The 245,618-nt window shown below is 37.1% G+C and overlaps 7 protein-coding genes and 4 long non-coding RNA genes across 30 annotated transcripts; 6 read left to right on the top strand and 5 right to left on the bottom strand.

Annotated features, from left to right (window-relative positions):
- Positions 1-13,287: 13,287 nt before the first annotated feature.
- On the top strand, positions 13,288-168,283 carry LOC129745910 (uncharacterized protein CG3556). 11 transcript variants are annotated; one of them, XM_055739294.1, is made up of 10 exons: positions 13,288-13,417; positions 14,164-14,522; positions 55,913-55,942; positions 147,820-148,761; positions 157,510-157,793; positions 157,859-158,178; positions 158,258-158,335; positions 158,442-158,524; positions 159,934-160,084; positions 166,090-168,283. In XM_055739294.1, exons 4-9 carry the CDS (start codon positions 147,825-147,827, stop codon positions 159,993-159,995), a joined length of 1,764 nt encoding a protein of 587 aa, XP_055595269.1. In that variant the 5' UTR covers positions 13,288-13,417; positions 14,164-14,522; positions 55,913-55,942; positions 147,820-147,824; the 3' UTR covers positions 159,996-160,084; positions 166,090-168,283. The 11 variants fall into 11 exon arrangements, with proteins under 11 accessions (XP_055595269.1, XP_055595270.1, XP_055595268.1 ...); XM_055739295.1 differs by having other exon boundaries at positions 13,289-13,367; positions 14,161-14,522; XM_055739293.1 differs by having other exon boundaries at positions 13,289-13,417; positions 14,161-14,522.
- A 12,835-nt stretch (positions 168,284-181,118) lies between these two features.
- LOC129742564 (uncharacterized protein K02A2.6-like) lies at positions 181,119-188,262 on the bottom strand. Its single transcript, XM_055734475.1, has 2 exons — positions 185,466-188,262; positions 181,119-181,180 (listed from the first exon to the last, which is right to left on the bottom strand). The coding sequence occupies exons 1-2, from the start codon at positions 188,260-188,262 to the stop codon at positions 181,119-181,121; spliced, it is 2,859 nt and encodes a 952-aa protein (XP_055590450.1).
- A 2,467-nt stretch (positions 188,263-190,729) lies between these two features.
- Positions 190,730-195,901, bottom strand: LOC129747664 (eukaryotic translation initiation factor 3 subunit C). Its single transcript, XM_055741969.1, has 4 exons — positions 195,773-195,901; positions 195,412-195,531; positions 191,728-193,708; positions 190,730-191,671 (listed from the first exon to the last, which is right to left on the bottom strand). Exons 2-4 carry the CDS (start codon positions 195,502-195,504, stop codon positions 190,956-190,958), a joined length of 2,790 nt encoding a protein of 929 aa, XP_055597944.1. The 5' UTR covers positions 195,505-195,531; positions 195,773-195,901; the 3' UTR covers positions 190,730-190,955.
- A 1,485-nt stretch (positions 195,902-197,386) lies between these two features.
- LOC129748738 (uncharacterized) lies at positions 197,387-204,140 on the top strand. Of its 7 annotated transcripts, XM_055743440.1 has the most exons (5): positions 197,406-197,490; positions 201,844-201,926; positions 201,991-202,399; positions 202,460-202,756; positions 202,809-204,140. In XM_055743440.1, the coding sequence occupies exons 4-5, from the start codon at positions 202,696-202,698 to the stop codon at positions 203,978-203,980; spliced, it is 1,233 nt and encodes a 410-aa protein (XP_055599415.1). In that variant the 5' UTR covers positions 197,406-197,490; positions 201,844-201,926; positions 201,991-202,399; positions 202,460-202,695; the 3' UTR covers positions 203,981-204,140. The 7 variants fall into 7 exon arrangements, with proteins under 7 accessions (XP_055599411.1, XP_055599413.1, XP_055599412.1 ...); XM_055743436.1 differs by having other exon boundaries at positions 197,387-197,490; positions 201,735-202,399; XM_055743438.1 differs by having other exon boundaries at positions 197,393-197,578; positions 201,836-202,399.
- LOC129742563 (uncharacterized) lies at positions 199,142-200,648 on the top strand. The gene is made up of 3 exons (XM_055734474.1): positions 199,142-199,924; positions 200,016-200,072; positions 200,589-200,648. The coding sequence occupies exons 1-3, from the start codon at positions 199,142-199,144 to the stop codon at positions 200,646-200,648; spliced, it is 900 nt and encodes a 299-aa protein (XP_055590449.1).
- On the bottom strand, positions 203,925-205,769 carry LOC129748740 (uncharacterized). 2 transcript variants are annotated; one of them, XR_008737800.1, is made up of 3 exons: positions 205,695-205,769; positions 205,327-205,621; positions 203,925-204,599 (listed from the first exon to the last, which is right to left on the bottom strand). It is a non-coding gene; the product is annotated as an uncharacterized LOC129748740 (long non-coding RNA). The 2 variants fall into 2 exon arrangements; XR_008737799.1 differs by lacking the exon at positions 203,925-204,599 and adding an exon at positions 204,623-204,991.
- Positions 205,770-207,583: 1,814 nt separating this feature from the next.
- Positions 207,584-208,661, bottom strand: LOC129744679 (uncharacterized). Its single transcript, XR_008736969.1, has 2 exons — positions 208,023-208,661; positions 207,584-207,954 (listed from the first exon to the last, which is right to left on the bottom strand). It is a non-coding gene; the product is annotated as an uncharacterized LOC129744679 (long non-coding RNA).
- On the top strand, positions 208,568-209,970 carry LOC129744678 (uncharacterized). Its single transcript, XR_008736968.1, has 3 exons — positions 208,568-209,017; positions 209,083-209,708; positions 209,768-209,970. It is a non-coding gene; the product is annotated as an uncharacterized LOC129744678 (long non-coding RNA).
- Positions 209,971-210,333: 363 nt separating this feature from the next.
- LOC129744677 (protein brunelleschi-like) lies at positions 210,334-211,807 on the top strand. The gene is made up of 2 exons (XM_055737319.1): positions 210,334-210,991; positions 211,100-211,807. The coding sequence occupies exons 1-2, from the start codon at positions 210,620-210,622 to the stop codon at positions 211,493-211,495; spliced, it is 768 nt and encodes a 255-aa protein (XP_055593294.1). The 5' UTR covers positions 210,334-210,619; the 3' UTR covers positions 211,496-211,807.
- A 769-nt stretch (positions 211,808-212,576) lies between these two features.
- LOC129744675 (Fanconi anemia group M protein-like) lies at positions 212,577-215,459 on the bottom strand. 3 transcript variants are annotated; one of them, XM_055737316.1, is made up of 4 exons: positions 215,387-215,459; positions 214,074-214,414; positions 213,079-214,006; positions 212,577-212,942 (listed from the first exon to the last, which is right to left on the bottom strand). In XM_055737316.1, the coding sequence occupies exons 2-4, from the start codon at positions 214,275-214,277 to the stop codon at positions 212,845-212,847; spliced, it is 1,230 nt and encodes a 409-aa protein (XP_055593291.1). In that variant the 5' UTR covers positions 214,278-214,414; positions 215,387-215,459; the 3' UTR covers positions 212,577-212,844. The 3 variants fall into 3 exon arrangements, with proteins under 3 accessions (XP_055593291.1, XP_055593290.1, XP_055593293.1); XM_055737315.1 differs by lacking the exon at positions 215,387-215,459 and adding an exon at positions 214,474-214,582; XM_055737318.1 differs by lacking the exon at positions 215,387-215,459 and adding an exon at positions 214,477-214,578.
- Positions 215,460-227,426: 11,967 nt separating this feature from the next.
- Positions 227,427-227,882, top strand: LOC129744681 (uncharacterized). The gene is made up of 2 exons (XR_008736971.1): positions 227,427-227,620; positions 227,680-227,882. It is a non-coding gene; the product is annotated as an uncharacterized LOC129744681 (long non-coding RNA).
- The last annotated feature ends 17,736 nt before the right edge of the window (positions 227,883-245,618 follow it).

Below are 245,618 nucleotides of genomic sequence, written 5' to 3'. Positions count from 1 at the left end.
AGAAAAATACTATTTTCGACAAAGTCAACCACGATATTGCCATTGGAAAGCTCGAACGGCTGGGTTTCTGTGGAACTCTTCTTGACTGGTTCCGGAGCTACCTATCAGGAAGTAAATTAACAGTTCGCACGGAGGACTCTTTCTCCAGACAATTCTCTGCTTCTTCTGGTGTGCCTCAGGGAAGCCATTTAGGGCCGATTATCTTCTTAATCTACTTCAACGATGCGCTCTCACTCCTCGACGGCCCAAAGCTATGCTATGCTGATGACCTAAAACTATTATACAACATCAACGGCCAGAACGATATTGATTTCCTACAAAATCAATTTAACCTCTTCGCACACTGGTGTGATATAAACTACCTGCCTTTGAATCGCAGTAAATATTCAGGCATCAGCTTTTCAAGAAAGCGGCAGCTTTTTTCCGCTGAGTACTTCCTCGACGATGAGCCAATCGCACGCGTAGAACATCAGTGATCTGGGTGTAATTCTAGACCGGAAGCTGGAATTCAGGACACACACAAACTACGTTGTCGACAAAGCCTCGAGAAGTCTTCGATTTTTATTTCGAGTGCCCAAGGACTTCAAGAATGTGTATTGCCTGAAAAGTTTGTAATGCAGTATTGTTCGCTCTATCCTTGAATATGCACCAGCTGTTTGTTGTCCCTACTACCAGAATGGGGCCGAACGGATCGAGGCTATACAGCGGCGCTTCTTGCGATCCGCCTTTAGACACCTGTCTTGGCAAGATTCGTTTCACTTGCCAAGCTATGAACATCGATGCCGTCTCATAGACATAGACACTCTTCAATCCCGCAGAAACGCAACACGAGCTTTCTTCGTCGCCGATCTCTTTTCATCGCGAAATGACTGCCCCACGCTCCTAGAAGCCATTCCTCAAAGTGTGCGACCCCGTGGACTTAGAAACCAAGATCTGCGATTGTATATTCCCATTCGTTTGAACAATTATGGAGCTAAGCTATCATCGGTGTAATGAAAACATTCAAACGTTTTTCTGAGCACTTCGACTTCGACGTTTCGACAGATGTTTTCCGTAGTAAAGTTTTAAGTGTATTGAGAACCCTGTAATTAGACTTAGTACTCTTTTAATATTTATTTTAAGTCATCATTTGGACCAGTAAGTGTTCCGTTGATTTGAAATAAATAAATACAAGGTAAATAGAAGGTATACCATAAGATTCTCTTATGAAGTGGCGCCATAAGAAAAATCATCGAAATTCATAAGAATGTCTTATGAAGCGTATGAATTCTTCAGATGAACACCTGCTTCAATGAGAGGTTGTTGTTTTTCATAACAGGGTCTTATGAAAAACAGGAAATTTCACGTTTGATGAGAAAATATCAAGATCATTGATGTTTAAAACGTTCAGTTTATTTTCTGGGTATAAAATTACTTCATGATCACCATCAGCAGCAATCAGCGCCTGGTTCCAACAAAGTCATTCTGCCGCACCTGGTCCATTGAACTTATTCTTTTCGCCGGTCAACATGCTAAAACTAAACAAAAAATATGTATTATAGTTAACAAATAATTTGGACGTTCACAACAAATAAATTGACTCGGTAGGCTGTGGCCGTCGATGACGAACGTGTTTTTCTTTTAAAGAAAAATTTCAAGACCGTTCAAATTCAAGTTCAAACCTTATTAAATTTTTGCTGAAGTTAATTTTAAGTCAAATCCGAAGGTTTCCGGTATCAGCCCTACAAGACGGAAAATTTTTCAAGAGGTCTCAAACCCTTATTTCTAAAGATGATTTGTCCTGTCTTCCTGGAATGCTGTCGACCACTCATACTAATCGAGGATAAAACCTTCGGAGCTATTCATTGATGTTTGGTATCCGGAAAACGTTAAAGCTAAGTACACTGGATTCTTTTTTTAAACGATTGTTGTGTTCGTGCAAAAAAAGAAATCGTGTAAAAAAAGTTCGAAACAACCGGGCAAAATTCATCGCTCATTTTGAGTAAAGTGGCCAACTTGGACTGTAAATCGATCATTTCCAACCATTCTGAAGTGATTTGAGTGAAACCGGGAAGCTCAAAGATTTGTTTTGAATTGCTCTGTTTCGGGTTTTAAGCCACGGTTGTTCCGGAACTTCCGCAGAGTCTCTAAGTGACCATTCCGGCAAATGTTTCCGTCGGGAAGCAACGTCCGAATCCATTTACCACCCAAGAGTGGTTCGGACAAAAAGCGGGAATGTGTAGAACCTGTTTTTAAAATGTTCAAAAATCGTCTTATTTCGAGAAAATCGTTTAAAAAAGTCGTTTAAAATAAAACCGTGTAAAATAAGATCGTTTAAAAAAAGAATCCAGTGTATTCTAATTTTTTTTTACAATAAGTTAATCAAAACTTGTACCTACCTACCTAAGGGTCCAGCGCCGATTGACCGGCGCATAGGGCTGAGATAAAAGATCTCCACTGCTGGCGATCCGGAGCCAGCGTCTTCACTTGCTGCCAGCCGAGGTTCTCGTCAACTGTGCGGGTTTCAGCGGCTAGACTTCGCCGCCACGAGCTTTTGGGCCTGCCTCTTCTTCGATGCCCATCTGGATTCCAGTCAAGCGCCTCTCTGCAAATCTCGTTTTCATCTCTTCGCAGCGTGTGCCCAATCCATCTCCACTTACGTTCCCGAATCTCGATTTCTAGCGCCTTTTGATGACACCGGCGATGAAGTTCAACGTTTGAGATCCAGTTGCCAGGCCACCAAGCGCGGATGATGTTCCGCAGGCAGCGATTCACAAAAACTTGCAGTTTTCGCGTCGTCACCGCATATGTGCACCAAGTTTCACACCCGTACAGCAATACGGATTTGACGTTTGAGTTGAAGATTCGGATCTTAGTTCGTAGAGAGATCTGGCGTGACCGCCAGATGTTTCGGAGACTCGCAAACGCAAATCGGGCTTTTCTGATCCGGGTCTCGATGTCCTTCTTGGTCCCACCATCAGGCGTAATCTGGCTACCAAGATACTGGAAGCACTCCACTTTCTCAACCTGTTGTCCAGCTACCACGAAATTGGAACGATTTTCTGTATCAAAACTTGTAAGTTTTACCTAAATACTACAATGTTGTCAATGTGAAAAATTATTCACAAATATTCGTGTAACATTAATTATGTCGCAAAAAAAAAACATTTCGATATTTTTATGGAATAATTTTAAATGTTTTCAAACCAATCGTTATTTCACAAATTTAAAATATAAATTTAATCAGTTCTATTACAAAATTGGTACCTTTTTTGGTTAATTTTTTTATTCTTGTATCAAACCAAAAGTTGGATTAACGTGTTGTAGGCTTGTTTAAAATTTCTTAATTTCCCATCAACTTTTCCTTATTTTAAAGTCCAAAACTTTAAAGGGAACGTGATTAAATCATAAACAAGACACAAGTTAATTCTTAATGTTTTTAATCAAATGGGGGAAAGTCGTTAGATGAATCTTTTAATCAAAATTGCTAAGAATAATTAACATAGTTTTTACATGTGATACCATTCTCTCCATTTCTTTTTAAAAAAAAGAGTAGAACGTTCTATTTGAACTAGATTTCTCCAATGGTTCAATTCATTTTTTTTTTCAATCTATTTCTGAATTTTTCTCCAGAATATTTGAACTTGAACAATTGCCATACGTTTTTAAATTCCTACATAAATATGATTTAGAACATCAGATCGAATATCATTTCGAACTTTAAGTTATGTGAGCAGCAACTATTATAGATACAGATAAAGATGGAAATCAAGTTTAAACGATTGACTTCGAATGTGTTTTAGTGATAATCTCCATTCAAAATTGTTGTTTCTTTTTTCGCACAAATGTTTTAATAAATAAAAATATATTTCAGGAGAAAAAATTGCTGATAGCTACTGCTTAACACTAGTCAAAAGTGTTTCCAAATTATTTCCTTTCCCCCACATTCCCAACCAATTTTTTTGCAAGGATGCAGAGGTGACCTCGGTCCTTAAGCACAAAGTAGTTCTTTCATCCCTTTCTAATTTTTTCTAACCTATCCATTGACTACTAGGACGTGGCCGGCGCCGTTATTGATGTTCAAAGAGAGAGCATCAGTTTTGTGCATCCCAGGTTCCGTTCATTTGACATCTGAACAAAATTGATGGCCTCGGTCAATCACGGAGTAGCAACCATTGGTGATGTGGAACTCGTTCTACTGAGCCACGCCTGCGATCTTGGAATCCGAAATGTTTTGACTCTTATTTAAATCAAATTAAGAAATCAATCACAGAGTATACTAGAATAATTTTAAACTCTTTATCAAGACATATTAAGTTGCATTTCGGGTTCAATGATTCAAGGTGGATGTGAGTAGTCAATCAAGCTAAGCTAAGCTAAGCTAATTTGGACGTTCACAACAAATAAACGTGCCATTTGGAAAAACAAAAACTCTTTCAACTTTAAGAAAAACTAATGGCTCACCAACTGGTTAGCGCTTGGTATGACGAAGAAAAAATGACTGATGGAATGAAAATATTCATTTTTTTTCACAATACCGCTTCTTTTATTTTTCATAAGAACATCGTATGAAAATTGAAGGAATTTCATAACACTCTTATGAAAAATTATTTTGGATGCGAAAATGCGGTTCATTAGCACTTCCCGGCAATGTTATACAAACCGTATGGAGCACATCTCTAAGATTTCCCCTCAGGTTTCCCCTTTTTTGACAGATTTAAGCTTTTTTCTTCAGATTTGAGCTTTCATCTCCTATGCTCTGCAGGCAAAAAAAGCTTAAATCTGAGGAAAAAAAGCTTAAAAACGAGATTCACCAACACTTAGTTAAAAGATGTTGGTCACACGATACATAGACAAATCCTGTATCGTTGCCGGGACCTGTTCATTAGACGTATCTTGTATGTATGTATGTATGTATGAGAACCCACCAGTGGCTGATAGGTCTTTCGACCCAAGGCGGTACGGGAAGTCTCGATCACACATTCAAATTTTGTCCATGCTTAACTCACAAACAATATTTGCAGTATTACCAAGGGGTCCGTTACCACTGGTTTGGGATAGGTTTGACTCATCAAACTCTCTTCCAACTGTTCGAAACAAATTTAGAATTATCAAAAGATACCCTAATATCCTTCGCATAATTCCAAACTTGCCGAGATACTCCGGCTGGCTTGAACCCACAATCCATTGTATTTCAGTCTTTCTTTCGTTTGATGACATATCCAACCCCCCACTGATCCCCTTAAATAGAGTTAAGCTATTTTGAATATTATATCAATAAAAAAATGATCATTTATACTCATCATCTTACCTTGGAACTATTCCAACTAAATATTTTTTTCGGAGGATTAAAAATGAAATAAACGGATACTTAGCTGAATTTTCTGGATCTTGATGCACGCTACAATTTTCTAGCTTTTCCCAATCAAGGCAACCATCGTTATCCATCCTAACTAACGGTTCCGTTAAAATACATTTCTTCCACAGACCACAACTTCTCAAACTATGCTCTAACGGTTCATTAGATGTATCTTATGCAATTAATAATAAGATTTCCTCTGAGTGTAGCATCGAGGAGGGATTGGATTTAGAGCTCGAAAAAGATTTTAAAACGAAACGGAAAAAATCCTATGAGAGGATATTCAAAAAGATAAGTGTTGGGCGCTGCTATTTGAGGCAGGTTTTATTCTAGCTGAATAAGGCTTGTGTCCTGTAAGTAGTCTAAAATGGCCACCGTGATACTTTTTCACCACTTTCTTTATTTCACTTATCGGTTTATTTCACCCTAGTGCCTTTTTTATTAAATACTGTTTGCGATCAAATTGAGATCCCTTTGTGTTATGGCTAAATCGCGCCAGTATCAAGGCGTTAACTCCTAAACTATTTAATTTCCAATTATGTTGCATAGCACTAGCTTTATTTGTAATTGGAAGAATTTTCCCGTTGCATTCAATCCACTTATTGTCAACTTGTTGAGTGGATTACAAATAATGTTCTCATTCCAATATAAAATCTAACAAGAAATTAAACAAATATTCACTCAACTGTACAATGTATTTACTAAAAAAAAATAGCAAGTCTTTTTTACAAATGGTCACAAAGAACTTTTGTTCATTGTTTTGTTGTTGTCTTTTGCCAAGTATAAGTATCACACCACATAAAACAAATTTAAACAGTTGATTGCCAAGTAGAAAAAAGGACAATATCCTTTTTGTCTAGACCAAAGGAGCGTCGGTAACGCTATTCATATCAACATGTTTCAGTCATGGGAGAGAAAACTAATGAAATTATATCCAGTTTTAATTTTGCAAACCGAAATTAAATCAACTAAACTTTTCCCCGACATGCTACGGGATTGTTCCACTTTGGTCGTGTTGGAAAACATCATGTTTTTCTTCCCACATGTAAAACAAACCACCCACCTCCCACCGAGCGAGGGGCAAAAGCATCGGAAGTTACAACAACAACAACAACATCATCAACCAACACCCAACAGCCACGACGACAACGGTTTGTCTGTTCCACATGGTCATAAAGTGGCGCCCGTTTCCCAATCCTAAAGAAGAAAAAAAACAGGATGAGACCGGGTGAATGTTGGAAGTTTGCTACGAGAACGACGACGATGGGAACAAGGAAATAGCGATTGCCGGCTGATGATGTTGGGGCATAACGAGAGAGAGAGAGAGAACGGAAACAACGCTGCCAAAATATCCTATATGTTGGGAAAATGAATGGAAAGCGACCGGGAAAAAGAAAAACACTCCACCACATACACGCCGGACTTTTAATAATTCCGTTTTGGTCTGTTTCATTCACTACTCCCACAGACTGGTGTTTGTGTGAGGATTGACGGTGTGTTTTTGTACGAAGGCTCGAGTTCTCTGAAATTGTTATGGTTGGCACTCTATCGCTTGGCCCGACCGAAGGAACTTCGGTGTGTTTCGGATGCGCATGGTTGTTTGAGTTCCTGCGGATGTTTGTTGCCAGACAAAGTAGTTTCCATGAAAAATTAACAGTTCAAATGAGTTAAGCTACATATTTTATGATCCATTTTTCCATTAAAAAATCTTTAAATTGAGAAGGATTTTTGATTCTAAATCATTGCATATGATTTTTAAAGAACTGAATGAATTCCATCATAAATTAAAATATGAAATCAATTATTTTTTCCTTTTGAAGCATTTTTTTTTTTACTTTTCGGCAAAAAACTGAATACTTTTTGGAACAAGTAGTAATTGTTTAAGATAAAAACTCGTGCCGGAGCCAAACAAAATCAACGAAATTATTGTTTTTTAGATACGGCATGCTCAGTTTGGAGAAATTTGTAAACCTGTTCATTACAAAATTCTCTTAATGACTTATAAGAAAACTTTTCATAATGATCATTCTAATGAGCAAAATTTGTTACGTGCTCACTGGTCGGTGGCTTAATCAGACCGATTTGACGTTTGAGCGGATTTTTTTTTTTCTGACCCACAGAACTTAAATTTTGGTTACTTTTCAAACATTTATGATTCAATATGGCCGAGCGTGTGGGTGATCATGAGACCGTTGGAAAAATTGACTTTTTGCTCCCTGATGTTTTTTTCGATGCCTTTTGGATCACCAAGCATAAGTGTAAAATTTAAGACGATTTGGTTGATTGCTGAATAAGCGCATCGCGCTTAAATTTTGTATGGAAATTTGTATGGGAGAAGAATTTTTTGCATATAAATTCATCCTGAAAATTGAAAAAAAAAGCTTTAAATTAAGTTTGTCTTCAATTATTGGTTTTGTCTATTTCTAAGCTTCATGTTTTGCTAACATGAAAACAAGCTAAGTAATTCATGAAAAAGTTATAAACGTATGAAAATAAAAAATCTGAATCCATTGAAAAGTGTTCAAAAATGACAGTCCTTGCTTTCTAGGGTTATTAATAATTTAATATTTTTGCAAAGATTATATAAAACAAAAAAACGTTTTTGCTATTCAAAGCAATTTTTTGATTTTTTATTTTCATCCTACAGCATAAAAGCTTTCAAATAAGCAGTCAAAAACGCCAAAAATCCTTTTTTTACACGTTGGGTTTGAGAGCTGTTTACGTGAAATGTATTAAAAATGAAAATTAAAATTTGTCGCGCTAATTCAGAACACTATGAATTGCTTCCGAAATTTTAATTGCTGTTTCTAGTAGTCAAAGTAAACAAAAAAAAAGTCATGGAAGGTGCAAAAATTTATAAATATGAAATTTCCATACGAAGCTTGAGTGATCATGCTTGTGGATGGGCAGCAAGCGACGGTTAATTCACTCTCGGACGTGAACAGCTCATTCATTGTTCACGAACGGCTCATTGTATTTACATATGGCTTAACAAATCGTTGTATTTTCACCGAATTTTTCTGTAAAAAATGATGTCTCGGTCTCGTCAATACTTTGGTCCAATGTTCCAAAAATCACTCATCTTCACTGAGCCATGCTTGCTGCAGTCTTCGTACTGGCATGACTTTACGGTAAGAAATTTTGTAATGTAATCAATGTATGCAAAAGATATGAGAAGTAGGCGGTGATCGGTTCGGAACGCACGCGTTTTTTTACGTCACGTTCGCGAAAAATTTTGAAAATTCTGATTGTTCATATGAAAAAGGTAAAAAAAAACTTCAAACACATGTTGATTCATTAACCTGATAGAATATTTAGTGAATCAAGTATGTTGTGATGTTCTCATAAATTTTACGCTGGAAAGGAAGACGTGTTTCAATATTGTTTGTAAAACTTAGCACCTGGTGATCAAAGGCGAAAAAAGTGCCTCGCGATTGTGAATGTTCTTTTTCGAGTCATATGTTCAGTTACACATGCCCTGAAAGAGTGTTTTTTAACTGAAGATATAGAATTTTAGGACTAAAATATATTTCAAAATTGTGTTTGAAAAAGTTGTTTTGGAAGAATAATTTCCATTCTGTACGCCGTTGATACGACGCGTTGTTTTTGTTTCCAATGCTTCCAAAAATTGTGTGTTTTTCTGCTTTGGTGATGCCTTGTGTTTTGTGGATTGCTGTGATTAAATTATTCTGTCGAGTTTTGCGACAAAGGAGGTGATTCAGGGATGGTGACGAGTGGTATCTGGGAGAACAGCTGCTGGACGTTCGGCAATTCACGGGAGAGGGAGTTTACCTAAAAATGTCCTAGTAATTAAAAACTTTATCGATTATTGTACATTTCGAAAATCATGAAGAAAAATCTTCGTTTTTCCTAAAGGGTGATACGGTCAAAATTTGATCAATATCAACTTGACGTATTTCTTTCAATTTTGCATTTAAAAAACCTGAACACCCCTCATTTTGAAGGTGTGTGTGTGTGTGTGTGTGTGTGTGTGTGTGTGTGTGTGTGTGTGTGTGTGTGTGTGTGTGTGTGTGTGTGTGTGTGTGTGTGTGTGTGTGTGTGTGTGTGTGTGTGTGTGTGTGTGTGTGTGTGTGTGTGTGTGTGTGTGTGTGTGTGTGTGTGTGTGTGTGTGTGTGTGTGTGTGTGTGTGTGTGTGTGTGTGTGTGTGTGTGTGTGTGTGTGTGTGTGTGTGTGTGTGTGTGTGTGTGTGTGTGTGTGTGTGTGTGTGTGTGTGTGTGTGTGTGTGTGTGTGTGTGTGTGTGAGTGTGTGTGTGTGTGTGTATGTGTGTGTGTATGTGTGTGTGTGTGTGTGTGTGTGTGTGTGTGTGTGTGTGTGTGTGTGTGTGTGTGTGTGTGTGTGTGTGTGTGTGTGTGTGTGTGTGTGTGTGTGTGTGTGTGTGTGTGTGTGTGTGTGTGTGTGAGTGTGTAGAATGTTGCTCCTATTTTGATTTTGGAATTCACTTTTCAGTTGTCAAAATGCCGTCCAAGGAAGAAGAGCAGCTTATCAAAATTTTGCTCGGGCATCGCGAAAATCCGAGCTACTCGCACGCAAAGCAGGCAAAATCGCTAAAAGTTGCCAAATCAACCGTTACAAATGTAATTAATATGTTTTTGGAACGTTTGTCGACAGCCAGGAAGTCAGGATCGGGAAAAAATAAAAAAACCAGAAGGCGCTGAGACAACAATGAGAGTTGCCGGTAGTTTCAAGCGAAACCCTAACCTCTCTCTCCGAGATGCCGCAAAAAAGCTGGGTGTATCGTCTACAACCGTGCATCGAGCCAAAAAACGAGCCGGACTATCGACTTACAAGAAGGTAGTGACTCCAAATCGCGATGATAAACAAAAAACGACGGCCAAAGCGCGATCCCCTAGGCTGTACACGACGATGCTGACGAAGTTTGACTGCGTGGTAATGGACGACGAAACCTACGTCAAAGCCGACTACAAGCAGCTTCCATCCCATGTCCGATTGATGGGATTATGTAGTGTCGATTGATAGACCGAATTAAGTAGATATGCCTATAGCCGGCAGTTTTTTCTTTGTCTGAAGGGGAGGTTGGTGGTTTGGTTTGGATTCCTGGAATCGCACGTGAGTCATTTCAGGCGGCAGCAGCACTGTCGGTTTCCCCGTTTCTGGTGTGGGTGGGTAAGAAAAGAGCATATTTTTCGGGCGACCCTCCAAGGGTTAGCTCGCCAAAGGACACGAATGTCGTTCGTTGCTTTCAGCTGATGTCAGTCGTCGTGGAGCCGTCGAGAGGATAACAGCCATCGGGACGTTCGAGCCGTTGCGATTTGTGAAAAGCACTTATAGTCTTCTGTGTCTGTATAGTTGGTTGATATATAGGATGTTCTGTTGCTAGTTACGTCGGGTTTGTAAGAGCGAGTTATAATAGCAGTCGTTTTTCGGCATAAGACTGGAATACAAAACGGTTCTCCGGATTAAGACGCGACAGAAGCAACAATTTCCCGACCTTAAGTCGCCTTAGTGTCATGTGGATACAGTAGAAGCTGAGGCAAAGGAAATAATCTGTGTAGAAGTGTTTTTCGTTTTTACTTTCTATATGTTTTGACTGCGTGGTAATGGACGACGAAACCTACGTCAAAGCCGACTACAAGCAGCTTCCGGGACAGGAGTTTTATACGGCAAAAGGAAGGGGAAAGGTAGCAGATATTTTCGAGCACATGTAACTGTCAAAGTTTGCGAAGAAATATCTGGTTTGGCAAGCCATCTGTACCTGTGGCTTGAAAAGCAGCATTTCATAGCATCCGGGACTGTCAACCAAGAAATTTACGTGAAAGAGTGTTTGAATAAACGTCTGCTGCCTTTCCTGAAGAAACACGGTTGTTCCGTACTGTTTTGGCCGGATTTGGCATCTTGCCATTACGTTAAAAAGGCCATGGAGTGGTACGCCGCCAACAACGTGCAGGTGGTTCCCAAGGACAAGAACCCTCCCAACACGCCAGAGCTCCGCCCAATTGAGAAATACTGGGCTATTGTCAAGCGAAACCTAAAGAAGACCAAAAAAACTGCTAAGGACGAGCAGCAGTTCAAGGCAAACTGGCGTTCTGCGGCGAAGAAGGTGGACAAGGTGGCTGTACAAAATCTGATGGCAGGGGTTAATCGTAAGGCCTGTAAGCGTCAGATAACACTTCCATCGAGGTTGTAGTGATTTGTCGCGGGTAATTGTAGTTTTTAAATATCGCAGTGAGGGAAAATGATGGGTGATGGTTTTCCCCAAATAATGTAGTCTTCAAAGCCGACGACAGCGCCACAAGCCACCAGTATGCAGCCACGAAGCTTCAACACCTGACAACCAGAGGGCCATCTATGGTAACCCGCGCTGCTTGGTAACCATCCCGATCGGTAGCGACGCCCGACAATTTCACGAAGGCGAACGATCGTGTCCGCCACAATGGGAGAGCAACGACCTATACTCGCGGTTCAAGGCCGGGCAAAGGCGACTTTCTGGTGCTGGCTCTCTTCGATTAGTACTACGAAACTGTGAAGTACAAAGTGCGAATACAAACACAGCACACAATTAAGCTAAATTGTGTAAAGCCAGACACCAGGTAAGCCAGGAGACGCCGAACCGCAATTTTGTTCCCGCAGAAATACGGAATACTAACGCCTGATTCCTCAACAGGACCCCTAAGTCTTTGGCCAAAAGCAACCATTTGGCGGCACGAAAGTCAACCTGGTCTCTGAACCCTGGTCCTGAATCGGCCTTGGTATTTAGTCCTGGTCGTCACGGATAGCAGATATCTGCCGGACGGTCACACGTCGATGGTTGTTGTCGATTCCGTACTACGAACCCTTCGGATCGACCAACCAGCTCTCCAACCCGCTCATTCGTCCTCGCCGTGGAGATTCACGGAAGGAAAATTCCGGTTCCCAGCCGGAATTGGACCGACAGAGGAGTTGGTCAGCAGTAGCATCACCATCGCCGTAGATGCGCCATCTTCCAAACAGCGACAACCAGGGCTTGGCCCTAAAAGGTACCGTAACCATCTGGTCATTCTAGTTTGCGCATATAAGGTAGAATTGTTGTGGTAATTGTTAATAAAAGTTCAAGAAGTGCATTTTCGGGGTTTTCCTGAGGTCAAAGTTCGAACTCCCTGCGATTTCCTTTGGTAAGCGAGTCGCCCCGAGGCCTAATAAAGGGAGTCCCTGTAACGCCGGTGGGGTGGTAGGTTTTAAACTTACAGGCCCGGCAATTCGGATTTGGAAAAGCGGAAGCCTAACTGAATATTTTTTCTGAATTAAAATTGAAAAAGAAATTTAATTTCATTTTTTAAATAAACAATTTCACCGATTTACACGCGTTTTCCCTTGACCAAATTTTGTCCGTATCACCCTTTATGCTTGAGAAAACTTTAGTTCCTGAAATCAGATAAAATTGCAAAGTTCGAACGAACGTCACATGCAGAATTAAAATTTTTTGAGTTGATTTTTTTAGACCGCTCATCATTCTTGTGTGTAGTCAAAATGTGAGGTACTAACTGGGATTGGCATCACTGTTCCATCTCTTGGCAGGCGATATTGGCACGGAGCGATTGAAGCAAAATTTCAATTCCTATCACGTTCCCACAAAGATCATAATGTGGTTTATGAATTTCACCCAGATATTAATGGCATAATTTGAACAGTATTGATGCCAGTGCCCGCATTCCATGTCCGATTGATGGGATTATGTAGTGTCGATTGATAGACCGAATTAAGTAGATATGCCTATAGCCGGCAGTTTTTTCTTTGTCTGAAGGGGAGGTTGGTGGTTTGGTTTGGATTCCTGGAATCGCACGTGAGTCATTTCAGGCGGCAGCAGCACTGTCGGTTTCCCCGTTTCTGGTGTGGGTGGGTAAGAAAAGAGCATATTTTTCGGGCGACCCTCCAAGGGTTAGCTCGCCAAAGGACACGAATGTCGTTCGTTGCTTTCAGCTGATGTCAGTCGTCGTGGAGCCGTCGAGAGGATAACAGCCATCGGGACGTTCGAGCCGTTGCGATTTGTGAAAAGCACTTATAGTCTTCTGTGTCTGTATAGTTGGTTGATATATAGGATGTTCTGTTGCTAGTTACGTCGGGTTTGTAAGAGCGAGTTATAATAGCAGTCGTTTTTCGGCATAAGACTGGAATACAAAACGGTTCTCCGGATTAAGACGCGACAGAAGCAACAATTTCCCGACCTTAAGTCGCCTTAGTGTCATGTGGATACAGTAGAAGCTGAGGCAAAGGAAATAATCTGTGTAGAAGTGTTTTTCGTTTTTACTTTCTATATGTTTTCTCGCATTGAAAGAACACGACGCGTCTCGAGCTGGTGTATAGAAAGCACCGCAATATCCGGTTCTGTTCGCGTGTTTGGTTTTCTTGAGTATAGCTTTAAAAAAGCATTTCCGTTTGTTTTGATGTGAGGATTGGGATAACGATCTGAGGGATGGTTATGTCATCATTTGAAGATTTTTCTTGTTAGTTTTCTTTTAGTAATGTTCGTGAGTATAGATGAAAGCGGGAAAGCACATTGTTGATGCCCTGAGGCTTATTTAAGGCAGAAAGTTCTGCAGTTATGCCGAATGTTTTACAACTCGTGTCGGAAAGTTTTAATGGCTTTTATTCGTATGCTAAAATTGTTGTGTTGAATATCATTGAATTTTTATTTTGCCACTGCGCCCCTGGATAATAGACATCTATCTTCTACCATATGATGAAGGTTTTTTCTTCTACATAGTGTGATTCAGCATCCCTCTTTCCTGTGTGCGATTCAATCTACTACCAGAAAGAATCGAAAGCATATGGAGATAGATCTTTGTAACGAGTGCATAATTTTCAGCAGAAAAGATAAACCCAAAAAGGCAGCATCCAAACTTGAACCAGTGTCGGAGGAAGATGTTCGCTTTCAACGGAGCGCTGCGAATGTGAAGGAGCCTTCCGGATTAATTTAGATGATACAATCTCAGTGAAATTATATATTTAATTGAAAAGCAGATCAGCTCGTGTATCAGTCAGTGTAGAGCGATTCCGTGTGTATGTGCTATGCGCAACAGTCGGAATTCACTTGGAATGTGATAACGGCCGACCTGTGATTTTTTTTCCTTCGTGCTGGATAAGAAGACGCAGCCGGTAGAAATTCGTTTCTGGCGAATAAGGATTTCCTGAATCCATTCACATCGACGAGAACAACAGCAACAACAGGTAACCTAATTGGGAAAGTTCGGTACGGGCTCTTTTATTGGCTTCATCTTCGTTGGTAGGGAAGCACTGGGATGCTTATTTGAATGTTGTCACATCTTTTGAATTTAAATTTGGAATTTTCTCAGAGTTTTGAAGGTGACTACATCTTTTAGAGAATTAACGTTTTTTGAAAGTGAAAGCTGGAATGTATATAAAAATTCTATAGAATAAAAAAAAAACAAAAAATATATTTCCATTACTACAGCAAAATTAATTTGCAAGTGAAGACTAATATTTTTTTTTTGTAGAATTCACGCAAGAATATGTTATGAGTACAACACATACAAACATTTATCGTGTTTTGAACCTGATTTAAATAAAGTGTCAGAAATTCATTAAAATTATCGTTGTTCTTGAGTATTGTTTTTTTCGCACTTGTTCTGAATTAATGTTTCTCAACTGATAGCTTTTATAAGAAACTAACGAATTTTCCATCTTTAAAATATCTAATCTCAATTATGATACATAAAAATCTTAACTAAGGTTTGAAAAGAAAATATTCAATTTATCAGTAGAAAAATACACAACAAATTTTATTGTTTTCTTATAATTTCATCAAGCCTTTTAGTTTTCTTGTTTGTCCCTTCACTGAAAAATCTAAACGAAAGCAGGTCGAATAAAACTATCTTGCAAAGAACAAAAAATAGAAACAATAAATATTGTTTCCCAGTTTTTTTTTTGTTCTCCGGCAATCCTGTCACATCAAATTAAAACAAACAGAATGCAATTCATGTCAAACATACCAAACGCGCTCTTTCAGGAATAATGTAGGAACACCCGCGCGTGATGATGGTGGAGTGAAAAATGAAATTCGAAATAATTGAATTTCAGATAACGCTTGAAGGATTACCAAGCAGGGGTCAAATGGGTAATCCCGTGGGGCTGCACAATTTGTGACGGATTGTTCAATCGGCTCTTGGAACTTGGACTGCAAACTACTAAAAGCTTCAGTCAACAAACCGTATCCAAATCCCTGGTGATAGGGTTGGAGATTCTTTTTTTCAGCCTGACCTCGATTCCCACGAGATTATATAATAGTATTTAATTATAAATTTTTAATAGTTAACGGCTTAGTCAATAATATTTTTGAAAATCAAAGTGAATGATTTTTACCACTGTCCAGACGTTTCGGCTATTTTTTAGCCTTCTTCAGAGGAGAACTGTAAATTTATTGTAATCATGTAACATTGACTTTTTTAGTTTTACATATTGAGATTTTCTACTCCCGGTTTCTATAGCTGATGATACTGACTTATCATGTTTCAGAGTTTTTCCAAACAAGCTTTTGAAGAAAGCTAGAATAACATGTTTATGGTCGATCCTTAAAAGAATCTTACTAACAATCCTTCCTTCATCGCTCATTGACTACTAGGACGTGGTCGGCGTCATTACTGATTTTTTTTAAAGGGTTAATGAGTTTTGGGCATTGATAATGAGTTACCAATCCCAAGCTGCATTCTTTTGGCCCTTGTATATAATTGATGGCCTCGATCAATCACGGAGTAGTTACCATTGGCGATGTGGAACTCGTCCTACTTAGCCACACCAGCGATCATGAAGCTCGAAATGTATTCAATGTTTTTTTTTCTTCAAATATTCCAGAAATTATAATGCTTGCAAAACAATGTTAGTGAAGGGTTTCGGGTCCAATAATTCAGGATTTTCGCAAACGTCTCGGCAGTTGCATTGGGATTAGGGAATCGAGCTCAGCATCCCAATTAATGGATTGCAGGACGACGGATATAACTTCGAAGTCAACGTTCATGAAATCGCGATAGAAAGATGTGGGTTTCTCTTCTTAGGCATGTATTTTAGTGACATCGGGTGAAATCACTAGGTCTAGATGATGCGGGACAGTTTTAACAAAAGGAACTGGAGCTGATTCAATCGTCGGATTCTTGATTTTCGTTCACAAAGCAGATATCAAGCATACGGCCAGCATACGGGAAAGCAAATTCAGCTTACTTTAGATAGGCAGAGCAAAACAGATTCAGCTTAAACCAAGTCTCCAGAACCGTTAGGAGGCACTTACATACGCACAAGTAGAGTTTCCGATCAACGAAATCAATGCGAATCCATCCAAACAAGTTCTAAATTATCCCATGAATCGTCTTCATTTGGCTGAGCTGGAAATGTAGATTTCACAGTGAGTAACACTAACAGTAACACTACCCTCGAGTAGACTTTTTGCTGTTACGGGGATTACGGTCACAACGGAACATTGCGTAATCTGGGCCGATAATCTGACTAGAGAGGGTCCGGTCGTTGAGCCAGGTTTCGGTTAAAACAATGACGTCGTAGCACGTTCCTAGTTCGTTGCGTAACGGTGCTAGAGGCCCGGAAGAACTCGTAGGATTAACAAGGATCGGCAGATTTGGCAGGATGCATCTGTGGTGGAACGGAAACAGAATAAGCGAATGGCAAGTTCTTGACATAAGCTGGCACTTGCCTGTGAGAGCAAGTTCACTGGTGTTGGGAAAAAGTGGTAGAAATTTGGACATTTTGAAAATTTTACCGTGCAATAATGTTTTCAAGATCTTTGCGCGATGTATTTTTTACAGCACTGTTTCTATTTCAGCCGTATGTGATAGAAATATTGCTATTTTTGCATCACAGCATGCGAAACTACAACACGTGTTGTTGAAAAACTTAAAGGGCACAGATCTTGAAAATGTTTTTGCATGGAAAAATTTTCAAAATGTGCTAAAAGTAACAAAATTCTACCACTTTTTCCCAACACCAGTGAACTTGCTCTAAGAGAGGCATGGAGACGACCTACTTGATCATAAATTTTCAGTCGTTGGCATGGTCGTCTACATGTTGTTATTCGTTGACATCCCGAGTAATCAATAAGCCGTATAAAATGGCCCTTATTCGGCAGTATATTCGGATATAGAAACAGTCCCACAAAGCCTAAGAACTCTATATTCGACTTAACGGCTGCCCAAAAGCCGGTTTGGCGTGTATTTCGGCCGATATACAGCCTGTGGGGAAATGTCAAAATATTAATCCAGTGGGTACAACCCACTGGATGAAAATGTAAACAATAAAAAAAATCGGGACTCGGGAGGCTCGGGACATTCCTGTCGCGAGCGCCTGCTTCACGGTGCACGAATCTTCAATAGCTCGAGGGAGATCCTCCGGTTTCTTTCGCTTGATGGCTCAGGTTTCAGCTCCCAGAGCCGCTGGATCATCTGGAAATTCGTTTTTAATTCGATCACCATTTAATTAGCTGGTTGAATCGCCTAAATCAATCTGAGATTTTTATGAAGTTTGTTGACTCCTGTGGATTATTTTATTTTGAGAAATGTCATGCACAAAGCCGGTTAAAGGCACTAGCATTTACTCTCATACCTCATTTAGGGCTTATCTGTCATTTGGATGTCACAGGGCTAATAGGCTTTAGTAAACATTCTAGTTAAAGTTTGCTGGTAAAATTATAAAGTTTCCACTAATAATCAAAGGTTTGATGAACCTCTTAGCTGAATGAAACTATTATTTATAAAGTTTCCATTTATTGTGGCGTGAGTTCACTTATTTGCGACTTTATTTTGTAAAAGTTATCAACATTTACCCTTTATACAACAAAAAATTACGTCGAGCATGCCACTCTAAATTAGAATCAAAGAAATCACGGCGATTAAAATGATATAATAAACGAAAAGAAGAAGGGAAAAAACCTATGTGCAATTTGCAATTGCAGGTTTCAAAATCGTTCACACACCCTAGCTCTCGAAAACAGTTTAAATTGGACAGCCAAATCTACTTGCATCTACCGAACCAGAACAAAGGGTTTAAAAAAAAATCTCCATAAATAGAGTCTTACAAATGGCTGCGGCATTTAGGGAGAGAGCTTTGCCACAGCGATGGTTCTGATGTAGGTATAAGCCACCGGAAATCGCATAATCGGATTTCGATTATCTCGTGTGTGGTGGAGAGAAGCTTTGGCACTCGGGCTGGTAGACATGTGATTCCTTCCTCTCGTTGCCGCATTCATTTAGTCACAATTGAATCAATTCCCGATGCCGGTGGTGAAAGTCGACCGGTATGTGGTGCAGTTGATGTTCATTCATATGGTCAACTTAAATCAGCTTTCCCCGACGAAATAGTGTTCCACTCCAGCTAAAGCACAAAAAAGTGAAGCAAAGCAAAAAAGCAAATCGATTGGTGTTCATTTCCAGTTGCTTTCCCCGGATGTTACTTTTGCCTCCCCAGGGGCTATTCCGGTTCATTGACTGGATGGACGGTCGGAAAAAGGGAAGGTTGAGCGGTATTTAAATAACCTCTAGCGTGAACGGAATTTGTCCATTACAAATACCAGTATTTTTTTTATCATAAGCTTTTTTATCATAAGCAGTGGAGTGGAATGGAGTGAAATAAAAACTTGATTTTTTTTAATAAATTTTTTTCCCGTTTTCTTGCAAATTCAATTTGATAACAATTGATGGAAATAATATTAATAACAATAATTCTTATTTTGAATGGAAGTGAACATTATGCATTGAGATATTATAGACCCCGATTTTCAATTATATACCGTAAAATTGAGTCAATAGGGACAGTGTGGGGTGAATACGGATGAAACCTTATGGGAACTGTTTGCTTTCACAAATACGAAAAAATCTTTATGGTTTTGAAGTTGTTATCTTGGAGCAAGTTTATCTATATTAAATAGAATTTAAATCATGGGTGTCCAACATTTTCATCAGGCGGGCCAAATTTCAGAAATGAGATTGGCTGGCGGGCCAAAAAAAATTGTTCTGGAGAATTTAAAAAAACAGGTTTTTTAGAAACGCTATAAAAACATTTGCCTAAGTCACATCGAGTAAAGATTAAGCTTGCCAGACTACACTGATATCAAATGCAAAATTTGGGAAAAGTTCGGTTGCCGGATTTCATTGAAAAATGCCCGGATTTATTTAACATTTTTGTCAAATCGAACAAAAAAAATCAAATTGTATGAAAATAGTCCGGATTTTTCCAGTCCAAATACGTTCTGAAAAAAAATCTGGGAACTCTAGTATAGATTCATCTTAAAAAGTAGTATGTGTTACTTGAATATTTTTACAAATTTTGCTCCATTTGAAAATATTAGAAATACATATTACGCAATACGAAATGAATTATCCCTCCCAATTATGTATGTATGTCAATCTTTTCAAGGCATTTAAAATCTCATCGGTTTATTTATCCGAGAAATGTCAAATGGCGTGACTACAATGGACATTAAGTCAATTAGGCACAATTTTCGCGTTGGTTTGGATAACGTGCCGCTATTAAGCCTACCCCTTTTGCTGATGCTCTCCAAATATAATAAAAATGACTGCCGATTTTCCAAAATTTCAAGATCTCCTTAGAAAAATTTTATAGACATATAAAAAACACAGAATGGTATTGTGGAAAAAAGTAGCGTTCACAAGCTTTTAACAATTAAAAGAATTTTTTTAACGAACTCTAGTTATATCATGAATAATATTGATTTTCCAAAGTACGCACCTTAATCTCAACTCAATCGAACTTTGTCAAAAATTTTCAATATCTCGATTTGACAAGTGAATTTGGAAAGCCTTCTATGAACAAGATGAATACAAATTTGAGTAATAATTGCACCTTTTTCAAGTCGAAATTTTGCTAAAAAAAAGTCGTTCTAGTTGAATTTTACAAACCTAATTCCAAATTCTGTCTAGTTTTTCATTATTGATGTTAATAAATAAAGAACAAGATGCCAATTAAATTATATTTGGATATCCCTTTTCTTTTAAAGCTTAGCAAACAAATAAAAAAATTGAAAACTTTACAAAGCAAACTTTCGATATTTGACATAATTTGAAAAAGTTACTTAATTTGGATGGATGACTAAGTTGTTGAAAAAGAATTCACTTTAAGAACGGTTGAAGTATGGTTGCTGTAAAAGTATAAATCTTATTATGATGTTGGTATGCTTCGGTGATATTTAACGGTATTTTAACGATTTTGATACGATCTTACTTACTTTCAGAGGCTTTCCAAACTCCTCAATATTAAAACTTGAGCCCCAAAGCCCAATCGGGAAACATTGAAAAATGTTTGATGGAATTTACAGATAATGTGTCAAATACCGTACACTTTTGATAATTTAAAAATTGTAACTGTAATTTTTTTTTTACAGTGACGGTAATCTTTTTTGTAAAATTATATAAAGCTCGCAGAGCCAAAGGGGTATAAGTGCAAAAATGATCAGTTTTGAGAAAATGATGCCAAACGATTCTCCATGTTGAATTTTTTAGATTTTCAAAATTATATTCGCATACTTTAACGTTCGAAAGAAAGGTGCAAATATTCGAAAAATGTATGGATAATGACCAAACACAACAATTTAAAAGCGCGTGTTCTCGAAATTAGTTTTTTACATGTTCACCCCTTTGGCTTATATCACTTCAAAGAGATTTTCAGATATTTGTATTGAATTCAGTTAGAGTAGATTTAAATGTATTTTTCCAAATGGTATACGCAGACCACGAAAACTAATCAATTCTTAGAACATGGCTTTTCCAAAAAGAGCTTCGCGGGCCACAAAAAGCTGGTCGCGGGCCACATGTGGCCCGCGGGCCATATTTTGGCCACCCAAGATTTAAATAGTTTAATGTTTTGGTTTTTTTCTCCAATATCTATGTTGTCACTAAATTTTGTTTAATGATATGATTTAAATTTTGGACATTCTACATACTACGAAAAAAAATTAAATCACATCGCATGTGATGTGAATAAAAAGAAGCATCGTTTATGACGGACGGAATTTTAGTGCTAGTTGAACATTACACCCAAGTGAATTTTTTTTGTAAATTCTTTATTTGAAACGGCTCATACCTTTAGGCTTTAAGGAGCCAAACTCGTTTTGTTTGATTACAATTGTGTGCTTACACAGCATTTTTTTTTGCTGGAAACCAGCAAAATTTTGCTGGTTTTTGTCCCGCTGACTTTCCAGCAAAATTTTCAGCAATTTAAATTGCTGGAAAAAACAGCAAACGTTAATGCTGGTTTCCAGCAATTCAAATTGCTGCAAAAATTTGGATTGCTGAACGTTTCCAGCAATTTTTTTTGCTGGAAATCGAGGCAAAACAACCTTCGTTTTACTAAAATCAAGCAAGATAAACTTTAAAACTACTAAAATCAAGTAAATTTAGCTTTTTGCTAAATCGACGGTAAAAAAATATTTTTGCTAACGGAAAGTAACAGTGAAATTTTGCTAAGTGGAGCCCCGAAAGATTTGTGTGTATATCTAGTTCACTTTTAAAGAAAAAAGAAAATATGTAGGGAAACATGAAAAAAGAACTATAGACGAAGATCAATAGCTTTTAGGAAAAGGTATACTGCGGACATTTAGTCCAAGTCTATCACAGTCAGCACATCTCTCACTGGAACATAGGGTGGTTTTCCTCGGGCCCGAAGAGAATCTATGAAGTTCGTTCTAGCGACAAGATGGACCTCATACGACCAGACAATATGCTCGATTTCATGATAACCTTGGCCGCAACCACATAGATTGCTGCCAGAAGTAAAATTTTGCAACGTGTAAAATAAAAATGATGTAAATTATAAAACCACTGAATATAAGACGAAATACGATTCAACTGGAATTAGTTTAGATTTTTTTGTGAATATGACTTAATAATGAAGTTTTCCTATCTTTTAGTAAAAATAAAATCTTTCTATAATCATTATCATTTATTTTATTCAAAAATAAAATATTTTTACTACCTTCCATTTTATTATTGTGAGTTATATTCACACTTTTACTTTCTCCCCCGATGTACCGAATCCAAAGTTGGGTAACGTGGAGCCGCTTCCTGAACCGCATTCCTGATTCTCGAAGATCTCCGGGAACCAACATACTCGCGGGTACTCGCGGGAAAACTGCTTCGACAAAATACTTTAAATAGTTCAGAACTTGACTAAACACTTTGTTTATATTTGTGTGTGCCCTTTTTTGACAGTTTGTATTTTTACATGACATCATGGCGTCCAGGGTAACGTAATTCAAATTCCATGTCCTCAGAGCAAACACAGCAAGCGTAAGCAAAGTCAAATAGCGCACTCACCACAAAACTCTGATACCGTACCGGGTGTTAGAATGCGGGTAGGAAAAATAAGGTCGTTGACGTCGGGACCAACAGAAACTGTAAATTGGCTCGCCTAAAAGGGGCGCACTGAGCCAAAACTTCAAAATTTTACAGTCATTGGTGACATTTTCAAAATCAGAGAAACCCCTACATGAAAAAGATCTTGAAAAATATCATTTGGTAGGTAATTTATTTTTCTAGTGTTCACGACATAAATTGACGTACATAATTTCTAAAATTCACTCGGTCCATGGCAACCGTTCTCCAATTTCTCGGACATCGCCAGATCACGCTCCACTTGGTCTAACCACCTGCTCCACTTGATCTAACCACCTGCTCGTCGGCTCGACACCTGTTTTGCAGGACAGTCGTCCTGCATTCTCGCAACATGTCCTGTCCAGCGTATCCGGCCAGCCTTCACCACCTTCTCGATACTAGGTTCGCCGTAGAATCTGGTGAGCTCGTGGTTTATCCTTCGCCTGCACACTCCGTTCTCCTGTACGCCACCAAAGATGGTTCTTAACACTCGTCGCTCGAATACTCCGAGTGTACGCAGTTCTTCCTCGAGCAATATCCATGTCTCGTGCCCGTAGAAGACAACCGGTCTAATGAGCGTTGTGTACATGTTACACTTTGTGCGGGGGGATAGGTCCTCTCGACCGCAGTTGCTAGTGTAGTCCATAGTAGGCACGACTTCCGCTGATAACTCGCCGCCAGATCTCACGGCTGGTGTCATTATCTGCGGTCACCTGTGATCCGAGATAGACAAAGTCTCTGACTATCTCCAGCTTGTCGCCATCGATCGTGACCTTGTTATTACTGGACAAGTGGGCTCGGTCGGTCTTGGATCCGCAAGCCAGCATATACTTCGTCTTGGACGTATTAATCATCTACCCAATCCTTCCTGCTTCGCGTTTCAGTTTGGAGTAGATCTCCTCCACCGCCGCAAATGATCTGCCGACTATATCAATGTCGTCGGCAAAGTATCAAAGTTGACTGGATATGTCGAATATTCGTTTGGCCGAATAGTTGAAAAGGTCAATATTCGATATTCGGCCGTTGGACGAATACCACTGTTCGGTACATCTCTACTGGTAATGGGAGTTAAGAAATTTTCAAGTAGATTTCAAATGTTTTTTTTTTAAGTTTCGAAAAATTGCTTGAGAAACTGTGATTCAGATTACGTCTTTGCTAGGGGAGTCTCTGTTCAAAATGGATTTCGTCCTTTTTTTACGATTTCAAAAAAGTTTTTCTTCTAAAGTTTTTAAGCTTTTATTCAAATGTTTCGGTTTGCTAAAAATCTTCTAGTAAGAGTTCCTCGAAGCCAACGTACTATAATTTTATGATGATTACACCGATTACACATTCACACATTTCACATTCACATACACATGCCACATTTGAAAGTCTGGTTGTTAGCCATGTTTTGCACTTGTGAGTTAGCAGCGCTCAGCCGTTATAATGTGTGTTGGTAGTTGGTTAAGCAAATTGAACAACTAGAACAAACACCATTGATTGTCGACAGTGTACATGATCGGAACTTAAAGGTGGAACCATATACAATTTCCGGTCGACCAACACGATGGGCTGGCTTGAGTTCATGACACGGTGGGTGGGAGTGAATGTTTAATTAGGGTGCACTTCAGACGACACTTTAGAGCACGTCGTCGTGTACGGAGCTAAGCCTTTTTAATTATTCATAACATTCAATTTAATTTGATACGCATAGCTAATTTCATGAATGGAATCCTGTTGGCCCCAGTTCAGTGTACCTACGGGTGAATTTTCCACAAAAGTTCAAACGTAAGCATTGTTGATGGATCGTAGCATATGACTGAGTGATGATGGTTGGGTGGTAAAAGGATGGCTCGGTAGGAGATGATGATAATGATGATGATGAGGAAGAAAGGGATTGTGGCGATGATTTGCCTTACCTCCTACTCTAAGCGAACACCTTAATTGTTTGCTCGTCATAATTTATGCAAAATTTAATTACCCATCGCTTTTTTAATAGAGATTACAGGGTGGCATCTCTAATGAATCGTTTAAATGGCGGCGTTAACTTCCGTCGGCTGTTAGATGTTGTGGTTGGCATATCCCTTCAAGGGTTAATTAACGAAGAAGCGATGCTTTTAAAATTTATGAAATCATTATGACAGCGGGAAACATTCCTTCTAGGCTTGGAATTGAGCCGTCTGTGCCGGCCACAGAAAAAAAAAAAAAGATGATTACGGTGATAACTGGAGCGTTGATAATGTCATCAATCATCCTAAACTCGGTGATAAATTTGAATTCAGAAGCTTTTATTGGTGTTGGAGAGTACAAGTGTAGGTACACATTGAGTTTCATCACTCCAGCTAGTAATTATTGATGGTAAAAACCGATGACAGTATTAAATTGTGTAGGGGAGAATGGCGATTCTTGATCCCATTTTTTGTTCATCATACTTTTTTGGAATAAAATTGCAGGACGGTAGTTTTGAGATTTTTTGATAGCGTGTAATTTCAAGTTTATTTGTTCTTAAAATTATAACGATACTTGATACTGTTGATTATTTAGAAGTATTTTCGTGGGATGCAAAAAATTGTTTTGTTTTTTTAATTTAAAGGCAAAAATCAAACAAAACTGAAAGATCCATTGACTGTTTTTGGTTACATTTATTCTAATTTTAGAGTTTAATAGTGTCAGGAAAAGAGAGTTAAGAATGTTTGTCATTTACAATTGCCTCGAAAATATGGCATTATTTTGTTTTGTTTCAATTATAGTCGGTTTACCATTTTTATGGCAATCGTGAATTTATATCAACGTTGCAGTTGGCAGACAGTTATTGAAAAAATTATCCAGTACAAGTATGTTTTCTCTTGGACTTGAAATCGCGGCCATCGGCTTAGGGGCAACTGACTTGCCAACTGAGCTATATCACAAGTCTATATGGCATAATGAAGTTCATTGACATATTGGAATGAATATTTTTGTACATTTTTTAATTTAAACTTTGAATCTAAGCACTAATCAACATCTCAAGAAAGATTTGAAGATCTCAAAACGGATTTGATAAAATTTGTCTAGTGGATGAACTGATTTCATTATATGGCAATCCTAATAAGACAAAGATTTTTATAAAATTACAGCTTTGTCGTATGAAAGCTATATCAGTTTTGAGTATTCTTCTTTTTCGAAAATATTTCCAAAGAAACTGAAATTTTGCTAAAAACCTCAATAGGCGCACCCAAAATTCAGCCTCTGTGCCAATGGCGTGTAATCAATTACAAAGCATCATCGGTACAAGAAGATAACGCGACCGGTGCTAATTCGATTTGCGTCCACCGGCATTAAACTCCCAGCGCAACCGAATTGCGTATGTCTGAAAGAAACAAAATAAAAACGTTTTCACGTCCCTCCATATCGCATCACAATACGAAGTAGCATGGAAATAAATACCGGCCAACACCAGGCAGCCAGCGAACCGAGCACTGTGCGTGTGTTGCAAAAGCAACAACAAAAATATTACTTCAATTCAATCCGCCGGCAAACAACCACCGGCTAAGCTGTGCGTGTGTATGTAGCAAAAGCAACAACAAAAAAATTCCTTCAATTCACCGACAAACAACCACCGGCCAAGCTGCCCGGCTTTAGCAGCTGTGTATATGTAGCGTGTGTATGTAATAGCAGGCAGTAAGCGAAGCACAGTTCTCATTCAATGGGTTTCCCGTTTCCTTCACTCCCGTTCCTCTTCCCGTTTCCATCACAAGACAAAGGACTACCTTGAATGGCGGCCAAACACCAGGAAGCCACCGTTGTGCGTTTTTTGTGATTGATCGGTGGCAGGAAGCCTATGACAAATATCCCTCGTCCTGCATGAAGCTCAAATAGTACTCTGGTTGAGATGTCGGACTGGCAAAACGATATAGATGGTGAAGTGAGTTCGACTCTCCCCACGGCGCTGTGGTTTTTTTTTCTTGTTTCTGGGATGAATTATCCAATAGGAATGAAATGCCATAAAATGTTGTTCTTGTTTCGCTTGAATGTAGTGGTCATGCATCATTTTGGGAGCCGAGTCCTTATGCCAGTTACGGTTTTTCAAACATTCCGTCTTCGGCACAGTGCACATTTCAGCGCATTATCGGCACAGAGATTTGCTAAATAGGCATTGGATTTTTGCGACCTCTTCTGTGGGTGCGCATAAAGCCATCACGGTTTAAGGTTCGGCAATTTAGACAACTTTTATAATGGATTAGTAATCTCAAAAACTGCTAGAGATTTCAATGAAAAAAAGACTTCTCATTTGTAAATAGTTTAAAAATCAGTATTTTGGGTGAACGAAGTTGGCCTTGCTCGAGTACGGTCGCATATTTTTCTGCGGTCGTGTTTTGCTTCGTGATTTTTCCAAATATATTTTTCCTTCATGTTTAATGACCAAGTTTCAATAACTTTGACAGTGCGGTAAATTCTTTTATATCGGTCGATTCTTCAAGTGGATTGCAATAAGTCGTAATCGTGTTTGGAGTTGGTGGTGGTCGACGAATCAAAGGGGCTGGTACTTCGCCTTCCGAACCGATCCAGAATCGTTTCGCTCCCAAAGTGCTGTTTGGTTGCAGCAGGTGAATTATGAACTGCGAAATTTTAAGATAAGTACATGTTTTTCATTTTCAATGTTTAAGTATTATAATTTCGTTTATAAAACGAGTTCTTTTTTTTGCTAAACATGCTTGATTTTGTAATTTGATATATTTACATTTTCAAATTTGAAATGTTACCTATGAATTTACTACGAATATATTTACTCAAATTTGTGGGAAAAGATAGAAAATCAAAAATGTATTTAAAAGTATTGATTATTAAAAACATCACTTTGTGCTCTTTAACCATTGAAGTTCTAAAAACTTCTAAAATGTGAGGCAAAGGAAAAAGAAAAGAACCTAAGAGTTTTCAAAAATTTAGAAAATTCCAGAATTTAGAAAAATTTGTGACTAAATATTACAACATAATTCATTTTCATTTTCAGTTCCTTTACGTCTTCAACCATTAAAGCCCGTTTGCGAACTCTTTGCTTCAACAGGGATCACGGTTAGGGAAAAGAGCTAGTTTATCAAGGAAGAAATTTGGATAGTATTGATTTGCCTTCAATATTTAACTCGACCCATTTTTATTGGATGTTTATGAAATGCCACATAGAAATAAAAGTTTCATCAGGAAATGTCTAGGAGCATAGGAGGTGTGGAAAAATCATGATCGCACCATTTACCAAAATGGATCCTGATCTCTTCCTTTCACAAACTAACACAACCCCTTCCTTGGATACTTGAATATGTATTCACAGAAGTATAGAGGGTTTCCATAGTTGGTAAAACTAACTTTTCTCTGGTTCTGACTATTTCTATTTTTTGAGGGTATGCAGGAGCGAGAGGTTGCTAGTTGAACTTAAAGAGTATCTGGGACGTGGCCGGCCCCGTTATTAATCATATAAATCATATGAAAAAGGGAGAGCATCAGTTTTGTACAATGAGAATGGCTGCTAATTCCAAGCACAATTCTTTTGGAATTTTGTGCGAAATTGATGGCCTCGATTTATCACGGAGTATCAACCATTGACGACGTGGAATTTGTTCTGCTTAGCCACGCCAGCGAACATGGAATTCGAAATGTATAGTTTGAAAACAAATGTAAAAAAATACGAAGTTCCTCTAGAATCAATAAAAAAAACCTGTAAACGAAGCATTTCGATTTCATTAATTTAAGATGGATATGGGAGTCAATCAAGCTAAGCTAAGCTAAGCTAACGATTAAATCAGTATTCTGCTTAATAGGCGAATAAGGCTTGTTTCTCCCCTATGTGATTCAACACAGTTTTTCTCTCGTTCTTTATTGACAGCTTTGGAAATTTACCTACCCTGTTTTCGGAACAAAATACTAAAATGGTTGGGTACTTTTATGATTGCCTGTGCTTCAATTACAACATGAAAGTGGCTTGAAAATAAATATACCTACCTATCGCTTAAAATTGGTTCTCCTGAGATGCACAGAAAAAGCTCTGTTGGTAATTTTTTCACATATAGAGGCTTTTTGGAAAAATGCATGTGATTATTTTTTCCCATAACACAGCACTACGTTTTCGTTATTACCAAAGTAAAAGACAAAAAACCCTGCTATTTTATTGCACGCATTCTGTTTGATGAAAAACCAATAATCAGCTCAATATCTATTCAAATAAAGCTGAACACATAGGTATAAGTTGCTTAACGGCTTTGATTCAGATGCGTGTACACAAAAAAAAAACAAACAGTCATTTGGAAGATATGAAGTAGAAGAAATTCTAGAACCCTTAGGAAAAGGGACACCCATTTGTTGCTTTGTGTTAACTTCTTCACGATTTTTCCGCCTTTCCTAATGACGACTTTCCACGCATTCATACATAATTCACTTTATTCTGACAGTCCAAGCGTGATTCCGGCGGACGCACGGGCCGTGTTTTTTTATGGAGGCATCACGATTGTCTGGTGTCTTGCGAAGACGGCGTCTTCGCCGTCGTAGGCCCATAAAAGAAGAAAGCTATTTAAGGCGGATATCTGGACCGATTTGTGTGACGTCTGTCATATCAAATATACACGCGTGCCGAACATGGTTTCTATCAAAGGAATGAGAAGGACCGGATTTCCGATGCGAAGGATAATGCCTTCAGTTCAGATGTCGGAAAATAGACGGGAAAATAAGAAGCTTTAGATATCATACGACATTTCGAGGAATACTCAAACATAAAACAAGTAAAATAAACTCAACTAATACAAGATATTAAAGAGCTTAGTATCTGCTACAGAATTAAAATTTTGGCTTGTTTTGGTATTATGTTGAAACTTTGTAAATTCCTTCTGTTAGATTTCTTTTTTAACATTTTATTCTAACTTTTTGAATCCAATAACTCCGAAAATACGATTAACGGGTACGATTTGCCAAAATTAAATTTCTTGCTCGAGCTATTAACCCTTCTACCACAGCTGAAATGGTTTTCTAATATTTTAACCAAGATGCCAAGACAGCAACTAGCTCATTGATTCGTAGAATCTGTGTAAAACTCCCCTCGGTTATCACTTAAATGAGGCAAAATTGATAGCCAAGGGGACGGACGCTGGCTGGCTGCATTTAGCAAAGCAAACAACAAATTTCTTTACCACCGGCGGCGGCACCAGCTCGTCGTAGTCGTATTCCGGTCTACGTTGTCGTCCACCGGCTCCGCTCCAATCCAGCTCCAGCAAGGCAAATTTATGAAAATGCCACAGTATATGAACGTAGAAGAGCGGTGAAAATATACTTTTTTTTGTTTCGGGAACCGAAGAACAACACAACAGCGTCGATGCTTACGAAAGAAAATCGGATTAAAAGTCTCCTTTCCATTTTATTCTTTGGCCCGGTCCGGACAAGAGTATGCTATAGGTAACTACTATGTTAAGGATTGAAGGATCTTTGGTTTTTTTGTTTTGTTCCTTCGGCTTTCCCCTTTAGAAATGTATTTTCGACCTGAACGGAATAACTTCTTTTTTGGGGAATGTCGATTTTCGAGCTTCTTCGGAATTTATTAGCCAAGGTTTTATCATTTTGGGGTATTTAATATTCATGCAGTCGGTTGTTCTTGGGGTATTGGAAATAGGTGAATCGATACGGCTTCCCGTTTGACTGATTATTGTGATTAAGGAGCTGAAAAAAGGTTTCAGGAAACAAAGAATCGGGGTTTTCGTTTAACAACATTAAGCACAATTTAATAAAAAAACGTAGGTTTAAACGTGCTCAGAAAGGCAAATTCTGCTATGGTATTGTTTTTTTTTCTTTTTAGTCTGCAACCAGAAAAAAACATTATGTACAAATGAAGATAGTGCCTACGTTTTATATGCTGAATGAATATTCTAAAAGTCTTGAGCGATGAACAAAAATATTGCTTGTGAAATTTTTCAAAATTTGTTCAAATTAGTCGTACCATTTTTTTCATCTTTATTTATCTTCGTACGTAAAAAAACAAACGTAATTTTTTTTGTTGCATTATGCAAACGATTGACCAGTTCTATTGGGACGAAGATGGTTCATGGATATCAGACCCCTTCTATTTAGAATGGTGGGGTGTAAGGTTCCGTACAATCACAGGGCTGCAATGATATAGAATCTGTGTGAAGCACATCTCTCAGATTTAAGCTTTTTTCTCTGATTTGTGCTTTTTTTTTTTTAGATTTGAGCTATGCTCTCAAGGCAAAAAAAAGCTTAAATCTGGGGAAAAAAAGTTTAAAAACGAGATTCACTAACACTTAGCAAATAGATGTTGTTCACACGATACATAGACAAATCCTGTATCATTGCAGGGGCCTGCGTACAATATTGACGTAGTACAAGACTTAACGAATGTTTATCAACATTACTGAACAATAAATTTGTGACGAAACAAGGTGATTGTTTTTACTGAATAATTCTTCCAATTTTAAAATTGAATTACATACACACACAATCAAAACATCTTAAAAAACATCTCAAACAATTTCAAGTTATTTTCTAAGACGGAGCACAAGCCAGTTTCGAAATAACGAGATGGTTTATCAGACTGAAAAGCTCTCTATCTCTTAATGAATGGGGGAGAATCGAGACCAGTGGTTTTAATTTTTTTCTAATTCACCTTTTGCTAAATTTTTGAGCTAAGGCGTCGTACACAAATTACGTAACGCATGTATGGGGGGAAGGGGGGATGAGTCTGCGTTACTTGCTGTTACATAGGGGGAAGGGGGGTTACTTGGTTCAGTTACGTAACAAATTAATGAAAAAAACATAAAGAAAAGATTTTTTCTTTTTTTGGTGAGCAAATCTACGCACCCCTTGTTCGAAAGCGTCAATGGTGGTTAAGTATTTTGTAAATAAAGTTAGATTCAGAAAAACCGTTTATCTGTTTGTGTGCGCATTGCGCGAATGAAACGAAGTGAGCTTTGCTGTTTTGTTTATTTTACTGTCAAGTCATCGACTGCAGCTCATTCAGTGTTTAAGTGCAGTGTAACTGACTGTGTGCAATTTCCTCAAAAAGAAAGAAGTGAGTTTCATTGTTAGAATATTATCTCGTATAATTGCATATCATTCAATGTTAATACAGCTTCCAGAAGACCGCAAAATGGATAAAAATGACCTGTTTCAACGCCTCTACAACGCTATCGTTAAAGCCAATCCAGAGCGCAGCAAGAAGAAGTGTCAGGATGAGGCGGAGCTTATCTGGAACAAATCAAAAGAAAATCCGGATACGCAGCAACAAGTGATTTCTGAACAACTCGCCGAAATTGGACCGATGCTGTTTTTTATTTTTTTTTTCTTTTGATATTTTTCACTGTAGTATAAAAACTTTTCAGAATAAAAATGCATCAAATAAACTTTAGTTTTCCTTTACTTTTAATTTCAAAATTGAATATAGGAGGGGGGGGGGGGGTATTTTGCGTTACGTAACTATAGAAGGGGGGTCTTATCAAACGTTACTTATTGTTACATAGGGGGGTGGAGGGGGTCTTAATTCTAAATTTTTTGCGTTACGTAATTTGTGTACGATGCCTAAGCCCTGCTTAGCAAAGTTTGTGAAAATTTAGCCACTCCCTGTTGAAATTTTCTTATTTCTTTCATTTTTTTATAGGAATTTATCCCATTCAAGTCATTTTTCCTCGAGTGGAAATTTTCAAAAAAAAAAAAAAAACATACGTCTGAAGTTTATATCGTAAATCTAAGTGTTAACGGCTTAAAGTTCACACGATGTCATATCATTATGCTTTTGATTTCAAGAAAATTTCAGAGAAAATTTTTCAGTTATGAAATTGTTGTGAAATTATGAGACGATCAATGTATGTCTGTCTGTCTGTCTGTTCCCTATAGACTCGGAAACTACTGAATCGATTTGCGTGAAACTTGGCAGGTGGGGGTATTGGAGGCCGAGGAAAGTTCCTATTATGGTTTAAGACCCCTCCCCCTCACATGAAAGGGGGAAAGGGCCTCTCAAACAAAAGAAAAATATTTACATAACTCGAGAACCGCTCATGTAAATGGTACCAAATTAGGCGTAGTAGGGTATTTGGGAACGAGAAATATTTTTATGATTATTTGAGACCCCTTTCCTTTCCTATTTTATAAGTAAAATGCCCTAATAAAACCATTTGTAAATAAAAAAATATTTGAGACCCTCCCTCTTTCCAGTCAGGAGATAGGAAATGGGATCTCTCTTACAATTTTTCACCCTACTCGAAAACTACTAAAATGAAGAAATAAATGACACGAATAAGTTAAATAAAAACAAGAAATCTGAAATAAAACGGTATGCTACGTCTAAGTTTTTGAGCGAAAGACAAAAAGCCGAAAAACCAACAAGCTCAACATTAAACACTTCGATATTACTAGGGGGGAGGGGAGTAGGGTCTAACGGGTAAAAAAACACCATTTTCACGAATTTTTTTTAGAGCTATCGTTCAAACAAATGTATTCACATTTTTTGCATTATACAAAGCATTGTTAAAAATCAGAGCAAAATATTTTTAATAGATGTTTTTCTGGACCCCAACAATTTTATTTAACTTAAAATTTTTAGGGCTGCTTGCAGTAAAAACTACGATTTTTCACAAAAAAATTCGCCATTTTTCATCTGTAAAATCTTCCCAAAGTAAAAAAAAAAAGAAAATCGTAGGAGTTTGGTGTTTTATATGTAGAAAATATGTTCCAAATTTGAAAAGAATCGTTGAAGTAGTTTTTAAATGACGATGTCCACGGACTTTAAAAATGTGCTTTCGAGAAAAACGCGTTTGAAGTTTCTGCTTAGATAAGAGAATAGAGGCCTATAAGAGGAGATAAAGGCCTATAATTTCTACAGTTTTGCTTCGATTGACTTGAAAATTTGACACAACATTCTTGAAATGATTTACAATAAGAAAATAAAAAAAAAATCGATTTTTTGAAAGTGTTAGACCCTACTCCCCCCTTAAGTCAAAAAGAAGCTTACAGCTAGTAAATATCTTATTGAAAAAGCGACTCCTGAAGCTTAGCTTAGCTTAGTTGACTACTCATATCCATCTCAAATCATTGAACTTGAAGTGCTTAGATATGATCATTCGTTTTAAAATTCAGATTACATATTGGATTAGACTTTGTTAAACTTACGCACTTCAAACTCAATGATCGCTGGCGTGGTTAAGCAGAACAAGTTCTACCTCGCCAATGGTTGCTACTCCGTTATTGATCGAGGCCATCAGCTTTTTGCAAGAGCCGAAAGAATGGTGCTTGGGACTAGCAGTTTATTCTTAATGCACACAACTCATGCTCTCCCTTTGAAAATGATCAATAACGGCGCTGGCCACGTCCTAGTAGTCAATGAGGAATGACGGAAGGATTGTTAGTAGGATACTCATAGGATCAATTAACAACCTATGTCTCTTTATATTCCAAAGATTAATTTTGAAAAATTCATAAACAATGTTAAGTTAATATCACCAACTATAGAAACCGTCTATACGTCTGCGAATCTATATTCAAATATCCATGGAAAGGGTTTTGTTAGTAGGGAAAAGGTTATAGATTGGGATCCATTTTGGTTAATGGTACGATCGAGTTTTCCTACACCTCCTATGCTCTTAGATTTTTCTTAATGAAGGCAGTGAAAACAAGTTTAATAGTAAAGTAAAAAAATGTATAAATTTTCTTTAAACTAACTTGTTTTTTCTAATTCTTGTTCCTGAAACACTAATGTGTTTTCAAAAACGATCCATTAGATTGAACATACTCCTATCAAACCTCGAAGAATATTTATAAGAAAATGTTTAAATGATTAAATTTTTGTTAATGGATAAAGTGATTCTCGTTTTTGTTCCTTTTAATTTTTAATTTGTTTGTGTAGGTAGTGAAAACTGAAAAGATCGTTTTAGGAAACTCATCAGTGCAAATCACCTCTTTGCCTCAGTTTGATTTCGCGATTGCACGGAGAAAACAAATCTACCAAAAAAGTTAGTTACTCATAGTAAAAAAAAAATACCAAGAATCACAAAAAAAGACAAGAATGACAAAAAGGCACAAAAAAGTAAAAACAAAACCACAAATTTGATCAAAATACTTAAAAAATGACAATATGTTGAAAACTACAAAAATGATCAAAAGAGCAAAAAATGAAAAAATTGACAAAAATGTTTTTTTCAAGTAGATTAAGAAATGACTGAAAACTTAAAAAAAAACAAGGAAGACTTAAATCCCAAAACAGTTGTAGCTAAGCTGTTAAAATAAGTTCCTTTGATATTCGTCACTGAAGTTTCCTAGCGAAGTCATTTTAGTCCCTAAATATTCCACAAGTCAAATGAAGCTTTTTTTGGCAATTCCCAATTCAAACCGATAGTAAGCAACTCTAGAATACAATTTTTTAAATATAAAAAAAAACAAAATCAAAGATAATAGCCATATTTCCCTATAGCGATTTCAACACATGATTATTATCGTGAGAATTCACAATTCAACAATGAGCAACACTTTAACAGTCCATAAAAATCTTTATATTATAAACAATTATAAAAACTTTGAAATAAATAACTTTCGAACTTAAAATAAAATTGTTCGAAAAATTTTAGATCGTAAAAGCTAAAGTCGTTCTTAAAATTATTCATTGTGTTTCTAATTTTTGCCTCAAATACTTATTAAAAGCTGTTGAGCTTTTGCCGATGTTTAAAAATAGTAAAAAAAACGTGTGTGGAAAATTTCAACAGAACGTTTTGAAAGTTCTTTTGTTAAAATTTCTGTCATGATCGTTCTAATTATGCATTTTTGATTGTTTTTTATTCAATAATACAGCTTAATATCATAGTAACCATTGCCATTGGCAATTGGAATTAATTGACACTATGAGTTTATGATTCCCTAAAAAAAACTGTTTTTTCGAACAAAATATTTAAAAAAATATATATTCTGCGCAAATACTATGTAGACTCTTGTAAAATCTGTCAAATACATCTTCTTGGAAACATGGCCATAAGTTTGTTAAGCGGAAACTTGTACTTTGATCGGCAGATCGCAAAACATAAAAAAACACATTTTATCCTATAAACTACCTTACTAAACAAGAATCTTCAATTTGGATACAATAAAGGTTTACTTAGCTCTGACTTGTAGAATGATTCGAAGAAAGTACCGTAAAACGGGGTAAATATGACCAACAATATACTGTTCCGTATTATCATAAATAACTCAGTCTATAGTATGAATTTTTGAAAACTGTTTTATACGTTTGAAAGCCTATCAATTGAGTATCAAATAGGCAAAATTCGGCAAAATTAGAACAAACGTGACGCAAACTCAAATTATCCAACTTCTGTACGAATTTTTGTCTCAAAAAAACAATTCACAAGTAAAAAATAAAATGATTTTTCAGGAGTAAAAATCACCAGCAAAAGTAACCACACTCGTCAGTCACGGTCGCCGCCTACTCCTAATTGAAAAAACGACTCCTGAAGAGCGAGAAATGCTTCAAAATAAATATATTATGTGTATAGCACCAAACCGAATAGCGACAGTAGGACTAGCGACGCTTTTTTACTAGCGGGATTTCTGTCATTCGCAGGTTTGTTTTCCTTTTTGCAGTCCAGTAGGCGATTTCGATGTAGTTCTCGAACATTGTTTATGTTATTTACTGTAAATTTTCCTTAGGCCATCAATCGCATGCTTCAAGTCTCCTAGGAAACTCGAAGTGCGTCGTTATTATTTGCAACGTCGCGACGTATGCGACGTGTCGCTAGTAGGCACAGCTGCTATGATTACTAGCGCTCATATTTTGGATTTTTTCTGCATGCATAATATCGACGCCAAAGATTTGTGTGTTGATTCCCTGATGTTGATTTGAATGATGATTTTCGTCTTATCCATATTAAAACTCTGGAATTCGATTGTCGAGTGGATTGTGCAATTATCCAAATATGTACTAGTGTTATTGTGTGACCTGTGTCATTGAGTTGCTTTCATAATTTTATTAAAATGTACAAATATATATTTTTTTTAAAAATATCACCTTTCCAAAAAGTCAGGATCAGGATTAGAATTGAAATAAGGCATGCGGTGTGACCGTGAAAGCACTGATGAAAATTTATTGTTTTATCTGTTAAAAATGTGAGGAAATAACAAGTTTTTTTCTTCTGTTCTTTGCCTGAACCATGTTGCTGGTTAATAAAGTGTGACCCTCATCAAACTGCATCACTTTGCTAACGGTGTTTCTGTACAGAAGAAGGTGCACCCAGCCGTAATGTGTCATTTTGTTGATATGGCAATGAACTGATATGAAGTAAATATGATAAAAGATCGCTGTTGTGTGTAAACTTGGAAAGGATCAGTCGACTAGGTATTTTACAGCATTTTTTGTGGTGCAATTTGCATGGGGAACCCTTTAAACTCTTCATCTTAAATTTCCTTTTCAGTATTCCTAAAACGATATCAACTCCTTCCGATCGCAACTCTATCACTGGCACCGTCAATGTTATGTGAAATTGTTCAATTCTAAACCGCTTTCACGGTACTTCACACTTTTCATTTGACATCTTAATTTGAAATAACCAACCAGCACATCTTCAAACTAAGTAAAATCAGTTTTTTATATTCCCAGTGATAAACAAAACAGCTTCACACTTCCTATAGGGCAATTCTCTCCAGCCTCTGTAACAAAGTGTACGAAAGCACTCAATTCAATCGCATAGGGCCAAAGCAGGGAAGAAAAAAAATAAGTTAAAGCCGATTATATGTTTCTTTCATGCTGGTGAATATGTTTTATTCGACAGTTTCTGCGGAAATAAAGATATCGTGTGATGCTTTCTGAAATTGCCAGCAAGAGCCATTTAGTTTCGGGGATATGATGGAAATATAGGTACCTACGTCCAGCCCCACTTTCAAAATGTCGCATGGAAAATTTGTCTTTGTTTAAAAGCTTCCTTTTATCTGTTGAAAACATTTTCTGTGCAAAAAGTTATATTTTAAGGTAATTTAAAAAAGAAATATTCATAAGTATACGCCTTTCTCAAAAGTTAGCTCGATTTCAACCTGCACTCAAAATAGAAAAGGAAATCTCGTTTCACCCGTTCCAGGATGGAAGATTTCCTTTGCCACACCACACAGCTTTACCGTGCCATCTTCCGGTCGTAGGAAACGGATCCTGAACTCTCGATTGCAATAATATTATAGTGCTTTTGGAAAAGTTGTGTGCAGTGGCATTATCGAACATGAACTTAGCCATCAATAAATTTTTTATTCGATTTTCACACGCGAACTTTTACGTCGTCGTTCGTTGTCGTCCAATTTCGGTTGGATGCACTCTAGCAAGGATTTTTTTGAACTTTTTCCGCTCTTTACCGAGTGGGTTTTCTCAACTTTTCATCAGCCAGCAGCGTTGAAGTTTTTGGCTGACCGAGAGAACGTTCAGGTTTTCCTGGCTGCGCCGCCAACCCAATCAATATCGATGTCAATAAAAGTGGCAATTTATGCATCACTGTTTTCGCTCCCTTCTCTGCTTTGTTATATTTTATAGCCGTCTGAGGACTGCGGTTTAGGTTTATGGAGCTAGCTGACTGACCTTCAGCTTCAGCGAGCTCAAACAGAAATATGCTGCGTCTTGGGAAATGTAGATGTTTTATTGTCTCTGAACAGTTTTCGATTGTATCTAATGCATTTTTGTTTGTTCGAGTTTATAGTTTGTTGCACAATTTTTTTTTGTTTTTCAATTGATTTTTAGTACCTACTAAATGAAAGTGATGAGATCGATTATGATATAGGGTAACGGACTTATTTTGGACCAGGGGACCTATTTTGGACCATCTTGTCTAGCTCTCTTATAAAGCAACTAATAATGAAAAAAATAGTGCATTACATTAAGTGCCTGGGTTTCACTAATATTTGCTAAAAAATTTCCTGATTATTTAATTTATAAGAGAGCTAGACAAGGTGGTCCAAAATTGGTCCTCTGGTCCAAAATAAGTCCGTTACCCTAAATATTGAAAGTATGAAAGTATGGACTAGCTTGTTAGTAAATAAATAACTTTTTTGAATAATATTTCATCTATACTAATCACTAATCACTAATCACTAATCGTACATCCACTGCACGATGGGGAAAAAAATGTACAAACCGCGAAGAAATTCAATATCTTTCGTCCTACCCAAATCTATGAAATTATACTTTCCTTTTGTGAAAATTTCCGGAGAATCGATTGGACAAACGCCGCACAAGCTTACGAACGGAAATATAGTGCCATTTTAACCCTCAATTCTCCTATATTTTGTAAACATTCCAGAAAAACATTGATTCGAACCAGAGAATTTTGAACGAAAACAAACCTATCGTGTGCAATTTTTTTTGAGGAATCGAATGAAGGCTGTTTTGGCCACCGCACGCTTCAGACAATGGAGTTATGGCTGTTTTTACCCTCAATTCCCCAATATTTTTCAGTTATTTCTGAAAAAAGCTTGTTCGGACTTGAAAATTTTGAACCAAATGGGTTGTATATTGTGTGATTTTTTTCGAACAATCGAATGAAGGCTCTTGAGTCTCCGCACGCTTCGGAAAATGAAGTTATGGCTGTTTTGCCTTCAATTCCCCTCAATTTTTTTCAAATTGTTAAGAAAATGCATGTTCAAACTTGAAAATTTTGAACCTTTTGGAACGTATCTTGTGTGATTTTTCCGAGAAATCCAATGAAGGCTGTTTGAGCCACCGCATGCTTCGAAAAATGGAGTAATGGCTGATTTACCCCCAATTACCCTACATTTTCAATAATTTCAGAAAAATGCATGTTCGGACTTGAAAATGTTGAACCAATGGGTTGTATTTTATTTGATTTTGTCTGAGAAATCCAACGAAGCCTATTTGAGCCACCGCACGGATTGGGGACAGGAGTTATGGCTGTTTTACCCTCAATCGCAAAACATTTTTCAAATAGCTCAGAAAAAGCATGTTGGGACTTTATAATTTAGAACCAAATAGGTTGTATTTTGTGGAGTTTTTTTTTCGAGGAATCGAATGGAGGCTGTTTGAATCACCGCACGCTTTGGAAAATGGAGTTATGACTGTTTTTACCCTCAATTCCCTTACATTTTTCAATGATTTCAGATAAAAGCATGTTCGGACTTGAAAATATTGAACCAAATGGGTTGTATCCTAAGTTTTTTTTTTCCAAGGAATCCAACAAAGCCTATTTGAGTCACCGCACGGATTGGAAACAGAAGTTATGGTTGTTTTACTCTCAACTCCCTTTCATTTTTCAAAATGTTCAGAAAAACTATGATCGGACTTAAAAATTTTGAACCAAACGAGAATTATCTTATGCAATTCTTTCCGAGGAATCCAATGTAGGCTGTTTGAGCCACCGCACGCTTTGAAATATGGAGTTATGGCTGTTTTTACCCTCAATTCCCCTACATTTTTCAATGATATCAGAAAATGGTTCCCTTCGGCATTTCAAGATTTTTTCTCTAATTTTTAAGTAGCAGCTTGTGGGCGTAGAACGTTTGTTCATAATTACCCCGTTTGTTCATAATTACCCCCTTGTCTATGGGGTAATTATGAACACTGTAACGATTCTTGTTATATGATGACTTTTGATATTGATTTTATTCCTAGATTGAAACAACATCTAAACAGTGCGTTGTAGTGAGGTTTGTTGATTTTTTTTTAAATTAACTGTTGATAAGATAAGTTAAAGATTATTTTCAGTTTTACATAGCTGGGAGCAGGGATCTTTTCATATAATCACAGATCCAAAATTCTAAAAAAAGTAATGTTTTTGGCTTATTTTCAAGATTTGGATGGTTACCGTGATTTCAAAATCAAAATAAAAAGTAAATTTTAATCATGAACCAATGCTGAGAAAACACGTGTTCATGATTACCCCGCATCTTGAAAAATTTGGGGTAAATATGTAAATACACTTCTTTGTGCGTGGGTGGAAATTTTTTTCAACATAAAATCATATTACACCGCATGGAGCATCAATTAGCAAATGTTAACTTTCAAAAACAATATTTTTGCTCCATTTACATTGACGAGGGAGTCACGTCTTAAAACGATTTTCGTTTATCAGAGACTTGAATTTTGGTAATAACTGTAACTACAAAATTTATACAGTTAGGTTTGCAAGTTATAACTGTAACTTATCAATAGAATGACAGAATATCACATTTGACCAGTTTTGAGACCCTACTATAACCCAAACGGCGCTTACGGCGTTCGTTCAGAAGTACCCCTTGCTCATCATTACCCCACTTAGCCCGACATAAATCTTTTTCGATGAGGTTATGATACGCCGAACTGGAAAAAAAATGTGAGTTCTTTTCTCAATTATATTGCGGCCAGAAATTCATTTGAAATGAAATGATACTGGCCTTAAAACTCAATCAAAACAAGTCAGACATATGGGAGACAAATCGGAAAAATTTTAGTGGTGGCTTCAGAGAGTTGAATTCGACAACGGACTTGTTCCTAGGCAACAGCTGCTGTGTTATTCGGTATCTAACTATTGGTGAACAAAATTATTATTACTTCACTTCTATATGGTTATTCAAATTGGTCGCATAAGATTTACGTAGTCAGAATTCAAACTTACAGAACAACAAATAGAGTGATTCGCCACTCGTTGTTGTACTCTTCCCTTTTGTTTCAGGAGATTAAAACAACTGTCAATATTTTCAATGTCTTTCAAATTGTGTCCAAAAATAATATTAGGGTAATTTATCTGTTCACTTATGATATAAGACTTTTATGGTAATTTCTGGTATGCAAAATATTTATTTATCAACAGTTGAAATATATTTCTTTATTTGAAGTCCCTACTGTTTTTGAGCAAATCGTTTGCCAGAACCACTTGCAAGTCAAGATTTATGTCCGAACAGAACGTTTTCTTGTTGGTTTTCTTTACACAAAGTTTGTAAGACAATTTTAACACTTTAATTTGAGAAAAAACAACCTCGAAAACATCGGATCATTTAACAACTAGCCAGCTGAATTTTCTCTCGTCCAGTTGTTGTATGTACGTCGTTTTTTTTTCTAAATAAATAGCCCATAATTTAGACGCGTAGTAAGTTGTGATAATTCATCAACAGTATTGAAAAAAAAAAACCATAGTACGGAACGAATTTAAAAAAAAACCAACAAAACGTTGTTTAACAATAAGTTTGATTATTCAACTGAGATGGTAAATTCAAACGCCGAAAAATATGCACGAATTTGCCTATTTGAACCAAATCAATTGAATTTGTTGTTTCGTTAATATGCGTTCTGTGTTCATGTTTGAATATTTGAATCCTAGAACATAAGATGACAACCAGTAGGGGAGAATGAGGATACTTGATCCCTGGGGATATTTCTTCTTCTGACAGTTATAAATTGAGAAATAAGAACAAACATGACCAAAATAGTCAATTGACATTCTTGGGGGTTTGTTTGATTTTTTCAAGGTTTAGGGCTTTCTGAATGAAGGATCAAGTCTCCTTCACTTCACTTAACTTCAAAAATATCGCAATTTTTTTACTCCCACGAAAATGATTCTAGTTCAGTTCAGTTCCAAGTATCGTTCTAATTTTTGGAGCGAAAAAACTTGAAGTTAAATGCTGTCAGAAAATGTAAAAGAGTGCGAGTTTCAATATTTTTCCAAAAAGATATGGTTAAAATAAGAGAAGGGGATCAAGTATCCCCATTCTCCCCTACATTTTTCCAAATACAACATGTAGTGTTAACAGATGTATGAATGATAATGAATGAGAAGTTCGTTCTCTGCTTTGGGTTTCCCTAGAAACTGTGAAATGAAGGTTGCCTGTTTTCCATAAATGCAAGACTTGATAATTTTGATATTGGACTCTATTAGTTGACGTCTGGAAAATATAATTCATTTTAAAGCGGATCTGTGCCAACGTAAGAGCTTAACTACACAATTAACACACGACTTATTGCAGGGCACGACACTTAACGTTCTCACAAACGTTAAAAGGGTTCAAAATTACCTTTTTTGTCGACCAGTTTCGGGCTCGATGTTGCCCATCTACAGGATGATGTCCGACTGATGACACGAAGAAATAACTGCACTGAACGAAATCGGGCTATAAAAAATTTCGGAAATTCTAATGCTTTTGAACTACTAGAAAATCCAATACTTTTTACCAGTACAAGAAAGGATTTATCCTATTGAAATGGTTGAAGGATTGATTTCATTGGAAATTCCGATAAATGCAGCAGTGTGGCAAGTTGATATGATTTATTATTTTTTCAGATAAAATGAAACGGTATCGTGGGATCCAATGAAACTTACTAATGTTTATTTTGATTAAAATTTGTTTTGCTTTATTTTACTCACTTTCCTTAAATTTAATTTTTTTAATTTATAGGTATATATACCGCATCCTCCATATCATGCACTTTAGGATGTTTTCTGTACTTTCAATACAGCTGGTGTTTCTTCCTGTGTTGTATTGCTCATTGCCGTGTGGTGGTATCCATAAAATATGATTAATGGACTTTTGTTCTGGAATGTATATTAACACTATTACTTTTCATTTAAAATAATTAAACTATACAAACCTACCGACGAAATATGTACATCCTGCCTTATTGCGATGTCAAAATCAAGTCCTCTCATCAAGCTGGATGTTTTGATTGAGCCACACGACGCTGCGAATAAAGTTTTTCCCATCACATAGATCGTCTTCTGCTTGAGCTGGAGAAAAAAATTTATCGAGCGAAATTAAAAATAAATCCTGCCATTTCCGCATTTATTTATTCTGGAATAAAAATAATCACAGTATTTCATTGCATTATGCAGATCAAAATAAACTACTTACCAGTATTTTGGATTGAGCTTTGAAAATGAACAATGATAAATTCATGAACGAATAATTTTCCTTTTCAGAATCGATATTATTTAAATGGTTTAAATTTGATTAAAGTTATTGGATCTTCTTTTGCATTTTACTACGGGTGACTGACTTATAGAATTTATTGGATCGTTTAGTAGTTTCAGACGGAGTTTTAACAATCAAAACCATGTGCTAGAATTTATTGGATTTTCTTTTACTTTTCATTAGAAATGCTATTATCTTTTATCAAGACCCTAATTTATAGAAGTTATTGGATTGACCCGATATATTATATAGCCCGATTTTGTTCAGTGTGGCAGGATCATACTACACGGAAAAAATGAGTTATTCATTAAATGTATTGCGATTACACTTTCAAACTAACTAATTAATTGTTGCTCAAAATTTGTATACCCCCAATTCAGTTTTGGGTAATTTTGGGTCGCCAATATACAGATGCCAACTAAAACTCGATTATTCAGCTCTGTATAAAAAGTTTGCAGTTGTTGGAAAGCTTTCGACGGGGTCAAAACTGAAAGCATACAAATTTTTCAAATTCCCGGAATCAAAGTAAATTGCAAAGTTTATCAATTACCTCAGGTTCAAATCTTAATTTAATTATAAAATTAAATCGCTCATACACAATGACTCCTTTTAGAGTTGTGAATAATTTGGGCATCGAATATTGATCTGAAGTATCGGGTAAGTTGAGGTAAAATTTTCTTTATTATTCTCCCGTCGCGTTTTCGCCGCAAATCAATCAATCAATCAGTTTTTTGTACATATTTTAGGAAACAACAAACAGCGCTTTAAAATAGTCGAAAAGCGATCCAAAACGATGAGATGCAACATGATGGGGTCGTCTTTTGTTCTGCAATCCTGCTCACGGATGCTAGTCGGAATACGAACAGGAATCATCCCATAAAAGAAAACGAGTCAAAAAAGAAATTTAAAGGAAATATGATTGAAGGTCAAGATCCTCCGGAAAATTTTGAACCGGAAGAGATGTATCGGCTGATGATGTACTCCAGTTTTGATTCCTCCCTAGCATAAGGAGCTTTTGCTGCTAGGAAATCACCATACCGGATGGTAAATAAATTTGAAAATAAATATTAAGGTATGCTTATTTATCAACATCCGGAATGCTTTCATTTTTCACGGAAACGCTTATCAGTTAAGCGAGGAATCTTTAATTTGTTATATTAACTATTAGCTACTACCTACAATTTTAAAAATTGTTAATTCTAACCTCATTTTACAGATGCCCAAAAAGTAACGAATGAGAATAGTGTTACCGGCTGCTGATTCCTGAAAACTACATTGGATGTTATCACGGATATTGTATGTAGCAGTAGTCATCACATTTCAAACTTGCGGAACTGATTATAGTCAAAGAAATTGAACATCTTTGAAAGATGATTTAGACGCTGATTACGGTGAATGTAAATCGCAACTATTTTTACTTCGAATTTCGATATTAGTTAACAGCATTTATTTTCAGTTACCACACCGGCTGAAAAAAAGGAAACATCATTTCGGGACACTTCAAAAGTATCGACATGCCTGATGAAATGGATATCTCGGAGTTGAATTGCTTTTGATGGAGCCTGACATAGGGTTATAAACAAGTGAATAGGTACATGCATTGTTTTTTACTTCTCATTCTATTGCTATCAGCTTCTTTACTATTGTACCGGAATACTAAATCATTTATTGAGAGCATTATTTAATTTAAATTGTAAAGTCTAGCTTTACTGTCTTTATTTGGCTTGCTAAATTTGAAGTTTCAGAATTTAGTGTTCTTTCTTCATACTTTACGATAATTTCAGCTTAAACTTATTAATACGATTCTCTTTTCCAGTTCACTTGTATATGTGACGATGAAAATGTACTATTCCAAAACCAATGAAGAACTTGAGGTCTTCCAACAGATGAGTTGTGTGGCAAAGCGGCAGCAATAACCGCTAAAGAGTTTTTTCATGTTCAGTTTTTACAATATTTTCCATGTATTTATGATTTTTATTATGTCTTGTTTTGTAATTTAATATTATTCAGAATGAATATTTTTAAATAAAGAATCCAGCGAAACTAAATTTTGTTCAAGAATTCATATCCGAACATTTAATTTTTATGAGCAAATCGATTAAAAAAGTGCTGTGGCATCCCTGCGTAAAAATATACAGAATGGACTAATATGGCTGAAAGCTCAAAATGTATAAAAGCTTTTTGCACACGCTTTGCGTAAAGCGCCCAAACATACAACTAAGTGGAGACACTTTTCTTGAAACTGAATGGAATTTTATACAGAATAGAGTAACTTTGATTACCGTGTACACAGGAATAATTACACGGAGAAAAATGTATAGATTTATCAGTTATATTACGCGTCTACAGGACCATAAACATGATTGTTTGGTTCTGATCCGAAAAAACAATCATGCCAACAATCTGAATATACGTTGCCACAAATGGATAAATGGCTGATTTAGCGATCGCATCAGCTGCGAGAATCCAACAGGAATTTTTAGTCAATCATCCGTATGGCTGTTTTTACCGTAATGCTGATCCACATGAACGTCGGAAATTGTAGATTCAGATATAAATAAAAATTAATTTGAGCAGTTAAATGCATTGTTTTTCCTTTTTATTTTTAATAAGACATATGTCATTTTTTAATTCAATCATATATGTCCCAGCGGATGAAACTGAAACTGAAAACAACTGTTAGTAGAACAAATCAACTTACACAACAAATTAAACTTACATTTTCGCTTTCTGATGTGTGTTCTCCAAAAATAACTTCCACCATCTTCTGTTTTTGTGACATTCAAAAACTTACATTTAGATTTTTTTTTCGTGATGGTCCCATGAGCAGAGCTGGTAATGGTGATTGTTAACGACTGACATTTAACGAAAATGCCAGCTAGATAGAAATCATCATCATTTCTTGAACCCAAAGCATGCCATCTTAACATGTCAGTCTAGACAAGACAGACACAAATCGTCCAGTCATGTTCCTAAGCCCCTGTGGTTATGCATTTTTTTTTAAATTGTCGAGCATTTTTCCGCCCTTACTTCTTTCCGAACTATCAAGTGAATATTATCCAAACTCAAATATTAGAAAAACATCAAAAATTGCAATCGAGTGCATTATCAATGGTTAAAATCGGTCATTATTTGACGAAACGGCATGTATTTCACATTGAGTGTTCTGGTCGGACATTTAGTCGCCTCATTAAAACAGTGATGAATATCACCCTTAAAAAAGTTAGCCAATTTTTGAAGCTTAATAACTTTTTTATCTTAACTTTAATTGAAATGAAATCTTCGGATGAAATATTTGTAATAGTTTAGGCTTTAAGAAAACCCGTTTTTGAAAGAAATCGGTCGAAGGAGACAAAAGTTATTGACGAAAAACTGGTTTTTCATGTTCCTCTCGAACAAAATGTCTCAAAATCCCATACAAACTTCAGGCTCGTTGAGCGACCCCTTCCCGTGGTCCGATCTGGCCCAAATTTGGCATGAGATCTTGTACTAGACCCAGGATCAATTTTAGCGTGCAGCGTATAACTTTTTCAAAAGTCGGGTCATTTGGGGCAGTCTAATGCACACGTGACTGTGCGTTAAAGTTAAAATAGAATAGGAAATAAAAAGGCGGGAAAATCCTTGTTCTCTGAAACATGTTACAGTCGTTTTATGGGCTATCTAGTTAGCAGCTCGACTATATAGCAATAATATGGAGATTTCGCTGTTGCCAGGTTAGATGAGAAATAACAACCTATAAATATCAACAACCGGCATGGAAGCGAAACTTTAGCAGGCTATCTCAATGGAAACCAATGATATTGAATATTTCCTATGCTAGCTTTAATTGAGAATCAAACAAAGAGGATTATCAGCCTGCTGATGATCGCTGACTGTGGCTCGGTGCATAGTTGGAGTTTTGGAAAGTGATAATGATTGGAAAAAACAGTACCCATCATCAACTCTGTCAATTTTTCCCAGCTCTCGTGAAGCTTTTCGCACACGTTTCTTTAAGATCACTTTTTCCCAGTTTATAGGGTGATCCATTTCTGTTGCGTAGGCGGCTATGCTAGATACGCTGTTGTTTTCTACAGCATTTCTATGTTTAAGTCGAACTTTAAATTTGCGACGAGTTTGGCCAATGTAAACAGCTGGGCAACTCTCTCAGGGAATTTCATAGATTCCAGATTTCTCATCTTGTGGAATCTTATCCTTCAGGAAGATCAACCGATCCTTAAGGGTGTTGCCGCTTTTGTATGCTGTCCTAGACCGTGTTGAGAAAAGATTTTTGTTATCTCATAAGTTAGTTTAGTTTGGATCGGCAGGCTAACTCAATAGGGCTCTTCCTTCTCTGACCTGAAAGTGGTTACATCACTTCGGAACTTTTTTCGGGCATGTTTTCGGAGTATTTTGAGGACAAATTCATTGTCAAAACCGTTAAAAAAAACCTGCCTTTAGGCATTTATGTTTTTCCTCTTAAAATTCTTCCTTTTCCGTAGGAATATTGTACAGGCGGCTTGTTTTTACAACCAAACTGGTTGGAATTTGTTGTTATGTATCGGTCGGTTGAGGTTGGTTTCCGATAAATTTTGAAATTGATAATGTTGTCTTCTTTCCGTGAGATTAAGAGGTCAAGGAAAGGGAGTTTTCTCTCAACTTATTTTCCTACTGTGAATTTTATCGACCAGTGTTTGGTTTTTAGAAAAAGTAAAGCCTTATATTTAAAAGAAAATTTGAAGAAATTTATTTCTTCAACTCAATGCTCCCGTACAAAGTAAAAAAAAATGCATTCTAATCTTTTTGAAAATTTATAGGGATACTAGCTGACCCGGTGTGCTTTGCTACACCTTTCAAAATTAAGTGATATTTAAATTTTTTATAATTGTTTTATTGGCATTATTTTAAATCAAATTAGAACATAATTCATAAGTAAAAGCTATAAAATGAGAGCTGCAGCTGGAGTTTCGAATTGCAACACAAAGATAACTTAAACTTATATCCTGAATCTTGTTTTATAAATTTGTGTTGAAGATCTGATAATTTTAATCTTTCTGGAGGGTTTCAATATAATCGTACGAAAGCAATCTAACTTATAAAATATGGTTGTTTTTGCTTGATATGTTCTGGGTTTATGCTAAAAAACTGATATTAGAGCCCCCTCTCCTGTCCTTCCATCCACCCCCTGCTGAATGGCGGACGTGATCTTTAATAATCATACCGATTTTTTTCGTTCCCAAAAATCCTCTTATATCAAATATCGTTCTATTGATTGATAAGTTTTTAAGCTTTACAACAAAATGTATATTGAGCCTCCTCCTTTCTTCCCCTCTTTACACTGTAAAGCGTAACCGTAGAAACATATCTCGTAACCTAGTACCTTTCCATGCCATATTTGTTTCCATTTATTGGATTCGTTAACATAAATTGAGAACTTAGGCTAACAAAATTGTACAAAACAAAATTGGGCTCACCTCCCTCCTCCTATGTACCTACTCACTGAAAAGAGGATGGTGTGTCAGATAATCATAAAATCTTACCAAAATGATATTCCATGTTAAGTTTTGTTCATTTCTCGGATTTTGTAAAAAAAAAGTTAAATGTAAGCCTCCTCTTCCCCTCCTATATCCCTAATTCTATCATCCTACTGCAAGAAAGGAATTGTTTCACATAGTAAAAGTATTTTTCGCACTCAAATACTCTTTGATGCCAAATTTGGTTTCATTGGCTCGATTAATTCTCGAGTTATGCAAAAAAAATTGTATGGAAGCCCCCCTTTATATCTTTTCGCTAAAAAAGATGGGGCCTCAATTTATAATAGAAACATTTCTCGTACTCAAATTCCCTCACATGCCAAATATGGTTCAAGTTCATCGATCAACTCTTCAGTAATACTGAAAATTGAAAGGGAGACCTCTCCTCCCCCTTTTCATCCACCTCTTTGAAGGAATGAGGGATACCAAATATTCTTAGAATCATTTCTCGTACCCAAATATAGTTCCATGCCAAATTTGGTTCCATTTGCTGTTGTAGATCATGAGATATGTAGTAATAACTGTACGAAACTTCCCCCCCTCTTTCTTTTCTCCCCGCTGGAAAAAGGAAGGGGTCTCAAACAATCATAAGAACATGTCACGTTCCAAAATACCCGCCCATGCCAAATTGGGTTCCATTTGCTTAATTAGTTATTGAGTTATGTAAAAATTATAAAAGAGGCCCTTACTGGAAAGAGGGAGGGGTTCCAGATAATCATAGAAATATTTTTCGTATTCAAATACCCTCACATGCCAAATTTAGTTCCATTTGCTTTATTAGTTTTTGAGATATGTAAAAAAAATATGAAGGAGGTCCCTCCCCCTTTCTACTGGAAAGAGAGAGGGGTCTCAAATAATCATTCAAATATTCTTCGTATCCAAATACCTTCCCGTGTCAAATTTTATTCCAATATCTTGATTAGTTTTCGAGTTATATGAAAAATTGTAAGGTAGCCCCCCTCCCCCCTTCCTATCACCCTACTGAGAGGACGGAGGGGTACCTAATATTCATAGAAATATTTCCCGTCCCCAAATACCACACCATGTCAAATTTGATACCATTTGCTTGATTGGTTCTCGAGTTATGCAAAAAATTGTCAATTTTTTAGGAGGCCCCTCCCCCCCTTCCTGTTAGGGGAAGGGGCATCAAACCATAATAGGAACCTTCCCCGATCTCCAATACCTCCACCTGCCAAGTTTCACGCAAATCGGTTAAGTAGTTTCTGAGTCTATAGGGAACAGACAGACAGACAGACAGACAGACAGACAGACAGAAATTCATTTTTATATATATAGATTTTCCGTATAGTTGAGAACAACAGTTTTTTAGAACTCCCATTGTGTTCTTTTTCTATCTCGAAACAGTTTTATTTTTATCATCCAGATAGCAATGCAATAATGGTTTAAAACGCTCAATATTTCATGGATTTAATTCGCACGGACGGAACTATCATAAAGTAAATATTCCCCCCAGAGCTGGAAAGGAACCGCGTGGCCCTCAGAAGAACATGAGCTAGCGTCACCACCCGCGAAAAAACTATGGCGCCCTACTCGACGTCAAACGGCGGCGACCGATGTCTATAAGTAATAGTTATAGCTAGCTACCGCCGACTGTTGGGTGCTATGCAGCTACACGGGTCGACACAGTTCAAAAAGGGGGAAGACAGCAAAGAGAAATGTAGAAGTGTATTTGTCGGGAATTAAGTGAAAAGTTAGACTATATTTTATGTTTCATCCGTTCGTTGACTCGTGAAATGCCGTCCTCCTGCTGCTGCTGGTGAATTTATGCATTTATACGACAGAAACCGAGTTAGTCACGCTTTGCAAATTTGGAACTCTCCTTTCGGTCTTTGCCATTGCCATTTCGGCAAGGCAGGATGTTTGTGGTGGTACTTATTGAGATGTTTGCAGACAATTGGAATTTCGTGCAGTAAGGTATCAGCTGTGAGGAATCATCCGTACACTTTATTCGCTTTCTGCTTTCGGTGTACGTGATTCGCATTAGTGTTGCCTATATTTGGGGTTCTCCTGTACAGTATGTCCAGTATTTTTCTAGCATTATCCAGGATGATCCATTACTTGCAGCTCAACCATCTTGGCCTTCTTCGGTCTTACATGATCTGGTGGTAAAACAATGCAATGCACACAGAGGATTTTCGATTGAAAAAGTAACTTACAAATTTCGTTTTCAAGCTCTCCACGCGTAATAAATTCTAAAGCGAAAGAAAATTACTTGAAGTTTAAAGTTTTCACTTAATCACAGCAGCAGGATTAAAATCGTTAACAAAGATTAAACAAAAATTAATGTATATTTTGAAATTTAAAAAAAAGTTGAAGCGCTGAGGTGGTCTAGCGGATAGGCTGGCGCGAGTCTGGTAACCCAGGCGTACTGGGTTCGATTCCCGGTATCGGCAAGAAAACTTTAGGGTTCGAATCCCATAAGTTGCCGACAGGTAAGATGTGTTCCATTCATTATTAATAACTATTCATAATAAATACTAGCTGATCCCGTACAAACTTCGTTTCGCTTTTAACTTTAAAGTTGATGATTTTGTATTTGGTTGGTAATTGGGACGCATTTTTACAAACAAAAAAATTGATTAAAATACTAATCAGAATATGCAAGCGACCTATTTGCTTGTCTACCAAACGGAAATTTAAAATAGGGAATTTAATGACCGCCGAAAAGAACACCCGTGTACGAAATTCTGTCTTTTTCGGATGCATAACAACGAAATTATGTCTGAAATATTGTAATGGTAATATGAGCGACCCCTTTTCTGTCATCTGATGCCAAATTTTAATTCAAAAATCAATTGTCCCTTTTGTAAAACATCCGTGAATGAATTTTTATCTGGATCTCATGCATCTCATGCATAATAAAACAATTATAACAAAAACATTAAGCAGTAAATGTTGACGACCCTTTTTTCTGTCATCTAATAGAAAGTTTGTTATCAGGAAACGATTCCTCGTCCTGCAAAACTCTCGTATTTTAATTTTTGCCTAGATAGAATGCCTAACAACGTAGTTATTGAAAAAAATTCGAAATTTTTATGGACGCCCTTTTACTGTTTCTTTGTCATTTGTCAGTCAAATTTGACACGTGAAATCAATTACATGTGCTGTAAAGCTCCCATGTGCAAATTTTCATTATAATCCGAAGTATAATCAAGGCAATGGAGCTTAGTCTAAGAGTCACTTGACCTGATTTGCAACATTCCACATCGTTGAGCCGACTTCAGAAACCACTCTAGGCTAGAAGTTTCAGCTCAAATGTCTTGTGATTGATTTTCGGAGCTCATTCATACTAACGTTTCTTCTCTGAAACATTTCCTGAAGTCAGGATAAAGAAGAGAAATTTTGTGAGTCACGTCACTCGACTCGCAGAATAACCTCCAATATTGCAAAAACAGTGAACAGATAATATGGACGACCATTTTTGCCGACCCCTGACTCGAGATTCGAAACCTGAAACAATTGAGCGTCCCTCAAAACTTCTATGTGCAAATTTTCATCTCAAATCCAATCCAAAAAACATTGAACAGTTTATATGGACGATCCCTTTCGCAGACCTCTGAATTAAAATTCGACTCCTGAAATCAATTACTCGATCCTTGAAACTCTCACGTACCAAGTTTCCATCTTAATCCAATGTATTTAAGCATTAATATCGCAAAACAGTGGTAATATGGACGACCTTTTGGCCGACCCTTGACCCTGAATTTGAAACCTGGAATCGATTGATCGTTTCTCAAAATACTCTTGTGCATATTTTCATCAAAATCAAAACTATAATAACGCCAATATCGCAAAAACATTGAATAGTTGATACGGACGACCCCTTTTGCCAACCCCTTCTACAAAATTTTATAACTGGAATCGATTGTTCGTTCTTTAAAACCCCTGTCTGCAAATTTTTATCGTAATCCAATGGATAATAATGCCATTATCGTAAAAACATTAAAGATTTCATATGGACGACCCCTTTGGCCGATCCCTGACCCTGAATTTAATACCTGGAATCGCTTGCTCATTTCTCAAAACACTCATGTGCAAATTTTCATATCAATCCAATGCATAATAACGTCAATATAGTAAAAACACTGAACAGTTCATATAAACGACCCCTTTTGCCGACCCCTGACACAAAAATCAATACCTGGAATCAATTGTCCATCTTTCAAAACCCCTTTGTGCAAATTTTTGCAACAATCCGACGAAAAATAACGTCAATATCGCGAAAACAATATTTGTCTTGTATGGACGAAAATCTGAAAACATTTTTCATCATTCCTGGTCCTAATGAGTATCCATGCCAAATTTCAGCTCTCTAGCTCTTAAGATGGCTGAGCCTATAGAGGACAAACAAACAATCAAATAAACAAACAAACAAACCCACAGAAATTGCTTTTTATATATATAGATTTCAGAGGGAATGCATCAGGGGTTAATCTGAAGAGACTATTGCAAGCGGAGTGGATTGCCAACCATTGTAGTTCTCTGAAGGTTGGATGACTTCCCTCGACGAACCATCGGCCGTGGAAGCCTGAGAAGCAATTTGAAGGCCAAGCCAGACAGACATATGTAGGTTGGACCTTGCTACCGATGGGGGACCAATACATACATACATACATACATTTTGAAATTAAAAAAAAGTCGTTTTTAAAAACAAAATTCCTCCCGAATTATGTTATGTACGTTAATATTTTTAGGGATTTAAAACATCCCCTGTTGATTCATCCCATAAATGTCAAATTACGTGGCTACAATGGACATTAAGTCAATTTTATGGTCTTAAGTATAAACAAAATTACCGCCCTTTTTCCAAAGTTTTCAAGTTTATCGTTCTCCTTAAAAAATGATAGGTAGATATTTAAAATTTAAAAAAATATATGCAGAATGAAATTGTTGAAATAAGTAACGTTCACAAGTTTTTGACATTAAAAAGAATATTTTTTAAACGAACTTCGGTTATATCATAATCAATATCTATTGAATTTTTCAAAGTACGAACCGCAGCCTAACTCAATCTAACTCTTGAGCTGAATTTTAAATATTTAACCTTTTAAATTCGAATCTACATACCCAAAAATATTCAAATTTCAGTGGAAACTCTTCTTGAATTTTCCAGTAAATATCTCAATTTGACAAGTGTATTGAGAAAGGCTTCTATTAATAGGATGTATATGAATTTGATTGTTTTATATTCATTGCACCTTTTTGATAGGGTTCATTGCTATTTGTCCTGTAAAGCTTACTTTTGGAAATTTCCATATTTTTTAAATATCAAAAATTAATCACAAAATCTATGTTATTGAGGATTATGTTGTAAAATTCCATGTTGTAAGTTGTTCAATTTTATCCCCAGTTTTCGAATGATACTTTTTAATGCTTATTTTAGTTAATGTAGAAGTCTTTCAACCTTACGAACTTCAAACTTCAAATTTATAAAAAAAAAAGAAACCGCATTAAATGGAGAATCTTAAATAATTAGCCACCCATCCTGATCCGATGAGCGTAAAACAGCTTCAAACAAAAATTCATTCATAATAACGCCCACTAACACTGGCAATCTGGAACCCGTTACATCCTTTATGTTTTGTTTTCTCTTGAGCTTTACTTTGTGCTAAGTAGGAAAAAATGAAACTTTAAAATCAGTTTAGGTGCTTGAGTAGATAGAGAGGGAAAACAAGTATCCTTTTCATAGCTCCCATATTGTAGGTGCCGCATCGCAGCTCACCTCCATAATAAAGCGGTTTTCAACCGTGCTGGGTGGCCGCCGTTTCCGGTCAGTTTTTTGCACATTCCCACAACAGCAAAACAATTTGGAATCTTTTTTTATGACCGAGACGGTCAAATCGTAAAATGGGTCGTTGGAGGGTTCCGGAGGGAGCCGGAAGAAGAAGTGCTAACAGAGTAACGATACTGTACTGAAGATACGTTAAAGTTTAATGCTAAAGAAAATTAAGACGTAAAAATTAGGGATGGTTGGAAGCTGTGCTTCTTATCTGATACAGGAAGCTGATAAGACTGGCTTACTATCTGACTATCAGATAATTTTGGTTTGTCTTGAAAATATCATTGTATGATATGAGTACCTAGTAAGTTCCTTTTTACTTATCGGTTTGATATTTTTTTATTTCAATAATGACAGGGCACCATCAACAAACTCGGCGATCCGAGTCGTTAGTAACTAACAATATCATTTAAAATGATAACATCTTTGAAAAACTAGAGCAATTGTGTGATGAAGGCTGAAATTAAAAGTTCAGCTGTGCTGTCTAGTCCAAGAATTTTCAAAACCGTAAAAACTTGCACATTTTCCAGTGTAACAGATGGAAGAGTATGATGGAAGTATGCAACTCCAACCAAGTCTGCGAATCCTGCCGATGAAGGCGCGCTGAAATTCGTTCGAGGAGCCGAACCTTCAAACGAGAAATATGCTCGATGCATATTTTACAAAGTATGATGCCTTTTCAGTGTCGGCTCTTTTTTGGTGCGGGATGATTTAGAAAAGATGAGAACATTATTTTTAAAACAAACAGCCCCTTCTGTTTGTTTTCTCTGTCGTAGACTGGAATCCGCAATTCCGAAAGAAAACATACTGCGCTGCCTTGGAGTTGCAAGAAAATAACAAGGGGAACACCCTTAAGAATGGGGTAGGAAAAAAGGCAACAGCTTTCGTTTGCTTAACGCGTTTTCATAAATCAGGAATGATTTATAGCAGCAAAGAGAACCTTTCTGGCGATGTTGTGGGAGAAGGGTTTTTGCATGGTATTGATAGCGTTTAAAATTTTCCAGATTTTTGTTTTTGTTGAATATTAATGACATTTTTTGTTTTTCTTTTCAGCCTGTTCTACATAATTATACCACCTAGACGGTAAGAATTTTAAAATATTAAATCTAAAACTGTAGTATCAATCAGAAAAACCAATCGTACATAAAAATGTTTAAAATGTTGATATGAGGCTCACAGAGCCAAAGTGAAGCGATTTTGAGTTAATAATACCAAACGCATTTACATATTTCAAACTATGTATGGTGATTTTTCCTGATTAGAAAAATAACCTACTTTAGTAGACCAAAAACCCGCTAAAGCTTACCGTTAAAATCATCGGCTCAAGGAATGGTGATTTGAACTGTCCTCCTCGTTCTCAAAATTTAACGGTATCACACTTTTTTCTGTGAACATATTTCAAAAGTAAAATTTTCCATCAACCCTTTGATTTTTTTTCAAAAATGAAAGCTAAAAAAAATCTTGAAATCTAATTTCAACTCAGCGTGTAGAAAACTGTTGAATAATGCGACTTTTTATTGTCTTCAAAATAACACATCATTATTTGATCCAAATTTAAAAGAGCAAAATTTTGAAAAAAATCGAAGGTTTAGAAGAGTAGGCGTTGTTTTGCTTGTTGAATAAATAGGAAGTGGAAAGTTTTTGTTCCTGCCAAATTTAAAAGCGAAAAAATTCGAAATAGTAAAAAATGAAAGTTCGAATCAAGAGTGGTTCAACCTGATGCCCAAGCTCCAAACCATGCAAATTTTGACTCTTCCCGAAATTCTGTCGGCTGTTCCTTTTGGCACAGATCAGACCTCCAGATGAACCGAAGTTAACCAATACCGGATCTCTAAAAAGGATAAAAGCTAAGTATTCTCTGCATGTTTTTTCGATGTCACATACTGAACTTTCCTGAAATATTCTGTTATTTTGATAACGGGATTTCAATTTACTAAAATATCTTAATTTAGCTGAAACTTTTACTATTGGAACTTAAAATATGTGTGTATCTTATTCGAATATATTTTATTAGTTAAAACCTACCATGAACTCATTATTTTTAATGTGCATCGTTGTATTCAAAATATTCAACGATATGAAAAATCATTTTCAGTCCTTGGACAGTTGTCTATCAAGATATTACTGCCGTATATCATTCGGTAAAATTTATTATTATCTCTTTTGAAAATAGACCTAAACTGAAATCGAAATGAAACAGAATTGAAAACCTTTTTTTGCATATTCTGCGGAGGAATTCTGGAAGCATCAAGTTAAATCAATGCTTGTGCACTTGAAGTTAGGAAAATAAGCTTTATGTGACCTCCATTCGAATCTGCGAGAGATTGTTAATACTATTAATCTTCTAAGGCTATGATCATTTAGAATCCGTTACAAACGTGTGTATTTTAAAAACTATTCATTTGATCGAAAAACATTCTATGGAGTAAATGAAGGTGTTAATATGACATTTAATGTAAAAATATAAAAAAAAATTATTAATAATTTCAAGAAATACTCTTACTGTTTCATAAAATATCTTTTTTTATCTTTGCGCACTTTTTTAGTCATGTATTGATCTATTATTTTTACCACAGAAGCAAAACCTTTGCAAAATCATCATATTTCACACAAACTCACCTGGAAGAAGCAATTGGGATCTGGTTGGAGCCTTTTCATGAGTAGGCATCTCGAAGAACTTGATCTCTTAAATCCGGTTTTGGCTATCCAAAATAAGGATTACGCACGCCTTTAAAATAAACAAGTTCAACAAAGAAATCAAAGACACTTATCTATTTTCAAAAACGCTTAAATTCACCTACATTTTTATATGATTCGCATAACCAAAAAAGTTAAATTTTTCAAAGCGACTAACCAACCCAAGTAACAAAACTAGCATCAGCGTGACGTTAAAATACTTGTGTCGATTATTACAAGCGTTTTTAAAATCCAAATGACGATTTTAAACACTATACAGATAAAATAAGCAGTTCAATGGTATTTTCATATTATTGGATACCTATATACTATAACATAAACCATAAAAACATCATAAACAAAGACGCTCTATGCTTTTGAATGAAAATTAAGGACTTGGTAATGGTTTCTGAATGATTTCTTAAAAACCGTGATAAAATCGAAACAATAACCGTGATAAAATCGAGCGTGAATTTGGCGAGTATTGATAAAATCGAATAGTGATAAAATCGAGAAACTACTGTATTTCTTTGTCCATCAGAACACATCTGTCACATTGCGTAAAAATCGGTTGCACAGATTGCGATCTATGGAACTGCTCACTATTAGTTATTTACATGGTGTCTACTAGTCAGGCATCACTTTTTGCCTGCCGGAAATGGATTAATTGCATTATTTAAGGGGTGTGCATTCAGTTATCCCCAATAACCATAGTCTTTTTTACCATATTTAAGATCAAGGATTCCACTCTGATGCTTGGTTTGAACTTCGTGTTGATCCTAGGGTATCCTTATACTTCTTAACCATTTGGTCAAAAAAAAAATTAAAAAAAAATAGACAGTTCATGAGTTTTCAAGTCGACAATGAAGAATTTTCGAGGCACAAACACGCAAATTTGTGCAAAATTATTTTTATTATGTCTTTTTGAATCGTAAATATCTCAAACACACGTTAACTTAAAAATCTGGCAAAAACTGACAAAATAGTTCTTTTCATAGCCAGCCCAACGCTGCTAAAGTTTTGCATAACCAATCTCTAGTATTGTGGCTATCACCGAAATAAAGTGTCCGGATACTAAATGATCATAGCTTTACTCATTTATATCATATGTTTGTCAGATTTTTTTTTAAATCTGATGAAATTCTTTTAGAAATCGTTCGGGTTGTGTCGTATTTACAATGGTTTTGTTTTGGACACTCCTGTTGAAAAAATGGAAGTTATTTTTTAATACAAATAATTATACAGGGATGCATTTATAAAAAATATAAAATTTTTTTCGTATTTTAATTTGCTATTCAAAGTTAGTCCTAAGTGAAATTAAATTCACTTGATAATTTATGTAATAATATTCACCAATTCAGCTCTCTTTTTATGAAAGAAGTCTCTCACTGCAACAGTTAAAAATAATTTCAATTTGAGCAAAAGATAAATTTAAGTATCTGCAACGGAAAACTTTCATGATTTCTGATGTAGTTTTAAAAAGTTAAAAAAAACTTCACCTCAGAACTATTTCCAAATTTATGATTTATAACTAAGAATTTCAGTAATATTTGAATTGTCCAATATTAAAAAATTTATTTCAACAACACATATTCTTGATTGAAGTTACAAAATATGTTTTCAAAATTTGACTACATAAAAAATATAAATGCATTAAATGACATAGAAATGAGATGTGACCAAATTAATATCATTATTGAAAAATGTTTAAGTTTTTTTGTAATGTACTCAAACGAACTTGTTAAATCGTCAGTAAAATGGAAGGAAATGAGAGGAGCATAGGAAATAGGATTTTTATTCCAGATCGCAAAGCACTAGTCAAAAGTGTATCCTAATAATATCCTTTTCCCCTATCCACAAAAAAATGTTTTGCTAGGATGCAGAGATAATCTCCGTCCTAAAGCTTTAATATATTTTCTATCACCCCTTTCTCTTATTTTCATTTCTATCTATTGACTACTAGGACGTGGCCAGCGCCGTAATTGATGTTTCAAGAGAGAGAGCATCGGTTCTGTCCATAGTGAATGTTGATTTTGCATTTCAAGTTCAATGATTTAAAGTGGATGGAAGATTTGAGCGTGTTGAATTCAAATCATTTGTCAGATTTTGTCAATCTCTTTTAGTTTTTTTGATATGGCATGTGGAAATTTGAAAATTGATAAGTTTTGGAGTAAAATCGATTTTTGATTTCTAATAAACTAACAAGCATAAGTAGATGAAATATAACGATTTAAAAAATAAATTATATAATTTTTATATCTAGTCTATCTGCCTATTGACTACATTGTTGTCACCTCTAATCTTAATGTAAAAAGTTTCAGCTGTGATTCTTGCATTATAGCCTGTAACTTTCTCTAAAATATTTGTATTGTCGAAGTCGAAAAGGTGACCAGTTTAGAAACTGTGTTGTGCTAGTCCAGTGCTTATTTGTTTTGTAGATACATTTGTTTTATGTTGTTTTAATCTTTTTTCCAAGAACTGACTAGTTTCGCCCAAGGGGGGTACATAGTACATAATAACCTTGGTTTCGCCTATGTATGATTTGTAACATTTAACCACAATTAATTTCATACACGACGTTGGCGTGGACTTAACGAATTAAATTCTAGATAGCGGCCTTTTTCGTCTTTTGGGAACCATTCCGTTGTGATGCCATTTCCTTCCCGGCGCATAATTGTAATGGTTCCCAAAAGACGAAAAAGGCCGCTATCTAGACTTTAATTCGTTAAGTCCATATTCGCACAAAAAGAATACTGTTATAGCTTTAGTAGACAGGGCAATAAGGTTATCACACGCAAAATTTAGGGAAAGAACACTTAATACAGTTAGAAACATTTTGAACCTAAACAACTATCCACAATATTTTGTTACGAGTATTGTTAAAGATCGAAATCATAAAATTTACGATACTTTGAGTACAACCAATAGAAATTCAAGCAAATTTGTAACAATCCCGCATTGTTCAGGATTGGGGGAAAATCTTTCAAGGTACTTATGGCAATTTGACATTAATGTCGCCTTCCAGCCTTTAGATAAAATTAAAAATCTGATCCTCACAAAAACTAAGGACAAAATTCCCAAAAACAAAAATACCAACGTCGTGTATGAAATTAATTGTGGAAAATGTAACAAATCATACATACGCGAAACTAGTCAGTTCTTGGAAAAAAGATTAAAACAACATAAAACAAATGTATCTACAAAACAAATAAGCACTGGACTATTACAACACAGTTTGGAAACTGGTCACCTTTTCGACTTCGACAATACAAATATTTTAGAGAAAGTTACAGGCTATAATGCAAGAATCACAGCTGAAATTTTTACCTTAAGATTAGAGGTGACAACAATGTAGTCAATAGGCAGATAGACTCCTGTAATTTTAAGACAGCTTATGACTCTGTAATTAAAAAATTGTCACAAACACTAACATACAAATGTAAACGAAAATCAAAACAAAATGTCCCGAATCAAACTAGTATAGACGAAGGCCAGTAGTTTGTAAGATTTTAAATATTGTTAATTTAGATAAAAAAAAAATCATTATTTAAAATATAATTTTAGTGTCCACTGAAGAGGAGCGAAAGCCATAGTAGCTCGAAACGTCTGGACAACTGGTAATAACGTTTTTGATTCTAAAATCCGCCGAAAAACGTCGATGATTTAAACCACATCAAAGCGCGGCGATAAATAAAATTCCAATATCATATTTTAAAATATAGGCACCAAAAATGCTGTTCCCCTGTGTAATCGTTACAAACTTTATGGGCTGATTCACAGAATTACATATAGATATTCTTTTTGTCGAGAAATCAGAATTTCTCTGAGTCATGAGTTAGAAATCTATAATCGTTAACCCAGTCTTTATAATAAAACTTTCCTTATTTCTGTTATTAATCAAGAACAAAAATATTTCACTCCATCATATAATTTAAACTTTGCTTGAAACGAAAAATAAAGACTTAACTAACTCCTATACTACGTTTTTCCAATAAATAATAAATATTGCATCTATGCCTTCAAAGGAACTCAACAAAAAGCTTAAATCCGACAAAAATGTCAGCAATCTGGATGATTATGGGACAAATTCCACTGCAAACAAGTGATATGCATATCAAGTTATTGTTATATCATTGTTTTGGTTTAGTAGAGACTGCTATTTTATGATAATTAACAATCTATCGTAGAAAAAAAAAATCGCGAAATAAATTTAATTTAAGATAAGTTTCGCGAGCCGTACAAACGTGTCTTGAGGGCTGCGAGTTGCTTATCCCTTCAGTGGAGGATTAAAGCGTTACGAAAAAGCAACCTCTTTAATAAAATAAAAAAAAAATAATAGAAAAGAAATCAAGCTTCCTCCAGTTTACGGTCGCAAGTTTTACAGCAAGGAAAAGTGATAGGAATAAATTGCCTATTGATAGCTTGATTTATAAGCCTTGAACGTAGGAAACAATATTGAGTGAGATTTTATAAGTTTATAAAGATGTAGTTGTTTATGATCCTTAAAAACTTATCAATGTTCCTTTGATCATCCATTTTATTAGTTGTGAATCCTTAAAAATGCTAAAAAAAAATACAATATTTATTTGTTTCTGTAAAACGTTCTTCGATTTGCGTATCACCACTTTTTATCTGATGTAACAGACTTAAAATGTAAGGAAAACGGATATACGCTAACGATATTCTCTGAGCGTACAAGAAACACACCATTATCCGGAATCAATCGTGAATCGATCCAATTCCGCCAGAATGTATAACTTTCGAATGCCATTTGCTTGGAGAGTAGCCAGCTGGAAAAACGATTTCCACCTACACTTTCCAATCCTTATTCCGGAGGAGGTGGTTTGATAAAATGGTTCCATTGCAACATTCAATTCGATAGAAAGTTGTGAGAGCAGGCGAACCTTTTAAAAGCGGTATAAATTAAATTATGTTCACATAACACATTCTACACAAGGGGAGTTTCACTGTCAGCCGGGGAAACGTTAGGCTCTTGAGCTCTAACACTCGATTTTTTTTCTTCTTTTTATTTTTTCGTGTTGTCTATACTCCACTTTAGACCACCCGGCTCCATAATGTATAATGATAACGTACATTTATACCGTCCGGAAAGAGTGTCGGCTCGAGAGGCTCTTTCTCTGGAAAAAGCACTTTCATTTTTTTTTTCTTTCCTTCTAGTGTCAGACAAAATGTACCGGAGGACCTCAGGAGGATCCGTTTGGTTGTCTGCTATGCTTTCTTCCCTCCTTTCCCTCTCCCTTTTGCCAGACTAAAAACCCTGTTGCTCCTAAAACTCGCTAACTATATCACGAACTTGTAACTATGGTTTTCACGAATCCAAAGGAGCGAATTGCAAAAGACAGGTACACAGTGAGGCAGAATTGATATCACTGATAAGCTGATATAACTTACTGAGCAAATCGGAAGAGAAATCGTATCCCCCAGATCTCAGGGCGACACCTAGCTGATCATTCCCGTACTAGTAAGCTTTGGTGCTTGAAGCTAACAAAATCGATCAGGTTGCTTTTGCGGGCGAGCATTTCGAAATCATTTTTTTGAAAACTGGCCTAAACTGATGATGATTTCTTAGATTTCAAAGGGATAAATAACACGATAGTGTTAAAATCCGAAACAAATTAACAAATATTTCTTAAATTAAAAATAATGGATCTGTGATCGTCGGATTTTGAGCAAAAGATTGTGTTAAAGGCATGATAATTAGGTAGGGGTATCGTGGAGAAGAGGAATTCCGGAATTGAATTATCCTTTTGTATTTTAGCCTTTTGGATTTATTGTTTCACAAAAAAAATTATGGAAAAACAAACAAACAAAAAAAAACATAACAATTTAAAATGTATTATAACTTATTAGTCTTCTCCTTCAAATTCATCCTTCGTGCTTTACCGTTTCTTTTGGTAATGCATCGTCTGGTGACAATCGATGAAGCATTAATTTTTTTTATGAAGCATTTTATAAGAGTATTAAAAATTCTATCTAAAACTCTATTAAAACAACTTTTGCAGATCGCTTCTGAATAAGTATCATGAGCAATTAATGCTTTTAAACGAAGTTTGACATTTCTCCGGTTTTTATACAGAAATGTTCTGAATTTCTGTTTGTATGCAGAGAATGCTTTCAATGCAATATCAAATAATTTGGAACTAGGCTTGAATGTTGCTTTTTTTAAAAAGATGAATTTGAAATTGGCGTTTTGAATTGCTTCTTCTCCATCACAGCATAGCGCTTCGAAACATCGTGCATGACGTAAGTTGCGACTTGCAGCGCCAGCAATATACATCAGGCCATTAAGCTCCCTTATCGAGTAATTTTGATTTAAATTTAGCGTTTCTCGATTATTAGCACACTGAACAGGCATCTGTAGTAAACTTGATTCGGTTTCTACATGTTCTTGAATTAATGGCTCGGAGTTATCTCGCTCACAGTTTGATCCTGTACTTAGTTTTTCGTTGGCAGATAATGCAGACAACCTAAATGCATTCCCAAAATGATAGGCATTAGGGGCGTCATTTCTCCCACACCGTCTTCGTATATCGGAAAAAAGGTTCTCTACAGCATCTTGGCACAAGGAATTTGTACAGAGGTTGTCAAAATTATAGTTGTTTTTCAATTCCTTCCACAACCATCTGAGCGCATGGATGTTGCAAATAAAACCGTTTATGAAATTGGGTTTTCTTTGATGAGACAGAAGTTTTGTAGCTTCAGCAGGTGCCTAGATGAAAAAAAAAGTTCTGTTAGATTTAAATTTAGTAATTATTTCGAGATAAACTTACTTTTTTAATATCTATGCATGAACTCTTTGTGAAATAAAGTTTATTTAATATTTTCATAGCTTTCTTCAAAAACGACCATTGACACGATTGATCCGTGATTGCACTCCTAAAAGGCTTAAATAGAATTATGAAAATAACATTGAAACAAAAAATCCTCATTCATTTTAATTTACTTTTGTACTGTGGATGCTTTTCGAATTAAATACATCAAAAAGGGTATCAAAAAACTCAATATACGGAACAGTTCTTAAAGCTGATGGTGGCATTATTCCAATTTGGGAATAGTACTCTATTCCTCGGGCCACTGAATTGCTCAACGTTCTAGTAGCTAAAGCCACATTCATTGTAGTGAATGGTGGCAAAGTGATGCAACTCTCACTTAACTTGGGGACCAACCGTGGCTCGGTTTTATGATCTACTTTATACAAAAGAGCCACGTCCTTGAATGAGGCTATATTTTTGTTGAAAACAGCATTGTGTTTAGTCAACATGTTCCTGGCATTTTTAATTAAATGAGGATTGTCGAAAAAAACTGCCATATGATCATTTCCGATTTTAATAATTGGCTCATCCCATGTTCCGCCAGCTTCTTTGAACATTTTTATGTTAGTCGCGCATTGATCCATCGTTAGGGACAAAGGGAATAAATTTCGCGAACGAAGCTCTTCAGCTGTCTTCTTAATGAATCGCAATTGTGCGGTACTTCCCATGGTATTTTTTGCTAAAGCATAACCAATGGCCTGGAAATTATAATTGGTTTTATGATCTAATCAACATCAAGGATTCATTACTTACCATCTTAAAGCGCTTTCTTTTCTTATTATTTTCTGATTCCGTCATATTGTTCCAACAAGTTTGGTTAATATCCGATAGTCCGGTGATCACTATTGCCACAGCTTCATTTGCTAGTTTTCGAGGATTATTTTTTTCACATCTTGTCGTTGTTCCATCTGTTGGAAATCCTATAAAGATGTCACTTTTCGCTTTATATGACAATTGTGGTTTTATTGACATGCCGTCAATGCACATTGCCACAACTCGTTCTTTATCGTTCAAAACTCGCGTTTTTTCCTGTAACCTGTTCAGAAGAGCTTCATTTATTCCTGGCTCCGTGCGAATGGATTCATTCCATCTTCCGATTGTCATTTTATGCGGAAGTGGAAGAATTTCTGTCTGTTTGACGAATCGGTATGCTGAGGGTCCTGCTAAATAGGTCCCGAGGGCAAACTTGCGTGTTTCGTTACGATATCGTCTTGCCTGAGGTTTTTTTAAACTATTTGAAAGCGAGTCAAACAGCACCTTGTTAGATTTCAGCTTTTTAAGGAGATTAAAATCGTTAATTTTAGCGGTTTTGAGGTGTTTTAATTTAATTTTCAAATTATTTATATGGTTTTGTTTTGAAACCATTGAAACAAGGCGCCATTTACTTTTTCGTCGTTCGCTTTGAAGTGATTTCCTAAGTTTTTCAACATTCCGAAGAGCTTTATTACATCGTTCTTTCTCGGCAAAATACAGAGCTTTAAACCTGTTTACGGATTCATTTTTGTTAGAATGACCTCCTGAAAATCAGAATTGTTAAACTGTGAAATACAAAATTTAAAAAAATAGTTACGGTCATTTTCCACACTCTTAAGATCTTTATTCGCCTCTTCATGAATTGGGTTTTCGATTATCTGATGAACATCGATCTCCATCCTGTCATCGGAGTTTGAATTTATGTTTGATGAAGAATGTGGTTCAGCACTCTGAAATTCAATTTCGTTTTCAGCAGTCATCATATTATCTTTTGATCTCCGAGCTGCGGTTAGAACTCTAGTTTCACGACTTTGAACCGAAGGAACTGCTCCTTTACGCAACCTTTTTAGTATGTATGTACACAGGTTATTATTAAAGTTACGCTATTAACTAAATTGATATTCAAATAATTACCGTTTTTTTATTGGGTTCTCTACTAAATAATCAGGGCTAGTAAAATGGTCCGAGCAAATAGTCCTTTTTTTTACAGCTTGAGTTCCTCCACTTTTGAACTCCTCGAATAGTTCCGGCGAGTTACAAAAACTGACCCATTTTGAGCAGCTAAAATGATATCGTTTTCTAAATCTTCACAATATATATGATTTAAATTTATGGTTAGAATACTTACCTTTCAACATTTTGAGGGAAAGCAAAAAACGAATTAGAAGAACGATTTCTAGCGTTATAACAATCTATAACTTCGCACTTGCGACTCATTTTTTCACAATGAAAACAACGCATTCAACACCATGGCAACATATAACATACGACTCTGTTATACGAGCTTATTCTTAGCAACATATGAAGTGCGTAGCTTTTATGCGAGCTTTTTCTAGTACACTAGCGCTATCACTAACAACGGTTTATTCACTTACTACTGATACGTTGGTTGATGGGAATGGGGCCCAGAGTTATATCAGCTTATCAGTGTTGATATTATCATTATCGAATCATTTGTGTTCTTAACCAAAGAGAGCTTTCTAAAAAATGATTGGACAATCAGTGGAAAGTAAACAATAAAAGAATATGATATTTAGTCTTGACATAATATTCAGAACTAAATATTTTTAGTCAAATATTTGAAACCAAACATTACAAAAAATAAACCAGGTATCGGTGAGGAAAAAAAATTCTTCTATTTAGGTGTTTCCCACAGTGCGATGGAGCTTTTTCAGAGGTGGTAATTCGAGTTTCGGTGGTAACCAGCAATTTCCGGGTGGGGCCCCATGTGCTCTCAACTCACCACGCTATCGTCGAAAAAAGGGGGCCAAAGGAAGGAATTGGTGAGCTGATGGGCGAAAAATAAAAAAGTTGAACACATATATCGTGTGGTTGGACGCCAAAAAGCCCGAAGAAATAGATTCCACTTCTAATGATTTACTTGGCTCTTGATGGCTTTTTGTGTTTCTTGTTACATTCATTCCCAGTGATTCCCTTCGGATGTAACGGGAAAAACTCGGTATCTTTTAAGGAAGTTCCTGTGCGGAACTGTTCTGGTATTTGAAAGATGGAACCCAGAAAAACAGACAGTTTGGTATTAAGCGTTTCGAACCCATTAGGTTGGCGACACGATTTACGAGTATGTTTTGTTTTTTTTTTTTTAAAGAGAAACATGGTTACGAAATTCAGAAAGTTCTTTAATTTTTTTTATGTTAGGAACTTTGGGGAGGTTTGTCAATAAATATCGTACTCTTTGGAATTATTTTTAATTTATGCTAACGTAATCCATCTCAATAAAAAATCGTGGTTTTACAGCTTTTCACGCTTTGCTTTTGAAAAAGGTTCGATTTGGATATACAAAACGCATCTTCCTGTTTAAAAGGCCCCGTCTACATGTTCAACATTGTCCAAGACATGAATACAAAGTTCTAACTGTTTTAGATATTTTTTTCTCAAAATTCGATTCTTAGGTATGTTTGAATAGGGTCTACTGCTCCGAACAACTTTTGAAGATAATGACAAAGTCAGTAATACAAAAGTACCTTTGCCTTAAATTACAAATTTTGCAAAAACAAAACAATACATTGCTCAAAATCAAAGTTGCCGAAAAAAAATTCTGTGTTTTGAGAAATAGAACTTTGATTTTCTGTGATATTACACAAAATTTCTGTGATGGTTTTCTATGATGCTATTTCATTCAATTTCTTTAAAAATTCATGATAAATTGTTTGTTTTTTATATTTTAGTGGAAAGTAGTCAATTTAAATTAAAAATGTGATCACGCTTTTCTAATTCAAAGTTAGAAAACTAAATTTTTTCGCCACATCCCCAACGGAAGCCGATGGTTTCTATTTGTAGACATCCCTGACCTTTTTGTCGATAGCAGGACATACCAGTTTTGCTGAAGTAATTCTGAAAACAAATTTCTAAAAACTTTAACCCATAAGCTTCCAAATCAGGTTACCAGATAAAAATTACCATGTTTGATAACAGAGATATGCTTGAAATAAAACTACATGTTTTAGAAGACTGATCCCAAAGTTTTGGCCCATACTGTGGGGTGATCCCAAATTTGAATTCCCGGGTTGAATAAGTGCAGGTTTTGGAAAATGTTCCAACATTAAGCTAAGATTAAGTTGTATAAAGTAAAAATGTACGTTTTGCCAAATACATCAGGTTTGGCTCAAAATCGTCCAATTGAGATCAAAAGATAAGCAATATGTTATAAAATGGCTGAGATATGGTCGAACGAAATTATCATATTTTGTGGGGATTACCCAAACTTTTGGCCAGCAGTGTATGTCCTACGTAATAATAAAAGAAAATAACTTCAGAAACAGTCCTTCTTTCTAATCACTTTTTATCTCGTTTTTTTTCTCAAACTTTATATTTAGGGCTCGATATATTTAACTAATGCAAAAAAAAAATTGCTGCTCTTCCAAACTCTGAAATTTAAAATTCTTATTTTTGCCTATTCTGACTTAAAAGGTTATTCTATCATACTTATAAATTGTGATAGTGACGTACATCAACCCTATATTAGAAACTTTAACAAAATGATTTTTTTTAAAACTTTTTAATAAAAGATGTAAAACAAAGTACCGTAAAACAGGGTTACTTTGACCAACGATAAATTTTTGCACATTATCATCAATAAATCAGTCTATAGTTTGAATTTTTGAAAACTGTTTTCTACGTTTGAAAGCCTATTAATTGAGTATCAAATAGGCAAAATTTGGTTGGTATTTGATTTTTTCTGGTTTTTTCTGTATTTCAAAATCTTAAAATATCTATTTTTTATAAAGCTTTCAAACTAACAGCTCTCCTGATGGAACCAAGAAGCATTTAGAAGCAAACGGGTTGTTGAATGTGAAAGAACTCCTTTTTTCTTTGTATTTGAATACTTACAGTGCTATTTTTATAGACACTTAGTGATTATTTTTTTATAATATAAAAAACAGACATTTTTCAAGAGTAAGCCTGTATTGGACAAATGGATAGTTACCCTATCAAATGGTAAACTTTGAAGAAAAAATGAAAATGGAAATAGTGGGAGAGCATAGAGGAACGTGTGAAGGTAAAATTTCATTTGTATTTTGTAGTTCAAACTATTCAGCAATCATTTTAATTTTTGCCCCTAAATGTATGTATAATAGATTTTTCCGATTATAAATGTTTTTAACAGAAAACGTTAAAAAGCGAGGTAAAATTGACAAACTAGCATTCTTTAGAATGAAGAGTCGAAAACTCGAGAAAACCGTCAAAATAGAGACTGATCAATGTAACCCCAAAGCATCTAATTCAAAACAGAGACGAAATCGATTTTTTAATCAAATTTATAGTGATCTAATAAATTTCTGTAACCATGTTTTACGTTCATTGGAGTCCAGTACTGATTTAAAAAATATGAAAGATGCCACTTTTCCCTTAACAGAAAAAATAATCGAAAAAAAATTGAAAAAAGTGATCAATATTATTGTTTATTGTTTGTTGTTTATTAGAATGAAATCAAAGGATCATATGTAGACTTAACGATAACTTAATAGTAATTACAATACAAGATAAAAATTAACATAAAAATTAACACTGGTTTATACAGTTCTTGAAGCAGTTAAAATTTTTCACCGGAACACGTTCCTCGAAACATCGAAGTCGAAATGCTCAGAAAAGCGATTGAACATTTTCAATATGCCGATAAATGCACTGTTCGCTCCGTATTTGTTGAGACGAATAAGAACATAGAGCTGCAAAAGCTGGTTTCTCAATCCCCGGAGACGCACGCTGAGAGGAATGGCCTCCAGCAAAACGGGACAGTCAACTCTGGACGTTAAGAGACAACTAGAGCGCGCGTAGCGTTTCTGCGGGCTTGAAGCGTATCTAGGTCTATAAGGCGGCAGCGATTTTCATAGCTTTGTAAACGGAACGGGTCTTGCCAGTTCAGATGGCGTAGGGCATACCGCAAGAAGCGACGCTGGATAGCCTCGATTCGTTCAGCCCCATTCTGGTAGAAAGGGCACCAAACAGCTGAAGCATACTCGAGGATGGAACGAACTATACAGCAGTAAAGACTTTTCAGACAAGACACGTCTTTGAAGTCTTTGGCCATGCGAAATAAGAATCCAAGGTTTCTGGATGCTTTGTCGACGATGTAGTTTGTGTGAGTCTTAAACTCCAGGCGTTGATCGAGAATAACGCCCAGATCGTTGATGTGGTTCACCCGAGAAATGATTCCGTCTCCGAGAACGTACTCTGCAAAAAGAGGGTGTCGCTTACGAGAGAATGATACGACCGAGCATATACTGCGATTCAGGGGCAGGCAGTTCATGTCACACCACTGAGCAAACACATTGAACTGCTGCTGCAGTAAATCGGTGTCCTCTTGGCTGTTAATGGTGTGGAATAGTTTTAGGTCGTCGGCATATGCAAGTTTTTTGCAGTCAAAGAGCGAGAGTACGTCATTAAAATATATCACGAAAATTAGTGGTCCTAAATGACTTCCTTGAGGCACACCGGAGCAGGCAAGAAAATGATTTGAAAAAGAGTCACCAATACGGACGGATAATTTTCGACCTGTTAAGTAACTGTGGAACCAGTGCAGAAGGAATCCACAGAAACCCAGACATTCCAGCTTTGCGATAGCGATATCGTGGTTCACCTTGTCGAATGCAGCAGAAAGGTCAGTATATATGGCGTCAGTTTGGGTTTTCCTAGCAAAGCTGTCTTGCACAAAAGATGTGAAGGTGAGTACGTTAGTAGTCGTGGATCGTTTAGGCATGAACCCGTGTTGATCATTGGAAAGTTGGTGCTTGAAGAGCGAATTAATGGGTTTCAAGATAACCAATTCAAACAATTTGGCTATCGCGCATAGAGCTGAAATTCCGCGGTAGTTGTTAACATCTCTCTTGTCACCCTTCTTGTGAACAGGAAACGTGTAGGCTTCCTTCCACAGTGAGGGAAAGATTCCAACATCCAGCGATGATTGGAAAATATGCCGAATAGGAAACAGTAAAAGTGGCATAAAATGCTTCAAAAAAGTAGCAAGTATACCATCCGGGCCCATAGATGTACAGTTTTTCAGCTTAGCTGTCGCTTTCGATATGGATGCATCGTCGTTTATGGTACCGTTAAACGAAGAACCTATAGGCAATATATTTCTCACAGCTCTAGCCAGTTGCTCAGGAGAAATGGATCCAGTTGTAAAAATGCTAGAGAACTTCTCGGCAAATAGATCACAAATTTCGGGATCAGAGTTCACTGTGTCGCTATTCAGGAACATGTGAGACGGAAGTCCTGATTCTCTCCGCTGATTTTTCACATGCTTCCAAAAAGATTTCGGACTGCTTTTGAAATTGTGTTGTAACCGATTAATATAATTCTGGTAGCAACTTGGCCGTCTTAAGTCTCCGAAGACTTCCAGTAACCCAGGGGGTCCGTGGATTGGTAGCCGTGATGCGTTTCGGCACATGACGATCGATGATATAATTCAGGATGTTCGCAAACGTCTCGGCAGCTGCATTGGGATTAGAGAAATCGAGCTCAGCCTCCCAATCCACGGATTGCAGGACAAGGGATATAGCTTCGAAGTCAACGTTCTTAAAATCGTGATAGAAGGAAGCGATTTTCTCTTCTGAGCCGTGTATTTTAGTGATATCGAGTGAAATCACTAAAGCTGGATGATGCGGGACAGTTTTAACAAGAGGAGCAGGAGCAGATTCAATCGCCTGATTTCTGATCCCTTCGTTCACGAAGCAGAGATCAAGCATACGGCCGTTTTCATTTTCAATATTGTTGATCTGTCAGAGAGTCGCCTCGGATTACGGTACTGTGTATTTCACAAAAGTTACATTTGACACAGGCTTGAGATATAGCTCAGTTGGCAAAGCAGTTGCCTCCTGAGCTGATGTCCACGAGTTGAGGCCCAAGAGTACATCGAACACACTTGTACCGGATAATTTATTCAATGACTGTCTGTCAATTACTTCGTTTATATAGAGTCGCGAATGACACAATGATGTTAAATCAACTATAATCTAAACAGAAAAAACGCGCATTGGACGCAAGCACAAAATTCAGCTTGCCATTTGGAGCAGAAACCTTACAGGAATTTCTAAATAACCATCACCTTAGTATGTTGAAATCATTGAAAATTGAAGAGCTCTCTACTATTGCCCACTGGCGCACAGCGAGCAGTTTAGCAGAAATGATTTACTACCGATATCCCAGGGGACAGGATCCCCCATGCAAAATTCAATCCAGCCGCAACGCTCAATATGTAGCATGTAAATCATGCACCATTCCTCATCTCAGTGGAAAAATCTCCCCTGCTCAGCTCTCGATGGATGCCACTAGTAGCTAGTAGGAGCTCTATATTGATTTATATTTCCGGATTCTTTTTACGATTCACTTCTTTTTTCCCAACCGGAAAGCGCTGTAGGACTAGGAACAACCTTCACGAGGGACTCTCTGATTGACTCAACCGTGTGTTTGATGATGATAATAAATAGCCGGAACAAGTAAGGATATGAACCACTCGAGAAGCCATCCAGGATTTACCTCTCACAATAAATCAAGGCGTAGTACAAGAGCACCTAGCAAGTAGCACTGGAAGGGAAAAACAAGTAGGTAAATGGACTTCCATGGTTTATCTGGATGATTTTCCCCAACCCAACCGCACTTCTTGGGGTGTTTCTTGGCTGGCGGCTGGCAACAACCGAACGCCAAGGCAAAAGCAAAAGCCAACAGCGGCGGACGGAATGAAGATTAATTATTCAACCGCAGAGTAGTTGTAAGGACCATTTTCCGACTGTGATTGTACTTTTGATGGTGCTTCAGAATGAACTTACTTGCAAGAAAAACGGAAACGAGCGAGCTATGTTTTATTCGATAGTGAAAACAGTTAACACGTACCTACTTTGAATTTGCGTCAGCAAAAACAGTACCAACTATAGCATAAATCAGTTTTGTTTTTTTTTGTTGTGTTTATATGAAATGGCGAAAATTTGGTTTGTTCGCTTGGAGAATTTAATTTTCCGTCAAATCTCTGAACTAGCTTACCTCTGAACACATACAAATTTTTACAAACTGGGCAAAAATTGATGAGACACTATGGCCGTAGGAACGGGGGGGGGGGGGGTTTTGGGGGGACCCCCCATGAGGGTCCAAAAAAGCAAGCGAGGTATTCTACTCTAGACTCAAAATTTTAAATTCATAATCAAATTATGATAAAAGAGCAAAGATATTCAAGAGTAACTATCTGGACTAAAAACTAATGCAAAAACCTCAAAAATCCATCCCAAGCTTAAAATCTGCTACAGTTTTCAAAATTTTCCCACTGCTTCATAGAATAAGGTTGTCAGATTTTTTTCAGCACGTATCCGGGCTGGACAAATCCATGCTGTTTTATATTAAAACCTGGCAAAAGCCGGGTATTTGATTTCAAAATTGTCGACCAAAATCCAGGCAATACCGGGCAATTTTGGTCAAAACCAAGGAATTGCTCATCAAAAATCTATAAAAAAAAACTTTAAAAAACCTTTCATGATTATTTTTTTGAAACTTGCTGCAAAAATTTGGAACGCATAATTAAAAAAAAATACTACACAATTTGTTTTTTTTAGTTTGATTCAAGAATGAGAATGAAAACAAACCCGGGCAAAATCCGAACTTTTTCAATAAAATCCGGGAAAGGGGGCGGACCGGACTTTTCCCAAATTTTATATTAAATATCCGGGCCAATCCGGTTAAAACTTAGGCAATCTGGCAATCTGATTATAGAAATTCAGTTCTGAATATTAAATTTTATATCAAACCCATTTTGAAGGTTCTGGTTCCATATTCCCATAACAAAAATTATATTTCGACATATTTTCGTATTTCTGATTCTGTATCAAGTTTAGGATTCTTGATTTTCAGTTCGAGTAATCATAAGAAATTAAGAATGGAAAGCTGCTTTGAAATCCTGGCTCAAATTCGGTTTTGCATTTCATATAAAATTTGAATGATGTTTCTTGAAAATCACATGCATTTTCAGTAGATTTCAAATTATAAAAAAAAGAAGAATTTTGTTTTATATTCATATTCGAAATTCTTAAACTTTATTTTAGCACAAAATTTAAACATATAAAGCTTCTAGGTGGCGATCCAAAATTCCAAACCCATATTCAGTTTCACCATTTGAAATTCACATTTTTAACCAGATTCACAAAACATATAAAAAAAATCAAACATTGAAATGATGAATGAAGATTGAACCAGCTCTACAGAATTTAAATAATAGATTCATGGGCTCAAAGGATTGTTCTAATCTAGAAGTAAGAATCATATTTTTTGTACATTTCAAAAATCGTATAGAAATTTGGAAACAGATTCAAAGTTCAATTGAATGAGTTTTTCAATCCACATAAAATAGTTGAGAAATTCAATGAACTTAAAAATTTGCTTGTCAATTCAATTTCCAAATATCATATTTTTAATCAGAATTAGTTTGTACATACAATTCAACTGAAAATCACAAATCTAAAGCAGAATTTGAGTTAATTTTCAAAGTAATGATTCCTGCAAATTATCCCAAATTATATTTAAAAAAAAATCATCCACAAGATTTTTATCATGGAATTGAAAAATATTTCCAGTTGAAGAAACATGTACCTGATCTTCACTTAAAAAATCTGCATAAAATACTTTATTTTTTCAGTGCATTGATAAACATTATAAATATTGCAGTTTTTAAAGCTAATTTCAAACTTAAATCATAAATTTAGTTCAAGTTTGCATCAAACATATTTGATCCGAAATTTTTTTATCTCTTACTGTTTTTTATTTTGTAAAATTTTATTTATTTATTTTCATCTAAGGTTAGAATCTTAGAATTTGCAAAAGAGTTTAGAAGATTGGGCTTGTTTGATTTGAGTATAGTATAAGTTTTTTTTTAAAGAAATCGAAGGCTACCCTAAAAAAAACTTATTTTATACTCAAATCAAATAACTTTGATCTACCAGACTTTTAAACAAATAACCATCGATGAAAGCAAATTTCATATTTTGGCTTCATTAAAAAAATTTAGCTCACCCTTTAGGCTAAGGTAGGGTTGCCATTCGTCCCGCAAAAGCGGGACATGTCCCGCTTTTTTAGAAGATGTCCCGCAGTCCCGCTTTTTCCTCAAAATGTCCCGCTTTTTCTTGAGAAAACTATTGTGGAAGACTAAACCTTCTCTAATTCTACCACTTCCAATAGTCGGTTCGTGCTTGATGAAAACGCTTTTTATAGAATCTCTCCTCGATCATTTCAACTTTTGTATTTTTTTTCTATTTTTATTCATTTATGATTTCCAAAACTAGAAATATCCCTACTTAAAGAACATGTCCGATAAGGCTGTAAAAATTTAATAGGTAACACGTTTATGAAGTTTCACTGACTAACACTGGAAAACTCAAAATGTAGTTTCAATATAAATTTATCGGTTCAACACAGAAAATCATTCAAATCTAATGTTTTCGTCTTTTTTTTCTCAAAACCAGCAGCAAATTCTCCCAAAGTTTATATATGTAAAACAAGATTCATTAAATCGTTTAGTTCTTAGCATTTAAGGTTGCCAGAATACGGGGCGAATCCGTGCAATATTATCTTAAAACCAGGCAAAATCCGGGCATATGATTTCAAAATTTTCAATCCAAAATCCGGACAATATCCGAGGAATGACCAAATGACCAAAACAACGGAATTATTCATTGTAAATAAACAAGAATACACTTGAAAATTTATTTTTACATCAAAACACATCAGCATATTTTGAATCGTATTTGAGGCTTCCGAAAAACTGTTCATATTATTTAGATTAAACTTTCTAAAGAAAAATCGTTTTTGGACGCAAATATAAAAAATAAAATAACTCAATTTATGATTTTTGTTCAATTTTGTAAATAAAGTGAATAAATCTGTGCAAAATCCAGGCTTTTTTACAAAAAGCGGGCAATCAGGTCGGACCGAACTTTTACTAAATTTTGTGTTAAATCGAGCAAGTCCGTGTAAGATCGGACAATCTGACAAGCTCACCTTAGCATCACCATTACATTTAGGTTTAGTTGCTTCCAAATGATGATGGCTCAAGATTTTTCTCTGGAATACTAGCAGAATCCACTGAATAAGGAAAAAGTCTAGTTCCAGATAAAATAGAACAGAACTAATGAGCGAAAAAACCCCATTTTGAATCAAGCAATGAATAAATGGACCAGCTAAATCAAATAGACTTGATAAATGATCAAAAAAGGCTGTTTAAAAAATAAAAACTTACTTCAAATTTGGGATTTGAAATTAATCTGAACTACAACATTTTCGACTAAAGTGTTTGCAGTTTACAAAAATGAATACTTTCTTAAGAATGCAATTTTTCAAACAAATTTCATTTAGTTGAATTTTAGTTGAAGGAACATAAACATATGTATGGAAATGATCCTAAACAATAAGTTTTTAAGAGTTTCCAGTATGTCCCGTTTTTTTCGGCGATGTCCCGCTTTTTTTTCGTGAAATGTCCCGCTTTTTTTCTGAAAGTATCTGGTAAGCCTAGGCTAAGGACCACTGTTTTAAAGTTACTTTTTTAAGGTTTTTTTAAATGACACTTTATCATCCTTGTGGCATTCGTGTCTTCTCTAAAGTTACTATTTCATACAAAAACTATTAATGAGAACTTAAAAATGAATAATCAACTAGTTACAAACATAATTTGTTTTATTTTTTTATTCGTGTGTTGTTGGGCAAAACATCATAGGTAAAAATAAGTCACCAAACCCCCCCCCCCCCCCCCATGAGTCGGTTCTTCCTACGGCCCTGTGGGACAGTATACATTTTTTGAAACAATGACATAAAACTTTGTCTCTTAAAGTAGCTCAAAAAAATGAATAGATTTAATGGAGTATTGAACATACATACTTTCGATAATTGCAAAAATATCCTATATCAAAAAAATAATTCTTCCCAACATAATAACTAGTTCATCAGCAACTATAAAAAGAAATCAGTTAGTTTATTCATACCGAATCTTTATTTATTATTTGAGATTTAAATAGAATGTTTGATGACAGTCTGTTAAAATAAACCACAACTAACTTGAAACCACATGTTAAAACGTTAAATATTGAAAAGGTACTTTAAATGTAATTTGAGATGCTTTAAAAATTACAAAAATATCAAAAATTACAAAAATTTCAAGAATGACAAAAGCTACAAAACTACAAAAAATACAAAAATTACAATTAATACAAAAATTACAAAAAATACCAACCATTACAAATATAACAAAAATTACAAAAATTACAAAAATTACAAAAATTACAAAAGTTACAAAAATTAGTAAAATTACAAAAATTACAAAAATTACAAAAATTACAAAAATTACGAAAATTACAAAAATTACAAAAATTACCAAAATTACAAAAATTACAAAAATTACAAACATTACAAAAATTACAAAAATTACAAAAATTACAAAAATTACAAAAATTACAAAAATTACAAAAATTACAAAAATTACAAAAATTACAAAAATTACAAAAATTACAAAAATTACAAAAATTACCAAAATTACAAAAATTACAAAAATTACAAAAATTACAAAAATTACAAAAATTACAAAAATTACAAAAATTACAAAAATTACAAAAATTACAAAAATTACAAAAATTACAAAAATTACACAAATTACAAAAAAAATTTTGTATTTTTTGTTAAAATTACAAAAATTTAAAAAATTACGAAAAATGCAAAAATTACAAAAATTAGTAAAATTACAAAAATTACAAAAATTACAAAAATTACAAAAATTACAAAAATTACAAAAATTACAAAAATTACAAAAATTACAAAAATTACAAAAATTACAAAAATTACAAAAATTACAAAAATTACAAAAATTACAAAAATTACAAAAATTACAAAAATTACAAAAATTACAAAAATTTTAAAAATTACAAAAATTACAAAAATTACAAAAATTACAAAAATTACAAAAATTACAAAAAATAAAAATATTACAAAAATAACAAAAATTACAAAAACTACAAAAATTACAAAAATTACAAAAATTACAAAAATTACAAAAAATAAAAATATTACAAAACTAACAAAAATTACAAAAATTACAAAAATTACAAAAATTACAAAAAAACTTACAAAAATTGCAAAAATTAGAAAAAATTACAAAAATTACAAAAATTACAAAAATTACAAAAAATAAAGAAATTCAAAAAATTACAAAAATTTTAAATAACAAAAATTGAAAAAAAATATCTAAATTTACCAACATATAAAATTAGATTAAATTTAGATAAAGGATTAACATTCCAGGATAAATAAAAATGATTGTCAACCAAAGGTTTGAAGAATTCAAGATTTGAGAAGGGTTATATTGTTGAAAACCAACTTCCGACAAGTTTTCAGTATCTACTCATTACTTTGCTTGGCTGTTATAGAATATGACTTCTATTTTTCCTCCTCCATCAAACCCAGAAAAATAAGAAGTGGGTCATAAGTATCCTCTTCTTAGAAATTTATCAATTGTAATTCTAAAATGCTATATTTCTCTTTTCTAAAAATACGGAGATAATCTAAGGGTTCGTTTACTAATTACGTAAGCACATAAGAGAGTGGGAAGGGTTTCACATTTGCTTACGATCTCTTACTAGGGGGGTAGGGAGGTTTTTCAAAAATCTTACGTAGAAATTTCACATTAATAATTTTTCACAGCCATGCGAAACCATATTACTCAGGGTTTTTTCCTCACTACTTATTTGTTGGTTATTTTTGATGTTATGTTATTTATCTTAAAAAAAAATTGCTGGTTCTATCAATACTAAAGAATGGATAGGTTAGGTTTTAAAAATTCCCAAAGTCATGCTTAAGTAATTAGTGAACGGACCCTAATGACGGATTTTATAGCAGTAGTGAAAATGCCAAACTACGTACTTTTACCCCACCTTATATTAACTATCCTTTAATGATATGGGGAAGAGCCTCCTAGTCAAATTTAAAAGAAAAGTTCAAACTCTCCAGAATTGAAGCTTGAAAAATATTTATAGACTCCCGTTACTTTTTCCAACCCAACAGCTCTGCTCCTTAAAAGCGCATAACATTCTTCCATTAAACGACCTTTGTGATTTACAAACTATAATATATGTCTGTGGCTATTTACACACTAATTTCAGTAATCAAAACATTCATTTTACTCCGGGATTGCGTAATCATAACACTTGCCAGTCAGATTTTCTACAACGAAGCCGATCCATGACATCCTTAGGTAAAAAAAGAACCTCATTTATTGGTCCAACTAAGTACAACGCCTTGCCTAAGAGCAAATTCACTCGTGTTAGGAAAAAGTGGTAGAAATTTTGACACTTGTAGCACATTTTGAAAATTTTACCATGCAAAAATGTTTCCAAGATCTTTGGGCACTGTTTCTATTTCATCCGTTTATGATAGAAATATAGCTATTTTTTCATCACAGCATCAAACAATCAACAACCGTTTTTTTTTTGTTGGTGCCAGACGCGCTGAGAACAGTAGCGTCCATTACCAGGAAGCTCAAATCAGCCCTTTGGCTTTTGGTGTGGGCGAGTGTGGGGGGCTGCTTAAAAAAAATAAATAAATAAAAAAGTTCGAATGATGCGGGGTGAAACTACGACTATTCAAAATTCCACATTTCTGCATGAAGTCTAGTGAAAAAATATTTTATATCAATCTTTTCTCCCATAAGCGGCTTATGTGGTCACATGTGATAAAAATCCTATACATGTGGGAACAACCTGCGTGAATTCGGAGTTCTTCACTAACTATTCAGTTATTCAGTTCTCATCGTATTTGAACAATTTTTCGCGAGAGCAGGTTTTTGAAGAAACAAAAGTATGCGCAAATGTTGACAGTGCTTTTAAAAAAGATGTTAAAACTTTCCGTTCAGATTTACTATGGTGAACCCTGTTTATCATTCGACTTCTGCCCCTTCAAGATTTGTTGTGATTCACAGTTCATTGTGCAAAGAAGAAACACACTACTGAAATTCTTTCTGGGCATGATAGTGATAGTGGTGATAGTGATTGAAAACAACTAAAAAGACACATTTAAGCTTTCATGGCAACCGAGAATTTTGAATGCTAAAATATGATTGCTGTTGTTTTAAATATATCATCACTTCATATTTCATCTCATTTTTAGAATATTTTCTACTTATACGAAAAAAAAATCGGAACTGCAACATTCGAATAAACTAGATGATTTTTCAACAAACCAAACATCAAAGCTATTTCGAAAATCCCATTCTTATACATACTTAGCATCGACAGCTTATGCTTTAAGTTCTCACATCACATTGATATTGTGAATTCCAGAAGAGAATCTTTTTCAATTATTTAGCATGTTGATTTTTCACAACGTAGGTACCTTTTCTTTATCATTTTCAGCCACATTATAAAACTTGCATGAATATTGATTTGAATGGAAGAAAACATTTTACTGTTGGATCTAGAATTTTACTGCTAGCTAGACAAGTCAAACGGAGCAATAAATTATGAATTCATTGCGTATCGGGCTCCTCTCCTCGGGCATACACAGCCAAAACATACCGCCAGTTTACGTGGGAAAATATTATCGAAGTACCTACGATGTTAAATTAAGCAAACAGCGCCGTTCAACGACAATTTATTCTTTTGGGCAAAATGGAATTCTCGGGATGGTTCTATTTGAGATGCAAATATTGGCACACGAGATGGCACAATGCGTGCCGGAATATGTTTGGTAGGAACCTAAACAGAGCGAATAGGAACAACGAACATCCACGACAAGCGATCCTTCTCTCGTGCAGAGGCAACGTCATCAACCCGGTGGTGTCTGATGGGAATAAGCAAGAGACTGACGACCAGCTCGTATGACTGATGCCGGTTTCCATATTCAAAAGAGATGGGAAATCCAAGAAAAACAATGGAAATCAGTCAACGGTTTCTTCCGTTTGCAGACTACATAGGCACATAGCTGTGGGGCCAAATGTTTGCACATTACATCACAAGAGCAAATATCCTCCCCCGGTGATGGCAGAGATAATCTGAGACTAACTTCATAAATAATTGATCACCAGATCGCATTGTAATCTATATTGCTCTGTGGCTTATGCGACGAGAGAATGCTTTGAAATGCATGTCATCATACGATTGCAAAGTGAAGGACAGGAAGTGTTGATTTATGAAAATGTACTGTTGGCTCGTTTTGAAATTGATTCATAAATCAAGCACTTCTGGGTGGGAGAACAAGAGCAAATAAGTCATATTTGTATAGAGAAAAGCTCTGCAATCAGAAATGATAGTTTGAGACTTTAAATTATTGCATTATTTTGTTTTCAGTAAGCACTTACCTGCTTTTACATGATATAGTTTGAAATTTAAATATTACAATTTGAAAGAACAAATTGAGCATACGATTAGAAATTATATTCTGTGTTTTTTTCTTGCTGAGTTGTTTGCATAACTATTCTCGATGTGTTTGGTACAACTGTAATCCTCTACTACTTAAATTATATTCAATTTGGCTATCGAATAAACGAATCCACTTATATTTGGCTGACTAAAAGCAGCTTTTTCATGTATGAATTAAGTCATTCTTGAATTAAAAATATCTATACTACAGACCTTATCACGAATTGCTTCTGACGTTGTTTCACGTTTTATGAGAATCATGGGGATTGCTTTCTAATGTTTCGGCAAGCTTTCAAGTAAGAAGTGGCGAGAAGTACAAAAAGATTTTTTTGAAGTTTAAAGAGTTACATTATGCCTAGCCAACAATCAAAAGCATTCGCCTAATGCAAATATGTTTTGAGCCGAAAAAAAAAATCATTCGGAATCATTCAGTTCATACAAAATCTGTGTATTTTTGCATAATAATCAGATAAAAAAAAGACAAAGACACGAATTATAAAAAAAAGAACAAATATATTTATCAAAACTGAATATGAAACAAAACACGGTGTTTTTAAACGATTTCAAGGAAAAAAAACCAGCATGTCTGTAAATGTGCCACATTATAGAGGAGACTCTGCCCTGTCCAACTCTATGCATTCAAAAATAGATCGAATGGTAACAACTTTTTCGTTTGAAGAGTGGCAAACAAAATACAATAGCATTTTTTTTTTAATTTCCAATGCTAATTCTACAATTAAATGTATTAAGATTACTTCATATCAAATAATGCCTCGATACATTTTGATAAAATAGGTTCAAATAAATATTTGGAAAAAGTATAAATTTCAAATTTTAGCCTTTTCCTCCTCAACTCAAAACTGCATTCTGTCTTCGTTATTTTTACAGCTGATAAGAAAATTTTTTCTTGGTTTTCTCTTCCACAAAATCAAAATTTATCACACAGAATCTTGTAATTGATATGAACTTTTTCAACGTTTCTTTCTCATCGCCTCTCTTTTCGCCACATTGCATTTGATCCTCCTTTTTATTCAGGCTTAAAAATTCAGACAGAGGTATACATAAAAAAATCCATACCATTTGTTCTGTATAACCAGAAGAACTTAAGGTGGAGAAATCCAGAAAAAATGTCAAAAAACTTCAGATAATAGGATGTTTGGAATAAACCGTTCACTTTTCTTCACGTTCACATACAAGTGACACTCAAATGAATCTACACGGTAATAAGTTTACACTCAAAATTGCGCTGCATGGAAAGTACAAATTGAGATTTGTTCTATGCATGCCAAACCCAATTTTCAACATCTAATTTTAAGTTCCTGTAATTCTTTTAAGTGTCGATTTGGTTATTGGCGGTCATCATTTCTTCATCATTCCGGTTCAAAAGCTTATATACAATGAGATACGCAAAAAAAACTCAAATATGAATTCTAAACGATAAAGAACCTCAATTGTACTGATATCTTAGATAAATGTGTTATTTTTTTTTAAATTTTTTTCACCACTGGATTTTTGAGCTTCCCTCGACAAATATAAATATTTTGTTTTAAATGTCTTCTTTTCTGTCTTTCCAAATACTCAAACTTTTACCGTGTTTGTTTATGCCGACTATTGCACTAGTGGTGCACTGGTGCACCACTAGGTGCTGTCAAACTGTTTGTTTATTCGGACGGTGTTGCACTGGTTTTGAGCTGGTGTTGCACTGCCATCGGGTGTGGTGCCCCGAAAATTTTGACAGTGTTGCGAGAGAGCGTGTGAGTGAGTGAGGTAGCAATACACTGGCGACGATTTATGTTTGTTTTTGTCGGATACGGTGGAACACTGATCGAGGGGAGAATACAAATACGGTATATGTGATATTGGACTGACGGAACTGAGATGAACATAAAAGTTAGAATACAACAATCTGAAAGCTGATCTTTCTCATCCCATTTTCTTCGCTAAAATTCTAAATTTTTTGCTATTCTTCACTGTACGATATGTGTTTTATAAATTTTGCAATTATATGTAGGTGTTTAAAATTTAGTCTGCGAATGATATAAAGCGTTTAAGAGGTTCACCCCAGAATATTTAAGCATAACTCAAGATAAATTCAACTAAGAAGGCTTAAGGCAGAAACACAATACAGCGTCGAACGTCGCGTCGCGTCAGCTGTCAACGCCGTCGTCAAGTACTAAAACGCTGACGCGACGCAACCGAAGATTTTTGCATCACAATACAGCGTCAAAAATCATAGCAACCAAAAGTTTGTTTTGATTTGTTGCTTTCGATCAGCAGTGTGGAGTTTTTTTTGCAGAGAAGGAATTCGTTGGATTGTCTGCCAGCCGATTAGAAGCCAATCCATTCCAGATAGTTCCGTTGGAGGCATTTTTGTTGGAATGGTACACGCCTGCGGAATAGACACCTCCCAGCCCAGGAGCCAACCAGCAACTCAATCCTAAAACCGGAAGTTGATAGCCCAGCCAATGCCAACAACCACTCCAGAACAATTTTGGAATTCATATTGCAGAGAAGGAGTACCCTCCCAGGGAAGAAAACAAATTAATTGCAACCGTTGCAACCAGTATCTTCCAGCGCAAGGGACATCAATGGAGCCGGAAATGCATCTCGATGGTCAGCCATCAACTTAACTCCCGCCGATAGTGAATCGACAATTATCATAGTATCAAAAGTGTCAATTTGATAGTGTGTTTTTGTTACGAAAATTTTAAACGTTTTTGATTTTCAAAAATAAAATGGAATGTAGTAATGGAAAATACAATTGATGTTCTCTTTTTTTTTGCTCCCCGTAAATCACGATTTAATTTATTTTAGACGCACTGCTTTAATTTATACCAACTTTTGATTTAACAATAAACATTGTATAATATTGAAGACTTGTGGTTGAAATTCGAACAAACACTTCCTATAAATTATCATTGACGCGCTACAATTTTGAAATTTTTCAAAAACAGAACGTTGACGCTGGTAAACGTTGCTGTTTAGAACAAGTTTTGCGTTTTAGTACAATGCCAACGCTGACGCGACGCATCATTGTGGGGGCTCTAAAGAAAAGTAATATTCCCAAAATTAAACGTCAACGCGACGCTGACCCGACGCGACGCTCGACGGGCTATTGTGCGGCCGCCTTTAATGTTATAAGAGACCATAACATTTGACCTATTTTTCCAAGAGTTGATTTTGTCTCGAATGTTTCCAAATACAAATGTAAACAATCTAACAGACATAAATTCGGACATATCACAACCATCCACCTTCAGCCGTTTAAACTATGCCTAGGAGCTTGAGCTGGAGCCATGCGTCCATCCGTCCGATTCTTTTGTTTGGTGGTTGTTTCATTGCATGTTTTGTCCAAAGATCTTCGCTTCGTATGGATGGGCCGACATCGGAAGTAAGCATATGTATAGTCGCTTGTCGCAATGTTCGTACAACACAACTCAAACTTATCTACACTTCTAGCATAGGATGTAGCACTACTAGCCGATGCTAGTCATGCAAGAAGGAATCTGTCTGTTCCGTGCGAAATGTAGTCACACAGAATTGTGAATGGCCCCTTCCTTCTTTCGGTCGTCCTTTTGCAGGTTCCATTCGCATTTCTCGTATGGAAATATGTATGTGGGATGTGGAAAACACATCCAGACATGGGCACGTACGCTAACTGAACAGAGTTGAGCTGAAGCCACAATGTTCACCATTCAACATTAAAGCCAGCGACATGGAAAACAGTCCTTGCCCAATGTTCGTTTTGTATGTACATAATCAAAAGATTTAATTGTGCTACGTTGGCAGAATTTTATTTCATCCGACTGATATTTTCCCATGACTTCGAGTTGGCTTCTGGACAATGAAGAAACTGCAACGAATGTGAAAAACCTGCTTCGTTCCTGCGGAGTAGTACGTATCTATAGATAGTGACAGTGTACACATATAGCTTTCAGCATTCAGGGATGCGCAATGTCTGAAAGTTTTATTCCTGCAATTCAGATTTTCTCTGTTCAAATCCTTCCCAGTGTAGTCTGTTGTTTGTCCAACATTTGAGTTTTTATTATTTATCGAACGTTGCTACGCATTTCTGGAAATCAACAGAAGATGATAAAGGGCTGTATTTTTGTTTAATTAGTAGTTCAATATGTGATTTGAGTAAACTTGTGGATCAAAAACCAAATTCGCAAAAAAACGATATACACTTCTGGCTCCATCTGCAAAACTACTGGACCGATTTTCATAACAAATACTCCCCCTTATTCTGCGCCGCGCGTGAGGTGACGATAGTCGAGTCACCTGATTCCAGTAGTCGATTTAGGTGAGAAACGTCTTTAAGAATGAACTTTTTGAGTTCTTATCCTAATCTAGTAGTCACCGTGAGTGACAGATCGTATGCTCTGTCACATCGGATTCGGGAATAAGGTGACAAGACTCACGTGACTCCGACTCGAAACGACTATCGTCACCTCACGCGCGGCGCAGAATAAGGGGGACTATTTTAGAATCGTATTAATAACTTCTTTGTTGTAAGTTTTGGTGGAAACATTCTAGTCAAATACAAAATTGTTGAATAATTATGCTGGTTTTTAACAATAACCCGATTTATCGCTGAATTAGCTTCTAAAGCTCCCTACAACTGAATTTGCGTTCTATGGTTAGTTAATAGTCCAGGGTAAACTGTAGGGTGGTCTTCTATACCATTGCGACCTAGTTTTTTTTCGTTTCATTATTATATGGATGGCATGAAGTGATATGATGCCAAATAAGTCAATTTAGTATCCGAGATCATAAATTGTTCCAACGCACCGGGATTAAGACTCATTGATCATCTTTCAGAGGTCAATTTTGAGCAAGAAAATACGAAATAATGGGTTTCTGTATAGAAGAAGCTGCTTGGATTTCGGGGTATTTCTTCCCGTCTCTCGTCGACGGCATCCACCAATAGCAGGAATAAGGTAAGTCGCTGACACAATTGATGGCACAGCAGCTGATCGCCCGCTCGGGGGGAAGATTTCGTTTGCACTTTACAGGGAAGTTGCGCGATAGACCACTCCACAAGATTATCGATTTATGATACACCAACTGATCATTCGCGTTTTCGGAATGATTAAAAAGTCGCTTGATTGGACTTTTCTTAGTTTATTAGGGAAGAAGTGAAATTCCGTGCGAGTCGTTTTACGTTACTTTCTATTCTGCTTAATTCTAAAAAGGCTTACTACACTATTATTTCTGACTCTCTCGAAGAAAGTATTCATGTTGCGAGAGAGTTATGCTTATCCTAAGGAACGTATACATATAGTGGTGTTTTCGATCAAATGAATTACAGTGTCAAGTGAACATAAAACTAGACACATAACAAACAAAACATAGATGCAATTTCCTGACCGGTACAGTACCGATCAAAGTCTTAAAATTTTGTTTGTAATACAAATTTTGTTCGATAGTTTTCAGCATTTTAACTAGATATCGAGATTTGTTGCTAATTTTTTTTTGTTGAATGATATTTTTACCTTAATGTGATTTTCTAATGTGCCTACATAGCGTAGAAAAACTTCTATTCTACAGTTTTCATATTCAGACAAACAATATGTTTTGGCTAATCCCTAAATTTATTATTTTATTTTAACTATAGTTCAAAAGCAAAAAATATTGGAATATATTTCTAAAAACTGACAGCTTATTTAGATTTTTTTTGCATGATCATCATTATTACGATTCATCAGAAAACTCCTGAAATTTAAATTGTTTGATTTTGGAGGAATATAAAAAGAGTGTACTACCCGGAATTTCCCGACCGGGAATATTTTCCTTTTTTATACAATTTTTTTTGCTTTTCACTGTTTTTGAAGCATCGTCAGCATCAAGATTTAATTTATCACTAACCGCAAATGCAAAGAATAACTGGCCTGGCTTCGACTAGACCGAACTGAACGCCATGAGAAATTTTTTAAACTGCAGATTTTGAAACTCATGTAATTCGTTTGCGAGACCAAAATAAGTAAATTTATTCACTGGGATGTGTTCCTTGGGTTAAAAACTGTTGGTTCCGGTTGATAAGTTTTACAGATTTTGTCCAAAGTTGAAAATATTAGTACAATAAACTCAAGTGTCTCGGAAAACTGCTGATGGCGTTCAGTTCGATCTGGTCGAATCTCGACCAACTGTTGTTTTAAAACAACAAAAACTTAATTAAAATTATATATTTCCAAAACGTGTGTATATTTTTGAATCAATCGATCACAAAAGTTTAGCTGTAGCTAACAGGAAAATCAAAGTTTTTCATTTACAAAAAAAGATTGTTCATAGACATCCTCTGTTTAGTTATCAAACAACGTAACCCTCATCAAATTATATATTTTAAGCTCTCGAAATTACTTTTTTATCCTCTATGAATTAATCAACTATTTCGAAAAATATTTACAACTTACACGCGTAACAACATAAAAATATAGGAAAAACTACTTCAACCCCATCTTAATAATTTGTATTGAAAACGATAATTTTAATGTATTAGTATATAGATACCTCATTCCAGTTCCATCCCAGTTCCAGCATTCCAGTTTTAACCGGGCTTTACCAGATTTTAAAGAAAAAAATAGGAATGCCAGGTCCAGTCCGGTTACCCGGATATCGAGAAAAGCTCGTTTTTTTCCAAGATTATTCACAGTTTTATAAAATTCAAAATTTACAACTTTTCTCAGCGAAATAAATTCGCATGCATTTTTGAAAATGTGAAAAAAGATACGAACGCCGCTGATGTGCCTTGGGAAATCATTTTCCGAGTGTTTATTTTTTACCTTTTCTCTTGCCTTTTTATGGAAAATACGTAGATTTTGCTGGATGCGCCCGGATATTACCCGGTTTTGAGTTAAAATTTAGAAACCAAATACCCGGATTTACCCGGCCTGGATACCTACAGAAAAAATTTGGAATTCCTGTTCAATAAAGAACGAGTTAATTGTCAATAATAAACGAAATTCAAATACAAAATTACAAATCTAAAGCCTAGCCCTTACTAAGGCTATGATCATTTAGTATCCGGGAACTTTATTTTGGTGATAGCTGCGTTAATAGAGCTTGGATATGCAAAACTTTAGTAGCGTTGTGTTGGTTATGAAATGGACTATCTTGCCTATTTTTGATAGATTTTTAAGTTAACGTGTGTTTGAGATATTTACGATGCAAAAAGACATGGTAAAATTAATTTTGCACAAATTTGCTCCTTTTGTGCCTCGAAAATTCTTCATTGTTGACTCGAACAAATAGTTAAGAAGTATAAGGAGCCACTCTACACTCAGAGGTAATCTTATTATAAATTTCATAAGATACATCTTATGAACCACTTTTTTGCGTCCAAACTAATTTTTCATAAGAGTCTTATGAAATTCTTTCAATTTTCATACGATGTTCTTATGAAAAATAGAAGAAACGGCATTGTGAAAAAATGATGAACACATTCATTCATAGCATCAGTTTTTTTTCATCATCTAACAGTACGAAGCAATCGCCAGTTCATAGTTATTATAGTTTTCCTTCAATGTTAAATGTTATTGTTATCTCCGGAATGGTAAGTTCGATTTGATGTTTTTGGTGTGAACGTTCAATATATTAGTAAACTAAAATACATTATTTGTTTACTTTTCAGCAAGCTGATCGACAAAAAACGAAAGGTCGAAGATTAAGATGCGGCAAAAAAAAAAAACTTTGATGGAGCCGTCTGTTGATGCGCTTCTGATGGTGACCATGAAGGATTTAATTTTAAACAAATTTGGCAAACAATAAAGTGAATGTTTTCAGCATGAAATATCGAGAATTTTTCTTATTAGAAAGTGATTTACTGTTTCCATAAGAATCTCTTATGAAAAGCAACAACCTCTCATTGAAGTAGGCGTTCATCTTCAGAATTCATTTGCGTCATAAGACAATCTTATGAATTTCATTAATTTTTCTTATGGCGCCACTTCATAAGAGAATCTTATGGCATACATAATAGTATTTTTCTGAGTGTAGGATCCACACGAAGTTCAAATCAACCATCGGAGTGCAACTCTTGATCTTAAATATGGTAAAAAGTTTATGGTTATTTGGGATAACTGAATGAAGACTCGCTAAATAATGCAAAAAAATCATTTCCGGCAGGCAAAAAGTGTTTGTTTATTTGTTTATTTGTTTATTAGAATAAAATCAACGGATCATATGTAGATCCTAATGATAACTTAATAGTAGATAATAACAATACAAGATAAAAAATTAACACAGGTCTATACAGTTCTTGAAACAGTTAAAATTTTTGTCCGGAACACGTTCCTCGAAACATCGAAGTCGAAATGCTCAGAAAAGCGATTGAACGTTTTCAATATGCCGATAAATGCGCTGTTCACTCCGTAGTTGTTGAGACGAATAGGTACATAGAGCTGCAAAAGCTGGTTTCTCAATCCTCGGGGACGCACGCTGAGAGGAATGGCCTCCAGCAAAACGGGACAGTCGACTCTGGACGTTAAGAGATCAGCAACAACTAGAGCGCGCGTAGCGTTTCTGCGAGCTTGAAGCGTATCTAGGTTTATGAGGCGGCAGCGATTCTCGTAACTTGGTAAACGGAACGGGTCTTGTCAGTTCAGATGACGTAGGGCATACCGCATGAAGCGACGCTGGATGGCCTCGATTCGTTCAGCCCCATTCTGGTAGAAAGGGCACCAAACAGCTGAAGCATACTCGAGGATGGAACGAACTATACAGCAGTAAAGACTCTTCAGTCAGGCAGTACACGTCTTTGAAGTCTTTGGCCATGCGAAATAAGAATCCGAGGTTTCTGGATGCTTTGTCGACGATGTAGTTTGTGTGAGTCTTAAACTCCAGCCGTTGATCGAGAATAACGCCCAGATCGTTGATGTGGTCCACCCGAGAAATGATTCCGTCTCCGAGAGCGTACTCCGCATAAAGAGGGTGTCTCTTACGAGAGAATGATACGACCGAGCATTTACTGCGATTCAGGGGCAGGCAGTTCAGGTCACACCATTGAGCAAACACAATGAACTGCTGCTGCAGGAAATTGATGTCCTCTTGGCCGTTTATGGTGTGAAAGAGTTTCAGGTCGTCGGCATATGCAAGTTTTTTGCAGTCAAGGAGCGAGAGTACGTCATTAAAATATATCATGAAAATTAGTGGTCCTAAATGACTTCCTTGAGGCACGCCGGAGCAGGCAAGAAAATGATTTGAAAAGGAGTCACCAATACGAACGGATAACTTTCGACCTGTTAAGTAACTATGGAACCAGTGCAAAAGGGGTCCACAGAAACCCAGACGTTCCAGCTTTGCGATAGCGATATCGTGGTTCACCTTGTCGAATGCAGCAGAAAGGTCAGTATATCTGGCATCAGTTTGGGTTTTCATAGCAAAGCTGTCTTGCACAAAAGATGTGAAGGTGAGTTAGTTGGTAGTCGTGGATCGTTTAGGCAGAAACCCGTGTTGATCATTGGAAAGTTGGTGCTTGAAGAACGAATTAATGGGATCCAGGATAACCAATTCAAACAATTTGGCCATCGCGCATAGAGCTGAAATTCCGCGGTAGTTGTTAACGTCTCTCTTGTCACCCTTCTTGTGAACAGGAAACATGTAGGCTTCCTTCCATAGTGAGGGAAAGATTCCAACATCCAGCGATGATTGGAAAATATGCCGAATAGGAAACAGCAAAAGTGGCATAAAACGCTTCAAAAAAGTAGCAGGTATACCATCCGGGCCCAAAGATGTAGAGTTTTTCAGCTTAACTGTCGCTTTCGATATGGATGCATCGTCGATTGTGATACCGTTAAACGAAGAAGGTGTAGGCAATATATTTCTCACAGCTCTAGCCAGTTGCTCAGGAGAAATGGATCCAGTTGTAAAAATGCTGGAGAACTTCTCGGCAAATAGATCACAAATTTCGGGATCAGAGTTCCCTGTGTCGCTGTTCAGGAACATGTGAGACGGAAGCCCTGATTCTCTCCGCTGGTTTTTCACGTGCTGCCAAAAAGATTTCGGACTGCTCTTGAAATTCTGTTGTAACCGATTAATATAATTCTGGTAGCTACGCTTGATGGCTTTCTTATAGGCAGAATTCAATTTGCGATATTTGTCCTTAGTGTAGAGGGACTTGTGTTTGTTGTAGTTGCGTAGTGCGCGCTGCTTAGCCGTCTTAAGTCTACGAAGACTTCCAGTAACCCAGGGGGTCCGTAGATTGGTAGCCGTGCTACGTTTCGGCACATGGCGATCGATGATATAGTTCAGGATGTTCGCAAACGTCTCAGCAGCTGCATTGGGATTAGAAAAATCGAGCTCAGCCTCCCAATCAATGGATTGCAGGACGAGGGATATGGCTTCGAAGTCTACGTTCTTAAAATCGTGATAGAAAGACGCAGTTTTCTCTTCTGAGCCAAGTATTTTAGTGATATCGAGTGAAATCACTAAGGCTGGATGATGCGGGACAGTTTTAACCAGAGGAGCAGGAGCAGATTCGATCGTCGGATTCTTGAACCCTTTGTTCACGAAGCAGAGATCAAGCATACGGCCGTTTTCCTTTTTAATTTTGTTGATCTGTCGTAGAGTCGCGGTGCTCAAGGAGTCAAGGAAGATATTAGAGGATGCTGAGAATGAAGAACGAGCAGGATCCGGAAATAAAAAGCCGCTTGGGGAGGAGCACCATTTCAAACCGGGTAGATTGAAGTCGCCGATGATGAGTATGTCGTCTGCCGGAGAGCAAATCGAGCTTATTTTAGAGAGGCAGAGCGAAAAAGATTCAGCCTGTTGCCTGACTAGTAGACACCAAGTCAATAACTAATAATGATCAGTTCCAATGATCGCAATCTGTGCATCCGGTTTTTGCACAATATGACAGATGTGTTCTGATGGACAAAAAATTTATGTTAAAAACCGGATTTAAGAGATCAATTTCTTCGAGATACCAACTCATGAAAACGTTCCAACCAGATTCCAATTGCCTTTTCCAGGTGAGTTTGTGTAAAATATCATGATTTTGCAAAGGTTTTGGTTCTGTGATAAAAAAAAATAAATTGAAAAAAGTGTGCAAAGATAAAAAAGAGATTTTATGAAAAAATAGAGTATTTCTTGAAATCATTGATATTTTTTTTATATATTTTTAGTTTAAATGTCATATCAACACCTTCATTTCCTCCATTGAAAGTTTTTCGATCAGATGAATAGTTTTTAAAATACAACACGTTTTGTTACCGTAGGTAACAAAATATTCAAATATTAAATAAAATAATAATAATACCCATCCCTTGTATATGTTAGGATTAAAATGATCAATATAGTTATTATGTTTGTTAAAGGCTCTTTCTTTTGTCATTTTGATATCAACAAATTGTTATCGAGCTGTGACGTCCGATAGATGAATAAAGTAGGGTTTCACGCTCACTTGTCATCACGGATGGTAACCTGGCCGGTGTGTTGGAGGGCGCGATGCCCAAAAACACATCCAACCGGTCCGGCGATTTGATGCGGGCTTCTTCCGTGGCTCGTTAGTGACAAGCGAGCGTGAGGCTATGTCTCTGGTCACCCTAGAATCCAATCCTTGCCCCTGCAGCAGAATATTGCGACGATATCAGCAGACGTCATGGATGAACACGGCGGGATATGAGCTGGGCTGTCATTGCTTTTTCCGGAACGATGAACGAGGAGAGGATATTGAGCGAGGAGAGAACGGAAAACAGGATGAGAGGAGTTCTTGTTACCATTTTGGGACAGTGAGTGCTGGTCAACGGAGTGCGACGGACGTGATTTTTTTGAAGGACAAGAGTTATTTGTCACCGCGTGTTTTCACATTAAGGAAAAACCACGTGTTGGAAGAAGTTTTGTGGAAAGTATTCCACATAGCGAGATTTTAGTGCGGGAACCGGTTAATCAACCAGGCCCATCAGAGCGACGGTTGAGGATATGCCACGAATTTCCTCGAAACCGCCTGTTTCTGCCTGTGGACCACGAGGTGCCAGCTCGCCACGATCCAGAGTACCGTTATAAGGACTCGTGGTGGGCTAATTACAATCGGCCGAATCGCCAGAAGGCGCCCAGGAATCCGGTCCAGACGAACAGGTGAAGGACAGGTCGTCCGAATTCCTGCTCTCCGTCGAAAGTATTTTATTCGACCACGAGGTTGCCCCATCACCACTCCAAGCACCAGTACACATCCGACAAGGCCACACTCACTTCTGCACCAAGAAAGACCGCCGAGCCACCCTTCGCTGACGTCACGGCGAATCGGTACGGCGACTATTTCTGCGTTGGACGATTGTCATCAAACCGAAAACCAGAAGGATCGACGGTTCCTCAGGCCAGCCACAATCCGGTAATCCGAGGACGCCTAAGGAACACGTATGTACCCATGCATGAACCCCTTGCCCCAAGCTCAATCAAGCCCGAACTCAATCAAGCCCAACCAAAATCAAGCCCCGAATTCAGCCATGCCCAAAACTCGAAGGTGTCAGCGATAGGAGAACGGCCGCATCGGTTCCTTTCCCCCTAAATGTTTTGTGTCTTGAAATGAAAAAAATAAAAGTTTAAAATGTAAATGTCCCTTTTTCTCAATCAAGAGCCGATATACCACGGAAGGGTTCTTTGGGTTTTCTCCAACTTTCGCTTATCTTACATGTTTCGAAGGTTGCCTATCTTCCTCCTAGCCGTTATTCGTGAATCACTACCCAAGCACGCCGACCCTGAGTGTAAAAAAGTCGTCTGAGCTAGCCGTCCGTTTTAGTTTGTAACTGCCCGGATACTAAATGATCATAGCCTTAGGCAACTTGTACTGCGATTTCGGTTGCTGAGTCTTGTTTTTGTTTACATTTGATTATGTCTCGTCTCAAGTATCCCGACAAGTATGGGAGACCTTCAGCAACCAAGATGTAAACATAAACAAGTCTCGGCAGCCGAAACCGGAGTCCCAGTTGCCTAGTGTGGACTAGGCTTGAGAATTGAGAACTACAAATTAAAGCTTGGCAGCTTTTCAAGTTCGAATCAAAATTGAGAATGAATTAAATTTTTGGGTCATTTTAGGGTGTGGATTTAGTGGAAGATTTCAATTTATTAATCTGTACAGACTATGGATTGAGTTGCGGCTCTAATAATGAAATCAATACGTTTATGACTCATTTCATTGTAAGTTTCATCAAAATTGATTGCACTTTTGTAGGATCAAGTTGGACTGAAATGAAAACAAAATGGTTGCAAAAATGTTGTGGAACGTCTTTTCAGAAGTTCATTGTTGATTTTATGCTAATAGCTTTTATTTTCTTTCTTTCCAGGTAAGTTCGATTTGTTAAAATCTCAACCAAAGGATATCGATATGTTTGGTAATGTAATAGTGTACTTTGTATGTTAAGTAACATATTAGAGTGGTATTGACAATAACATTTGATGTAGTACAAATTTCTTTCCACCCAGTTTGGGTTGTATTACAAATAATTCCTATAGTTTCAATCTGCCATCGAGTGAAAAAAAATTAACTGTCTTTAAAAAAGATTTCACTAACAACATTCTTTACCCATGTTTTTTTTTAACTCACGAGAGTTTTACATGATCATGTCACCTTTTGCATAAAGTTTGTATCAACTATCAATATAAAAAAAAATTCTACATATTGGGCAATCTTTTCACTTAAATGAATTAATTTCATTGATTTTAGCATAGGCTGAAAAGTAAAGTTGCATTACAAGCATGATTGATGTTATGGATTTTTTGGAATATATTTTTTGGAATATATTTGAGATTCGACATGAAGCTCAAGGGTGATACTGTCAAAATTTGGTCAATATCAACTTGACGTATTTCTTTCAATTTTGCATTTTATAAACCTGAACACCCCTCATTTTGAAGGTGTGTGTAGAATGTTGCTCCTATTTTGATTTTGGAATTCACTCTTCAGTTGTCAAAATGCCGTTCAAGAAATAAAAGCAGCGTATCAAAATTTTGCTCGCGCATCGCGGAAATCCGAGCTACTCGCACGCAAAGCTGGCAAAATCGCTATAAGTTGCCAAATCAACCGTTACAAATGAAATTAAAGTGTTTGGGGAACGTTTGTCGACAGCCAGGAAGTCTGGATCGGGGGGAAATCGAAAACCGGAAGGCGCTGAGAAGACAAAGAGAGTTGCCGGTAGTTTCAAGCGAAACCATAACCTCTCTCTTCGAGATGCCGCAAATAAGCTGTCTACAACCGTGCATCGAGACAAAAAAAACGAGCCGGACTATCGACTTACAAGAAGGTAGTGACTCCAAATCGCGATGATAAACAAAATACGACGGCCAAAGCGCTATCCCGGAGGCTGTACACGACAATGCTGACGAAGTTTGACTGCGTGGTAATGGACGACGAAACCTACGTCAAAACCGACTACAAGCAGCTTCCGGGACAGGAGTTTTATACATCGAAACGCATGAATTGATCGTAATAAGCTTTCAAATGTTCGTTGAAGCTGTCAACGTCGATACTTTATATGTGCATTTGCATGCAGAAATCACAATGCAACTATATGATGATTTTCTAGGATGCTGTTCTTTGAACGATCAAATAACAATCGGTTTAATGGAATACGTATGTGTAAAAATAGGACTTCAACCATTACTTTGCTAGCTCTGCTGCATTTTTTAAAAAATACATTACACTAGTTTACAACATTGAAAATAAATAGTTACTCGACAGACCAAATTTCAAATGTAAAATTGACCGCCTTCATCTATAATGAATTAAAAAAAAACTCTGTAGAACAGTTTTCGAGTTATGCTCAAGATATAAAATCTTGCTTAAAAAAGTACTTGAACATAAATCCAAATATCTCGGGCATCCTGACGTCAATTCGAAATTTTTGTTCCTAGATTAAAAGTAAAGAAATCTTCTATTGATCGTCCGCACTGCAAGTTTTCCCTTGTGGGGCGGACCACGCTTGGCCTACTAATGTGTGGTGGTAGATGCAACTCTATCTGTATCTACCGTTTCATAGTAGTAGGCTCGTGAGGAACAAAAATTTGATATGTGATGGTAATGCTTCTAAACAAATTCTATCCGCTCATTTTCACCATCTTTCATTTCTTCTAACCTTCTATCCATCTATATAAAAAATTTCATAATCTTTAGATGTCCCTACAAAAAAGGACATCACTTTTCACCGCTAGGCCGATAAATCAAAGTAACAAACAAAAATTACGGTGATTAATCTCTTCATAAAATGCTTGATAATTTTAAGAAAATGGTTTTCCCTTTACTTTGTTATTTTAAAGACTTTTCTTTGCCGAAGAAATTTAAAATATTCTGCTTATGTAAATATGTTCGAATCTTTCACTTTACGTCATGTAAAGTATTCATTTTTGTGGATTTAAAATTTCTTGACTCAATATTTGAGAACATATTAAAATTGATATAAAATCAAACCATTTTAGAAGAGTTGACGATACAGAAGAGATCCCATTTACTTAATGGTAATCAGAAACAGGCTTAAAATATAAATTCAAGAGTTAGAAAAAAAAATCTCCAACGGGTTTAAAGTTATTTTCGTAAAATTAATGTTCATTGATCATTCATATATTATTATTTTATTTATTTACAACAAGAACCCTATGAACGAGGATACTTGATCCCTGGGGATACTTGATTCCTTAGCTATATCTCGAAACTGGAATATCTTACAAAGATCAAATGTTCTAGAAAAATGTGCCAAAATGAGCAAAATAACAATGCTTGCAGTTTAAATTTTTTTTAACAAAATAATTGTTTGAGTAATTAAACTTTGTTTGAAAAATTGCACAAAATGTAACTTGAAAATCTTTTTTCATCACTTTAAAATGTTCCTTACATGGGAAAATTATGAAAAAAAGTATTTGTTCCAATGTATCAATCGTTCGAGCGTAAAATGAACTTCATAATGCCATATTTTCAAAGCAATGGAAAACTCTCAACTTTTTTCAGAAAAAGTTTTCTAAAATTTTGATTATGGGTACAATTGATCCCCTAGAATTGGGTACAATTGATCCCCCTTCCAAACGGCATATTCTTCTTCTGAATTGATCGTTATGATTGCTGATTACGAAATTACTAATATTTATCCAAAAACTAATATTTATTAAACAATTGTCTGAAGAAAAGAGCAAAAATAATTAATTTTTTCTAAATTATAAAAATAGCGCCTTTAAGTATGCAATGTTATTAGCGTTGAGACAAAGTTATAGAATTTTCTTCTCATGTCTGCTATAAATTGTGAAATGAGAACAAACATGACCGAAATAGTCAATTAAAATTCTATCTTGGGGTTTTGTTTGATTTTTATACAAGGATCAGGGCTTCCTGAATAAAAGATCAAGTCTCCTACAATAGGGGATCAAGTCTCCCCTAACTTCAGAAAAATCGCAATTTTTTTACTCTGACGAAAATGCTTCTAGTTCATCTACGGGTTCAAGTATCGTTATAATTTTTGGAGCATAGAAACTTGATGTTACAAGCTGTCAGAAAATGTAAAAGACGGCGAGTTGCTAAATTTTTCTAAAAAGATATGGTAAAAATAAGAAAAGGGGACCAAGTATCCCCACTCTCCCCTACATCTTTAGTGTGGCTCTTTCAAGCTTTAAAATTTTGAAAATTTGAAGTTTTTGGCTCTTCCGACTAAAAAGTTCGCCGATCACTGGTATAGAAGATAATCTGTTCTATAATTAACGAAAACCTAGTCTTTCAGACCTCGCGTTCAACCGAGCTGGAGAGGAAATAAAAAAACAACTGACTGACCAGATGTCTAACAATTATCCGCTGCTGGCTGCCATCACAACATGCTCAATACCCTATTTCCCGATGTGTTGGCAGTGTGTCATTTCCATCTGCATCAACTTCCTACTTTCACGATATCAAACTGTATGCTCTATCTACCTACCTACCTACCTATCTATACCTTCACATTTCGGAGGGCAGAGCACTTTTCAATTTTGAACTGTCTGAGTGTTGAGTTGAATAACTCAGTCACATTTTGTTCGGCATTGTTTATTTACAAAACAATGATACATACACTACACACATATGGATGTAGATCGTTAACGCTTTAAACTACTGAGTTGGTTAACGATTTGTTTGCAGACAAAATGGCCAACATTTGGTTTTCCAGCTACAACTCATTTCAATTTTTAATAAAACTATTAAATTTGAATTCAATTTAAATTAAATGAATATCATCAAAGTTACACGGTTAAAACTTTACTCTGAATCATCTGGTGGCTTCAGTATGCAACGTTTCAGGTTCAACGCCTTATTGATGGCGAACAACTGGATGGAAACAAATTTGTGCTTCCCTTTTTTGATCTGAGGAAAAGGGTTGTTGAACACGTGTTGCCTTACTTTTTGAAGATATGCGAATCTATAAGCAATTTTTTAGAATCATACTTACATTCGATAAATAAAAGAGTCGTATTTGAGAAAAAAGCCAAATGAACTTGAAACTATAATTATGGAATCCTATTCGTAGAAATAATATCCGATTTTTTAAAACTTTCAATCGCAACGTTTAAATACTAAACTTTTAGTCAGTATTCGTAGACTGAACCAGAAAATGTCCGCCACTAGCAAAGATTCCACTAGATGAAGTGCGGGTTTTAAGCCACAGAGTGTGAAAGTTGTAGCAGCACCTTCATCCAGTACCAACCTTATCATACAATTTAGCATGTGATTTCAACCGCATCGACAGCTTGGCGTCATGTCAACATGGAAACATTTTCCCAAGGACGGCTAATTTGCATTTCTGAGCTTGTATGCACAGCATGTGTGTAAACCTACATCACCTACCCGAAAAGGATTCCCGCTACAACGATCCCACTATTATATTGTAAGTGTTAAATACCATCGCCATCATCATTATCATCACCACCACTGGCGTCGGCGTCGGCGTCATCAAAAGCAGAAGTGCCACCACATTATCGTACGGATATGACATTGCACTGTTTGTAACCACTATCACTGGAGACGCTAATGAAGCGGCCGGCAATCCAAACATCCTGAAAAGGACACCGAGCGACGGCTAACCGTAATGAATGCACCGCACCGATTCAAATCCGCAAACATACATTTTGCATTTCGGGTGTTCGCTCCTGCCGGGCCACGAACTCTCTATGCTTTACGATGGGAATTTCAACAATTTTACGGACTCTTCGCCTTTCAGCGATAACACAATTATATCTGATTTTAATGGAAACAGTTTAATGTATGTGCTTGTACTGAGACCATTTCATTAAACCCGTTACCGACTAGAATTCATTCGATTCATATACATTATGCTGATTGCAATTCAATTTGAATATATCGGTTTTTCAAACGCGCTGCCTCACATATTCCATTTAGCAGCAGAGAAATAGGATTCCAACCTTATGGCAAATATGCACAAAGAAGAAATCCTCTGTCAACAGAAATTAATTTATTCAAATTCCTGGCCACACGAAGCAATAAACGTTCATCAACCGAGCTGCCAGGTCAGATTCTCTCTATCCTGGGGCAGAGACGGCAGAGAAGCCACCATCCAGGCCACCGTTTTACCGAACCATCACACTTTCACCACACGATGTCTTGCTCCGACTGTTTACCCGTTGGCAAATAAAACCCCACGAAATTCCGCTAGCCAGCATCCTCGATCGTCGAGCCTAGTCGAGACTAGACTCCTACACCTTATCATCCGTGGTGTCTGGTGCGAGTGACCAGTTGGTCACTTTCGAAATCTTCACATTCTTAAAACTCATTAACACAAAACGTGATTTTTTAACAACAGATTCCAACACAGAGGAACAGCATTTTGAGGGCCTATGTTTTAAGAATAGATTTAAAAAAACGTCTATGTTCTGAATTCGTATCTTTTTTAAAGATATGGTCAATAACCTTTTATTTTGGTGATATGGCGTTGAAAGGTTTTGAATTCATCAGTTTTGTTAAAAATCAACCTTTGATAACTGAACTCAATACTCACGTACAGAACAAAACTGTTTTTGAGTCTATTTTTATCGTCAATTCAATGAAGAATACAGATTTTGGATAAATGTTCTAGTTTCATAGATAAATTGCTTTAAATAAAGGAAATACTACAATTTCAAGAAAATTCAATTAAAAAGCTTGTAACTTGTAATTTCTGTTTGGGGCATTTTATAAGGAAGTTTTTCCTGGTCGTAGTGTTTCCCAATTTTCGGTTTTGGATAGCGTATGTTTTCAGCAAATGTTATGCTTCGGTACCGTTATTATTGTTCATTTGGTTGTACGAATTTACCATCATTTTACTAGTTTTGTTTTCCAAAGGAAGGTGATTTTCGAGGTTATGTTGGCTTTCGATCACTTTATGTTCTTCATCCGACATTTCGAGTTACATATTATTATATTAGTTCTTTTTCTAAGATCAACAATAGAAAATAAACCCTAGAATCTGAAGAAGAGAGAGCTGATCGAAGAAATTCATCACCACAAATTTGTCAAAATCAGCTCTTAAATTCTCTGCACCTCGTAAAATTTTGATTTTTGTTGCCATTGGCTCAAAAAATCGTTGGTTGTATTTGGTATTAGCGTTGAATTGTTCTAAAACTAATGAGTATTTTACAATATAATCTTAAAGTATGACATTTATTTAGCTCCTGCTGTCTTCGTCAAAGCTGTTCCATATCACTTAGGCAGGCCATGGATTGTTTTAAGCTCCATGTTTTGATTCCTTTATTGGACCACCCCCATGTATAGTTAAAGAAAAAACACCGCGTGACCATGTGTATTAAATTGACCCAAATGACCAACTTTTGAAAAAGTTGATCTTAGGCCAAGTCTCATTCCAAATTTGGGCCACATCAGACCACAGGAAGGGGTCGCCAAACGAGCCTGAAGTTTGTATGGGATTTTGAGACGTTTTGTTCTGGAAAAACATGAAAAACCAGTTTTTCATCAATAACTTTGGTCCCCCGGCGGATTTCTAAAAAGTACAAGTTTTTTTAAGCTTAAACTATGACAAATATTTCATCTGAAGACTGCATTTCGATTAGAGTTGAGATAAAAATGTGATTGAGCTTCAAAAATGGGGGAAAATTTTTAAGGTTACATTCATCACTTTAATGGGGCTTCAAATTTATTGACCGTCCCAACCGGAACACTTAATTTGAAAAGAAGCTATTTCGTCAATGATGACCGATTTCAAACATTTTTGTTGCGTTAGATTGTTAAAACTTTAAAATGGTTAAAAAATTAAAAATAACAAAGCACACACTAAGATTGCAATTATTTCGCTCGGGATAACGACTTCACGAACCACAGGGGACATACTACAAATTCACGAAATTCAAATGAAAACCCGACCGAATCCCGTGACGACTCGCTTTCTCTGAAATCCAGGAGAAAACGTTAATGAATGTACAGGTACTCGATCAAACGTCCTGAATTCAGGATAGTTATCACCTGTATCACCTCAAGCTCATCTGATTTCGCGCGTTTTTTGTCGATGTGTGAGTTTACAACTATCCTTTATCCTTTTCTAACGTTTGACATTGCAACGTTCACTTTAGTCAAGGTTAGTTTCGGAACTTAAGTTTAAGTTTTCGATCAAAATTGGAAAAAACACATCAATTTGCAGGTGAGTTGTAACTTTTTTTGAAAAACCTTCATTTTAAAAATCTTTCTGTTTTGTTTTCGTCGAAAGGTTCGAGTCAAAAGTGGAGGCAACGAGAACAGTGACTTTCTTGGCGTTCAACTTGGAATATTCGGGCACCTGCAGCAAATGATTCAACGGAGGTGCAAACGGAGCAACAAATAATCATGAGAGGCACTATGCAGACAATTCATCTGGCCAACGCAAGTTTACCAGCAAGCACTCCGCAACAGAGACGGTTCAGCTACCAGTGACAAATTTGAAAAAGGACAATTCCAAATCGCAAGAGGAGACGGCTTTCCGGAAACAGATCCCATAATCCGAGTTTTCGTTATAAGTGTTCCGTGTGGAGTTTTTTTTAATGAATCTTCCAGTTTTTGTGTGGCCATGTGGGAAATTTTTTAAAATAGCTTGAAATGTTTGGAAATAAATACTATTCATTCATAGCCTGTATTGCGTTTTTTCTTTCAATTGTCTTGTACGATAACATTTTGAAAAAAAAACAGTCCCGAAAGTACAGGAAACCAATTCAGAATTTCCTATAACTCTCAGGGAGAAAGCGTTTTGAACTCACAGGACGTTTTGACAGTTGTTTTCCTGAGCTGTTTTCCTGTCCTGAAATCGTCCTGTAATTTCAGCTGTTGAAAATACAGGACGAAATCGTTCCGACCACAGGAGAAAAGATTAAGTGTGCAACATGGAAAAGTTTAAAAGCTCCATTAAATTTATATTTGTTAAAAAAAAATAAGAATTTTTAAAATACCAACAGGTAACATGATAAATGTTTAATAAATGTATAATAATATATCGACAATTCAACAGTTGAGTCGCCGAGACGGTTACGGCACACTTGAACATTACCAAAGTGGATATTCGGCACAAAAAAAACTTTACGAATTAAAGACCTTCTTCAAACTATTTTTTGAAAAAAAAAATTACGTCAATTCCTCTTGTTATTTTTTATTTATTGTCAATTGTTATTGTTATTTGATATAATTATTTTATAAATTATTTTCTCAGAATACTTCGAGGTCGCTGGTACTTGAAAACTTTGGTTGTTTGAATAAGTTCTAAGACCATGAATTCGACCGAATGGGCGTTATTCAGTAAGTCACGTAACGTGACTTTCCCAAATTTCAACGTGCATTCTTGAAACATGTCCCGCCCAACGTATCCGTGCAGCTTTCCCAACTTCTGGATACTAGGTTCGCCGTAGAGTCGCGCGAGCTTATGATTCAAACTTCGCCTCCACTCTCCGTTCTTCTGCACGCCGCCATATATGGTTCTTAACACTCGTCGCTCGAATACTCCGAGTGTGCGCAGGTCCTCATCGAGCAATATCCACGTTTCGTGCCCGTAGAGGACAACCGGTCTAATGAGCGTTGTTTAAAGGTTACACTTTGTGCGGGGGCTAAGTCTTCTTGACCGCAGTTGCTTGTGGAGTCCATAGCACGACTTCCGCTGATAACTCGCCGCCGGATCTCACGGCTGGTGTCACTGTCTGCGGTCACCAGTGGGCCGAGATAGACAAAGTCTTCGACTATCTCCAGCTGACCTTGTTATTGCTGGACAAGCGGGTTCGGTCGATCTCGGATCCGCAGGTCAGCATATACTTCGTCTAGGACGTATTAATTATCAACCCAATCCTTCCTGCTTCGCGTTTCAGTTTGCGGTAGATCTCTTCCACCGCCACAGATTATCTGACGACTATATCAATGTCATCGGCAAAGCAGATAAGTTGACTGGATCTGTTGAAAATCATGCCCCGCATTTCGCCCACCGCTCGTCGAATAACACCTTCTAGCGCCACGTTGAACATCATGCAGGATCAGGCCCTGGCAATTTCACTTTCAATCGTCAATCGTCACTCAAAACTGAGCACAAAACGCGTCATTCGAAAGAGCTTCACTGTCAATTCCCTCCCACACCAGCTTCTCTTCACATTCGGCAAACGCTAATTTCACTCCGCTTTCACCTCGGTCTCCTTCGTTCGAAACTGGCAATCGTCAATTTCATTTCAAAACGAAATTCGAGCATATCCCTTTCAGTGAAAGTTTCATTGCGTATACTCGCATACCTCCGAAAACAAAGCCGGCTGATGCCGGCTGGAAAACAACAATATACACCAACAATTTGCTGGCGCCCAAGGAAGACACCAACAATTGCTTGAAGATGTACACGGTGCCAGGCCGACACGGCCGGTAGACGCATAAACAAGAATACCAACAATTGCACGGAGCACATCAAGAAATCTGTTGCCACGCGACTGGTGTGTTTGTGTATGCTATTTGCTGCCTGTTTTGCTGCATTGAAAGTCTCGTTTGACGTCGAAATTGATGACTACTGATTGCGGGCAGTTTCAAGCATCATTGAAATTCTCTTCTGCTGACTTTTGAATTTCTTTCTTTCACCCGAGCAGTGAATATGAGAGGGTTCACTTTCATTCGAGTAATGAAAGTGAACTGCTTGAAATTGAAATTTGTTGGAGTGAGACGAATAAAGGGAAATTTCAATTTCATTCTTTCCTTTCGACGATGCCGAGCCCTGTGCAGGATAGATCATCACCTTGTCGAAGCTTCCTGCGCGATTCAAATGAACTCGATAATTCATCCGAAATCCGCACACAGCACTGCGTTCCATCCATCGTCACCTTTATCAGTCTGATCAGCTTCCCGGAAAAGCCGTTCTCGTTCATGATTTTCCATAGCTCGTTACGGTCGATCGTGTCGTATTCGGCTTTGAAGTCGATGGGAAGGTGTTCCCGGCATTTTTGGAGGATTTGCCGTAATGTGAATATCTGGTCCATCGTTGACCGTTCCTCCATGAAGCCGGCCTGATGACTTCCCACAAATCTGTTTGCTTGTGGCGTTAGGCGGCGGAGTAGGATTCGGGACTTGTAGGCGGCATTGAGGACAGTGATCGCTCGGTAGTTCTCACAGTCCAATTTGTCGCCCTTCTTGTAGATGGGGCATATTACCCCCTCCTTCCACTCCTCCGGTAGCTATTCTGTGTCCCAGATCCGGACTATCAAACGGTGTAGGCAATCGGCCAACTTGTTCGGGCCCATTTTGATGAGTTCAGCTGCGATACCATCCTTCCCAGCCGACTTGTTTCTATTCAGCTGGCGAATGGCTTCCTTAACTTCACTCATCGTTGGGTGTGGCTCCTCTAGACGATCTTGTTATTACTGGACAAGCGGGTTCGGTCGGTCTCGGATCCGCAGGCCAGCATGTACTTCGTCTTGGACGTATTAATCATCAACCCAATCCTTCCTGCTTCGCGTTTCAGTTTGCGGTAGATGTCTTTCACCGCCGCAGATGATCTGCCGACTATATCAATGTCATCGGCAAAGCAGATAAGTTGACTGGATCTGTTGAAAATCGTGCCCCGCATTTCGCCCACCGCTCGTCGAATAACACCTTCTTGCGCCACGTTGAACATCATGCAGGATATACCATCACCTTGTCGAAGCCCCCTGCGCGATTCGAATGAACTCGACAACTCACCTGAGATCCGCACACAGCACTGCGTTCCATCCATCGTCGCCTTGATCAGTCTGATCAGCTTCCTGGAGAAGCCGTTCTCGTCCATGATTTTCCATAGCTCGTTACGGTCGATCGTGTCGTATGCGGCTTTAAAGTCGATGAATAGTTTTCACAGCATTTTTGGAGGATGAAGCCGGCCTGATGACTTCCCACGAATCTGTTTGCTTGTGGCGTTAGGCGGCGGAGTAGGATTCGGGACAGCACTTCCAGGTAGCTGTTCCATGTCCCAGATCCGGACTATCAACCGGAGCATAGATATTACAGCGAGATAGCAACCATGAACAGTCGATTTCATTTCGTAAAACCTTCGCCACGAACAGTGATTGGCCGATGGCATGACGATCCGAGAGTGTGTGAAGACCCAGTAAAGCACAACGCTGAGCATACGCTGGCAGGTTTAGAGGATTCTCCCAAGGCAACTCCCGAAGAGCATATCGCACAAATCTTCTTTAAATTGCTTCAAAACGTGCAATCCATACAACTTCAAATGGCCACCAAATAAGGCTTGCAGGTTCTAATGTTGAACGAACCAAACAGCAGTATAGAGCTCGCAGGCAGGCAGGATCAGTAAATTCTTTGCTCAAACGAATTATAAATCCCAGCATCCGGTTAGCTTTTTCAATAGTAGCAGAGTAGTGGTGCTTAAAAGTCATATGACTGTCTAAAATAACACCAAGATCCTTTATTCGGTCTACACGATGTAATTGTTCGCCAACAATATTATAATCGTACAAGAAAGGTTGTTTCCTGCGTCCAAATGTTATGATACAACACTTAGCAACACTCAAAACCAGAGATTTGACAGCACACCAGTTCACTACTGTATCAAGGTATTGTTGTAATTCGTAGCAATCAGCAAGACTGTTTATGATTTGAAATATTTTCAGATCATCCGCATACATGAGTACTCCACATACAGCAAGAAGCGTGTTTATATCATTGCAGAACAGCGTGAACAATGATGGTCCCAAATTACTACCTTGTGGAACTCCTGCACTCGGATTGAATTCTGTTGATTCAGTGGAGCCAATTCTGACAGCAAAACGACGGTTTGTTAGGTAGGTTCTGATCCATATACACAGTCTTTCCGAAAATCCTAAACGACGTAACTTTCTGAGCAAAATTTCGTGATTCACTGAATCAAACGCGGCTGTAATATCCGTATATATCGCATCAATTTGCTTTCCGCCATCGATATTGGATAAACATAATGAGGTAAAAACTGTCAAGTTTGAGGTTACTGATCGTTTGGGAAAAAATCCATGCTGATTTTCAGAAATCCAATTCCGGCACGCTGAAAACATTACATCATTGACGATCCTCTCCAAAACCTTCGAGCAGGCAGCAAGCGACGTGACACCTCGATAATTACTCACATCTTGTTTGTCACCTTTTTCAAACACAGGTCTCATGAATGATCTTTTCCAGATGTCAGGAAATTTTTGTTGATCGAAGGACTGATTAAATATGTGAGTTAGAGGCTTTACTAGTATGGCGCTACATCTTTTCAAAACGCACGAAGGTATTCCGTCTTTTCCGGCTGAGGTAGAAAACTTCAAATTGTTGATAGCATCAAGAACCATTTCTTCAGTAATCGCGAAGATGTCGAGGTCTAACACATCTCTAGGTAACAGAGTGACGGCTGCATTGATTTGATCTGTACTTAATGAATGCATCGGAAAAACACTGGAAAAATGACTGGCAAAGAGGTTACATTTCTCAGCAGAAGATTTGGCAATTCTGTCTTTTAAATAAAGCATCGCAGGTAGACCAGACTCCTTTCTTTTATTGTTAACAAACTTCCAGAACATTTTTGGATTGCGGCGAAGCTTAGATTGCGTGCGATCCAAATAGCGACGGTAGCAAAAACGATTGTAGATCCGATATCTTCTGGTGGCATCATTTAGTTTCATTTTGATAAACGGACAGCGGGAGCTACTAAACTGTCGTAACCATTTTAATCGAAGCCGTTTTAACCGTTTTAGTCGAATATTTGTCCCAAGGAGGTCGGAGCGGAGGCCGAACCAGCGGTACAGAATTATCGAAAACTTCAGTCATAATGGAGCAGAATGTACTCACAGCCATATCTACATCAGTACATCTTTGGAGAATCGTCCAGTCAATTTCAGATAGCGCTCGGTTCATTAACTCAAATTCAGCACGACAGAAATTACGAGCAGATGCATCGAATTCATCAACAAAACCTACAGGTTTCGGGAAAGAAATATCAAACTCAAGCGGAGGACGATGCACGTCTATTGGAAAAACAACTTCGCTGGCCTCGATGATGGTGCTTATCAAAATAGACTCATCAGTGAATACTAAATCCAACATTCGATAATACTGGTTCGGTATTCCGTTTCTTTGATGCATTCCATTCAAGACAGTCCCATCCACTAAAGAGGCACTTGCCGTACTCATCACTGATGTGGAATCGACCGACAAGCTGTTGCCATGACCAGGGATCCACAGTAATTGTTTTGGGTCCCGAACACCACCAGGAAGTTGTTGCACTCCGCACGCCGCCACTGACATGGAGAACAGACCCGTTTCTCAGTCTGCATGCGACCAAAACATCCACCAGGGTTGGGTACCCGATCTCCGCTAAAATTGCTCGCCCCTGCTAGCACCACGGGGAGGAAAAATCTAAAATTTTACAGAATATTGGGCAAATTTTCATCACAGATTCTGTGTCAAAGAACACTTAATTTTCAAAATGTTCACAGAGTTCACAGATTTTTTTAAATTTTGTACGTATTTCCAAAACTGTTATTTTTATGGCATCATCAATTTTAGGTTTTTTTTTGTAAAGTTTATTGGTTTTTATTAAGTAAATTGTAAAAAAGACTCAATTTTTCAAAGTTTTTCAAAGAAGTTCATGCTGTTTCCATCACAGAAAACCATCCCAGAATTTTTAGGTAAAATCACAGAAAGTTTTATTCGCAAAAACATCGAATTTTTTTCGGCAAACTTGGTAGAGAGTCGGAGTTGTGAGACAAGAGGTGATATAACCATTACCCGAAGGTTGGGTGTAAGGGGTCCCGAGTTGCATATTGTCTACCGTTCGCTAACCGCAAAAAACCACACAGTTTAACATAAATCAGAAACTTAAATTAAATGTTCTTAACATGTAGTTTGTTTTCGATTTTCCGGTGTCTAATATTCCTGATTCTCGTATCCCAATCTAATAAATTATTGTGTTTCAAACACTTTTCCAATACTTTTTTGTAGAATGAAAAAGAGTTTGTATACCGAATCTGCATCTAAAACAAGAAAATATTGCATTCGTTTTGCTATAAAAATTTGTGTGCCAAATACTCATAAATTAAACTTTTGTCATGAAAAATGGTGTGTTTTTGTTTGTTTTAGTTTTAGTTTTATAATTCATTTAAGCTGAAAAAATATTGAGGCGCCTTTCAGCCTTTTTAAAATAAAATAGCCTTTTTTCATTTACCACATACGTTATTCAGATATAAATAACTGATTTTGGAATACGCTGTTCAAAATAAGTTCTCCTCAACCAACGAAAAATCTACGATCTTTAATTGAGACTGGATTAGTTATTTATGCAACAAGTTGCAAAATGCGAATTTTTCAGCACGAGTTGTAAACTCCTTATTGAAAAATAAACATCATTTTCCGGATTTCCAAAAAAATTATTTGAAAATTCGAAACAATGTGCAACAGAACGCTACAAATTTTAATTTTGGCATCGTGCCAAGAAAAAGTTTTCAATCTCTGCACCGTTTTTCTGATCATTGGTAAAATTTAATTTCCCAGTGCCTTGTATCCCCAATCCATGCCCGGAACACACAAGCATGCATGCATATGTTCTAACTAATTACACGAGCCGCTCTGAACATCCGAGCATATGTTCTAATTACCGCAACCGTAACCCTAGAATAAGTTATTTTGCTCTTTTTGCACCTTACTTAAACTGCCACGCCACGACTATCAATGATGATAGCGAACTGCTCGGTATGCGGTTTTGCCCATGCCGATGTATTTCATGCAAATTCCATACCATACCTCCTACTACCTCACCTGCTGGAAAACAACAATCGTTGCGCTAACAGGCGAAAAAGGGTGGATGGTGTAAGAAAGACAATTCACCACAACACAGCTATCTGGTGCACACTAAGGTGGCATTTTTTTGTTTATTGTGAAGCATGTTTTGTATCGAATTGTGTTAAGTATTATCATTTTTCTGTAACTATTGTGAAATCAGAAGGAAAAGATGGTTCAAATTGTTTTTTTTATTGTTATTTTGGTAATCCAATCGTGTTTCTATTTAAAATTTTTAACGTTTTTTTTTAGTATTTTCAAAATAAAGTTCTTGAACAAATTATTCAGCAGAATTAAGATTACTTGCTTTTCCACATTCAGAAAAAGCTTTTTAAGCATAAAACGTATTAAGATGTGCTCTCTATTGATTTAGGAGATTATTTAATCCGCGAAAGACTCTGATTCAGTTGATTTTGATGCTCAAGCATCCCGATTTAAGCCACCCCAATCATCAACTTTGAGCATACTTTTTGTGTGCACCTACATCGATGTGTACCTATATCTCCACTTATGTGATTGCCTTAGTGGCTTTTGCGAACCGTTACCGCGGGCCATAGACGTCCATACAAAGAGGTTGAGGTGTCATGGCGTGGCGTCGTCTTGTTGCTATCGTTGTGGTTCTAGTTGAGGTACCTACCAGGCATAAGGTGGCAGTTCCGTTCCCACTACTGGGTTAACTACAATCATCCCTCTCAAACCGGATGTTGCTAGTCTAGTCTAGCCGGTACTGTTTACCGGCAGCACACGTTCAAGAACCATATCGTCGTCCTCGTTGTCGTCAGCCAGCGAGAGCAGAGACGCTAGTTTACAGTTTCTCCTTGCGCTGCTGTCTCGATTCAGCCCTTCTGCAACCAAGTATTATTATGTAATCTGCAATCTGCGCTGAATCCGAGACCAAGGGGATGGCTGTGTGAGCAAATCTATGTTTCCACAAGAAACTATTACCAGGAGAAACTGAATCAATTACCGTTAGTCATACCCTAATTTGTGGGGAATAGTTTAATTGGGAAACCATTTCAACTACCAGCGCTATAATTGTTTCAGCTTTTAACTGCTCATTTAATTAAAAAACTTTTCCGAGCTTAAGGACATTGCACGTGCACTGGAAATTGAATCAACCTTCTTCCTATTTGCATTCAAATTGTGTGGTATATTTATTTAACTCTACTGGTAAAAGTTAAAAAAAATAATTTCGTAATTTAATTTGTATCAACTTTTGTAAAAATTAGATCATACAATTGTTACTCTCTAGAGCCACTACATACATATTAATGTGGAACCTACGGTTAAAAAAGGGCAATCTTCAAGACAACTGAACCGATTTTCATAAATTCATTTTCATTTTATAAATTGTACCATTTTGGATTTGTGAAGAAAAAAATTTTGTAGGTGTCTGAAAATTGAGCCGAAAGACAAAATGATCGAAAAAAGATGACATTCTTGAACAAAGATCGAAACCATCCCGTTTCAAATAATGAATTTTCACTATGTTAGCTAAACTTTGGAAGATTTTAAGATTCATTTGAAAGATTTTGGTTTCCGATATCAAAGGCCGTAAATGGAAATATAAGAGAAATTGAAAAATCATTGATTGTTTTTCTTCAAAAACCATTGTTTTTTTTATTGAATTAGAATATATTTATAAAACTGGGCTGATAAATCATGTATTCTATGAAAATCATGAAAACCAATGGAAACAAATTGAATTCTATTTTTTTATATTTTTTACAAAATTATGAACCGCGAAAAAACATACAACGAAAGGTTTCAGAAACTCGCTGAGTCGTACTTCAACATAAAATGGATCAAATGTGCAGATTCTCAAGAATTCTCAAGTTCTATCAAACAAGTTGATGTATCAATAAACTTAATTTTTTTTTTCTCTCTTGAGCCACTGTTGATACCAGAATTCAATAATAAACAATCCCACTCTAAAAAAATAGAATTATGTTAAATATTTTCTCAGCTTATATCTTTCTCATTATTATTATTATTACTAATTTGAATACTGTAAACCGGAATATCTTATCAACATACTGTTTTTTTTTATAAAATAAATCTCGTATGTGAAACATGCGTTTTTATTTTATTTTTGTTTAACTCCTCGCTAATGTTTTCACATTCTAATAAAGTGCGATAAAATGAAACTAAACAAGAAATATGTTCTACCATATGAAACCAGTTTCTACTCAGTTCATCGAAGCCGAAACACTTCTGAAAGTTGCTTAGAAGTTAACTTTTCAAAACATTCCAGGATCACAGTTATACATTTACGCATTACATATTTCATCACGACAAGAAAACTTTCTCCTTCATCAAGAGTAGACTTGGTAGAAAATTCGTTTACTTCTCGTGACAGCAGCCACCGAACGATGACGGCAAGAAGCACACGTGTGGTGTTATGCCTGAATGTATGTATGTATATTGGGATGCTTCTTGTTGCTCTTACTTGTAGCTTCCACTTTAGGGAAGACTTCTTCCCATCACCACATGGTGTCGTCTAGAGCCAGTCATGAATAAAAAAAAACGAGATCACTATTAATGTTGGGAGATATTTTTCACATCCGCATCACACCGAAAAGAATGGAAATTGAAAATATTTCCAATATCATTCACACTCACATGTCACGAGACTGAAGCGCACAATGCACTTTACTTTAACGAGAAAATTCAACTACTTTCAAGTCTCCTCTGCTTACCGCCATCCGACCGAAAACGATTTTCATCTAACCATACCGGAAGCAGTATGTTTGGAGGAAAACATTTTGAAGCCAATAACCGTTGCGAAGATGTTGACATCAAGCTAGGGTGCAGATGGTTATTTTTTGCATTTTTTAAACATGTCACGGAAGAGGGGAAAAGGATCACATTAAATTCTAACTGCCATAGAGATCAAACATACGCTGAGAATTTTGTTCAGATTTTCATCTGATCATTATTCGTGTGTTCGTGTTGTATTTTAAAAATATTCTTTTAAATTACTTTAAATTTTTGAACTTCAAAATAAAATGTTTAAAATATCAACAAACAGTTTTCATTTAATTTAAGATTCAGATGTCAGTAAATTACCAATAAGCTCTAAGAAATAACGGATGTGTCACAAAAAAACAAGACGGGAATCGTGTTATTATTTCTCTATTGACACATTCTTGGTCACTAATTTTCTTGAATTTTCATGATTACGAATACCATGATAGAACAATTCTCTAGGTTATTTGTATACTTCCATTTCTTTAAATTCTGAGATGTAGTTCCATTATGTTAAAAAAGTTCATTCGTTTAGTAGCACTCGTGCAACACAGTCGTGTTTTCAAGCGCTCCGTAAAAAAGTTGCAACGTTTGTTATCTTCGGTCATTATTTTCGGTTTTTGAGTTCCGTTGGGCCGATTGCCCGTGTGATTCCGGATAGTTTGTGCCGTATACGGGTAGTAAGAATCGTTTTAAAATCGCGCTTGCACTCTCGGTGAAGAAAAACGTGTTCAATCCGAGCTCATCGAAGGTCTATTGTTCTCGGTTGTCGATGACCTTGAGTCGATAATAAAGGAGGCCGCTGTATTCCAGAAGTTGAATCGCAGAGAAAGTTAAGTACAACATTGAATAAAAGTTTTCGAATAAAGATTTATTGTCCTAAAGATGAGTCACGAAAGTGGGGGATCCCCACTTTCTGATTTCATAGATACCCAGAATAAAGCAATGGCTGAAAGTTCTCCTAATATTCGTAATAATATTGATCTAACCTCTACTCCACGATCACGTGTTAAGTTCAATAGTTGTAAACCTTCATCATTATCTAATGTACTTCTGCCACGTGCTCTGCCACCGATCACCAATCCCATTCCTCCTCCTAATCAAGACGTTCAATATTCTCAAGCATTGCCTACGGAAAGTTTATCACTTGCAGCGTCTGCTGAGCAACCTGGTACCTCAGATGTTATTATGCAATCACATATTCAATCAGAAACTACAAAGCCTGAAATTAATGATCGTATAAAACAATATTCCGAAAATAGCCCTGGCCCTTATCAAGTTTATTTCAGACCAAAGGTTAAGCCGTTAAACATTATAACAATCTCGAAAGAGTTGCATAAAAAATATTCGTCCGTCGTGGAAATCAAGAAAACTGCGCACAATCGGCTCCGCGTTATTGTTGAAAAAAGAAAACATGCAAATGCGATAGTTTGTGATCCTCTCTTTACTCTTGAATACTCAGTATACGTGCCGAGTTTGATGGTTGAAATTGAAGGTGTTATCTCAGATAAATATATAAATATATCGGATGTTCTAGACGGAGGTTGTGGCCGTTGGAGAAACGGTGCAATTTCTCCTGTTCGAATTTTAGATTGTCGTCGGTTGCACGATGTTTCTTACGTGGATAATAAAAAAGTTTACTCTGACTCAGCGCAAGTTAAAGTTATATTTGAAGGTACAGTGTTGCCAGATTATGTTGAAATAGAGAAGGTTTTGTTTCCTGTTAGAGCGTACATTCCAAAACTTATGTATTGCGAAAAGTGTAGGCAGCTCAATCATACGGAGAAATATTGTTCTAATAAGACCAAATGTGGGAAATGTGGGAAAAATCATGTTACATCAGAGTGTTCAATTGTGGATGCTTTATGTTTTCATTGCAATGCATCACATCAGAATATTGTAGACTGTCCCATGTATCGCAAAGCAAAAGGTGAATGGAAAAAAAACCATTAAAGAGTCAAATAAACTTACGTATGCTGAAATGTTGAAACGATCGACTGCATCTGAGGGTTTTGTTTCAAGTAATCGTTTTGATGTTCTTTCTGAAAATTCAGATTTAGAAAACAATTGGATGCTCAAGTTGATGAGGGAAATAATTCCAGGAAACGAAAAACAACTCTCACGCCCGAAGATTTTGAAAAAAGAACCAAAAAGAATCTCCCCAGTTGATCCAATTCCCAGTTGCTCTTACCCTGTTTTGAAACCTCAAAAACCCCATCAGGATCCACCAGGGTTCATTAACTCAAATAGTAAACAAAGTTCAGATTCATCATCAGAAAATCCAAAAGTTGATTGTGTATCGAAAGAAAATGTCGAATTGTTTTCAATTGACGGTTTATTTAAAATGTTGTTTGATGCTTTAGATGCTCCTGAATCTCTTAGATCAATAGTTTTCTTATGTATGCCCTTCATTAAAAAAGTTCTCAAAGCATTTAGTGTTAAATGGCCCCTCTTGTCTACATTATTTGATCATGATGTCTAAAAACCTTAAATTATTACAATGGAATGCAAGAAGTATTGTACCCAAAAAGGAATCATTAATGATTCTGTTGAATGATTATGATATTGATATTTTCTGTGTTTGTGAAACATGGTTAGTTTTCGGAGTGGGCCTGCAAATTCCTGGATACACGATTTTAAGAGAAGATCGTGATACGCCTTATGGAGGTGTTCTTTTAGGAATTAAAAGAGGTATAGAATTCGAAAAATTAAATATTCCGAAATTTGATAAAATAGAAGAAGTGTCAGTATCCTGCAAAATAGGTCATTTTCGTTTTTCAGTTTCTTCGTTATACATTCCACCAACTCCGTTTAATTTGAATAGGTTGCAAATTAAAACACTTGTGAATTCCATTCCTGAACCGAAGATGTTGTTGGGTGATTTTAATTCTCATGGTTGTGGTTGGGGAGAAAATTTCGATGATTCCAGAGCTTTAACACTGTATGAACTTTGTGATGAAGAAAATCTTAGCATATTAAATGATGGACGGGTCACAAGAATAGGAGCGCCTAGTTCAAAAGATTCAGCAATTGATTTAACACTTAGCTCAAATTCTTTAGCTCTTGTTAGTTCCTGGAATGTGTTAGATGATTTGAATGGTAGTGATCATCTTCCGATAGTTGTTGAGATGAATATTAAAAGTGATTGGGATGAAATTACTTTCATTTACGACTTAACGAAAAATATAGATTGGACAGTTTACCAAAATTCATTATCAGAAAAAGTCTATGAATATGAAATGTATCATCATTCGTCCAATTTATTAGAAGAATACAATTTTTTGAGTAAAGCAATTATGGATTGTGCCAAAGAAGCACAAAATAAGCCTTTTAAGTCAAGTTTAGGTTCTAGAAGAAAAGGCCAGCCGTGGTGGGATCAAGAATGCTCTCAAAAATACTTAGAAAAGAAAAATGCTTTTAGAAAATTTAGAAAATTAGGAAAAATAAATGATTTTAAAACCTATCAACAGTTAGAGTATGAATGTAGAAAACTTTTTCAAAGCAAGAAAAAGTATTACTGGTAAACCCGTATTGCTTCATTTACAAGAACAACAGCATTATCCACTTTGTGGAAAACTGCCAGAAATTTGAGAAATGTTGGAACTGTTTGTTCAGAAAAATATTCAGAAGATTGGGTTGAAGAATTTGCGCAAAAAATTTGTCCTGATTTCGTCAATAAGTTTTTTTGATGGTTTTAGAACTAACAATTGTAATGAAGATTTGGCATCTTTGATAAGTATGACAGAATTTTCTACAGCTCTTCTATCAAGTTCAAACACTGCTGCAGGATTAGACGGAATAAAGTTCAAACTTTTACAGAACATGCCTGTATGTTCAAAACAAATGTTGTTAAATTTATATAATAAACTAGCTGACCCGGTGTGCTTTGCTACCCCTTTCAAAATCGAATAATATTTGCAGATTTTTTTTAAAATTTTTATTGTTTTGTTGGCATCATTTAAAGTCAAACTATAACATAATTCATAAGCGAATTTTGGGTTAAAGATCTAATAATTTTCATCTGTTTCTTGAAGCTTCGCCCTTTAAGCTTCGAACGCAAACAATCTAACTTATAAAATATGTTTGTTTTTGCTAGATATGTTCTGTTCGGTTTCGGTTTATGCTAAAAAACTGATAAGAGTGCCCCCCCTTTTGTCCTTCCCTTCACCCCCTGTTGAATGGAGGTCGTGATCTTTATAATACCATTTTTTTTCGTTCCCGAAAATCCTATTATATCAAATATAGTTTCATTGGTTGATAAGTTTTAAAGCTTTACAACCAAATTTCTATGGAACCCCCTACTTTCTTCCCCTCTCTACACTGTAAAGCGTAAGGGTCTATAACAATCGTAGAAACATATCTCGTAACCAAGTACCTTTCCATGCCATATTTATTCCATTTGTTGGCTTCGTTAGCATAAATTGAGAACTTATGCTAACAAAATTGTATTGGGCTAACCTCCCTCCTCCTATGTACCTACTCACTGAAAGGAGGATGGTGTGTCAGATAATCATAGAATCATACCAAAATGATTTTCCATGTTCAGTTTTGTCCATTTCAAGGATTTTGTAAAAAAATAAAAGTTAAATGTAAGCTTTCCTCTACCCTTACTTTATTCCCAATTCTATCATCTCACTGCAAGAAAGGAATTTTTTGACATAAAAAAAATTCTCGTATTGAAATACCATCCCATGCCAAATTTGGATTTATTTGCTTTGTAAATTCTTGAGTTATGCATAAACTTGAAAATAAGTAGCATCCCCCTTCCGTTCTCCCGTTGGAGGGGTGAGAACTTAATATTCATGAATGTATTTTTTGTACTCAAATACTTCTTGATAAAAAATTTTATTTCATTTGCTCCATTAATTCTCGAGTTATGCAAAAAAAATTGTATGGAAGCCCCCCTTTCCCCCTTTACATCTTTCCGCTGAAAAAAGGTGGGGCTTCAATTTATAATAGAAACATTTCTCGTATCCAAATACACTCACATGTCAAATATGGTTCAATTTGCTCGATCAGCTCTCCAGTTATACTGAAAATTGTAAGGGAGACCTCGCCTCCCCCTTTTAATCAACCTTTTCGAAAGAGTGAGGGATACCAAATATTCATAGAAGCATTTCTCGTACCCAAATAGCGTTCCATGCCAAATTTGGTTCCATTTGCTGTTTTAGTTCTTGAGTTATGCAGTAAAAATTGTATGAAACTCCCCTCCCTCTTTCCTCCCTCCCCGCTGTAAGAAGGAAGGGGTCTCAAACAATCGTTAGAACATGTCACGTTCCCAAATACCCGCCCATGCCAAGTTTGGTTCCATTTGCTTAATTACTTTCTTAGTTATGTTGAAAACTATAAAAGAGGCCCCTCCCCCTTTATATCTCCCTACTGGAAAGAGGGAGGGGTCTCAAATTATCATAGAAATATTTTTCGTATCCAATTACCCTCCCATGCCAAATTTGGTTCAAATTGCTTTATTAGTTTTTGAACTATATAAAAAAATATGAAAGAGGCCACTCTCCCTTTCAACTGGAAAAAGGGAGGGATCTCAAATAATCATTGAAATATTTTTCGTATCCAAATACCTTCACATGCCAAATTTGGATCCAATATCTTGATTATTTCTCAAGTTATATGAAAAATTGTAAGGTAGCCCCCCTCCCTCCTTCCTTTCACGCCACTGAAAGGAGGGAGGGGTACCAAATATTCATAGAAATATTCCTCGTTCCCAAATACCACCCCATGCCAAATATGATACCATTTGCTTGATGGGTTCTCGAGTTATGCAAAAAATTGTCTTTTGTTTGGGAGGCCCCTCCCCCCCTTCATGAGAGAGGGAGGGGTCTCAAACCACAATAGGAACCTTCCCCTGCCTCCAATACCCCCACCTGCCAAGTTTCACGCAAATCGGTTCAGTAGTTTCCAAGTCTATAGGGAACAGACAGACAGACAGACAGACAGACAGACAGACAGACAGACAGAAATTCATTTTTATATATATAGACTAGCTGATCCCGTACGAACTTCGTTTCGCTTTAAATCATTGGTACGTCAAAATGAGTTTAGAAAATCAATTCGAAACATTCTTTTGGAAATTTTGGGGAAACAATTCAACAGTGTTTAAAGTCGCTACTATTACTATTACTTGAAATTCTAATTACACAGTTGATTGGCTTTTTATTAAAGTTTATGTGAGAGTGTTTTCTTCTCGATCGGTTGCAAAATCTAGACATTATGGCAGAAACATGTACTATTTGTTTATGTGCACGACTCTTTTGCTTGACCTTCACACTTAAATTGGTATCAATTAACTGCCTCCAACAAAATTCTTGCACAAAACACTGAACATTCAATGAAACCCTCTTTTTTTGTCTCATGGCCCGAAATTCGAAAATTGAAACCAATTTTACGTTCCTCAAAACTCCCTTGTGCCATTTTTTCTTTTCAAATTATATGTAAAATAACGTCAGGAACTTGAAAACAGTGAACAGTGAATATAGACGCCCTTTTCGCCGACCCTTGACACGGAACATGCCTAGAGTCCACCTAGAGTCAATTGCTCATAGTTTATAACCCTCATCTGAACATTTTTATCTCAATCCAATGCATGATCACGACAATATCTCGAAAACAGTGAGCAACTAACATGGACGATCTTTTTTTTTGACCACGATTCAAAACTTGACACCTTAAATCAATTATCTTTTCTGTTAAACTCCCATGTGTCAATTTTCATTACAATTCTATGCTCAATCAAGAGAATATCGTAAAAAGAGTGAACAGATAATAACCCCTTTTGCCGACCCCTGAGTCAAGATATGAAACCTGAAAGCAAAAGAGCGTCCCTAAAAACTCCTATGTTGCAATTTTCATCTCAATCCAATGTAGAATAACGTCAATATCTCAAAAACATTAAAGTTGGGTATGGACGGCTCCTTCAGCCGACTTCTGATCCGCAATTCGAAACTTGAAATCGATTGCTCGTCCCTCAAAACACTCATGTGCAAATTTTCATCACAATTCGATGTATAATAACGTCAATATCGCAAAAACATTAATGAGTGAATATGGACGATCCCTTTGGCCGAACCCTGACCCTAAATTTGATAACTGTAATCGATTGCTCGTCCCTCAAAACGCTCATGTGCAAATTTTCATCACAATCCAATGTAAAATAAAGCCAATATCGCAAAAACATCAATCAGTGGATATGGACGACTCCTTTGGCCGACCCCTGACCCTAAATTTGATAACTGTAATCGATTGCTCGTCTCTCAAAACACTCATGTACAAATTTTCATCACAATCCGATGTATAATAACGCCAATATCGCAAAAACATTAATGAGTGAATATGGACGACCCCTTTGGCCGACCCCTGACCCTGAATTTGATAACTGTAATCGGTTGCTCGTCTCTCAAAACACTCATGTGCAAATTTTCATCACAATCCGACGGAAAATAACGTCAATAACGTGAAAACAATATTTGTCTTGTATGGACGACCCCCTTCAGAAGGGGTCGTCCAAAAATATAAAAACATTTTTCGTCATTCCTGGTCCTAATGAGCATCCATGCCAAATTTCAGATCTCTAGCTCTTAAGGCGGCTGAGTCTATAGAGGACAAACAAACAAACAAACAAACAAACAAACATACAGATATTTGCTTTTTATATATATAGATTTATAAATGAAAATGTTGTGCCAGACGAATGGAGGGTTGACCATCGATCCTATCGTCCTATAAGTTTGTTGCCTTGCCCCAGAAAAACTTTAGAAAGAGTATTATTAAATAGATTGGAAAACTGGGCTGAAAAAAATAAATGTATGTCTATAACGCAATATGGATTTAGAAAAACAAAAAGTACTTCTGATTGTTTGGCTGAATTAACCGTGGATATAGAAATAGGCTTTGCAAAAAATGAATCAATACCTGCTGTTTTATTGGATATATCTGGAGCATATGATTCAGTTAATATTGAAATACTTTGCGAAAAGTTAACCAGACATGGAATTCCATCAAAAATAACTAGGTTTCTTTACAATTTGCTTCATAAAAAAGAGATGCGTTTTTATGTAAACAATAGGTTTAAATGTCAGAGAACTAGTTATATAGGACTTCCTCAAGGATCAACGTTGAGTCCATTTCTTTATAATTTTTATGATAAAGATATTGATTGTTGCATAGTTGATGGAGTATCCATTTTACAATTTGCTGATGATATTGTCGTTTATAAATCGGGAAAAAATATCACAGAATCACAAGAAAAACTACAATTAACCTTAAATAATTTGAGTCAATGGGCTATAAGCTTAGGGTTAGAATTTTCGACTGAAAAATCAGAAATGATTGTTTTCACCAAAAAAACCAAGCCTGTGATGATTACATTATCAATGAAAGGAAATCAACTTAAAAGGTCACTGTCGGTCAAATATCTAGGCGTTTGGTTTGATACTAAGCTTTTGTGGCGCACATATATTGAATTTTTAGTAAACGAATCAATTTTTTAAAAACTATAACAGGATCTTGGTGGGGTGCGCATCCACAGGATTTAATAATTTTGTACAGAACGACGATTCTTTCGGTTCTTCAATATGGGTGTTTTTGTTTTCATAATGTTGCAAACTGTCATTTCATTAAATTAGCGCGAATTCAATTTCGTTGCTTGAGAATAGCATTAGGAAGTTTTATTTCTACTCACACTATGTCAATGGAAGTAATTGCGGGGGTGATGCCTCTTGAGTTGAATTTCTTTGAATTGATACTTAGACAGCTATTCAGATTTCAGGCTAGACATAGTTCAATAATTGAAAAACTAGATAGCTTATTTGAATTAAAACCAAATCTTAGGTTTTTGAGTGTATATAGGAGCTTTTTATCCATTGAAACTTACGCTAATCCATCTGAGAGTATGTTTGACTTTAAGATTGATGAGATTCAGTATAGACCTATTGTAAATTTTCAATTTAAGAGAGAAGTTAACAAGATACCGATCAACTTTAGAAGACAGAAGATAAATAGTGTTTTCAGAAATACTTTTCATGAATTTGATTCTAAAAACTTTATTTTTACAGATGGTTCATTAATCAATTCTGAAGCTGGTTTTGGTGTTTATCATTCAGGGTCAGCTTATTTTCACAAATTGATGAGTCCATGTTCAATTTTCGTGGCTGAATTAGTGGCAATTTTTTTCTCGTGCGAACTTATTAAAAGTTTACCAGTTGCAAGGTACTTCATATTTTCAGATAGTATGAGTTCTTTGAAAGCATTAACATCAAGTGAATTATCTTCAAATATAAACATATTTGTTTTGAAGATCAAACAGGTTTTGATGGATCTAGAAAAATTAGGATATACTGTAACATTGTATTGGATTCCTTCGCATAGCGGAATTGTTGGCAACGAAAAGGCAGACCAGCTTGCCAAACAGGGTGCTGCAAGTGATAATAGCTATTTTAGAGGATACCAACCCCAAGAATTATATCCTATTGCACATACAATTTCCATGTCTATGTGGCAGAGCAAGTGGTTTAATAGTGAATTTGGTAGGTTTTGTTTTTCCGTTTTACCTGAAGTAAATAAAAAACCGTGGTTTTATAACAAACTCCTAGGGCGAAATTTTATTAAAACTTTCTCCAGATTAATTGCTAATCATTACAACCTTGCAAGTCATTTGTTTACAGTAAATCTATCAAATACAAATATTTGTGACTGTGAGAATGGATATGAAGATATTGATCATGTGATATGGTACTGTACAAAGTATTCTGTTGAACGAGATGTTTTGAGAAGCTCTCAATCGTTTGGGACACCATTGCGTGATATTCTGGGTCAGAAGGACATGGTATCAATGAAACTCATATTCGAATTCATAAAAAATGTTGGCTTACTACTCTGAATATCCAGAGGAGAATTCATACCCCAGAGGATAAAACGACACCGATTGGATTGGAGGAAATGCAAGAAAAAGTGATCTATAAATTAAGGACATTGCTGAACCAATCGAAAACAAATACAGAAGAAAATAATTTTAGTTTTATATCATGTATAAATACTATTAATTATGAATCAAAAAAGCGGTCGGCTCAAAATGATATAATATCAAGAGCCTTAGTTTAAGTATTTTAGTATTAATAAAGGAGAAAAAAAAAATGTTAAAAAAGTTTCATTACAACTTTAGCAAGACCATAGAGAAATTGCTTTAGACTACTTAAGAGTACTTAAGAGTACTTAAGAGAGGTAAATATTTAGCCTAATTATTTTCCATTCCATTTCATACGTACATTCTCATCCCTGTACTGTATGTTTGTTTATGATGATTATCCACCATGGGTGCACGGAATCACCGCAGTGTTCACATGCATTCTTTAGATTTTAAAGTTCGACAAATCCCAATGCACGCGTACACCATACCCGGACCGCGGACCCCATGGCTTCGTATGAACTGTTATGGGGTGAATGTATTGCGTGTATTAATGTAAGTATCACATTTTCGTAGGTGATGGAAAGGATTAGAGAAACAAGAGGTATCACATGCGGGATATACATGGTGGTTCAGCAGTTGGTTGGTAGAGCTCGATTGCTCATTTTCGCCGATTTCATCACGTTCACTGTTACGGGGAGTAAATACGCTGTCTTTGTAGTCTGCTTTATAACAGCTTTAAAATTTATTAAGTAAGAATTAGTTGAATACATTGTTGGTTGTACTTTTACTTACATTTCAGTGTAATTCCCCGTCCCCTTTAAACTCCTATCAAAAAAGAAAAAAAAAAGTAATTCCCCGTTTAGAAATGATCTATTGTTAAATATGACTGTGGATTTAACGACTAGGTTTCACGACTTTTTCGTGAATCTTCGCCCTATGCATACGGAAAATAGAACTTTCTGTGAGTGTGATTAAGCTTCAGAAATTTTTTCTTACCCACGGTTACTAGTTCTTTTTTTTTTTTTTTGTTTCGATTATAGTCGTTTTACCATCTTTATGGCATTCGCGACTTTATCAACGTTACAGTCGGCGGATCGTTATTGAAAAACTTATCCGGTACAACTGTGTTCGATGTTTACTCTTGGGCTCGAACTCGCGGACATCGGCTCAGGAGACAACAGACTTGCCAACTGAGCTATATCACAAGCCCTAGTTACTAGTTCTGTAATCTGGATTAACAACTATAAATCCGAAAGTGCAGCAGTATTAATAAGGTGGAGCTACTATATAATTTGGATTGACAGCTATAAATCCGAAGGTGCAGCAGTACAAATGAGGCAGAGCTACAATATAGTTTTAGGTTATGCCGTACAATCGGTAGGAAATTTGATGAATTATTTCTTACGTTAATAGACGTGTTTGAAGTTAAACTCCAGGTAGTCGGAATCACACCGTTTCTCCGTAACTTCTATTTCCTGAATTTAAACTGTAAACACTCTGTTACTGTGCACTTGAACCGTATTTAATTATTCGACTCAGTTGTCCACGAATTGGAGCACGTTTTTAAACTATCTTCCTGTCTGTTTTATCTCTTTCTCTGCCCTGTCATTCGATCTTTTGGTACCGAGGGGCTGATCGATTCCTACACATAACTAAATTAGCCACGCATGGGCGTTCCAACATTCACCGTGGTGAAATTGGCGAACGCGCCGTTGTACTGAAGCGGAGATTGCAGGTTCAAGTCCTGCCGGTGGGCCGTTGTATCTTTTTCGAAAAATTCATGATATTTACGGCTTATGTTCTTTCGTTCTTTGATACCTCATGTTTCTCTAATTCTTCCCATCACCTATGTGATTATTTTCACATTTCAGATTTCATAACATCAGTATTGAATGTAAGTATATTTTGGAAGAACGAGTCAATCAGGTGGGCTAGTTTGCTTACAGGTATTCCGGCATTTTTTTTGCCGATACCGGGAATCAAATCCAGTACGCCTGGCATACTAAAACCAGACTCGCGCCAGGCTGTCCGCTAGACCACATCGGCGCTATGAGGTATGGACTTCATTTATTCTTTTGATTAGAAAACGTGAGTGGCTCCAGAGAGTAAATTTTTTAACAAGGTTTCACTCATACATTCTCATGGTAAAAAAAAACGTGTGTGGTTCCAGAGAGTCAATTTTTTACGCAACGTTAATCTCATACATTATCATTATAATGCGTGAGTGGCTCCAAAGAGTCAACTTTTTATACAAAGTCAATTTCATACATATTTACTATCAGAAAACATGAGTGGCTTGATAGAGCCAACATGTTACACAAAGTTTATCTCAAACATTCTCAAGATCAGAAAACATTGGTGGCTCCAGAGAGTCAACTTTATACACAAAGTTTAATTAATAGATTCTCATGATCAGAAAACATCAGTGGCTCCAGAGAGTTTTCTACTCACATAACGTTTATCTGATGCATTTTCGTTATCAGAGAACATGAGTGGCTCCAGAGAGACAACTTTTTACACAAAGTTTATTTCATACATTCTTATTATTACACTCAGAAAAATACTATTATGTATGCCATAAGATTCTCTTATGAAGTGGCGCCATAAGAAAAATTAATGAAATTCATAAGACTGTCTTATGACGCGAATGAATTCTGAAGATGAACGCCTACTTCAATGAGAGGTTGTTGCTTTTCATAAGAGATTCTTATGGAAACAGTAAACTACTTTCTAATAAGAAAAAATCTCGATATTTCATGCTGAAAACATTCACTTTATTGTTTGCCAAATTTGTTTAAAATTAAATCCTTCATGGTCACCATCAGCAGCGCATCAACAGACGGCTCCATCAAAGTTTTTTTTTGCCGCATCCCAATCTTCGACCTTTCGTTTTTTGCCGATTAGCTTGCTGAAAAGTAAACAAATAATGTATTTTAGTTTACTAATATATTCAACGTTCACACCAAAAACATCAAATCGCACTTACCATTCCGGAGATAACAATAACATTTAACTTTGAAGGAAAACTATAATAACTATGAACCGGTGATAGCTTCGTACTGTTAGATGATGAAAAAAAACTGATTCTATGAATGAATGTGTTCATCATTTTTTCACAATGCCGTTTCTTCTATTTTTCATAAGAACATCGTATGAAAATTGAAAGAATTTCATAAGACTCTTATGAAAAATTAGTTTGGACGCAAAAAAGTGGTTCATAAGATGTATCTTATGAAATTTATAATAAGATTTCCTCTGAGTGTAGAAATCATGAGTGGCTCCAGAGAGTCATCTGTTCACATAACATTTATGTCATGCATTCTCATAATCAGAAAATGTAAGTGTCTCCAGAGAGTCATCATTTTGCACATACAGTACCGTTCATAATTGTATAGAAATTGGAAGCACGCACACTGTCACTTCGACTTTGAACTTCCATAACTTTTTACTCTGATGATATTTTTTGATCAAATTTTCTGCATTAGATAGATCAACTATCACACTATTATATCACAAAATTTGAGCTTTCTAAAGTTTGTGTGGCCTGAGATACAGTAATTCTCAGAAACTACGCTACAGTTTTTATTGAAATTTTGCAGAGTGATTGATGCATATTAAAAGCATAATTTTTGGCAGTTTTATTTTGGGGGTTCGGTTCCCTTTTTTTTTTGGGTGTTAAATGTTAATCTTAAGTTGTCAACGTTTATTCAGTGTGTAAAGCATAGCATAGCATAGCATAGGGCGACTACACACATCTTGCATTGGCTGATACACGAAGTACAACTAATGATCAATCCCAACACAAGATGCCAAAACGAGTATCTGGATTCAATACTCGTTTCAAGTGCTGGTATTGAATATTAGTGTGGTACCACAATACATACTGTGGCAAGTCAATGTAATCATAGAAGGGATGGTCTGTTTATGGGGGACTTTTTGAGGTGTGGTAAGCCGTATTTTCTGTATTGAGGTTCAACGACTACAGCATTTTTCTCTACCTTGCTATTATCACATAGATCTTGATTATTCTTTCATATAGATTGTTTTTTCTACCGATATTTGGAATTTGTACCCAATCCATGGATTAAAATTGTAAACACCATTCACCATTGAACGACACAAACAATCGCGATTCTCAATTCAATAATCAATGCAAATTAATCCTTCTTGGCTTCACGCTCGGCTCACATAAATATCCCGAACTCGTAATCCTACGTTTCCGATTCACTTGAACCTTTATCAATTGAGAATTGATATCAGAATATTTTTTAATAAATTGAAAGTTATCAATAAATTTTTGAAGCGCGAAAAAAATCTCCAACCATCTTGTTAGTAATAATTAAAATCTAATCACAGCAATCCGTATCATAATTTCAAAAATTTCGTCACCCCAGTCGTGAATCATGTCGATTGATGACTAATTTTCTGCTTTTTACATTTAAATTTACTAGAAGACGTTCTAATTTTTTTTCTCGCACAACTAATATCGATGATTTTCAAGTCCCTTTCATAAAAAATAAATTGTTCCCTTGAAAAGTCCGATTCTTTTATCGCACGATTTCTTTTCAATTGCTTTAATTAATAATTCGCACAAGAAGCAACTAAGAATCCACAATTCCATTGAATATTTCGAGCTCAACCGGTTGGCAAAAAAATTTCAACACCGCAAAAAAACGAGAAAACGAACGCGACGACAAAAAATATGCGACCGTTCTCGAGCATAGCCTGCTGCGAACTCGTCAACGTTTATTCAATGTATAAAGCGTAAATAGACTAAGATGGTGTATGCCTTTTTTTATTTTAAAACCTCAAAGTACCGATATCCGCCGATGACTAACTTTTCATCATCTTTATTAGAATCATTCTCATCGCCCAACGTAAGATTTCAAAAGAAATCATCCAGCTCACACCTTACAGTATTATATTATTTGCGTAGAATACCTTTTATTTATGTTTCAAAATTTTGATCAGCAACGAACAATTTGGCGTACAATTTAAAATTTCAAAGACTAAGCTGAACAATTCATGAGTTGCATCTAAATCAATTCATTAAAACAAGTTAATCTCCCAATAAAAGCCGTCTGTCAACAACATATCCATTTCAGACGAAACCCAAATAAAAACTTCCAAATTGGTAATTGAAACTTTCATAAACTAAATTTCTTTGATAGAGTTCCGTGTGCACAACAAAGCCATTCAAGACAATTGGCACATTTGCTTATGTCATTCTCTGACAGGAACATATTTCAAGCAAACAGTATACACATTAGTTTTTTTTACAGTCATTCTGCCTCCCCTGAGTGATTGATATGTTGACGGTCGGTGGATGCTCTCAGTTAACGATGGACGGGTTCATGTTATGATGACGCCCTGCTGTCCGTCCGTTCATTCCATTGCATTGCCAACCGGAAGTTATTCGAGCTCACGCATCGGGTCCAAGCCAATGGTCACCAGCAGGCAGTGTGGTTGTTCACTATGATGATGGTGATGATGATGAGGATAGGGGTATGTACCTACACTCAGAAATTTAAAAAATATTAAAAATATTATGTTTTAATTACTCTGACATTTAACTGACATTAATATCCAGAAATATTAAAAAATAACTATTTCAATTATTAAAATTTATGCACCCGAATAATTTCTTGGCGTGTAATGATCCAATGCATAAAATTTAATAACCGAGATATTATTTTGTTCAAACAAACGCTTTGTGATTTGTGCTTTTGAGTCCCAACTAAACGGGTATGAGCACGTGCTAAATTTTCAGTTGCAAAATGCCGCTCAACTTGACTGCATGCAGGTTCCATTCTTTTCGAATATGTTAATCATCTTTAAAAAGAATGGAATCAGTAGCAGCAAAGTATTGTTAAAGGGAAAGTGCATTTGTTTTGTATGCTATGGTCAATAATGCACATTGATCATAGAACTTTTGTACGAAAATCAAACGATTTTCGTTTGTTTTTTTCTGATTATTTCTGCTTTAAGCGTTTGCCTTTACGTCCCAGCTCAAACTTTTTATTCTGACCACCAGATGTCGCTTCCATAACAATCATCCCATTTCTCAATGCATAAATTTTAATCGCAGAAATATTTCTCAGTGAGAAATATCCAAGTAATTACACCATGAGAAATATCCTTGTGCGTTAAGAGGGAGAAACGTGAAAATACCTAAAAATTAATTGTTTGATATTTTATTTATTTCTGAGTGTACATATAACTTTGCCGGACTAAATTGAGATCGGATCACGTTCAGTTCGTGCCTCAGGCGGCCGTGGTAAATGTCGATTCCGTATCTAGGCCAACAGCCATTGGGCAGCGGTTCACCGCCTCCATCATCGTTTGCTTCTACGGCATTCGTTGCCTGCCTGCCTGGTTTGACCAACATCCTTAATGTGGCGCGATTGTCCTCCGTTGAATTGGAATGAATTTAACATTCTCACAGAATCAACAACGAAAAGAAAGTGTTAATAAAAAGACGGTTCAAAGGCGGAAGCAGTTTATAAAGTTTATATGGGTTTATTGGAAACTTGCTAAAAGAATATTTCCTTGGAATTTTGTTTAGTGTAAAAACCTTTGTACCGCGTCACATTCTTTTGATCCAAGTATTAGCGAATATTTATCTCAAATTTCTTTGACTATTTTTTCACTGGAGATAGGGATCAATTAAAGGGTGTCCACGATAAAATTGCCACTGTATGAAATTGCTCTAACTTTTTAACCGTTGGGTAGAATTTAATGAAAATTTGGGTGGATTTTGTTCATAGTTTACATCCTGCAAGTTTCAAAGTCCTGTGATCAAAACTCGCGGAAATGAAGTCGAAAGAACAGCACGTGCGTGATAAAATCTTGCGCATTCATCACGAGAGCAAGGATCTCTCGCATCGTTCCATCGCTAAAACGTTGGGAATCGCGAATTCCACGGTGTCGCGAGAGATTAAGTGGTTCGAGGAACGATTGACCGCCGATCGGAAGCCCAGAAGAGAAGGAAAAAGTCTTCCGTACAACACCCAAATTCACACCCGCGGAGTTGGGGCCTTCAACCGAAACCCGAACGCCACCGTTCGGAATGTGGCTAAGAAGCTGCACCTAAGCCAAAGTTCTGTCCAAAAGTCCAAAACTAAGGCTAGGTTTCGAACGTTCAAGGTACAAAAGGCTCCTAATCGCGACGAAAAACAGAACAAGTTCGCCAAAACCCGTGCCGGGAAGTTGTACCTCAACATTCTGACGAATGTTGAATGCTGTATCATGGATGACGAAACATATGTGAAGGCCGACTTCAAACAGATCCCCGGCAACCTGGTTTTCAAAGCCAAGGACAAGGATGGAAAAATTCATTCACCAGCATGAATGCTAATGATTCTCAATCTCCGCTCCGTTTACGATGGTAGCATCAGCGATGCGAGCGTGAACAGACGATCGCCGATTGGTCGGATTGGCAATTCGAATGAATGAACTTTGAATACGTTTGGATGAACGAAACGAAGCCCGAAACATTCGCCGCGTCCAATTGGATCGTTTTTTATTTTCACCACGACGTTCGTTGGATGAATTGATTCACAAGTGAATGTCGAAACACAATCGCCAAACGATTGTATTTAAGATTGCATTCGCGAATGTTTCCGTTACCGGTAAAGGATTGCGTCATCAGGTGCTTGTTTTTCAGCTTATTTTGTGCGTGTTTTAGCCCCCGCGCTCGCTGATGGTTTGTTTTCTCATGATGTTATTTTAATTTATGTTCGAATGAAAACAGTCAGCATATAGTAAGAAAAAAAATGGACTTTTGCACTTTGCTTAAATAACTAAATGGACAAAGAGGAGGTTTGTAAATGCTCACTCTTGCTCATGAAGCGAAGGGATTTAGTCTTTGTCTACTGGGACACTTTTTGTTACCAATATTGAAAAATAATAAATAAAATATGTTGAGATCGCAAAGCTATTTAACAATTTGACTAGTTTAAACATCCTGAATAAGAAAAAGGACAATGCTTTATTCCTAAATTAAGCTCAAAAAATGTTGCGAAATTTCAAAGTTCGTAATGAAGTTGTACTTATCCCATAGTCTCATAAATGTTATTGCATACTCAGCAACAGATTCTTCAATCTAAATTTAAAATTAATAATTCTAAATTCTTAATTCTTAATTCTAAATTCTATATTCTAAATAATAAATTCTATATTCTAAATATAAATGAAATATAAATTCTAAATTCTAAATTCCAAATTCTAAATTCGACATTCGAAATTCTAAATTCTAAATTCTTAATTCTAAATTCTAAATTCTAAATTCTAAATTCTAAATTCTAAATTCTAAATTCTAAATTCTAAATTCTAAATTCTAAATTCTAAATTCTAAATTCTAAATTCTAAATTCTAAATTCTAAATTCTAAATTCTAAATTCTAAATTCTAAGTTCTAAATTCTAAATTCTAAATTTTAAATTCTAAATTCTAAATTCTAAATTCTAAATTCTAAATTCTAAATTCTAAATTCTAAATTCTAAATTCTAAATTCTAAATTCTAAATTCTAAATTCTAAATTCTAAATTCTAAATTCTAAATTCTAAATTCTAAATTCTAAATTCTAAATTCTAAATTCTAAATTCTAAATTCTAAATTCTAAATTCTAAATTCTAAATTCTAAATTCTAAATTCTAAATTCTAAATTCTAAATTCTAAATTCTAAATTCTAAATTCTAAATTCTAAATTCTAAATTCTTAATTCTAAATTCTAAATTCTAAATTCTAAATTCTAAATTCTAAATTCTAAATTCTAAATTCTAAATTCTAAATTCTAAATTCTAAATTCTGAATTCTAAATCCTTATTCCTAAATTCTTAATTCTAAATTCACGATTCCAAATCCTTGATTTCAAATGCTCAATTCTAAGTTCTTGATTCTAAATTTTAAATTCTCAATTCTTAATTCTCAATTCAAAATTTTAGATTCTAATTCTAAATTCTCAACACAAAATTCCAAACATTTAGCACTACATTCTCAAGACTATATTCTTAATTTTTAAATTTGAATTGTGAATTTGAAATTGTAGTTTTTGAATTCTAAATAGTTTATTCTACATTGTAATTCAAAATTTCTTATCATAATTTTTCAATTCTTAATTTTTTATGTTAACATTAAATTTGAAAATTAATTACTTCAAAATTTAAAATATTTCAATTTCAAAATTTCAATTTGTCTTGGTAAATAATTCATTTCTTAATTCTTAATTAAAATTCTAAAATCTTAATTCTTGATTCTAAATACAGAAAGAATTTAGAATTGAGAGCTTCGAAGTAAAGATCTTTAGGGATGGAATAAGAAAATAGAATAAAGAGTTTTTAGTTTTAGATTTTAAATTAAGAATAAGGATTTAAGATTTAAACTTTTCAAAATCAGAATTAAGCAGAAAGAATTCAGAAATAAAAATTTAAAATTATTTATTTAAATGAAGGTTTGAGAATTTAGAATAATGAGTTTAAATTAAAAACATAGAAAAAGAGTAAGGAATTTAGGATTAATAGAATTCAGAAATAAGAATTTAGAATTAAAAACATAGAATAAAAGTGAAGAATTTAAATTAAAAAGAATTTAGAAATAAGACTTTAGAGTTTAGAATTAAGTACATAGAATAAGTGTTGAGACTTAAGAATTTGAAATTAAGAATTAAGGATTTGAAATTAAAAATTGGCAATTTCATATTTAGAATTCAGAATTTAGAGTAAAGAATTTAGAATTAGGAATTATGAATTTAGAATTTTAAATTTAGAACTAAGAATTGATAATTTAGACTAAAAATTTAGTATCTGATTTAGAATTTCGAATTGGGAATTTAGAATTTAAAATTAAGAATTAAGAATTTAGAATTTGAAATTTAGAATTTATAATTCAGAATATAGAATTAAAAATTAAGAATTTAGAATTAAGAATTTAGAATTCCGAATTTCGAACTTCGAATTTAGAATTTAGAATTTAGAGTTAAGAATTTAGAATTAAGAATTTAGAATTTAGAATTTAGAATTTAGAATTTAGAATTTAGAATTTAGAATTTAGAGTTTAGAATTTAGAATTTAGAATTTAGAATTTAGAATTTAGAATTTAGAACTAAGAATTTAGAATTTAGAATGTAGAATTTAGAATCCAGAATTTAGAATTTAGAGTTTAGAATTTCGAATTTAGAATTTCGAATTTCAAATTTCGAATTAAGATTAAGAATTAAGAATTGAGAATTTAGAATCTAGAATTAAGAATTTAGAATTTCAAATTTCGAATTTCGAATTTAGAACTTCGAATTTAGAACTTCGAATTTAGAACTAAGAATTTAGAATTTAGAATTTAGACTTATGAATTATGAATTATGAATTTAGAATTCAGAATTTAGAATTAAGAATTTAGAATTCAGAAATTAGAATTTAGAATTAAGAATTTAGAACTTAGAATTAAGAATTTAGAATTAAGAATTTAAAATTTTAAAGTTAGAATTTAGAATTAGAATTTGAATTTAGAATTTGAAAGTAAGATTAAGAATTAAGAAGTATTAATCTAGATATTGGAATTAAGAATTTAGTATCAAGGAATCAAGAAGTTAGAATTTAGAATATAGAATTTATAATTTAAAACTTTGAATTTAGAATTTAAAAATACGAATATAGAATTTAGAATTAGGAATTCAGAATTCAGAATTAAGAATTGAGAACTAAGAAGTAAGAATTCAGAATTTATGAATTAAAATTTCGAATTGAGGTTTAGAAATTTGAATTTAGATTTCAACAAAAAAATTGTTCTAGTGGACAAAGACCAAACCTCCACGCTTCGAGAAAAAGAGTGGAAATTAAACCCTTTCATTTGTCCGTTTTTTTTATCCACGCAATGTGCAAAAGTTCACTTTTTTACTAACCACATAAATGCTGAATGTTCTTATTCGAACATAAATTGAAATATCATCATGAGAAAACAAACCATCAGCGAGAGCGGGGGCTAAAACATGCACAAAATAAGCCGAAAAACAAGCACCTGATGGCGCAATCCTTTACCGGTTACGGAAACATTCGCGAATGCAATCTTAAATACAATCGTTTAACGAATGTGTTTCGACATTCACTTGCGAATCAATTCATCAAACGAACGTCGTGGTGAAAATAAAAAACGATCCAATTGAACGCGGCGAATGTTTCGGGCTTCGTTTCGTTCACCCAAACCCCCATTCAAAGTTCATGCATTCGGGATTGCAATCGTTAGTGTTCATTCTGGTGTGTGAACTTTTCCCTTTCCCGATTGCTTCGATTGGCAGTTAGAACTGAATGAGTTCACCACGGATTGCAGATTGAATGTACTTCGATCCGATTTTTTCCATGCCTGGCCAAGGATAAGTTCAGCGTTTCAGAGCATGTCCACACTCAGAAGATGTCCAAATTTGTGCGAATAAATCTCCTGGTTTGGCATGCCATCTGCACGTGCGGGAACCGGAGTGCACCTTTCGTGCGACCCAGGACACGATGAACGAACAGGACATGAAAAAGTGCCTCCAGAAGCGGCTGCTTCTTCTCCTGAAGGCCTTCAACGTCCCAACAATCTTCTGGTCGGATTTGGCCCCATGCCACTACTTCAAGGACGTGCTGAAAAAAAAGACATACACCGTCTTAGCCGATTTAGGCTTTACAGACTGAATAAATGGCGTGGACAACTTAAGATTAACATTTAAACACCCAGTACCGAGATGGGAAACGAACCCATGCCATCAGTGGGCTACCGATTATCGTCTTATCACGCTAACCACTCGACCACCAAGGACGAAGTGGTGGTATGCGGACAATAAGGTCAATTTCATTTCGAAAATGTTCAACCCTCCCAACACTCCGGAGCTCTGCTCTATCGGGAAATACTGGGCGATTATGAAGCAGCTAAGAAATGGCGACGACCTAAGGTAGTGAAGACAGCCAAAGCACTGAAAAAAATTTGGATTTACATGCAAAAAACGGTTTATTCACAGGTTGTGCAGAATCTTATGACCAGGGTTAAGGCCAAGGTGTGGGCATTAGACCGCTGCAAGCTTTGTATGGAAATTTCAAATTCTTAAATTTTTACACCTCCCATAACTTTTTTTGGTTGTTTTTGCTGCTAGAAATAGCAATAAAAATTTTGGAAGCGATCCATCCAGTCCTGAATTAGCTCAACGTGTTTTAATTTTGTATGGAAATTTGTATGGGACAACATAATTTTCCATTAAAAAATCGCCAGATATGTTCTGAAAGTTCTAAAAAATATAACTTTGGATATAAAATGTTTTTTGATTCTTGCAGTGCATTTCATGTGAACAAAGCAAAAACCTAAATTGTACTCCGGAAAGATATTCAATGTTTTAAATTTTTTTTTCAAAATTCATTTTTTTAATTATATCGTTTTTGACTGCTTGTTTGAAAGCTGTGTAATAGTAGGATGGAAATAAAAAATCTCAAAAAACTGCTTTGCATTGCCAGAGAATTTATTGACTTATAAAGCCTTTGCAAAAACATTTCATGCAATTATTAACAGCTTTAGTAAGCAAAGTCTGCCATTTTGAATATTTTCAAAGGATTCAGATTTTTTATTTTGAAATGGTTATATTTTTTTTCATGAAATTCTTCGGTGCTTGTCATGCAAGAAAAAAATGAAGCTTAAGAATAGTCAAAACCAAAAATTAAAGACCGACTTCATTATAAGCTTATTTGAATTTTCTGGATGATTTAATGTGCAAAAATTTCTTATTCCATACAAATTTCCATACAAAATTGAAACGCGTTGCGCTAACTCAGGAATCAACCAAATCATCTCAAATTTTACACTGATCCTTGGTGACCCAAAAGGCATCGAAAAAACATATGGGAGCAACAAGTCATTTTTTGCAGCGGTCTAGTGGGCATTTGCGTATGGGCTGTAAATAAAATACAAGTAAAAAGGTAAAATGAAGTTTAATAGTTATTTTTCGATCCCTGAAAATTTGATGGCAATCGGATGAAAACTCGAATTTTGCGAATCAGATTTGTGTGTGGCAATTTCAATGGACACCCTTTTTTAACATTTCTTAGAATTTAACCACCAGTCAATACAAATGTGATTATAAGGGTTAATAAGTCACTGCCCTATTCTCCTACTTGAGGGTAAACAAAAATAGTTGATAAACATTTATAAGAAGTGTATAAAAAAAGTTACAATAGGGGAGTGATGATAAAAAAGATCATGATAATCATGTCATAACTTTAACCAAATTCTAAATTACAGAAAACCGAAAATTTCACCAATAGTATCCTTGATTTGGCGAAAAAGATTGGTTCATAGAACACATTATAAGTGGCACATGTGTTGCCCTAAAATTAAAGTCGATGAACTTCTTCATTGGATGCTTTTTCGGAAACCACTTGACAGAACGTCACACAAATTTGGACATGTAAGCATTAAATCACTACGCAGCTTCGCTGAAAATTTCATCAATTTCCATTCATGCTTTCAAAAGTTATTCACAAAACAAAGTGTTGCTCTATAATATGTTGTGAACCTACTTGGTTGAAAAATTCTACTGAATCAAAGCAATCGAAAGATTCCCTTCAATTCAACCGCGGTGTAAGAAAAGTTCAGATACCGGTATTTCGATAGCAACATACTATCTTCTTCAGTGAGCGTTTTCGATTGATGAATGTGTATCGTTTCCCTCCCGCAAATAATGCTCTGAATTTGAGATGTATAAATAGTCCGAAATCAGATTTTCATGTATCATCACACATTACATAGTGTATTACATTTTTCTACTGATTTCGGCAGCGGCCCGTCAGGCGACATACAATTTTTTTACGCACACCTTAACGAGTTTGACATGCCTGTCCAAGAAATTTCCGTTTTAATTATTTTATTTTTATTTTTTTTTCAAACCACTTTTGAGTGGTCAATCGATTCGGACGTTTCTTCTCGACAGAAGCGTGGGTCGAAATGGCCACTTAGAGACTCTGTGGAAGTTCCGGAACAACTGTAGCGGAAAACAATATCAAAAACAAATTTTTAAGCTTCCGGACAACAATCGTTTATTAAAAGAATCCTGATTACTTGTGTACATACATCAAACTTGTTAGTCCTTACAGACAATCGATAGAATACATTGAAAATCAAACAATTAACAACTTATTAACTGAAACATGCTCCACTTTGGTCCATTTGAGAGCTTATACTACTTTCCTCCTGTAGTAATATCACGTTTTATGTGAAAGACAGTTTGTTGTATTTCGAACAGCGCAGCATAAAGGGTGATACGGTCAAAATTTGGTCAAGGGAAAACGCTTGTAAATCGGTGAAATCGTTTATTTGAAAAATCAAATTAAATTTCTTTTTCAAGTTTAATTAGTATAAAATTCAGGAAAAATATTCCGCTTTTCCAAATCCGAATTGCCGGGCTTAACCCCTGCCATCAGATTTTGTACAGCCACCTTGTCCACCTTCTTCGCCGCAGAAAACCTGTTTGCCTTGAACTGCTGCTCGTCCTTAGCAGTTTTTTTGGTCTTCTTTAAGTTCCGCTTGACAATAGTCCAGTATTTCTCAATTGGGCGGAGCTCTGGCGTGTTGGGAGGATTCTTGTCCTTGGGAACCACCTGCACGTTGTTGGCGGCGTATCACTCCATGGCCTTTTTACCGTAATGGCAAGATGCCAAATCCGGCCAAAACAGTACGGAGCAACCGTGTTTCTTCAGGAAAGGCAGCAGACGTTTATTCAAACACTCTTTCACGTAAATTTCTTGGTTGACAGTCCCGGAAGCTATGAAAATGCTGCTATTCAAGCCACAGGTACAGATGGCTTGTTAAACCAGATATTTCTTCGCGAACTTTGACAGTTTCATGTGCTTGAAAATATCTGCTACCTTTCCCCTTTCTTTTGCCCTATAAAACAAATCTTCCGGCTAGCTGGGGTCTGCTGATCATCGAGATAGCTCACGGTAGGCGAACAAACGATCCGGTAAGATAAATCCGAAATTGTTCGTGCCGCGGAAACTGTTTACAGGCACTCACTTTGATAACAACAACATACAAGTTGCTATAAAAAGCTGTCAAATTCCAACTCACGCGTAGTCACTGGTGTTTTCATCACTATCACTTTAGTGTCATATCATCTCACGTATCATTCTGCAACCATGGAAGAGGATGATGCTCTGATCTGCTACATGTGTTTGAAAGTGGAAGACTTTCCAAACCGTCTCATCGAATGTGTCCAATGCAATAGAGTGGTTCACTTTCGATGCAAAAAAATTGTCGGAAATGCTATCGAAAAAACACGTAGAAAACCATATTTTTGTTCGATCGACTGTAGTACCATGCATGCACAAAACAATTGCACCGAGAATCCTGGATTGACAGACGTTCTAAATGAAATTCGTCGTCTGTCCGTTAGTCAACAAGAAACTCAGCAACAAGTGGCAACGATAGTAAACATCACTAAACAAATTGAGGCATCGCAACAGTTCATATCCGATCAATTTGAACAATTTAAAGCTGAACTCAACTTTATGAAAGAGGACAACGAGCAAATTAGAGAAGATATGGACCAATGGAAAATGAAGCACGAAGCACTAGCTGAGAGGGTGGATCAAATGGAGCTTGAATACGATAAGCTGTGTCGATCAACTCTCAATAAAAATGCGGTAATTTTGGGAATGCCAAGGGTTCAAAATGAGGATTTGAAAGCAACTATTTTCAAATTGTTTGAAGTTCTTGGGTGTCAAATGGGAGATGATTCTATATCTTATGCCAAACGTCTCGGAAGCGAAATAATAAGTTCAGCTCCTATTCTTGTGACATTCGACTGTAAAGAAAATAAAGAGAAATTGTTTGAATGCAAGAAACTTCACGGGCCGCTTTTAGTTTCAACAATGTTCAAGGATATCAATGCGGGAACAAAGAAAATTACCATTCGGGATGAGCTGACGTCATACGGAAGAGAGCTGCTGCAAGAAGCAAAGGATTTTCAAACTCAAATGGATATTAAATACGTCTGGCCCGGTCGAGATGGGAAAATTCTTCTGAAGCAGACGGATAATTCGAAGCCGATTATTATTGCTACCAAACACCAACTACAAGAATTGTGCAACAGGAATACTAAACGTTCTTTAAATATGTCCGTGGAGTCGTCCGGGGAACCAAATGCCAAGCGTCATCAAACAGCGCAGTAAAAATTTAAGTAAATTAAATAAACGTCATGGAATTCTCAGCGATAAATTTTACCTTTAATACTATTTCATGTCTGAATAAATCAAATTTTGTAACGAAAACTAATAAAACGCTTACTATTTTGCAACAAAACATAAGAAGAATGAACACTGGAGACAAATTCGATGCATTGAAAGAATCTATAGATCTCTATGCTGGAGATCTTGATGTCATAGTCATAGGGGAGACTTGGGTTAAGGAAGCTAATAGCAAGTTATTTCATCTGAGTGGATATAAAGGTTTTTTCTCTTGTCGACCTGAATCCCAAGGAGGAGGATTAGCGGTCTTCGTTAAAAATGCTCTTATCGCCGAGGAACTATCGAATGTCCATGAAAACGGATTCCATCACATCCAAATACGCCTTAGTATCACCAGTATGCACGTAGATGTACACACGATTTACAGGCCCCCAAGTTATCCCTCGAGCTCTTTTTTTTCTCAACTTGAATCAATATTTCATAACACTGAGCCAAATGTAACAAAAATCCTGGTTGGTGATGTGAATATTCCTGTTAATAATTTAACGAATGAATCCACACAGAGCTATTTTGACATCCTGAAATGTTTTAATATGGCAGTTACCAACACTCATCCTACACGACCTAGCAGCTACAACATCCTCGATCACGTAGTCTGTCCCGAATCACTGATGAATCATGTAAGAAATGCGACCGTAGATCCTGAAATAAGTGATCATTCCACGATAATTTCGTCATTCCTGCTTGGCTTGGAAAACCTCTCACTACTCGAGTTTTAGAGAAAGTTATCATCGACCATAACCAGTTAAATTCGTATTTCGAAGCAGAATCTGTCAACATCAAAGGTAATAACGCGAGTGAAAAACTGGAAAACCTGATAGAGTTATATCGAGCTTTAAAAGTTAAATTCTCCAAAACTGTTAAAGTCGTCGCGAAAGTTAAAAGCACGTGCCCTTGGATGTCATTTGACCTATGGAAGTTGATTAAAATTAAACATAATCTATTAACTAGAAGCAAACGCATGCCTAATAATAGCGAGCTGAAATCCCTCCTGAAACAAGTATCAGCTAGAGTAGTAAGGGAAAAATCACATGCTAAACAAATTTACTACCAATCTTTGTTCAATACGTCGAACCAACGAATGATCTGGAAAAATATAAAATCAGTTACTGGAGAAAAAGAGCTTTTCGTAGATGAACTCAAACTTTTAAAAAACGATCAAGTAATTGAGAAGAAAGATGTAGCAGACATATTTAACCAACACTTCAGCACAATAGGACCCCAGCTAGCCTCCACAATTAACAGTCAACGTAATATAAACCGATTTCACACCATGATACCAAATACCTCGTCATTTTTTATGAGACCTGCCGATGAAAATGAGGTTATTTTGAAGATAAAGGATCTGAATTCAAATAAGAGTTCGGGACCAGATGGAGTTTCGGCAAACTTTTTAAAAAGACACCACCGGATTTTCTCAGTCATCATAAGGGATGTGTTTAATGAAGCTATCGAGACTGGTTGCTACCCCGCTTACCTTAAGACAGCAAAGGTTATACCAATTTATAAGGAAGGTAGCAAATCGGAGGTTAACAATTACAGACCAATATCGGTGTTATCTGTCATAAGCAAAGTTATTGAGCTAATGTTGGCATCTAGATCGATGAACTTCCTAAATCAACATAACATTTTGTACAATCATCAATACGGTTTCCGAAGTGGATCCAGCACACTCACCGCGGCCTGTGAACTTATTGACGAGATAACAAACGCAATGGATGTAAGAAAATCCGTAGGAATACATTACTTAGATCTCAAGAAAGCATTCGACACAATTGATCATACGATTTTATTGGACAAACTGAATATGTATGGCATCAGGGGAGCAGCAAATAGGCTTCTGAAAAGCTATCTCGTCGATCGCAATCAATATGTGATTGCCAACAACTTCACCAGTCAACTATGCCCATTAAAAGTCGGTGTTCCACAAGGCAGCAACTTAGGTCCACTGTTGTTCTTGATTTATATCAATGACCTACCAAAACTTGAGCTTCGTGGGAAATCTCGCCTTTTTGCTGACGACACTTCAATTCTATATATTGGTGATAATGCAGAACAAATAATCCGTAACATGAGAATTGATCTGCAGACATTGGGAGAATATTTTTCTGAGAATCTACTTTCGCTCAATCTCTCCAAAACAAAATACACTCTTTTTAGAGCACCACGCTCGAATACAGCTCAGATTATCCCGAACCTTGTCGTCGATTCAACCACTATCCAACATACAACGCACTACAAGTACTTGGGCTTAACTATTGATGATAAGCTCAATTGGGTCGAACATATTGATAAACTTAAAAAAGAATTAAGTGTTACTTGTGGATTGTTCTGGAGGATTAGAAAGTTGTTGCCTACCAAGCAAATGATAACTATGTATCATGCCTTCGTGCAATCGAAGTTGCAATACATGATTGCTATTTGGGGATGTGCATCTAAAACCAAAATGAAGCAACTACAAACTATCCAAAATAGATGCTTGAAAATAGTTTACAGTAGACCACGGCTCTATCCAACTGAACAGCTGTTTCTAAATGCAGCAACATCAATTTTTACCATCAATGGTCTGAGAGAAGTACAGACGCTGGTTCAAATGAAAAACTTTATCGATAATCCCCAAGCGCTGAAAAACCTACATTTTCCGACTCTTGATCACGGTTACCAAACAAGACGTCATGGAGATCTCCAAATTCGAAGGACGAACACGGAGAAAGCAAAACGAAGTTTTTCAAACTTCGGTATTTTTCGATACAATGCCCTACCTCTACATATAAAATCAGAACATAACTTACCGAAATTTAAAGAACTTGTTAAAGTTCATGTTCGAAGTCGAATGACTTCGCTATAACATCCGATACCATGTCCGGTACATAGAAACCCTTAGCAGCATCCCCTCAAAAGAGATTATTCTCACTGGGGATGTCAAGTAGTACTCCTTTCCAAAGTCCCAAATCCGCGCCCGAAAATTCATATTTTACATGCTGTACTTAACCCCCAAAAACCAAATTTTGCTTTATCATTTCCGCCACCGCCGCCAAGTATCGACCGCCACCACCATCCACAACCACCCGTGCAACCACCCCAAAAAAAAAAAAAAAAAAAAAAAAAAAACTCCTGTCCCGGAAGCTGCTTGTAGTCGGCTTTGACGTAGGTTTCGTCGTCCATTACCACGCAGTCAAACTTCGTTGGCATCGTCGTGTACAGCCTTTGAGATCGCGCTTTGGCCGTCGTATTTTGTTCATTATCGCGATTTGGAGTCACTACCTTATTGTAAGTCGATAAGTCCGGCTCGTTTTTTGGCTCGATACACGCTTGTAGACGATACACCCAGCTTATTTGCGGCATCTCGGAGAGAGAGGTTAGGGTTTCGCTTGAAACTACCAGCAACTCTTTTTGTCGTCTCAACGGCTTTCGGTTTCCGATTTCCCCCCGATCCAGACTTCCTGGCTGTCGAAAAACGTTCCCCAAACACTTTAATTACATTTATAACGGTTGATTTGGCAACTTTTAGCGATTTTGCCAGCTTTGCGTGCAAGTAGCTCGGATTTTCGCGATGCGCGAGCAAAATTTTGATTCGCTGCTCGTCTTTCTTGGACGGCATTTGGACAACTGAAGAGTGAATTCCAAAATCAAAATAGGAGCAACATTCTACACACACACATTTTCAAAATGAGGGGTGTTCACGTTTTTTTAAATGCAAAATTGAAAGAAATACGTCAAGTTGATATGTCAACTTTGACCGTATCACCCTTCTTCAGTCGTATCGTAAGTTTCCATAATGTATCTAAAAACGTAAGAAACCAATGTTGTTTTTGCTCTACAGGAAATTCCAGATTTTAAAACTTATTTGTAATTGTAATTTTTAAATTTTCGTAATAACATGATGAATAAATTACTGCACTCTTGTTCCTTTACAATAGCAGATGGTCAGTTTTTGGGGATTTTAAAGCTCCAAATAAAACAAAAATTTTACTCGTAGATCTCTTCTCGATTAGAATTGAAATGAAAAGTTTCGACTGTTCTCAGATGGCTACTAATTCTAAGGATAAACTTAGGTAAAAATCGGCATGTTTGTTTAATGACAATGTGCAATCAAAATACTCAATTTGAAGTACATAATTGCATTGCGTCAATCGGTTGTTGATTCTACTAAAGAAAGGTAATTAAAATTTAATTCTATTTATTTTATTTGGATGGATTTTAACTTCTAGAAGTCAACAATTCCAAACTTGTTCATAATTTTAGGTCGCACAAAATTTAAAAAAAAATAAAACTTTAACGATCCAGCGTTACAACAATGGTGTTACTCAATGAAAACATCAAACATACAACCTCAGTTGATCCCAGGTGCACCATGGGATCTATTAATTGACGTTGGCTATGCCGAAAGTGCCCGAACGATAGAATATTCGATAAGAGACACTTCGGATCTGGTGTATGGAAACAATATGCCATTAGCGATGTTGCATATCTAGACCGTTCGATGCTGGAAGCAGCAAGAGAATGCTGTGCTGTGTCGTTGTTTGCCGATTTGTTTTAGGTATCACCGAAACCAGTCGTTAGTGGTTGTGTTATATTTTGCTTGCCATTGCAAATCCCAGCAGGCTGATAGTAACCTAAACAACGGGTAATTTCAAACCCAAATGGATTCCAGTGCGAACAAGAATGCGTTTCAATGGATGGAGAATGTGACCTCGAAGTGAAACTCCGCATCCGTTTATGATAACCAAAGTGAAAGCGGTCATACGGAAGTGAAGTCATTGAAAATTCATTGCACATAATTGAACAATATCTGGCAGTTATCTCCTGAGGCTAAGTGTCAACTTGCGTCCTTCTGTTTTGGGTAAAGTTTCATGTATGCCTTCATAGGGGCATGAATAGCGTCTTTGTTTATATATTATGTATATGGGATAATATAAATATTTCAGTTTCTCAAGCAAGTAATAACCAAGAAATGTTATATATGTAATAACAAAAAGAAAATATTTCCAAGTAAAGAGAAAAACCCACATCAATGTTTCGGATGGGCAAGTGTTTATTGTGCATGTAATATCTTCGAATGAAAAATTTCAAACTGCTTCGGAAACAGAATGAAAGTGAAAACAACAGTTTATTGTGCCCACACGTCTTCGTCAATTCATCAAAGTTCAATTAATAAATGGAGCCCAAAATTCGCAGCATACCCAAAAAGCCCTAGGGTGCCAAATTTTGAGAGTGCTCTTGGGACTTCCACCTGCGTGACTCCATAAAAAGTTATTCTCACATAAGTCAAACATCTTCACGGCAAGAGTCACGTGTGAGAAATTCATAAACCTGACCCAAATCGGAACAGGAACGTCATTCAATACCGTTGCCTTGCTCAACCGTGGAGCAAGTTGAATGAGGGAAAAAAGGAAGCACAAAGAAGAACAACGACTTTTCATCTTTTCATCGAACGTCACAGCATCCACCTGCCAGCCGTCGTTCGCCTGAGTTGATTTTTCGGGGCATGGGTGAGCTTTCCGGGGGCAACACACAGGTTATAAATTATGCAAGCTTTTTACTCGCTTCTTGTGGAACCACTCACATTCCAATATGTGGGCCTGATGACATGAAGTACAGAATTTCATCGCCTTCATAAACACTCGGTACACGTGACGCCCAGCTAGAATACCTTTCTCGGAAAGCTGGCGTTAATTTGGATAATTGATTTCATACCTTATGCTGGGTACTCTTAATATGGGTTTGCTTGGTTTATCAACATTATTTTTTGTATTGAACTTTCATAAATACATTAATGTATTGCTTAAACATAAGTATGAATAAAAATCCAACTAGTTTCTAAACTACCAACCAATTTTAATACTTCTACGATAACCCGTAACCAGTAGCTCATTAAAAGTAGAAAAAATAAACTTTCTTCTTCGGTGTGAAATGAAAGAAAAAAGATACACGTCACAAACATTGCCGTTGATGATGCCGGCGTAAGCAGGGAATAAGCCCGGTGAAAATAACATCAACAGACCCACGAAGAGGGGAGGTTGGCCGAGAAAATAAAGGCAAAACACGTCCTCGGAAGACGACGACGACGACCGGGTGCGATATGAGATGTGAATGATGTTAACTCCTCTCCTACGACGAGCCTGATGCTATGAAGGATCCTAAGAAGAAAAAGAAAACGTTCTCGATACGATGCCGCTGTCCTTAGAAAGCCGTCCATAAAGCGTGTCACGCTTGTAAAAGAATAAGAATCACCTTCAACTATGTTGAAGTTTAATGACATTGCAATGTTACCAATCCGCTGTCCCTTTTTAACAAAAAAAGTAAACATGATCTTCGTTCACTCTCAAAAATAACCAAAGGGGAATCAAATAAAATCGGAAAATCGAAATTTTCGTTTGATGCCAAATGACTTAAAAATACATGAAACGTCGAGATCTGATGTTATCTCGAAAAAAAATTGTTGATCGAAAATCGATTTTTGACCTGTTTTTTTTTTTAAACGACTTTGATTTTTGGCCAAATTTTATTCTTTGAAATTACACCAGATCTCGACGCTTAATGCACTTCTAAGTCATTTGGCATCGAAATTCTACCTGATTTCTTTTGGTCCCGCCAAGATGATATTTGAAATTCTAAAGTCGATTTTTGACCAAAAGCTTTTTTCAAGATAACACCACATTTCGACGTTAATGCCAATAACAGCCAATTGTCATGCCAGTTTATATTTATTTGTAAAATTTTTGTTTGTATTTTTATCTTTAATTTGTAGTTGTTTGAATGTTTATAATCAAGCAAAAGTGTAATGTTCTTAAGTATATTTTTTCTAAGTTTTCTATTAAAGTAAGCAAGAAGGATCTTATAAAAGAAAACTGACGTGCATTCTTTAGAATAATACTTCAATCATAATATAACATTTCCTCGTATAAAATATTTTTGTGTTCACAACATGCTTAAATTTTTACACACGTTTAATGGTAAATTTTTGCTGCCAGACATGTTGAGAACTGAAGTGTCCTATACCAGAGGACTCAGATGAGTTTTTTTGGTTTGGAGGAGTGAGACGGGCCATTATAAAAAAAAAAGCATAATGAAGTCATTTGGCATCAAAATTCAAATTTTGATTTTCCGATTTCTTTTGGTCCCTCTTTTGGTGATATTTGACGGTTGAAACCGAAACTTTGAGGGAATTGAGGCATCCCTAAACCGATTGAACTGAAATATTGCAGAGGTCAGTTTTTTTTGGCCAATGTACAAAATTTATATGGTCAGTTTTTGAAATGGTTTGTTTTTACCAACAACTGAATGGCTGAGCAAACATTCTTATGTTTAAAAGAAAACAAACTCAGTGAGCACCACACGCACTCCTCTCCTACTTACTGTGAAAGTCGGTGAACCTTGTGTTTCAAAAAACCTTGGATAGCTTCGAAACTGAAAAAACACGCGAATTTATCGACTACATTCGTGAGTTTCCAAAAAATAGCGGTATCCACTGTGTCGACTGAAAATGGCAGAAAGCTGCTTTGAAAACTATACCGAAAAGTACTACCTTTCGGACATTGTTTTTCAGGTAGGAAAAGCAAGCCTTATCAAAAAGAAAAATTCGTTTTGAAAAAGGAATAAGACGGATTTAAAAAAAAAATAGGTATTACTCGACACCGAGAATTAATAGGTATTACATCGAAAATCGTAGGTAACTATAATGTGCTTAAAACCTAATTTTGGTAATGTAAAGGAGAATGAGGATACTTAATCCCTGGGGATACCTGATTCCTTTGCTATATATCGACACAGGAATGTCTTACAAGTAGAGATGTTCGAATATTCGGCCCCAAATACCGCCAAAACACCGTTAAGCCAAATATTCGGCTCACCGAATAGTTGAGCTAAGTATTCGGCCGAATAGGCCGAATATTTTTTTTATTTATTTAAAAAATAACAGAATTTTCAAATTTTTCATCTGATGTTGGAAATTAATAAAATATGCAAAAGTTATGTTGAAAAAGCTACAAACTCATCAAAAACTTATGGTTTCAGTAATTCATCTCAGATATATCAGTGTATCTTTCACTGTAGATAGCTTTATACTTTGATTAAAGTTTATTCTAGTTCATCTACGATTTCATGTATGAAGCATATAAACTTGAAATTACACGCTGACTCAAAATGCAAAAGACGGAGAGTTGCTAAATTTTCCCAAAAAGATATGAAAATAAGAAAAGGAGTTCAAGTATCCCCATTCTCCCCTATCTATTTCCATGCAGTTGAGATTTTTTGAAAACATTAAAAATAATTCAAAACCCAAAAAAATGTAACCGTTTCTACGAACAGCATCTATTTCTATTATCGTTTGTTGTGTCGCAAAGGCGCCTTATCCAGCGTAAACAGACGACAATAATGGCAACTTCTTGCAGTCATCGGGGTACGGAAGTGTAGTGTTATGGGAGGGTGAGGGTACGTTGATGGAGAAAATTCTGCGAGAAAATGCTTCGACAGCGACACTAATGACGGTGGCAATAATGGCTCAGCCAGCACAGAGACGAGGGACGACGACGACGACGACGGCTTTTCCTGATTGGGAATGGAATGGCTTTTCTTGTCTTGCTAGACAGACGTGGCATCGGTCATAAAATGAAAAGATATCAACCACACTGAATGGAAGGGTCGCGTCGGAACTCGTGGTAGTTAAGAATCGACTCAAATTTTTCTTGGTCTACATTTTAAGAGATTTCTCCTTCAAGACGTTAATGCATATATGACTAAGAGGTTCTTAAATTATGGAATTGAAAGAAAAAAGTACAGTTCTTTAGGTTAAAATTTTTCCAACAGCGTTTTTGCTGTTAAGGAAGATAAAAGTAGATAAAAATTTCTTCAAAATTAGATGATAATGTTTTATTAATGTTTCATTATTGTCATATTGATAAAAATAGCTTCAAAAATGATATGTCTAATAAATATTTTTTATTTATTTCCTCAATTGCAGCCAAAATGACACAAGTGAAGCTCAGCATCTTCCTAAATGTCGCCTTCCTGCTTCTCACCAAGTCATTTGGTGAAAATACCACAACGAGCAGCACATCAACCGCCCAGAGTTCGATAGAAACTACAATTTCTACAACGGCACATCAACAGATACACACAACGACGCATCGTCAGATCCCAGCAGCGGTTCCACAGCTTCCGCAGCTGACGCCAACTCCCCAGTCCTATCCTAGTATTGTTTCCGATATTCAAACGTCACCCACGGAATCTACTTCAGCAACGACTGTGACCAGCGGATTTTCCGCTTCTACAATGGCCACTCTACCACCCCCACTCTACATATCAAACTACTCCACAATACCGCAGATACCGACCTACCCCTCGTCACCCATTTTAACGAAACAGGAATCGACGCTGGACACAATTTCGGTGGATGTGGAAATCGGGCCGGGTGGGCCGGATCAGAAAGAAAGTCTCGGTATCCAGAAGGCCATCGATTGGTTACGAGAGAAACGGCTTCCCGACTACAGCTGGGGCAACGACACCCACATGGTCATATTGGCCAAGGAACTTTCCGGTGCGCGGGATCCGACGGACAGCGATAACCACATTCAGGAAATTTCCGATCTGGAGAATATGTTGTCGATAAAGCAGATGGAAATCGAGGTACTCACGATGGTCGATCGGCACCACGCGCTTCCCAAACCGGTGAATACGGATCGTATCGCCAAATACATTCTAGCAATGGGCGCTCTGTGCAAAGACGCCCGTCACTTTTACGGGCATGACCTGGTGGCCACTCTGGAACACCATGAACACGATCAAGGCCAAGAGTATGAATTCGCTCTGACAGCTTTGGCAGTGTGCAGCTCGGCAACACATGTTCGAAAGCGCCAAATTCGTCGACTCCTGGACATTGCCAGCGGAGAAGTTAATAATGTCGGTATGTACAAACGATAAGAAAAAATTATGCTAACAGATTAGTAGTTACAGATCCCGTTCGATTTTGGCAACACGCCCGAACATAAATATTGTGTTGCAAACATTGAATGTTGCCAAAATCTAAAGGTTCCTTCTCATTTTTTTTACTTATTTCTACAAAAGAAAACTATTATTATTATCATTTACATAATTTTGAGTCAACTTTTCCTAATTTTCTTGTCATTTTTTGTTTTTTCTTAACAGGTTTTTATGCATTTTGCACTTTTGTTGTTTTGTTTATAGTGTTTGTTTTTTCTCATTTATTTATTTTTGTCATTCTCTATCATTTTTTTTAGTTATTTTTTGTCATTTTTAGTCTTTTGTATGTACTTGTTTTTAACCTCAATCCGCTCTTGAAAGCCCAGACAAAAAATTACCTCTCTAATCAGACCTAATCGACGAAATCGCTATATCTCTCTAGTTTCTCGATCAGTTTTTTTCTTTCCTTTTAACGAATAGTCACCTTTGGTTATTTATTTTTTATGCTAGTTTAATGGCATTGCGGTGAACGTTATGATGAAGAATTCTTGAAAGAAGAATTAAAGATCGGAAAAAAATGACGGATAGATAAAGCAGACGCTTTGTGGAAAAAATTTACAGGTGTTGAAATAGAGCCAAAAGCATATTTTATGGAAAGTTTCAAAGGTGCGTTCTAGACCCTTTGTCCCACATCAATTGAATGGCAGAGAGAAGTAGGTAGCGAGAGGCGCAATTACGTGCTCCCATACATCCAACCCGATGGACGTTTACGGTACTTGCGTGAAAACAATAAGTAGCGCTGCCGATAAAAACGGAATCCGAAAAACAGACAACACATCGCTTGAACTGGCTCAGCAACAGGAAAGCTTCACCAGAGCCATGCGTTCTACACTTTTTGTCTGATTGGGAAGCACGTGCTTCACCAATCCATCGGGTTGGATGTATGGGTGAACGTAATTGAGCCTCTCGCTCAGATCCCTGCAACGTTACACGATTTGTCTATGTATCGTGTGACCAACATCTTTTAAATATGTGCTCGTGAATCTCGTTTTTAAGCTTTTTTTCCTCAGATTTAAGATTTTTTTGCCTTGAGGGCATAGGAGATGAAAGCTCAAATCTGAAGAAAAAAGCTTAAATCTGTCAAAAAAGGGGAAATCTGAGGGGAAATTTGAGAGATGTGCTCCATACGGTTTGTATAGCATTGTCGGGAAGTGCTCTCGCTATTACTTCTCTCTGCCATTCAATTGATGTGGGACAGAGGGTCTAGAACGCACCTTTGAAACTTTCCATAAAATATGCTCTTGGTTCAATTTCAACACCTGTAAATTTTCTTCTTCAAAGCGTCTGCTTTATCTATCTGTCATTTCTTTCCGATCTTTAATTCTTCAATCAAGAATTCTTCATCATAACGTTCACCGCAATGCCATTAAACATAGCATATAAAATCAATCTGTTTTTACAAAATTTAGTGTGTTTGAAACTTCTTAACGCAACTTAAATAGGTTTATCAGACATTATTCACCTACAATGCTTTAGTTTTTCATTATTCCAAGTCTAAGAAAAAAATCCGAAAAAACATGCTTCAGAAAAAGACTGTATATTGGCTACAGATTGCTCAATTTTTTTTCACGTAGTTTCCAATGAAGCTGAAGTAAGAAGCTAAGCGTTGCGCAGATTTGCGATCATGATCACAAAAAATGTAAAAAAGTGGTAGGTATAAAAGCGTACTTTCTATCAATGAATCATCAAAATTGCATTGAAAGGGCACATTTTGGCATTATTATATTTTCAAAATACGAAATACGGAAGTTTTGACGAATTTTCAAAGGCAATTTCTCAGATTTCTCAACACTCAAGTTCAACTTTGCACTGGATTGTGAGTCGATTAGCGCAAGATTTCCGCAATAAATTTTTATTCACCACAAAGTCAATTTCATACTAACTCTAGTGGTGTATAACAAATTTAGCCGATTGTTCTCCTTAGGCACAAAAACAACATATTTGATATGACTTTTCATCACTTCACCACCGCCCAAGTAACACAGATTATGCCAACTAGCATTAGGAAGTTTTATTATGGTTTAATTATGGCATTTTTTTGTGCAGCTCGTTTTATGACGGTTTTATTATGGTCATGCAGAATGCTTATATTTGTTTTTGACCATATGTTTTCAGATGGTTTTGAAAACGCTAATAAAACTTTTATTAAACATACTGTTTTAGTTATTTTGAAAGAGTTATGAATGCTCTTTTTAAACTATAATAAAACACAAACTTAGAAGTTTGCTCCAAGCTTTCTTTTGCATGTTCTATTATAGCACTCAGTGCCTGATTATTAAACCGCCATAAAACTTAGTGACAGTTCTCGATCAAGATGTCAGAACAGGACACGCTCAGATTAGATAGCACATATTTGAATTGGAACTCCCATTTTTACACATTTTTGGTAAGTTATGCGTGTTGGTTTTGAGTTAAAATTAAAAAAATACATCTTTGAAAACTTAAAATCACCGAAAGTGGTATGAATATCTTTACAATATGAGTATTGAGTGAAAGGGCCCAAATAGTAGGAAAAAAAATGTTGCTTGACGCCATCATTAATTCAAGATGGCAGCTTCCTTTTTTATTTTCAAAGCTGTAAATTACTGAAAATATCGTGAACCTTCACAATATGGTTATTAGGTGAAAGTAATAAACGAATAGAAGTCAAATTTCGTTGCCCGTCGCCATCTTAAATCCAAGATGGCGGCTACCACTCAACTTGAAAATACTGTAAATGACTGAAAATCGCAGAAAACCTATATTATAGGAGTATAAGTTGAAAGAAATCAACCGGTAGAAGTTGAATTTCGCTATCTGACGCCATCTTGAAATCCAAGATGGCGGCTTCCGCTAAACTTTAAAATGTAGTGAATGACTTAAAATGACATGAAACCCAAATTGTTAGTGGGTGAAAGGGCTTAACGAGTAGAAGTCGAATATTGCTATCTTACGCCATCTTGAAATCCAAGATGGCAGCTTTCTATAAACTTTAAAAATGCTCTAAATCATTTAATATCACATGAAACCTCCAAAATATGGGTATTTGTCAATTGGGATAAGCTAAAAAAAAGTTTATTTTTGCATTCTGACGCTATTTTTAAATCCAGGATGGTGGCTTCAGCTGAACTTAAAAATACTGTAAATGAATGAAAATAGCATGAAACTCCCAAATATATTGTATTGGGTGCTAAGGCTAAATGATAGAAGTCAAATATCTCTTTTCGCGTTTCTCTGAAAATCTGTAAGTGACTGAAAATCCCACAAAAACCACTACAATACAGACCCGTTAGTTTTTGGCAACATCGAATTTGGCACATGTGCCTAAATCAGACGGTTAACAGAAACAACATAACTTTATAGTTTTCGCTAGAATAAGACCAATACAATTTAGACATAATAGCATAACATAAGCATAATAGCAATAGGAATAACAGAATTACATAAATGGCAAAAAAATCAAAAACTTTAAACAAAACAAGAAAAGTTCTCAATGCATTAGACACATAATGAAAAAATAATAAAAGTTATTTAAAATGATCTAGATTGTCTTAAAATAGTAGTTTTAATGTAGTATTACATGAAAAAAAGTTGTGTTCAAGCGATTTTCATTGATTAACAGCATTTTAAATTCAGTGGAAGCAGTCATCTTGGATTCCAAGATGGCGTCGGAAAGAAATAAATCGACATCTTCTAGCTTAGCCTTTTCATTCATTACCCGTATAGTGGTGGTTTAATGCGACTTTTTGTCAGCATTAAGCATTAAAAGTTGAGCGGATGCCGCCATCTTGGATTTCAAGATGGCGTCTGATAGCGAAATTCAACTTCTACTCGTTTAGCCCTTTCACCCGATACCCATTTTGTTGGGGTTTCATGCAATTTCAAGTCATTTACACCGTTTTAAAGTTCAGCGGAAGCCGCCATCTTGGATTTCAAGATGGCGTCAGACAACGAAATTTGACTTCAACTTATGATTTATTCCACGGGTCATTCAAAACCAATCCCTTTTCATTCAAAAAGTCTGTCCTCATTTAATGTACTAATGATTAACAACTCAGAAATGAGGAACTCAACCTTAGCGTGTAATTGGTTGGCTTGCGAGAGTCAAATCGTAGCTTTTTTTGGGGTCATCATTAAACCATAATAAAACTATGAATTGACTCACGCCATGTTGGTTGCAAAATCGAAGGGCACAAAATGACGCCATGTTGATGGATTCACAATGCAAGCATTGGAAAATATTTTTTCAGGCCTTTTTTTCATCAATTCCATCATGACTGACCATCAGATTTGACGAGGCGCATTTATTTTAAGATACTATTTCATATACATTTTACTTAAAATCTTGACTGGCAGTAGAAAGAAGCTCATTATATGCTCAAAACATTGGTTTTTTAGCTATTAATTTTACCAGACCATATCTGAATAATGCAAACATCATTCATCAACCATTATGGTTGCTGGAAAAAATAAAAAAAAAACTCCGAGAACTCACAGAATCGAAAAAAACAAAAATTTCTAACATGTTTAATAATAGCTTTTTAAAAGCTTTGGTGACCAACATTGATGACCAACAATGATACGTCTTGATGACGTTTCTAGGGTAGGGCCAAATAGCCTGATTTTGGCTTTATTAGAGTCCAGGTGATGTTATAGAATGCGCTTTAGCTTTTTATGAAGATTAATGCGATAGTCCAAACGAAATTTTGCTGACCATAATAAAGCTAAAATTGTTACTTGGGCGGTTTGCTTAATGGCACGATTCCAGATCCAACTTAAACAGAGTATTGAAGTGCTTTTCAGAGAAAATGGTCGAATTTGGATGCAGTTTCATATGTATTTTAAGCCATTCATCGTGTCAATCGTTATGAAAGCCTGAGTGATTTGCGGTTTCCTCAGATCGTTAGCCTCCTCAAGTACTAGACATTATTTTTTTTTATTTTTTTTTGTTTTTTGTTTTTTTTTTCGGGAAATATAAGCGAGAACTTTTAACGAAAAGTTTCTGGTTGGAATTATGCCAAATGACCGCTAAAGAATTCGTTTTGCTGTTCATTGCGAAAGTTTTCAAAATATCTCCCCACAAGAAGTCCAACATTTTGCGCACGATTTGACCACCGTTTTTTGTATATTTTACTGGTGGGCAGCTTTTTTACCTTGTAAATTCATTCAGGCCTATTTATAAGTCAGCTAGACGAACCAGTCAGAAAATCTTTACTTTTTTATCACTTCCTCTATTCATATTTTCAAATTGAGCTTGTAAAACCTCTCACATTCCCCTCACTTCATGATATCTATCATCTTCATTTTTATTCAAACTTTAGCTCACTAGCGAATCCTCTGAGAGTTCTTAAATGATTTACCATGTGAATTATGATCAATTAGTTGATTTCCAGCTATTTTCTGGTCTTCCACTGGAACTTTTCTGATTTTTTCTCGATTCTGTCGAATTTTGTCAATGATCTTCAGTATTGGACGCTATCTTAAAAACCACTTAACAGATTGTCACCTTATTTCGTTTACGTAGGCATTACATTACAGTGAAACTACCTGTCACCGAAAATTCCATTAATTTTTATCTATGCATTCAAAAGTTATTCACAAAACAAAGAGTTGCATTTTTTTCTAAATATACACCTTATTTATGTTGTTTGTCCATAAAATATTGGTCCTGTTATAGCTTCTGGTTCTGACTGTTCTACTCTTTGTAGCCATGGATTGACTGTGAAAATATTGTTTGCCGTGTGTAGTATCTTGAACCTTCAAGATCCGTGGTTAAACTAATAATGATCTTTAGTTGACATAAGATAAACAGTAATCAAATACCTGACTACTTAGATACTACATTCCCTCCCTTCTTCCATTCTTCAATTTCCAATTACCTCAGTGACCTTCACTGACCTGAACATTCATTTTTCACCTGACCTTTCATTTTTTTTAGTCTAGGCCGCTTCCACTTGTCTTGGTGTGGTTCCACTGCAAAGTTGTAACCAGTTTTTTTATGGGATTGAATGCATTTAATTCAGATAGTGTCCGATTCTACGCCAAATCGCATTCTTTCTCGAATCAAATGGTGTCAAAAGGCACTTCAATACCACGCGAAATATCCTTGAGAATCACTTCGCAGAAGTCCTAGTCTTAGCCTTGTAGTCGTTCGCCCGATGGATAAATTAAAATATCATTCAGTTCATAATCACCTTCATTTCATTTGTATTATTTCCTCTGTAGTTAGGCTTTACACTTGACTGCATAGTAAAAGAAATTACCCCACTTTGAGCAGCTAGAAGCTCCCACAATTCAAGTACCATGTACTGATTTGCCTACAGCCAAGGATTTATTCTCAACTGCATGGAAACATCATATGGTCGGGATTCGACCAGATCGAACTGAACGCCATCAGCAGTTTTCCGAAACACTTGAGTTTAATGTGCGAATATTTTAAACTTTAGACAATATCTGTAAAACTTATCAACCAGGACCAATAGTTTACAACCCAAGGAACATATCCCAGTGAAAAAAATTACTTGTTTTGGTCTCGCAAACCAATGAGTTTCATAATCTGCAGTTTAAAAATTTTCTCATGGCGTTCAGTTCGGTCTGGTCGAAGCCAGGCCATATGTTTCTACACTTTGGGCAACTGTTCCGAGAATTCACCGTTTTACCGGGTCTCGGTAACTGTTCCCACAATTCAAGAACCCTGCACTGTGTCTGAGGCACCTCCAGCCAGAATTCATTCTCGACTGCCTGGAAATATCATGTGTTCCCACACTTTGGGCAACTGTTCCGAAAATTCCCGTTTTATCGGGTCTCAGAAACAGTTCCAACATCTCGAGAACCATGTGCTGTGTCTGAGGTATTTTCGTAGCTTTACTGTATTTGCATACAAACTACGCAATACAACCGGCACCTCCAGCCTTTTTCATTTGTCGACTGCATAGTAACATTTGTCACCATACTTTTGGTAGTTGCTTAGAAATTAACCCCTTTTACCGGGATTCGCCATCAACTCCCACATGTCGAACGTTCGTCAGGCTGTGTCTGAGGCACTTCCGGGTTCCGTAGCTTTACAGTTGTGCATAACCCACTACGTACTTATCGGCACGAAAAATTGAAATGAATTTTTGTTACCATTGCCCTTTGACCGCAACACAAAATCTTGATATTCTTCAAAATATTCTTCTGAGGTTAAACTGCCGATGGCTTCCAGAAATGTTCAAAATAAGATTTTATTCTCGTCGCCAATTTGTAGTATCTTGAACCTTCAAGATCCGTGGTTAAACTAATAATGATCTTTAGTTGACATAAGATAAACAGTAATCAAATACCTGACTACTTAGATACTACACCGTGAAAAAACTATTCATCGCAAATTAGAGCTAAAAAGCTAAAGCATTTCTTATTACTGTAAACTGGGGAAACTTTGATCACTGGGGCAACATTGATAATCAAGAAATATGTTCATAAGATTATCAATAATTATGACTAAAGTATCCTAACACTGTTTTCTAGGTTTGAACGGTGTTACATAAAGCTTCAATAAGTGAAATTTGGTTTTTATTCAAAGTTTTTTTTTAAATTGAGGCCCTCGGGATCAGAGGGGTGACAGTGTCAAAATCACCAATTTTGAGTTAAGTATAGATACCTATCGATTCTTAAGGTTCATATCCGGTGCAAAACTCAGATTTTGTAATAATTTTTTTGGACACTTTTTTCATTGAATTAAAAATGCTCGAACTTGAAAAATATATGATAAATCGAGCACCTTCACAACTTTGAAGTGCGTTTTCTCGAAACTATCATTTAGGCACTTGCACCCCTATGATCCCAAGCGCCTCAATTTTTAAATTGATTAAACTTCAGTTTTGTTTTACATATATTATTTAAAAGGTCTTAAACGAAAAATTCTGCTGATGAATTGCAAGCACATGGAAAAAATATGGACTATTCGTGAACTTTCAACTTTTCAGCTTTTTGTAAGTGAAGATTTTTTTGTTAACTTTTTTGTTTCCATTATTACAACAAATTCACGTCTTTGAAGTTTAATTAGGAAGAAACTTTTGTACAATTTCTCATTAAGTGTAATTTTTTACTAAATCACATGTTCATCTGTATTTTTTGTTAATTTTCAAATAATTCTTAAAAACATTGGCCCATTAGACCAGTTTCAACTCAACTTTTTTTAGAACTAGTACAAGGATTGATCCAAAACTGATGCTCCAACTTTATATTTATTCTATCATCCTATCCCAACACTGCTGGTGTTGAAATATTTTTCGGATAATTACCAAATTTTTTTCAAATAAATATTTTTACAATTCAGTTATCAGTCTGGGCTAAAATGCATCAAAATCAAATAAAAGATCCACCATTGAAATCTCGATTCCACATGCTGGATTATGAACGTATTGCATAACTTTTCAATAAATTCCAAAAATTCATCCATCCAAACATTAATTTTTAACCAGCCAGTTAATTTTTATTGTATAATTTTTACCCCTAAATCTATGCAGCATCCTTATGCTTTTCCTTTAGAAATATTTTTGACAGAAAAATGTAAAACTCAATTCAAACAAAACCAAAAATTACTGCAATTGGTTACGCTTCACGCGTTATGACATCACAAGTAAATAAAAAACTATAAATTTTCAAACATTTACAGTTGATTTTTCATTAAAATGCCCCTCACAATTCACAGATACCATCGCTATGGTCTTGCTGGCACTTCGGTGTATTGTAACCGATCATCGACACCGCCATTTGCAGCATTTTGTGCGACGACCTGCACGGGGCTTGGCCAGCCTTCAGGGACCGCAAGGAAGTTTTGGATCGCTGCGCAGCACAGCACTAGCAATGCAGGCTCTTCAAGATCTGGAACCAGACCCGGCAGGGAAGTGGAACCGCACTGCTGCCTCGGAATGGTTGCTCTCAAAGCAGCGAATCGATGGAGGCTGGACCGAGGAACCTCTGCAAGATGGTCAGGTAGGTATCATTTTGGACTAAGATATGGTTGACGTTGTTTCCTGAAAATTGCTTTCAATTAACAGGATCCAACAATCGGAGTTGGTCTGACAGCCGATATCATCCTGGCGCTGGGATGGAAGGGTCTGGGAGCAGTTAGAGCCCTTCAGTGTGATTTAGTGGTTCGCGAATCCAATGAGAATGGTTATGAGAACGGAGATCAGAAAATAGCCGACCCGGTTAGATTGGGTCCAACAGTTGAAGAGGAAGGTCCTCGGAATGTGTCCTACACCTATACACTCTGGGTTGGAACCAACGAAACGGAAGAATACTCGTTGGATTTAACTTCTCCTAAAAATACAACATTTTTCCGCGCCATGAAACAAGCGTCGGAAATTGATCCGAGGTACGCAAAACGAAAGAGTTTATTTTATCATTCATAACCATCATTCGGAAGAGCACTTCAGTTGGATATTTATTTACAGATTCTCCTTCGAAGCCAGGGAGTGGCCAAATGGACACTACGTGCACACACTGGCTGGCATGAAGGAGGAACCGAAAAGGTTAGCTCGCCGTTGTGTTATTCATTAAGCCGCTTTAATGTTGGCACTTTTAGCCGGTCGTTAAGCTTCATGCATGCCATTTTTCTTTTTATTTCCCCATCAACAGCTACCACTACTGGCTGCTGTATCGATTGCCAGAGCGGCCGGATACGAAGAATCCTCCCGGAAATCAATTGATCGCTCCACTGGGTGAGTGCTTCCTTATACAATTAATTATGTTAGAATTGCTTTGCTTTGAGTGGCCAGGCTGAAAGCGAGAAGGTTTTGTTCTACCATTCAATTACCTACATTCAAGATTAATTTTTCATTGTTATTCAATCACTTCAAGTTGTAGGGTGTCTATTTGAGTTAACCAATGATGTGAAAGCGAGATATATGGATAAATGTGTTTAAAAGAAATTCTTACGATTGTCAGGACAATTAGGTTTTTTTTTCAATCTTCACAGCTGAAATGCAAAAATCAAGCTTTTGTAGGTTGAAACACAACTGGTTGGAACACAAAGTCTCTGGAGCCACCACGAAATGTGTAAACTATTCAAATGTTCTATTTCTATTCTATCAGCATGATTTGCGAAAAATTTGCAAAAAAATACAAAACTCCAAAAATGATAAAAATTGTAAACAACAGCTCCCCAGACTACTCATCCTAGCAAGAACCCCCGCTTTTAAGGGATTACTTTGTTTGAAATATTTGGAACACTTTGATGAAAGTTTAAGTTTAGAATGCCAATACATAAATTACAAAAAAAAAAAAACAAAAAATTGATGATAAAGTCAAATTTTCGTGGCCATCTTGGTTTAAAAAGTTTTTTAAAGGGCCAGAGACTAACGTATTGATTTCAAAAACTTCTCTGGAGCCACCATCTTATCGAATATTAACAAATTCCTCACTCTGTTGGGTCCGATACTAAATTCTGAAACGATTTTTATTTACGTTAATGTGCAAAATGTTAAATAGAATCAAAAGTAGTGCACTAAGATCATATTTTACACGGGATGGTTTTCTGCTATATTCTAAACACGGCTTTATTTTACACGTTTTAAAGCACGATTCTGTTAAACGGATCACACGAATCAACACGGTTTCTAAGAGAAAGTCCCAAGTATTAACGTCGGATTTCATACCGTGTAAAAAACCTTGGTGAACATATTTTAGATTTTGATTTTGCTATAAACTCTGTCTTATGTTTTGGTAGTTGTAGGTATTTTCACTGAGGTTTTTTCTGTAATCAAAATGTTAATCCATTTCTGAGATTAAAATACCATCCGCCGGATTTCTATCTGCATGTCGAATTTAAATAAATTATTTAACTTGAAGCCCAATCAGCTCATTACCATATCGGAAAAGTTTGTTGAGTTAATGGGACATTTTTTTTCCTGGCCCGAGCACCGACAAGACGATAGCCGTACCTATCTTGGCGGCGAATCGACCCGAAGCTACGTGCCAGAAAACTTTATCCGACAGTAATTAAACTTACACTAAACCTCCTCTGATGGCCAATCTTTGCCACCTGTTTTGTCTCGTAGGATTTTTTCTTCGCTTCCAACACAGTTTACCAGACCATTTTTCCTTTTCTTTCCATTTTTTTCTTTCGAAGGCGTTGACGAACTGCTCGTAGAGGACGGCGAACATTATCTGTACTGGTATAAAAAACTATAAATCGCTTTCCTGCAACGCTCGTAGCGATCGGAGGTCTGGCAGTAAGGAGAATCTCTTCTTCACGAGTCCGTCTATCTTGAAGCTAGTAGGTAGGTATGTGAGGTGTGGAATGGGACGGGAAAACGGTCTTGCCGAGCAAATAGATTCATTTCGAGAAGCAGTGAAATAACATAACAAAGCGATATTTTAAGTTCAAGAACTTTTAGCTATTTGATTTACAGTTTAAAATTGCACAATTTCAAAAACTTTACTTATCAGTTATGAAGTTTAATGAAGAACTCTATCTGTTTTCGATTTTTGGTATAAACTCTGATATTTTGTTATGGGTTGTTAATTTTTTATTCCTCATAAGAACTGCTTTGGTGATTTACAGTGGTGTGCGATATAATAGCATCTCAAAAAAAAACTCAACAAAAAGGCCGACAATCATTATTTAAAAAAAATAATATCATCGTTGAAAAGAGTGCGAGAATGGTTCAAACAACTACTGAAATAAAGTTTTGAAAATCCGTTCGAAGTTTGAAAAAACTAGTATGATAAATTACTTTCGTCAAAGTCTTAGTATTGTTCAACATTTTTTGTTGAAGAATAGTTGTTATATGTTTTTATTTGGGGACGTTTGATAGCAAACTCAAAGTCCAGTTTCAATTGGTATGTTTTAAGCAAACTGAAACCATATTGCATTTCAAATGCTCGTTTCTATTTATATGTTTAGAACTCAAAAAAACTGTATTGTAAAAATTAGTCCGTATTTTGTTAGATTTATCCACATTATTAAGATATAAAAAGAAAACTTAAATTGGGCTCAATTTTTTTAGCAGGTTTTGTCTAATTTTTTTTTCTGGAATTTGAAAAACGGTTTTAAAGCTTCTGACGTGTTTTGATAATCAATAAATTTGAAATGTTGTCCCCACTGTTATTTTTTCAACGAATTATCACTGGATTCAGCTTAGATTTGTCCGAATTTTGTGTTAAAAATTCAAAATCGAATGCCCAGCTCAGATTCTGATAAGTTTAGAAAAAAATTGCCCTGAATTGCCGGCCCGCAAAAATTGCGGAAAAAATGCTATATGCTTATTCTAGTGGAAGGGGGGGGAGGGGCTAAACTTAAACGAGAAAGAAACTATTCGAGAAATTATTTCATGAGCCCCTCCCCCCTTGGCCTGTAATATTTTACGTTTTAGTTTCGAATTTCTAGTTCCGATTTCTTTTCCTAGATTGCTAGACCCTAAGGCACACTAAGGCACAGGTTAAACTTTTTTCCTCATGCGCCCTTCCTGAGCCGGGGGACCCGGAGAAATTGCCTCCAATGCCCTCCCCTCATTAATCCAGCCTTGAGAATAAAATAATCCTGTCAGTCATAGGATAGTTCTGTATGAATGTAAATACCCATATCATAATTTATTGGTTCTTAATAAAAGAACTACTTATCATTTTTTCAAGTTTTTTCTCTTGGTTTTTGTTGAGTTATTTCGGAGTTTTGATCAAATTTGCCCGGATATTGCCAGCATTTTTGGTTGACAATTTTGAAATCCAATGCCAGGATTTTGCCAGGTTTACAGATAAAATAGCCGGATACGTGCTGAAAAAATTCGTAAAACCTTAATCTTTAGATTTGGAAATAAAATTGGTTTCGGTTAAATATACCAAATGAACATTAAACCTCTCCAATTAAATAAATTTAACATCCATTTTACTACAACAGATGTTGCACATTATTATGATTTTGATTTAAAAAATTTACACAAGTTATTTTCAAACTTTTTTTAATTCAAATTTTTAAAAATTTTATTTCAATGTTTGTTTCAATCATTCTAGCGCAAAGACGATATTAAAAAAATCAAAGAATAATAGTTTTTGACCTTTCTGTAAAGTTTTGAATCAAATTTACATTGGTTAAAAGCATTTTGCTTAGAATTTTGACTATTTTTTCGCACCCCACTATACTTTAGGGTGTACCAAAATTGCATAATGTCCGGGAATCTGGGGGCTCCCCCTCCAAATGATAGATTAAGATGTGGAGAACAAACTTTTGTATGGAGCAGACTAAAAAAAAATCATGTTTAGAGGATCCGCAAACGCAACGCAAACATCACATTCAAAAGATTTGATTTTAACACTAAACGTACCGGAGGCGGTCAAATGACGGTTTTTGAACTTTTAATGATTATTACGTCTTATATAACATTTTTTCGCAAAACTAACGAAGGACTATTTTTATTTTTAAAATGCAAGTATTTTTGCGTTTTTTTTTTAATTTTTGTAAGTGTTGCGGTTTTCGAATAACGCCTGTGGTAAACCTATTCATACCGCGAGCGGTCAAATGACGGTTTACACTGTATTCGCTAAAACTCTCTTGTTTCTCTACCGATTTCTACAAAATTTATAGTTTTGAAAAGCTTATAATTCGACTCAAATGTGTTTTTCAGACAATTTTAAGCTACAGACAACAATTTTAAAGTTATTAAAAGTCCAAAAAAATTTTAGGAAAAAACATGATTCAGGAAAAAAGCTGTAAGTCAGTTATTTTGTAATCGAAAAAAAAATTAACTTAGTGCCTAAGAAAGCTGAAGTTAGAAGCTATATGTTGCCAGGCGCGGTCCTATGGGGGGGGGGTGATCGGGGTGATCATCCCCCCCCCCCAAGCGGCAAAAATACGTTACAAAATACCCGCAAAAGCTCTAATGTTTATAAAAAGTTGGAACTTTTCTTAGTAGATGTGCCTTCCAAATTTAAAATTTTCCACTCCGTGGGGGTGTTTATTCAACAAAAAAGTTAATTTATCACTTAAAAGGCTCAATATTGAAAAAAGTCGGTAAACCAAACTCAAGCAGCTGTAACTTAGGATTCCCTGGACTGAAATATACCAAATAACTTTTGTTGATAAGTTACTCAACAAAAGTTTGTTGTTGAGTGTTGATTTCGAATTTGCTATTAATAAAATGCAGGGACTTCTTTTTTTTAAATTGTCACTAATTTCTCTCAAATGCCCAATTTACACGAGCAAATCGCATCAAATTTTTTTTTAGAGCTTCTGAGTTCTTGATTTTGTTTTGAATTTAATGAAATGAAAAATTTGGAAAAGTCATATAGGGGGGTGAAAATGGTTATAACACTGAAATACTTGAAATATTTGTTCTGCTTTCATCATATTGCCTTCAATTACAAAATAAAAATCAGGTTCTGAATCACAGTAAAGATTCTCTTTCGCGAGAATTTTTCACCTTCAATTAATCCACCATTCAAATATAAATTATAAACTTAAAATTAATAACCTATATTATGAAATTCAAAAACAAAAATTTAAATTTTAGATCTGACTTTATTTAATTCTGTTTGAAATGTATCACATCAAACATTCATATTATGGATGACTATGAAAAAAATACAAACTGCTGCCAAACAGAAATCGAATATAAAATATTCATAGTAAGAGTTTAAATTAAAAAAAATCTTCTCAAGAGATTTCAGCAACAATCAATCGAAGAAAGAGATTACGTTTTATGACTTTTGCGTTTCCTATGAGTTTTCAGTGCCAAAAAGGAACAAATAAGTATTTATATCAGCTGTTTCAGGAATTGGTGTTGGAGATAGAGATTCAAATTCATCTCTAGAACCCAAAATCTGCATTCAAAACTATAATACAAGAAAACTAAATTTACATTTTCCGAAGTGCAAAGAATTTGAAAACTGATTTCAACTTATTTAGGAACTCTAAATGCAAATTTTAATTATTTTATCAGCTCCTTTTTCCTGTATAAATTTTGAAAATACAAGGGTCATTGGAGAAATTTGTGCACTTTTCAGCAAAAGTGTAAAATATCAAAAAAAAATAGAAAAAAGATATTTACTTAATGATCAATTTTCATAAAGACTGTGAGTAATTTACCATGAGAAAAAATTATAGAAGTAATCAATTTGTAAAGATTTAACATATTTTTTGTTGTTCAAGTTCGTTTCTTCATCAATTATCATTGATCGATTTCACTCTGAACTGCTAAGTTTCAAAATTACTCAGTGCCAGAAAATTAGAAGGGAAAAAACAGACAAAAAATCGAGTTTGAGACGCAAAAAGCTTTCAAAATCAGTTTGCCACGGTTTTAATTTTTCCCTTGTGAATTAAAAGTATCTCTTATCATTCCACTATTTTTTCGGCAACAAGGCATTCTATCATGCAAAACAGTCAGAAGATCTTTTAGTGATTTTTAACCAACACTCACTTTCAAGATCTACACCAATTATGTCACCGATACTCCTTTCAGCTTATCTACACATCAAATTTTAATTTAAAATTTTGCTTAAGGTTTGATATTCTTAATCTGAAAGCTTGGCTATTTCAATTGATAATTATTGAGACTGTTAAAGAAGAATATTAACAATCAGAATTAACCCTTCATTTCATAATTTGCTTTATAATTCAAAATTGTTTCAAAAATTGGTAATTATGTGAAGGTGAACAAAGATACATCACTTTTCTTTATAATTTATTTGTTGTTATACAATTAAAATTGAAAATTTTGAACGAAAACTTTAAATTCAAGAGCAAATCAAATAAAATTCGGTTCCAGAATTTAGAAACTGATTTTGATAATCGTTTTTTTCTACTTAATTTATATTTAAAGTCTTGATTTTATATATTGTGTTTCCAAATTTGAAAATTATATCACTAAATTTCCAAATCACGATTCAGTAAAATACCTTAATGAAGAATTCAATGCCCGTTTGTTATGTTTGTTAATTTGTTTATCGGGCTTATCGGTGAAAAGTAAAATACTTCCGATAAATTATTAAATACCAGATCGCTAATATTTAGAAGCTCAGGAAAAAAATTAAAATAACTTGAATATTTTTTCTACATGTCATCTCTCAACAACGTGTGTATTATTTTAATTGGGAAAATTTCATTTATAACGAGAAATTTTTAAAAGAGCTCTTAAAGTGACAATTCTAAAATACCAGATATACCTACAAATAAAAAAAATATCAACATTTTTCCGCAGTGGTTATTATTCGCTGGTATAAAAGGATAGCCCTACCGCCCCCCCCCCCCCTCCCCCCGCAACCTCACCCTTCTCCTTCCGCTCACTCAAATGATAGTTTTTTTCACCAGATATTAACATTCCTTTATATTGACTGATTTTTGAAAATTGGAAAATCACCCCCCCCCCCCCCCCCCCCCCCCAAGAGTCGACTCTAGGACCGCCCCTGTATGTTGCATATATGGAACTTTTTTCATTTTTTTTAAGATCATGGCCACAAAAAATTTAAAAAAGTTGTGTAAAACCCGTACTTTTCAATCAATCAACCGCCAAAGCTGAAAAAAAATTAAAAGTGAATTGGAAAGTGGACATAATTTGTCATTTTTTGGCATCTTTAGATTTTTTAGATACGAAATACATAATTTATGACGACTTTTCAAAGGCAGCTGTTTTTCGAACTTTTTATGAATCTTCATTTTCTGAGACAATCCCTACACCTAAATCTTGCTTTACACTGGATTTTGAGTACGTTAACGTAAGGTTTAGGCAATAAAACTATGTGCAAAAGAAAGCAAATTTCATACCGGTTCTAGTGATGTAATTGCATTGGCGGTGGAATGCTTGAAAAAAATATAATAAAAATAAAAAATTAGGTATTTTTTAATTTTTCGCTTTTAAGTTCAAGTGCACAAAAATCCGCATCTTTTGATGATATTAGTATCAAACGCATTTGACGCTAGGTACACATTTCGGTCAGTTCAATACGAAATTTTTGGATCAAAAACATTTTTTTATCTTAAAAATAGCTTGCTTATTTTTAATTTTGATACAAATTTGGTTCATTTTTTATTTTTTACGTGTAGAATTTTATTCAAAAAAAATTTAAAAAAATATAAAATATATAAATTTTGTAAAAATGTTTGGACCCAGAATTTATTTTTTAAGTCGGCTCCTTACAAAAGTTTGTTCTCCACATCCAAATCTACCTAATCTACTATTTAGAGGGTGAGCCCCCAGATTTCCAGACATTATGCAATTTTGGGACACCCCTGTACATGCTACCCACATAAAATTCTCTTGTTCTGATAGTTAAATACTAATTGGATTCATTACAGAGGAAAGAAAAATGCAAGGCAGAAAGATGCGGATCCGGAAAATTGTTGCCCTAAGAGATGGGTGGCAAAGGATAGAAATAACAAAGGTATTAGGGAACATAAAGCTAAGCTAAGCATGAGAGATGAAACAAGAGAGTGAATAAGTAAAAAAAGAATAGCCATCATTAACAGAAAGTGTCTGGTAGAAATTAATTCTGGAACACCTGCTTCCAGTTATACCCTTCTTATACCTAACAATAGGATGGTGAAAAAATTGGCTTTTCTTTTCAAAACACCCTTTGACTGGTGTTGAGCGTTAACAGTAAGAAAATTTGCAGTATCGATTTACCAATGACCAGATATGGATAATTTACGCTATATGAATAAGTCTAGTAACACAACTCAGTTGTAAGATACCTAAGCTTAAATGAAAAAGTAAAAACTCAACCTTTGGAGGGACATCGTTTTGTGTTTAGCCAGGGCGAGATCAGATTTCTGTATGATAAATAACCTGAACTGAGTGCATTGAATTGTCGTTTAGAGCTTTCCATTCTTTTGTTGTAGAGAATGCAATAAGTAGTTTGTAGGCATTGTGACATGTTATTATGTTTCGACGGCGAGTACCAGCGACTCCAGATTTGCTCAAAGTATAGTTTACATAGGAATAAATCTACAATATATAACCGAAAACACGTCATGTGATTATTGTTTTGATAAATTTTAAGTAATAATTTTTTATTATAATGCTAATTCAGCTTACTAATATCTATGCTGATGATTGAAATATTATAAAAAACCGCAATTTTTGGTTCCAGCCAAATAAAAAGATTAAAACCTATACATAAATGAGGAAAGATGAGCCGAGTTTCAATGCAAGCTGTTGGAAAAAGTTTATTTTAATATATTCGAAAAAAATATTAAACCGCAACAGTTTTGCTTAACAACGGACATCTTGGTTTTCATTTTTATTTTGTTGATTTTTGCTCCGAGTTTGATTCTTTTATGTTTAAGTTTAAAAAAACTGAAATAAAGCTCTAACATAATTCTGATTTTATTTAGTTTTGTAAAAGACTTTTCTCTAAGTTGGCATGCATTGATAACTCGTTCGGAAAAGAACTGCTCGCCGAACTGAAAACCCGCCGTAGCAAACCATATAAAATTGAGCTCTTGAAAAATACACACATACATAAACGATTGCATAAACACAGCTGAAACTAGAATTAGAATGTGATCAAAGGAAGTTTATTTTCGAAGCATCAATATTGACAATAATTTATGCATTGTGTATCGAAAGACAAAATAAGAGTAAATGATGTTAATCAACATGTAAACAGTACGGCGTTGGCTAAAGCTCTCAAAACCAACAGTTATGTGCGTGCAAAATGCAGTGTGGGGAAAAAGTGAACAGCAAAAACATATTAGACATTAGGAAGTGTATCTGGCAGTTGTGTGCAGAAGTCAGATCGTTAATATGTTATTCGCTATGATTAGGTACATATTTAGCATAATATAAAAGTAGAAAGCGCAAATGTAACCAGCCTTTGTAGTCAATCTATCCGACTTTTTTAACTTTATAACTAATTTCTAAGCATTCCTTTCCAGTTGAATCAAACGAGCTTTTGCAATCTTTCTAGTTTTTCAAAGTAGATACCACCGTTTGGATTGCTAACATTTGCTAATATCAGCTATATTAGACAGCATTTCACAATTTCCCTTACATCCTTAACGACTATTGACTCTAATCGATAACTGATGCTGAATAAATAGTTACAACTATTCACTATCTTTGAATGAGAACTTGAAACATATTTCCACCAACATCTACTAGGATAAAAATTATCTATCACAAGGATGAAATAGAAACCAAGTACTAAGTCACACGTGGATCAAAAGCAAAAGCAAATATTGAGAGTAAGCGCGTTTATTTCATTTTTTAAGCATAACATTCACTGTAGTTGGCTAGTTTTACTACAACATTTTGGAGCAAAATAATAAATATCTAAAAAAAAAATAATAATAATAAAAATCGGTAGCCACCAAAGACACTACTGCATACACAAATATTTATCAGAAGAATTGAATTATTACTATTGATATAATTATTATTATACATACAAAAAAATAAAACCAACAAAAACAACAGAAAATGGTACATATATAAACAACTAGCTTAGAATATTAAAATATATAAAAAAAACTAGTCAAACCACCACTATCTCATCATGCTGGCAGATTTTGTTCAGATATCCGAAATCCGGGAATGGGTTTGTCTTTAACGCACTCATCATCCTTATTTTTACTTTATCAAAATTAGACTATCGCTCTACACACTAAGATTACAATTTTCCGGCTCGGAATAATGACTCTCCGAATCATGGAGAAATTGCTTAAGTTTTAGGAAACTCGAATTTGTATTTTTTTTCCTTTATTTGGTTACGTCCGAAGAAGTTTATAAAAAACTGTTGACGGTCCCTAGACAGTGTTACAGTTCCAGAGTTGTGTGTGTACTTATGTGATATGTACTTAAATAGTAAGGATAGGAAGGAAGGGATGGAGATTAAGGATTTCGGAGGTGGAAAGGTGATAGGATGAATTTTGGAAAGGGTGGTTAAAATTTCTCACACCAGATTGCACACGGTTATTGTTGCCGATAGAATTAAAACTTCTCAGTTTTGTGAAGACTTGTGTATATTTCACGAAGAAAAAGAATTACAAAATTCCTGCAACAGGAGCACTTTTAGGTTAGATAGTCTTTAGAATATTTTACAAATTACTTACTGTAGTAGCTCTTCGCTATCGTGCAACACTTTTACGGGCAACTTAGAAGAAGTCTGTTCGTAGGAACCTGTCCTTGTACGTTCTAGTCAACAAATTTAGGTTAAGGTTTTCTAGGTTATCCAATTTGCACGTAGATCCAAATAGGAATAAAAGAAAAATAACAACCTAGCAACTTTAGAATAATTAATTCGGATTTTTATAAGAAAGCTTTCTAACTGAATCGAACACGTTTCACTCGTTTCGCCTTCTCCAGTTTTCTTTTTTCTCCACACAGTTCGGCGGCCGGTTCGCTTGTTCGCCAACGGTTGTCACGGCTGACGTTTGTTGTCGACAACCAGGGACGGACTAGGCTCGCTGGTCGACGTGGCGCGCGCAACACTCCCCCCTTCAATGCACCGAAGATCCATCTGAGTTGCATTTCCTCCTACGCCGACGTCGAGCACCGCGAGTTTGACGGATGGTCGCTCGTATATACCTTTAGCGGTCTGCACTGTAGCCCACCTGACTTGCCCATCTGGTGCTACATTAGTGGCGATCACTCGCCCCTTGGGCCAGCAGTTGCGAGGAAACCGTGCGTCAACAATGATCACGATGTCGTTGACCTTGATCGGCTTCGCTTCAGTGAACCACTTCGCTCGACGAGTCAGTGAAGGGAGGTAGTCATGCAGCCATTGCTTCCAAAATTGATCCGCTAGGCTTTGTGACATCCGCCAGTTCTGCCGCAATCGGGTGGGGTTGTCATCGAAGCAGGTCCACGGCAGCATTCCATTCGACGACCCCATGATGAAATGGTTAGGTGTCAGCACAGGAGATTGATCGTCGCCAAGAGGTATTTCCGTCAGGGGTCTCGAGTTGACGATACTTTCCACCTCAATGAGCGTACTCCGCAGCGTTTCATCGGATGGCAGACGACTCGGAAGCAGCTTCTCCAGGTTCTGTTTGACCGTCCGAATCAGCCTCTCCCAAGCTCCTCCCATGTGAGGGGACATAGGAGGGATGAAGTGCCAGGTGGTTTGAGGTGAAGTAAATTCCGCTACGATCCTATCGTGGTCCAATTGTTCGAGTGCGGCCTGTAGCTCCTTCTTGGCCCCTACGAAATTCGTACCATGGTCGCTGTATATGGCGACTGGTACTCCCCTCCTGCCCATGACGTTGCGCAGAGCCATGATACACGAATCAGTTGTCAGTGAGTGCGCGACTTCCAGGTGGATTGCCCGTACGCTCAGGCAAGTGACTAAGACTCCCCAGCGTTTCTCCGTTCGGCGGCCTATGGATACCGTCATTGGGCCGAAATAATCCACCCCCATGTGGCTGAAAGGTCGACTGTAGGCCGCTAGACGAGCAGGCGGCAGATCGCTCATCAGCGGTGCTTGTGGTCGAGCTCCTTCGTTCTTGCAGGTTTGACAGCTATTGCGGACCGACTTGTAGAAGAACTGGAACGAATCTGAACAGGATTTCGGACTGTCCTTGGTGTACGTTGCAGCTGGTATTTGCTGGGACTTGAGGAGTTGGTGTTGAAGGAGTAGCTGTTGTGGTCGTCGATTGCCTTGCTTCGCTGTGTAGAAGAGAGTGATGCAAATACGTACAGCCATTGACACCACACGCTTTTTTCTGCTTGCATGGACCGTAATGTTTGCGCAGGCATTTCCGACAGACGTTGAATTCTCGTATTACCGCCCATCTGGAATCGTAGCTGAGCTCCTTGAACCGTTTGCATTCCGCCAATGATGAACAGCTTCCTTTACATCCGGGGCATGCCTTGGCGAAGTCTTTTGAAAAGGGTTTGTTGCTCCCTTGAGCGACCGACGGTTTCTCCGATGGCTGACGGTTTTCTTCTGCGTGATGATTCAAAAACCCATCCTTTTTCGAAGATCTAAAACGGTTATCACTGCCAGCAGAAATTGAAACCGCGCTAGCATCCTCGGCGATGAAACGGAGCCACGAGCTGAAGTCCAAGAGATTTGGGTTGAGTGTATTTCGGGAATTTCTTGCCCAGTCTAGCTTCAGCGTTGGCGGCAATCGTTCCACTAATTCGTATCTCAAGGAAGCGTTGTAGATAAAATCCCCAATTTCGCATGCTTCCACCGTCGCCACCAGATTCTCGACACTGAGGGCGAATTGGATCACCGTATCCAACCTTTCGATGTTAGGAGACGGTAATGCCCGAATCTTCCTGACGATAGCCTGAATGATCGTTTCTGGTCGTCCATACAGCATCTTAAGGGTGTCCATAACTCCCTGTACGTTCGATGGATGGAGCATGCGGCACTTGACTGCCTCTAGCGCTTTTCCTCTAAGGCATTTCCGCAATCTCAGCATGTTTTCTTCATTCGAGAATCCGCATAGCTGGGAGGACGAGTTGAAGATCGAAAAGAAAAGCGGCCAATCTTCAGGATTCCCATTGAAGTCCGGCAGATCCTTGGACACGGCTTGTCTAGCGGCCAGCTGACTTCTATTCAGCCGGTGGGTAGTATCTCCGTCGTCGAATCCGATTACGGGAGGTATCGATGGCCGTGGCTGTAAGACTGGAGCAACCGGAGTAGATCCTTGCCCAGAAACAAAATTTAATCCGCCGGTGAAGGTTCCGGCTACGGGGGGCATCGTTGGCTGCTGCTGCAGGGCTGGAGCGACCGGGGTAGATCCTTGTCCGGGAATGAAATTTAATCCGCCGGTGAAGGTTCCAGTTTCCTCTTGTTGCGCACGTACACCGGGTTGAACATTCGGACGGCATTCCGGTTCCCGCTGATTTGCAATTGTTTCTTCAGGGAAATTTGACGGAGTAGTACGACGACTCCGCTGGTCTGCCGGTGGAACGATCCTTTCCGAAAACTGCCTCAACATTTCAACAATCGTCTCTGAATTCCGTCTAGGGGCCGACATTCCTCGTTCTGCGCCAGAACCTTTATTCAAAATCGGGCGCGAGACCGCATGACTGGAATTCATCACCGGGACAGCACACGCCGGTGGTGCTCGGCGATCTACAGCCAGCAGTTCGTGGAGTAATGAAGCGATCTCGGATCCATCATCGACCGGTTGCTCTTGATTTGAATTCTCGAGCGCTTGGGGCTTCGACGAGTTGCACAGCACTGGTTCGTTTTCCGGTCCTACGTCGACGAGGCCTGAATCGTCGCCACATTTCTCCGTATCCTCTATCCACTGCTGAACCTTTGTTGCATTCTCCAACATCGAATCCGGATGGCTGACTAGAGATGAAGTTTCGCTTTCCAGCTCCTGAAGCAGGCTGTACTTCTCCTCCAGGTACTTCAACTGGCAAGTACGTTCTTCTTCCAGTTTTTGTAGCTGCAGCTCGATTCTCCTTTCCTCACTTCGCCTACTTGATTTCCCGTACGATTTCACCGATGCTGTGACGTTGGGGGGTGGATTTTGTTGTTGTTGATTCTGGTTGGGCTGCTGGATTTCGGGCACACTTTTCGCTGCTGCTCGGGGGGTCCTCACCACGACTACACTTGCGCACCCGGGGCACGACCAGCTTATGTTTTCCACTGACTGACTCACTTCGACACACGCGAAATGGTACCACAAGTCGCATTCGTCGCACTGTACCATGGCAAAATTATCAGGCTCATTACATAGCCCGCAACTGCTGACTGGATTTAAGCGAACGCGGCGAGGGGGGTTTCGTCTGACAGGGACTGATATTCGTTTACTTCTAATCTTAGTTGCCTTCTTTTGTACTTTAGGAATGGCTTCAGCTGTGGTTTTCACCGTTCCGGTAGCGTTTACCTGGTGGGTCGTCGTCTCCGAAGGGAATGATTCCTCCGGATGGTTTCCGCGATTTACGACCTGACGGCCAACATCGGTTAGCATACCTGGCACACTGGCGAAGCGTCGCGGCTGTACCTTGGGGATGGCTCCTCTCGCAGTGTTCACCATTCCGGCTGCGGTTACTTGTTGGCTCGCCGTCTCCGAAGCAAATGACATCATCGGATGGTTTACGCCGATCGCAACCTGCCCACCAACATTGGCTGAGCCACCGGACACACTGGCAGGACGTCGTGACTGGGAGCCTTTGGGTTGACTTGCCATTCCAATGTATTTACAGAATTTTGTAAATTTGTTGCCGATAGAATTAAAACTTCTCAGTTTTGTGAAGACTTGTGTATATTTCACGAAGAAAAAGAATTACAAAATTCCTGCAACAGGAGCACTTTTAGGTTAGATAGTCTTTAGAATATTTTACAAATTACTTACTGTAGTAGCTCTTCGCTATCGTGCAACACTTTTACGTGCAACTTAGAAGAAGTCTGTTCGTAGGAACCTGTCCTTGTACGTTCTAGTCAACAAATTTAGGTTAAGGTTTTCTAGTTTATCCAATTTGCACGTAGATCCAAATAGGAATAAAAGAAAAATAACAACCTAGCAACTTTAGAATAATTAATTCGGATTTTTATAAGAAAGCTTTCTAACTGAATCGAACACGTTTCACTCGTTTCGCCTTCTCCAGTTTTCTTTTTTCTCCACACAGTTCGGCGGCCGGTTCGCTTGTTCGCCAACGGTTGTCACGGCTGACGTTTGTTGTCGACAACCAGGGACGGACTAGGCTCGCTGGTCGACGTGGCGCGCGCAACAGTTATGAAGACCATTTCCTGTCTTCTCCTCCCAAGAGCCCATAGCTTAGACAAGATTTACCGCGCTTGTCACGCGTTACTTTTGTTGATGTGTCGTTTCTTGGGAGGTCCATGCAGTTTAATTTTAGAGGTTTGGTTTAAGAAGCACAGTAAGATCACATCCCTCCACTATTCATACTATCTTTGTACGGTATGGTTTCGTGTGGTTGGACTGAGTTTCGTTAATTTGATGATTGTTTCGAGTTAAGTCCAAAAAAATGGATTTTTGTTTTGCATGTAGTAAATCTTGGCATGTTTTTTAATTCACTAGACAGAGAGTTGAAAATGTTGATTCCTCTGTTTACAACACTGTTTTGTGCAATATGGGAAGGTTTCTTATAGTTTTTATGGCTTTGTTCTGTGAGATGCGTTTTCTTTGTAAAAATAGTCCTCGAACCTTAACGTAGTGCTTTGATTGCCTAGTTCCAGGCTGTGAAACGGTAGAAACACATATTTCGTGAGTTGTCCAATGAGTGTATGATTTTTTTTTATTTTGGCTCGCACTTGGAACAAACCTGATGATCAGAAATACCCAAGTATAGTATGGTGGGGATCGTCAAGCTACAGTGGCGACACCTACCATGGTGAAGATCATCAAGATGCACCCTGAGAGAATTTCTTGGCTTAGTAACACTAAATTGGCGATAGATTTTAACGAGGGATTGCAGTGGAGAGAGAATTCTTTGATTTGGAATGGTAATGATCAAAATTCAACAACTGCTTAACAAATTGTAACAATTTGCAACAATTAGCACATTTTCTCTCTCTGAGCACCGGTTTCTCTCATTTTAACTTAAACCTTCTAATTCTCTCTAACAAATTACTACAAATTCAATCATGGCTGAAAATTTTGTTTGATCATTGACGATGATTCTCCGTTTATCTCAGTCCCCCAGTCAGGATTTTAATACACCAGATCGCCGTCGGATCTTGGAAGATGATCTTTAGGCCCAACCTTACAAGATCCTACAATTTCAAGACCTCTCGTTTGAACAGAAGCAAGAGCGGGTAGAAAGGGCGAAGGCGCAGCTTACGCCCAGCAAACATAACATCGCATTAGAAATGTCAGTTCAACTCGTTAACAATGTTAATGCGAATCGTAATTCCTACCAAACCAAGTAAATGATCGTAAAAATGGTTGGTTAAAGTCTACCAACTCGGATATGACAAAATTGCGCCATGATTGCAAATTTGTCTCCCGCGTGCGGGATTCACGTGAGAAAACAACCGTGTTGTTCTCTCTGCGACAAACAGTGCAACCAGATTTCTAAAAATCGGAGGGTCCATTTGGTTAAACTGTCCAATGAGAGAAGCAGCAAATATTGTCGCTGGCAACGGTTTGCATGCATTGAGAGCAGAACTTGCGCTTTCTCGCATACTGTCAAGATGTACGGTAAAAGGTGTTGTATATCGTTCAATTTTTACAACACTTATCGCATAAGCCAGAAGTTTAAAATATGTATGTATATTGCTGTGTGGTGCTCATAAATGTTATATTGTTATTACACCCACTGAGCTGACGAACTGGCATCACCTCTCAGCTTACAGTCTGACAGCCTCAGTCAGTGGTAAACCCCCGCCAGGAGCACACGTAGGAGATAGGCATTCCCGGACTCTAGGCTTAGCGCTGGTGAACAGGCGATTCCTCAGGACCAGGCCAGAACCGCATATTGGCGATCCTGCCAAGAGGACTGGCCGAATATTTTCATCAAATTGAGGAAAAACTTCCGAAAGAGTCGCCTGAACGTCAGCGGGAGAAGCAACCAATTTTCTACAACATGGCGGCTGTTGGCAGCCGGTTGAAGGTAAGCGAGCGAGCGACAGCTAACTCTTTGAAAGCAGGAAAAAAGCTCGCTCTATAAAGTGTTTATAACTTGTCCGAAAAATAGCGTGCCTAGAAGACCGCTCAATCGGGTGGCTCTGAGAAGCTGACCCGAGAGCGAGAGCGTGCCTGGGAGGCCACGATAAAGAGCGGGCCTTGAAGGCTGCAAGAAAAGCGTGTCTTGAAGACCGCGAGAAGCTTGCCAAAAAAAAGAGCGTGCCTCGAAGGTCGCTAGACGTGTTGGCTTGGGGAAGCTTACCCGAGAGCTAGAGCGTGCCTGAGAGGCCGCGATAATTGAGAGCGGGCCTCGAAGGCCGCGATAAAAGCGTGTCTCGAAGACCGCGAGAAGCTTGCCTAAAAAAGAGCGTGCCTCGAAGGCCGCCGAATTGGGAGGGAAGCTTGGAGAAGCCAACCCAAGAGAAAAAGCGTGCCTCGAAGGCCGCTGGTGTGGTAGCCGATAGAGAGCTGCCCCGAAAAAAGCGTGCCTCGAGGGACGCGAATTGGAAAACTTGGAGAAGCCAACCCAAGAGAAAAAGCGTGCCTGGATTCTGGAAAGCCTTTGTGTGGCAGCTGAGAGAGCTGCTCCGAAAGGGAAGCGTGCCTTGAGGGCTGCCAAATTGGGAAACTTGAGAAAGTAAACCCCAGAGAAAAGCGTGCCTGAAAGGCAGCTGGTGTGAAAGCTGAGAGAGTTTGCCTGAGAAGGTAGCGTGATTTGAAAACCACCAAATTGAGAAGCTTGGAGAAGTTAACAGAGGAGAGAGCGTGCCTGAAAAGCCGCATTGCTCAGTGTGCTTGCTCGAGATAGAACGTGCCTTGAAGACCGTTGGTTTAGTGGCTCAAAGAGCTTAACCGAGAAGCAAGAGCGAAGGCTGCTGGTGAAGACGGCATAAGAAAACTTGCAAGAGAGTTGAAGCGTGCCTGGACTGGAAGGATGGGAGAAAAGTCTGTTTAGAAAAGCTCGCCTGAGAGTGGAAGCGTACCAAGAGGGCAGCGAAATAAATGTTGCTTGGGTGTGCTCGCTTAAGAGTTTACATAAGAATAAAAAGCGTGCCTGGAATGACGTCTGGTATGGCAGCCCTGAGAGCTTGCTCGAAAAAGCGTGCCTCGAAAGCCGCTTGGTTGCTTTGAAGCTTATTAAAGAGTAAGAGCGTGCTTCGAAGGCCGTTTGATTTGGCACAGCTCAGAGTGCATGCCCGTGAAAGAGCGTGCCTGGAAAGCCGCGTATTGCGTTATATGGCGGTAGAGAAAGAGCGGGCAGATAACTTGGCTGAAAAATTAAAGGCTGGTAAGCAGCTTGATAAGCAAGTTCAGAGAACTCAATAATAAAAATAGCATGAATAGCATGGCACATAGACAAGGAAGCTTAGGAAAGGTCCCCACGATGCCAGCACAATAAAAGTCACAAGAGGTCAATACATAAAACTATCCTTGTAAGAGCGCTCGTAAAGCTGCATGAAAAGGTGGTTTGGGTAGCCGCCTGAATATTAGCAAGCATGAAGTGCCGCAAGATTCAACTTTCAAAAGCTGGCTTGAAAACTAGCGCGGCTGGAGGGCTGCCAGTAGATGGCTCGGAAAGCACTCCAGAAAGGGCGCGCCTGGATGAACGGCTGGGAAGCTCAGAACGTTTGGAAAGCCGCCCTTAAAAGCGCAGAGGGCATTTATAGAAACTGGTTTTGGGAGCCATCTTAAAAAAAAAGCGCTTCTCGAAAGTGGTTTAGGATGCCAGTCTAGAAAATGCGCATCTTGAAGGCCGCAAGAAAATGCGATTTAAATAGCCGGTCGAAAGTAAAGGCTTCAAAATCTAGCCTAAAAAAGCGCCGAAAAAAGTTAGAAGAAGTGCGCTCTTAAACCGCTTAATAGAAGAGTTATGTTATTGGAAAGAAACTTGATAGGAGAAACTTGTACATTTATTGAAAAAGCGTGCTCGTAAAGCCGTTCAATAAAAACCGAAGACCATTCGAAAAAGCTTAAATCTGAAAGATGTGCTCCACACGGATAGTATATCGTTACCGGGATCTGTCGTTGCTACAGGGTTGCTACATAAACGCATCCTGTAACAACCTACTGCTCGAATGCTATTTCTCGAATCAAGTTAGCGACTGTTGGTGCGATGATGGTTTGATAGATATGTTGCTGAATGTACTCGATTCGAGGTTTAGCAACTATTGGTGGGCCTGGTCTTAGGGTTACGAAATCCTGGCAACCCTGCTGCTGTGAAAACGTGCTTGCTTTAGCCGCTCTAATTTTGCACCGATTTAAGCCTGAAAACCTACCCAAACTCTGCTACTTCCGCTGGATCTGGAACCATCAGCATCAAATCTGTCATCCCCGCTCATCGTGCTATCGCCTAAGGTTCGGAACGGTATGTAACTGGATCAAAACATTTTCCACAGGCTTGAGTAGTTGGATGAACGAGCTTGCCTCCCACCCCGCCCACTGCTCTCCCACCTCGCCATACACCGACCAACCAAGGCTAGATACTCGATAGATGCACTGCTCGCCCTACCATCTGCTGTTGCTGCTGCTGTTGCTCGCTAAGTTCCTGGTTGCTGCTGCTGCTGTTGCTGAGTTTTGTTTGATTTCCCGCATAGAACTCTGTATATTGAATTCTGATCTGCTCTCAAATAAAAACACATCATCCATCGTTGTTTTTATTTGATCCTCTACTTCCCGCATTCGCAACACCGCCTCATCTACGAAGCCGAAACAAAATCTGGAACCCTACACGACCAGGATAGCCAATATCTGCCCTACGTTGTCTGGAATAAGCCAGACTCAAACCCGAAAGGAACAGCCCAACATCTGCTCAAAGGTAAACAACGCGAACCTGACATCACACGGACATCTGTTTGGCAGTAAGCTGTCAGGTGAGAGCAAATACTATTGTTGAAAGCCAGTCGCGAAATCATATAGTTCCTGGCAGACATCGTTCAAATTTTTATCGATCACAGCGCCATCTCTATCTCGTTGCGAGAACTATCCTGAATTTGAATTCCTCGTTGCCACAATGACAGAAGAAAAATCAAATCAAACATTCTTGTCAAAAATGAGTCATAAGTTCGATGAGATTACAGATCAAATAATCCGTAGTCAGGAATTTATGTCCTCTATGGTTGATAACGCGCTTACTAAAATGCAGATATTAGGTGATGAGATACGCGCTCTCAAAAGGGAAAATACTGTTTTGAAAAAAGCTCTCAATGATTCAGTCTGCTCTATTAAAAACCTTGAGCAGCATTTTCAAACCTTAGAATCTGCCATCAATAATCAAGAAAAATCTTTTCTCACAAAAAACGTGATTATTACTGGTATTCCCATAGCTCGTGATGAAATACTACCAGATATAGTGAAGAAAACATTTTCCACAATCAGATCTCAAGTCTCTGGAGATGCTATTGTGTCATGTGAGAGATTTAAGTCAGTTACTCCTAAAAATATACCACCCATCCGCGTGGTTCTAAAAGATCCAGTAACTAAAACTAAGGTCATCGAGGGCAAACTGAAATATGGGCGCCTTCAAGTCAACCAACTCAACATAAATGCTCCAGATGCTCAAATAGAAAAATCTCATATTTCTATACGTAGTGAAATGACTAGTTTCAATGTTAGACTTCTTCAAGAGTTGCGGTGCAAGCAAAAAGAGCTGAATGTTGCGTACATCTGGCCTGGTGCGAATGGAAACATACTTCTTAAAAGAACTTCTAAATGCAAGCCGACTGTTATTAGGTCGCACTTGGATTTGAAGAAAATCGCATCACAATAGAAGTCATGATAGAATGCTGAGATCTAGACTTAATTCATTATGATTGATTTACCCACACAAAAAAGTACTAATATCTTCTGCGATTCTACAGATGATATTCCTCAAAGCTTCACCCACAAAAATACCAAATTATTACAGATGAACATACGCGGAATGAATAACTTAGAAAAATTCGACTCGTTGAAAATATTCATCGAAGGCTTGAAGTCAAACGTTGACGTTATTGTAATCAGTGAAACATGGATCAAGGAAGAAAATGTAGTTTACTACAATCTACCAGGATATAAGTCCACATTTTCATCCCGCTGTAGTAAAGGTGGCGGCCTAGCTATATATGTTAGAGATAACATTAAATTCAACATAAAACAAAATATGCAAGATGAAGGCTATCACAATATTGAAATCGAAATCATTTCTAATGGCGAATCAATGACTGTTCACGGAATCTACAGGCCACCGGACTACAACTTCTCTAGATTCCTAAATAAGTTAGAGCTACTTCTTTCGGAAGCAAACCTTACAAAACCATTTTTCATTTTGGGGGATCTTAACGTTCCGGTCAACAGAATGAATGATAACACAGTTCAAATGTACCAAAGCCTTATGCACTGCTTCAGCCTGACTGTTTCTAACAGCATAGTCACTAGACCTACCAGCAATAATTTATTGGATCACAGTATTGTGCGTTTAAGCGATCTAAATGCAATAACAAATATCACATTTGAAAGTGATATAAGTGATCATAGACCAGTTCTTACCACATACAGCAGTAAAAAACCTGTTCGTGAAGTGAAACTCCTGTCACAACGACGTACCAACTGGAAGAATCTTGACAGGGATTTTACGGCATTTCTCAGAAATAGTGGCTTAAGGAATCAGGATCCTAATACAAGACTACATTCCATAACTGAACGCTACTCTGAGCTTCTTGAAAAGCATACCCAAGTTTCTACACTTTCAGTTCAAATGAAAAAAGTTTGTCCTTGGATGACCTTAGAGGTATGGCGACTGTCGAAAATGAGAGACAAGGTTCTGCGGAAGTGGAGAAGTGATCCTAACAACCACAATCTTACTGAGCGATTAAAACACATCAATAAACAACTACAAGGAGTAAAACGGAAAACAAAAATAGAATACTTCGAAAATCTGATGAATACCTCTAACATAAAAGTTCTATGGAAACGGATAAACGATTTAATTGGAAAGAACACAAAATCTGATGATCTAGAACTGAATATTCAGGGAGAAGCTGTAGATAACCCTTTAGGCGTTGCGAATGCTTTCAACATATTCTTTACATCGATTGGGCAACAACTTGCTAAACAACATATTTCCACTGGAAATATCGACGAATTTGGAACTATAAAGCGTACCAGAAGTTCCATGTTCCTTAGAGCAGCCACCGTCGAAGAAGTTATAACTATTATTTCCCAACTTGATCCTGCTAAAACTCCTGGAGCAGACTGTTTCCCCGTATCAGCACTGAAAACTTATCACATGGAATTAGCTCCAATTCTCTCAACTACTTTCAATGATAGTGTGTGTATGGGGCAGTATCCCGATTGCTTGAAGCTTGCTGTCGTCCGACCTGTCTTCAAATCCGGTGACCCAAAAGCACTTAATAGCTATCGACCTATCTCCGTCTTGTCTGCCTTTAGTAAAGTCTTCGAGAAACTCATTGCATCTAGACTGTTAGAATTCCTTGAAGGAGAGAACTTCCTGTACAGTCACCAACATGGATTTCGCAAAGGTGGTTCTACAGAGATCGCTGTTCTGGAGCTAGTGAATAGCGTATCACACAATTTGGACAGGAAGAAGCAAATACCGGCCGCCTTGTTCCTCGATTTGTCGAAGGCTTTCGACACAATTGATCATAATCTGTTACTTAAAAAACTAGAAGCGTATGGGATAAGAGGTATAGTGAATGATTTTCTCCAAAGTTATCTTCATAATCGCCAGCAAGTAGTCAAGGTAAAAAACACATTAAGTTCCCAGCTACCTATAAAAGTAGGTGTACCCCAAGGCAGTAATTTAGGTCCATTACTTTTCCTAATTTACGTTAACGATCTACCATACCTTCCTCTGATTGGTACTCCGAAGCTCTTTGCAGATGACACAGTACTGGAATATGTTAATAATGACGTAGAAACAACGACAAGAGACATGGAGAGAGACCTAAAAGTTGTAGACAAATATCTTGAAAATAATTTGCTAACTCTAAATGTCTCCAAAACAAAATTCATTATCTTTCGTGGAATCAAAACCAAATTACCGCCACATTCACCTCTAATATATAAAAATAACGAAATCGAAGAAGTTTCAAGCTTTAAGTACCTAGGTGTGTATCTAGACAATCGATTATCATGGAAACCACATGTATCGCATCTAATCAAAAACTGTGCTCCCATATGTGGAATTATTCGCAAATTTTCATACTTTATACCAAGGCATGTCCTACTGAAACTTTACTACAGCTTTGTGCATAGCCGATATACTTATGCCATTAGTGCGTGGGGACACACAAATATTTCTAACTTGTCAACCTTAAAAGTACAACAAAATCGGTGTATTAAAGCGATTTTCAAACTTCCATACATGTACCCTACCATAGAATTGTATAAAATGCAAGAACATAGTATACTACCAATAAGTTGTTTGCGAGACTACCAAACATTACTTATAATGCACCGAATTGTAAAAACAAGAAACATCCATCACAATTTCGATATACAACATGTTACACATAATCACAACACCCGATTCATCGATAGATTAAACGTAGAAATGTCATCAACAAGAGTAGGGGAACGAAGACTAGCCACAACAGGCCCAACCATGTACAATAGACTAAGTAGAGATATCAGGAGTAGCGATAGTGTGCCCATATTCAAATCCCGTGTTAAAACATTTTTAAAAGCGAACGTAGAGCGGTTAATGTAAGCAAAAATCACTAAGTTGAATTCTTTGTAAGCTATTTACTATAGAAACCTTTTAGAGGAACGAAAGTTCATTAAGGTTTCCACTGAGTTTTTTCAATCAATAAAATCTTAGTTCAATTAATAAAAAAAAAAAAAAAAAAAAAATTGTGCCTCGAAATAAGTTGACAAAGCTCGCGAGTAGAGTTAAACAGTCGCTCGAAAGCAGCAACAATCGTTGGTCAGGAAGGTTGCGGGTTCGCGCAACGAACTCTCCCAGCAGGGGCAAATGTGTAATGCTTACATCGAGAAAGGGCTATACAAAGAGACTACGAGGAGAGGAACAATCAGACAGAGCACGTGACACGGACGTGCTTTCACGACATTTGACTGCTAAGGCTAATGAAGAACTGACGCGTCATCTACAACGCGTCAGAATAAATTGATCACAGCTCCAACGCGCTCAGCATGTCAACTATGTGCTATGTGTTGGTAGTGAGTAAGTAAGTTAGAAAAACAATGCACCTAAAAGGTATCGAAAATTGTTACTTGAAAACATTGTTAGAGATAAAGCGCCTATAATGCCGCTTAAATCGTTCAATAATAAGCATAGATCGAGTTTCGCAAACTGATTAACTTTTGTTTTGAAATGAAGTGTCTCAAAAAGGGAAATGTGTTGCAAAATGAACCATCTGAATGTTTTATCGACTCGATTTATCAATCTCTGTCTGAAATAGGATGCATAGCAACATGTTCAAAAGAACACACCAAGTCCATCGTGAGGCTTATGGACTCTTATTTGAGCTAGCAGAAATGCAGTGCAATTGTTAAAATGTTATGTTTTTCAGCGGAAGCTCTTCTACAATATAATATTCAGATAAAAAGAAAATCAGTTTTTTTGACTCAAGTTTATCAAGAAAAAACTCACTTGCATTATCAAGTCAGATAAATAAACTTCACTTGCTGACAAAATTATATATCAGGCATTGGACAAGAAATTTCTAGAGAAATGTTAGAGAAATGGTTGTCAATATAATTTGAATGCATTTTTTTTTTTAATTAAATGAGGGAAGGGGGGAGATGTGTGGTGCTCATAAATGTTATATTGTTATTACACCCACTGAGCTGACGAACTGGCATCACCTTTCAGCTTACAGTCTGACAGCCTCAGTCAGTGGTAAACCCCCGCCAGGAGCACACGTAGGAGATAGGCATTCCCGGACTCTAGGCTTAGCGCTGGTGAACCGGCGATTCCTCAGGACCAGGCCAGAACCGCATAATTTCCTCCACTTTAGTACGTAAATGCTGTTTTTTCGAGTTATATAAGATGATTTTATAATGTTTTTGAAACGTATAGCAAAGTTTGTTGAGAAATATACCTACAAAAATGTTTGCTGGGCGCGGTCCGCACATGGAAAAATTTGGAGAATATCGTGTTTTCTGCCGATGAATTCATCGCGCCGTTCAGCGGTTCGTGAAAAAACAGGACTACAGAGTTTTGTTGCCAGAATGACCACGAACCGAATTAAAGACCACAAGACGACAGAAATCTGTGTTATTAAAGGTCTGGGTCGGAATCGCCCGTACTTTCCTGGTGAAGATCAACCGAACACCCTGAAGAGGTGTAGATCAATCAATTCACGTATCGAAAATGGTCCTACGGCATGTCCTCTATCTGTGGACACCTTTGGACACGTCCCAATTTTGGTTTTGGTTGGTGGTTTTTCAGCAGAACTTCACATTGGCTTACCAAGGAAAGAGGTCCCAATTTTTGTGTGGGATTTTTTTAGGGTTAATTTAGAGTACGGAGTGATCGGGGAGTACGCCGGACCTGAACCCTATGGACTTGGCTGTCTAGCGTATACAGAAGCCTGAAGTCTACTCCACAAAACATGACGGGTTGAAAGTTCTGAAGCGCCATCTAGTTGAGTCCTGGGATAAAATACCACAAAAACCACCTGCGGTCTCTTTAGAATATGTGGTTGACCTCAAGGACAAAAAAATCGAAAGGCGCCAATGGATTTTGAAAATATGATCTGTTTTGATTTAAATCGTATTAAATTTGAAACAAAAAAATTGTGTTTTGATCAAATTATTTGTTAGTTCCAAGTGGTTCCAATGTAGCACTTCAATTGCCGGACCCTGTATGAATATTCCATTTCATGTTCTCATCTATGAATAGACCCAAATACTTTGATGAGCCGGCTTGTTTTACTGGAGAACCTTCATCAGAAATAGAGTTTGAGAGTTTCCCCGAAGTTTGAACAACATAAAATTGGTTTTTTAAGGTTTATTTCCATGTGATTGGAAAGAAAGAAGTCAACTAGTAGTTCAAGCACTGACCATACTGACTGGACACTCGATTTCGTTTTCTGGATAATTTTTCCATCAGTACGCAATGTCGATTCCAGAGTGCGCATCGATCGAAATGCCACCCAACTTTAAAAATAAAACACGCAATTTCTACGATAAAATCGGGCAAAACAGGACCATTTTTCCTACAGGGCATTTTTGCCAATTTTTTCAGGTTCGCCACCTGCCGTCGGTATTGCGAACCTGCAAAATCTGACAACTAAAAATTAGACAGAAAATGGTTGAAGTTTTGTTCTAAGTGTCATGTCAGTATGGTCAGTGGTTCAAGGTAATGTTCGATGTTTTCTCTGAATTCGGGTCAGTAATGACATTTATCAAGTGGAGCTCATTAGGAGCCGTCCATAAATGATGTCACGCGTTAGGGGGGGAGGGGGAGTTTTGATTTTTGTGACATGGGGGGAGGGGGGGTCAGCTTGAGCGTGACATCACTTATCATTACAAAAAAAACGCAGCAAAACAATAACAAATATTTTTATCCTAAATTCAATAAAACTATACTTGCACCATTCATTTAATGAATAATAATACTCACGTAATCACTTTTGGTAAATTTTATTAGCATAAGAAAGTTCACAAGAACTCCTTCACTGCAACACTCAGGAAAGTCCTTCCCACTTAAATTGTGACAAAACGTGAACAGGATTGCTTGGCTATTCTAACCTGTGGAGAAGAATTGGATTGCGAATGGATTGAAGAAGAGGAACTAGATTTTGATGGTTGGATAGAGATTTGGTCATTGATATGGAAAGTCATCAACATAATCCTTGGACTCATGATTGAAATGTGTTTTAAGCAATGATTGGAGGCTTGTTAAAAGTTGTTAACCTTTTTTTCAATTCTTTGAATTAAACTAATGAATTTAAAAAAAGCAACATTTTTAATCAAATTTCTATGAGTTGAAAATTTTACTCCAGGGGAGGGGGGGGTTAGGAAAACGTGACGTAATACAAAAGGGGGGTTACGGAATTTGTGACAATATGTGACGGAGGGGGAGGGGGGGTTAATTTTTTCCAAATTCATGAGACGGGGTGGGTCTTCTGTAGTTGGTGCTTCCGATGATTTAGATGCATCTGTTAATGCTTCGCTATCAGGTACACGTTTCACATGTGTAACATTACGTTCGTAAATTTTACCAGTGTCTTTGTTACGGATAGTGACCCTAGGCCCTCGTTTCTGTACTACGGTATACTCCTGACGGTCAAATGCTGGTGTGAGTTTGTTTCCTGGCAACAAATTTTTCATTAACACCGTATCTCCAGATTGTAAACTCGAGAACCTAGCACCTCGTTTCTCATCTTCCCTTTCTTTTCCTTTTTGCTTAGAAATTTGATCTGCTTCGCGTACATCATCATCAGTTGGTTGATACGAAACGTCAGTTAGTGAAGGAATTTTGGATCGAATCGTTCTACCAAAACATAATTCCGTGGGGGTTTTACCTGTCACTGAATGAGGCGTGGTATAATACATCATGAGATAATCGTATAAATCTTCTTTCCAGTTTCTTTCCATGGCATGACTGATTTGAAGGCGTTTCAGCAGCGAACGATTTTGCCTTTCAACCAACCCGTTTTCCTGAGGCCAGTAGGGTGTTGAATGATTAAGATGAATACCATGGTTCGTGCAGTAATCGTCAAACGTTTGACTAACGAACTGCCTTGCATTGTCTAGTGTAATTGTGACAGGAAACCCTAGCCTGGTAAAAATCTTATGAAGTCGAATTGTGGTTTCCTTAGCAGTTATTTGTGACATTACTTCAATCTCTTTATACCTACTGTAGTAATCTACAATAACTAAAAGGTACTCCCCAGAAGGTAATGGACCTAGGAAATCCAATGCTACATCAACCCATGCTTTTAATGGCATCTGCCTACGATGCATTGGTTCTGGTTTTTCTGGAAGAGTTACTAACCTGCATCCTTCACAAGAAGTCACGTGCTTGACAATCTCACGATCCATTCCAGGCCACCAAACGCGATCTCTTAAGCGACGTTTCATTACAGTTTCACCCGGATGGCCTTCATGAGCTAAGGCAAGCATTCTAGCTCGTAGTATTTGGGGTACAATTAATTTACTACCACGTACTAACAAATCTCCTACGAAGCCAAGTTCTGTTCGAAACGTTTCATACGGTTTAACTGATTCTAATCCCCATTTACCAGTTTGGATGCTTTCACGAACGAGTTTAAGCTCTTCATCTTCCTGTGAAGCTTTTTCAAGCTCACTGGTATCGATAGCTGCAGATTCCATAACAGCCAAAATTAAAAATTCGTTATCACCATCGAAATCTTTTTCGTCAATCACTTTAGAAAGTCGCGAGAGTGGGTCGGCAATATTGGTTGAGCCTTTTCTATAACGAACTACATAGGAGTAAGCTTGTAGCCGTAATATCCAGCGCTCTATCCGAGCACAAGGTCGAGATGTGGTTGAAAATATGGCTTCTAACGGCTTATGGTCAGTCTCTAACTCGAACTTTCTCCCTAGGAGATACACCGAGAAGCGTTCTACCGCCCAAACTATTGCCAGCGCCTCCTTTTCAGTTTGGCAATACCTTTTTTCTGTTGGGCTGAGACTTTTACTAGCATATGAAATAATGCGAGGGTTGCAATCATCTTTTGGATCCTTAAACTGGACCAGTACCGCACCTAGTCCCACGGGTGAAGCATCAACGATCAAACGGGTACGTAGAGAGTTATCAAAACATTTTAATGTTTTAATATCAGATATCATTTCCTTTAACTTGTTGAATGCTTTTTCCTGTACATCCTCCCAAACGAACGGAGTTCCTGTATGCGTTAATGCTCGGAGTGGAGCAGTAACCGTTGCCAGATCTGGTAAAAATCTCCCTATGTAGGTGACTAATCCGAGATAGCTTTTAAGCTCTTCAACTGTTTCAGGTGATCTGAAAGTTTTTAATGTTGCTATTTTATCATTTGTCGGTTTGATGCCCTTTGCTGAAATGTGATGGCCCAAAAATGTTACTTCTTTAGTTCTAAAAACACATTTATCAAAATTCAGCAGAACATTTTTAGCCTTCAATATTGCTAATACTTTTTCCAATTTCCGGTTGTGTTCGATCTCTGTTTCGCCAAAAACCAAAATATCATCAACAAAGTTGACAGTATTCTCGCAGTCTGATAAACTCTGTTCAATAATCATTTGGAACATCTCTGGGGCGCATGAAATGCCAAACATAAGTCGCTTGTATCGGAAAACCCCTTTGTGTGTTATAAAAGTGGTTATATATCTGCAGGATTCTTTGAGCTCTATTTGATGGAACGCATCTTTTATGTCCAATCTACTGAATACACGAGCTTCTTTCAGTTTCGGCAGGAAGTCTTCGAAAGTTGGCATCATGTAGGCTTCCCGTTTGATTGCCTGATTTGCTCTTCTCATGTCAACGCACAACCTGAGTTCCCCGTTGTCTTTAACAATGACAACTAAAGGAGAGACCCATTCACTGTACTCATTTACTGGCTCTATTATGTCTGCAACAAGTAAAGATTCTAATTTGTGCTCTATCTTTTGAAGAAGAGCAACAGGCGGGCGGCGTGCATGCTGAACAACCGGAGTAATAGACTTATCAATTGAAATATCGAGTTGGATTCCTTTAAACTTAGGAAACGGTTGTTTTCTAGAAATCTGTAGATTGAAAATCTCCATTGGTTGAGTGCTAGGTAGACCCAAGACTAAAACACCTAATTCTTTCGCGGTGATACGACCTAATAGACACTGTGAACCCCCTTGGATCACGTAAAAGGTGGCTTCTTTTTCAATACGTTTATCCGGAGTTTCGATAGCGATGGTTGCTTCAAAAAATTCTTTAACCAGCAAGGGCTGTGATGACTTTCCGTATCCTTTAAATTTCTGATTTGACTGTGATCTACGAGCTTTAACTTCAACACCACTAGCTTCCATTTTTTGCCATGTCACATCATCTATTATATTCTTTTCAGACCCGGAGTCAATAAGAACCTGAATGAGTATGCCGCCAACCGTCACCCAGAGAAGCTCATCCCCGTCTCCGATATTGAACACAAAACTAGTATAATTACCTAAAAAAACACAATCATACGATAGACTTATAAATCTATTTTTTTTTGTTTGTTAGTCACCGAATTACCTGGATCGTTCAATTCGATATTTCTAACCGACTGATATCTCGATCGTTTTGGGCTGCCCGCAAGACCACCACTTGATCCATGGCCACGTTTAGGTGGAGGACGCGTCAAACGACGTGTGTAATTTTGTTGTGACCGGCAACATCTAGCATAATGTCCTTTCCGGTTACATTTCCTGCAGTACTCATGTATAGCGGGACATTCACTGTCGTCCCCTCTATGCCCACGTTTACCACATCTGGAACAACCGTATTTGGGAGTTGCATTATTGTTCTCGATTCTGTTCACTTCAATCGAACGCGATGGTTCACTGGAGGTCGACATTTGATTTGCTTGGAATTTTACTGATTGGTAACTGTTTACCATTCTCATAACATCGTCCAGGGTAAGAACTTCTTTCTGAAGAAGTTTTTCGCGAAGTTCTAATGGAGCCAGCTGGACTATTTTGTCAATAATACTTATTTCGTAGCTTTCCTGTTTGTTTCCCCCGAAATTACAGCTGCTGGCTAATTCCATACATATCAAAAGAAACTTATCCATCGGTCCGTTCATATCGGTTGGTTTTTCTGACCAGAATAGGAACCGTTTATACGCTTCATGCTGCTTAGGAGCGAAATACTCGTCCAATTTTTCGATTGCCACTTTAAACGGATCTATTCCTCTAGCTTCCTCGACGTCTGCTCCAGGAATGCTAGCAAATATTTCTTGGACGTCTGGCCCTGCTCTAGCCAAAAAAATATTTTTCAAACGGGTTTTGTTGGTAACATTATTGGCTAGTGCCAAATATTCAAATTGCCGTTTGTAACGCACCCATTTGTCCCTGACTTCGTTTGGGGCCATCTGTTTAAAATCAAATGATGGTAAATCGAATCTCTCCATTTCCTGCCAAACAAATACATCTATTAAAATAATCTCATTTAATGGATTATTGATTTCAAACCTTTCGCGTTACGGTTTCCTCAACCTCGATTCCGGTTTTACACGTAACCTCAATTCCGGTCTTTCCGCGACCTAAATTACGGTCTTACGCTCGACCTATTTTCGATCTCCGTGATCTCGTTCCGGTCTTACTCTGACCTTCGGTTTCCGTTAACCTCTGTTACGGTCTTCCTGACCTACGGCTTGCAGTCTCCCGGACCTGGCCTTCTCGGATTCCTGAATGAATCGCAATAAATCGTCATTCGTTTTTTTTCTTTTTGTTTGTTTGTTTTCCCCGGTTCTTAAATATTTACATACCTGCCGATTCCACGGTGAGTTCGCCCTTCTCGTCGCCACTTGTGGTACTCTCAATAAAACACGGATTACTAACGATATAATATTTATTCCACTTCTTCAGAAGTAATATCGATATTACTAAAACACGCGGGAGAAACTAAAACGCACTTTTTCACTTCTCAACAATGGCGTCCCTTTTCGTCTGTCATACACTGATGTTTTATGCAGTGTTGCCTAGTTTACTGATTTAGGATTGAGTATCACACCTTTTATTTTTTCAAAATCAGCCATTTCAATAACCAAAAGGCAAAAAGTAGAGCCTGACTGTAGTTAGATTGAAAAAACAATTTCAAACTTGTACACGTGGACATCCGGGAATGGGGGTAAGGGTTTGCCAAATGTCCACGCTTGTCCACGAAGGTGGGGAGGGGGTGAAAATTCTCATTTTTCTGTCCACGTGGTGTCTGAACGGCTCCTCATTAGCATTGATAGGTGATTACGTAAGATCAATTACTGTAATAGAACAGCAAATATCCTGTAACAAAAAAAGGAGTAGGGCATTTTTGCCGTAATTTTACAGGACGAAAAAAACACTTATTTTTACATGAGCATTAGCAAGAAATAGCTTTTTGAATTTTTAGGACTGACTATATTCGGACATAAGTGTTATCGTTGTGGCTGTTTTCTTCAAGCATTTCTTTTGAGCTCATCTAATGAATTTAATGCTGATATTATGGTTTACATCCATTTTGATTAAAAAAAAAGGACAAAAACCCGTTCATTTGCAAGGTTGCCAAAAAAATTAACGTATCAGCACAAATGTTACCAAAATCAAAAGAGGTCTGCATTTTCAAGTTAATCTCATGAAGTATTCTCCCCCGAAAAACGAGTAACCTTGAACATGTTTGATGGCTACCAAAATCGATAAATGAAGGTTTGAAATATAGTAACATGATGAAATCTGATTTACTTAGGTTTTTATTTCAATGGAATGTTAAAATAAACAGTACAAAAGCATGTCATCGCATAAAGATAAAACTTTCTGCCCCTTCCTTAATAGTGCGGATATTCCCGATCTGGAAGTGCTCTCCTTAATTAAACTGAAAGCCCTTTCAGATCGGGAATTCGACATTTGTTTATTTCAATGTGCATTCTACTATTATCTTAGCTATTAATCGATAATATACTGTCAATCTTTGCAACTTGAGATAGAATTTGTTGCTGCAACTCTATTACTATGCACGTCTTTCTTTCCGGCTCCGGGATCTTGGTCGTTTACTCAGCAGTATCTTCAAATTGTACACGATGTTCGCGATGTTCACGATGTTCACGGTGTTCACGATGTTCACGATGTTCTCGATTATGCTCACGCTGTTCTCGTTGTTGTTCACGCTGTTCGCGATTCTGATTCCGGTTTCCCCGGTTTCCACGGTTATCTTGACGGCGGTTGTTATTCCAGTTTTGGTTCTGATTGCGGTTACCGTAGTTTTGGCGATCTCTGTTGTAATTTTGATTGCCACCTCTCTGGAAGAAGTTGCCCTGCTTCATCTCAAAGATGCGCTCATTCGAATCCACTAAGTTGGTTACTTTGTCAGCCAACTGCATTGACAGCGCCTGCAGACGGGACGGTTCGGATCTATGCAGGACCACGGTTTCGGTTGGATCATCCAACGATGCCATCAGTTCCTCGTTAATAATCATTTTACTGATCAAGGAGTACACTTTGCTTTTGGGAAGCTCAAACATTTCTGCCAAATAAGGGACGCTGATGGAGGCATAAACATTGGAATACGTAAACAAGTATGTGCGCAAAGCTTCTTCCTTGATGAATTTCGCCAGCATTTCGCGGACACGGTCTGCTTCATAGAACAAATCCCAAACCTTGACGTTCATCTTCTTGTTTACGATAAAATTGGCGCACGCATTCCAGTCTCCATGGCGCATCGCTTTGGCTGCAGCCACTACGTGCTCCCTCATAGATTCAGGTGGACCTAGAATTGGAAAGCGTTAAACATATTTTAAATAAAGAACTAAGAAATATACTTACCAACTAAAGATTGGCGCTCGGAAGACCTGAGCTGCTGGTAAAATGTTTTACTGATCATTCGACGACGGGCATCAAATTCATGCGCAGCCATGTAAGGTATCTCGAGAAGCATGGCCGACACCAGGTAAACACATTCCAGAAGTTCCAAATTGATGTGCATATGGAATGGCATCTGTCGCTGCTTTTCAATCTTTTCTTGTTCCAAAGAACGTTCGTTTTGACGCTGCGGAACCAAACCTTGAGCGAGCAATTCCTTCGGCTTGCCAGTCATCATGAGGTCTACTAAACAAAGATGAGCATCCTTAATGTTGCCGTGACGGAACGCACACAATCCCAAGTTGGCCATCGTACGATTGTATAGAATTTGGGTGGGCGGATCAGAATGACAAATGGTTTCTTGCAGATGGGACATGAGAACTAAATCTCGAGCTTGGAACCAGTTGTCATGTAAAGCATGATGGAATATGTGCGATAGAATAGCGCGGGTACGAAGACGATCTGTCTGATCTTTAGCATACACAAATCGACACAGACGATCCATGACGTCCAGAGAAGTAGAAGTTCCGACTGGAAGCTGACCCTTGCGTTTTTTCAATACATTAGGATCAAATTTGTAGTACAGATGATCAATTTTGCGCAAATAGATTCTACAAATTTCCGTTTCGTTTTGCAAACGTTCAATGTATGTTACCACTTGATCGATTATATTAGTAACAGTGACTTCATCCTTCAAACGATCGACATAATCGTTGCTATGAGGATCGCACTCTTTGAGCAATTTGGTGAATTCATCATCCATACGCTCGACCGTGGTGAGAATGCATCCCCGGATCCGGTACGGGGCCGTTTCGTATTCTTCGTTTTCTTCCAATACAGTTTCAGATAAGTGAATATCTTCATGAGCCAACAATAGTTGAATAAGTGCTTGAATCTCTTCTAGCAATTTAGACCAGTGTTCCAACTTCATTGGCTCGGAAACTTTTGGATTATAATCGAAAATGGCCGAAACCATGTTAAAACGAATTTTAGCAGCAACAGCTCCACCTAAATTGTGCGTTTCGGCAATCGCGCGAAGCTCTCTTAAAAATTCAATTTGCAATTTTCGATCTGTTCTCTTTTTGCCCCGAGCTGCCATTACTTCATTCAATTTATTTATAACGACATGACAATCAATATCAGCATCCTTAGCGAACATCTTTGGCCGTTCGGAAGGAACTCCACGGTTGCCTTTGATGGTTTCCCAACCTTCATCGTCATCATCAGCTCGCTTCTTCCTAGCTTTGTCCTTAGGATCTTTCGCCACCTTGGGTTTTTTCTTTTTCTCTTCATCGTCATCATCCTTGTCAGCTTTCTTTAAGAAACGTTCTCGCATACTAGTGTATTTCGATTCCTCATCCGAAGAACTTTCATCCGATTCCGAATCCGAGCCCCAATCAATCGAATCATCCGAATCATCATCTTCTTTTTCTACCTTAGGCTCTTTAGCTTCCTTCTTGAAAGTAACTTTCGGAGCCATTTGTGGTACCACCTTTTCTTCCTCGGATTCTTCTTCTTCTTTTTTCTCCTCCTCGTCTTCCTCATCATCCGCAGCGTCCGGTGATTCGTGGAACTTTTTCAATTCACTTTCAAAATCCTTGATGTACTTGCGAAATTTCTGACGCAATGTTCCCAATGATTTAGAATTGTTCTTGGACAAGTTTTTACGGCCATCCTTGTCATCCCAAACCTTGTTGATAAAATCTTCCAGCTCGGCCAGAGCTCGGATAATGAAACGAGGAGTAACTCCATTTTCCACCTTCGTAATGACCGGCAAAGCTTTCGCATAGGCTCGGGTCAAATCTTCGAAACTAGTTAACAAACTTGACATGTCCTTGATTTTCTTATAGTTCCGAATGCTTTTAATGATGTTCGATAGATCCTCGTAGCGCTTCTCCTTGGTCGAACGAACGACGCGCTTGACATCCTCTTCATCGTCGCTGAACTACAACGACATTATAATGGATAAATAATGGTTACCAATCAGTTTCCAGAACAAAATAAAACAGTGATAGAAATCGTTTAGTCATGTTTAATAAAATAAAAACTTAAACCCCATTTTTTCAGTGTTTTCTAAAAAACTAAATAGAAACTCTGAAGGAAACAAAATACAATAGGTCGCGCTTCGGTTAAAATCCTATAAAAAAGTAAAAAAATAAGGAAAACAGTGGTATTGATATTGTTGTGAAAATAGAAAAAAATACTAAGAAAAAGTTTGCTGTTTTGTGTTCGGAACAACAGTTCACGTAAATTTTAGATCGTCAAAAATTAATTACGGAGGATCCATCCGGACCGCGAAACTAATCTTTTGAGCGTAGCTCTTTCATTAATCGTTGCAAAAAAAACCATTCTGGGAAAGTTTACCTGATTTCTGTTTATGTTGTTATGATAAATAGATTTTTTCGAAATTATTTTACTAATATACGTAAAATTCACATGTAAATTAATGTTTTCAGCATTTGATTTGATTTGATGGTTTATCTATTCATAAGTTTGCTATTTACATTATTTCTTTAATACTCCACTGGTCAAGCCGCTTAAGGAGTACCTAAATCATATACTACTTCTACCTAAACTGATCTAAGTTTTTTATCAAAGCTTAAGTAACCAAAAGAACTATATTTCAGATGTCTTTTTTTATAAAAGTAAAATTGAAATTATAATATAAAAATGTTGATAAGAATTAAGTTGCACAAGATGTTCTTTTATAAGCTTTTTCAGTTGAACGTTATTACTTAAAGTTCCACATTTGTCTCGAAATAATTGAAAAATTTAACGAAAATTAAAACATTAAATTACGGATTTACATAATTCTCTATCTAAAGTTTCCTCAAGCGCAGAATTTTTGTCATGGGACTCATATGCGAATATTTTTCACATGGGACATGGGACTCATATGCGAATATTTTTCACATGGGACTCATATGCGAATATTTTTCACATGGGGCACGCCAGGGGTCATATTTTTTCGAAATTTTGGGGGCAAACTTCGAACAAATTTACAGGTAAATTTACAAGGAAGCGATTTTAAGCGATAACTCAAAAATGACGAAAACGCACATGGGACTCATTTCCGAATAGGAGCAGTATATATCTGTATAAATTAATATAACTATTGTTATAGTTTTACTATTACTTTTTTATATACATACAGATATGGAAATAATTAACATGATTTTAGACTTTAATTGTTCCTGAGTTAACAAACTTGGTTTCAAACGAACTTATAACGAAAATAACATGAATTAAAATTCAATCTTTTATTTTACTCAATACAATAATTACAGTTGAGGCGCTTGGGATCGGAGGGGTTCAAGTGACTAAATAAATGTTTCGAGAAAACGCGCTTCAAAATTGTGAAGGTGCTCGATTTTTCATATTTTTCGAATTGAAGCAATTTTAATACAACCAAAAAAATGTTCAAAAAAATTATAAAAATATATAAGTTTTGCACCACATGTACACTGAAACACGAAGAATCGTTAGGTATACTAAACTCAAATTTGATGATTTTGGCACTTGCACCTCTCTGATCCTAAGGGCCTCAATTACAACTAGTTATTGGTGAAATAAGCTTTATTTATTTACACCTTAGGTGTACCGCGACGTTTAGAAAAAAAAAGGTTTAAGGATTAAAATGGAGCTTACCGTATACTGCGGCACGGCCTGCCGCTGAATTGGTTCACTATCGAGAGAGCTATCGGAATCCGATTCCGAACCACCGGCGAAAAATCTAGACATGATTCTGGTTGGCTAGTTCCTGTTGTCCTGGGAAAAAAAATTATAGTGATTGAGGTTAGGATGCATTTTATTTCGCCCAAGTGGAATTTTTATCAGCCTCAACCACCCAACAGCGAGGCAGTCATGAAGAAGAAAGCTGCCACGCAGCTGTCGATTAATAAGTAATCGATTGTAGCATCTGTAGCTATTTGTTGAAATCTTATTTCAATTTTCCCGTAAATAGTACAACTTGTTCTGCCATTTTAACTAGTGTTAAAAATGTACTTACGATTATTTTCCAGATAAATTCGATGAAATAAATTCACACCGACGCAGAGTCATGAGAAAATCAATCTGACGTAAAAATGAAAGAGGAGCGAAATTAGCCGACTCGCCCGCTCATCGAGGGGCATTACAATGACGTTTTCAGGGTTTTCAGGAGCAGAGGTGCCAGGTGTCCTGATTTTTCAGGTTTTGTCCAAGGTTATTATATATACACACCTTGGTTTTGTCCTGGTCGATTTCGTTTATATAAGGCCCGTTCAACAGCCAATTGAAATTGGTTTCAATCGATTTCGATTGGTAAATTGTTGTTCACTCAGCCAATGTTTTGGTCGGAACTAATCCAATTGACGTTCAATGAAGCCAATCGGAATCGATCGAAACCAATCGAAATCGATCAAGCCCAAGAGCAGGATTCGTTTCTATCTGGGGGAGGAAGACTGAATAAAAAAAGAAAAAAATCTTTCAAACGTCAAATTTTTCTCATCAATCTACCGACCAGTGCGAAGGTTCAAAATTTTACTTTCTTATTTAGTGATTTTTAATAAAACTTCTTTGATGCTGAAAAGCACTTGTTTTTCATAAAACAATGATTTAATTAGGTTTTGTTTTGCTCTGGCAAACTCTTGCATGATATGACGTATTGAGTCGCTCAAATTTCGTCAAAGTTTTGAAGCTGATATATAAAAATGGGTTGATTAATAGTTGTTCTAAAAATTTAGCTAGAGCTAATATTTAGCACCCAAAAAACTGAGTTACATGACTCGCTACACGAAACTGATCATCTAAAGTTAAAATTTGAACGATTACAAATCTTTTCAACAATATCTGGCTTTTTGCCGAACAGTAAAAAAACGATGCAGAAAACGATGCAGAAAATTTCAGTCTTCCTCCCCCAGGTTTCTATCGGTTTCTATCGCACTAACACAAATGCAGTTGTTTACTGTCAAAAAACAGCTGATTCGGTTTGGTTTTTAATTTTCAAAATTGAAAGTGATGTCATTCGTTAGTTAGTGTGATTCGTACAAGTGAAACTGGAGTCAATCGGTGCAGCGTCGGTGGTGCTGTGCCAGTGATGTTGTGTAAGAGGTGCTGTGCTGGTGGTGCAGGTGGTGTGGTGTCATTTGATTCGTGTCAGTGATGCAGTTTTAGTAGCATTAATCAATGCAGTTGCTGCACCGAAGCAAAAGTGAAATTTAATACAATAAGGTTAAAATAAATAAATACATATTTTGAACAACAGAAGAAATTTATTTTTAATTACAATATTTCCATAAATGTTTTACCTCCTGCAGAGGAGTACCACTTTCTTTCACGTTTAATACATGAAAGTGCACTTTGCGCTCAAACAAAACCCATCCCAGATTCATCAGTTCCCCGAAGGCCTCCAAACCCATGTGTAGAGAATATGGCATACATAAGAGAAATAAATATTGAGTCCATTGAAATTATATGATTTTACGTCTAAGGATCAGGCAATGAATAATATCAGTGTTTTTAACGAAAGAATTTTGGTTGTAGTTGAGACAGACTACATGTGACAGCGAGAGGAAAAGAGAGAAATGACAACTCGTTTGGGTTCGTCAAAACATGATTCGAACCAGTCAGTCTATTCGTGATTGTTGCTAGATATAGTTGTTTGGCAAAATGGAGAAATCTAAACTGATTCAAAACGGAATGACCGAAAGCATCATTCCCGGATCTAGATTAGGATACGACACCATGGTGGGACCAGCAGTGTTCCAAGCTTTATAAGGACAAATCAAAAGCATTCAAAGATTTTCGGAAATATGGAACTCTCGCCCTTTTTGAAGTATATGTTTCCCTTGAAAATCAGTTTAAAAAATTGGTCAAGGGGAAGAAAAAGGCGTATTGGAGGAATTTTGTGGGTGGCTTATCAAGAGAAACATCCTTGAGTACCTTGTGGAGAGTGGCACGAAGCATGCGTAATAGATCATCTACGAATGAAAGTGAGGAATATTCACATAGATGGATATTTAACTTCGCACGGAAAGTCTGTCCAGATTCTACGCCTGTACAAAAAATAATCCGGGATGTGCTTCCTGAAAGGTGTGGTCTGGATTCCAGTTTTTCGATGGTCGAATTCTCACTTGCCCTCCTCTCTTGCAACAATTCAGCTCCGGGTATTGATAAAATTAGATTTAACTTGTTGAAAAACCTTCCGGACGCCGCCAAATTTCGCTTGTTAAATTTATTTAATCAATTCTTGGAGCATAACATTGTTCCCCAAGAGTGGAGACAAGTGAGAGTTATCGCTATCCAAAAGCCCGGAAAACCAGCGTCCGATGCGAATTCGTACCGTCCAATAGCGATGTTGTCTTGTATACGTAAATTGATGGAGAAAATGATTTTGTTTCGTTTGGATAAATGGGTAGAAACAAATGGCCTCCTTTCAGATACTCAATTTGGGTTTCGAAGGGGCAAAGGAACAAACGATTGTCTTGCTTTGCTGTCTTCAGAGATACAAATGGCGTACGCAAAACGTGAGCAAATGGCTTCAGTGTTTCTAGACATAAAGGGAGCTTTTGATGCAGTCTCAATAGAGGTGTTGTCAGACAAGTTGCACTCCCGGGGTCTGCCTCCACTATTGAACAACATCTTATACAGCTTGCTTTGTGAGAAACATCTGAACTTTGCTCACGGAGATATTGCAATTAGAAGAACCTCCTACATGGGCCTCCCACAGGGTTCATGTTTAAGTCCACTTTTGTACAACTTTTACGTAAGTGACATCGATAGTTGTCTCTCTGAAGGCTGCACTCTAAGACAACTTGCAGATGACGGCGTGGTGTCTGTCACAGGATCTTCCGAGTCTCATCTGCACAGACCTTTACAAGATACTTTAGACAGATTGTCTTCCTGGGCGTTGGGGCTTGGGATTGAGTTTTCCCCTCAGAAAACGGAGATGGTTGTTTTCTCTAAGAAACATAGACCTGCTCAACCGAAGCTTCAACTCCTAGGCAGAACGATCACTCAATCGAGGTGTTTTAAGTATCTTGGGGTTTGGTTTGACTCCAAGTGTACCTGGAGAGCCCACATTGAGTATCTGAAAGGAAAATGCCAACAAAGAATAAATTTTCTCCGATCAATCACAGGCACCTGGTGGGGAGCCCACCCAGAAGATCTTTTAAAATTGTATCGAACAACCATTCTTTCAGTGATGGAATATGGTAGCTTCTGTTTCCAGTCAGCTGCCAAATCTCACCTCATCAAACTCGAGCGTATCCAATACCGTTGTCCGCATCGCAATGGGCTCTATGCCCTCAACGCACAACATGAGTCTTGAAGTTTTGGCAGGAATTTGAAAGATCGATACAATCTACTATCACTTCGGTTCCTCATCAGGTGTGAGGTCATGAACCCATTGGTGATCGTTAATTTTGAAAGGTTACTTGAGCAAAATTTTCGAACAAGATTTATGTCTGTATACTATGTCCTCATGTCAATGCAGGTAAACCCTTCTTCGTACTCTCCAACTCGTGTTTTCAGCCCACACTACGATAATTCTTCTGTCCAGTTTGATTTGTCTATGCAGCAGGAAATTCGTGGAATCCCGGATTCGCATCGCCCACTTCTGATTCCAATAATTTTCGAAGCTAAATATAGACACGTCGATGCTGACAAAATGTACTTTACCGATGGGTCTCTAATTGAGGAATCAACGGGATTCGGAGTGTTCAACGAAACAACTAGCGCCTCTTATAACCTCCAGTCTCCATGCTCTGTGTATATAGCAGAGTTAGCTGCTATTCACTGGGCCTTGGACAGCATCGCCTCACGGCCTGATGGGCACTACTACATTGTAACGGATAGTCTAAGCTCAGTTGACGCAATACGATCAATACGACCGGGAAAGCACTCGCCGTTCTTCCTAGAGAAGATACGGGATACTTTGAGTGCTTTAACAAGACGTCGCTTTTCCATTACCTTTGTTTGGGTTCCCTCTCATTGCTCGATAGTGGGCAATGAGAAGGCAGACTCTCTGGCAAAGGTGGGGGCGACGGAAGGCGACACGTATCCACGTGAAATCGTCTTCAACGAATTCTACTTCTTGGTACGAGGGAACTCTCTTGTCAACTGGCAGCGCAAATGGGACGAGGATGAGGATGGTCGGTGGCTCCACTCGATTATCCCAAAGGTAAGCCTTAAACCATGGTTCAATAGATTGAACTTGAGTCGGGATTTTATTCGTATATTTTCCCGTCTCATGTCCAATCATTGTTCCTTAGACGCGGTACTCTATCGTTTTGACATTGCTGGCAGCAATTTGTGTAGTTGCGGCCAAGGTTACCATGACATCGAGCATATTGTCTGGTCGTGTGAGGTCCATCTTGTCGCCAGAACGAATTTAATAGACTCCCTTAGGGCCCGAGGAAAACCACCTAATGTTCCAGTTAGAGATGTACTAGCTGTGCTAGATTTGGACTACATGTTCGAAATCTACCTTTTTCTAAAAGCTATCGATCTTCGTCTATAATTTCTTTTTTATTTTCATATTTCCCTTTCTATCTTCCTTTCTCCTCTCACAAAGTGTTAAGTTAAGAAAACAATTGTAAACAACAAAATCGATTTTGGCTCCTTAAAGCCTAAAGGTATGAGCCGTTTCAAATAAAGAATTGTTAAAAAAAAAAAAAATATTTCCATATTCCTAAAGTCATAATACAATATTAATTATGGAGGTGCACATTTTCGAAAAATATCCGGTGAACCGGTAAAAATGGCATATTTCGTTAACTTAAATACTTAAAAAAAAGCTGCAAATTATGTTTTCCTATTTCTGAGATTATTTGGCCCTTCTGTAGCCTAGAACGGCTCCACCACTCCTCAACCGGAACCAAGCCTGGATGGAAGACATCTTTTAATTATCGAGATGATTGGGGACCTTAACAAAAACAATAATTACTTTTTCTCATAACCTGCTAAAATAAACAATAAAATACTAACCATTTTCTGTTTTAAAATTCTTGTGCCTCTGATAAACTTCCATCAGCGGCTTCCGGATTTGTTTTTATCTGCCTACCGTCTTGTTTTGGCAGCAGTCATTCATCTCAGAGGAATATCATGCCCAGAACCGTTTTTGTACTGGAAAACGAAAAACCACGTCAGTTAAATAATGATAACAAACGAAGTTTTTTTTTTTTTTTGTTATTTCTTTATTTGAAACGGCTCATACCTTTAGGCTTTAAGGAGCCAAACTCTTTTTGTTTTTTTTACAATAGTTTGCTTACTTCTAGTTCACTTTTTTTTAAAGAAAAGAAAATAGATAGGGAAATATGAAAATAAAAAGAATTATAGACGAAGATCAATAGCTTTAAGGAAAAGATATATTTCGAACATGTGGTCCAAGTCTATCACTGCCAGCACATCTTTCACTGGAACATAGGGTGGTTTTCCTCGGGCCCGAAGGGAGTCTATGAAATTCGTTCTAGCGACAAGATGGACCTCGCACGACCAAACAATATGCTCGATGTCGTGGTAACCTTGGCCGCAACTACACAAATTGCTGCCAGCAATATCAAAACGATAGAGTACCGCGTCTAAGGAACAATGATTGGACATGAGACGGGAAAATATACGAATAAAATCCCGACTCAGGTCCAATCTATTAAACCATGGTTTAAGGCTTACCCTTGGGATAATCGAGTGCAGCCACCGACCACCCAAGCAACCAAAAGTCGCCTACTTACTTAAACATGGAATTCCCAAGTTCACATTTGGCTGAAAAAAGCTTTTTCGCGACTTTTAGGTACTCATGTTACGTAGAACGTACCTAGGAACCTTGAGCGCCTTCTGAAAGGTAAAAAAGGTGGACACGGAACTTCTAAGCGCTTTCCATGCAACTTGTGTACACCCATGTGTTGTGGACTTTGTAAGCGATCATTAAGCTACTTGGAAGTGCTTAAAGAAAACTTATATGGGACTTTTAAGCGATTTGTCAAAATTTTCAGAATTTGTTGTTGATGTTTTTGTTGTTGGAGTTGTTGCTTTACAATTTATTGACTCGCTGTTGACTGTCAACATTGATAAAATAAAAATGGAATACTCAAAGAAAATTAGAAAATCTGGCTTATTTTACTATCGACGAAGAAGGTTGGAACAAAAATGGGAAGAGGAGAATTCAACCGTTGCTGAGAACAGAGGTAGGAAAAAATATACTTACGTTCATTTGACCACAGATGAAATTTGACTAACTTCCGATTTTAGAGAACCAATGGAATCGCAATCATCAAAATCAATCGCAAAATCTTCCAGAATGTTCTTTATTTCAATCTCAAAATGTTGGAAATGAAGATAGCTGCGAAGTTTGTTCTGAATATGACCAATTCAGCGAAGAAGATGAGTATCATGAAAATACACCAGAAGACACAAATATTATCGACAAGCTAAACCTTGAAGAATGCCTTCGATATTGGGCATTCAAAACCGGACAAACACATGCTGCAATAAACCTCATCATGGAAATCATAAGGCGTAAAACTGACGGAAAGAAGCTTCCACTTTCTGCAAGAACATTGTTGAAGACTTCGAGAACTGAAACTTCGAAAATTTTAGCTATACCTGGTGGACAATATTGGTATAGGGGATTGCAAGCCTGTTTGAACAATTGTTTTCAGTAATAAACTTATTTTAGTTCAAAGAATTTGCTTGAAACTGTACAAATATTTTTTTGTAGAAATCTTCAAAAGCCGATGTCCATCTCCATTAATATAAATATCGATGGATTGCCTATGTATAAAAGCAGCAGACTACAGCTCTGGCCCATTTTGATTAATATATTCGAAATGCCAGATTTGAATCCCATGCCAGTTGCAATCTACTGTGGGAATAACAAACCATCTGACTTAGACAGCTTTTTGAAACCATTTGCAGATGAATTGGATGTAATTACATCAAATGGTTTATGTATAAATGGACACCATCAAGATCAGATGTTTTATTTGCGATTCACCTGCCCGTTCATTTATAAAAGGTAATTTCGTTCATCAATAAATGCTGGAATATATTAATAACTTTTTTTTTAGGAGTAGCGAATTTCAATTCCAAAAATGGATGTTTGAAATGTACTTGTGAAGGAGAGTACTCATACGACTCGAAAACAGTTGTGTTCACATCCATAGAAAATACCAAGCGAACGGATGAAGAGTTCCGAAAAAACGCTTATGAACTACACCAAAAATGTTCAACGCCCCTTACTATAATTAAAACGCTTGATACTATTGAGGACATTATAGTTGGCGACAGGCTACATCTGATCGATTTGGGAGTCATGAAACGATTGTTAATTGGCTGGAGAGACGGTACGTTGGGGTTCCGAACAAAGCTTTCAAACCAACAAACGAACGACATGAGCAGAGCACTGAAAGGTATAAAACTTCCATCAGAAATACACAGAAAGTTCAGAGGATTAGATAATCTGTATCACTGGAAAGCATCTGAGTTCAGCTCGTTCCTTCACTATGCAAGTATTGTTGTATTGAAAAATTTCTTACCAGAAGAACACTTTAAACACTTTTTACTACTATTCAGCGCAATCACAATACTTTCATGTGACGAATATCGAAGGTTATTTAATGTTGCTAAAGTTATGTTGGTGACGTTTGTTGAACAATATAAGACACTGTATGGTACAAAGTATATGACAAGCAATGTTCATAATTTGCTCCACATAGGGGATGAAGTTGTCAAATTTGGTAACTTGAATACGATTTCGGCTTACGCGTTCGAAAATGAACTTAAAAATTTAAAAAATCTGGTCAGAAGTGGTTGGAAATGTTTGGAACAAGTTGTTAATCGTTTGTCAGAAGTACAATGTCATAACATATATCGAGATGAATCTTCTATTAATTATCCTTATAAAACACCATCTGGGGTAGTCTTATTCAAACCTGGATTTCTTTTGAAAAACAGCACGCAAGATTGTTGGTTTCTATCCAAGAAGAAAGAAATAGTTCAATTTGTAAAAGCTGATTCAGAAACTGAACTTGTTATTCATGGACGAAGTATAAAAGTTAAAAGCGATTATTTCGATTATCCTCATAATTCTTCTGACATAAATGTATTCAAAGGAAATATTGACAGTTTAACGAAGTATGATTCGGTGTATAAATGTGATGATATAAAATGTAAGCTTGTAGCAATTAACTGTGGTTCTCATTATATATTTATACCGTTATTGCATACAATGCAAATATAAAGGTTTTTTTTAACAAGTACTTAGATTTTAGACTAAAACAATTCAAATGAATTGAACTACACTTATCTAGCAGTAAAACAAATGATTTCATGCTACCTAGCAAAAACAAAACAAATTATTTCATGTTATCATAGGATGTAAGTTGTTGTAAATATTAATAAACGTGAATATTAAAAACTTATGAAGATTCATCAGTGTTGTCATGTTGAAAGAAATCCATTCGGTCATCTAAATATTCATATTCATCGCATGAAACATCCGTCGAATCCAAATCATCGTTCCCTTGTTTTTCTTGCACGAGCTTTGGTATTTTAGTTTTAACGTGACGAGAACCACGACGTTGTCCACTGTTCGACAACCTTTTGAAAGCATTTTTAAGCTTCTTCTTGAAAAACGCCGCCAGCTTAGCTTGGTTAACTGTTTCAGTTTCCGTCTGCCCAATTCTTTGGAAAATTGACAGAATTCTCCGATTCGGCATCATAGCAGTTTTCGGTCCTTTACGGCTTGATCCAGTCCACGTACAAGATGCTTGGAATTCAAGTGTGAACATTAAATCCAGCGCTGATAGCATCCTGTTATCAGAGCAGTCCCCGTCAACGTTCAGAAGGAGCCATTTCATCTGAAAAGTAGAAAAGAAAAGTTTTGTTTTTTAAATTGCCTACTTAAACGATATGTGTGAATGGATTTAACTGTTCAAAATTAACCAAAGAATACTCTAACATAAATCAACGAAGTTTTAGGAGGTAATAACATCTAACTTTTTATTTGATTACGTTCTAAATTTACATGATTGTGATTCAAATGATAGGATTGAATTTAACTCCTTGACTCGCACTTGATAGCTTATAAATTAATACTTAAATCATAAATGTAACTTCTTCAGGTTAAAAATCTAATTCCTTATGAAAATGACCAAAGCCAATATATTCTCAGCAGTAAGTAATACTTCATGCCAAGAATGTTATCCACATCCGTGTCTCCGATTGGAAGACAAGTTAAAACTTCGATAACCTAAAATAAAGAGAGAATTACATCAAAAACAGTGGCTTCATCACTTATTTTCATAAATAGAATGTTTACCTTTACTTTTATTGTACTAACTAAAACTCAATATCTAAATGAAAATTTAAGATTGATACAAAATTATAAAAATAAAATCAAGGTCTTGCAGGAGTTTCAGATTACCCATGTTGTTCGGGATTCTTGAGGCAACAAAAAAACGAAAAAAAATAAATACTTTAAACTCTTTGCAGCAATTGAATAGCATGGTGTGGATAAGGCTGTACGCACATTACGTAATTAGGCACCGTTTTTTGAATACAATTAATTTAAAAATATTGTCTTACATAGAGTGCCGCTTCTCTAAGACTAGTTAAGCGGAAACACATTTGTTCCTGGAACGGCTAGCAGATCTCCGATATTATGCAGGTCACCTTAGACGTATTCGAACTTCCCAGAAATCGGAGAGTTGCGACTTGTTCCAGTAACCAGTCCGTTTCGTTCTCTCGGGCGCTGCAAAGTGGTGGCAAATCGTTTGCCAGGGTTGTCTTATCCACTGATCGAGAACTCGAGGAGCCTGCGCCAATGACGGTGGCTTCCGATTGACCATCGTATCCAGTCTTTCCAGGGAAGTAGTGTCACCTAAAAAAAAGAAAAATGCAAGTTCGTTGGAACATAATACATCTATTTACTTCTTATTATAAAAAAAACTCACCGTTACTGTTGGAGACTCAAGTCATCAAATTTAACTTTCTGCTTGCCAATGTTTGTTTTGTTTTTTCTATAGTTCGTCAAATTTAGATACCGAAATAAATTGTCGACTAAATTCGAGTATCAGATCGGGCCAATATTTTATTTTTTTTAATTGGCTTTATGGAACATCCATGTTCCGTGCCAAAAACTCAAAACGAAAAAAAAAAATATTTTATTTCTTCCTAACTAACATAAGTTCTAACTTACGTAATTTACGTTATATTATATAACTTGGAAACAGAAAAATGGCTTATCATTGGTACTTACATAATCAGTCTTGAACTGCTCTTGTTCAAGATTTTTCTCTAAATCATCCAATTCCTTTTCACTGTTGACTGCTTTAAATGTTTCTTCCACAGGTGGATTTGAAATTCTGGTTTCTTGTAATGTGTTCATAATAAAATCTACACTGCAAAAAATCCACACTTCGGATGTATGTTTCCCTTACACATACGTCTTCAAAATTGTTCTACACTTAGATTTCATAAGCTTCATATGACAATCATATTGTCGAGACCGACCATAATTTACGCCATTTTCTCCGCATTCAAATTTTACTTTTTTAACGTGGGACATCAACGCGATCCGTCTCTCACAAAGTTAGTCTGTAAACTGACATTCCAAGCTTTCTACACTCATGTTGAATCTGTCAACTTCCCTTCTAAGAAAACTCTACACAGTCTCTCTTATTGAAACGAACGCTCCCGAAAACCAAAATTTCCGAGTACACAAATCGGAGCGTGCTCTCTCATGAGCAAGTGTTGCCAATCTTCTAACTATCATTCATTCAGAGATATTTATTCTCACTATATTCCCTACACATATGTCACACATAAAATTCATATTCGAATTATGAAATGTATGTGTTATTGACAGATAAGATCTAAGATTTTCACGTGTTCAAAATGGCCACCCTGAAGAAAAAGTTGGTGTGTCGTTCTCAACTCAAATGCAATAATTAGGTGAGTAATACTCAAAAAAGAAAATAACAGTGGATCATTATTTATCTTTTCTTCTCTACCCCGTAGGACCCGTGAACATGAGGAAATCTGTTGTGAAGTGGTTGTCGAGAGAAGAAGGTAAGTTAATCAATTTATGATTTCTATAGCATGATTGAAAATAGTTTTTTCTTTTATTTTGCAGAACCAAGAGTCTGGTGTCCGCCATAGTCGTCAATCCCGTGTTCCAGGAAAATATGATGGACGTAATGGAGCAAACTCCCGGAAACGATCTATTTCAAAAAGATCTGTAGTTTTTGTCAGATAAGTATTTTTAAAATAAATAATTTCAAAATGATGAACCATTTAATATCTTTCTTCGTCCGAAAAATTCTTTCGAACAAAAAAAAACGCCTTTGAGTAGACAAGTATGAAAACGCCCCAAAGTAGGCAAGCCTTTGAGTATAACGTAGGCTTATAATATTTAAGTGTGGGATTTAACTTTTATGTGACGCATATAAAAATTATAATCTTGTATTCTATATGTGTGGGCACGTATTTTCCAAATGGGAATCACATTGCAAAAATCTATAAGGCTAACACATATTCCTAAAATGTGAATTTTTTGCAGTGTAGTTGAAGAGTATCCCGCTTAACAAAATGAATGCTTGGAATGCTTGAAAGAATGCTTGGATTCCAAGCATTCTTCAAGCATTCCTCCCATTGAATTCAAGCATTTAATGGCCCAACCGATTCTACTTGAAACAGTTTTCCCGGTTCAGAATGACAGCTCTTGCTGACATTTGTCGAAGTTTGATTGTATTGGTGTGATTTTGGCGTGCTTATGTGTGAGTGCGTTAGTGTATGCGTGCTCTTTCAATATAGTTGCATTGAATAATTTTAAAAAAAAAAATTGTTTTTGAAAAGCTTTCGTTTTATTCAATTATTGTACTCATCATCTTTTTGTTACACAATTAGTTCACAGTTCTTATTTCTATTACTTTTCATTCACAATTCACAATGAAAAAAAAATCCCAACACACAACTTGCGAGGAGTGACTGATGGCTGCGAGCTCCTTGTCGCTTCCGTTCGATAATCTCCGGTTTTTTCCATGATGCTTGAGGTGAAACGTATCCTAGAGGAAACTGTTGCCGCTTATTAGCTCCTCGTAGTCGTCCGGACCAGATGGACAGAGAGAAATTCTTCGCCAAAGTCTCCACCACCATCACTTCTCGAGCCTGATCCTGCGCCTGCATGCGTTTGTCGTAAACCTTTTTTCGATGCTGAAATAGAGATTAAAGAATATTAAATACTATTTATCACTTTTTATCAGCAATAACTTATAAATTACCTCCAACATGAAGCTGCTTTCTAAAAGGCTGCGTACAAAATGGCCGTAGAAATCCAAGTGAATTTTTCAGGCCTGCTTAGATCACCAATACTCACGAATGAAAAGTCGTTGAAATGATCAAACATCTGTTGTACAAAGTTGTTTTGTGTTTTATGCTCATGTATGTGTGCAATCGGTGCAATCAGCTGACTAGACTGATGCACGTTTAGAGTTAAAGATCCAAATTTATGGCATGGGCGATGGGCGCGCTCGCGACCCCGGTATACGATTCCTCATGCGTTAAACAGAGAAAGCGATAGCCTTCACTCCAATTTCACTCCGATTAGCTGTCATTCTTATGGAAATCTGTGTAAGAGTAAAGAGCAAGCTTTATTCTTTTTAGCAGGCCCAATCCCAATTGAACGCAGCCCTACGCGCGAAATCGTTCGATCAAGGTTTTAAAAGGGCCTGCGGGATGGTTTAATGTCAGGGCTGTTAGATTAGGGTGGTGTAAAATGTCAAAGAGCCCACTCAGCCATGCTGTGACATTGTTTACAAAACAAGAACGGATCAAAGTGCATCAAGCGCACAGGTATCACGGTAGCTGTGTGTGGCACGCACGAAGAAAAGGGAGGCGTATCGCGAAAAATAATCATAAAAAAGAGTCGACGACAAAATATGATGTGTCAAATCAGTGTAGACCTGCTGGCAAGAAAATTCCTTTCCCGGGATTGGGGGAGAAAGTTCTCAGTTTGAAGTATAAAAGGTTATCGAAGCAGGGAGCAAAAACGAACTGGACCGAATGAAGAAAATTGGCCACTAAATGAGATCGTCTGTAAGTTACATGTTATCGCAAGGACCAGGTGACCCGATAATGGCGCATCCAGACTACGAGCAGCATCACTATCATCACGGTTGTCTGCTAATCCTTGTGCGCGGAATCGGTCCACTGAAGCCGCGATCTCTGCAGCGTGTTTTCGAACGAATTCAGCGACTGAACAACGTCAAAATTCCTGGTAAAGAAATTGCCCTGTTGTAAATTTTGCTTGATTAAAATTGACATCATTCATTGTAATTTCAGATTCTTCAGGAATAACTCGAGATATTTGGGTCCGATATATTAGAGACCATCCAGTGGAAAATAATGATTGGGGTGATTTCCAGCCGCATCGGAGACTGCTGGGTTTGATAACAGTTGGCAAATTCGACAACCAAACCGAGCTGAATGTAACAATCTACGGCAGAAAAAAACCGATATGGTGATTAACGGCATCGATTCCGGACAAAACCTCCGCTTCTTCTAACTTCCCTCCGAACATTCTCCAACCGGAGGAAATTCCAGCCCGTTATCGAGAAGCGATTATTACACGCAGAAAAAGAAAGGGGGCTGGTTTCAACAAAACGTTTTGTTATTTTATTTTACAATATCGATGCAAATTTTTCGATACGTTTCACTAAAAAATCGATCGAAAATAATAATAAAATTTTGTAATTTTTACACACTCATTTTTTATTACTTACATATAAAATTTGATTTAATTCGAAATATAAAATCGGTTCATTTCAATAAACGTGTAGTTGGCCGAAAAATTAAAAACAAAAGAAAAAAAAAAGAAAATAAGCGGGAAAGATGAACAAATTTTCTCATCCGAACGGCTTATTCGTCGGTGCGGCTGGACCCCTCCGGATTTGTTCCACAACTCACAGGTTTGTATCATAAATTCAAGTATGGGTGAGGTACTTATTTTTATTATTTTTATGTTCAGGGACCGATCGAAGTCGAAACAATATTCGAAGCTGGTTCAGGAAGGAAATGGGACGAAGTAAGAGCGAAGTAAGGCTTTCCATTATCCCCCAAAGCAACAGCTATTAGCGGTAATATAGATTGACCATGATGTGTAAAAAGGGAAACGATGACTTTCCCAATGATAAAAAGCATTTTGCATCAAATAAATGAGGCATAAAACAATTAATTGTACCCGAATTCAATTAATCCGAAAATCAATAACCATTTTGCTTTCTTTTGAATTTAAACAAAAATGAACTCAAATCATAAAATATGATTAATTTTTAACCCCACTCATTTTTTAATTTTAAGCTTTAAAGTTTTTGTGTGTTTTACCCAAAATTATTTTATTATTTTGACAAGTATGATGGATCATTTTCAAAAAGGGGGTATTTCGTTTTCAATCAAACGATAATTTCAAATCAAATCGATACTTTTATTCAATGTGGCCAAAAATATATTTGTGCTTTTTCCCAACCAAAAATTTTATTATTTTCGTTCGAAATCTTATTGTTTCTAAAATAAATTTTTCTGCGTGTAATTACAGCAAGTATCGTAGCGCAGGTAGTATCGAAACAGAAGCTGCTCTGAAAGCAGCCAGAATCTGTATTGAACAGGGAAAAAACTTGGACGTAGCAATGTTCCTTCAAAACGTACTTTACATTAACCTCAACATGATCGAACAACAGCGGGTTCGCGGTTTGAAGTACTCACAGATCTGTACCAGAAAATAGGCTACAACAGAAAAGCCGCATTCTGCCAACGACTTGCTGCCTGGCGACACGTTGCCGTTAGTAACACCAACCCTGACTGGGGCCAAAGTTATCGACTCATGCTGGAAAGTTTCCCAGGGCACAAGCTCGTTCTTGAACCACAACAGGTACTCGAGAGCAACATCGGCTGGCCGGTTTTACAGATCGATCTTCTCCAACAGCTAATGGGAACGGCCAGGCGGCTGGGACAATCGGCGTTAGCTACACGGCACATGACATTCCTGCTGCAAACGATGTGGCAACATTTGAACGCACACGATCAAAAAGAAATGGCACTACAGCTCCAAAATCTCAGCTCGCAGTGCGAGGGTGCACCGGTTCCGTTGGTATTGGAAAATGGAACCATCATACCGCCCGCGAATCTGACAGATCTACCCTTGTGCAGTCAACTGTTGGTAAAAGATTTGCCGTCGCACATGAAACCGCTCAAGGTTAGTATTTTCCATATCCCTACGCAATGCATCAGTCTGATGAGAACAATAATTGATATGGCATCTAATAATAATTTTCTCTACTATTCCTACATGTTCTTTGTCTAGATTGTTGTTGCCAAAGCCGATAGTGGACCGTTCCTTTTCACGCCAATCCACTTCAGTTCGATGGATCGCCGCCAGCCGAAGGACGATAGTAAAATATCGTTCAACTGGATTCAGCACGATGTGTGCGAGGAGAACTTGAAACTGACCAACCCGCTGCCCTTCGAGCTTCAGGTAACTGACATCCGGTTACTAACAACAGGGGTATTTTTCGAGGCATTCCCCCAAACGGTGATGCTGCAGCCAAATGTCTTGACAACAGTGGCCCTGCACGGAACACCTATCGAATCAGGAGAGCTTGATATTCAAGGCTACAGCACCCACACGTTAGGAGTCAAATCGAACTGTCGCTTGAAACACATGTTACACCGAAATGAATTAGTAATTAGTCCTCAATGAATTTCGATATCAGGCGGGCGAAGGCTAGAGATTTACCAAGAATAGAAATGCCGCCAAATATTATTTTTATAGGTGTAGGGGGAACTCGTCTATGGCCGGACACCGCCTATGACCGGACAACATAGATTTTTCGAAAAAACAGTATCCTAATAATGTTTTAACATCATGAAAATAAAGTAAATAGTAGCCTGATATGGTGTTATAAATATGGTAATTCCATCTGAAAAGGAAAACCAATGAGAGGCATCTGAAGCTTTTGCCTAGTAGTACGGAGAGGATCGCCTGAACTTTGAATTTGTATTGTGGTCAGTTTTTTCGACTACAGAAGATATACACTCAGAAATTTAAAAAATATTAAAAATATTATGTTTTAATTACTCTGACATTTAACTGACATTAATATCCAGAAATATTAAAAAATAACTATTTCAATTATTAAAATTTATGCACCCGAATAATTTCTTGGCGTGTAATGATCCAATGCATAAAATTTAATAACCGAGATATTATTTTGTTCAAACAAACGCTTTGTGATTTGTGCTTTTGAGTCCCAACTAAACGGGTATGAGCACGTGCTAAATTTTCAGTTGCAAAATGCCGCTCAACTTGACTGCATGCAGGTTCCATTCTTTTCGAATATGTTAATCATCTTTAAAAAGAATGGAATCAGTAGCAGCAAAGTATTGTTAAAGGGAAAGTGCATTTGTTTTGTATGCTATGGTCAATAATGCACATTGATCATAGAACTTTTGTACGAAAATCAAACGATTTTCGTTTGTTTTTTTCTGATTATTTCTGCTTTAAGCGTTTGCCTTTACGTCCCAGCTCAAACTTTTTATTCTGACCACCAGATGTCGCTTCCATAACAATCATCCCATTTCTCAATGCATAAATTTTAATCGCAGAAATATTTCTCAGTGAGAAATATCCAAGTAATTACACCATGAGAAATATCCTTGTGCGTTAAGAGGGAGAAACGTGAAAATACCTAAAAATTAATTGTTTGATATTTTATTTATTTCTGAGTGTAACAAACAAAAAGGAAGTTCAAACGAAATATTAGGAAAATTCAAAAAAAAATTTGTCTATGACCTGACAAGAAAATATTCTAAATTATAGATTATTTCTGCTTGATTCTTACATTTTTTCATCTCTATAGCACCCTCAAAAAATAATTTAAAAAAAAAATAATGGTTAGCAGAAGATAAGGATTCAATAACGAAACTGTTTTGGTCATTGTATGTTTCATTCTGGTTTGTCAAAAAAACTTTTATGGCTGGCTTCATAAAACGTTCAGTATTGGAAAACACGTACTCACAAGACCTGTGCAAGTGATTTCAGTCATTTTGCTACGTTTTTGTGCCATTGATGAACCATTGAGGAACCATTGCCGCTATCTGTTCCTTCTGCGTTACGGCTCGTAAACCACCGGCCGTTCCACCTTGACCTGGACAAGTAGACAGAAAATTACATTATGATATGATATGATCCTTTTACTAAACTAGTTTTTACAGCAAGCTTCTACTAAGTGGTCCTCCCAATACACTTCTGTTATAAGCTCCACAAAGAGGAAAACTACTTACCCACAATGCACTTCGGCTTCACCAGTGGCCGATTCTGCAACAACAGCCGTTGGATCATCGCAACCGAATCGCGAAACTCGCAGAAAACAATCACCTTCGAGTCCGGATGGTTTTCGAAATGTTCCCGCAAATGTCGCTCCAGGATGGCAAACTTCGGATGTCCGAAATCAATCTTCTCGTCCGCGCTTATCCGGGGAACGACCCCATTTGGCATCGGAGCTCCAACGTTGTTGAAAATTGCCAGTGGATTGCGACCGTACTCTTCTCGCAGCTCATCCAGAAAAGCTTTCAACCGAAGGTCTTTAGCTACGAAAAACTTCTCTTCCGGTTTGCTGCCACTGTCGTCTTCGAAAAAGTTCAAGAACGCTCGAACTCCGTGACGAACTAGCAGCTCCATGGCGTGATACATGCTCATGCCGGCGCTGAAATCCGAGTTTATGGCGGTATAGTTTGGGTGTCGCTGAATCAGACACGCTTCCCGGAAGCGTTTCTGTTCCATGACCAGCCAACCGCTGCTCAAATTCCTTGTATGACTAATGACGTTCGCATCCATAAGCCGCCTTACGTAGGGATCGATAAGTTCAATGTATCGATCACGAATCTGACTCAGTGTGGGACCAAGTGGTATGACGACGGTTCGAATGTTCTTCTTAAATGTGTAAGGCGAAACATCAATAGAATTTTCCCATCGAACTTCGATGTGTGATATTAGCAGATTTCGTAGAACCTCGGCCACATCCTCCAAGGTACGGCCTGGTGTTGCTGACAAGGCTAGCACACGAAACTGCTTATTGGTAGCCGATATTGCTTTAATGACCTCGGTGTAAGCGTATCGACCTTTAGCTTTGTGGGCCTCATCGATCACTACCAGTTTGATACTATCGGTGGGGAAGTTTTGTTCCGGAGAATTGATATCCGCTAAGATGACCTGGAAAAAACAAATTACGTAAAATTATCAGATATGTTAAAATTTAAAGGAAAAAAATCGTCATCACCTGTGGTGTAACATAGAACACCCGTTTAGTTTGCCACAGCTCGGAGCGGTTCTTCCTCAGCTGTTTCCCCGTCATTTCGGCGGTATCTTCCTTGGGAATACCCATGATCTTGTAGCATGCTTCGATCTGCTGATTTACCAGCGGTCTAGTCGGTGCCATGAAGATAACCTTCCCGGTTGGATACCACCGGTATAGATTGTACATCACAACCGCTGCGATAAAGGTTTTTCCCAACCCTTTACCCTTTTGTTCTGCTAGTTCGATCCGTCCAGCCGTACTACTTCACGGCTTCACGGCTTTTGCTCGAGGAGATTGAAAAACAGCCACTGTTGTTTGCCACTCTAAAACAAAAACAAAAGATTTAAATTCAAGTTGATGGTGACGTCATATAAAACACCACCACCAAAGCACGACTGTTTCGGTCATACTTTTCATTGCTTTTCTTTGACAAAAAACGTAAACAATGTAATAGGCTGTCAAAATTTTGCCTTCCGTGCCCACTTCTTCACCGCGCCTACTTTGTGTCAAAGTTGTTCCACCCCTAGATTTAACAGCCCTGGTTTAATGTACGTCTCTCCATTTGACGTTGTCGTTCCGACATTTCTCGAAGCAACTTGAGAATCTCATCTAGCTGACCATTTATTGATGAGGTTAAATGTCCAGTTGGAGAGGCAAACGCGGGTTGAGTCTCAACCAACATCGATTTTGATGGCGAGTACAATGAATGGAGCGGTGATGATGAATTGCTATTTATTGGTGCGCTTGATGTGGATGGCTTATCAAATGCAAAAATTTGAACCGTTTCGGGGGGCGAAAATGTGCCAGCAGAATCGTCTATAAGTTGTTGAAAATTTGGGTGCTCAGCAGCTACAGTTTTTTTCAGTTTTCTGTCATCCACAATCTGGGAATCAGTGCTCGATTCCCCGGACATCGAACACAGGAGTTGATGAGCTTCTGATAATGCACACAAACCACTCCGTTTCACTTTACATTTACTTCGAGTCCATGCTGTTTTTGGCCTCGAAGATGGATTTCGAAGTAAATCTTGTAGTTCGGAATGAGATTTGGTGTTAGGCCACCGGAGGACATGTCCAGAGTTGAATTTTTCAACCCAACTCGCTGGAACGGCAGTAAGCTCCTTTCGACCTTTTCCATCTAGAGTTTGGACAATCGCGTACATATTGGACTAGCCGGAAATCAACAAAATGATTAAGTTTGCAAACAAAATGCTCTGTACGAAATTGTTGATTTAAATACAACTTTTGACAAACGAAAAAATAAACCCGGTACGGTCAAGTGGCTAGCATACTTACTCGTCAATCACAATATAAGCGGATCGATTCTCATTTCCCGGAACAAATTGCAACGCAAGGTAAATACGAACTCCAGCAGTAAAACGTTATCAAAAGAACGAGAAAAACTATCGATCCCCGTCCTTGTCATGCGCAGAAGAATTCAATGGTCAAGAAAATTCAAGCAAATTTTTTTTTTGGTTGCCAGACTGTCAGATCATTATCTGTCAAACTTTTTTTTTTCCTAGCTGTCAAAAATGAAGAAGGTGCCAAAATAGGCACTTAAAAATCGCTTAAAAGCTGAATAACATTCTATTCAAACGCTTGAAGGAACTTGAAAGTTTCTTTAAGAACTTAAATTTTAGGCTGATTAGCATTCTCTAGGACCACCTTCGGAAGCTGATTAAGCTTCTATGGTACCGCTTTATGGAACTTTTGGTTGCTTGGGCATCCTCATCCTCGTCCCATTTGCGTTGCCAGTTGACAAGAGAGTTTCTTCGAACTAAAAAGTAAAATTCGTTGAAGGCGATTTCACGCTGATACGTGTCGCCTTCCATCGCCCCCACCTTTGCCAGAGAGTCTGCCTTCTCATTACCCTCTATCGAGCAATGAGAGGGAACCCAAACAAAGGTGATGGTAAAGCGACGTTTTGATAAAGCACTCAAACTATCCCGTATCTTCTCGAAGAAGTATGGCGAGTGCTTTCCCGGTTTTATTGAGTGAATTGCTTGAACAGAACTCAGACTATCCGTTACAATAAAGTAGTGCCCGACTGGCCTTGAAGCGATACTGTCCAAAGCCCAATGAATTGCTGCTAACTCTGCTATATACACAGAGCATGGTGACTCGAGGCTGTAAGAGGCGCTAGATATTTCGTTGAACACTCCAAATCCTGTTGATTCCTCTATAAGTGATCCATCAGTAAAGTACAATTTATCAGCATCGACGTGTCTATATTTAGCTTCGAAAATTCTTGGAATCAGAAGTGGACGATGCGGATCCGGGATTCCACGAATTTCCTGCTGCATAGACAAATCAAACTGGACAGAAGAATTATCGTAGTCTGGGCTACAAACACGAGCAGGAGAATACGAAGAAGGGTTTACCTGCATTGACATGAGGACATGGTATATAGACATAAATCTTGTATGAAAATTTTGCTCAAGTAACCTTTCAAAATTAACGATCACCAATGGGTTCATGACCTCACACCTAATGAGGAACCGAAGTGACAGTAGATTGAATCGATCTTTCAAAGGGAGTATTCCTGCCAAAACTTCAAGACTCATGTTGTGCGTAGAGGGCATACAGCCCAAAGCGATGCGAAGACAACGGTATTGGATACGCTCGAGTTTTATGAGGTGAGTTTTGGCAGCCGACTGGAAACAGAAGCTACCATATTCCATAACTGAGAGGATAGTTGTTTGATACAATTTTAAAAGATCTTCTGGATGGGCTCCCCACCAGGTGCCAGTGATTGATCGGAGAAAATTGATTCTCTGTTGGCATTTTCCTTTCAGATACTCAATGTGTGCTCTCCAGGTACATTTGGAATCAAACCAAACCCCAAGATACTTAAAACACCTCGATTGAGTGATCGTCCTGCCAAGAAGTTGGAGCTGTGGTTGAGCTGGTCTATGCTTTTTAGAGAAAACCACTAACTCCGTTTTCTCTGGAGAGAACTCGATTCCAAGCCCCAAAGCCCAGGATGACAATCTGTTTAAAGTATCTTGTAAAGGTCTGTGCAGATGTGACTCAGTATTACCTGTTACAGATACTACGCCATCATCTGCAAGTTGTCTTAAAGTGCAGCCTTCAGAGAGACAACTGTCGATGTCACTTACGTAAAAGTTGTACAAAAGTGGGCTTAAACATGAACCCTGCGGGAGACCCATGTAGGAGGTTCTTCTAATTGCAATATCTCCGTGAGCAAAGTTCAGATGTTTCTCACAAAGCAAGCTGTATAAGATGTTGTTCAATAGAGGAGGCAGACCCCGGGAGTGCAACTTGTCTGACAAAACCTCTATCGACACTGCATCAAAAGCTCCCTTTATGTCTAGAAACACTGAAGCCATTTGCTCACGTTTTGCATACGCCATTTGTATCTCTGAAGACAGCAAAGCAAGACAATCGTTTGTCCCTTTGCCCCTTCGAAACCCAAATTGAGTATCTGAAAGGAGACCATTTGCTTCTACCCATTTATCCAAACGAAACAAAATCATTTTCTCCATCAACTTGCGTATACAAGACAACATCGCTATAGGACGGTACGAATTCGCATCGGATGCTGGTTTTCCGGGCTTTTGGATAGCGATAACTTTCACTTGTCTCCACTCTTGGGGAACAATGTTGTTCTCCAAGAATTGATTAAATAAATTTAACAAGCGAAATTTTGCTGCGTCCGGAAGGTTTTTCAACAAGTTAAATTTGATTTGATCAATTCCCGGAGCTGAATTGTTACAAGAGAGGAGCGCAAGTGAAAATTCGACCATCGAAAAGCTGGAATCCAGACCACACCCACTGACCATACTGACTGGACACTCGATTTCGTTTTCTGGATAATTTTTCCAGAAAAAAAACAAAAAAAAAATCATTTTTCCAACAGTACGCAATGTCGATTCCAGAGTGCGCTTCGAACGATTTGAAGAAATGCTATCCCAGTTAGGAAATGCCACCCTACTTTAAAAATAAAACACGCAATTTCTACGATAAAATCGGGCTAAACAGGACCATTTTTCCTACAGGGCATTTTTTGTCAAATTTTTCAGGTTCGCCACCTGCCGTCGGTATTGCGAACCTGCAAAAGCTGACAACAAAAAATTAGACAGAAAATGGTTGAATTTTTGTTCTAAGAGTCAAGTCAGTGTGGTCAGTGCCACACCTATCAGAAGGCACGTTCCGGATTATTTTTTGCACAGGTGTAGAATCTGGACAGACTTTCCGTGCGAAGTTGGATATCCATCTATGTGTATATTCTTCACTTTCATTTGTAGATGATCGATTACGCATGCTTCGTGCAACTTTCCATAAGGTACTCAAGGATGTTTCCCTTGATAAACCACCCACAAAATTTCTCCAATACGCCTTTTTCTTCCCTTTGATCAATTTTTTGAACTGATTTTCAAGGGAAACGTATGATTCAAAAAGGACAAGGGTTCCATGTTTTCGAAAATCTTTGAATGCTTTTGATTTGTCCTTATAAAGCTTGGAACACTGCTGGTCCCACCATGGATTTGGGGGCCTACGAAAAACAGTTGAATCTGGGATGGGTTTTGTTTGGGCGCAAAGTGCACTTTCATGGATCAAACGTGAAAGGAAGTGATACTCTTCCAAAGGAGGTAAAACATTCATAGAATCAATGGCATCTGTTATTTCGTCCGAGTACTTTTTCCAGTCGATGTGTCTTGTAAGGTCATATGCCATATTTGTTGAATTTGAAGTGCTGGCCCCATTGGTGATTGTAATTTTGATTGGCAAGTGATCACTACCATTGGGATCAGGGATTACCTTCCACTGGCAATCCAATGATAGTGAATTTGAGCAGAGTGAGAGGTCAATTGCACTTGGTCTTGCAGGAGGTTTAGGTACTCGTGTTTTTTCACCCGTGTTCAAAATTGTTAAATTGAAACTGTCACAAATGTCATAAATAAGAGTAGAACGACTGTGGTATTTGGCCTCAGTCAGCACGATACGTGGTGTGACTTCCCGTGATCGCGGTCTAGAATACTCTACAGAGATGTGATTAGATACGTCGCGAGCTTGCCCCATACCACATGTGTAGTGGTGTACTGGTGTATCCAGATGAATGAGTAAGTTGGAGTAAGGGGCTATCACATCCCCCTTTATTTCGAAACAAAAGACAAAACAATATATGTATCAGTAAATATGTGAGTCTCAAATCGGGACTGTAACCGTTAGGTGCCATTAGATAGCGAGGGGAAAGATCAAGAACTAGAGAAACTCCTGGTACCTAGTTGTCCGCAAGTTCATTGCTAAAAGTGGAAATTTCTGCCGTATTTCCATGCATTCATAGGTAATTTGCTCAATTTGAACGGGGCTACTGAAACTAAGAATGACTTTCTTTTCCGAATCCATTTCTATCAATGTGAAACTTTTAATATCCTAGGCCGAGCTGATCTGGTCAAAAAAATATGTATGAATTCAATTAGGTGTTAGGTTATTTTTCATAAGCATGTTTCATAACGATTTCCCTCCTCATTTAGATCAATGATCAACTTTCCCTTCGGGCTGCTGAAGTTTGGTGAAAACGGTGTTTTGAACTGCAATGATTTTTTTTCTTGTCTTATCGAACCGCGCTTTAATGATGAGAGAGGTGTGAAGCTTTTTTTTACGATATCTGTTCTTCTTATCAAGCCTACGAAGCATCTGCGAGACTGCAATAGTATTGGCATCTAAATAAATATGTGATCTTGGGTTTCCTAGCTCAGATTAAAATTTCAAATAAGCGCTTTCAAAATTTAAAGCTTACAACATAATTAAAAAATGAATAAAAATTGAATTGAATTGAAATTGATGACCACTTTGATTATCAGATTTCAAAACTAGAATATCGAAAGAAAATCATTAAGATGATTTATGAATTAAAAGTTGTTAAGAGTTTTTTTTAATTGGAATAATTGTATCCAAGCTTCCAAAACTGAAAACATTATCTTTTTTTTTTCATACTAAGTTAGGTGGACAATATTTAAGAAATATGCATAAGCAATTGTACTGGCACACATAATGAATTATTATTATCTCATCTGAAATGTATAAAACAATCAAGTTGTATTTGTTTTTAATGTGCCGCCAGGCGCCAATCACGTTAACTACTAAACCCTATAACGTGCTGATAATCTACTGCATTGGTTTTAGATTTAATAAATTTTTCAATATTCGTTAGCACTCGTATAGTAAATGATGCAGGTCGTCGAAACTAATATGGAAAATTAATCCTTTTTGTTACTTGCCCTATGCATGGAGTGGGTTTATTACTAAAGAGCAAATCCTTTAATTAATTTCAGGTTTCATTGGATTTTCTAAGCTTAGAAAGTTAATTTCCTATTCAATTTAAAGTAGTATTAGTAATTGAAAAGGGTAGCTGAGAGTCTAAATCACTAATTACGTTAATTGGACTTAGGTTTAGTAGTTGGTCATGTAGTTGAAGTGAGGCAAATATGATTGTGTCGAGTGGTTTTCAAATCCCAGCATAAGCAGCGACAATTGAATTACGTTTTCCCTTTGTTTTTAGATTTTATAAAATTAATCAGATTTAAGCTGAAGACTACAAGCAAATATTGTCGTTACAGGGAAAAACTTTAAAATCAGTTGAGCGACAATGGATTTTTTTCGGAGTAGGTACGTTAAACCTAACGTCGGAAGTAGTGCGCTGGATGGCGGGTCACCGTGCGATTCCAGCGCACTACTTCCGACGTTAGGTTTAACGTACCTACTCCGAAAAAAATCCATTGTCGCTCAACTGATTTTACAGCGCTGGACTGGCGACACAATATATTGCCAACAATCAAGTATTTCCATAAGAGCTTTCAATTCCGAAACCAATAGCACCAAAACAAGTAAGAATGATAAGACATTAAGGTACATTTAAGATGATTAACAAATTAAACATATATGAAAAAATCATTTTTTTTCGTTATCCTTTCCTGTAATATTTGATACTGTATAACGATGGCGATCACATAAAGTTCAGTTAACTCTTACCTTTACTATTACTTTTAATCCACGCATCCCTATCATGCACTGCACACTGTACCTCTCAAGGTTGATCATCATATTGACGTCGTTGAAACTTATGCGTTGTTTAAATCTTTTGTTTACTAACGACATATAGTTTATAATTGAAAATAGGAAACTGCAAGAACGCAAATCGAAACTGTTTCATAATTATTATTCATCTCTCTTATACAGACGTTCACAGTTCTAACACCTCAAAACTTCAACACTGTCCAATTTCTTTGATTAATTAAAAGTTGAATCTGGATTCCTGACAACCCTGATCCACGTTTGTCACACACTTGAAAGATCATCGAATTTCTGCGTATACGTTCTCCTATTACAATACTATGACGGCGTACCTACTGATATTGATTGCATCATCCACAGCCGGATGTATGCAAGGCGGGTAAAGCTTCAGGTGGGTTGTTATACCAATGCACGGAATCGTCCATCTTGTGACAGGCAATCGTAATCGTAGGCATGGTAGACGAACAATTCGCTGTCAAAAAACGCTCCGTCTCCACCCCCCACCAATGAGAAACTTTTGGTACCCCTTGCCTACTTTTCCTCAATATGCACCCACCCTACTGACTCACCCTGGATGTATGTAGGTATGGATCTCATAGAAACGCCGGGAGATTGATACTCACTATGACCACTGCATGAATAATGCCGAACTTTCCATGCACTGTTTGACGACATTCATTAGGTGGTTCAATGCGCTTTCGATGTAAGTTTGCAGGTAAAGTATTTATCAAATCATTTATCATTTTATTTCGAAACATGATGCAAAACGTCAAGCAAGTTCTGTGTCATTTCATAAGTTTGACAATTTTTTTTATTTATGATTTCTATAATGCTATTTTTCTACAGCCAGATGAATCTGCAAGCAAGTTTAGTATTGTTTAAAAGCAAATAATCATCAAATTTTAAATAAAAACTACTTATTATCAAAATGTAGTTTTCAACTTTTTTTTTCATAGTTGAGCCCGATGATAGATGATTCACATTGGTGCTGTAATTTAAATGTTCTTGTAATATTTTGTGAAAGTTATGAATTGTCAAATTATCCTTACTAGGTAGTTCGCGAATCAAATACCTAGAAGCTGATAGCACCTTTCTATCCGTTATCAAGGTGACTTCAGATATATCAATTTTCTCACTTTTCACAGCTTAATCACCGCAACATAAATTTAAAAATGAGCTTTTTGTAAGCTCCATTTTCAGAATGTGTTCACTTTTTTTCACGGTTTCAAGTAAAAATAAGTCGTCTATCTTTTTTTGCTATTGCTCTATTTCTATTCAGAACTTAATTGAGGTATACGACATTCGGCAACATTGTTTTTCTTTTTAATTTTTTTTTATAATAATAGTGATAAGAAAAATTGAACTTTTTATTAATAATATTCAAATTAGAAAGTAAACCAGCATAGCATTCAGATTTTTGTTTTTCATAAACTTTATTTCATTTTATTTTGTTTAGGTTTGAACCACCTTGTTTAGCTGGAAACATCGACGTATATGTAAGCGATGTTTTTTCTATAAGTTCATTTTCGAGAAAGCTTTCGGCCAACAGCTTTTGTCCAATGCCCATTAGACTTTGTCCCTTTTTTCGGTAAGGTGTTTCATCTGAACTTTTTGATTGTATTTTGCATCATCCAAGAGCAAGATATTTTGGTAGGTACTTTGAATTTTGCTGTTTCTTAGTTTGTCGCAACATTCAAGAGCGTTTACGTTGATTTAGTGATGTTCTTTTATTCATTTATTCATTTTTCGATGTGGTCTTAGTATCACTTTGCATCATTGCAAACATGTTTTTGTATCACTTTGCATCATTTCAAACATGTTTTTGATTTTTTTTTCTATTCTGGTTACACATCATCCAAGAGTGAATTGTTCATTTAAACATTTTTTTTCTACCACATCATCCAAGAGCGGATTGACAGGATTTTGTTCTTAGTTTGGTTTATTTTTATTCAGTGAGATTTGAATATCTCTTACCATCACCCCAAACACGGTTTTTTTTTATTCTTTCCTTTTACACATCATCCAAGAGTGAATTGTTTCTTAAAAACATTTATTTTTACTATCCATCGCATCATCCAAGAGCGGATTGACAAGAATCTTTGTTCTTACTTTGTTTGTTTTTTTTTCAATAGGATTTTAATATCTCTTCGCATCATCACGTTTTTTTATAATTACACATCATTTAAGAGTGGACAATTTCTAGGATTATTCATTATCCTTTTTTTTCACATCATCTAACAGCGATTCATCAACAAATAACTTGTACCACCTTAATATTTCGCATCATTCAAGAGCAACTTTTTATTTTCTTTCTATGTTTTTTTTATTTTCACCTTTGTTGTTTCACATAGGAAGATACTGTGGCCAAAGAGCTTTCCCTGATTCAGCATCGTTGAAGAGCTTCCTTTTCAGAAACTACGCAGTTTATATTTCGGACAAACTATTTTTGAATTTTATCCTCTATATTTTTGGATGGTGTTCCACTTTATGGCAACTTTTCAATAGCACTTTTTTAAAGCACCAATTTAAGTGTTTGTTTATTTTGCTTACCTTCAAGCTAGTATTTTAAATTCCATTTTATTCCTGGTATCAAAATGAAAAACTCCCACACTCTTTCTTTCCGGTTCACTTTGTATTAAATGACTCACAACACGCGTATTAAGGTCCAAATCCTCGTCGCCATGTGGTATTTGGCCTCAGTCAGCACGATACGTGGTGTGACTTCCCGTGATCGCGGTCTAGAATACTCTACAGAGATGTGATTAGATACGTCGCGAGCTTGCCCCATACCACATGTGTAGTGGTGTACTGGTGTATCCAGATGAATGAGTAAGTTGGAGTAAGGGGCTATCACAACGACAATCGTCAGTTTGTTCTCCCCAGACAGTTCCATGTGAATTGAAGTCACCCAGGATCAACCTTGGCTCAGGAAGCACTGAGCACAGGTCCTCTAGGTGATTTCGATCCACTGCAACTCTATGAGGCCAGTACAAACTGACAACGCATAAGTCCTTACCTCTTATAGTTGTATGACATGCAACAGCTTCAATTCCTCCTGATAAAGGGAGGTGGATTCTATAAAAGGAGTGGCGCTTATTGATCCCCAAAAGCACCCCTCCATAAGAATCGTTGCGATCCAGACGGATGATGTTAAAATCGTGGAAGGAGATGTTTGATTCAGAAGAAAGCCATGTTTCAGAAAGGGCAAAAATATCGCAACTAGTTTCATGAAGAAGAAATTTGAACGGATCCAGTTTAGGGATAATACTACGACAATTCCACTGTAACACAGTGATATCTCCGACCTCTCGGCGTAAATTAGCCATCGAGAGAGATAAACACTGAAATGAGGGGCCAAGTTTGCATCAATTGCTTCAAAAATGTCTTTAATACAGGAAGCATTGTTGTTACAATGCTTCTGATGGATTCAGAAACGTTGAAAAACGAAAACATTCCATTTAGAATGTCAGCCAACTTAAACAATCCCGGCTGGGAAGTGGATTCTGACAAAACTGCATTTTTCATGGGGGCCTTTGAGGTCCCTGCTGGAGTTGGATTATTCTGTGGTGAAAATACCGTGCGGAATCCAGGAGGATTTAGTTTTTGTTGTTCTGCAGCATTCGGCTTTTTAGGGACACTGATTGGAGGGCTCATTGTAGGGATTTTCTTGGGTATTTTGGGTGTCTTGGGAGTTGTTTTAGCACGTTTCCGGGAGTTCGCAACGAAAACAAAAGGGTTCTCCTCGTCAGTCGCCTCTTCGTTGTCAACTGGCAACACAGGAAAGATGTTACTCGAATGAGGTTGGGCCAGTGGAGAAGCGCTCTTTAAGATAGAGGCATAAGAACGTCTCGATCGTTCTTTTAAAGAGCGCTTCTGTTTATCCCAGCAACTCTTGAATGCCTCGCACGAAGAGATTTCATGGGGTGAGCCCCCGCAATAGACACATTTCTGCTCTATTGCTGAGCATGCTCCAGCCCCATGATTCTCCCCGCATTGGGGACAGCGTGGCTTATTGCAACAGTGCGACGCTGTGTGCCCCAATTTGATGCAATTTTGACAATGCATGGGTCGAGGCACGAAGAGTCGCACAGGAAGCCTTAAAACTCCGTCAATCAAGACGTAGTGAGGGAGGGCGGTACCCGCGAAGGTCACACGAAATGAAGCTGAAGGCGAGTACTTTGTAACTCCATTTACGACGTTGGCAGTATTGAGTTGACGGCAATCCACGATTTCGACAGAAGTCGAATCGAGGCTCTTGAACTTACCAACGCCGTTGGATTTAACGTATTTCGCGTCCAGACTCATTTCTGTGATCACGCCCTCAATCTCTACGTCTCGAGACGGGATGTAAACGTGATACTCTAAATTCAGAAAATTGCTGGCTACAATCTCGTTAGCAGCTTTCGAGTTACCCACAACAACGCGCAGCTTGTTTGCACGCAATTTTGTAACACTGGTTACAGAGGTCCACCTCGCCAGATCTTTGGTGATCTGTACCACATTGAGAGGCTTGCCGTTCTTTTTGGGCCGGATAAAAACCACCCAAGATCCAGAAGAAGATGAACCTTCCGCATATTTTCGGAGCCGGGTTGTTCTACTCTCAACTGATGATGAGGAATTACTGTCCGTCTGAGAAATGTGAGCATTTGAGGGACCAGCAGCATCTGGATCCTCCAGATGCTCCTCATTCTCGTAGGTCATATTCTCATCATTATCAGTTGAGGGGTTTAACCCCCCGCCTTCGTTCATATTTTTTCAACGGAGACACTAATGTCTCCGTTTTAAAAATATGAGCGAAGCACTTAATTGTTAAAATATTAAAAAGGGAAAAAAGATAGAGTAGAAACAGTGAAAAAATAAAAGAAATTACAAACTTGTTTGATTTTTTCGTTCTTCACGACTATTCGGCCAATTTCCAAGTCGTATATATGGTCCAGTGTCTAACGATGGATCCAACCACGTGGTCTTCCTTCGTTGATTGAAGATGGCTGCCACGAATCTCAACGAGCGGGACAACCAGACTAATGAAGATTATCAGGCCGTTTGTCAAACAATGACGACGACCTTCACCCGCCTGGTAGGGGAAACACTTCCAGAGGGGGCCACTTCACTTTCACGGGGAACAACTGCAGGCAGAAAAAAAACTGCTGGCCTCCAGCACTCGAAAGGCCAAGTTTCGGGAAAGTCCTTTACTTTGCTAGCGAGGGCACTTTTCTGCTTCGGTAGCTAGCAGGAATTTGATTGTCTTCTGTGTCACCATACGGCAAAAAAACACCGGATTGAACGCGGTAACTGTCTCCTATCAACCGAACAAAGGATACTTTTTTCACACACCAACAAACGAAGTTATCGGAGAAAATAATCTGTCTGAAATTCTTAAAATATGGCGAATACAATGGGTACGTTTGATTTGAGTTTATTTGCCTAAAACTTTTTGCATTATGCTTAAAGAATCTCGAAACCTCAAAAAGCACAGCTGAATAAGAAAATGACAACAAACATAGCGTGTTAGTATTAGTGAATGGCTGTTCAATCAACAGCCTAATAGAAATCGATCGAAGTCAATTGAAAAAACAGCTGATCAACTGTCAATCCATTTCAATTGATTTCGATTGGGTTTCGTTGAACACACCTATAGTGTACTTTTGTAGGATTTTCTAAGGGTGTAGTTCAATACACCGCAACAACGTTACACCGCCTGTTAAGTTTGATGCTACGGGAAATATCTTTGCTGAAAAATATATTTTAATCGTGCAGAGCACTAAATTGGACTGCGCACTCATGACTGCGATATTTGTGAGAACTCGTTCATTCGTGCGACCTGTCAAACCAAATCACAAAATTTGTTTCATGTGGTAATATCGCATTACTCTGAACTGAGTAGCTGAAAGTTAGCGAGCTAACAAATTAGCCGAACAGTAAAATAAAAGTGTTTTAACATCAATTGTTTCGAATTATTCTCATCAAACGTGACATATCATGGTCCAAACAGCCGGTTTAGACCATAATTCCAACAAAAGCAACCGCACTGGTGGTACATTATACCAGTTTCAACTCAAATTATTTATTTTATGTATCTTGTAGCATTATAATTAAGTTTGTCTAGCTATTAAATTTTGAGCGTGTAGTGAGTGAGTCAAAAACCTACCAACACGCAGAAAAAGAAAGGGGGCTGGTTTCAACAAAACGTTTTGTTATTTTATTTTACAATATCGATGCAAATTTTTCGATACGTTTCACTAAAAAATCGATCGAAAATAATAATAAAATTTTGTAATTTTTACACACTCATTTTTTATTACTTACATATAAAATTTGATTTAATTCGAAATATAAAATCGGTTCATTTCAATAAACGTGTAGTTGGCCGAAAAATTAAAAACAAAAGAAAAAAAAAAGAAAATAAGCGGGAAAGATGAACAAATTTTCTCATCCGAACGGCTTATTCGTCGGTGCGGCTGGACCCCTCCGGATTTGTTCCACAACTCACAGGTTTGTATCATAAATTCAAGTATGGGTGAGGTACTTATTTTTATTATTTTTATGTTCAGGGACCGATCGAAGTCGAAACAATATTCGAAGCTGGTTCAGGAAGGAAATGGGACGAAGTAAGAGCGAAGTAAGGCTTTCCATTATCCCCCAAAGCAACAGCTATTAGCGGTAATATAGATTGACCATGATGTGTAAAAAGGGAAACGATGACTTTCCCAATGATAAAAAGCATTTTGCATCAAATAAATGAGGCATAAAACAATTAATTGTACCCGAATTCAATTAATCCGAAAATCAATAACCATTTTGCTTTCTTTTGAATTTAAACAAAAATGAACTCAAATCATAAAATATGATTAATTTTTAACCCCACTCATTTTTTAATTTTAAGCTTTAAAGTTTTTGTGTGTTTTACCCAAAATTATTTTATTATTTTGACAAGTATGATGGATCATTTTCAAAAAGGGGGTATTTCGTTTTCAATCAAACGATAATTTCAAATCAAATCGATACTTTTATTCAATGTGGCCAAAAATATATTTGTGCTTTTTCCCAACCAAAAATTTTATTATTTTCGTTCGAAATCTTATTGTTTCTAAAATAAATTTTTCTGCGTGAAAGAATGAGTGTTTAGAAGTAAGAGTGTAACCATAACTGTCAAACGCGCACATGGAAAAGAACAACATAAACAAGGACGAACAAGGATTTCGACACGGAAGGCCGATTTTTATTTATTGACGAAAAATATTTTAACATTTTAATAGTTTTTTCGTTTGTACTGTCGCTATATGGTGTTTTTTTAACGTGTTTAGTGAATAGAGTGCAAAAATAACCAAAAATTGTGAAGTGAAACAGCCGAGAAACAACGATGAGCTTCGCAGATGCTGCTCCTGATGGAGCAGCATCTAAAATGACAAGGCCCCCTAACCTCGAAACTGGGAATGAATCAGCATTACGAGGAGATCATTCTATGGAATATACCGAGTTGGAACAAACAGCAAACAGGAAACAGAACGACATTTATTTGAACACAAATGGAACTACAGAAAGGCATGAACAGGAAAGATCAACAAAAATTTTCAAAAACTACGAATACAAACCAAGTGATGGACGGCCATACAGAGTACAAATAGAAAACACAGATATTGAGAAAACGAAGACACTCAATCGCTTGAAAATTGGAGAAATCCTTCATCAGAATGGGTTCGACAAATCAATCGAGGACATCAGAAAGACTGGAAGGAATAAGGTGACGGTGTACGTGGGAAACTGGAGAGATGCAAACCGTTTAGCTGCATGCAAAAACCTTCAACTAAAAAACTACAAGGCATACATACCGAAACAATTTGTGACAATGACTGGTGTGATTTCGGGGATTCCCATAGACATGGATGAAGAGATAAAAGATAACATCCAAAGTCATATAGAAATCGAATCAGTGTTCAGGATGAGTCGTTTCAAGGACGGAAAAAAAGAGCCAACGCACAAAATGGGGGTGGTATTCAGGAGCAATATTCTTCCCACTTACATAAGTATTTTTTCTGCTATTTTCAGAATTCAACCCTACATCAGGAAGCCCGTAATCTGCTACAAGTGCCTAAGGTACAACCACCTGTCGAAAAACTGCAAAGCAAAAGTTGAAAAATGTCCTAGTTGTTCAGAGGAACATCCGGTAGACAAAAACTGTAAAAAAATAAAATGCATTTACTGTGAGAGTAACGAGCACAAGACGACGGATAAATCATGTCCAAGATGGAAGAAAGAGAGCGATATCCAAGCAACCATGGCGAAGAAAAGCATGACGTATCAAGAAGCAAGACAGTCGTATCAACTACCAACAGAAAACCAGTTCGATGTTTTAAGAAATGCTGAGGAGTATCCAACACCGGCAGAATCGTATGCCAACATTACAACAAGGACAACAAAATCTTACCAACAAGTACCTAAAACAAGGAACAATACACTGATAAACAACCGACAACACAAAGAAAGGGAAGGAAAAGAAGGAGCATCGAGCCTGACGCAGAAAGAGTTTGTAAAGAAACGCAGAATGGAAGAAGAAAAGGAAGAAAACGTAGGAAACGGTTTGAACAATGAGCACAGAACAGGAGAAATGGAAAAACTGAAGAAACATTTAGAAGAGACGATCAAGAAGCAAACACAAACACAATGGAATAGAGTTATGGAAGAAATTAGCACAAAATTAGTTGAAATTTTAAAACCTCACGGCACACCAGGAGAGGAACTATCCGCTCAAATCATGGGTGAGTTGAGAAAAGCAGGTGAGTGGACTGGAAACACTTTTATATAAACATGTTCAACATATTACAAGCAAACATTCAGAGCTTAAAAACAAACAAAAATGAACTTGCACATGAAATTTTTTCTGGAAAATATGACGTAGCACTATTATCTGAGATTTGGGTAAAACCAGATCAAATGCTAACTGAACGGTGGAATATCCAAGGGTATCACCGTGTACTGGCACCTAGATCCGATGGTTTTGGAGGAGTAGGCATCTATTTGCGTTCGGATTTATCTTTCAAAAAAATCACACTCAATTCAACCATGAATTTTGAAACTCTAGGGATAAAAATACATCCAATCGACCTGGTTCTTGTAACAATTTATATAAATCCAAGAATCACTATCCAAGAACTTGAAACGTGTATACCAATACTATTAAATGAAATATCTAATCACCCAAAAGTGCTTATAGGAGGAGATTTCAACAGTCATAATGAGTTATGGGGATGCTCAGAAACAAATAACAAAGGTAATTTGGTTTATGATCAAATTACTAATTCCAATTTACTGATTATGAACACAGGAGAATCAACATATATACCGTCTAACGTTGATCAAAGACCTAGTGCTATTGATCTGTCAATGTGCACTTCAAATTTGTTCGACAACGCAAAATGGGAAGTATTGGGAAAAAGTTTCGGTGGAAGTGGACACCTCATGTTGAAAATACAACTACAACTAAGTTATAAACCCAAAAAAAAGTTCTATTTTGACCGTATAAAAATTGCTGAAGAAATTTCTCAAATAAAACATTGGGAAATTGAAGAATTTCAGGATTTTATCACATTATCCAATGAAATTCGTAAAAAGCATAGAAAACTCAGTATATATACCCCGAAGTATTATTGGAACGATGAACTTTCTCTACTGTATACGGCTTAACAGGAAGCACTGAGGAACTATAATAGAACTAGTAGCACAGGAAATCTGATAGAATGGAAGAAAGCAACTGCAAAATTTAAAAAAATGAAAATAAAGCACATTAAAGATAAAATGTTAGAGCTGTCTAGTTCAATAGATCCACGAAACATTAAGGAAAATTGGAACTTAGTAAAACGGTTAAGACTTAGTCCTGTTGAAAATCCTAGAAATAATCCCATACTCCATGAGAAAGGCACTGCAGAAAAATTCCTTGTAAAAAACTTTGGTTTACTAGAATTTAAACAACCATTACCACCTGAATTGAACACAAGAACAAACATAGTAGATCTTGAATCTTGGAGTAATTTTATCAAAAACAAGCCTTCTCGTTCATCTCCGGGAACAGACAATATAAACTATGATACACTGAAAAACCTGGATTTGGTTACTGTTACCAAATTATTAGATATATTAAATCAAATGTGGCGAAAGGCAACATTGGATGAACAATTGAAAGAGATTAAAATTGTTCCCATTTTAAAACCAAACAAACCCCCAGAAGATATTGGATCCAGTCGACCTATAGCTCTGCTTCCCACTATTGTAAAAACATTGAATGCATCAGTATTGAAAGATATCCAACTCACTTGCTCAAACAACAAAATACTACCTGATCAATCATTCGGTTTTCGGAAAGGAATGTCAACTGAACACTGCGTGACATTTGCGACAAATTATATAATGACCGCCAAAAGAGAAGGATTCGCAACCATAGGAGTTTTCTTCGATTTCTCCAATGCATTCAACTGTGTAAACATCGACAAACTAAAAAATATAATGTTTGATTATGGATTCCAACGAGATACCGTCACATGGATTTACAACTTTCTGGTAAACAGAAAAATGATAATCCATACTGACCAAGGAACTGTGGAACACATCACAAGTTGTGGAGTACCCCAGGGAGATGTATTATCACCTGTACTCTTCAACATCTACACTGCTGCACTTCATAACACAAACACTGACACAGACGCTATCACTCTTCAATTTGCAGATGATTTTTTGAAAATTGTTAGAGCAAAAACACTTGAAAAAGCAGTTCAAAAAATGCAAACAGAAATTCATGAATTTTCGACGAAAGCTGCAGAACTAGGGTTAGCACTCAATAGCTCCAAAACAAAAGCAATGATTTTCAAAACCACGAGCAAAACACTCCCACTTTCCTTAAATGGAGAAACGTTAGAAACAGTGACCAGCTACAAATATTTGGGTATAACCCTGGATCAAACTCTCCGATATGGAGTCCATATTAGAACATTAAAACAGACTTTCATCCAAAGACAAAACATGTTGAAAATGATAGGAGGAATCAAACATGGAGGAACACCTAAGGTGATGATGATGTATCACAAAGCCCTATACGGAAACTTCTTAAATTACGGTTCTATCTTATACGGAAACACATCGAAACGATACAGTGATATGCTTGAGACAATTAATAGACAAGGTTTACGCATAGCAACAGGATGTACGAGGACAACACCGATAAACACGTTAGCAGCATTGAGTGGAGAAGGACCTCTTTTGTTCAAACGTGAACTCTTTGCCAAAAAAAGAATTGCTCAACATATTTATAAAAATGATTTAATTGCTCAACAATTACATTCAATAAATATAAACTCTCTGAAGAAAGAATCACAGTACACATACATAGAAAAAGTATACATTAAAAACATCGACGATTTTCAAAGGCTATACCTACAGACACGGCCTTGTAGCAGAATTAAAATTACGGTTGAAGATCACATAATAGGATCTTCTATGAAGAAAAACATAACGTCCCCGACAATAATGAAATCACTCGCTCAAGAAATGATACGAACTCAATATCCTCTACACGATAAATGGTATACGGACGCTTCAAAAATGGGATCAAAATGCGGACTTGGGATCTTTGATGATTCATCAAATCAAAGCATCAGTCTAGCGTTGGCACAGGAAGTATGCATTACGTCAGCCGAACTCCTAGCAATAAGGGTAGCACTTGAACAAATAACCAATCAGAATTCACTAGGAGCAGTCATCTTTACTGACTCACAAGCGGCTTGTAAAATCCTGAAAAGAGATAATAAAAATCAAATATTTGATAAAGTTACTTATGATATATGTAACCTAGCCACAGAGAAACGCACAACAATTCAATGGATACCGTCACATGTTGGAATCATTGGGAATGAGAATGCTGATCAACTAGCCAAACATGGTCTGGATTGTCCGGCTATTTTAGAAAACAAACTTCGGCTAGACGACGCTATCAGACGCTTCAAAAATCATTACATAATGTCCACTAACGAGTGGTACAGAGACATAGCAGAAAATAAGCAGAAGGGTTTGAAATTCTACCAATTTCAAAACCACTTTGATTTAAAGCCATGGTATTACAATTCTGAATTGAGTAACACACAAATCCGCACGGCAAATAGGCTACTAAGTGGACATGACTATTCGCCATATTACCTTGGTCTTATGCGCATTCGTGACACGAAACAATGTGAAATATGCTCAGTAGATTTCACGACAGAACACGCCCTATTTAATTGCCTACAATATAACCACATACGAAACCACTATGATTGGGAAACATATTCCAATCTATTCGAGTTGGTAAAAGATTTTAACGAAGACAAGATTAAAGAAGCTCTCAGCTTTTTGGAAAAAGCACGATTTATTATTTGAAAATCATCAATATCGACACACTGTGTCTTCGAAATATGTATAGCTCATGTAGCTAGAAAAAGAAGAAAAGTGGTTATATAGAGTATAACACTCTCGGCCAAAAAACACCAAAGCCATACATACATACATACATACAAGGACGAACAAAAACCAAAACACATCGTTGGAAGAACCGAACACCTTGAGCAGTTGGATTCGCCATTGCTCTTTCAACAGTTTTTGGTGAATCAAGAAAGCCGCAATCCCGCCACATTCTGGATCAGGAGCCACCAAGGAAGGAGGATAAATCGTGTTGGCTGATTGAAAGGTGAGACCGTGCGAACAACTCCAATCATATGGGATAAACACAATTGTTTCTCCAACGCGCAGGCAAAGAAAGATCGAGCGCAGAACAATCCACCCTAGGAGCAATAGAGCCTACCCGAGCGGAATCAAAGGTAAAACATCGGCAACAAGATTGTGGATTGCCTTTTCATTATTTTACCTCTAGCCGTAGGTTGACAGTACGGTGCCGGTCGCGAAAAAAAACGGAATAAGAAGACGAAAGAAAAATAGCACGCAAGGGTGAGTGAAACCAGCCTATATTTGCCCCAAATTGTGTCAACATCGTCTCGATTTTTCAGTGCCGGAAAATCACCGCTACCGTGTCGATTATTCCATCCACGGCGGAAAATTATAGCTACAGAGAAGAACGGCCCCATTGGGTGAGTTGCTTATTGGATGAGCCTAATCAGCCAAATTAAAGCTGTGATTAATTATATCAATAGGGTCGTTTTTGGAGAACTGAATTCTCTTTTTTCGAGACTCGTTTTTGTGCCATTTCTGGCTTTTTCGAGTCTCGTTTTTGAGAACGGAATTCCCGACGCCGTGAAACTCCAACGATTTGGATCCAGCCGGAAGCAGTCTACGGAGGTGCTCCGGGCAGTGGTGCGTGCCCGTGGAGCCGAGCAACCAGCCAGTGTTGCCAGATATTCCCGTGATCATCAGCTGTGATAAACCTGTGTCGTCCGATAGCTGTGATATGACTGTTGTGCGTTTGGGATGTAAAGTTTGTGAACTATGGTAGGAAACGGGCCCGTGAGTAGTTATTATGTAAGCTAGCTTAAGTTTTTAAAATGTCGTGTGTAAGTCAATAATTATAATTGCTACAGATTTGGGTTTTGCGTGTTTGTGTTTTGGGTAAAAGTTAGCCGAGCAGCACACACTGAAAGTCAGTGGTGCTCAACCTGTTTCATTGGCGCCCAACACAAAAACCCATTATTTTATACTACCGTATACGTTTAATATTTGTTGATTTGGTGATTTATGCTTAGTTTTGTGATTTTGTGGATTTGGTTTTTTATTTTTTTTCCAACAGCCACATTTTAGTTTAATTTTATTATTGATAAGCATAATTATTTTAAGTTCAGCATGGATTTCACTCATTTGTCAGATGAAGAAATCTCATATGAGCTTGCCTTGCGTCATGTGGTCAATGTTGGGCTCACTACGCATAGAGCAAAGGTGCTCAAGTTGAAATCTGTGGTTCAAGAGGACACTTTACGGAATGTTCGACACATTAACTCTGATCATGTGATGACTCCTACGAACAATATAGAAAGTTGTCAGAGGAATGTTGATATTATCCACCGGCAAATTGGTCCAGCCAAAACAACATCGAATATTGATATTCTCAAAGCCTTGTACTCAAGATTAGTACATTATAAATCACGATTGGCTATCATTGCTCCGCCAGATTTTCTGATGGAAACTTTGTCGTCACTTAGTGTATTAGTGGACATCTTGCTAGCGGATATAGAGCTTGTGGTAAATCCAGTGTTGCCAGTGAAAACAAGTGGAGTGAATACGATGAATGAGGAAACTAGTTCGAATGAAGCAGAAGCTGGTCAAAATTCAGCGTTATCAACAGGATCCGGAAAAACACCCACTCCACCAGGTTTCCACTTCAGGGAGTCGGAACAGCACCATCAAGAGAGACCCCAGCAACAGCAGAGACAACAAGTAGCCGAAGGGTCTTTTCAGCAACAGCAGCTGCAAACGGTACTGGATCAGCAACGCGAGCATATAAGTTCAGAACTTAAAAAGTTTGAAGATTTGAAGCAGCAACAGCAGGAAATCAATCGATATAGGCAGTCACAGACAACACATGTCGCTGCATCGGCTATCCAACAACAACAACAACTGGATTTGGTGGAACAACAGCAGCAATTGATACGGCAGCTACAAAACAGAAACCAGCAATTGGAGCAAGCAAATCGACAGTTGCAGAGACAAAACAACCGACAACAACAGCAAACACCGCACCAAGAAGAAGGAATTCGTCGCATACCCAAGGGGATTCATAATTGGCCATTCAGATTTCGGGGCCAGCAAGATACGACATCGTTAAATGTTTTTCTAGACAGAGTCGAGGCGTATGCATCCTCAGAATACGTGGACGAAGGAACGTTACTGGCCAATGTGAAACACCTGTTGGAGAAATCAGCTCAAGATTGGTACACTCGCGCATTTTTCGAAGGCCTACTAACATCATGGGAGCAATTTAAGAAAGAAATACGAAAGGAGTTTCTACCGAGTAGTTACTCGCAAATTCTTCGTCTTGAAGCCTCCTATCGTTTTCAAGGGCAAAACGAATCGTTCGCAGAATTTCATCGGGCTATTTCAATGCTGTTTCGCTTCATTACTCCGCCGATTTCGGAGGAGGATAGAATTTTCATTATGAAGAAAAACATGTGCGTGGATTACGCCATCATCGTAGCAGCAGCAAATCCGACAACAGTGGACGAGTTGGTAAGAATATGCTCCAGTTACGACGACACGCGCAGGCTCTTGAATTGCCAACGGAAAATTCCGTTCCCACACAGCAGCTTGCTGGAACCCAATTTTGCAACCCCTGTGCAGCAACAGCGATCAACCGGCCCACCGACCAATCAACGCTACAGTCGAGTAAACGCAATAGAAGAAGAGGAGTCCAGGGACATATCTGAGGCAGCGCAACAATCGGAACAAGAGGAATTACAAGCAAAAATAGAGGAGCTCGAGCAACAAGTGTGTGCATTTAAAATGCAGTTGAATAAGCAACGTCGAGAAGGACCATCGATGGGGCCAAGAGCACCGCAACAAGCAAGACCTTTTCAACTACAGCAAGAGCAAAAATTTAATCCTCAGCGCAGACAAGAAACTGGTTATCAATATTTCGCTGTGCAGCCCCCAGAGAATGCTTCTTACCGAACACAATCCAACGAGCCGGTCGCATACCCACAGAGACAATTTCCGGGAAGACTCTCGCAATTACCAACACAACAAGAGAATCGACAAAACGCCGCTGAATCTATACCACATCAACAACCTACAACTTCAGGACCTTTGTTGAAGGTTTGCTGGAACTGCGATGAGGAGGGTCATCGTTTCATGGACTGTCCGAGACCACAGGCTATTCTGTTTTGCTATCGATGTGGCAGGAAAGGCTATTCACTACGCAGCTGTTTCACTTGTCGCACAGATTCGGGAAACCCGCCAGCGGAGAATCGGCAATAGAGGGAAACAGTTCTCCGTTCCTTAATAATCCCTCAAACGTATTCGACTTTCATTATCTGCATTCTATCGTCATCAAAACCGGAACAGATAATCGACCACATGCGCAAATCAAGATCCGGAACAGGGAGTTAACCGCACTCTTAGACAGTGGAGCTACTTGTTCTTTATTGGGAGGCAAGATGACAGGAATTGTGCAAGAACTCAACTTGGTTGAAGAACCTATAAAAGGAGGTATAAGGACAGCAGATGGTACGAAACACGCAGTCGAAGGTTTCGTCAGATTGCCAATAGAGTACAACAACCGAAAGGACACTCTACCACTTTTGGTTATCCCCAGCATTCCTGATTGCATAATTTTAGGCATGAACTTTTGGGAAAAGTTTGGAGTGAAGGCCATTTGCTGCATGGCCGAACATATAGTTGACAGCAAAAACGACGAACCAATGAAGCTACTGTCGTCTGAAGAGAAGGTGCAACTAGACGCCGTGATATCCGAATTTCCAGTGGCAACAGAAGGGCATTTAGGAAGAACCACTTTATATGTCCACAAGATTGATGTGGGAGAGGCTATACCGCGAAAACAACGCTACTATACAATGTCACCATACGTTCTAGAGGAAATCAATAAAGAAATTGACAGAATGCTTTCGTTGGACGTTATAGAAGAGGCACAATTCTCACCATGGAACAATCCTCTGGTGGCGGTAAAAAAGAAAACCGGGAACTACAGGGTATGCCTGGACGCTCGTTACCTTAATTCTATTATGGTTAATGAAGGGTACCCCATACCACAGATCTCAGCCATAATCAACAATCTAGGCAATTGCAGTTACATCACTTCAATCGACCTGAAAGATGCGTTCTGGCAGCTACCACTAGAAAAAAGTTCTCGTCCGCTGACTGCCTTTACTGTACCTCAACGGGGACATTATTAATGTGTCTTCAAATACTGGTGGTAAAGGGTTTTTCTTGTAGGGTTGATGAGGAGTAAAAACACTTCCTTACAGGTTGGCAGACAAATCAAAAGAGAATGTATTAATCCTATAAATTACATAGTTAGGTCCCTGCCTTGTGTCGTTTCCTTAGGAATCGATTTAGAGAGAAAATCTCTCTTTTACTCGAAAGGGTTTTGCCCATTTTACCGATCATCGAAAACACGCTTAATGTGAATACTATAACTTCTTTTCCCTTTCAGAACTGACTTACTGTAATATAGTGTATTAAAAGTTTACAACTCGCTAAATACTAATTCAATCATAGAAACAAAACTCAAAACTTAGTTCAATGCAATAATTCAACTTCAACTGATCTGAATTCATTCACTTCAAATGTTAATAATACAAATATTCTTCTTTGCGCCTTTTCTTCGATATCCGATTTGATCTTCGTAAGGTTTCTCCTTGTTCTGCTGATAAAACTTCAATTTCTCCATCTTCCACTTGAAAACCAACGATGCTCTGCTGGTCTGCTTCCCCAAAAATATATGAATCAGCGGCAAAACCGTAAAATTCTGCTTCGGATTCCGATGAAAAACCGTTTTCCTCCTCTTCGCTTCGCCTTCTTTTCCTGATAAAAGATTCTTGTGGTTCCGGCAAAAGTTCGCATTCATCGCGACAAACAAAATGTATATTTGCTTTTCGATGAGGAATGGACACCAGCTTCAACTGACGCCTGTGCGCCAGAATTATCCGTCCTCCTAGCAGCACCTTGAAAATAGTCGTAGAAATTCGTTTGAGAAATTTTGCTAAAACCCATTTTCGAATACATTTATTATTGTTATTCAAGTAATAAATTATATCTCCTTCTTTCAGATTCTCTATATCATCTTTTGATTCCAGATTAATAGGCTTGTCTACCCATAAATCCTTCCTTGTATGCTTTGGAAGCATATTTCGTTCATCATATGATTCCGTTAAATGAGCTTTAAAGTTTCGCTTAGGATTTATCAAATCAATTAAACCTTTAGGCCTATATGAAAGCAATTTCTCTGCAGGATACTTGTTATCCGTTCCTACACAAGTGTTCCTGTAATTGAACAAAAACAATGCAATCTGCTCATCCGTGTCTAGTTTTTTTACATTTTGATCCAAAAGAAATTTTTTCAAAACATCCTTTACTAAACGTACTATTCGCTCAGCCTGGCCGTTGCTCTCGGGATGATAAGGTGGACTCTTCAATACTAGAACACCTTGTTGTTTAAAAAAATTAACAAAATTTTCCGAATTGAATGGAGGCCCGCCATCTGTTACCAGAACATCTGGCAATCCAAATCTAGCAAAAATGTTGATAAAAACTTTTATTACTTTCCTGTTATCTGTCCCATATTTCATGTATTCCAATTCGATCCATTTAGTATAACTGTCTACGATGACTAAATATGTTTTCTTTTCTAAATAAAAGAAATCAGCATGAATCCTACTGAATGGCTTTTTTGTAGGAATCCAACTGGAATAACCTGCTGGCTTAGATGTTGCATTCATTTCAGTACATATTTTACAAGATTTCACATAATCCTCCACATCCTTGTTCATTCCAAACCAATAAACTGTTTTCCTAGCAAGTTGTTTTAGTTTTGTAATTCCTGAATGATTTGTATGGAGCATCTTCAAAATTGCGGGTTGCATTTTAGATGGAATAATTACCCGATCTTGAAAAAGCAAACAACCTTCAATCTCTTCCAATTCTTGATGAGCAGAATAAACATCTTTAAATTCCCTACTAATTCTTTCTGGCCATCCTTTGGTGTTATATTCTAAAATTTTGGAAGTAAAATTATCCAATTTTGTTTCAGCAGCAATCTCTTTATAATTTAATGGAAATTCCATTGTAAAATTCAAACTCTTGATATAATCTCTGTCTAATTCCCTTGGAACCGGCTGATCTAAAGGATATCTAGAGCAAAAATCCGCGTTACCCATCCGAGATGATTGCCTGTAAAATATATCATAATCATAAATTGAAAGCTCTAAAAGGTATCTCTGCAGCCTCGTCACCGAAATTGCATTTTTTCCATGTTTCCCAAAAATTCCAATTAAAGGCTTGTGATCTGTAAAAATTGTAAATTGTTTACCATATAAAAATTTATGAAATTTCTTAATTGTTGTTACTATTGCCAAAGCCTCTAAATGTAAAATAGGATAATTCTTCTGGGCAGAGTTTAAAGAATACGAAGTGAACGCTATAGGTTTTTCTACTCCATTAATCAGATGAGCTATTACACCTCCCAAACCATACGAACTAGCATCTGTTACCACAACCACAGGCTTATCCGGGTCAAAATATTCTAAAACAGTTGGTTTCAACAAATAACTTTTGCAATCACTAAAAACTTTTTCACAATTGCTAGTCCAATCAAATTTTGTATTCTTTTTAAGTAAAGCATATAAATAATGAAGACGTGAAGATAAATTTGGAATAAATTTAGCATAAAATGTTATTAAACCTAAAAATGCCTTCAGCTCTGTAACATTTTTAGGAGATTTAGCTTCCTGAATTGTTTTCACCTTATCCGGACAAGGTAGCAAACCATGGTCCGTTAACACGTGTCCCAAATAAGGTAACTCTTTTACAAAAAATTTGCATTTCTTAATGTTCACTTTAATGTTAGTTTTAGCAAGTTTCTCTAAAACTGAATAAAGTTTATTTTTACAAGAAACTAAATCTTTACCCGCTATCAAAACATCATCTAAATAACAGCAAACTCCTTCAAGACCATGAAGAATTTTTTCCATTATTCTTTGGAAAATTGCAGCACTTGATGCTGCACCTTGAGGTAACCTGTTGTAGGAATAGAGTCCCTTTATAGTGTTAATAATCATAAATTTTCTAGATTTTTCAGAAAGGAGCAACTGCGTATATGCCCCAGCCAAGTCTAAAGAACAAAAAAATTTGGAACCCGCTAATTTAGAAAAAATATCCTGTGCCAAAGGAAGTGGGTAAGTGTTTGGGACAATCACCTTATTGATTGACACCTTACAGTCAATCACAAGTCTGATGCTTTGATCCTTCTTTATGACCACTACCACAGGTGAGGCCCATTCACTCACCTCAATTGGTGTAATAATATTGTCATTCTCAAGTTCCTGCAGATGTTTCAATACTTTTTCCCGCAAACGTAAAGGAACTTCATAAGCCCTCTTAAAAATCGGAGTATTGTCACGCAACACCAAATCTCCTTCAAAACCAACAATGGGTTTAGACCTATCCCTGTCGAAAACGCTTGGAAACTTACTCGTGACATCCCGAATTAACTCCTGCTCTCCTAGAAAATTGACGCTTTCCTCTGGAACTGTTGACCTAATAAAAGAATTCCTCCAACCAGCACAGAAAACATCCAACCATGTCCTGCCCATTAGAGGTACGAACTCGTTGCCACATTGTAGCACAACCATGTGTACTAATGCTCTCATTCCATTCAGCTGCGCATTTACACTAAATTTACCCAAAACGTTCAACCTCTTTCCATCAATCACGACCAGTCTTTTGTTACAATTGACCAACTCAAAATTTCTAAATGCTCTTTTGAAAAACTCCTCCGATATAACACTTTCTGCTGATCCTGAATCTATTTCCATAGTGAAAGTACGGTTGTTGATTACCACCTCAACATAACAAGGCTCATTAATTTTATTAATAGAAGAAATCATTAAACAAGATTCTTCCTCTGTATCAGAATCAGAATTCATGTCAAGTTTCAAACGTTTGAATAAGGCTGATGTGGACACGTTATCTTTTGGAGAATCAACAAACCTCACTGCAGATTGCTGGCGAGGTCGATATTGCCTGGGGCTTTGATTGTAACGCTTACGTAAATAACAGTAATCGCGAGTATGTCCCTTCTTTTCGCAATATGAGCAAACATACACACGTTTGTACTTCTTTCTTTCCCTACTGTTATTTCTGCTGCTAAATCTTGGTGACCTATCCCTACTATCGCTTCTACTGCGAGGTCTAAAATTTGATCTCATTGGCAATTTTTCTTCTCGTCTGCCTAAACGTGCTATAACACCACCACGAGCATCTTCCCCGTTCAATCTTCGCGATTTTTCCATAGCCAACTCACTACTCAACAACATTTTCTCCGCTTTAGCTGCAGTTAAGTTGTCCTCATTAAACATCCGACTTTGTAATTGCTTATCATAAGCTCCTATGACCAACAAATCCCGGATAAATCGTTCCTTCAACGTACCAAAATTACATTCCTCAGCCGCTAATTTAACAGCTAAAATAAAATCAATTGCTTTCTCGTCATGACGTTGCCTCCTAGTCCAAAACTCATTACTAACAATGACCTCGGAGTCGGTTTTGTCGTAATATTTCTTCAAAGCTTCAATTATATCTCTATAAGCTAGTTCTTTCACATCCCTTCCCGGGAAAAGCATCTTTACTCTGGAATAAACTTCCGTGCCACATACTGCCAAAAACGATGTCTTGTATTTGGCCTCAGCATAGTTGTTATGGATAAATAGCCATTCTAATTGTTCAATGTATTGGCCAAAAGAAATAGATCCCGGAATAAACTGTTCAGTCGTCGTCGAAAGTGCCATACTTTCGTTTTAAATAAATGAATCAAAAATTAAAATAATGAAATAAAAAATATAATAAAAAAAAGTACACACAAAAAAAACGTTCACAAAAAAAATAAAAAGAAAAAAAATAAAAAATTATTAAAACAAATTTACTAAAAAAAAATAAATAATTAAATGGTCAATGTTTTTTAAAATCTGCATAAATCATCACACAACACAAAATCACATACCTGTTACTCCAATCTTTGGTTCCAAAAGCGGTTTTTTTGTTGAATAAACGAGCGGCCAATAAAAATCACGATGCCAACTAAAGCTACCAACAGCAAGAACAATTTTAGCAGAAATCCTCTCAAAATTGCACACCAACTTTAAAACTCCACGGCAGCCAAAAAAATCTTCGCAAAAAACAGCAGATATCTCAATAAAATACAGCAACAACTGGTAACCCTACAGAAAAAAAAACATCGAATTCAACCTGAATTCGCACTAATACTTTGCCTCCGTTTCACTTTGGCTCAAAAGTTTGTCACTATTCAGTTTTTTTCTTTTTACTTTAATGATAATGCAACAAAGTAACAAATTTTTTTATCATTCGCCAATAACGTAGTTCTTGATTCTTGCCAAAAGAAATCTTTTTCCGAAAAAAAAAATCACGCTTCTTTCCACAAAATGGAGGTCGAATAAAATTCCCACATAAAACACATGGATTTATCGAGGGTAATGACACACCTTTTTGCAGATCTGGAACCACAAGTATTTTGTTATCTGGATGATATAATAATATGCTCACAAACGTTTGAAGAACATCTTCAATTATTAACCGAGGTATCAAACCGTTTAAAAAAGGCCAATTTGACCATTTCAAAAGAAAAGTCCAAGTTTTGTAGAGCTGAATTAAAATACCTTGGCTTCGTCCTGAACGAGAAGGGATGGAACGTAGATCCAGAGAAAATCAGCTGCATCATAAATTTTCCAACCCCCACAACAAGGAAAGAACTACAACGTTTTCTTGGCCTAAGCAACTGGTATCGCCGTTTTATTGAGAACTTTTCGGAAATAGCAGCGCCGTTAACTGAACTCACCAAAACTAAAGCAAAGTTTAGATGGAACACTGGAGCGGAGCAGGCGTTCGAAAAACTGAAAAAAGCCCTTACTTCTGCACCTGTCTTAGCAATGCCAAACTATAGCAAACCGTTTGCGATAGCCTGTGATGCGAGTGATATTGCAATAGGAGCGGTCCTTACGCAGGAGTTCGAGGGACAAGAGCATCCGATTTGTTACTTTTCTCAAAAACTGTCGTCCTCGGAACGTAAATACTCGGTAACAGAAAGAGAATGTTTAGCCGTCATTAGAGCCATTGAAAAGTTCAGAGGGTTCATAGAGGGGATTAAGTTCACAGTGTATTGTGATCATGCCGCACTAAGTTATCTTAGGTCCCTGAAGAATCCCACCGCACTCATGAGTCGTTGGCTACTCCGCTTGAATGCATTTGATTTCGACATCAAATACCGCAAAGGAACTATCAATGTGGTCCCTGATGCGCTGTCCAGAATTGTTCCAGAGGAAGTTGTAACCGTTGGTCACAAGTTATGCTTGTGGTCTCCGACCCAAGTATAAGTTAGGAGCATTTTCAATTTAACCCGTTTTGCAAAACGAGTCAAGGGCTGCAATCAACTGTGATCTAATGTCGATAGGTTGGTGTCTTCGCTGGCAAGGTCGACATTAGTTACAGGGGCACACTCGCGGGGGAAGAAGTGTATTCCCAACGGTGTGAGCCAGGGTGTTTAAAGGGGTTGAGATGCAGATGGCGCACCAGTATCCCTTTTGACATATCAAACTATTTGTCCGTTCCTTTTTAAATTCCTATCCGCATAGCCTCCAACTTATCAAATGAAACAAGAGTCATTCTTTCTGGTCGTGACTTTCGAGTGAAGTAGAGTGCGCGCCGTTTTTAGTAATTGTAGGTTTTAACATGTGTTTTTTGTAAAAAGTGAAACTTGTTGAATTTGTGGTTTATTTCTTATAGGAAAGGGCACAATTGTTAGCTAATACTTCGCTCAAGGCAATAAGCCAACGAAAGGGATCAGAATTTGTGTGCGATTTAAAAGTTCTGTTACGGTTAGTAAAATCGTGAAACTTAACCTAGAAAGAATTATTAAAAGCGAATTATTTATAATTATAGTCTAACAGTTAAAGTAAAATATAAGGGCTAACAAGCAGACAAAACACAGAACAAGAAGGAGAACAAGTTAAAAGCAGAAAAAAGGTAAAATTTGTTAAAATAGTTTGTTAAATGTTATTTATAATTACATGTGTCAAGTGTGGAAAAATATGGCTTTGAGGGTGTGTCTAATTGTTTCGCCAGGTCCAGCAAGGGCCTTTTTTCTCTTATTCGGACAAATTCCGAACCAGTTTCATCCATAGGGGATCTCGGATCCAAGCCAGACGGGTCAGCGGTAGCAAGAGAGCACGTGGTCAACACCTATACTGACCAGGGTGCACGGCAAGCGAACACCAGGAGCGGCCGTTAGCTACGATCGCAATCCCTAGGGTACTGACTTCGTCTAGATCCGGGCCCGCTAGATTCTCAAATCAGCATCTCGCCAAAATATGAACCCTCGGATTTGAGAATACCGGTTAAATGCATGCCATCGAGGGAAGTGCCCAGCCAAGACGTCAACATTAAAGAACCCAACACACGCAAGTAGACACATGAAAACCCTAAATAAAGCCATGTATATGTATTCAAAGAAGTTAGATGGGTTCAGATCTTCCTAGAGAAATAGCTCACTTTTCCCTAAGTTTCACTATATTTTATACGCGTAGCGATTTCGGAAGGAACACACACCCCTCGTCACTGGAAGGTCGATCAATGGTTTGACTCTTCCTGACACCCCTAGAGTGAAAGTTCCATTTCCCTATAACGGGTACTCATTTGCATCTCTTTGCGGGGCAACATATAATGGGTTCCTGTTGGTGATATGTTTCCTCTCCTAAAAGTGGGTTAAGGTACATTCACAGATAAG

This window comes from Uranotaenia lowii, chromosome 2 (genome assembly GCF_029784155.1).
Source record: "Uranotaenia lowii strain MFRU-FL chromosome 2, ASM2978415v1, whole genome shotgun sequence".
In the NCBI taxonomy this organism is placed as follows: domain Eukaryota; kingdom Metazoa; phylum Arthropoda; class Insecta; order Diptera; family Culicidae; genus Uranotaenia; species Uranotaenia lowii.
Note: the sequence above shows the minus strand (reverse complement) of the source record. Positions and strands in the feature narration are given on the sequence as shown.

Bases quoted from the DNA above. Each gene is read 5' to 3' on its own strand.
- LOC129745910 (XM_055739294.1), top strand. From the start codon at position 147,825: ATGACACAAGTGAAGCTCAGCATCTTCCTAAATGTCGCCTTCCTGCTT. The intron at 148,762-157,509 runs GTATGTACAAAC...CACAATTCACAG, and splicing joins CGGAGAAGTTAATAATGTCG to ATACCATCGCTATGGTCTTG. The intron at 158,336-158,441 runs GTTAGCTCGCCG...CCCCATCAACAG, and splicing joins ATGAAGGAGGAACCGAAAAG to CTACCACTACTGGCTGCTGT.
- LOC129742564 (XM_055734475.1), bottom strand. From the start codon at position 188,262: ATGGAAGCTAGTGGTGTTGAAGTTAAAGCTCGTAGATCACAGTCAAAT. The intron at 181,181-185,465 runs GTAATGTTACAC...AACATATTCCAG, and splicing joins CACTGGTAAAATTTACGAAC to TACTGTGTCATCTGCAAAGA.
- LOC129747664 (XM_055741969.1), bottom strand. From the start codon at position 195,504: ATGTCTAGATTTTTCGCCGGTGGTTCGGAATCGGATTCCGATAGCTCT. The intron at 193,709-195,411 runs GTAAGCTCCATT...ATGTCGTTGTAG, and splicing joins AGGCCGTGCCGCAGTATACG to TTCAGCGACGATGAAGAGGA. The intron at 191,672-191,727 runs GTAAGTATATTT...TTCCAATTCTAG, and splicing joins CGAGCGCCAATCTTTAGTTG to GTCCACCTGAATCTATGAGG.
- LOC129742563 (XM_055734474.1), top strand. From the start codon at position 199,142: ATGAACCCATTGGTGATCGTTAATTTTGAAAGGTTACTTGAGCAAAAT. The intron at 199,925-200,015 runs GTAAGCCTTAAA...ATTGTTCCTTAG, and splicing joins TCCACTCGATTATCCCAAAG to ACGCGGTACTCTATCGTTTT. The intron at 200,073-200,588 runs GTTACCATGACA...GCCCTTCTGTAG, and splicing joins TTTGTGTAGTTGCGGCCAAG to CCTAGAACGGCTCCACCACT.
- LOC129748738 (XM_055743436.1), top strand. From the start codon at position 202,696: ATGGACACCATCAAGATCAGATGTTTTATTTGCGATTCACCTGCCCGT. The intron at 202,757-202,808 runs GTAATTTCGTTC...CTTTTTTTTTAG, and splicing joins TGCCCGTTCATTTATAAAAG to GAGTAGCGAATTTCAATTCC.
- LOC129744677 (XM_055737319.1), top strand. From the start codon at position 210,620: ATGCTGGAAAGTTTCCCAGGGCACAAGCTCGTTCTTGAACCACAACAG. The intron at 210,992-211,099 runs GTTAGTATTTTC...TTCTTTGTCTAG, and splicing joins CGCACATGAAACCGCTCAAG to ATTGTTGTTGCCAAAGCCGA.
- LOC129744675 (XM_055737316.1), bottom strand. From the start codon at position 214,277: ATGTACAATCTATACCGGTGGTATCCAACCGGGAAGGTTATCTTCATG. The intron at 214,007-214,073 runs GTGATGACGATT...TGTTTTTTCCAG, and splicing joins TGTTCTATGTTACACCACAG to GTCATCTTAGCGGATATCAA. The intron at 212,943-213,078 runs GTAAGTAGTTTT...CTACTTGTCCAG, and splicing joins GAAGCCGAAGTGCATTGTGG to GTCAAGGTGGAACGGCCGGT.